Source organism: Globicephala melas, chromosome 8 (genome assembly GCF_963455315.2).
Source record: "Globicephala melas chromosome 8, mGloMel1.2, whole genome shotgun sequence".
Taxonomy (NCBI): domain Eukaryota; kingdom Metazoa; phylum Chordata; class Mammalia; order Artiodactyla; family Delphinidae; genus Globicephala; species Globicephala melas.
The window spans coordinates 28,760,973-29,049,330 of NC_083321.1; the positions used below are offsets into that span (position 1 = coordinate 28,760,973).

The following is a 288,358-nucleotide window of genomic DNA, read 5'->3' on the forward strand; positions in this document are numbered from 1 at the left end:
GGCAATCCCTGAGAAGAATTCTGTTTGGCCATGCTGTAGCCATATAGAAACCTTTGTCCGAATCACTGCTGTCAGAGAGATGGGGTAATATGGTTGGCCATGATTTTGTCATATGATCACTTGCTTGGCCAGTGGCTGCCTAGGGTGTGGGAAAAAGCAGAATCTGTTACTAGAAGAAAGAGGATGGAGAGCTGGCTGAGCACATCACACTTGGTTTATTAACTTTGGACATGTTCCAAGAGGAATAGGGAAAGGGAAGAGAATTGAAACTGCACTACGAAGACCAGATGAAGAACCAGAGATAGTTACTCTTGAAAAAAGGAAAGTTCAGAGAAGACAAAAGGATTGCTAAAAAAGAAAAAGTAAACGTCTACATAGTTCAAGGGACAGAATCTGAACATCCTCATTGGAAGAAGGATTTCATTTTTAAGATGTTTTCAACTTTATGATATTTTAACTTTCAAAGCCAAGAGCTGTCCAAGGTGTCTCTAGATGACATAGGAACTCTGTCATTTCCATTTTGAAGGCATAAGCTGTTTTACCACTTGACAGGGAAGTTGCAGATGTGTTATGAGTATCAGATGAATGGCTGGACTAAATTACTTTAAGTAAGAGAGAAGCAATGGCTAAACCTAGATTTTAAAGTCAAATATGAATATGAATCTAAGCTTTGGTACTTACTATTTATGTGAAGTTGGACAAACTGCCTACTCCCTTTAAGCTTCTTCTTTTTTTTTTTTTGTGGTATGAGGGCCTCTCACTGTTGTGGCCTCTCCCGTTGCGGAGCACAGGCTCTGGACGCGCAGGCTCAGCGGCCATGCCTCACGGGCCCAGCCGCTCCGCGGCATGTGGGATCTTCCCGGGCCGGGACACGAACCCGTGCCCCCTGCATCGGCAGGCGGACTCTCAACCACTGCGCCACCAGGGAAGCCCTTAGCTTCATTTTTAAAATGGAGATTGTTATTATTACCTTGCAGGACTACTGTGAGTAGTGGCGATACCCTACAGAGTATTCCTTCTTCATTGATAACTCTTCATAAATTATAGTTTATGTGTATAAATATGCACACACACGTATATCCTGAGATTCTCTGACATCCTTTAAACATGGAAGCATGCCAAACCCAAACCATAATAAACCCTTACATATGCACAGATCATGGCTATGCAAGTACCTGTGTGTTTGGAATGAGAGAAAGACCAGGAATGCAAGGGCAGCTGAGTGCATATAGTAAGAACGTATCAAGAAGATGTATCAAGACTGTCCACCATCTTGGAATTTACTGTCCTAAAATCCTAGCATCCCTTTGGTAGCTTTCAGAAAATCTGGATTAGCAAACAGGATCTAAACATGTATTTCATGAGGATTAAATGAGATGATAAGTGCAAATTTGCTTAGAAAAATTCCTAGTACCCAAGGAATTTTATTACCTCTCAATAAAATTTTATTATTATTTTCATTAAAGGTTTATCATACAGTCTCCTTCTACTATAATATGAGCTTCTCAAGACACAATTCATGTCATATTAATCTTTTTCCCAAGACTTTAGTATAATGCCTGGTGCTTTCTAGGCACTTACATAAAAGATGGGAAAAAAAGGAGTTATGGTATCCAGGACTAAAAACACACGATGAGGCCACAAAATAAAAATTATGACACAAATTGGCGTGTGCATTTCCATGTGCAAGCTTGGAACAGACGTGAGAGAAATGAACTCTAATTGGTAATAGAAAAGGTGAAATACATGGAAAAACAAATGAGGACCAAAAAGGGTAGAGGTTCAGAGGATAAAACTAACAGGCAGAAGTATGGCATTCTAATTCCGTATGTTTCAGAGGCTGATATCTGTGTAACTCAAATCAGAAATATATTAATAATTCCATGAAGATGTTCACTTTCTATATTATATATCTGTGTCTGATGCCTTCAGGATTTAAGTTCCCATGATCAATTTCAGTTTGATATAACATTTTCATGTTCATTATGTCTGCTTTCTAAACCAGGGCCAAACTAACACCTAGTAGATATTTATGCCAGGCTTGATTCACTCAAATTAACTGCCTGGTCCCTGTAGACATTTTGTGTTTATCACTCTTGCTCTAAAGAAGGGCTTTCCAATGTTTTCTATGCCATGACACACATACAAAATGGTAACACTTTATTTGTAGAGCCATTGAGCTACTGGAAGAAGCTGCTAAGAGAATGCCCTCAGAGTTCCAGCTGCCCCAGGCCCTGCCCTGCTGCCCCCAGGTTGAGGGGAACAGTATTTCAGCAGACCTGTCACCAACTGGAGCTATTAGTGGGACAGGTCACCCCAGTTGGGAAGCTCTGCTCTCAACTCTCCCTGTAAAGAGATGGACAGAGCAGGTTTAATAGATTTGTTTATTCAATGTATAGGGTAGTTACACTTCTAGGCAATAAGACACATCAGTGAACAGGACAGAGTCCCTGCTCCCTAGAAAATAGGCTGTAAGTGGCTAAGTGACCCAGTCAATTCTACAAGACTCAGGGGGCCAGGGCTAGACTCTGTATCCCCAGACACAACTCATAGTAATTGCCAAAGGAAGAAATGCTAGAGAGTTTATTCTATATAATTATATTTGTCATTCATGGTGAGGAAAGTGACTACCAAGTTCTCTAACTTAAAAGTTTGTCAATATGTGCTCTGCTAATTTGGAATGTGAGAGAAATTTTCTTGGTTAAAGTCTGAACTTGAAACTTTTCTCAGTTAATGAGTATGTTAAAAGAAAGAAAAAAAGATTGTTGGGGTCAGGACATCTCTGATACATGCAGGCTAATCTCTTTCTTGTGAGAACTTCAATATCGAATATCTACCATCATCTTTTGGTGTGGATGACATTCCTGCTCACGGTGGGATAGTAGAAGGGGGAGGTGATAGATTGTCACCAGCATTAACCAGGCGAGAAAGGATCCTGCTATCACTAAGATGAGATAAGCCTGGCAGAAAGCACATTTATACTGTTTAAGAAAGTAAAATTTTAATGCACATGATCGTTAATTACAGAAGCATCTTCAGTTTTCATTAAAGCTGGTCCCTGAGGATCTCTACTTGGGAACACTTTGTTAAATGATTTATTCAAATCACTGTATATATTTGAAAATAATAATCTAACTGCATTTATTTATTCAATGATTCAAACTTTTTCCTAATTTTTAAAGTGAACGGTGATGAATGATAAGATTATATAATTTTTATGTATTGAAGGCCTTCTCATATACCTGTGTGTGGGTCTGTGCAGATGCCTGTCCATCTAAGAAGCAATCATTTCTAAACATGATAACAGAGGGGCAAATGTAACTACTTTCACTGACCCTGGATTAGGTAGTTCATATTATTTCTATTACATTTTTATAAACCGTAGCAAGTCCCTTGCTAAAGAGGGTCAAAGACAGGCATGAAATGTGACTCAAAGCCCTCAAATATTCCAGACTTCATAAAAATTTAGAATTTACCAAAAAATCTCCTCATTCTTCAACTTACTTTTCAAATATTTAATTGTGATTTTAGTATAGCTATGTTAACTTAGGCTTCCCGCATGTAGATTGGAATTTAATGTGTCATAAATACCTCCAAAGGCTAAGCATTTGGATTAGGTAATGATGCATATAATTTTACTAATTAAGCACATTTTGGGTTTAATGCTAGATTAAAGTGTTAAGGGCTTCCCTGGTGGCGCAGTGGTTAAGAACCTGCCTGTCAATGCCCTGGTCTGGGAAATCCCACATGCCGTGGAGCAACTAAGCACATGCTCCACAACTACTGAGCCTGTGTACCACAACTACTGTGCCACGCACCCTAGAGCCCGTGCTCTGCAACAAGAGAAGTCACCACAATGAGAAGCCCGTGCACCACAATGAAGAGTAGCCCTTGCTTGCCACAACTAGAGAAAGCCTGCGCACAGCAACGAAGACCCAGCACAGCCCAAAATTTAAAAAAATAAAGTGTTAAATTGCACAGAAGAACAGAATATCAAATCTGTGAAAAATCCACAATGACAAAGGGAGTTGAAGGACGGCCATTTGGGTTTTTTGCGTAGCCTTAAAAATAGAGTCCATTTGTTTTGAAGCAAGAGTAAAGTTCTATCTGCTACATGGAAGGAGAACAGGATGCTTAGTTTTTGAGCGTCTGCCATGAGCCAAGACATGCTGTCAGGATCTCCACCAGTGCCTCTCAAATTATATTGTGCATCTCAAATCACCTGGGGACCTTGTTACAATACAGATTATGATCCAGAAGGCCTGGGGGATATGAGACAACATGACTTGGGCTGTGCACTCAAAGCTTCTCTCAATAAGCTCCCACTCAGTGCTGATGCTGATGGTCCTCAGACGCACACTTGGAGCAGCAAGCGTCTCCACGATTATGTGGTAGCATCTTCATTTTATACATGAGTAGAGGTTGGCAGAAAGGCATAGTGCTTAGACCAACATCTCTCAATTCTGCAGAATATTCAAACTCATAGTGGGGTTGATTTTAAAACAGCAGCTGTTTCTCTTATCCAGTATATTTGCACATTGCTAGAAGTCAATGAGCTGAAAACAGAAACGTGATGAGGAAACCCCTTCCAGGGATTTTTAAATACAGTGAACCCGATTTCTATTTTGGAGAAGAGTTTGAAAGGCTTCTCATATCATTTCAATTAGTCTGTGCTTTCTACTTTGCTCTTGTGAACATTTCTCCTGCTTCTAATGTAGTTGCTTCTTTTGAGTTGTGCCATTTAAGAAAATAAAAAGGAAAAAGAAATAATGACTTGAGAAAATGTGACTGAAGAAATTATGTTATTCTAAAAGCCACCTATAAAAGGCATAGAGCATGTGAGCTATACTTAACATGACTTAATTTTTCCCGACTCCATGGTGGAGTACAAGAGGGTGAAGCATCTGCTATGTTCCCTACCTAGATGTTCAGTAGCTGTGAGGGTTGCCAAGGCAACCATAACTCTGGTTAGCATCAAAGTAAATAAGGACCCCCAAAAGGCCTGAAATTTCACTTTCTGTGTTACCATGTCACTTGGAGCAATAGTAACACAGGCTTTCTCCTTCTACCCTCATCTTCCAACTAGCTTTTCCTACATCGCTATGTTTAATGATTAGTTTTTCAGGAAAGTGCATTACAAATAAGAAGCTTCCAAAATCCTTTAACCTGGGCAGGTAACAGGTCCCAGAAAGACAGCACTCTGCCCACAAAAGTGCTTCACTAAATAAACAGTATGCTTTGGCTGAGAAGTGGAGGTAGCAACACATGACAGGAAACAGAAGGGGCAAGTGCAGAACCTGGCTGCTGAGTACCAGGGTCTAGAGCGAACACATAATTAGGCAAATAAAACTCCAGATCAATAAACGCCGATTACTTCACCGTTTCTCATATTAACCAATAGGCAATAAGATGTTAAGAAACAAAATTCAGGGCAATGTGTATAACCCCTTAGACTGGGATTGTCTTTTTTGAGATTTGGCTTGGTTTGATTTAGTTTGGGTTTCACATTTACAGCTCTCAAACATCCCTCAGGATACGGCATTTAGGTCTCAAAAATATAGTCCTGCCACGTAGAAGGAATGCAGGGAATTTCCTAAAAAGTTATACCGGATTTATTAAATGAGTATGCTACTGTTCCCTCCATTAAAAATTAACAATCTTATAACAGAACATTTAGAGAATAGAAAAGTACCCAAAGCCATCTAGATTGCCAAAACACGCTATTTTGATTTCTGCCTTTCTATTTGTTTTCTTTCTAAGCATTTTAACACGATTAAGATCTATTATTTACATAACGTTGAAACATGCTTTTTACCTAAAAATAAAGTATTTTTTATGTTGGATCTCTTCTCAAACATGCTTCATGACAATTACTTAACCATTTCCTTACTACTGGATAGCTACATCATTTCAAAAATGTCCTCATTTTATTTTAAGGAAACACTGCATTGAATACCTTTGCATTTAAAGTTAAAGGGTTACCCTTAACTTTGTATTTTTTTTTTCCTTTGTATGTATTACTAGAAGTAGAATTACTGAGCCAAAGGAAGTACATATTAAGATTCTTCATAGGACTTATTTTTAACAACTCGCCGTTTTACATCCCATGAGTTTTGATTAAATGCATCATTGTATGTAGTAAAGTTTTTTTTTAATATATGAAAATTGAGGCAGCTTAGGATAGTTGTCAAGAGGACCAGACTTACATTCAAGTCTACCTAAATTCAAGAACATATGAATAGAAAGTTTTTAACCTTTCTTCCAGACGTTACCACAAAGATGGTATGACAAGAGTCTAGGACCCTAGGATATATAACTATTGCAATAAGGTCTATTAATTCCATTTTATAGAGGAAAAAATAAAAGTCAAAAAGAAAAAGGTTAAACAAGTGGTGAAATCTCCTGCCTCCCAGGTCAGGTGCTATTTCCAACACCCAGTGCTTCTGGCGTATGCATACAGACTTCAAATGTGGATTTTCTGATCTAAGCTTCCACAAACTATTTTGAAAACGCATGCTTTATGCGATTTAGTATTTAAGTTCACTAAGCTTTGATGAGATAAATAGTGCTTTCCTCTTGTCATGATGTCATTACCTACTCAGTGTACTTTTTCTCCTTTTTTTAGAATCATGTCATGTACATTCAATTCTCTAAATCCTATAATAAATGCTTTTTTTAACCTCATGTATGCTCTACTTCAACCTTTTATCATAAAAGCCTGTTTGTTCACCTTCTGACAGCTCTCCACAGCTCATCACCCTGCCGGCTGCAGCTAAACCATTCAATTGTGTGAATTTCAATATATAGAAAAAGATGAAAGATAGAAAAAAATAATAGATAATGGATCCATGATAAATCAAAGAATTAACAAAAAGGGTCAAATTACCTGAAGTTCAAACTAAAAGACATCAAAGAGGGAAAGCCAAGTACTAAAATAAGAGATAATAGAAGATGATTAGGGGAAAAATCATAATAAAAGAGAGATAATAGTTTGTAACTAGGAAGAGAAATTGTAAAGAACTAGAAATAAATGGGTAAGATAGAATTAAAGGTATAATAATGAGAACTGAAAAATAATAGTGGATGTAGTGAGGGATAAAGCTGTCATATTATCCGACGAAGATGAGAATTGAGGGAATTGTTCCTGTGGGAAGTTTCCAAAGCCTTGGTCTGAGTTGTTATATTCAGATGTGGAGCGGAGACTTGGGGATATGAAAGTCAAGTGGGATAACACTAAAACTAGGTAATTATAACGGTGGCAAGCCAGTCCTGTGTTTTAAAACAGTAGGATTGTAAGAAAAATCCTTAGGCTTCTTTTTCCATAAAGAAAAAGCATTCTACTCACACATTTATGATCTACCTCTCAATTCATCTTATGAAAACCAGACATTCTGGATCATAAATATCTTCATTGGAATATGGGTCAAGTGTGTGCACAGGTGTGTGCATCTTTCTCTCAAAATATCTTTACTAGAATTGTGTGCTCTAAGTTTTTTGTTCATGTCTGCCTCCTTCACTATTCTCCCAATGCTACTACTTATGTGCTTTCTTATGTAAAAATTTCATTGTGATTGGTCATTTGAGTACACAGGTTTTACAGTACAATTATATTTACAAAATTACGAAAATACATATATAAAGCAATAACATAGCCTGAATTTGATTTTTTGTAAATCCCAGAGGTATACAAGGTATTGCTTTTGCTTTATTATAACATGTGCTTTTTCAAAAATAAAAAAAAGACTTTCAAGTGTACTATGTTATTATGTGGCTGGGGGCTTACAGGATCCATGCTGTGAAACTGATCCAGTTGGAATGGACAACTGCATTTGAGCAAGAAACCAATGCAGTATCCTGGAGGTATTAAACTCTGCCCAGAATAGAATATATTCTTGGCTACAGTATAATGTGCAAGTTGGGAATAAAATACCATTACACTCTGTAAATGAACAGATGAATAAATGAGTTAATTAATTACTACAAATTTTCACGCCTACCAAAGCTGGACTCAGTATACAAGGGATATTGTCAATAACCCTAAATTACTGAACTTCAGGAAAATCTCTGAGTATTACACATAAGCCCCCACAATAGCTGGCATAGGAAATATACTCATCTATCTGTTCTTACCCAACAATATGATTGCAGTTCACAATGCAAGGCCATGTTCAATAATGCATTAATTTATGAGCATATGATATAGATGGTATTACATTTGGCTACTGAAGTAATATTACTCATGGAGCAACAATATCGACTTCATTACCTAAATGGTCTGTAAGATGGATTTAACTTAATCACCTATAAATAAAACAGAAAATGCCAAACACAGTTGAACTCAGCAAGACTTGAAAATATTTGTTCTTGTAAGAAGAAGACAGTTTGCTCTTTAACACAAATAATATTAAAAATTAATCTTTAAATGCTGGTCAATCAAAGATAACTAATGTAAGATGTAAATATTGGAAATGAGGAAGCAAGTTATTTATGAAAAATTTCAGTTGCTTCCCTACTAGAAATAAATTAAAATTTAGTAAAATAGCTACAAAATATACAAATTATGTGAAAATTGTTAATCTATGAATGTTTCTCATTTTAAAAGTATAAAGGAAAATCACAGTATAGTTAACTATATAGGGGAATTTAAAATATAACAAAGATGGCATTATAAATAAATGAGTAAAAAATAAACAATTGAGCTTCCCTGGTGGCTCAGTGGTTGAGAGTCTGCCTGCCGATGCAGGCGACACGGGTTCGTGCCCCGGTCTGCGAAGACCCCACATGCCACGGAGCAGCTAGGCCCGTGAGCCATGGCCACTAAGCCTGCGCGTCCGGAGCCTGTGCTCCGCAACGGGAGAGGCCACAACAGTGAGAGGCCCGTGTACCGCAAAAAAAAAAAAAAAGAACAATTGAAGATGAATATCTAGAAAATATAAAGCTGGATTATGCTACATTTTTACTTGGTCTCTCTCCATATTAAAAATTAAATACACAAGACTCCCTCTTGAAAGAGCACTGAAATCACAATTAACTGCTGAACAATCATTGACAAGAAGACACTGGAACTCACCAAAAAAGGTACCCCACATCCAAAGACAAAGGAGAAGCCACAATGAGACGGTAGGAGGGGCGCAATCACAATAAAACTGGAAAACAAATATACCACAGAAGTCCACCCACTGTAGTGAAGGATCTGAGCCCCATGCCAGCCTTCCCACCCTGGAGGTCCGGCAAGGGGAGCAGGAAGTCCCAGAGAATTAGACCTTGAAGGCTAGCGGGATTTGATTGCAGGACTTCGACAGGCCTGGGGGAGACAGAGATTCCACTCTTGGAGGGTACACACAAAGTAGTGTGCGCATCGGAACCCACGGGAAGGAGCAGTGACACCACAGGAGACTGAACCAGACCTATCTGCTAGTGTTGGGGGGTCTCCTACAGAGGTGGGGGGTGGCTGTACCTCACCATGGGAACAAGGACACTGGCAACAGAAGATCTGGGAAGTACTCCTTGGCATAAGTCTCCCTGGAGTCCGTCATTAGCCCCACCAAAGAGCCTGTAGCCTCCAGTGTTGGGTTGCCTCGGGCCAAACAATCAACAGGGAGGGAACTCAGCCTCACCCATCAGCATAAAAGCAGACTGAAGTTTTACTGAGCTCTGTCCACAAGAGCCACACACAGCTCTACCCACCACCAATCCCTCCCATCAGGAAGCCTGGACAAGCCTCTTAGATAGCCTCATCCACCAGAAGGCAGACAGCAGAAGCAAGAAGAACTACAATCTGGCAGCCTGCGGAATGAAAACCACATTCACAGAAAGATAAACAAAATGAAAAGGCAGAGGACTATGTACCAGATGAAGGAACAAGATAAAACCCCAGAAAAACAACTAAATGAAGTGGAAATAGGCAACCTTCCAGAAAAAGAGTTCAGAATACTGATAGTGAAGATGACCCAGGACCTTGGATAAAGAATGGAGGCAAAGATCGAGAAGACGCAAGAAATGTTTAACAAAGACCTAGAAGAATTAAAGAACAAACACCTGGAAGAATTAAAGAAAAAACAAAGAGAGATGAACAATACAATAACTGAAATGAAAAACACATTAGAAGGAACCAATTAGGGGAATAACTGAGGCAGAAGAATGGATAAATGACCTGGAAGACAGAATGGTTGAATTCGCTGCCATGGAACAGAATAAAGAAAAAAGAATGAAAAGAATTTAGGACGGTCTCAGAGACCTCTGAGACAACATTAAACATACCAACATTCAAATTATAGGGGTCCCAGAAGAAGAAGAGAAAAAGAAAGGGTCTGAGAAAATATTTGAAGAGATTATAGTTGAAAACTTCCCTAATATGGGAAAGGAAAGAGTCAATCAAGTCCAGGAAGTGCAGAGAGTCCCACATAGGATAAATCCAAGGAGAAACATGCCAAGAAACATATTAATCAAACTATCAAAAATTAAATACAAAGAAAAAGTATTAAAAGCAGCAAGGGAAAAGCAACAAATAACATACAAGGTAAGCTCCATAAGGTTAACAGCTGATCTTTCAGCAGAAACTCTGCAAGCCAGAAGGGAGTGGCAGGACATATTTAAAGTGATGAAAGTGAAAAACCTGCAACCAAGATTACTCTACCCAGCAAGGATCTCATTCAGAGTCAACAGAGAAATTAAAACCTTTACAGACAAGCAAAAGCTAAGAGAATTCAGCACCACCAAACCAGCTTTACAACAAATGCTAAAGGAACTTCTCTAGGCAGTAAACACAAGAGAAGGAAAAGACCTATAAAAAGAAACCAGAAGCATTAAGAAAATGGTAATAGCAACATACATATCGATAATTACCTTAAATGTGAATGCATTAAATGTCCAACAAAAAGACACAGGCTCGCTGAATGGATACAAAAACAAGACCCATATATATGCTGTCTACAAGAGACCCACTTCAGAACTAGGGACACATAAAGACTGAAAGTGAAGGCATGGAAAAAGATATTCCAGGCCAATGGCAATCAAAAAAAGCTGCAGTAGCAATACTCATATCAGATAAAATAGACTTTAAAATATAGGATGTTACAAGAGTCAAGGAAGGACACTACAAAATAATCGAGGGATGAATCCAAGAAGAAGATATAACAATTATAAATATATATGCACCGAAGATAGGAGCATCTCAATAAATAAGGCAAATGCTAATAGCTATAAAAGAGGAAACTGACAGTAACAAATGATAGTGGGGGACTTTAACAGCTCACTTACACCAAAGGGCAGATCATCCAGACAGAAAATTTATAAGGAAAACAAGCTTTAAATGACAAAATAGACCAGGTTGATTAAATTGATATTTACAGGACATTCCATCTGAAAACAGCAGAATACACTTTCTACTCAAGTGCACATGGAACGTTCTCCAGGATAAATAACACCTTGGGTCATAAATCAAACCTCAGAAAATTTAAGAAAACTGAAATCATATCAAGCATCTTTTCCGACCACAATGCTATGAAATCAGAAATCAATTACAGGGAAAAAAATGTAAAAAACACAAACACATGAAGGCTAAACAATTTGTTACTAAATAACCAAGAGATCACTGAAGAAATCAAAGAGGAAATCAAAAAATACCTACAGACGAAAACACGACATCCAAACATATGGGATGCAGAAAAAGCAGTACTAAGAAGGAAGTTTATAGCAATACAATCCTACATCAAGAAACAAGAAAAATCACAAATAAACAATTAACCTTACACCTAATGGAACTAGAGACAGAAGAAAAAACAAAACCCAAAGTTAGCTGAAGGAAAGAAATCATAAAGACCACGGCAGAAATAAATGAAATAGAAACAAAGAAAACAATAGCAAAGATCAAGCAAACTACAAGCTGGGTCTTCAAGATAAACAAAATTGATAAACCTGTAGCCAGACTCATCAAGAAAAAGAGGGAGAGGACACAAATCAATAAGATTAAAAATGAAAAAGGAGAAGTTACAACAGAAACCGCAGAAATACAAAGCATCATAAGACACTACTACAAGCAGCTCTATGCCAATAAAATGGACAACCTGGAAGAAATGGACAAATTCTTAGAAAGGTGAAAGGTATAATCTTCCAAGACTGAACCAGGAAGAAATAGAAAATATGAACAGACAAAATCACAAGTAATGAAATTGAAACTGTGATTAAAAATCTTCCAACAAACAAAAGCCCAGGACCAGACGGCTTCACAGGTGAATTCTATCAAACATTTAGAGAAGAGCTACATTCACCCGCCTCAAGCTCATCCAAAAAACTGCATAGGAAGGAATACTCCCAAACTCATTCTATGAGGCCACCATCACCCTGATACTAAAACCAGACAAAGATATTACAAAAATAGAATATTACAGACCAATATCACTGATGAATACAGATGCAAAAATCCTCAACAAAATACTAGCAAACAGATTCCAACAGCACATTAAAAGGATCATACACCATGATCAACTGGGATTTATCCCAGGGATGCAAGGATTCTTCAGTATATGCAAATCAATCAATGTGATACACCATATTAACGAACTGAAGAATAAAAACCATATGATCATCTCAATAGATGCAGAAAAAGCTTTCGACAAAATTCAACACACATTTATGATAAAAACTCTCTAGAAAGTGGGCATAGAGGGAACTTACCTGAACATAATACAGGCCATATGTGACAAACCCACAGCAAACATCATTCTGCATGATGAAAAACTGAAAGCATTTCCTCTAAGATCAGGAACAAGACAAGGATGTCCACTCTCGCCACTATTAATCAACACAGTTTTGGAGGTCCTTACCATGGCAATCAGTGAAGAAAAACAAATAAAAGGAAACCAAATTGGAAAAGAAGAAGTAAAACTGTCACTGTTTGCAGATGACATGATACTATACATAGATAATCCTAAAGATGCCACCAGGAAACTACTAGAGCTAATCAATGAATCTGGTAAAGTTTCAGGATACAAAATTAATGATGCACAGAAATCTCTTGCATTTCTATACACTAACAATAAAAGATCAGAAAGAGAAATTAAGGAAACAATCCCATTCACTACTGCAACAAAAAGAATAAAATATCTAGAAATAAACCTACCTAAGGTGGTAAAAGACCTGTACTCAGAAAACTTTAAGACACTGATGAAAGAAATCAAACATTACACAAACAGATGGAGAGATATACCATGTTCTTGAACTGGAAGAATCAATATTGTGAAAATGACTATACTACCCAAAGCAATCTACAGATTCAATGCAATCCCTATCAAATTACAAACGGCATTTTTTATGGAACTAGAACAAAAAATCTTAAAATTTGTATGGAGACACAAAAGACCCCAAATAGCCAAAGCAATCTTGAGGGGAAAAAAAAATGGAGCTGAAGGAATTAGACCCCCTGACTTCAGACTATACTACAAAGCTATAGTAATCAAGACAATATGCTACTGGCACAAAAACAGAAATATAGATCAATGGAACAGGACAGAAAGCCCAGAGATAAACCCACACACCTATGGTCAACTAATCTATGACAAATGGGGCAAGGATATACAATGGAGAAAAGGCAGTCTCTTCAATAAGTGGTGCTGGGAAAACTGGACAACTACATGTAAAAGAATGAAATTAGAACACTCCCAAAAACCAGACACAGAAATAACTCAAAATGGATTAAAGACCTAAATGTAAGAGCAGACACTATAAAACTCTTAGAGGAAAACATAGGAAGAACACTCTTTGACATAAATAACAGCAAGATCTTTTGTGACCCACCTCCTAAAGTAATGGAAACAAAAACAAAAATAAACAAATGAGTCCTAATGAAACTTAAAAGCTTTTGCACAGCAAAGGAAATCATAAACAAGATGAAAAGACAACCCTCAGAATGGGAGAAAATATTTGCAAATGAATAAACGGACAAAGGATTAATCTCCAAATTATATAAACAGCTCATGCAGCTCAATATTAAAGAAACAAAGAACCCAATCCAAAAATGGTCAGAAGACCTAAATAGACAGTTCTCCAAAGTGGACATGCAGAGGGCCAAGAGGTACATGAAAAGCTGCTGAACATCACTAATTATTAGAGAAATGCAAATCAAAACTACAATGAGGTATACCCTCACACTGGTTAGAATGGGCATCATCAGAAAATCTACAAACAACAAATGCTGGAGAGGGTTTGGAGAAAAGGGAACCTTTTTGCACTGTTGGTAGGAATGTAAATTGATACACCACTATGCAGAACAGTATGGAGGTTCCTTAAAAAACTAAAAATAGAATTACCATATGACCCAGCAATCCCACTACTGGGCATATACCCAGAGAAAACCATAATTCAAAGAGACACATGCACCCCAATGTTCATTGCAGCACTATTTATAATAGCCAGGTCATGGAAGCAACCTAAATGCCCATCGACAGACAAATGGATGAAGAAGATGTGGTACATATATACAATGGAATATTACTCAGCCATAAAAAGGAACGAAATTGGGTCATTTGTGGAGATGTGGATGGATCTAGAGTCTGTCATACAGAGGGAAGTAAGTCAGAAAGAGAAAAACAAATATCGCATATATGTGGAATCTAGAAAAATGGTACAGATGAACTGGTTTGCAAGGCAGAAACAGATACATAGATGTAGAGAACAAATGGACACCAAGGGGGGGACGTGGGGGCCGGTATTGGTGGTGGGATGAATTGGGAGATTGGAATTGAAATATATACACTATTATGTATAATACAGGTAACTAATAAGAACCTGCTGTATAAACAAAATAAAATTCAAAAAATAAAATAAATAAATAAAATGCAAAAAAAACCTGCCCAGTAAAAAATAAATAAATAATTTTAAAATTTTAAACATTAAATACACAAAAAGTAAAACAAAATTGGCATTTAATGAAAATTTCAAGTGGTGGAGACCTTTCTAAACATGACATAAATGCCCCAAATCACAAAGGAAAAGGTGATATATATGACAGGATGAATATGAAAAACCAAACCAAACAAGATTACTCTGTTCAGCTGAAGACATCAGAATCAGCACTAAAATTCACATTACAAATGGGGGATATAGATTTAATACAGGTATATAGTTATAATATAGTTATAACATAGTTATAGATAGATATATATGGGTGTAGATGTGCAGATATATAACAGACACATAGTTAATATTCATAATATAGAGGAGCCCTTATTATTCACATATCCAAAGAGAAACATATATAAGACTTTAAACAGAATCTTTGAAGAAGAAATATGAATAAATGTCCAGTACAAATTTTTAAATTTATTTACTTATTGATTTTTGGCTGCTTTAGGTCTTAATTGCTGCACGCAGGCTTTCTCTAGTTGCGGCAAGCAGGAGTTAACCCTTCGCTGCAGTGCGCAGGCTTCCCATTGCAGTGGCTTCTCTCGTTGCTGAGCATGGGCTCTAGGTACACAGGCTTCAGTAGTTGTGGCTCATGGGCTTAGCTGCTCCACAGCATGTGGGATCTTCCCACACCAGAAATCGAACCCGTGTCCCCTGCATTGACAGGCAGACTTCCAACCACTGCACCACCAGGGAAGTCCCCAATACAAATTTTTAAAAGAAGTATCAGAATCACTGATAATCAGAGTCACTCAAATAAAAATTAAATCTATTAGACAGGTAATAACTAAATCAATTATAGTAACTAGAGTTTTGGGAAGTACATGGGACAATGGACAATTTCATATCCTGTTGTCTATGTGTCAACTGGTAAAACCTATGCCTGGATAATAGTTTCTTAATATGTATCAAGATTTTGATCCAGAATTTATACTTCTAAATAATTATCACTAGTAGATAACTAATATACCATATAAAAATGCATGACAAGTGTGTTTAATATTTATAAAACCAAAACTTGGACACAACTAAATGTTGATCCACAAAAGAAGGGCTTAATACAGGAATATTATCAAACAACACCTTATGAAGACTTTTTTTTTCTTTTTAACACAGACTTTATTGAAACATAATACTAATACAGAAAAGTACACAAATTATAAATGTATAAGTCAATAAATGTTCACAAAGTGAGCATATTTATATAGTCAGCACTACTAGATCAAGAAACAGACCATTACCCCAGAAGTCCTCATGGCCCCCTTCTAATCAAGGGTAACCAATATCCTGACTTCTTACAACACCATAGGTGAGTTCTATGTATCTTTGAAATTTAATAAATGGAATCATTTATTAAATACTTTTGGTGTGTCTGGCTTCTTTTGCTCAGCATTACATTTGTGAGATGAATTCAGTGTAAGCATGTCATTTTTTCTTTCTTTTTTTTTTTGAATTTATTTTTTTTTATACAGCAGGTTCTTATTAGTCATCAATTTTATACACATCAGTGTATACATGTCAATCCCAATCTCCCAATTCATCACACCCCCACACCCACGCCCCACCGCTTCCCCCCCTTGGTGACCATACGTTTGTTCTCTACATCTGTGTCTTAATTTCTGTCCTGCAAACCAGTCCATCTGTACCATTTTTCTAGGTTCCACATATATGCATTAATATACAATATTAGTTTTTCTCTTTCTGACTTGCTTCACTCTGTATGACAGACTCGAGGTCCATCCACGTCTCCACAAATGACCCAATTTCATTCCTTTTTATGGCTGAGTAATATTCCATTGTATATATGTACCACATCTTCTTCATCCATTCGTCTGTTGATGGGCATTTAGGTTGTTTCCATGACCTGGCTATCGTAAGTAGTGCTGCAATGAACATTGGGGTGCATGTGTCTCTTTGAATTATGGTTTTCTCTGGGTATATGCCCAGTAGTGGGATTTTGGGGTCATATGATAATTCTATTTTTGGTTTTTTAAGGAACCTCCATACTGTTCTCCATAGTGGCTGTATCAATTTACATTCCCAACAACAGTGAAAGAGGGTTCCCTTTTCTCCACACCCTCTCCAGCATTTGCTGCTTGTAGATTTTCTGATGATGCCCATTCTAACTGGTGTGAGGTGATACCTCATTGTAGTTTTGATTTGCATTTCTCTAATAATTAGTGATGTTGAGCAGCTTTTCATGTGTTTCTTGGCCATCTGTATGTCCACTTTGGAGAACTGTCTATTTAGGTCTTCTGACCATTTTTGGATTGGGTTCTTTGTTTCTTTAATATTGAGCTGCATGAGTTGTTTATATATTTTGGAGATTAATCCTTTTTCCATTGACTTGTTTGCAAATATTTTCTCCCATTTTGAGCATTGTCTTTTCGTCTTGTTTATGATATCCTTTGCTGTGCAAAAGCTTTTAAGTTTCATTAGGACCCATTTGTTTATTTTTGTTTTTATTTCCATTACTTTAGGAGGAGGGTCACAAAAGATCTTGCTGTTATTTATGTCAAAGAGTGTTCTTCCTATGTTTTCCTCTAAGAGTTTTATAGTGTCTGCTCTTACTTTTAGGTCTTTAATCCATTTTGAGTTTATTTCTGTGTATGGTGTTCAGGAGTGTTCTAATTTCATTCTCTTACATGTAGCTGTCCAGTTTTCCCAGCACCACTTATTGAAGAGACTGTCTTTTCTCCATTGTATACCCTTGCCTCCTTTGTCAAAGATTAGTTGACCACAGGTGTGTGGGTTTATCTCTGGGCTTTCTGTCTTGTTCCATTGATCTATGTTTCTGTTTTTGTGCCAGTACCATATTGTCTTGATTACTGTAGCTTTGTAGTATAGTCTGAAGTCAGGGAGTCTGATTCCTCCAGCTCCTGTTTTTTCCATCAAGACTTCTTTGGCTATTTGGGGTCTTCTGTGTCTCCATACAAATTTTAAGACTTTTTGTTCTAGTTCTGTAAAAAATGCCATTGGTTATTTGATAGGGATTGCATTGAATCTGTAGATTACTTTAGGTAGTATAGTCATTTTCACAATATTGATTCTTCCAATCCAAGAACATGGTATATCTCTCCATCTGTTGGTATCATTTTTAATTTCTTTCATCAGTGTCTTATAGTTTTCTGCATAGAGGTCTTTTGTCTCCCTAGGTAGGTTTACTCCTAGGTATTTTATTCTTTTTGTTGCAGTGGTAAATAGGAGTTATGAAGACTTTTAAAAGAATGAATGATGCATATCCATGCTCATTTACATAGAAAAAATTCAGCAAAATGTTACTGAGTGAATAAAATATACTGTTTCATAGCAACATTTATAATATTGTCTTTGTAGTTAGATATCTAGAAAGACTATTTTTAAAATACATTTTGCATTTTACATTGAGTGGTAAGAGTTTGAGACATTTTGAAACTTCCTATACTTTGAATTTATACATGAATAAACAAAAATTTATTTTTTGTTTGAAAAATAATAAATTCAAACCCAATAATAGCATCCACACTCTGCACGGTAGTTAAGGAAGTGGAGGTGGGAAGGGCAGGTCTTAGAATACTGAGAGGACAATTTATTTTTATAATTTCAATATTTTTACTTGTCAAAGATTAATTTAACATATTAAAGAGAACGGTAAAGCTGTTTTCAAGGAGAAAGAGGGAAAATTGATGTGTTTAATCAATAAAGAAAGAATGCTGAAATAAGATTGCTAAATTAATACAAAACTGGTTGATACTCTATAGTCCATCAAACCAGAATCTTTGAAATTATCTTTTCTACTGGACAGAATTCACCTGCATCCCTCTCATACAAAAGCAATTTGTAATTTATTAATCTTCTATAAATTAACATGTAACTTTATAGAGCTTGGGTCCTGGTCATTAGTATACACTAAGTCAAAGCTACCTCTCCCTGGATATCAATTGTTTCTAAGACAGGCTTGTTAGACAATGGTATAATAGCAACTGTACTTTTGGATAATTTTACTCAACAGCATTTTTCAATTTGGAGAGAATAAGTGAATGGTCTAGGGTATATATGGTGAAATAATCTTGAGCTGAAGATAGGTTCCCCTCTTTTTCTTAATCTCCCTTTCTTCCTTTTGTTTTTTAATTTTTTGTCTTAAAATAGAAAAAATATATATTATACAGTTTAATTTTGTGGATCAAGAATCTGGGAAAAGCTTGGTTCACTGATTTTTTTCTACTCCATGTGATACCAACTGGGTACTCAGCTCGCAGCTGTGATGTCTGGAGGGTCCAAGGTGACTTTATCCATATGCCTGTCTGGATTAGCTGGACCTTCTTTTCTCTATTTATGTATCCTTTCCATGCTGTTTCTCTTGCAAGGGGTATGGGAGTCAAACTTCTTATATGGCAGCTCAGGTATTCCAGAGACCAATATGGAAGTTGACTGTCCTCTAAGCCTGGAACTGACATAGCACCATATGTGTCATACCTTAGTGGTCAAAGCAGTTTCAGGCCACCCTAATTCAAAGGGAGAGAAAAATAGACTTATCTCTCCATGGAAGGAGTATCAAAGAATATGCATCCATCTTTAATTCACCACAGTACAGTTAATATTAATCTTCATGATAACAAGATCAGCTATAGCCTAGAGACAAAATAAAATGATTTATTAACTACGAAATAATTCAGTCTCTGAGTGTTAGACATGGTCTTCTTGTCCCTAACCAAACCTGGTGACTAAAAAGTCATAGTTGAAATGTGCTAATATTTCTCAAATACTATCTTTCATGGAATGCCATTTTAGAAAGTTTAAATTTAAAATGTACTTAACTTCATTTCTCTTATACAAAAAGAGGGAATTGTTCAGGCCATATATTAATAATTAAGGTTTACAATAATCAATGAATATCTAATTATTTTATTAATTCTCATTTTGCCAGTGTTATGTCAAGAATTATGATTTGGGTATTACAATGGTGGAAAAAGCACACTATTCTGGTACACATTTGTCTTCAAAGCTACAGTGGTGTGTGTTTAACTTTTAGAGTTTATTTATACAATAGCTTACTCAGAGTCACCACTACTTCTGCATTCTTCAGAATGTATATCAAGGGCCTCAGCATGTGTAGAATATACCGTCAAACACAGAGTTGGCCTGGCCTTGATCTGGGGTTCAGAAGTCACTGGGAGTCATATAGATGAAATGTCCTGGCCTCAATAGAATACCTCCACACTCAGGTGAGAGGAGTATGTGGCTAAGGTCTTGCCTCTCTCTTTGTGTGACTTCATGTGTAACACGGTGAAGAAGATAAGCATGTGGGATGAGGTCAGGATCAGGACAAGCAGGATGAGCAGTAATATAATACTTGTGACCAACAAGACCATCTCATATATAGTAGGGTTTTCATAGGAGAGATTTAGAAGAACTTGGACCTCAGAGTTAAGTGGTTAATTTCCTTGGCTTTAGATGGAAAAATGCAAAATATAGATGGCATGGGCCAAGGAAGAAAGTTATCCTCTAATGCAAGACCCTACTGCCAGTTAGTTGTTGGAAGACCTGATAACTCATGAAGGCTGTGTGTCCTACAGCAGATAACCACATTAAGGTCATAAGCCATGAGAGTGAGGACACATTTGGACATTCCAAGAGCCAAAAAGAAAAAGATCTGAGTTCCACAATCAATATGTGATATGTTTCTCCTTCCAGAGAAAGAATCAATATCCATTTTGGAAACAGAAGTGCCTATTAGAGCTAAATCAATGAGGAATAAACAAGACATATGCAGATTTATGAAGTCAAGAATCTCTTCAAATCAAGACCATCAGGATAGATGTCCCTGTGAAGGCCACAATGTATATATAAGAAGACTTATATAGATGGGAAAGATATTTTCCATTCTGGGTAAGACTCCCAGGAGAATATAGTCTGACATCAAAGATTAACTTTTATTTCTCATGACTCTAGATTTATTCTTCCAACTCATGTAGTTACCATTTCTGGGACTCTTAATTGCTTTGTGCTGGTCTGTATTTCATACGGGGTAATTTTCCTTTGCCTGAATTACCATCTTTAATATTTCTTATAGCATTTGGCTTTTGGAGTTAATTATTTCAACTTCTATATGGCTGAAAAGTCTTCATTTTGCATTCATTTTTGAGATATATTTTCAATAAGTACAGAACTCTAGGTTTAAGCATTTAAAAGATGTTGCTCCATTGGCTTATTGCTTGTAATTTCTGCAAAAATATTTTGTCTGCTTTTTTTCTTTTTATCTTCTTCTAAATATAATATGTCTTGCATCTCTGGATACTTTTATGATTTTCTCTTTGTCATTGGTTTTAAATAATTTGATTATGGTATATATATTAATGAAGGTTCTCCAGAGAAACAGAGCCAATAGGATGTATATAAAAAGAGATCTATTATAAGGAATTGGTTCACATGATTACAGAGGCTTACAAATCCCAAGATCTGCAGGGTGACTCAGCAAGCTGGAGGCCCAGGAAGAGCCAATGTTTCAGTTTGTGTCCAAAAGCAGGAAAAAGCCAAAGTTCTAGTTAGAAGTCAGGCAGGCAGGAAGAATTCTCCCTTATGTGGGGGAAGGTCAGCCTTTTTGTTCTATTCAAGCCTTCAGCTGATTGGATGAGACCCACCTACATCAGGGAAGGCAATCTGCTTTACTCAGTCTACAATTTATATTTTAATATCATCCAAAAATACCCTCACAGAAACACCCAGAATAATGTTTGACCAGATATCTGAGCACCCCATGGCCCAGTCCAGTGACACATAAAAGTTAACCACCACAATATGCGTTGGTGTAGTTTTCTTCATGTTTCTTGTGCTTGGGGTTCATTAAGCATCTTGGATATCTGGGTTTATAGCTTTCATAACATTTGGAACATTTTTTGGCCATTATTCTTCAAACATTTTTTGTGCCCACTCCTTCAGAGACTCCAATCATAAGTATATTAGATCACTGATAACCTTTTCATTATTTAAAATTCTTTTTCCTCTGTGTTTAATTTTGGATACTTTCTATTGCTGTATCTTCAAATTACTAACCTTTTATTCTACAATGTCTTAATATGTTGTTAATGCCATCTAGCACATTGTTCATCTCATCCATTGGATTTTTCATTTCTAAAAGTTTGATTGAATTTTTTTTGTATTTTGAATGTCTCTGCTTAATTTTTTAAACATACGGAATATAGTTATAATAATTGTTTAATGTCCTTATGAGCTAATTCTAACATCTAACTCAGATATGTAATGGTTTCAATTGATATCTCTACACATTATGATTCATATTTTCTTGCATACCAATCATTGATTGGATGCTAGATATTGTGAATTTTACCTTGTTATATTACTACATATCAATTTTTATCTTTCTTTTGGAATGCAATTAAGTTTCTTGGAAACAGTTTGATCCCTTTCGGTCTTACTTAAAAAAATTTTTTAGACTGATCTGAGCAGCATTTAGTCTAAAATAAAATATTCTGCACTAATAAGGCAAGACCCCTCTGGGCATTTCTCCAATGCTCCATAAATCATGAGGTCTTGTAGTCTGGCTGGGGGTAACAGGGACTATTTCCAGCCCTATGTGAGTGCTGAGAACTCTTTTCCCTGATCTGTTCAGCCAGTTCTGTCCCTGGACTTGGGTAATTTCCTTACAGGCATGTACTAATAATTACTCTTCTCCATGCTTGAGCAAAGCCTTTTGTGTATATTTCTGGAGTTCTCTCTCCATATGCTTCTTTTCACAGTACTATGTCCTGAGAATTTTAACTTCCTTTGTCTCCACAGATACTCAGATCATTTCTTCAACTCAAGAATCTTAAAGATTCTCCTCTTGAGTTACCTTTTCTCATGCTGCGGCTTGGAAACAATGTCTGGGCAGTAAGCTGGGGCAATCACCTAATTTCCTTCCTACATCTTCTTACGTTCTTCTTTGTTGACTGACCTCCAGTGTCTTATGAATCATTGTTTTATATATTTTCTTTCCTTTTTTGGCGGGGAGAAAGGGGACAGGTAGACAAATCCAATCCTGTGACTCTATCTTCGCCTGGAAGCAGAACTTCCAGGCAGAATTTTTTTTTGTGAAAAAATTTAATGATGATGTTATACAAGGGGTGGTCATTGGGAATTTTGTAGTCTTTTTTTTTTTAAATAAAATACAGCACTACATGTTGGAAGTTCCCCCAAAAGATATTATGATTATTTTACTATGACAGTGGGATTAAAAATGGCAAGTTATTGAGAAGATAATATAATGCTGAGAAAAAAGGGCCTGGCATAGGTAAGCTTCAGGGAAATTTTATACTCTCTGAGTCAGCTTTAAGACACAGCAGAGGGCTTCCCTGGTGGCACAGTGGTTGAGAGTCTGCCTGCCGATGCAGGGCACACGGGTTCATGCCCCGGTCCGGGAAGATCCCACGTGCCGCAGAGCGGCTGGGCCCGTGAGCCATGGCTGCTGAGCCTGCGCGTCCAGAGCCTGTGCTCCGCAACGCGAGAGGCCACAACAGTGAGAAGCCCGCGTACCGCAAAAAAAAAAAAAAAAAAAAGACACAGCAGAATAATTTTTATTCTTTTTAGTAATGGGAACCATCAGGTAAATAGAATAACTTAAAATTCTGTGAGCCAGACTAGCCTTAGCTGTCTTCCTATCATATCCCAATCCCATAAGGTATTAGAAGCTTGCAAGTACAATAGGCAAGATGGTGGGCAGATACTATTACACCTGTACAGACACCACCCTACTTTTTCTGCAGAGTATTTACATCACCCAGATTTACATCTGCAGCAGGATTATGCAGAGCCTTTGAAGTCTGTTTTCTAGGAGTTTGAATATATACCCCCTCTTCTACTCACTAGAACTTTTGAGGTAACGTGTGAAGAGACAAACTTGGGTCATAGATTTTAGATGCAGGAGAGTGTCAAAAACAGTGGAAGAGACAAGAGAACAAAAAAAAATAGAAACATGCTTGTGTGACATCTCAGTCTCAGCACTTATGCAACAATATCAATAGAACTGAATTGAGTATAGAAATGCAAAGCAAACAATTTTTGTTTGTGTTCCTCTGTAACAGCACAAGGAACTCTCATTAAAAATACATGAAGCTTTGGAAGTCACTGAATTATCATGAGAACATAGAAGGAAGGCTCTTAATATGGGATTGTTTTTCACTGGGTGACTTAAGAATAAAAATCAGGGCTTCCCTGGTGGCGCAGTGGTTGAGAGTCCGCCTGCCGATGCAGGGCACACGGGTTCACGCCCCCGTCTGGGAAGATCCTACATGCCGTGGAGCGGCTGGGCCCGTGAGCCATGGCCGCTGAGCCTGCGCGTCCAGAGCCTGTGCCCTGCAACGGGACAGGCCCGTGTACCACAAAAAAAAAAAAAAAAAGAATAAAAATCAAAGGTATCTCAAGCCATTGCCTTGATACTGGCATTAAAGCCACGTGTAAAAGCCCAAATAGGTTCATTCATATTCTTGACTGAGTTTGGGCTCAGTTCACTTATCTATGAGTAAGTCGGACCAAATCAAGTCAACCAGATTGCCTACCTTCTTTCTTTCCTTCCTTTATTTTTACTTTCCTCCTTTTTTGGTGCAACAGAAGTACAGGTTAATGAGCCATTTATTTGTTTGAAATATTCATGTATCAACCCACAACCTAGATATAAAAGCAGCACAGATTGAGGGCTTTTTCCCAATATAACTTAATCAATGCTGAGCTTCATGCCATAACATAATAGCATACAGCATTCATAGTGTGTTTGTGTGCTATGGAATGAATGTTCGTATTTTCTGAAAATTCATGTTGAAGCCCTAGTTCCCAGTGTGGTGATAATTTTAAAGTAATTGGGAGGTAATTAGGTCATGAGGGTCCCATCCTCATGAATGAGATTAGTGCCCTTATAAAATAGAAACACTGAAGAGATGATCTCTCTCTCCAGCACATGAGGATACAGCAAGAAGGCAGCCATGTACACACTAGAAAGAAGGCTTTCACCTCCCATCTCCAGAACTGTGGGAAACAAATGTTTGTTGTTTAAGCTACCCAGACTATGGTAATTTGTTATAGCAGCCCAGGCTGACTAAGGCAGTGTGTGTATGTGTGCGTGTGTGTGTGTGTGTGTGTGTATGTGTGAGAGAGAGAGAGAGAAAGAGAGAGAGGAAGAAAGGGAGAAAGGGAGAAAGGACTGGCTACATAATTTTTGAGGCCTGGTGCAAAATGAAAATGCAGACTCCTTGTTCAAAAATTATTAAAAATTTCAGGACAGCAACAACAGACCGTTAAACCAAGCATGGGGCCCTGTGAAACTGCACAGGTAGCATGCCCAAAAATCTGGCCCTAATGTGAGACAATGATGATTGTGACTAGTGCAACAAGAGTTATCTATACTAAATAAGAGTACTATACTAAAATAAATATATTCTAAATTAAATCTATCTGTACTATACCATAGTGTCCCCCCAAAATAAATTTTTCAAAAAGATAATATTCTCCTAATTTTGTCATTACTAACCTTATAGACAAATTGATGGAAAAGAAAATCATTTAAAAAATTAATACTAATAAAATGAACAGAGAAAATTATTCGTAAAGTGAAAAACAGTATTGGGCCACCTTTTCTTGAGCAATGGCTTGAGATGAAATTGTAACAAACGCAGCAAAACAAGTGGAATTTAAAGGACATGCATGATCGTGTAATTACTTCTGTAGCTGCTGAAACGTAAATACTTAAAGCTTACAAAATAATTACAAGGCAATTATGGAAAGAAGGGCTGTTTTGTTCACTCTTATTTCAGGTACTATGGAAAAAAGTTAGTGTGTCAAACTATTAACTTTGAGTAATTCAATCGCCACCCTGAAAGCTAAAATAAGATATTCTGGTGTCTTGCCAAAGGGGAAAAAAAATCCTGCAGCAACTACAATTCTTTTCAATTTCTTTGTCAAGAACCAAACCACTCTCTTGTTACAATTACTTTCCACAGTGAGAGAGGAAAGATAGATAAATGTAATATTGGCAATGCAAGTAGGTAAATTTTTGTTTCTTCAGGCTGATTCTTCATCCCCTAGTTAAGTTCAGTGAAGAATAACACTTGAACCTGTTGAAGATGATGCTGACAGAAGATTGGCCAACCAATCATTTCAAACTGTTTGTCATCAAATTAACTATGTGATAATCCCAATCTTTGAAATTACTTTATGATGCATTATTTACTCCAAATATTATTAATATTAATATGGTTTGGGAATATGTTATTATGATTCTTCCACATATAACTAGTTACATTAGACATATCTAAACTACTAAGGTTTACACTTCTCTCCCTAAATTATATATGCTGTGTCTAAAGGAAGGAGTCGTTTTGGCTTAGTGCTGTGATGTCACCCAGTGTATTCTTTATTATGATTACAGCACAAGATTGGGAAGAATTTGTGTGTGTGTGTGAGCATACAATCTTTTATGTTTTCTAATTGGCTTTAACTCATGAAACGTGGAACTTTGGGGTCTTAAGAGACCTAAACTTTAAATTCTTTCTTGATTATTTAGGACATGTGTAACCTTACGAAAGATACACTACAGTTTCCTCATTCTTTTTAATATCAACCTCATAGGATTTTGATGAAAATAAGATTACTTACTTTAAAAAAATCCCTTACAAGATCTATCATATGGTCCAAGTTTTATAAATGTTACTGCTGTTTCCGTTTCTCAGAAGTGGAATAAATTGTCTTTACTTCTTAATATATAATTTATTAGTCATCTCTCTATATATATATTAATTATACTGTGGATTTACTCTTCTGAAGACCTACAATACTGGCTTCTGATATGTAGTATGCGCACGTTATACATTTACATGTAGATCCTATAATGATCGTGAAAGGTTTGAAAGAAACATAATTTCCTACATGTTTGAGAGAAAGTACTAGCCTTCTGTAAGGATAAAACTCTGGGTATCTTTACCAACAAATGTTATTTGAATTATACTACTTTTCTAAAAAGTATTTATATACCCTTTCAGACATATGACATATATGGTCTAATAGTGGCAAAATCCATAATCTGTAGATTAATCCACATTTATCTTAATTTCAGTTGGTGTCATGAAACCTCCAGAAAAAACATAGCAGAAAAAAAACATTAATAAATTCTGTTTTAAGATGAAGCAATTTAACTACAATTATGGTGTATGCTCCAATTCTTTGCACTTAAAATAGCCAAAGCAATTTACCTGGCTGAACTGAATTGAACAATTAGAACTTTTTGAAAGTTTGTGGCTTTTGAGTAAGCTGAATGACTTCAGGCACACTGTATGAAGCATTCTACATTTTCATTGGGACAGAGCTGAAATCCACAAGCAGAAACCTCTTCAGGAAGTAGTTTTGGGTTAGGAAAACCTCAACAGTAATTGACAAACTGCTAGAGGATCATCATAGACAAATCTGAGAGATTAGAAGTCCAGGGGGATCCACTCACAGAGGAGCCCCATACTTGTGTAAGTTTTACCAACAGGAGATTGACCAGTTTCCCACGGTGAATACCTGAGAAAATATTCCCTCCTGCTTCTGGCAGGAGAAGGGGAAAAGCAACCTTTTTGAAATACACCAGAGCACTCTGTTCTTAAGGAGGCCTGCCCTGAGGGAAAACTAGTTAACCAGAGCTAACCTGCTGGGATATTATCTGAGCCTAACTGACCTGGGGAAAGGGAAATAACCAACTACAGCCCACTCTACCCATCCTGTTCCACACAAGGGGGTGAAAAAAAATAAGAAGCATTCCTGAAGTTCAGAGTCCAGAGGCACAGGCTCACCAAAAGACTGAAAAACTAATCATAGGATATAGAACACATTCCCCTCCACACACACCTTACCACCACATTACTAAAGGCCTATTTACAGCCGTTTCTTTGGCCGAGCACATCAAGAATAATTTACAAGCTATACTAAAAGGCAAAAAACACAGTTTGAAGAGCAAGCATCAGAACCAGACTCAGATGTGGAGGACATGTTAGAATTATTAGACCAGAAATTTAAAATAACTATGATTAATATGCTAAGGGCACTTATGTTAATGGATAAAGTAGACAGCATGTAACAACAGATGGGTAATATAAACAGAGAGATGAAAATTCTAAGAAAGAACCAAAAGGAAATGTTAGAGATCAAATACTGTAGCAGAAATGAAGAATGCCTTGATGGGTTTCTTAATGGATTGGACATGGCTAAATACAGAATCTCTGAGTTTGAGGATAACTCAATAAAAATTGCCAAAACTGAAAAGCAAAGAAAAAAGAGTGGAAAAAAAATAAGAGAATATCCAAGAACTGTGGGACAACTATAAAAGGCATGTCATACATATAATGAGAATATCACATGGAGAAAAGAGAAAGGAACAAAGGAAACATTTGAACAAATAATGACTGAGAATGTCCCCAAGTTAATGTCAGATAACAAACTACGGATCCAGGAATCTCAGGGAAGCCCAAGCATGATAAATGCCCAAAAAATTATACCTAAGCATATAATATTCAAACTACAGAAAATCAAAGATAAAGAAAATATCCTGAGAGAAGCCAGATAGGAAATATACCTTACCTATAGGAGAACAAGAATAATAATTAAATCCAACTTCTCCTCAGAACCATGCAAGCAAAAAGAGAATGAAGTGAAATATTTAAATGTTGAGAAAAAACCCACCAATCAAAAATTCTGTATCCTGTAAAATTATCTTTAAAAAGTGAAGAAATAGACTTTCTCAGACAAACAAAAACTGAGGAAATTTGTTGCCAGCAGACCTGCCTTGCAAGAAATGTTAAAAGAAGTTCTTTAGAGAGAAATAAAATGATATACGTCAGAAACTCAGATCTACATAAAATAAAGAAGAGCATCAGAGAAGAAATAGTGAATGTAAAATAAAAACTTTTCTTTCTTATTCTTAATTAACAGGTAACAGTTTGTTCAAAATAATATTTTAAACAATGTATTCAAATACATATATATGTATATATATATGCTTATGTATAAGTGAAATGAATGATAGTAATGTCACAGGGTACAGGAGGGAGGAATTAGGATTTTTTGGTTATTATATGGTACTCACACTACCCATTAAGTGGCATAGTGTTATTTGAAAGTGGACTTGGATTAGTTGTAAATGTTTTTTTTTTTTTTTTGCGGTACGCAGGCCTCTCACTGCTGTGGCCTCCCCCATTGCGGAGCACAGGCTCCAGACGTACAGGCTCAGCGGCCATGGCTCACAGGCCCAGCCGCCCTGCGGCATGTGGGATCCTCCCAGACCGGGGCACGAACCCGTGTCCCCTGCATCAGCAGGCGGACTCTCAAAGACTGCGCCACCAGGGAAGCCCAGTTGTAAATGTATATTGCAAACTCTATGGCAACAACTAAAAAGAGGTAAGAAAAAAAATACAACTGATATGCTAATAATGGAGAAAAAATGAATCATATAAAATGCTCAATTAAAACCACAGAAGGTCTGGGAAGATTCCACATGCTGGGGAGCGGCTGAGCCCGTGAGCCATGGCCGCTGAGCCTGCATGTCTGGAGCCTGTGCTCCACAACGGGAGAGGCCACAACAGTGAGAGGCCCACGTACTGGGAAAAAAAAAAAACCACAGAAGGCAAAAAAAGAAGACAATAGATGAAATCAATAGACAGAATCAATGAAACCAAAAGCTGGTTTTTGAAAAGTTCAATAAAATTGATAAGGACTAGTCAGGCTAACTAAGAAGCAGAGAGAGGACTCAAATTATTAATACCAGAAATGAAAGACAGAGTATCACTACAGATCCCACGGACCTTAAACTTATAACAATGGAATAATATGAACAACTCTACAAATTTGTTAACTGAGATGAAATAGGCCAATTCCTTGAAAGACACAATCTACCAAACAAGAAGAAATAGATAATGTTAATAGGCCTATATTCATTAAAGAAATTATATAAATTATTAATCACCTTCCAAAACAGAAAGCACCCACCCCAGATGGGTTCACTGGGAAATTTTACCTTTTCAGGAAGAAATTTTACCAATTCTCTACTATCTCTTTCAGAAGATAAAAGTAGAAAGAATACTTTCTAACTCATTCTCTAAGGCCATCATTACACTAATACCAAAACCAGGCAAAGATTTTGCAAGAAAAGAAAACTACAGGTCAAACGATTATTGACTTCACATAAGTAATGTGAAAAATAATACCAGAAAGAAAATCATATGTGTAGGAAGTAATGAAGAGCATAGGACATTACAAACAAGTGGGCAAATACAGAAGATGAAGTTTTTGTTTGTGTAATTTCTTTAAAAGGCGATTGATTTTTTTAAAGTTAAAACAATAATATTGGTAAGATAGGCTTTGCAATGGATGGAGAAGCAAAAGAATGATAGCAAAAATGAAGCATAGTGGGTAAATAGAAGTATACTGTTTCAAGCAGGAAGTGTTCAATAGGAGGTAGGAAGTGTTCAATGGGAGGTAGGAAGTGTACAGTGTCAGGCATAAAGTGAGACGTGTGAAGTGGTAAATAATAGTGACCCTGAATGGCCTCTGATAAATTAAGAATGCAAATTTTGATCCCTAGAACATACAGTAAAATGAGGGAAAGGCAAGAAGCAAATAGAGAAAATAAAATGGATGTCAGAAAATTACTGATTAACCCAAAAGATCAGGAAAGTGGAAACAAAGGAACAAAAACCAAAAGAGACAAGTGAAAAACAAATAACTAACATCGCAGACTCAAACCCAGCCACATCGATAATTACATTAAATGTAAATAGACTAATTTAATTGAAGAAAATGTCAGACTAAATATAATAGCAAGACTGAACTATACACCTTCTATGAGAGGTACATTTGAAATATAAAGACATAAATATTTTGGAATATAGACCTGGTATGGTGGCTCTCTAAATTTACCAGCAGTAAATTGTAAGGTAAAGAGTAGCATAAGATTAAAAAGACAAAAGTCAGTAAAGGTATAAAATATTTAAACAACACTACCATCCAAACTAATTTAACTGTTATTTACAAAACAGTAAACAAAAAGACAGAAACACATATATTTCAATTTTACATGGAGTTTTCATCCAGATAAACCATAGCTAGACCATCAAATAAATCTCCACAAATGTCAAAATATTGACATCTTTCAGATATCTCTGATAAAAATGGAATTAAATTAAAAATTAACACCTATAAGTTGCCTAAAAACCACAAAATATTTAGAAATAAAATAATACATTTTAAGTAACCCATGATGTACTAAAGAAATTCTAAATGAAATAAGAATTATTTTGAACTAAATTATAATGGAAATAACAAACCAAAATTTATTAGAGAAAGCAAAACCAGGGTTTAGAGGGGAATTTATAACTTTAAATGTCTACAGCAGGAGAAAAAGGCCAAGCTAAAAATCAAGTATCTAAGTTTCTACTTTTAAAAGTCTAAGAAAAATAAAATAAAGCCTTAGTAAATAAATGTAAGGAACTAATAAGGATAAGAACAGAAATCAGTGAAATGGAAAACAGAGAAAACTTTTAAAGGCAAAAGTTAGTTCTTTAAAAATATTAGTAAGGCTTCCCTGGTGGCGCAGTGGTTGAGAGTCCGCCTGCCGATGCAGGGGACGCGGGTTTGTGCCCCGGTCCGGGAAGATCCCACATGCCACGGAGTGGCTGGGCCCGTGAGCCATGGCCGCTGAGCCTGCGCGTCCGGAGCCTGTGCTCCGCAGCAGGAGAGGCCACAACAGTGAGGGGCCCGCGTACCGCAAAAACAAAATAAATAAAAATAAAAATATTAGTAAAATTGAATTACTCTAGTCAGAATAATTTTAAATGAGATAAAGAAAACATAAATTATAATATTAGTAATGAAAAAGGGATATCAATCCAGGCCTTATAAACACTGAAAGGTTTACAAGGGAATATTTTGAACAACTTTGTGCTAATATATTTAATAACCTAGATAAACAGGACAAATTCATTAAAAAACAATTAATTTATCAAAACAATATAAGGAAGAAAAACAAATTCTGAGTAGCCCTAAAACTGTTTTAAAAGAAATTAATGCAAAATAAAACACTCTAAATTCCAGATCTAAATGGGTTTACTAATAACTTTTAATAAATATTTAAGTTAAAATAAATATCAATTTCAAACAATTCCTTTATAAATCAACATCTGAAGGAACATTCACAACTCATTTTATAAGGCCAGCATAACTTGAACATAAAACCTGACAAAGATATTACAAGAAGAGAAAAATCATAGGACATAAAAGTAAAAAGACTCAAAATAATGTTGGCAAATTGATTTCTCTGCAAAATTTTAGCAAATTGAACCCAGCAACATATTAAAATATTGAATTTGGCAATATGAAAAAGTATTACACACCATTACCTAGTGCAACTTATCTCAGTAATGCAAGGTTGGTTCAACATTTTAAATCAATCAATATAATACACTACCATAACAGGTCTAAAGAGAATATTCAAATAATCTTCTCAAATTCAACACCCTTTCATGAGAAAAAATTTGAGTAAACTCAAAATAGAAAGAAACTTATTCAATTTGATAAGCAGCATTTACAGAGAAAAAACTACAGCTAATATCATACTTAATGGTTAAGGACTGAATGCTTTTCCCCTAAAACAGGAACAAGGCAAAGATGCCCACTCTCACCACTTCTATTAAATATTGTACTGTAGATATAATAAAGTAAGAAAAAATAATAAAGAAACAGGAAGTTAGGACCGAAAGACATATGCTAATGTATTCATAGATGACATGACTGCGTAGAAATTTCTGTGGAATCTAAAAAACAAACTTCTGGATTGTATAAGCAAATTTAGCAAGGTCAATCATGGAATTCACAATAGCCAACACAACTGTGAAAAAAAAGAAAAAAAAGGAAGTCCTTAAGCTATCTGATTTCAAGGCTACAGTTATCAAAACAGTGTTCCATAGGTATAAAGCTAGATCAGTGGAAAACAATAGAGAATCTAGGCACAAATCATATATGTATGATCAAATAATTTTGACAAGGTGCCAACAAATGTCAATGCTTTAAGTACTGTCTTTTCAATAAATGGTGCTGTCAAAACTGAATATCTGTATGAAAAAACAAAAGAACTTTAACCCTTTTCTCACATTCTCACAGAAATTAATTTGAAATGTAATACAGACAAACATAAATGTTAAATTTATAAATCTTTTAGAAGAGAACATAGGAGAACATCTTTGCAACCTTGTGTTAGACAAAGGTTTCTTTAAAAAGATACAAAAAGAAGTATTAAAAAGAAAGCATAAATTAAATTCCACTAAACTTCATAATTTCTGCTCTTAAATGACATGATCGAGGGGGAAAAAGAGGCAAACTATAGACCGGAAGAAAGAATTTGCCACGAATATGCAAATACATAACATATAATGCATATATGCATATATTTACATACATGTGGGAATGCATTTGTATGCAAATATATAAAGAACTCTTACAACTTAATGATATGAAGACAGATGACTCAACAAAAAATTCACAAAATATTTGAAAGAAGATATAAAATGATCATTAATTACATTAAAAGAGCCTTAACATAGTTAATGACCAGGAAAACGCAAACTAAAACCAGTGAGATACTAAATCTTACTCACAATAATGACTAGAATTAAAAAGTCTACGAATACCAAATGTTAGTATTGATATCAAGCAAGCAGGACACTCACAGATGGCTGGAAAGGTGAAAAATAGTACAATCACTTTGGAATATAGTGTGGCTCTTGTGAAATTAATTATACTTTTCCCATATAACCCAGCAATCCTACTGCTACTTAACTTGAGAGAAATTAAAACTTATATCCACACTAAGATTCATAGAAAATTATTCACAGCAATTTTATTTGTGATAGTCAAGAACCAGAAGCACTTCAAATATCAATCAATAAGTAAATGGAAAAACAAATTGTGGGGGTATTCATACAACAGAGTGTACTCAGCAATAACAAAGGACAAACGACTGATACATGCAACAACATGGATAAGATTTTTAAAAAGCCCCAACTGTCATATACACACACACACACACACACATATATGTACATATATATGTATGATCATATATATAATATCTCAGGTATGCACAGAGTCCAACACAAGAAAATGATATCTTAATTTATTCACATATATCAGGTATTTTTCCATCATATAAAACTATGAAGGCTTTAACAACATGGATGGACTTGGAGGGCATAATGCTTGCTAAGTGAAATAAGTCAGACAGAGAGTGACAAATACTATATTTCACCACTTATATATGGAATCTAAAAAATAGAACAAACAAATGAATATAACAAAACAGAAACAGACTCATGGATACAGAGAACCAACTAGTGGTTCCAGTGGGAAGAGGGAGGAGGAGACGGGCAGGATAGGGATAAGGGATTAAGAGATACAAACTACTATGTGTAAAATAAATAAGCTACAAGGATATATTGTACAGCACAGGGAACATAGCCAATATTTTATAGTAGCTTGAAATGTAGTATAATCTATAAAAATATTAAATCAATATGTTGTACATCTGAAACTAATATAATATTGTACGTCAACTATACCTCAAATAAAAAAAAAAAAACTGTGAAGGCTTTGTTCACATGTTTACCGTGACACAATCCAAGTCCCTTGATATATATTCTTCTGTCTACCTCACAATTCACATCAATTATTAATGCCTCTTGGTATCATGTACCACATACCTCCTTTTTGATGCTTTTCTCACCCACTGTGTGTCTTAGGAAACTTCTCATAGTACAGATTTGGGAATCAAACACTTCCTGTTCTGTCTTGTTTAACCAGGTCCAAAGGGAAGCATCCAAATTAGCCAAGATGCTCAGTTCCCACCAACACCGACAAAGGTGTCTTCCACTGAGAAACAGCTCAGCTACCCAGGTGGGAAATACTCCTCCAGAGCAGACAGCTGCTCTTCATGCCAGAACAAACACGTGAAGATTTTATCGATGCAACAGAAGTGAAATAAACAAGACAAAATAGAGTTCCACTCACAAATACAGATTTTCTAGAATAAAAGCAAGGAAGTGGACTTTCAGAGCAAATAAGAAAGTGCCCTTTCCTGATCAAGTTCAAAGTCATATTCCATAATCTTAGAGCTCTACGGCATCTCTGCCCTACAGTAGTTTCATTGCCATGGGGTTTTCTTCTAATAACTGAAAATGCTTACAAAGAAAGAGGTACAAGTTCATAAAACCTATTCATTATTTTGGGATAGAGAGGTGGTAAGTTGAGAAAAAAATAATGGCCATGGCATTTTACTGCATCTATCAAGTAATAGAATCTATGTATATCTTTACCCCTTGAATCTGGACTTAGCTGTGTGGCTTGCTTTAGCTAATGGAATATTAGCAAGAATGATTCATTTAGAGACTTAAAAAGTGCTTGTTTGGGACTTAGTGTTTTTGGAACCCAGTTTCCATGTGAAAAAGCTTGGGTTAGCCTTCTGAAGACATGTAGCTTAACTACCCCAGCCAAAAGCCAGACATGGAAAAGGCCATCCAGGATCAATCAACTCTCATGTGATTCATAAGCTAATTGTAGTGGCTTGAGTGAACCCAGGCAAGATAAACAGAACAACTCAACCAAGCCCAGTCCAAATTGCTTACTCATTGAGTCAGGAGCTAATAAATTAGGTTTGCTGTGTTTGTTACACAGTAATACTTGACTGATACAGATGGCATAACCAGCTCAAAGCTGCAAAGGGATTAAAGTGAGAAGACCATTTTCTGCTGAGTTCTGAATCATAACACAGATCATATTTCTTGCCAGAGCAGTGACCTGATTCCTCATGGCATTGAGTCGTATTCTAATTCCAGTAGGTTGAAGACAAATGCTATCTGTAATACTGCCTAACATCATTTACCATACCAAAGAAAATTTATGTTGCATTTTTCTTCACTTTTCAATTTATGTTGGCATCGTGTAACCAGAGCCCCAGATCTGATCTCAAAAGAGTCATTTGAAAGAGTGAATCAGTGAACTGCAGAATGCTAAGCTCTATGTTCCATTCATGCAGCACCTCTAGAGCCCACCAAATTTAATTATAACTCAAAACAGTCACATATTCTTGCCAAAGAACTCATTTAAAAACCACGGGGAGAAATCTGCCAATGGTGGGGAAAAACCTATATAATATAGAAACTTCTCGGCAGGAAGAAAGGAAGTAGATGTCATAACTGAGTGGGGTGCTCTAGAACAGTACCCTTCAATCGTTAAAGTTCTCAACTAAACTGGGATCTCGTTAAAATGCCGATTTTGATTCAGTGTGCCTGGGGTCTGCTCTAAGAGTTTCCATTTCTAGCAAGCTCCCAGAAAATGTCATTGCTGCCATTCTACAGATCATACTTTGAGTAGGAAGGTACTAGACTCTCTCCTGGTTCTTGGGCAGCATAAATGACTTTGACGAGATTTATAATGTAACACTTAACCATTCATTATTGGATATTAAAATTAATGTTTTATTGGAAAAATACACTAAGTGTATAAACCCCCACCAAATGCAAGACTCAGTGAAAGCTCCTGATTTCTTTATTCCATAACTGACTTCAGAATGAGCATTTTCTTATCTCAGGGCTCATTCCTATTAAAATCTAACTTTCTATCTTGCTATGTCTCTGGAATGTTGATAATTTGATGAAATAATACTTGTGAAATATTGACATCAGAGGCTGAGCCAGCAGCAGTGAAAATGCTTGATCTTGCTGTTCTTGTTTGCTTTTATAATTGCTTTTCTTACTTTATTTTCCCCTTAAGATTTATCAGATAAAGGTTGATATTTGGGGAGAAAAAATCTTCTAGTATTTCAGTGTAAAGCTTACCTGAAAGTCTACTACCTCTGGAAGCACCTAATGCCAACGCTATATCAATTTTAAGTTCCTACTATATAGGGTTTTCTTCCTAGTTAGCTAACATCTGCTTAATAATTTGCTAAATTTAAACTCACAGCTTTCTATATTACGTTTTTGGTACTTAGTTAGAAGGCTATTAACAGAACATAGTTATCCTTTTATGCTTTATATTTTCATAATGGACTTTCAGGAAGATGAGAATATCTTCTAATAATGTTCAGTAGTTTCTTCTTTGCTATATGTTTATCCAATATAACATGACTCTCTTCTACTAAGAGGTACCTCAGATCTATATCTATGAAAATTTTCTTCTTGGTTGTCAGAATCACCCCAAAGCAGCTGCTTTCTCAATGCTTCTATTCTTTTTCAAGAGAAATTAAGCATTTATCAAATTCTCTGTTTTTAGTACAGTGAAACATTCAGCATATGCTTAAGTTCTCCATTCCTACTATCCCTTACTTCTGTGATGCTGCCTTTGCAATCCTTATTAGAAAAGCCTTGGACATAGCACCCTTTTGATCAAGCAGACTAAAAATCAATTCCTTAACAATGCCACCTTTGTGTCTTTCTTTGCATCCTGAATCTTGTGTGTGTGAGTGTGTTATTACTCTTCAGTGCTCTGATTTTCAAAAAGGGTTATGACATCAATATTTGAATTTGCTGGCCATGATCTATCCCTCATTTGATTGCTTTAGGAATATCCTATTCTTTACGGTTTTCTGATTTTCTGAACCACTCTAGAAAATCTCCATTTAAAGAAGAAAAAGAAGGAGAAAAAAACCCCTCCCATGCACTGATTTGTAATTATCTGTAATTATCTAAGTCATTCATGTGGACTTATAATGCCTTTTAATGAGCCTCTCTATCACCAGCCTCCTTAATCTGTCTTTTCTTTCTTAATTTCCCACTTCTCTCCAATCTGAACCTTTTATTCAATCTGCATGGTCTCACATTGATAATATAGCCTTGAATGTGTTCCATTCACCAGGAACACTTATACCAGTGATATGCACATAGCCCATACCATCTTGCATTTTAGTTGTTTCATCTTATGGACTCCTACTGAGTCTAAGTTATAAGGGGATTAGACATCTAACTTTAACTTGAGTACTCTTAAAGGCACCCAGTACATACTGCAAGTGCTTTATAAATATAAGCTAAATGAATAAATAAATCTGCAACGGTAGCCCTTACTTTTCCTGTCCAACTATCAAACCGATTGTATTAGAAGTGAAAAATCAGTAGTTCACTTCAGAGCAGTCATTAAATTATATGCACTGAATCCAGAATATAGCAATCAGAATAGCTGATTAAAACAACTGAATCAGACTCCATTACTGTGTTTTAAAGTAAAACATTAAACAGAAATTTAAATTGTTTCCTGTATTGAACGTCAACACAAATCCAGACAGACGTAATCATGTTAACGTCTTCAACATATCAACAGTCAGATGTGCAGAAGTGCTTGAGTCATTTACTTTAGTCAACACTTAAATAGGAAACTGAATCCTTAAAATGTACTCCTTCAATTTTCTATTCACATAATTAAAGCTACGGAAGAAGCTCATTTGCACAGTTTGTTTTCCCGTGATATGTAGTTACCATGACAATGGTTATTGTTTAAGGATGATCAGGATATTAGTATGAGTATTATTCATTACAGAATTATCAGAGAATGGTCCTACTCAATAAGTCAGTACATCTGAAAAAAAAAAGAAGAATATAACCATTCTGAGCTTTTCTTAAATGAGATTTTTAAAATTACATTTTAGTAATGATAGAACATTTTTCTTCCAAAAAGCAGAGTATTACTAATTTATTCAAATGTCACAAAACACCAGCTTAGATCAGGTGAGGCACAGGCTCTGTTCCCTATAGGACAATGTCTTCCGTTCATGATAATTACTGCTGTGACAGTGTCACAAAAAGAACATCTCAACAGAAACTGTGTCACCAAGAAAAATTCACTCCTAGAATGATGATTATAGGATTAGTAATGTGTTTCTTTTTTCCATAGTTAAATAATTTAATTCTGTAGAATGAAGTATATAACATGTAGCAGGTAACAGAATTACAAACAATATCAACGACAACTTTGGGGTTTCTGAGCCTTGTTCTGATACACCTCTTTGCAATTTTGAGCATGTTATATAGAGGCCTAACTTGAAACTTCTTCCCTCTATAATGAGGGGAAAATATCCCTAACCTATTCCATAGATGTATGCGCTCCTCACAACACACGATTAAAACTGTCAGTTATCACATCTCTCACATCTCTGTCACTAATTGAATCTTCTCTTGTCAATCAGCTAGCCTGCCATGTATGGTTACACAGAAGGTCCACTTACAATTACAAAAGGAAATATACACATAGTTACTGCTGTCCCATTGGGATTTGTTATTAATTATATTATATAACATATTTTACTCATTAGGATATAAAATTGGGTCAAAATAAAAGGAATATTGAATTATAATATTTGCTCTTTGGAGTACTTAAAGTTTCCAGAAGAAACATCTTTCTGCTGTTTCTTGAGGGGTTTCTATTATTTCTACATTTCAAAATAACTGGTGATCTAGTCTCATTCTCTTTGAGTTTCTCAAACTAAATTACTCACACTTTTTGAATATAAATAATTTGAAGCAAAAGTATAAGAAGAAACATTTGAATCATTACTTTCAGATTACAAATATATGTAGTTCTGATACAAAGTAAAAAGAAAATAACTTTTAAAAATAAAATTTGATTTCCAAGAAATGTCCTCTTTTTTTGGTGGGTTTCATTGCTCTCTGTCCTACTCAACACCATCCCAAACACACTTATTCTGCTTCTCCCTGCAGTTAGGGATACTTTGGTTGCAAAGTCAGAGACTCTGTCAACCTGCAACTGCTTCAGATGGAATGGTTTTGCTATGACTTTCACGTCACCCATCCTAAAGAAACCTAAAGGACTAGTTAAAAAATTAACTTTCCTTTTTGAAAATGGGGTACCAGCTTTGCCTTGAACTAGGAACAATGTTTTTTTAAATGATAGTATTCAAGTCTAACAAAATTTGCATGAGAAAAATCAGCCCATATAGTTTCAATAGAAATAAAGCTTGCTCATTTTTAGAAGGTAATTGGAAAATATGTATAAGGAGTCTTAAAAATATTCATTTTTCTTGGCCCACTAATTCCATATTCAAGAATCTCTCTCATATTTAAGAATTCCATTGTTAAGAGTCTCTGTTATATCGCTTTTAGGGAAATAATCCTGAAATACAAAGAAAGACTTCTACACAAAGCATTCTTTTTCACATTGTCAGTGTATTAGAGGGATCTAAAAGTCTTACATTGCTTTAACAATCGAGTAAATTATGTAGAGTTCATCTATCAGGACACTTTCCATGTGACAGACAACTCAACTCAAATTTACTTAAGCTAATTAAAAGCATACATCAAAAATAGAAGAAATATATTGGTTTTGTAAAAAATTGATAAACAGAAACCTCAATTAAATAGAGTTCGTGGGGCTTCCCTGGTGGCGCAGTGATTGAGACTCCGCCTGCCGATGCAGGGGACGTGGGTTCATGCCCCGGTCCGGGAAGATCCCACATGCCCCGGAGCAGCTGGGTCCGTGAGCCATAGCCGCTGAGCCTGCGCGTCCGGAGCCTGTGCTCCGCAACGGGAGAGGCCACAACAGTGAGAGGCCCGCGTACCGCAAAAAAAAAAAAAAAAAAAGAGTTCGTGGACCAGAAGGGGGCGCTCTCACACCCTGCGACAATCGCAGAGCCCAACAGGAAGAAGAAAGTGCTCTTCTTTACTGGCAAGGACTCAGCCAATGAAAAGCCTTGGACTCTCTGTTTACTGTAGCCCTCCCAACCTCCTTTCCCCTCTATAAAAGCCCTCTCCTTCCCTTGCTGTGTGGGGACTTGCACGTGCCTTGCGTGGCTGCAGACCCCAGATTGCAATTCTCTGCTGATCGCGAATAAACCCATCTTTGCTGGAGAAATATGTGGCAGTCTATTTGTTTCAGGTCAACAGTTTACATAATTGAAATCATCAGGGATATATCAGGAAAATATGTAAGTACTGGGGAGGAATAACAATCTATCCAGCTTCATTCAACTGGCTTGCTTCCTTGAAGTGTCTACATAGCTGCCCTCAGCACCAGAACTACCAATCTTTCAAGTTCAGCACAGGAAATAAAAAGACCTCTTGTGAATTTTGTATGAGTTCTGGAATTTATTCTGATTACACCATCTTGTTTCAGTGAAGCATTCCTGAAGTAATCACTATGGCTAGCAAAATTATTCTAACTGGCCAAACTCTGGTCAAGTGCCTACCCTTGAATGAATCACTACAAGAGATTCTGCGGGAGTTTTGTTTTTAACTTTTTTTTTTTTCCTCAAAGCTGCGTGGCCTTAGGAAAGCATAGTAACCTCTTAGGAACTAGTTTCCCATCCATTAAATGAGAGATTTGGACCAGAGAGATTTGCACCATTTTGAAAGGCTTCTATCCAAAGCTATCTATGATACAACAGCGTTGGCTATGAGCTAACTTGTGATGTAAAAACATTTCCTGGGCAGAAACAAGCATTTCAGGATGAAATTAATAAACCTGAAGCATGTGCTCTGTTACCTAGCAAGTCTTGCAAAAACATCACAGGTACTTTGAAAAAATTGTGCCAAAGAAGACAAAAACCAAGTTTTTTTTAATAAAGTATTTTAAAATATTGATTTGATCAGATTGGACCAGAACATTTTTGGTGGATGTATAATGAGGAAGCTTATTCAAACTTAATCAAAACCTAAGATGGACCTAATCTGTGGATTCCTCCAGAAGCTTACAAGGGTGCACCAAAAATGTAACAATCTCATTACCATACAATGTCATTCTTTAGATTTATAGGAATGGCACAACAATTTTCAACCCATATAGCGTTTTAACCTGGATTTTATGTTATATTCTAATATGAATTCATGTTTCCACACTTTGCCGTGTGACTGGGGCACTGAGTATTCAGAAGACATCCAGTCTAAGAGATTACTCTGTTCCTCCTAACCTGATTCTGTTTCCTAGAGGAAATGTTAAAGTTAAGATACATTGTTAGAGTGCTATCCTTTGAACACACAAGAATGAATGAGCTCTTGTACTAATGTGATAGCTTCATCCCAAGAAATTAAACAAAAAAAAGAAATGTTCTCATTATGTTAATAATTGTCTTCCCTATTGTCAGTGTATGCCAGATCTCATAAATTCCCAAGAAGTTGGGGTACAGGGGTAGGGTGGGAGACAGTGGATCAAAGCGTAAGGAAAACTAAAAATTTAATCCTCCATATCCTGGAATTCACTTGCTAGTTTAATTTTTTGGTGCATAGTGTACTGTGTGTGATGTGGTACAGTTGGCACCTTTACTCCCTTTTTTTAGATTATGTGATGTTTTATATAGTTATGTATCATGATTTACCAAAAGTGGAGTCAGAGATATAAAAGGAAATGTCTCAAGTGAAAAATTACAGCCGGTATCAAATCTATGGGAACCCTATTTTTAGGAATGAGGGTTTCTTCACAAGCTTTTGGATGACAAATGACTCATCACACGTATACTACATATTCAGCAAATCTTTCTAGACACTGTATTGGATAATTAGAGACTCTTATTAAAAAGTCACTGTAGTTTATAAAATATTTAAAATAATTACATATGATTATGAAATTACTTCACAAAGCACAGAGCAAAATCATGAAGTTCCTGCATGAGTCATTCAATCTTAGACCCATTTTTTTTTTTCTTTTAGGCAAATGATTCTTATTCACTGATTACAAGTTTTGATTAAGCTGGATGAATAAAGAATGTCTTGTTGGTCTATTGGCTTTGCCAAAGAAGATTTTGTTTTCTTTTTTTGGCATAGAAATAAGACTAGACATAAAAACATACAGATTTCACTCTACTGATGAGAAACATTATGACTAGTTGAGAAATATATCACTTAGAAGATTTTATAGGAAATCTTATAGGAATATTTATAGGAAAACTGGTACTTCTACAGGGATGTACACTTTTCCCCTGTATTTAATGAGATTTTTATCAAATCTATCTGTAATGGGATGCAGCTAATTTTACACCAACTTGTTTGTACTGACTTAGCCAAATGAATAAGTCATTTGGCCTCTTTGAAGTAAGCATCTTGGTAGGCTACATATTGATTCCAACAATATTGTTCTTATGATGCCACCGGGAGGAGGAGAGAAGAAGCAACAGAGGAAGGAAAAATAGAAAAAGAGGAGAGAGGAAAAATGACAAAAAGGGGGATAAACATTTTTTTAAGAACCTGCTATATGCCTGGCCTTGCCACATAACAACACTGAAATAAATATCATTAGCCTTGTTTTGTAGATAAAGCAACTGATCAAGGGGGTTAAATAAGCCCCCTTATGCCATGTATATGTTACCTAGTCACTGTGCAACAAATATTTACCCCAAAAGCTAGTGGCTTAGAACAACTGTTTTACTTGCTCACAGTTCTCTGGATTAGCAATCTGGATGACAAAGAAAAAGGAAATATACTGGGAAAATGAAAAGTCTGTGTTAACTGGATGTATTAAAAAACTGGCCAGAAAAAATAAATTAGCCTGTAGCTTTGTGAGACAACATGCAAGTATAAGGCAAAACAGCAATTGTTTTGTTTTTTTGTTTTTGTTTTGTTTTGGCATATTTCTTGCCTCCTACATCAGTTTCCTTGCTACATACTTCCTTGTTCTTTATTTTAGGGTTCTTTTCGGCATCATTCCACTTCTGGCATTTACTTTACTGGTTAATCTTTGTAGTAATTAATAACTCCTATATCTTATAGGCTTACAAAATATTATTATTATTATTAATGTCTTGCTCTGTAACATGAGAAACATGTTACAGAGCAAGAGAGAAGAAACATGGGTTTCCATGTTTCTTCTCATTCTGGAACCCAGAGGTATCTACTATCTGAAAATGCTCCTCTCTCACGGCAAAGGGTAGGAATGAAACAGACAAAGAGCCAAACCTTGAAGGCACGCTTAAAGCTTCTGCCTAGGTATGGCAAAAGTCATTTCTGCTTATATGCCATTAGCCAAGGCATGTCATAAAACCAAGCTCAAAACTAATGCCTACAGGGAAGGAAGAGACAGGTGGAAAGGAAATAAATCATTAGGAACTTATAATTCAATCTACCACATTACTTTTTCAGAATTATCTCCAAAACCAAGTTCCATACAACAAAAGAAAATCAATATTCTTATAGTCCACCAAACATTTATCCCTAAACTAGTATTCCCTAGCTTAGTCAATCTCTCCATTCAAAATAAAGTACAAAATAAAACGTGACTTCCAAGTTGGAGATTTGCTGCCCATGACAATGTTTCAGAGAATGTGTCACATACTGTGAGACCAATTCCCCCCCACAAGCTATATCTAACATGTTTTGAGCATTGGTGACATCATAGGAAAAAAAAGTAGGCCTCTCTTAAAGTTAAAAGTTTAGTGCTATTAAAATATCCACTGTTTCACTATTTACAATAGCGAAGACATGGAAGCAACCCAACAGCCCATCAACAGACAATTGGATTAAGAAGCATATATATATATATAAATGGCATATATATATGCCATTAATATATATATATATAATGAAATATTAGTCATAAAAAAGAATGAAATTCTGCCATTTGCAGCAACATGATAGACCTAGAGAATATTATGCTTAGTGAATATAAATCAGACAAAGACAAACACTGTATGATGTCACTTACATGTGGAATCTAAAAAATAATACAAAGGAATGTTACACAAAACAGAAACAAACTCACAAAGATATAAAACAAACTTATGGTTACCAAAGGGGAGAGGGAAAGGAGGAGGGGCAAATTAGGGGTATGAGATTACCAGATAAAAACTAATATGTATAAAATAGATAAGCAACAAGGATATACTGTATAACACAGGGAATTATAGCCATTATCTTGTAATAATCTATAATAGAGTATAATCTGCAAAATATCAAATCACTATGCTACACAGCTGAAACTAATATAATATTGTAAATCAACTACAATTCAATAAAAAAAATTAAATAACAGATAAAAAAAGAGCTCAATTATGAAAGAACACAATGAATAAAGCATTGAAAGTAAACATGCCAAAACAAAACAAAAACAAAACAATCACTGTTTTGCCTTATACTTGCATGTCATCTTACAAAACTACAGACTAATTTATTTTTTCTGGCCAGTTTTTTAAAACATCCAATTGACACAGACTTTTCATTTTCCCAGTATATTTCCTTTCTCTTTGACATCCACCTATTAATAAAAATGAAACTATACCAATTTGAACTCTAAAAATCTAAAAATTCAAGGTAATTTTAATTACCTCAAAATAAGATTGCTGCCCTCCTTTAGAAAGAATGATCAACATTCTTTTCTCTTGTTCACTGTATTCCTGGAAAAACATAACATTTTTCCTAGAAGTGCCTGTGCTACATGCAGTCTTTTTAAAACTTCTTAAAGTCTTAAAACTTGCATTTTTATTTTATGTCTTCCAACTTAAAATATTCAAATGCAAAAGTGTTCTTTTTTATATATTGCCATTTTGTAACTAAATAAAAATTATTCCTGTCCCAATTTCAAGATTGAGGATTTAGAAAACCAAAAATTAATCAACTTCACTAAAAAATATTTATTATGATACCTCACCAAAGAAGACACACAAATGGCAAATAAGCATATGAGAAGATCCTCCACATCATATGTCACCAGGGAGATGCAAATTAAAGCAACAATGAAAGTCCATTGCATACCTATTAGAATGGCCAAAATCCAGAACATTGACAATATCAAATGCTCATAAGGATGTGGAACAACAGGAATTCTCATACATTGCTGGTGGGAATGCAAAGAGGTACAGCCACTTTGGAAGACAGTTTGGTTGTTTCTTACAAAACTAAACAGAGTCTTATAATACAGTCCAGCAATTACACTCCCAAAGGAGCTTAAAATGTATGTCCACACAAAAACCTGCACGCAGATTTCTCTAGCATCTTTACTCGTAATTGCCAAAACTTGGAAGTAACCAAGATGTCCTTCAATAGGTGAACAGATAAATAAACTGTACATCCAGGCAATGGAATATTACTCAGCGCTTTAAAAAAAACTGAGCTATCAAGCCATGAAAAGACATGGAGAAAACTTAAGTGCATTTTACTAAGTAAAAGAAGCCAATCTGAAACCACTACAAACTGCACAATTCCAAATATATAACATTCTAGAAAAGATAAAACTATAGAGACAATAAAAAGATCAGTGATTCCCAGGGGTGTAGTGGTAGGGGATGAAAAGGCAAAGCCCAGAGGATTTTTAGGGCAGTGAAAATACTCTATGATATTATAATGATTGCTATATGTCATTATACATTTGTCCAAACTTAAAGAATGTACACCACCAAGAGTTATGCATGTTTGGAGTGGGGAGTATTCCCCTCTTAATTCTGCTGTAAATCTAAAACTTCTCTAAAAAATAAAGTCTTAATTAAAAATTTTTGTTATTTTCATTAATTTTAAACCTGTGGACATCAAAACGCTGGTGAAGTTTTAGCCATAATAACCCCTATATATTTTAATAAAAAATTAGTCTTAAGCAATCAAGTTATTTTATACCACCAAATATGAATATCTATCATTTATTGAGGTCTCACTATATGCTAAGCATTAAGGCATTTAGATTAATTCATTCATATAATTACTACAACCTTTATCTCTAAATACTCTGTTAGATTATAAAATTAATTCAAATCCAATGTAGAAAAATGGAAACTATAGGAAAACTGAAAGAATAAAATGAATAACAACTAATATTTCACTACGTAGAAATCTCCTCTATTAACTTATATTAGGTTGTATTAAGCTTTTCTTTATGCTTCTTTCTTAACATGATTTAGTCCTTTTTCTACTGTGAGATCAGGTAAATATTCATCCACATCTTTTTCTAGATATTTTATTACTTTGTTTTTGCTTCATTTACTAATTTACTACATGTTATAGACTTCAAGATATTTAAATAAAAATTCAGTTCCAGTTTAATATTCTAGCAGCAGCTTATGAGGATTAGAATAGCTTCTGGGACTGAAAACTTGCTTTTTGCATGGATTCTTTTCTGTGCTTATTGAATTTGCTATTCCAAAGGATTCCATTTTGTTTGTCCTCCAATATATATAGATAATGTGGCCACATACATCCTCTTTCTTGGTATTACCTCTACCAATTTTAGAAAATGTAGATAACAATCAAAAAGAATCTGAGAAAGGGAGGAAGTCTTATAGCTAGGACAATGATGTGATTTATCATTTAAGGTGAGACACTTGTGAGAGTGACAAAGAGCATTATTAAAATTTATACTAAAACAACCAATATAAGCAAGTCTATCCCAGGCAAACCAGAATGAACCTACCTATAGCCCACTGGTTCTCTACATGTGGATCACTCTTAACCTTGAACCCCTCAGACCAGGCACTTCTGAATGATGGTGACCTATAGAGAATTCAAAGTGGCATCTACCCACGTGGTTTGTGTACTTGCCTGTGCTGCTCCTGGTCCTATTTTCCCTTATATCTAGTTCTCACTCTTTCCCTGCTACTGAACTGCAGACTTCCACACCATCTGGCTTCTGACTGAGTTAGACTCATGGGAGGCACAGGCAGAGGATCTCAGAGGACAGGAACGGGGGGCTCCAGAGTATCTCTACTCCTTCCTCTCAGCCTCTGGGGGCACCTGGGAGGAACTGCATTCCACAAATGATTCCAGTTCCTTCCAGGCCATCCTGCTGTGGTGTATCTTTCCTAGTTGCCTGTCCTTAGCAAAATATTGGTATGATTGACTTAGGGTGCTGTTATCAGAAGATGAAGATGTTACCTTTACAGGAGCTTTATTACATTAAATTTATGGAAAACCAAGAATCTTACTCACTGAGAAGTTTCTATTTAACATGAATAATCCAGGTTCTTTATGGAAAGAATGCAAAACACAAATAAACAGTGTCATAGAGCATGTCATACATGCTTTTCTATATTTTTGTCTCATATTGTAACTGAGGCATCTTTTTCCCATCTGATTATATAGATGTAACGTCATTCTGAATATCTGGAAATCATTTCATTAGAAAATGATTCACTGTATATTCAATAACTTATTTAATGTCCCTTATTAGAACATTAACTATTTCTTTTTTTCCCTATGATAAACAATACTATAATAAATGTATGTTGTAATAAACATATGTGATTGTGCACTTGTAAAATTAATTTATCTATGATGAATTCTTGAGAGTAAACTTTTGGCTTAAAAGTCTTATTAGTTTTTAAGGCTTTTAACTCTCACTGCTAAATGATTCTCCAGCAAATTTATGCCCATGTGTATTAGCACCATCAGTCAATGAAAGTGTTCTTGTTTTCATCTATCACTGACACTCAGGATTATTCACTTCCTTTTTGTTGATTTAAAACATGAAAAAATGTATTCCACTGCCTTGTTTTAAAATCATTTTGTTACTAGTAAAATTATTATTTACTCTAAGTATTTTACTTGGCCATGTTTCTTCTTTTGTGATTTCCCCATCTTCTCTCATATGGTGTTCATTGCTCATGTTTTCCTTTTACAGTTAAAATAAGCTAATTACATGTCTTTGGTTGTCATATGTCTTACATATATTGTTCTCAGTCTTTCAACTGCAGTTTTAGTCTTTTATGATAGACAGAGATTTTTATTTTTATAAGAAGAATAGTTAACAACATTTTCCTCAACCTGGAGTCAACAGCGCTTGTACTCGCCATCTGTCCAGGCTTGAGCAAGTTAACCTCTTAAACTCTAATTTTCTCATCTGTAAATAGAGGAAGATAGTAATGTCCATCTGACAGATTTGTTATTAGAATTAACTGTATTATAATGCATGAAAATTAGATCTAATAGATAAATACTATATATCCTCAATCTATATCCTCTATTTAAATATAAATATATCCTCAATCTATTTAAATATAGCACTCTATCCCATAGTTTTCTTAACTTTATCTCTGTAGAGTCTAGCTCAAGGTTCTCCTATATTTAACCAATTCAATTTTCCCTAGTATTATGTGCTCTTACTGCAATGTGGCAGTTAATGAAGTTCTTTTATTGTTAATTTTCTAGCAGTTCTTTCTTATTCATTCATTTTTCTATTTATCTTAACTCTTTATTTCACCTTTTTTTTGTCCTCCATGTTTATTATACATCTGTTACTGAATTTCACTAAGCCTATAAAAATATTTTCTTCTGTTACAATAGATTATTTTCAAAGGTATCTATTTACTCTTGGTTTTAAGGTAAGATACTATTTTATTTCCCTTATATTGTAGGATTTTCCCTCAGTACTACAGTTTTAATTGTTTTGTTTTCTTTCTTTACACTTTTCCTTGAATCAAATAAGTTTTGCCTAGACTAAAAACTTGTGTTTGCTTATACAACTGCTCTTATTTCTACTTCCTGTGCCTTTGGGTATTGTTTGAATCTCTTTTCCAGTTCTACAGCTTGAGGGCTGGACAATACAAACAATCCTCTGTTACTGGAAGATAATCTTTTAACACAGCTCTGGTTTGTTAGCTGTCTTTCATGTCTACTACCTGGTTATATGATTTTATGAACTGATGGAGAAGCTTTAAAAACTTTTCTAGATAAACGATTACCAGGGTTTTTCCAGTCTCTGTCACACCGGCAATATTTTTAATTGTGGAGACTTCACCTGTCTGGATACATCACCTGTCACATCTACCCCCATGTTTGCAGCCATTTCCACCTACTTTACCCCTGGTTATGCCCTGGAAGTTGCTATACTTGGGTTTAGAAATTTGACCAGAGGAGGAGAAAAAGAAGAGAAGGCATGAATTGACAGGACAATAGTTGTCTTATAAAATTACTGCCTCTCACTTACTTGGCAAAGAACTTGCTACCAGTTTTCAGATTGCTACAGTCTATGGTACTCTAAGTCAGAACATGTATAATAAAGGACAGGTAAAGGATTTTGCTTCCTTTCCTCATACAGTATTTACTTCTGAAATTAAAAACTGAGTATGTACTGGGACAAAAAATGTCTTATAGTTGGGGAGGGCCCTTCGAGTATAGGGAAACAAAGGGCAAAGAGAGAGAAAGAAGTGTATTAGGAGTAAAGGAAGACGAGTCTGATAAAGTAGGTTGGGAACAGACTGTAAGAGATTTTGTATACCAGGCCATTTCATTTGTATTTATAATGTAGGTGCTGAGGAATCATGGAATATTTTAATGGAAGAATTATCATAATCATATTTGAGTTTTACAACAATTACCCTGTTGTAACCATGGTGTATGATATATTTGAGGAGAACGGAGTCTAGAGTCAGGGAGATAAATTTAGAAGCTATTACCATCTTTAAGTGAGAGATGATGAAGGCCAGAACAAACTTCAAAAGTTGGTACAAAGGAAAGAGAAAGAAAACGGATTTTTAAAATTATTTATAAGTTGTCAAGGTTAAAGGATCAACTGGAGAGAAGCCTCCAGTGCATTTTTTTCTGACTTTACACTAAAACAACAAACAGGACAAAGGGAAGAAAAAATAAAAACTCACACCTGCAACAAAAAGTGAGATGTAGTGATGACTCAGAATGATTTTCATTCTGACAAGGGAAAGCACAGATATCATAATGAGGGGATCTGTAGCAGAACGTATTAAAAAGGAATGAGATGCAGGGTGAGAGGGAAAGCTGTGGACGCAGAAAGAGAACCAAAGAGCATCATCAAGGCAAGTGTGGTCTCCATTACTCCTGATCTCAGGAATTTTTATAGAGAGATTATAATATCCATCAATATTTTAAGCAGTATCTGATTTAGCCTAAAATATTCTGAAACTATGATTTATTGGCAACACACACACACATACACACACACACATATGGGGGGTAGAGAGAGAGAGAAGATAGAGGGGAGAGACAGTAGCATAAATACTCTGGGAATATGGTCTGAGGACATTTATAGGTAAGTCATAAGAAAAGAACATGGCCAATTAGCATACTTTTAGTAAATCTTCTATTTGGATTAGTTACATAATGACTAGGGAAAAAGTAGTCCTATATGGGAAATCGATGAGGTTATTAGATAGTTCCAATAGTAGGTCAAATATGTATATGCCTTTTAACTTTAATCTTAAGAAAATATATACAAGAAACTCTGCCAGACCCTTTCGTCACAAACATTTTCAAGTATGTTTAGAAAGCAAAACAAAGCTGACATTTGGGTCAAATTTACACATACACACACACACTTCAATTTGAAACAAACTTCAATTTGTTTCTCTTTGAAATTATCTTCCATAATTGGACCCTATAAAGGCCCCAGTTCCTCAAGTTGTACCTGATCCACGTAAACTTTCCCCCTTAAAATTGGAAGTTCCAGGATCCTTTTTGAACAGTCATTTCTCCAAAGGGAAATGACGACTATTCTGGGTTGTCAGATACTTTGAAGTTTTTATTCTTAAATGTAGTATAGAGGGTGTAGGCGAATAAGGGGAGATTTAAAAATCTATCTTAAACATCCAATTCTTCAAGCTCTGTTCTGGCTCCTCATCTTCTAACTAGGACTATCCCCTGCAAGTGAAGCAGGCTTTCATCTAATTCTAGCTGAAACTTGACAGTCTCATTAGTTTTTTGATGACATTTCCTGTTCCTTCCATCACTGAGGCCTTTTGCATGACAGACACTGTCTGGCTGGGGCCCTGAAGTTTTCTTCAGAACTTCAACCCTCTGGTTTCCAGATGGGAATTCTTTTATATGCACATCAGCTCTCTGCCCAGTTGATCTGTTTGAGGTATTTCTTTTGTCCTGGTTAACTATTTTCATGCTCAGCATCATTCCCAGTACTCCCTGGAAATAATCCCTCCTGTTGTCCCGCATCTTGCACTGTTGGGCTCTATGAGGAGAGAAAGGGGCAAAGCCTCCCTCCATGACTCACGTGATATCAGAGATATCTCTGAGAAAGACCAGACTATGAATTAAGAAAGAATTTCAACAGCTCCTCCATCCTCTTTCTCCCGCTCCCTACCTGAGATTTTGTGGTTCTTCTGTGCAAGTGCTTTGCAGACTCATTAAAGTTCTGAAAGAAGGACTTGGGAATTCAGAAGCAGCTTAGCGAGGTAGCTCTGACTTAGTGTGTCCAAAGCAGTCAGGATGTCAGCTGGGGCTATCGTGATCTGAAACCTTGACTGAGTCTGGAAGATCTACTTCCAGGGTAGTATACAGTCACATGGCTGGCAAGTCAGTGCTGGCTGTTGGTGGGAGGCTGCTTTCCATGTGGATCTCTGCAATGGGCCGCTTGAGAATCCTCATGACATAATGGCTGGCTTCCCCTGAATGGGTGATCCAAGAGACCAAGACAGAAGCTGCAGTGCCTTTTACAATGCCAGGAGGAAGTTGTAATCCCATATATGACCTCACATCAAAAGTCTCACATCAGTCCCATTGTATTTTAGATCACACAGGCCAGATATGATTCAGTATGGGAGGGAACTACAAAAGAGCATAAATACCAGAAGGTAGGATGGTTGGTGGCCATCTTGGAAGCTGATAAGTACCATTATCCATTATTCAGCACTGGTCTCAGCATAGAGAAGTCTTTATTAAATCGTGGTTAATTTAGTTAACATAAAATTACGTTTAATGACATATGAGCTTACTCTACAATCTTAAAAAGTTTCCTTCATTTGTTCTTCTCGTAAATGTTCTATCCTTCATAACACCATAGAAGGAGTGTTCCTAAAACACTGCTTTCTTCCTATCTTTCTTTATCAGCACTAGTTATCAACACTAGTCTCAAACCATGGATGGCAAATCATTAGTTCTCAGCTGTCAGAGGTTGTAAAGTTTACGAAGATTTCTATGAGGCTCCTGTTAAACGTGGAATAATAAGCCCTATATTTTATTCAGTTACTTAAAATGCAACTTTGAAGACAGTTGGCTCTTTAGTCTAACAAAATTATTTTTAGAAAAGGCAAAAACAAAAGTGACTAAATAAACAATGTGAATGCCTCTATCTTAGCACGTTTGACTCATGTAAGTTTCTAGAAGTGATCCAAACAATTGCTGTGCAAATCAAGGAGAGAAGAGGTTTAATAATGTAACACAAAAGTCTTTTATACTTTTAACAGCTTTGAATTTTAATTTACTCTACCAAAAGCAAGAATTAGAAGATTATCTAGACAAGTATATTTATACGTACATTATACATATATATCCATATATGTATTATGTGTGTATATATACATTGTATGTACATATGTTTACATATATACATAACACGTGTGTATATGTGTGTGTGCATGTGTGTGTATAATTTAAAGTTTACTCAAGATCATGTATTTTTCTATATTATAGTTTGTGGTACCAGATGTTCTGGGAGCTTATTTCCAACAACATAATCATTTGGTTAGGATATCTCTCAGTAGAGAGTCCCTCCTTTAGTTTTTCCTTAGACCACTGCACTATCAACTGCAGAGTTACTTCTATCCCTTCATCCAATCAGTTACAAGGCCCTATTCCTCCAGGAAGTCTTCTATGATCACTCCTGCCTAAGGTAATGCCTCCTTGCTACAGGTTCCTGTTGTTGCTACTTGTACCACTCATGGTATATGACATTCTAGGTACTGTATTGCCAGCTATTTTTTCCATGTGTATTTGTAAGCTACTCCTAACATATTATGAGATTCTTATATTGTTTTCTACTTATGAAATGGGTTGAAGAGAGTAAAGGTCTTGGTACATCCTAGGTGTTCAATTAATGTGAGTCCTCCCCACTTTCCATGTGTTTCCTGCCTAGACCACAAAACACAGAGCCATACACATCAAAAACATGGATTAAATGTTTATGAACTGATTGGAAATCACAACATGAGAGCCTCTGTGTGGGTATATCATATTACACTCTGTACAAATGAAAATAATAGCTTCTATGTGGGTATATGATATTACGCATTGTACAAAATGAAATCATCATGTACAATAGTCACACTAACCTAAAGGTTCCAACATAAACAACCCTGCCTCAGAAAGTTAATGAGGGGCATAGGGAAGTGAGTGTGCTCTCACTCCCACCAGACAGATGTTTATATACCATATACAACTTGACTTGCACAGATTCCCACTGAGACTTACTGCTATTACATGGCCCCACTGAGATACAGGTGGTTAGAAGAGTGGGTAAATTTTGAGACCTATTCTTCAACCCATGGATGGGAAGGTAGCTTTATATATGTGTGTGGGTAGAATCAGACACAGATATTCACAGTGCCACCTTGAAAAGGAAGAAGCAGAACTTATTATTTGTTTCTTTTTTCCTTCCTTCTTTCTACAAACGATGTTCTGGAACAAAGTCACAAAGTAGAAGCCCAAAAAATCCCTGTTAGGGTGCAGATTTATTTTAGCCAGTACAGTGGTCATTTTTTTAAATTAAACCACCATTTACTAATGAAGAGAGTCACATAAAAGTCTCTCATTCAGCTTCTCTAAAAAACTCTGATGATCCATCAACAGGGGCTCTAATACCTGTATGTTGACCATGAGGTGGAGCTGAGTAGCAACTGCCCTTACCAGAAGGTTCATATAAATAAGGCAACATCTTAAAAGTAGGTGTCATAGGTGAGGAGGAACTTAGAAGCAGGAGGATCAATTAGAGTTTGTTAAAGAGATGGCACTGGGGAGGAGCCTTAAGATTTGGATTTGGGAGAACCAAACCAACCTGTGGGGGCCTTGATCGGGACTGGGAGCTGTGGGCTGGAGGGCAGGTGCGCAGCACGGCGGTTGGGTCCGAGAGGAAGCCTAGACCGACAGGTAGAAAACAAGGTTTACTTCCTCGTAGGTGCTCGGTGGCTCCAGGGGAGTCTCTCTGGGTTTCCCTCACTGGAGAGGTAGCTCCCGTCGCCCACTGTGCAGAGCAGAGCCCACCGACCTCAGGACGCACTCCTGCCCAGTCTGGGCAACATGAAGTGCAGGCAGTTGTTAAATCGTATGCTATTTACACACCATGAGGCTGACAGGATCTCAGTGCTCCATCCAGGTGTCAGGCCTGTGCCTGAGTGGGACACTCAGTGGGAGTGTCCGAGTTCAGGAGACTGGTCCACCAGAGACCTCCCGGCTGCACATAATATCAAATGGTGAAAGCTCTCCCAGAGATCTCCATCTCAACGCTAAGACCCAGCTTCACTCAACGACCAGCAAGCTACAGTGCTGGACACCCTATGCCAAACAACTAGCAAGACACGAACACAAACCCACCATTAGCAGAAAGGTTGCCTAAAATCATAAGGTCACAGACACTACAAAATACACCACCGGATGTAGTCCTACCCACCAAAAAGACAAGATCCAGCCTCATCCAGCAGAACACAGGCACCAGTCCCCTCCACATGAAGCCTACAAAACCCACTGAACCAACCGTAGCCACTGGGGGCAGACAACAAAAACAATGGGAACTATGAACCTGCAGCCTGCGAAAAAGAGACCCCAAACACAGTAAGTTAAGCAAAATGAGGAGACAGAGAAAAACACAGCAGATGAAGGAGCAAGGTAAAAACCCACCAGACCAAACAAATGAAGAGGAAATAGGCAATCTACCTGAAAAAGAACTCAGAGTAATGATAGTAAAGATGATCCAAAATCTTGGAAACAGAATGGAGAAAATACAAGAAACATTTAACAAGGACCTAGAAAAACTAAAGAGCAAAAAAAAATTATGAACAACAAAATAAATGAAAATAAAAATTCTCAAGAAGGAATCAATAGCAGAATACCTGGGGCAGAAGAATGGATAAGTGACCTGTAAGATAAAATAGTGGAAATAACTACCACAGAGCAGAATAAAGAAAACCAAATGAAAAGAATTGAGGACAGTTTCAGAGACCTCTGGGACAACATTAAATGCATCAACGTTCGAATTATAGGGGTCCCAGAAGAAGAAGAGAAAAAGAAAGGGACTGAGAAAATATTTGAAGAGATTATAGTAGAGAACTTCCCTAATATGGGAAAGGAAATAGTCAATCAAGTCCAGGAAGTGCAGAGCGTCCCATACAAGATAAATCCAAGGAGAAACATGCCAAGACACATATTAATCAAACTATAGAGAACAGCTGATCTTTCAGAAGAAGCTCTGCAAGCCAGAAAGGAGTGGCAGGACATATTTAAAGTGATGAAAGGGAAAAACCTACAACCAATATTACTCTACCCAGCAGGATCTCATTCAGATTCAACGGAGAAATTAAACCCCTTACTAACAAGCAAAAACTAAGAGAATTCAGCACCACCAAACCAGCTTTACAACAAATGCTACAGGAACTTCTCTAGGCAGGAAACACAAGAGAAGGAAAAGACCTAACAATAACGAACCCAAAACAATTAAGAAAATGGTAATAGGAAAATGCATACCGATGACTACCTTAAATGTAAATGGATTAAATGCTTCCACCAAAAGACAGAGACGTGCTGATTGGATACAAAAACAAAACCCGTATATATGCTGTCTACAAGAGACCCACTTCAGACCTAGGGACACATACAGACTGAAAGTGAGGGGATGGAGAAAGATATTCTATGCAAATGGAAATCAAAAGAAAGCTGGAGTAGCAATTCTCATATCACACAAAATAGACTTTAAAATAAAGACTATTACAAGAGACAAAGAAGGACACTACATAATGATAAAGGAATCAATCCAAGAAGAAGATTACCAATTGTAAATATTTATGCACCCAACATAGGAGCACCTCAATACATAAGGCAAATACTAACAGCCATAAATGGGGAAATTCACAGTAACATGATCATAGTAGGGGACTTTAACACCCCACTTTCACCAACGGACAGATAACCCAAAATGCAAATAAATAAGTAAACACAAGCTTTAAATGATACATCAAACAATATGGGCTTCATTGATATTTATAGGGCATTCCACGCAAAAAGAACAGAATACACTTTCTTCTCAAGTGTTCATGGAACATTTTCCAGGATACATATCAAGCCTTGGTAAATTAAAAAAAACTGAAATCGTATCAAGTATTTTTTCCGACCACAATGCTATGAGACTAGAATCAATTACAGGAAAAGACCTGTAAAAAATACAAACACATGGAGGCTAAACAATACACTACTAAATAACCAAGAGATCACTGAAGAAATCAAAGAGAAATCAAAAAATGCCTAACAACAAAAGACAATGAAAACACAACGACCCAAAACCTATGGGATGCAGCAAAAGCAGTTCTAAGAGGGAAGTTTATAGCAATACAATCCTACCTCAAGAAACAAGAAAAATCTCAAATAAAAAACTAAACCTTAGACCTAAAGCAATTAGAGAAAGAAGAACAAAAGAAACCCCAAAGTTAGCAGAAGGAAAGAAATCATAAAGATCAGATCAGAAAGAAATGAAAAAGAAATGAAGGAAATGATAGCAAAGATCAATAAAACTAAAAGCTGGTTCTTTGAGAAAATAAACAAAATTAATAAACCATTAGCCAGACTCATCAAGAAAAACAGGCAGAAGACTCAAATCAATAGAATTAGAAATGAAAAAGGAGAAGTAACAACTGACACTGCAGAAATACAAAGAATCATGAGAGATTACTACAAGCAACTCTATGCCAATAAAATGGACAAACTAGAAGAAATGGACAATTTATTAGAAAAGCACAACTTCTGAGACTGAACCAGGAAGAAGTAGAAAATATAAACAGACCAATCACAAGCACTGAAATTGAGACTGTAATTAAAAAATCTTCCAACAAACAAAAGCCCAGGACCAGATGGCTTCTCAGGTGAATTCTATCAAACATTTAGAGAAGAGCTAACACCTATCCTTTTCAAAAGCTTCCAAAATATAGCAGATGGAGGAATACTCCCAAACTCATTCTATGAGGTCACCATCACCATGATACCAAAACAAGAAAAAGATGTCACAAAGAAAGAAAACTACAGGACAATATCACTGATGATCATAGATGCAAAAATCCTCAACAAAATACTAGCAAACAGAATCCAACAGCACATTAAACGCATCATACACCATGATCAACTGGGGTTTATCCCAGGCATGCAAGGATACCTCAGTATACTCAAATCAATCACTGTGATATACCATATTAACAAACTGAAGGGGAAAAACCATATGATCATCTCAATAGTTGCAGAAAAAGCTTTTGACAAAATTCAACACCCATTTATGATAAAAACCCTCCAGAAAGTAGACATAGAGGGAACTTACCTCAACATAATAAAGGCCATTTATGACAAACCCACAGACAACGTCATTCTTAATGGTGAAAAACAGAAACCATTTCCTCTAAGATCAGGAACAGGACAAGGTTGTCCACTCTCACCACTATTATTCAACACAGTTTTGGAAGTTTTAGCCACAGCAATCAGAGAAGAAAAAGAAATAAAAGGAATCCAAATCGGAAGAGAAGAAGTAAAGTTGTCACTGTTTGCAGATGACATGATACTATACACAGAAAATCCTAAAGATGCTACCAGAAAACTACTAGAGCTAATCAATGAATTTGGTAAAGTAGCAGGATACAAAATTAACGTACAGAAATCTCTTGCATTCCTATACATTAATGATGAAAAATCTGAAAGAGAAATTAAGGAAACACTCCCATTTACCACTGCGACAAAAAGAATAAAATACCTAGGAATAAACCTAGCTAAGGAGACAAAAGACCTGTATGCAGAAAACTACAAGACACTGATGAAAGAAATTAAAGATGATTCAAACAGATGGAGAGATATACCATGTTTTTGGATTGGAAGAATCAACATTGTGAAAATGATTATACTACCCAAAGCAATCTACAGATTCAACGTAATCCCTATCAAACTACCAATGGCATTTTTCACAGAACTAGAACAAAAAAATTCACAATTTGTATGGAAACACAAAAGACCCCGAATAGCCAAAGCAATCTTGATAACGAAAAACAGAGCTGGAGGAATCATGCGCCCTGACTTCAGACTATACTACAAAGCTACAGTAATCAAGACAGTATGGTACTGGCACAAAAACAGAAATATACGTCAATGCAAAACAGGATAGAAAGCCCAGAGATAAATCCACGCACAAATGGTCACCTTATCTTTGATAAAGGAGGCATAAATATACAGTGGAGAAAAGACAGTGTCTTCAATAAGTGGTGCTGGGAAAACTGTACAGCTACATGTAAAAGAAGGAAATTAGAACACTCCCTAACATCATACACAAAAATAAACTCAAAATGGATTAAAGACCTAAATGTAAGGCCAGACACTATAAAACTCTTAGAGGAATACAAAGGTGGAACACTCTATGACCTAAATCATAGCAAGATTCTTTTTGACCCACCTCCTAGAGAAATGGAAATAAAAACAAAAATAAGCAAATGGGATCTAATGAAACTTCAAAGCTTTTGCACAGCAAAGGAAACCATAAACAAGACAAAAAGACAACCCTCAGAATGGGAGAAAATATTTGCAAATGAAGCAACTGACAAAGGATTAATCTCCAAAATTTACAAGCAGCTCATAGAGCTCAATATCAAAAACAGAAACAATCCAATCCAAAAATGGGCAGAAGACCTAATTAGATATTTCTCCAAAGATATACAGATTGCCAACAAGCACTTGAAAGTATACTCAATGTCACTAATCATTAGAGAAATGCAAGTCAAAACTACAATGAGGTATCACCACACACCAGTTAGAAAGGCCATCATCAAAAAAATCGACAAACAATAAATGCTAGAGAGGGTGTCGAGAAAAGGGAACCCTCTTGCACTTCTGGTGGGAATGTACATTGATACAGCCACTATGTTGAACAGTATGGAGGGTCCTTAAAAAACTAAAAATAGAATTACCATATGACCCAGCAATCCCACTACTGGGCATTTAACCTGAGAAAACCATAATTCAAAATAAGTCATGTACCACAATGTTCATTGCAGCACTATTTACAATAGCCAGGACATGGAAGCAACTTACGTGTCCATCGACAGATGAATGGATAAAGAAGATGTGGCACATATATAAAATGGAATATTACTCAGCCATAAAATGAAACAAAATTGAGTTATTTGTAATGAGGTGGATGGACCTAGAGTCTGTCATACAAAGTGAAGTTAGTCAGAAAGAGAAAAACAAATACCGTATGCTAACACATATATATGGAATCTGAAAAAAAAAAAAAAAAGGTTTTGAAGAACCTAGGGGCAGGGCAGGAATAAAGACACAGACGTAGAGAACAGACTTGAGGACACAGGGAGGGGGAAGGGTAAGCTGGGAAGAAGTGAGAGAGTGTCATTGACATATATACACTACCAAATGTAAAATAGTTAGTGAGAAGCAGCTGCAAGATGTTAATTAAAAAAAAAGAAACCTGGCAAAAACCCAATAATTTAAAAAATCATTGACAGGAGAATAGGTATGTCAGTTGTGGAATCAGTCCCTATTCATCTCCCACCTCTTATGATACCTTCGCACAAAATCCAAGAATCTCCCTTTTGGATAGACAATTACAAAAAGGCTTTCCTCCTCTGACTTAATGAGCTGTTGCTTGGACTTCAGGAGCAGTAGCTTGGGCTGGATTTCAGTGTCTACTCCTGTTGGCTGTCTGTGCCTGACAACTTCACATATTTATAATGGAATTCCTCAACTGAATGAAAACAAACTATAGTCACATGTAGCAAGATGAACAGATCTTAACAATATGTTATTATTGAAAAAGTGTACTTTAGCATATTTTGAAATACATTATTTTTTAAAAATCTAAAAACATGACAAGTACATTTAGGGGCATGTACTTAGTAAAACTACAGGGAAAAGAAAGAGGTTTATTAAACAGAAAATGTAGAAATCATCACCTCTACAAGGAGAATAGATATGAGCTGAGGACCACAGAAAACTTCCCCACTATTGGTAATTGCTTTAGTTTTAAGTCTCGTTGTAAGTTACAATTATGTTTCAAGCTTTACCTCTATACCACATGTAGTCTTGAATGTATCAAATATTCAACTGATTTTTTAAAAAACCCATAAGAAAAATCATAAGAATAGTCCTAAATATCATAAAATAGAGAAATCTGAAGAGACAGAATCAATAAAGGAGACCTAACATCCAACCCAAAGGGATTTCACAGATAAAGAAAAGAGAAATGGAAAAGAGAAACTAATACAAAAAAAAAAAAAAAAGGGAAGAAAAATTCCCACTGTCGAACAACAACAAAAAAGAGAACTACAAATTCAAAGCATCAGAACACATAGATTGCTGAGATAGGCAAACATAAAACAGCTTAACCCCATTACTGTGAAAATTTTAGTACACCGTAAATAAAGAGAAGCTACTAAAAATTTACAGAAGGAAAAGGGGGAAGAGGTGAAGATTACATGTAATGGAGAGAGAATCAGATTAGCATTGAAATTCTCATTAGCAAAACTGAATTCTATGTGATTAAAGAGTTCTGAGAGAAAAGGGTTTTGATTTGGAAACTTCTATATAGTCTGACTTTCAATCAAGTTGTGGGCAACATAAAATTATTTATCTACAATTCACTCATTTTATTTTTACTTGAAGATACATTTAAGCAAATTAAAATGAATGTCTATACCATGAAGTATAAGGGACCAAAAAGGAACAGTTCCAAATTAGGAAAGGAAGAGCAGGCACTGCACTAGGATGGACAACTCTCCACCTATTACTATTTGATCTTTCCCTCTCTTCTCCTTAGGTGACATGCTCTGGCTACACTCTCATAGCACACTGCAATTTTCCTTTATAGTAGTGAGCATAGTTTATAAATTCTTAAAATGAATAAAAGTTACAGAGTTACATATAAATTTATGACTGAAATTTTAATAACGTGTCTGTCTCTTGGACTAGCTACCAAGCTCCACGAAGTAAGGATCTTATTGCCTGTAGTTTTTGCCATAACATTTTTAATGCTTAGCCTAGAATTGAGCAATAATAAACATTCAAAAACATTCTAAATAAATGAATGAATGCCTACAAGCTTGTTCATAAAAACTCCTTTCAACCAAGCCTCATCCTCAAATTTCTGCTAGTTCATTTTTTTACCTCCACTGCTTATATTCTGGAAATAGATATAAGCTGTGGGTATGAATGAGGTCATATTGACATCTCTACTTCCTTCTTCCAGTGTTAATGAGTTATAAAATGTATTCTTTGCATATCCCCAGTCCTTTCTGTCCAGTCTCAATTTAGTCAACTATACCACCACCCACCCAACATCTTAACTTCCTTACTCTCAGCAATGAAGTTATTTTTACTCCCTGTCCCTAAACCTGTTTTCTGAGTTTACTCGTGAACTCCACAGTAGACACTTTTTGACCATCCATGCCACCTGCTCTTGGCCCATGTTTAACTTAAGTTTCAGTTGGATGTACAGCATTCCATCACTCTCATGACATTTTGCCTCAGGTGGACACCAAGTCTCCTGTCTCTCTGCTTCCTGACTCACGGCTTTTTCTGAAATTGTGTCTGCTGCTCAGTCCCCACCCAGAAATTCTGGAGAGCTAAAATCCCCCAGGGCAACCTTCAAAGCACTGGCAGTGGTAGCCCTCACCTGCCAGGCCTTTGTTGAGAAAATTTTGAGGTGCTTGCTGCTTGCTTCCTCAGAGGGCCCTGCAGCACCGTGTTCCAGTGGGCAGAGCAATAACCTACTTTATTGACTCCTCTTTTCCTGTTACAATACTGTCTGTACCTTCTCCCTGGCTTTCTGGGATCACCTCCCAATTATCTACCTGTAACTCAAGTCCTTATCTTAAGATTTGGCTCAGAGGAATCTAAAGATGAACTCCTAATCAACAATTCCAGTGAACAGATTTCTGTCATCTTGTTACTTTTACAAGATTTGACCTCAGTGACCCATTTCTTCTATACAATTTTCTTACCTTGACTTTTCTGACAATGTGCTTGTGATCTGTTCCTACTTTGCAGATCCCTCTTTTGTTGGTTTCTAGTCTTTGTTTAAGGTAAAGAACTCTTGCATCTGTTCTTAGCCTCCTTGCTTCACGTTGCATGAACTCTTCCTGCATAATATCCACTCTCATGGGCTCAACAGTTCTCTCTCCATATATTGATGATTATCATATCTACTTCCACAGTTCACATCTCCCTAGAGTTACAGACACATATTTTCATTGCCTATTATATATCCTCACTTAGATATGCCCAAAGACACCTTACTACTCATATGCCTATAACTCTATTATTTTTTCCTTACTCCGAATGCACCAGTTCTCTTTTTATATGTTTTTGAGTCAATGTCCTCCCATCATCCATATTCTTACCATCCCTGCCATTCTTGTTTTTTTCTTCTTCCTCATTTCCCATACAAATCAACTCTATAAATTCCATATGCTTCCTGGGTGTGTGTCTGTAATCTATAACATTCTTACTGTCTCCTGGCTAAGGCCTTCATCATCTCTTACCTGTACTATTCCAACAGCAATCCACTAGTCCTACTGTTCAACCCACTTTCATCAGAACTGTCTTTCTAAAACCAAAATATCATCATGAAAAATTTCTGCTTCAAATTACTGCATCCTGCATTAGCGTTTTTTTCATTTTTTAAACTAATTCCCTATCCAGGAATCAGGAATCTAAGGAAATGATGCCGACAGATAATATTTTATGACTGGTATAAATGAGGTTTGAGGAGGGACAAAATGTAATGCCTAAATGGTGATCCGAAGAAACAAGCAGTAGCAGGCACCTAGGACTTTAGGCAGAAAGATGATACCTAAAGGCAAACTTTTATTCCTGAGTGAGCTATTTTTAACACAGCTGTCTCTAAGAAATAGGATTTGTAAAGGTATCTAATAAATTCTACATATTTTAAAACATTAAAATTATACCAATATAGTTTCCATGTTCCTGGATGATTTAGCAAGTGATACTTGCAATTTACTCCTTACTATCATAGAATTTTTCAAGAGCAGATTATGCAACTGTATAATGATGAACCAGTAGAGTCAAGACTGTAACTTTTCTTGCTTCCTCTGTACTGTAAACAGATTTGTTTGAAATACTTTCAGTCCTTTTTTTTATGCAGCCCATTTCTGATCACTACTCAAGGAAGGTAGTTAAAATAGGCCATTGACAGAGTGATAATACTTATTTTTACAACAATGATCTTTGGTAGGTGATAAAATGCTACTTCCCTTGTCAAAAGAAAGGGCAGCTGCCTACAAAACAACAGTGATCTTCTAAGGTGTGAGCAAAAGAAAATGTATTGTGCAATAAATCTATGAAGCAAGGAATTATTTTAGGACTACTGGGTGACATCAGATGTGGTCTCTTGAAGGTCAACAACTTCGTGATCTATGTTATTAAAAATTTCAAGGAGTACTGCAATATCTTAATCTGAAATTTATGTAAATTATTTTGTTGGTCTTTACAATTAAATTAAAATAGATCCATATTTATTGCTCCTCATTTTTGGAAGTTCCAGAATTGACAATAGGATATAATTGAGAGAATCTGAAGACAATGGCCATCATTATCTAAGATTCCCCACTGACTACAAGATAAAATTCAGATTTCTCATAATGGCAAGCAAAGATGTTCACAAACTGGCAGCTAACTACCTTTCCAGGTTCACCTCCAGCACCCTCAACGCCCCACTGGGCAGAGTATCCTGCCAACACACACCAGAAGTCCAGCAAACCCAGAACATTATAAGGCCCCTTTGCATCAACGTGCTACTACACTGATGTCTTATCATTGTACATTTTGTGATGGAAAACTTCTATTCACTCTTCAAAGTACAAGAAACACATAATTTCTTTTGTGAGCTCTTCTCAATGATTTTCCAGGAAGCATACAACCTGGTACATATCTACCTTTGATACAGACATTACCATATAACTCAGACATGATCATGTATTCAGACTTTCCATTTCTCTTTGGATTAGCTTCACCACCCCAGAAATGATTTTCAAGCCCCTCCCTAGACTAAACCACCCTCATTCTGACCACCCACTGGAATTTCTTTCAGTTCTTTGAATGTGCTATGCTGGTTCTTGATGTTCACTTACCTTAACTTACTCACCCCCACAGGGCTCAGCATAAAATTAAACATGACCAGAAGTTTCCCTTGATCTCTGAACTAGGTTAGGTCAACTTGCTTCCAAATTTCCGAAGGTCCTTTCAGTCTCTATTACAACATTCTTCATTTATAATTGCATGTTGGCTTTCTCCAACAGGCTGTAAACTCCATGAGAACAGAAATGATATTTCTTTTATCTCTTATCTGCTATATGCCTAATAGCTGGTATGTTGCCTGGCACATTAGAGGTGGTTTATAAATATTATTTGAATAAACAAATGAATATTAAGTTCACTACTTCACTGCACTGTAAATACCTTTCAATCAGGCACTTGGCTTTCACGAGTCCATGAATCTACTTATTTAACCCTCCAGCCATTCAACATTTATTGAGAATCGACTATGTGCCCAGCACCATCATACTCACCAGGAATGCACAAGACCATGAGACAGAGCTCTGGTACTGAAGAAACTTACAGACTGGGTAGGTGAGGGTGTAAAGAAATGTGCTGCTTAGATAGAATGATTCATTTAAGGGCAGGTTCTTGGTCTAAGCCTGGCCACTGTGTATCTTCTCCCACAGTGACTGCATCAGGAATGGACACGTGACACAAATGGCTTTGATCAGAGTAAATCCATGAAGCTGTGTAAGAGCTACCAGAAAGAAACTCTCTCCCTCTGCATGCTGGTCCTGAACTTGGCAAGTCTAGTGATGCAGCCAGTCCTGTTACGCGCTCATGAGACTGAGGGGATAAAGCAAATGAGGAAGAGCAGAACTAAGAGAGAGAGAAAGACTATTTGAGCCCCCAAACACCGATGTATTTGATTTACTCCTGAGTATTTCAGTTATGTGAGTCAAGTTTCCTCTCATTTATGTAGTTGTTGTTTATTGCATTCAGTCAGTGTGAGTAAGGTGCTGTGTCACATGCAGTGGAATTTCTTGCTAATACATGGGATCACAGAACTGGCTCTTAAAAGTCGAAGAGCAGATGGGACCAGGAGAAGATGGCGGAAGAGTAAGATGCGGAGATCACTTTCCTCCCCACAGATATATCAGAAATACATCTACACGTGGAACTGCTCCTATAGAACACCCCCTGAACGCTGGCAGAAGACCTCAGACCTCCCAAAAGGCAAGAAACTCTCCACGTACCTGGGTAGGGCAAAAGAAAAAAACAGAGACAAAGAATAGGGACGGGACCTGCACCTCTGGGAGAGAGCTGTGAAGGAGGAAAGGTTTCCACACACTAAGAAGCCCCTGCGCGGGCGGAGACTGCGGGTGGCGGAGGTGGGGAGCTTCGGAGCCGCGGAGGAGAGCGCAGCCACAGGGCTGTGGAGGGCAAAGCAGGGAGATTCCCGCACAGAGGATCGGTGCCGACCAGCACTCACCAGCCCAAGAGGCTTATCTGCTCACCCGCTGGGGCGGGCAGAGCTGAGAGCTGAGGCTCGGGCTTCGGTCGGAGCACAGGGAGAGGACTGGGGCTGGCGGTGTGAACACAGCCTGCAGGGGGTCAGTGCGCCACGGCTAGCCGGGAGGGAGTCCGGGGAAAAGTCTGGAGCTGCCATGAGGAAAGAGACTTTTTCTTCCCTCTTTGTTTCCTGGTGCACGAGGAAAGCGGATTAAGAGCGCTGCTTAAAGGAGCTCCAGAGACGGGCGCGAGCCGCGGCTATCAGCGTGGACCCCAGAGACGGGCATGAGACGCTAAGGCTGCTGCTGCCGCCACCAAGAAGCCTGTGTGTGAGCACAGGTCACTATCCACACCCCCCTTCTGGGGAGCCTGTGCAGCCCAACACTGCCAGGGTCCCGTGATCCAGGGACAACTTCCCCAGGAGAACGCACAGCACGCCTCAGGCTGGCGCAATGTCACGCCGCCCTCTGCCGCCACAGGCTCGCCCGGCATCCGTACCCCTCCCTCCCCCCGGCCTGAGTGAGCCAGAGCCCCCGAATCAGCTGCTCCTTTAACCCTGTTCTGAGCGGAAACAGATGCCCTCAGGTGACCTACACACAGGGGCGGGTCCAAATCCAAAGCTGAACCCCGGGAGCTGTGCGAACAAAGAAGAGAAAGGGAAATTTCTCCCAGCAGCCTCAGGAGCAGTGGATTAAAGCTCCACAATCAACTTGATGTACCTGCATCTGTGGAATACCTGAATAGACAACGAATCATCCCAAATTGAGGAGATGGACTTTGGGAGCAAGATATATTATTTTTTCCCCTTTTCCTCTTTTTGTGAGTGTGTATGTGTATGCTTCTGTGAGAGATTTTTTCTGTATAACTTTGCTTTCTCCATTTGTCCTAGGATTCTGTCCATCCATTCTTCTTTTTTTACTTTTTAAAATTTTTTTCATAATAATTATTTTTATTTTAATAATAACTTTATTTTACTTTATTTTGTCCTCTTTCTTTCTATCTTTCCTCCCTTTTATTCTGAGCCCTGTGGATGAAAGGCTCTTGGTTCTCCAGCCAGGAGTCAGTGTTGTGCCTCTGAGGTGGGACAGCCAACTTCAGGACACTGGTCCACAAGAGACCTCCCAGCTCCCCATAATATCAGACAGCGAAAATCTCCCAGAGACCTCCACCTCAACACCAACACCCAGCTTCACTCAACGACCAGCAGGCTACAGTGCTGGACACCCTATGCCAAACAACTAGCAAGCCAGGAACACAGACCCATCCATTAGCAAGAGGCTGCCTAAAATCATTATAAGGCCACAGACACCCCAAAACACACCACCAGACATGGACCTGCCCACCAGAAAGGCAAGATCCAGCCTCATCCACCAGAACACAGGCATCAGTCCCCTCCACCAGGAAGCCTACACAACCCACTGAATCAACCTTAGCCACTGGGGACAGACACCAAAAACATCGGGAACTACGAACCTGCAGCCTGCGAAAAGTAGACCCCAAACACAGTAAGAGAAGCAGAATGAGAAGACAGAAAAACACACAGCAGATGAAGGAGCAAGGTAAAAGCCCACCAGACCTAAAAAATGAAGAGGAAATAGGGAGTCTACCTGAAAAAGAATTCAGAATAATGATAGTAAAGATGATCCAAAATCTTCGAAATAGAATAGAGAAAATGCAAGAAACATTTAACAAGGACCTAGAAGAACTAAAGAGCAAACAAGCAATGATGAACAACACACAATAAATGAAATTAAAAATACTCTAGAAGGGATCAATACCAGAATAACTGAGGCAGAAGAACGGATAAGTGACCTGGAAGATAAAATAATGGAAATAACTACTGCAGAGCAGAATAAAGATAAAACAATGAAAAGAACAGAGGACAGCCTCAGAGACCTCTGGGACAATATTAAATGCACCAACATTCAAATTATAGGGGTTCCAGAAGAAGAAGAGAAAAAGAAAGGGACTGAGAAAATATTTGAAGAGATTATAGTAGAAAACTTCCCTAATATGGGAAAGGAAATAGTTAATCAAGTCCAAGAAGCACAGAGAGTCCCATAGAGGATAAATCCAAGGAGAAACATGCCAAGACACATATTAATCAAACTATTAAAAATTAAATACAAAGAAAACATATTAAAAGCAGCAAGGGAAAAACAACAAATAACACACAAGGGAATCCCATAAGGTTAAGAGCTGATCTTTCAGCAGAAACTCTGCAAGCCAGAAGAGAGTGGCAGGACATATTTAAAGTGATGAAGGAGAAAAACCTACAACCAAGAGTACTCTACCCAGCAAGGATCTCATTCAGATTTGATGGAAAAATTAAAACCTTTACAGACAAGCAAAAGCTGAGAGAGTTCAGCACCACCAAACCAGCTTTACAACAAATGCTAAAGGAACTTCTCTAGGCAAGAAACACAAGAGAAGGAAAAGACTTACAATAATAAACCCAAAACAAAATGAAGAAAATGGTAATAGGAACATTCATATCGATTACATTACCTTAAATGTAAATGGATTAAATGCTCCCACCAAAAGACACAGACTGGCTGAATGGATACAAAAAAAAAGACCCATACATATGCTGTCTACAAGAGACTCACTTCAGACCAAGACACACATACAGACTGAAAGTGAGGGGATGGAAAAAGATATTCCTTGCAAGTGGAAATCAAAAGAAAGCTGGAGTAGCAAGTCTCATATCAGACAAAATAGACTTTAAAATAAAGACTATTACAAGAGACAAAGAAGGACACTACATAATGATCAAGGGATCGATCCAAGAAGATTACCAATTGTAAATATTTATGCACCCAACATAGGAGCACCTCAATACATAAGGCAAATACTAACAGCCATAAAAGGTGAAATCCACACTAACACATTCATAGTAGGGGACTTTAACACCCCACTTTCACCAATGGACAGATCATCCAAAATGAAAATAAATAAGGAAACACAAGCTTTAAATGATACATTAAACAAGATGGACTTAATTCATATTTATAGGACATTCCATCCAAAAACAATAGAATACACATTTTTCTCAAGTGCTCATGGAACATTCTCCAGGATATATCATATCTTGGGTCACAAATCAAGCCTTGGTAAATTTAAAAAAACTGAAATTGTATCAAGTATATTTTCCAACCACAATGCTATGAAACTAGATATCAATTACAGGAAAAGATCTGTAAAAAATACAAACACATGGAGGCTAAACAATACACTATTTAATAACCAAGAGATCACTGAAGAAATCAAAGAGGAAATCAAAAAATACCTAGAAACAAATGACAATGAAAACACGACGACCCAAAACCTATGGGATGCAGCAAAAGCAGTTCTAAGAGGGAAGTTTATAGCAATACAATCCTACCTTAAGAAACAGGAAACATCTTGAATAACCAACCTAACCTTTCACCTAAAGCAATTACAGAAAGAAGAACAAAAGAACCCCAAAGTTAGCAGAATGGAAGAAAACATAAAGGTCAGATCAGAAATAAATGAAAAAGAAATGAAGGAAATGATAGCAAAGATCAATAAAACTAGGAGCTGGTTCTTTGAGAAGATAAATAAAATTGATAAACCATTAGTCAGACTCATCAAGAAAAACAGGCAGAAGACTCAAATCAATAGAATTAGAAATGAAAAAGGAGAAGTAACAACTGACACTGCAGAAATACAAAGGATCATGAGAGATTACTACAAGCGACCCTATGCCAATAAAATGGACAAACTAGAAGAAATGGACAAATTCTTAGAAATGCACAACCTGCGGAGACTGAACCAGGAAGAAGTAGAAAATATGAACAGACCAATCACAAGCACTGAAATTGAAACTATGATTAAAAATCTTCCAACAAACAAAAGCCCAGGACCAGATGGCTTTACAGGCGAATTCTATCAAACATTTAGAGAAGAACTAACACCTATCCTTCTCAAACTCTTCCAAAATATAGCAGAGGCAGGAACACTCCCAAACTCATTCTATAAGGCCACCATCACTCTGATACCAAAACCAGACAAAGATGTCACAAAGAAAGAAAACTACAGGCCAATATCACTGATGAACATAGATGCAAAAATTCTCTACAAAATACTAGCAAACAGAATCCAACAGCACATTAAAAGGATCATACACAATGATCAAGTGTGGTTTATTCCAGGAATGGAAGGATTCTTCAATATATGCAAATCAATCAACATGATACACCATATTAACAAATTGAAGGGGAAAAACCATATGATCATCTCAATAGATGCAGAAAAAGCTTTCGACAAAATTCAACACCCATTTATGATAAAAACCCTGCAGAAAGTAGGCATAGAGGGAACGTTCCTCAACATAATAAAGGCCATATATAACAAACCCACAGCCAACATCATCCTCAATGGTGAAAAACTGAAACCATTTCCACTAAGATCAGGAACAAGACAAGGTTGCCCACTCTCACCACTATTATTCAACATAGCTTTGGAAGTTTTAGTCACAGCAATCAGAGAAGAAAAAGAAATAAAACTGGAAATCCAAATTGGAAAAGAAGAAGTAAGCTGTCACTGTTTGCAAATGACATGATACTATAGAGAATCCTAAAGATGCTACCAGAAAACTACTAGAGCTAATCAATGAATTTGGTAAAGTAGCAGTATACAAAGTTAATGCACAGAAATATCTTGCATTTCTACACACTAATGACGAAAAATCTAAAAGAGAAATTAAGGAAACACTCCCATTTACCACTGCGACAAAAAGAATAAAATACCTAGGAATAAACCTACCTAAGGACACAAAAGACCTGTATGCAGAAAATTATAAGACACTGATGAAAGAAATTAAAGATGATACAAATAGATGGAGAGATATACCATGTTCTTGGATTGGAAGAATCAACATTGTGAAAATGGCTCTAGTACCAAAAGCAATCTACAGATTCAATGCAATCCCTATCAAACTACCACTGGCATTTTTCACAGAACTAGAACAAAAAATTTCACAATTTGTATGGAAACACAAAAGACTCCGAATAGCCAAAGCAATCTTGAGAACGAAAATGGAGCTGGAGGAATCAGGTTCCCTGACTTCCGACTATACTACAAAGCAACAGTAATCAAGACAATGTGGTACTGGCACATAAAGAGAAATATAGATCAATGGAACAGGATAGAAAGCCCAGCGATAAACCCATGCACATATGGTCACCTTATCTTTGATAAAGGAGGCAAAAATATACAGTGGAGGAAAGACAGTGTCTTCAATAAGTGGTTCTGGGAAAACTGGACAGCTACATGTAAAAGAAGGAAATTTGAACACTCCCTAACACCATACACAAAAATAAACTCAAAATGGATTAAAGACCTAAATGTAAGGGCAGACACTATCAAACTCTTAGAGGAAAACATAGGCAGAACACTCTATGACATAAATCACAGCAATATCCTTTGTGACCCACCTCCTAGAGAAATGGAAATGAAAAGAAAAATAAACAAATGGGATCTAATGAAACCTAAAAGTTTTGCACAGCAAAGGAAACCATAAACAGGACGAAAAGACAACCCTCAGAATGGGAGAAAATATTTACAAATGAAGCAACTGACAAAGAATTAATCTCCAAAATTTACAAGCAGCTCATGCAGCTCAATATCAAAAAAACAAACAGCCCAATCCAAAAATGGGCAGAAGACCTAAATAGACATTTCTCAAAAGAAGATATACAGATTGCCAGCAAACACATGAAATAATGCTCAACATCAGTAATCATTAGAGAACTGCAAATCAAAACTACAATGAGGAGCTTCCCTGGTGGCGCACTGGTTGACAGTCCGCCTGCCGATGCAGGGGACATGGGTTCGTGCCCCAGTACGGGAAGATCCCTCGTGCTGCGGAGCAGCTGGGCCCGTAAGCCATGGCCACTGAGCCTGTGCGTCTGGAGCCTGTGCTCCGCAATGGAAGGGGCCGCAGCAGTGAGAGGCCCAAGTACCACAAACACACAAAAAAAATACAATGAGATATCATCTCACACCAGTCAGAATGGCCATCAACAAAAAATCTAGAAACAATAAATGCTGGAGAGGGTGTGGAGAAAAGGGAACACTCTTGCACTGCTGGCGGGAATGTAAATTGATATTGCCACTATGGAGAACAGGATGGAGGTTCCTTAAAAAACTACAAATAGAATTACCATATGACCCAGCAATCCCACTACTGGGCATATACCCTGAGAAAACCATAATTCTAAAAGAGTCATGTACCAAAATGTTCATTGCAGCTCTATTTACAATAGCCAGGACATGGAAGCAACCTAAGTGTCCATCGACAGATGAATGGATAAAGAAGATGTGGCACATATATACAATGGAATATTACTCAGCCATAAAAAGAAATGAAATTGAGTTATTTGTAGTGAGGTGGATGGACCTAGAGTCTGTCATACAGAGTGAAGTAAATCAGAAAGAGAAAAACAAATACCGTATGCTAACACATATATATGGAATCTAAAAAAGAAAATAAACGAGAAAAAAAATGGTCATGAAGAACCTAGGGGCAAGACGGGAATAAAGACACATACCTACTAGAGAATGGACTTGAGGACATGGGGACGGGGAAGAGTAAGCTGTGACAAAGTGAGAGAGTGGCATGGACATATATACACTACCAAACGTAAAATAGCTAGCTAGTGGGAAGCAGCCGCATAGCACAGGGAGATCAGCTCAGTGCTTTGTGACCACCTAGAAGGGTGGGATGCGGGGGGTGTGAGAGAGGGCGACGCAAGAGGGAAGAGATATGGGAACATATGTATATGTATAACTGATTCACTTTGTTATAAAGAAGAAACTAACACACCATTGTAAAGCAATTATACTCCAATAAAGATGTTAAAAGAAAAAAAAAAGTTGAAGAGCAGTTTGCCGGGAGGAAAATAATGCTATTAATAGTAATGATACTATGTTAGCTCTTATTCTGTCCTAGCACTGTTTTACTATTTTAAGTGATTTGAATATTTAACGAATAGTATGTGCAAAAACTCAGAGGTATAAAAGATAATGATGCATTTGAGATATGTAGTGACTAGCACAGTGTCTTTAATAGGATATTTACTGGGAAAAGGAGGGGCTCAAAAAGCAGAGATGAAAATGAAGTATACTGCATCAGTCAGATTGCAAATTCCATATGCTATGCTAACAGCAACTCTGAGTCCATTTCTATTGAATAAAAACATACTAATGTAGTCCATCAAGCCAATCAGAATTTCTCAAAAGTGGAGATCTTAAAAAATAAAACTGAATTGCATCATTTCACCTCATAAAAAAAATCTCCAAATGGTGTGTTATAGCAGGATTCCAGAGAGGTTAAGTGAGTTGTTCTAGGTAAAATTAGGCAACTAAATATGAACTAAATTAAAGTGGAATTCTCAGTTGCAAATCTGGAACTCTTTCCACAATACCCCATGTACCGACCAGTGTTATTAAAGTCTCCACAGACAAAACAGCATAATGTTAAAGATGTACAGACTTCAGTGCTCAGTAGAATTGGTTCTCTTCTCAGTTCTATGACCCCCAGCAAGTGGCTTAACTTTACGATTGTACATCTCTTTTTCTTACAGGGTTATTTTGAAAATTAAATGAGAAAATGTTTAGCCCAATACCAAAAATGTGCAAAGTTAGTTCTTACCTAGTAAGGAATACATAAATATTTTACAGTAATAATACAACTCTCCTTTTCCACTTATATAGAAGTGATGAGGATATAATACCTTTTCAGCAATACCTAAGTATAAGTCCATTTTGCCCTAGAATGTGATCATGTTTTCCTTGTTAGAATTTGTTTGAGGGTTGAGATAAGAGGGCTGAGATAAGTACTAGGGACTAGAAAGTACATTAGATAATGTGGTTTTCCCTATGTAGAAAGAAATGCAAAGTTGTATCTCATTAAATTCACTTGCGAGCTAGAGAAATATGATCATGATAAAATATGAATTAATACTTGCTATATGCAAGAAATTGGATGCAAGTGCTATAAAAATAGGGTTGTCTGTTGATTCTAACGAGACCATCTCCACAGGTTCTTTTGTTTCCCCCAGGTAATGTGGCCACCTGTGATTCTCAAACCTCTCAATCAGAGGCTTGTTTGAAGTAATGAATCAGATATGCATGGATCAATTTCAAGAACCAGATGAGGGAAAAGCAAATTGGTTAATACCATGTTGGTGTGAGCCTGCCAAGTGGCAGGCCAGCAGCTGTCCACAGAGAACAGAAAGGCTGCAGACGTAGAAAGTGGCAGAGTAACTAATAGCTGATGTGCATTTACACAGTTGATTGTTCCCTGGCCCCAAGGCCTATAGTTATTCTCCTTATAGAGAAGCTATCTTTGGACTGTAAACTTTGCTCCAGTGAAGTGATGGGATATAAGGAGCTTTCTCTGCTGGGATGGCCATTAGCTTACTTCACTTCAACTTCGGTCCATCCATTTCATCTGGCTTGTGTTTTGGGACCTGACGGAAAAGTGAAGAAATAGAGCTATTTAAAGATCTGGAAGTGCTAGTTGAAGAAGAATATTAAGCTGTTGTGCAAGGATCTGAGCAAATAATAATGAATCTGCAGGTAACCTGGAAGAGAGAAACATTGGGCTTCTTACAGGATGGCCAAAGATTAGGCCTTGGATACTCTAGAAGGCTGCTATAAGCCCAGGTAGATTTAAAAACTGAAGAGTGAGATAAGAAGAGAGAAAGAGGAAAAATGATATAGAAAACTGAAGGGAAAGGAAAAGTCAGACACATCATAAATTGATGCATTTACTCAACAGATATTTTTGAAGACTCATTATGTGTAAGTCTCTAAATTAGGCGTTTGTGGGAGAAAGCCAATTAAAATCCCTACTTTTAAGAAATTCAAACTCTAGATGGCAAGAGAGCTAGGAAAACTGTTAAGTTCAATACAAAATGATACGGGACCAAGGCAGAAACAGCAAGGAACAGATTATTATTGGGAGTACTAGGACGTGAAGGAAACAAAGAATAAAATTACCAGAAAATCTAAATTAAAGAAGTTCAAGAGAAAGAAAATTTGATAACTTGGGAATGACAGTATGCAAGGTGCATGTTTTTTCAATAGATACTGTAACAGGTTTTGTTTGTTTTTAGTTTTAGTGTGAAAAGATGCACACTCAGGCAATAGATCAAAGTCAGAACTTCTTTTAACTACAGTTTATTTTTAAATGTAAAGCTGAAATGCATCCAAATATCACTTAATTACCAGATTTTCAAACGGTGCCTTATCATAGCATTTCTGCTTACATTATATCAGAAAACATGTGTCACAAGGAAGAGCCAGCAATGATGCATTGTTTTAAAGGCTGCAATTCAGAGAGGAAAACTAACTTTTGCTACTAGCACAAACCTGTCGTAATTTATGAATCAAGAAATGAGGTATAATCCAATATCTATGACAAATGTAACCACATACCTGAGCCATAAGAAAAAGTCATTTCAAACTATTTAAACTTTTGAATGGCCATAGTAATTTGTCCCTGGGGTGACTTAGAGGGGGCAGTGGTGAGTAAAGAGAAAAGGATAATAGGAATAAGTCTATGGAGCTAATGATATTTTGTTATCTTCTGGCTCTGCGTTATTAGGACCTATGTTGTCTTATCTTGGCTTGAACTGAAATCATTAAGATCGAAAATATTTATTTTGGAAAGGAAAAAATATCTATAAAAGTTTAGTTTTTAACACCAGCTCAGAGAAACCTTTAGCCAATGTCATATTCATATTTTTGAATTGCTGTCAAGTGAGTCAGCAGCACCTGCCTTAAAGCAAGGGTCAGGACAGAGGTCAGCTTGAAAGGATAATTTTATGTAAGAAGAAAGATAGTAAGCCTGATAAAAATTAGAAATTTTTAAGGTTTAAATTTTAACACTGGTGCAAACCACCTGACATAAGATAAAAATAGGGCTTAAGAGGATACGATAAATCTATGTAGGAAGAGATATATTTTCCAAAAAGTTGCACTGGTAAGTTGGAGGTGAGCTGGGAGTGTTTGGATATCTTTCAGAGGTTCTACATTATGGACAATGGATAAAGCATCCTGATTTGCCCCAAGCACACTCTGTAGGGAGATCTGGGAATACAGAATCTCTCTGGGAAGAGCTGTAACTGAATAAACTGTTGCCAGGTTGATGCCCCAAGTGATACGAGAATTTTACAAGTGCTTTCACAGTTTACTTTTTGAAACCTGGGACTCTATTTCTGGAACACAACAGCATAGTAGTTAAGAACTCAGGTTCTGAACTCAGAAAAACCTGAGTTAGAGGCTAAGTCCTGGCAGTTTCTCACATGAAAAGTGGTGACAGCGCTGTTGGGAACTTTCTATGAACTAAAATGGACAAAACACAACACATATCCGGTCCAAATCCCTTGATTTAATATGAGTTTTTCTATTTATTCTTATAATAATAATAGAAATAATGATATTTGAATCCAGTGGATTCCAGGTCATGTTTTGCTTTGGGAGATATGGGTATTTCCATATTTCCATAGTACACTGTATTGGATATCATAACAGTATAAACCGGATAAGAATTTTATCATATTACATTGATATAGGTGCTTAGTAGGGAATTTGGTTTAAAGAAAAGAGAGTCATAATGCAAAACAATGACAAATAGTGTTTCAGAGCTTATTAAGTGATTTCATATCTATAATTACACTTCATCTGGAGAAATATTCCACTGATAAAGAAACTGAAGTTCAAATAGTTGAAGTTAATTACCCAAGGCCACACAGCCAGGGCAGAGTAGAGTTGAGATCAAACCCAAGCTTTCTAAGTACAGGTAAACTATCCCTTATTTGCTAATTCGTTTAACAGCTATCCTATCAGTTAACTTCTGCTCTATTAACAAATCACCTCAAAACTTAAGGCTTAAAGGCACAAACATTTATTTTTTCTCATGATTGTGGGTTGGCTTGATATTCTTATGGTCTGGGAAATTTTGACTAGGGCTGGATGATTTTGGATGGCCTCACTCACAAGTTGGTTGGTGCAGAAGGTCTAAGCTGAGATGACTCCTCTCTGCTCCATCATCCAGCAGGCTAGCCTGGGCTGCTTTTCCCCATGGCAGTCTCATGGAGCCAGAGCGAGAAGTTAGCAAGTCCCAAACACAGGTAATTTTCATACCTCTGTTTGTACCATATTTTCCACTGTTCCATTGGCTAAAACAGGTCATATGGCCAAGTCCAGAGCCCCTGGGTACTGGAAAGCATGGAGAAATTAAAGTACTTGTAGTAAACTTGACAACACTGAATATTCCTTAACTCTGTGTGGTTGAGTCTAGGTGATTTTTATTTATTTTTTTACTTTCCTCTATTTTCCAAATTTTTCAAAATGATCATTTATTACTTTTATAATAATAAAATAGACATTTCTTAAATTATTTAGAGAAATGATCCATTTGCTAACGAACCACAAGTCCTGGCTGTGAGCTCATTTCTTTTGAAATGGGAATTAGACTCCTACCTAACCCACAATAGATAATGTTACTGTTAGTTCTTCTAGGGGATTGCTTTCGTCATTCTCATCTTACTGCTCTACAGACTCTTCCAGTGTCATGAGAAATGATCAGTTCCTATTCATCCTCCACTTCTCAGCTTAAACAACACTTGCTCCTGGAAGCATTCCTTGACTGCCCAAACATGGATCATATGCCCTTCTTGTTTTGTGAGTACCTCAAATTTCCTCTACCATACAATTTATATTATTATATTATATTCTTCAGTTAAGTTTTCCATATTTCCCCCATTAGATTACGAAATTAAACTGAAGTTAAGGGCCATATTGGTCTTCTTCATCCTGTTCATTGTGCTATCCCCATTCCCTAGCACAATGCTTGGCACATACATATGAGACATTCAGTAACTATTCTTTAATTTGCTCACTAAAATATACTCTTGAACAGCTGGTACAATGGAAAGGAAATGACAATAAGCCATATAAAAATATTTTGTTTCTAAATGCATTGTATGCTTTGGAGAACATTTTACTTCTTAGCTACATTGATGTAGGCTATTGTTAAATTAGAATTCAACACGTGATATTAAGAACCCATGACCCAACACATTCAGAGTGATCAAGCCTAGAAATGAAGACTATGTGAAGACAGGTAGGTAACTCGTAGTATTGACTGCAGAAGGCATGATTTCCCAGAAAACTCTAGAAAACAAATACATCTTCTCAAGTATTGTGTTCTTCAATTTTTAAAGGGGCAAACCCAATTAGTTTACAGGCATCTATCTTCTATTCATTTATGTCAAAGACAAGAGTAGAATTTTCCAGATAGCTTTATCCAAGAGATAATTCCAAAATTAATAATTCTAAAATTAAATTAAATTATACATACCTATATAAACTTACATATTAAATATATCTATTTATATGAATCTCCATATCCTAACAATGAAAATACCTTAAAGAAACATAAATATAGTTTTTAAGTTACCAAGAAACCAGAGGCTTTAAAACCATTTACTAACACAGAGTTAATCTGAAACAGTTGTGAAGCATTATAGATGCTTTTATTTAAGGAAAAGTTTTTAGTAGGTCACTGTTTCATAAGAGATGGAGAATTATGTGCTAGTAACAGTATTTTTTTCCACAAAGGAATTAATAAATTAAATTGAAAATTCTGTCCAAAAAAGTTTGCCTCTGGTGAATGTTTCTATCAAATTATAATGTAATTAAATCCATGGGCTTTGGAGTAAGGGTAAACTTCGGAGTGCTCAATCTCAGTCTCATTTTTTCTAATTTGCATAATACCTTATAAAGATATAGGATATCATTCCTTTACTCAGCTAGTGTTTATTGAGTGTCCATTATTTAATAGACATTATCTAGTAATGAAAAAGATACACATGGGCTACTATACTAAGCTTACCATTGAATGGAGATTTTATTAGTGAAAATGTGTGACAAAGCAGTTAGCATAGTACTTTGCACATAATAAACATTCTGTAAATGTTAATCATTATTAGTGCTGCTATTCCTTCTCAAAGAAGTAATAGAGCACGTTATCATAGACTAAAGGAAGATAGAGGTGGGTGTCAATTTAGTTGCATTCATATGTATATAAACACATGTGTTCACACACACAAATATTTATACATAAGCATGCCAAGGATTCTGTAATCTCCACTACGATTCTTCACTTTAAAGGTATAAAATCCAATACAGTGTTTTTCTTAATACAGAGGCTTAGGATTCAAACTAATTTAATAATGATTTTAAATGAAGTTGGAATAGTCAATGACTCATAGGTCAGAAGTGGGTGGCAGGTGACAGAGGGGAAGGTCTCCAACAGAAAAGAGACTCAGTACAACTTTCCCATTCAAAATGCGATGAGGTATTATTTTTTTCTGTTATTTGAACCTATGGTTGATGTGTAAGTCACATTTTCCCACATTTCTATCCATGAAACTACTTATGTTTAGAGAATTTCTGAAAAGAAAACTTGTCAAGCACCCCCAAAACCAACAAAACCAAAGGTTAAGTCAATTTTTAAAAGAGTCTTAATCATAATCTTTATGTTTAAAGATTTTTAAAGAATCTGGTGCTGCCTCTTGCTTTATCAAGAATTGCGTAACTTTTATAACATAGCTTAACAGTCAAGATTCTGTGTTATAAAGAATGTAGTCATTTTGTCTTAATCTTAAATGTTTGTTGAATGTCCTTAGTAATTTGGAGTTATACAGAGCAAACCAAAAATTTATTTTAAAATCTGTACAATATTAAATCATAGATATTCATAGTTTTTCTCTGCTTTAATTGGGATTATGTTCATGTCTGAGCAAGAGTTCTCTCAGCTATGATTTCACTACAGAAGCGCTGGGTTGTCTTCCCATATTTAACTTAACTATTGTAAATTGTATGAAATGTATTTAAGGTACACAAATTATTATTTATCCCAATAATATAGCTAAGACTAATAACTTACTTTGAGAGTCTTCAGAGTCTGAATAATAATAATATTAATAAACAGTAGAATAAACCTTCTGGTTTAGTCTGAATATATTGAACGAAAGTCCTACTTGTTTCTAAGCAAATATCATACATTAACAACGTAAGTATGGCTGGTATGCTAGGTCAACCAACATGAAATTATATAAAATGTAGATGGGACCAACTGTGAAATATCTTTGTCACTCCTTTAATAAGGTCAAGGATGGAGAATTAAATGGGTGAGTAATATTATTGTCCCTCTTATATCAGCATAATACATCTATTTCATATAAAATCATTGAAGGTAAATGCTCAATAAATTCGGTATTACTAAAGCTATTTTTGGCAATTTGGTTATTCAGATATGATACTGTAGATATTTCAAAAAGAAATAAAAACCAAATATAAATGTGAGTGGGTTTAGTATAAATCTACCCTGTGAAGTGGTACCCATAATAGATAGCATTCACTATGACTAAGAAGAAAAGTCTGTATATTAATTAAACAGCCAAGATGAATGGTGGCCATAGTATGTGGCCCTCAGTTGACGAGATCCTATAGGTGACTCAGAGCTAGTATATTTATTTTTCAATATATACTGAGCACTTGCTAAATGACATGCATAGTGCTAAGCACTGAGTGAGTATACAGTAGGAAACATAGTAACGAAGTCCTTATGCACTATGAGTCTGATGAGTAAACAGGAAATTGAAATTTAATGAGATATGTACTATAGCACAGGAAATGCAGGTTTACATTGGGGAAGATGAGTAAGTAAAATCTAGAAATCAGGAAGAGCTTGGTGTACAGTTGAAAAGTTCAGATAGAAAATGTGAGAACACAAATTTATCTGGGGCAGAGGTTAGAATTTAGTGTTTAAAGAGAAAATATTAGCTAGGTAAAGTGAGGTAAGCTTATCATAATACTAACCTAACCAAGAAAGTATGAATTTGATATTGTAGGCAAGTTAAGCATGGAGTGATGGGTTTAAAGTTTCTCTTAATATTAGTGACACGGTGATGATCCAATGATAGAAAAACAGTGGAACAGACCAGAAAATCATGTGATAGTATCTAGGCTGGCGTGTTGAAAGCCTGGGCTTTTGTGAACAATGAGAAGGGAGAAAAAGAATCCCAGAGATTTTTCAAAAGAAGAATCAAAAGGCACAGTGACATATTGGATGCGGTGGATGACAGAGAGAGAAGAGTGAAGGGCAATGCTATGATTTAAGTTCAGGGACCTAGAAATATAAGAGAGCTACTGCACACAATTTTATCTAGAAAGTAAAAACAGTTAGGGGAGCGAAATTCTGAATTCATTTAGTATGCACTGAATTTACATGTCATCCACAATTCAATCCAATCTGTACTATCGCTAGTTGAGAATAAACACAGGAAGAATGCACATAGGAAAGGAAGGCTAAAGATTTCATTTGGGAATTATCTGCATAGAGATCAGAAACGAAGCTGTGAATATGCTGTAAGATCAGCAAAGGCTCAGGTAGAAGAAAGATTCAAGAAAAATGTGTTCTCAAATATCAAATATCTAAGTGCATTGAAGGAACATAAGAGCAAAGGTACAGTATTGGCTGTAGGGACATAAAGGTCACTTGTAATCTTTTGATAGTATTTTCAAGAGTTCACGGAGTTGGAAGAAAGGGGAATCCTATATCTCACAGTTAAAATGAGTAAGATAGGAAGTGGAAGCAGTGGAGAAGTCTCTTTCATCAAGATTTTGATGATAAATAGAAAGATTAAAAAGTACCTAGGAGAAGTAGTGAGGTTAAGGAAGGTGTTTTTTGTTGTTTTAATAGCGGATGTAGTTGAGTGTGTTTGGAAGCCGTCTTTACATTAAAGAAAATTAGTTGGGCATCAAAAATAGAAGTGTGAGTAAATCATGAGGACTGCCCTCAAGGAGCTCACAGCCCAGTAGACTCTTCTCCCAAGAGCCTGAATGGAAACATGAGAAGATACTAAGTTTAAGATGAAGAAATGTGACAGAGTTTTCAGCAAAATTAAGTTTGCACCTCAAGAAGCAATATTCTCACCAAGAATGAGGGGGAGAAAATGGAAGATGGTTGGATGTTTCAAGGAGAAAAGAATAATAAGTGAGAGAATTAGCTCTGTGACATTTGAGAGGTGAATAAAAGGTTTGATGTGATGACAGGTACGATCCTGATGAAACTCCATAGAATGAATCTATAATTGTCACACTCTTGTCCATTTTCTTTCATCAGCATTCTATGGCCTGACAGCCAAAAGAGAGTGAGTAAGCAGTGGGGATAATAGATGTTTGGGGAATAAGAAGCTTCTTTGAAGACAAAAAGAGCACGCAGTGATCTAAAGTTGGATTACACACATAAATAAAGCAAAGTGTAGCAATCTAGTCCTGTAAATGATGTGCCTGACAGACACATAATATAGTAGGGCTAATATCATTACTACTAATTGGCATTAATAAAAACCATGGAAGATATGATTAGCGTAGAAATCTCAATGATTCAGATATGAATCTGGTATGTTTCTTAGAACTTGAGAAGTAATAAGAATAGCTTTCAGTAATGTTTAAGAGTTCATACCTATTTTTGTTAAATGCTGTTCTTAGTTCTCACAAGGCAAATGACTCCATGGCTGAAAACAGACAAAAATGACTGATCAAGTATCAAAAACCTAAAATGGGCCTCAGTACCATAACTTGGCTTTTGCCCTACGTCCTTTTGGAGGAAGGCCAGAGCTAGAATCCTTAATGACAAGATCAGAGTAGGAAGAGTTCTCCTAGTAACAGGGTCTCCTGATATTGAAGGGCTGAATTGCTCTATCAGCCTTGTTCACTTCACTCCCGAATTATACACAAAGCTCCACTCTATGGGAAGAAGAAATAAAGAATCTGGAGGGCAAAATATAGAGTCCTGTTCTTGGTAATTCTCTTAGTTAGATATGTTTGCTGGCAAAGAGCAAAAGCACAAAAATAAGTTAAAGTTAAAAACAGATGTCCTTATAGGTATGCAATAGTGAAATACACATTCATTCATGACCAAGAAGTGAAAGGAGTTGGACATCATAGGGGATGAGTCAGACCTACAAATGTACTGGTGGAAATTTATTCCTTTCTCTTTCTCAGAATTATCTTCCCTTTCTACTTCTTGCTGCTGCTTTTCTATTTTTCCTCTAATCTTCTCTATCTCTCTGAAAGCTGGTTTTCCTGTATCCTTGAATACAGTCAATTATGAGTAGAACACCAGCTCCCTAGTTAAATAAGTCACATTCTCTCTGTAACTAGGAGAGATCATCTAATTGGAGTCTAGGGATTTGGACAGGGAGTTTTCTCAAGAAGGGGTTTGGAGGAGGAAAACATTTAGTATCTCTAGTAGGCTAGTCCAGAACTTCACCAAGAATATAGAGTCAACATTTAGTATCTCTAGTAGGCTAGTCCAGAACTTCACCAAGAATATAGAGTCAAGACAGTGTCTAAACAGAGCAACTGACTTTAGCATTTAACCAAAACCATTCTGGAGCAGACAGTCCACACAACATCAACTAAATACATACATACATATAATACATTATGGTTTAGGTTGGGTTAGAGGAACCAACTTAGGATACTGGAGTATGTTGTCCTGTGTTTTTTCTGAGTTTTGATATAAAAATCTTAAGAATAAGCTGGGGATGTATCAATATAAGCTTAAAGACTGAGTGCACATCTTTTCTTCAGATAGCTAATAATCTACTTTTTTGAGGATTCTAGGTTTATATTTTTCAATCAAGTATTATCATTACACATTTTAAGAAAACCAAAATCAAATCCCTTTGGCTTTCAAATGTGGCAAGTTGAAGTACTGGAAAATACTGGTTACAGTTCTATAGAAGAAACCAGCAGAATACAGCAACATATACTCAAATACTACAAGCTTCTTCCTTTATCCGGGCTTCATTACCTTAGCAATTGACAATTTATACCTATATTTTTAAGCTTCAACCCAAATAAGACTGCTATTCAGCTGTATTCAAAGAGGATACAACTTGTTCCATAAAAGTCATTTATACTTCAGAAAGCTTAAAAACTGCTACCACCTCCTCCGCCTTTTCAATCCTGATCCAGGCAAGGAGCTGGTTTTAAATTGGATCCTCACACTTGAGTCAGATCTTTATAGGAACACAGCAAGACAGGAAACTTGTCCTGTGTGAATCACATCTTCACCAATTGTGTTAACCTGTAAAGATGGCGAAAAATGACTGAGTGCCTCATATTGAAACTACAGGTTAAATCCCTCTAACAACTGATTTCAGAGAAATGTATTTTATGTTCTTTAAATGTCCTTGCTTTGTAGAGTATTGCTCCAAGCAAGGAGCCCATTGACTATGGCGGGGAATCTTTTTATCATGTGAACATTTGGGATGTAACAGACTGGTTACAAGTTTATAACTGTATCCTATGGACTGAATTGTGTACCCCTAGCATTCGTATGTTGAAGTCACATCCAATGTGACTGCATTTGGATATAGGGATTTTAATTAAGGTTAAATGAAGTCATAAGTGTGGGATCTAAATTTGATAGGACTGTTGGCTTTATAAGAAGAGGAAAAGAGAGGGAGAAGAGATTTCTCTCTCTCCATGTACTTGCACCAAAGAAAGGCCACTTGAGCACACAGCTAGCTAGAATGCAGCCATCTGCAAGTCAGGAAGAGAGTCCTCACCAAAACCCAATCATACTGGCACCCTGATCTTGAACTCAGTTGCTCCAAAATCACGAAATTTGATACTAATCACCAAAGAAAAGAACTTTAAGCATAAAGAAAATTGTGAACTTGCAAATTCTATGGTGGCCTTTAATTAATTATCAATTATAAACATGTGCTACAGTTGGCTACTTTGTGGATATAGTTACTTTCCTGTAGTTGCAAAGTAAATGATAGGGCTTCCCTGGTGGCGCAGTGGTTGAGAGTCTGCCTGCCAGTGCAGGGACGCAGGTTCGGGCCCTCGTCTGGGAGGATCCCACATGCCGCAGAGCAACTGGGCCCGGGAGCCACAATTACTGAGCCTGTGTATCTGGAGCCTGTGCTCCACAACAAGAGAGGCCGCGATAGTGAGAGGCCCGCGCACTGCGATGAAGAGTGGCCCCCCACTTGCCACAACTAGAGAAAGCCCTCACACAGAAACGAAGACCCAACACAGCCATAAATAAATAAATTTTTTTAAAAAATGATAAAATACAGCTCCAAAGACACTTATACCTTGAGCTGACACTTTATGGAAATAATTTTGATTTATAAGAAAACCTAGTAGCTCTAAACTTAAGATAACTGAATTAATCATGAAGTGATTTTATTATGGTATGATTAAACATGAAGATGAAGTCATCATTATATTATTAATTTATATACTACAAAGATGCAATTAGTGTTTGCGATTTTTTAATTTACAAGTTCCAAATACCAGTAAAGCCTGCTGCTAATTTGGTCTTTGGTTTAGAACTTTGGTTCCCTCTTTTTATATAATGCCACCTAACTTAATTCAGAGGAGGATTTCTAAATATTAATAGAGAAGGTAATTTTAGAAATTTAATTAGTGATCCCTCCCACACCACTCATTCAGTTTGGCTTTGGATCATTGATTTTCCAAAAAAAATAAATAAATAAGAAATTATTTCTAAAAATTCCATAACCTAAAATGAATAAATAAAATAAGTAAAATAATTTATTCATTATAGCATCCCTTTTTGCTATACACTTTTCTTAAAATAAGCCAGGTTTATCTCTGCTACTTGTTAACAAAAATGGAGTTATGGAGCTTTTAAATGGAGTATTTCTTTCCAAGGCTGTATAGTATTTCATTAAGGTCTTATAATGCTACCTGTGTGATGGTAGATAGGGAGAAAATATGAAAAATTTTATGTTTTGGGACATTGAGGAGATATGTGTTTTCATGCTTTCCTGAGCTAGAAGTACTTTAGGCAGGTGGCAACTCTATTTTTAATTATTTTTATTAAAAAGGAACACATTGAGCTTAGAATTTTGAAAAATAATTACCCTATGGACATGTTAAGGTATTGGAGATTATAGTGTTCACCTCAGGTTGCCTTTCAAAAGATAAAAAAGAAAGAATATACTATATTCATCCTTTTATACATTCAACAAAATATTTATTGAGTACCTACTAAGTGTTAGGCTATATGCTAGGAATGGTAGAGTCAATGATGATTAAAAAAAGACTTGATTTCTATGCTTATGGAACTTATGGCCTAGTGGGGAAGAATGGCACTAATAAAGTAATCATATAAATCAACATAAAATTGCAGATTTGGTACATGCTGTGAAAGAAACGTTATGTGTTACTCTGACAATACTTTGGGTTAAGAGAAAAACATTGAAATATCCTGAAGCAGAAAAGATCTGGGCAAGGAAGCTTCTCAGAGCCAAGAAAATGAGAGGGACCTTGATGAAATATGCCATTTACCTTTATCCCAAATTTACCTTCATCCTAAAAGTAATGCAAAACATTTGAAGGATTTTAAGTTAGCGGAGATAGACAACTGATGTGATTAAATTTGCATTTTAGAAATATATGTGGTCTGAAGAACAGATTAGTGGAAGAAAGTTTAGGTACAGTCAAACCAATCAGAAAGTTATTCTGGAAGTCCAAAGTAGAGATCTAATTACACAGAATAGCGTATTCATGATGAAGTTAGGGAGAAATGGAAAATCAACAAAATTGCATGGTGGATTGGATGTTTAGAAACCATAAAAGTAGATTTTGCTGCTATAAGTGATTATAATATCAATGTTAAGGTGGATAAAGAAAAAAATATCCACTCAGGTTATCATATGGAAACTTTTCCAGCTTTCATGTCAATGAGATAAGCACCCTGTAATGTGAATAAATGATTCTTTAGTATTGACATTTCCAAACCTATAAGGACTCCAAATTCCAATATCCTTTTCCTGGTTCATTACAATGCTGTTTTGTTGGTCTACAGAAGTCTTCCTAGTTTGTAGTCTCCATCTGTAATTTTTGTCCGAATTTTCACTTAAGTCAACTTCTGTAGAAGTTATTCCACTCCCTGAGTGAAAATTATCCCTAATTTGAAAGACATCACTTAAGACTTTTCACAAGGGGACTGACATTTCACTAGGGGAAGACAACCCTTGAATGCTGAAGATTTCAGGTTGCTAGGCAACCCAGCAAGTAGCCCAAAGACTCTTAGGAAATAGATTGTGTGTGCTAGCCTCAAAAATGGTCACATATCTAAGCATGACATGAAAGCCCTCTATGTTTTCAACAAAACTCGTCTTTTAATTCCTTCTATATACCTTCTTGGCCAATAATGAGGAATTATGATGTGAGTTCTGAATCTGCTCACAAAAACTAAGAAGGTAACACAATGAGTTAAGTAACTTTTCCAATATTGGAATCAATTTCAGTTTGTAGTTGAGATTTTCATCTCCTTTTAATAGAGTAATTGTTTCCAAAATAATTTAAGGCATGATCTCAATTATTCACATCACCTCAATGATCTATGTTTCCTATAGTCAAAATTAGGCCCTCAACAATTTTTGTATGAATAGTCTGACTGCTGAAAAACTGTCTATGAATTCACAGAGACAAATTCTCCCATTCATTTTGCAGTTTTTCAGTTTGACTTTTCCTCTCAAGACAAAGCCTCTTATAAAATCAAAGGAAATAATAAAACTGTCAGATGTCAAATTGGGTTTCTTGTCAACGCATTCCCCAGTGTCCTTTCTCATGGGGTTTGATTTCTTCTGAAGAATAATTTTTGAAATTTGAATTCAAAACACCAAAGCTACACTTTGCTGTGCAGCAGAAACTAACACAACATTGTAAAGCAACTACACTCCAATAAAAATAAAAAATAAAAAAACATAAAAGCTAAATTCTTATTGCAAGGGCTTCAACTGTCAGTATATAGACATGTGTAAAAATACAGATAAGTGTGCACTTTATGTACAAACATTTTCCATTCGATCCTCTTAAAAGAATAACGTGTAAGCAAATTTTATTTATCCCAGTTTTCTTATATTTGTGTCTTCATCTGAGAACACCCACCCACCCACTTCTGACAGTGCTGCTGACAATGTCACCTCCAATATGACAGTTTCATTATTTTTTCCATTGTCTGGGGGTGGACAAATGCAACATATTCTAAGTTTAAATAAACTTCAGCTTAGAAAACTTAAGAGAAAAATATCATTTTTAGTAAAAGTATTTCGATCAAAGATCTCAGGCAAGATATAAGTTAAAAGGAAGGCCAACAATACTGACATTGAAACCTTAATACCCTCTACTTTTATATCAACTCTACTCCCCTATTTTAAATTGTACACGCACTTCTTTTGCATCTATTTGCCTCTTGACTTTTCTTTTTCCTTTAGTTTTTTAGTAGCATTTCTTAAATTTTGTTTCCTGGTATTTAATTTTTGCTTGTTAAACAAAACTAGAATGTATATTAATAGCTCTCCATTATAAAGGTAATATATGTTCATTATACAGATGTGAAATACAGGAACAAGCAGTAGAAAGAAGCACCTGTTGTTCCAGCACTCAAAGTTAACCAACACTGACCCTTTTCTTACAATTTCAGAATAACTAGTCCAAGAAGATACTTGAGAAATCATTTCAAACATACTATCTCCTCTATAAAGACCAAGGTGGAAATTCTACAACCACACTCACACATTTTTAAGGACAAACAATAATCTCGAATAGGAAAATCCAAGTTTTAGAAATGATTGTCACTCATTTTACCAATGAAGAAACAACATCAGCATAACTAGGCAACTTACTAAGGCAAAACAGCTTGCACAGGCATGAGAAATGGATGACAGTTCCCCTGCACTTTTCCCCTGTCATTTACCTGTAACCACAAGGCATGGAGTGTTTTCTATGCTTGGCCAGAAGGTAAAATCATCTGAGTAAATTGTCTATAATATAGATTTCCTGGGTCCCACAATTATTCAATGAATCAGAATATCTAGGGGAGAAACACACAACTTTCTTTTAAAGGTTGTAAACTATTGCTGATAACAAGCAAGTTGTGCAAACCACTGGTGTAAACCAGTTCTTCCTTCTTTCATAACTCTCATGTTATGCTTTGCCTTCTCCTTTCTATCCTCCACTTAAATTCACTAAGGGAATATGTTCAGCATCATGATAACTGCAAAGACAGATATAAAGAAAATTAAGAAATGAATTTGCCCTTGAGGGTTGGGCAGTAGGAGATGGTGGGAAAAGGAGTAGACGTTACTTAAACTAGTAATTACATGCTAAGTGCTATAACTCAGGTGTGAAATGCTATGTGAGTGTTGTGGGATGAATTGTGTCTCCCGAAAGATATGTCTAAATCCTAATCCCTGGTACCCGTGAATGTGACTTTATCTGGGGATTGGGTCTTTATAGATATAATCAAGGTAAAATGAGGTCATACTGGATTAGGGTGGGTCCTAAATCCAAGGACTAGTATCCTTACAAAAAGAGAGGGTCACAGAGATACAGACACACAGAGGGATGAAGACCATGTGAAGACAGAGGCAAAAAGGGATTCTTTCCTAGTGTCTTCAGAGGAATCTTGGCCCTGCCAACATCTTGATTTCAGACTTCTAGTCTCCAGAACTACAGAGAATAAATTTCTGTTGTTTTAAGCCACTCAGTTTGCGGCGCTTTGTTAAAACAGAAAACTACTACTACAGTGAATATCATTTATGTAGCTTCTTTTGCAGGGAAAAAAAAAAAACACAACAGGTTGGAATGGTCAGTGAAATTTGTAAACGTTATATAAATTGAACTCTTCTATATTTTGTGATTGCTATGGCCAAGTCCTCTGGGAAAAAATAATCATGTAAGGTTGTGTTTATCTTTGGCTCTTTTTCACCAACATAGAAATGTAAAGAAAACACAGAGGTGTAAATTTTTGCAATAAAATCTATTTTAAAATTTAGTGAATGCATACAAAATACTTGAAAAATAAATATTTCTTACTGTATACAGTAAAAGATCCAAATGACTTCAGTTCTTAGTAAGATGGATACTATACTCAGCTATGTTACAGTAATTTCTCTGTCTCATATGTAGGGTGCCTGGTCTTTGGGGAATTTGAAGAGATATTTAAACAATCCCTAACAGTGAAAATAATAACAATAGAAGACTATGTGCTTTGAATTGTGCTGGCCGAAATCATACAGCTACTGTAGAGACCAGGAGAGAATACAGTGCAGCATAGGAAAAATGTAAAAAGAATGGTGTCAATTACCAAAATGGAGGAACTGAAAAGCAGACATGTTAACAAAAATATGAGTCTAACTTAGGGATGAAACACTTGGACCAAGGTAAGAAGATAATAAATAGGCTGTTGTTGCATACCTGTTTATCACCTGAAGTAAATAAAATATTACTTCTGAGCTCTTATCCATGCAACTATCATCTCAGAGGATAAAAGTGGACAAGGTGATAAGAAGTCTCAGTAAGAAGATGTCAACTGAAACTGGAAGGAAACTGAATTCAGAATCAGTTGTCCCAATTTGGAGCAATCAAGCTAACCCTTCACATGGGTGAGTAGAAATCTGTTTCGGGTGTCTATGTTTTGTTTTGTTTTGTTCCACTTTTGAACCAAATGCTGAAGGTATACATGCAGCATAACCAGATTATAAGTTATGGATAGTAAATATATATATGGAAATATGGACCAATGAACTATTGTGATTGCTCTTCTGTAGTGTCTACTGTTGTGATTTCTAACCCCGATTCTCTGCCTCCTCTATCTCCTAGGATGGACTCCACCTGATAAGGATGATTATATGACAATCCATATGGATAATCATTGTCACTGTAAGCTAGCATTTTGTGCTCTTACTATATTCTAAGCATTACTCTAATTACTTTGCATATACTGTCTATTTTATCTTCATATTAATAATAATTGAGTAACAGGTATTCTTATGGCAGTTTTACATATGGAGAAACTGAGGTGCAGGGAGCCTAAGTGAACTGCCCTAAGGTCACCCAGTGGTAGATGGCAAATTTAGAAATCAAATCTAGGTGTGCCTAACACAACATGTCATGTTATTAACCACTAACTTACATGATCTCCCTTGGTTATCATCTCCTGTATCTTCTTTTCAAATCGGCCCAGGGGCAGGGCCAGCGTTATTTCACTTCTAAACTGATGAAGTGTCCAAAATGGAGTTAAAAATCCCGTCTAAGGCTTTTCCTAACACCTCTCTAGATTCCCTTTATATCCTAGGTGGCAGGAGTCATCAGTTTTGGGCTTGGGAAGTCCTTTCTAACATTTCCAAACAGGTGAGTAAGTAGAGTGAAGAATAATTCTCTCATGATGTCCCAGACTGCAGTTGAAGAATTTGACTTGCTGGTATTCAAGGTTCAAACTTTGAATGCCCTTTCCCACATGGATAAAGATGTATAAGAGTGGAAGAACATCTTTCAAACTCAAAAGGAGGGGAGCATTCAACCAGCTGATGAAAGGAGGAAAATCAGAGAGAAATTCAGGGACCAATTTCTGGTGCCTCCTGGGTGGTTGAAATTAGGAGGCGTGATCTAGGTAGCTTACTGCTTAGATTGCTCTTTCTGCTCTTACAATTTCACAAAAGGATGGAGTCATCCCAGAGGGACCGTAGGGAAGGAAGTCAATGAATAACCCATATTTTATTAATTTTAATTTTCACTATGCAAGTATTCATATTTATTTTTGAAAAAGATAAATACAGGTAAGAGCAAAAGGAAAGTAATTTTTTAAATCATCTGTAAATACAGACATGACTATTTAATTCTATTCATTGCCTCTAATATATTTAACGTAGTTATAATTGTCTAACAGATCGCATATCTATATATCATATATGTTAAACACTATAAATAAATACACTTATTTTTACTAAAGTAGAGATACCACATACAGTTTTCTGTAACTTCTTTTTTCTCTTAACACATATTATGAGCATTTTCCATATCAAAAACATAAATTTAGATAATTTTAAATGTGACATAATACTTTATTATATACGTCAGTAATAACATCTTTAAAGTCCTCTTATAGTAAATTTCAATTATTTCATTTTTTCTGTTGTAAATAATATTGTGACAAACATCCTTAGCATTTGTCCGATTGGAACAGCCTTCTAGAATTAGACTCTAGTTCAAAGAGTAGGTCATTTTTTGATACTTGTTGCCCTCTGGAAATGTACTAGTTTACTCCCACAAGCAATATATGAAGTCCATTTTCCAACATCCTCGCCCACACAAGGCCTGGCTAATGGCATATTTAAAAACTATTTTATGGTATGATACTTATGTGTAGGAAGGAAACTTTAGTACTAAGTTTTAATGCTGAGATTATCCTGTTTGAGCAAAACAGTGAGGCAAGTTATCCATTGCTTGATGAAGATGATTTGCCAAGGAACACTAACAATTAATGGTAGATTAAATTAATGGTAGGAGTATTAGCAATTCTGGTATATTACCATAAATATTTGCTCCCTTAAAACACTATTGGATTACAGTTTCTAATAGTATCAGAAACTTCAGTTTTAATGACTTGAATGACATTTATTAACTTTCTTATTATTAGGGCAAAGTAAACCAGCATCATTTTATAGCCAAAAAATAATTAATCTGCACCACAGTTCCTCTTTTGTGAGTCATCAAATGCCACCTACCTGTGACAAGCTTCATGAGCCATTAGAAGGGATTTTCCATCCTCTGTAATAGCTTGCTGTCAAAAAAAAAATTTATAAAGTACACAAATTTGGTTTTACTTTCCCAGACAAGGGATTATATTTAATTCAAAGGTGGTTTACACTAAGTCATATGAAACATCTATATCTTTGCTTCCTTTTCACCCATGTGGATCTATTTCCATGACTGAAAGGCAAGCCAGATATTGTGCCTCAACCTTTAAAAAAAGAGAAGGAAGAAAAAGCCACAGCCCCACCCAATATGCTAAGTGTAGTCATTAAGTGTTTATCAGTTGCTCAAGGGTGGTGAAAGAGTAAAAATACTCTGTACAGCTTACAAGGCAAAACTATAATCCAGTCTCAGTGTTCCTACATGTTCCTGGATGATGCATATCCTGCCTCAGGTTCATCTATGCAAAGATCATCGACATCAATTTGCTCTTTGCCTAATTTGGCTTTGAGTCACTGTCATGAGGTTATCAACACTTTAGAACAAAATGATTCTAAAGTTCTGAATAGCACTTTATTCTGTTTAAGATTCCATTTTTAGCATCACTTGGAACACTTTTGCCTCAACTGTTAATTTAAGAGAAGTCAAAGTCCTCAAACAATGCAACAATGCCAAGGAAAAGAATTTAACGTGCAAAGCTAAATGGGGGTTCCACATTCCTGCACAGCATGGCTTCTCAGATGTTGTTCACACCGACCCTGATTAGGATCCAGTTTAGGACTGGCTAAGTCTGGAAAAGTGAGTGATGCACTTTATTTAATATGTCATCTCTGGAAATTTCCATCTTTCCTTTTATATCATTAGAATTAAATACTTAAGGATTTTTCTAATTTTTTCCAAAGTGATATTTCAAAATATCATTGCATGAGATAAATCCAGACCCCCACTCTTATGTGTTCAGAATGTTGAGCTAGAATCACACCAAAATTCTATAATCCAGTGAGCACTCCAGGGAGAAATCAAATAACTTCCCTCATAAGCATCTCTCCCTTTTAGAATTAGCTAACGATAAATACTTTAGAACCCACTAACAACAACTTAGGCTGATGTAAAGTGATGTGAAACTGCATCACCTGTACCACATGGCTGTATTGTTGGTATTAACTGGCTATTTAGTTGGACTGTTGGGTGGATGCAGTCAAGCATCAAGGTCATTACAGGGATTGAGATCATTCCAAGCAGCTCATAGAGTAGAAAGACAGTCAAGAAGGCCTTGGTTCCAATTCCAGAATTTATTAACTGTACAATTGGTTAATTCCTGAACCCATCTGGGACTCAGTTGTACAGTTTGCAATTGGGAAGGGCTTTTGTGAAGATAAATATTTAATTAGGTAGCACAGTACCTAGCATATAAGGGGTGCACAATAATTATCTGTTGAATAAATGAGTGATCGATTTTCAGGAATTCAAGAATTGACAAAATCTTCTTTTTATCCTACTGAAGGTGAACTGACAAACAAGATAGTTTTGTTGTTTCTAAAGTTCCTGACATGATATTTTTTCCTGTTTTCTTGCATTTTTGTTTAAGAAACTTTAAGTTTGGTTGCCTATCTATGGAATACTTCAGAAAATTGATACCTAAAATTATTTTTCCCATTATCTCATCTCTGTCAAACTATTAAAGAAGAAGAACAACAACAAAAAAAAAACAAACAAAAAAATCACCTCACTGTTACTGTATGAGCCCAGACACTTCTCTTTCTGTTTCTAAATTCACTGCCTAAACAGTGAATTCCTTTATGGTCCTTTATGTCCTGGAGAATTACCATAACTTTAAGTATTGTCAGTGTACCTTAAACCTACTACATATGAAAAGATGAGAAAGTTTCTGAGAACACGTGACATTCCTCAAGCTAGAGGAAGTAGATGGTGGCCAAAAATCTATATTTGGGTATGCTTTTTCTTTTGCATTGTAGTATCCTCCCAAAACATATCAGGCAGACATATCTTTCAGATGCGTGGCAAATCACATAGGCTGGCTCACCAAACACCCATTTCAAACCCCCTTCCCTTGTTTCTGTCTATTTTATCATTATAGACTTCCTCAAACCTAGGGGTGACACAGCTCTGGTCAGTTAGGCATGAGTATGTGATTGCTGGGCAACTTTTTCCTCTTTTTCATTCTCCACTCCTGTAACTCAGACTAAATCCCTGGAGAAGCAACAGCCTCTTGCAGCCAAAAGGACAAATCAAAGAGTAAGAACAGTGGGAGCTGTGTTAGCCTAAGTTCCGTGTGTTACTGAGACAAGTACTTTCATAAGTTGTTTTCTTTCTTTTATTTTCTTTAATGACCATAAAGCCCTTACTTTTTTAAGCTACTAAAGAAAGGGATTTCTGTACTTGCATTGGAATGCATCATGGTATAAAATCTGACTTCAAATCCTCCCTTTGAGATGATTTATTTGATGTCCCAAGTCAGATATTTTGTCTATGCTGTTCCCACATAACTTTGTGCATATCATTTTCCAACAACAACAAAAAAATGTTCTCATTGAGGTATAAATCAAAAAGTGCACAAATTAAAGGATATATCTTAATGGCCTATTACAAAGTGAGCACAAACTTGGAACCAAATCAAGAAATAGAACATCTGTAGAAACCCAGAGTGCTCTCTTGTGCCCCCTCCTGGTCACTATCCTTCCCCCTTCCCCAAAAGCCACTATAAATTAGTCTTTCCTATTTCTGAATTTATATAAATATTATACACACAGTATGTACTCCTTTGTGTCTGATGCCTTTAGGAAAATACTGTACTTGTTCAATTCATTCAGTTGTTTTATGTAGCAATAGTCCATTCATTCTCCTTGTTGTTTAGCATTCCATTGTATAAATATACCAGAATTTATTTATCCAATCTACTGTTGATGGATACTGGACTGTTTCCAGACCTTGGCAATTAAGAGTAATACTTCTATAAACATTCTTGTGCATGGCTTTTGGTGCACATATGTATAGATTTCTGTTAAATATATGCCTAGGAGAGGAATTGCTGGGTCATAGGGTATGCATATGTCAACTTTAACAGTATTACCAAACATTTTTCCAAAGAGTTTGTACAAATCAGCCTCCTATCAGCAGTGCATGAGAATTCTAGAAACTCTGCATCTGCACCAATATTTGGTATTTCAGTCAATTTTATTTTAGCCTTTTTGTGGGTATGAAGTGAAATTTCATAGTGACTTTTTTCACTTTGCATTTTCCTGACTACAAATAAGAGTCAAAATATTTCAAATGTATCTTGCCTATTTGGATATCTTTTTGTGTGTGAAGTAACCATTCAGGTCTTTTGCCCACTTAAAAATTTTTATAATTGTGCTGTCTGCCTTTTTTCTTGGTGACTTGGAAAAGTGGTTATATATTCCAGATATTAACACTTTTCAGCTATATGTATTAATAATATAAATAATCTCTCCCACTTTGTGGCCTGCTTTTTCATTTTCTTAATAGTGATCCTAATTTTACTATAGTCCAGTTTATTAGTGCTCTTTTATGGTTAATGTTTGTGTATTCTACCTTAGAAATATTTTACTACCTCAAGATTTGAAGGTTATCTTCTAGAAGCCCTACTGTTTTACTTTTCACATACAGATCTATAACACACCTTAACTGATGTTTGTGTGTAGTGTGAGGTGGAAGTGAAGATTTATTTTGAATATGATATCCATATAGCATGGTTTCTTTATGATACAATGATGTGGCATCTTAGATTCCAGCCAATATGGCAACATTTTAAATTAATCATATTATTTGCAATGACAGAATACAGCATAGCATACTAAAATTTGATGAAAATTTTGTGAGAGTATAGAAACTGATATATTTAAAACAGGGAAAAACTGATTAAGGTTTTAAAATATTAGAAGAGGATAAGAAATGGCTTTTGAAAGTTAGAATAATTTAAATAAATTAGATATAGCAATATGAATTCATGATTTTCAATAAACATTCCCAGTTCTATTACCTAACCTAATATACACTCCTGAGACAAAATTTTGATCCCTAATATTATTATTTACTGACAGTAGTGGAATCTATGTTTTGGACAGGGAAAACCAAAATGTGTCTAGAATATCTTGTTGTCAGACTGCAAGTGTGCTTTCAAAGTTATCTGGAATAGTGCTAAACAGGACAAGAATTCTAACCAAAAGGATAAAAACAAAAATAATAATTAAACTTCACTAGAGAAAGTTAAACCTTTAAAGTGTCATGGGTTCATAATATTACGCGAAAGGGCAAATGATATAAATTATACTAATTTAAAGTAATGAGTTAAAATGATATTTTTTAATGTTCTATACTGATAAACCCAAGTTATTTAAATACTATCTTCAAGTTTCTATCACTGCCTGAGTTGACCGTCAGAAATGTTAACATACGTTTTATATATATAGTATATACTATATATGATCATTATTTATTACTTTATATAAATATATTTATATACCAATAACTTATAAATGTTAATATATATTCAGAATTAACTCAAATGTGCTTATATTTTTATCAATTATAGGAAACATTTTATTAAAATAAATTGGGTATCCAAGCATTTGAAATAGCAGGAAGAAATAAAAGACCAGGAGAAATTTTCCTTAAAGACTGAATATTATCTAAAGTAGAGATTCTCAACATTTGGTCCCCCAACAAGTAGCATCAGTGTCACCTGGGGATTTGCTAAAATGCAAATTCTCCAGCCTTTTCCAGACCTACTGAAGCAGAAACTCTGGAGATGAGGTTCAGCAATCTGTATTTTTAAGGCCTCCTGGTGATTCCAATGTACATTACAGTTTGAGAACCACTGATCTCATGAGACTATTTAAATTATTGCACAGCCTGAGCTATAAAGCTAAACTGTGTTGGGCATTTAACACTGACCCCCATATCTTTCACAAAAACTTGACTGGTTATAGACCAAATAAAGAGTCTACATTTTTCTCTGTACCACTGAGTTAGGGCTAGTCATTTTGAGACCCTACTAGACACAAAATTACTAGAGTGGGAATTCAAATCCAGATATGTCTTAATACAGGACTGCATTCCATACATTCATTTTCTCTACCAACATTCATTACAACTCTCCACTAAACAAAGGACAGAAGAAAAGTCACTTGCCTAAACTGAGCTTCTACCAAATCGTAGGCTCTATACATCCGAGTAACTCTAATCTTCATATCCACATATATTAAGATGAGCTGTGAAGGAGCCCAAGTTCAGCAAGGTTAAATATGGTCACCAAAGCCACACAGCCAAGCCAGGGCAGAAGCAGGATTCCACTCTAACTCTTCCTGAATCCATATTCTAAACATGTGTTCCTCAATATCACACAATGTTAATACATATGCCACATGAGTTCAACAAAAGTTTATTGGGTGAATGGTGAGTGAAGGAATGACCTGAATTTCCCTGTTACGGCATTTTCAGGGGTTGCCTCAGTGGGCCTGTTCCATATAGCTTCCAAAAACTGCAAAGACACACTGACCAACATGATGGTTCCCTTAATGGTAGAGGTAAGAAAGATACTAGAGTCACTGAGGAAGTCATTGACATCATTAAAATGTTTAGATCCTTCAGGAGAAAGATTTCAGTCACTCCATAATCTCAAGCTGTGTGTTTCCTCAGTGCCCCCCGAAAACACTGAAAATACACAAAATGATATAAAAGACAGCTTTTATATAAAAAGATAACTTTTTCAATGAAAGTGTGGATTTCAATACCTTAAAAAGCATATTACACTAGTGTGAAGCATTCCTGGCTCATTTAATTTAACTTACCTTCCAGATAACTTCTCAGGGAAACTCAGAACTCAATTTAATTCTAAAATCATTGTGAAATGACATAAGGAGATGAATGCAATAGTTGCTAATGTTTCTTGGTGGAGTCATGGGGCAAGGGAGAGAAAGAAACAGATTAAGATGCTGCAGACATTTGTTACTTGAAGAGCAGCAGGAATGGAAAACGCATAGGGGTAACATTTGAAAGCTGTGTGTGGGAGGCACTTGCACAAAATATTTTGTCAACAGGATTTCTGCGTACACCTCTCACACACTGCTTATGAAATCTACCCCAGAAGAGAGATTCTCAACTTTTTTTTTTTTTTTCCCTTGCAAGCTGTCTAGCCTATGTAATTAAAGTCCGCCAGTAGAATAGCATTCAGGTGCTGACAAGATTGATAGTTCCCTAGCCTTTGCCATAGAAAGACAAAGTTAGGCACTTTCATTTCACTCAACTACAGCTGTGAAAAATGATCACTCTCATCTGCCTCCTAGCGCAATCTCCACTGCCGGTTTCCCACTAAGTTTCTCTGTCAGGTCCAGATGACATTTTCCCTCTGTTTTGCTGGTAGACATTCACTCTCTCCAAGCACAGTTATTAATATTTGATCAAATGCATGGCAACATCTTGAACCTTTATTCATGGTAATAATAAAAAATCATGGTGAAGTTCTCTAAAAGAGCACCCTGTGAAATAGAATCTGTTGTGAGAGGCTAAGAATCATTGATTTTCTCTTTACTTATTTACGACTATGGAACTCGAATTTCCCAAAGCATTACCATGTGTGTGGTTATTAGATTACGTTAACAGACCCAAGTTTGTGTGTTAATTAGCTCAAATCTCATCCTATAAGATTCAAAGCTTCTTCTGGGCCATACACATCAAACCCTCTCTGCAAAGTCTCAGTTATTTCTGGGCATAACACCCTCTCTTGAAATCCTATATACGTACAAAGAAAAATAAGCGCACACACACACACACATAACTGGTTTATCATAGAGCAGAAATGGGAAAAGTTTTTCTGTTAAGGACCAGGTAGTAAAAATTTATGCAATGGAAGCCATACAGTCTGTTGAATCTTAATTATACCATTATAGCATACATCAACAAATGGACATGCCTGTGTTCCACAAATAAATCAAACTTTATTTACAAAACCAGGCTGGGGAGTAGAGTGAGCCTGTGAGCTGTAGTCTGTCACCTCCCGTCTGAGACGATGCCTGCAACGAGTTAGCTCACTCTCTTCCCTGGCTGTAACCAAGTGAGAAATCTTTGCCACTATATGCTCTGCATTTAGGAATGCATTTTTTTTTTAACAGGCTTAATATTTTTTGTTGTTGCTGTTTCTTGAAACTGTGTTTTCCACTTCTGAAGAACATCCTTATATCCCAATGGGACAATGAATCTACAGGTAATATCTGATTAGGATATTCCAATCCTAAATGGCTCCTGAGCCGTTGGATCTGACCCATAGATACTCTGTAGTCCACGGGCCATAAACAACCGTGAACATTTGTTAAACTTCTAATTCATACTCATTACTATTGGGCCAGCTTTAGAAATATTACAATCTATATATTTAAAAATTGTTTTATCTGTATAAACAAATACATAGGCAATTTTTTTTTACTTTTTATTTTATATTGGAGTATAGTGGATTAACAATGTTGTGTTAGTTTCAGGCATACAGCAAAGTGGTTCAGTTATACATATACATGTATCTATTCTTTTTCAAATTCTTTTCCCATTTAGGTTGTTACATAATATTGAGCAGAGTTCCCTGTGCTATAGAGTAGGTCCATTTAGTTATCCATTTTAAATATAGTAGTGTGTACATGTCAATCCCAAACTCCCTAACTATCCTTCCCCCCACATCCTTCCCCCCAGTAACCATAAATTCATCCTCTAAGTCTGTGAGTCCGTTTCCGTTTTGTAAGTAAGTTCATTTGTATCTTATTTTTTTTTTTTTTTCTTTGCGGTACGCAGGCCTCCCACTGTTGTGGCCTCTCCCATTGCGGAGCACAGGCTCCGGACGTGCAGGCCCAGCGGCCACGGCTCACGGGCCCAGCCGCTCCGTGGCACGTGGGATCCTCCCGGACCGGGGCACGAACCCGTGTCCCCTGCATCAGCAGGCGGACTCTCAACCACTGCGCCACCAGGGAAGCCCATTTGTATCTTCTTTTTAAGATTCCACATATAAGTGTTGTCATATGATATGTGCCTTTCTCTGTCTGACTTACTTCACTCAGTTTGACAATCTCTAGGTCCATCCATGTTGCTGCAAATGGCATTATTTCATTCTTCTTAATGGCTGAGTAATATTCCATTGTATATAACACATAGGCAATTGACTGAAATAATGGTATTCTCATTTATAGAATGTTTTTATTAGGAACTATTCAAGAAAAAAAAGCCCCAAATAACAAATAAAGTATCACATTACATTCTCTTTAAGGTCATTTTTTATCTATTCAGTAAACAGTTAATGAAAAACTGTTAGGTCCCGGTACTAGACTAGATACTGTGATGCAATTATAAGCAACACGTATCTGCATCCTGAAGGAACTAGAGTTTAGTGTAGTTATTAGATTCTTTGTATAGACTTCTTAATCCTTAAATACAAACATCCTGTGTATCTGTGTATTTCACTAGCTCGAGTGCTCAAGTGGATTTTATGACCAAATTAAAATGACTGGGAACAACTGACTTTATTAACAGAAATTTAAGCATTTTTCCAGGGAAGTCCTCACCCCCAAATCCTAAGTGACATTTAAATATGTTCATGTATTAGTAACTATTATGGCTCATCTTCAATTTCTTGATAAAACAGCAGATTCTAAAGCCTTTCCGTTAGGGCCAGGGTCTGTAAATGCAGATGTCTGAACAACTCTGATAGTCTTTGTTGGATGTCTCCAGTGCTACTGACAGAAGAGCTAGGTGTTCACTGTTGCTAATAGCTGTGCCAGAAGCCCTAGAAGTTCTATAGTGATGTCACTCTGACTGACCTTATTGCCCTCATTACTGCTGGAGCCTCACTCATTGCCCCTCTATTCCTCCTGACTCTTTCTAGGCTTCTGTCAATCAATCCAAGTAATTTTCTTACAATAAGAACTCACACTTTCCCCTCTTCAACCAAAACTCAGTAAAGGATGCCTCATAGCAAAACTGGACCCTCAGGGCTGCAAATCTTTGGTGGTTCATCTCCTTCCATATACAGCAGTGTTTCTTCAGGCAGACCAGCAATACCGGTCAGAGTGATGAGGTCAAGATGAAGTCCCAAATTGTCTGCACTGTGTCACAGCCAACAATCCTCCCACAACTGCCTTCCTTCCTGATTCCAGCAATTGAGATCTTTGTAATAAATTCAGGTACTGATCCAGAGACAATCCTCTCTAAAGGAGCCTGCATCAGACATGCTTTATATTTTTGAGTCACAATTTAGGAATCTCCTATACCTGTGGACATTACTATTGAAAACAGATATAGGGGGCTTTGTTCCCTCTCAATCTTAAACATCCAATGAAACTATTTACTTGGAGGAAGTACAAGCCTTCACTTACTAAGAGCTTCTTAGCTCTCCAGGTTCTTGTCCAGGTAAAATCAATTTATAACTTATTTCTATGATAGTCAGCATCACTAAGTACAGTCAAAGTAACTATAGCAGAGCTTTATTTTAGGATAAAAATCTGCAAAGAACATCATTCATATCCTAACGATGATAAAAAGATGAACAATCTAAAAAAATCATAATGTTTTTCTTGAGCCGATCAGAGAGAGAAGTCTGTGAAGCAACTGAGTAACCTGAATATCAAAAAGGAACAAGTTCTTCCAAGGACAGACAAAACACAAAAAGAGTTGTACGTTTGGCAGAGCATGGGAGACAGGTGGCTACCACACCAGCAGGTAAGAAGGAATCAGTTTAAAAAGTAACGTAGTGTAGGGCTTCCCTGGCGGCACAGTGGTTGAGAGTCCGCCTGCTGATGCAGGGGACGCGGGTTCGTGCCCCGGTCCGGGAAGATCCCACATGCCGCAGAGCGCCTGGGCCCGTGAGCCACGGCCATTGAGCCTGCGCGTCTGGAGCCTGTGCTCCGCAACGGGAGAGGCCACAACAGTGAGAGGCCCACATACTGCAAAAAAAAAAAAAAAAAAAAAGTAACTTAGTGTAAAAGGCCAAATGTGGGCTATCATTATTTTAGAACAGATGGACGTATGAAACATAAGTGAAATCTGCATTCACTTACAAGATTTGTCCCATGGGCCTCCACTAAGTACTTAGAAGGAAGACTGAGGGCAGGGAAGAATAGAAAGAGCTCTGTTCAGTGGTCCAGGCAGGCAGGAGTTGATTGGTGGCTGTTAGTAGGCAGACATGAATCCCTGCCCACTCCACAGACCCTTCTCTCCTACAAAGCAAAGTTTAAAACAACTTGGGGAAGGGCAGCAAATCTGTCACTCTCAGGACCCAGACAAAGATCTATTATTACTAGGAAAATAGTAGCAGAAAAAAATCCTCTACCACTGGAGAAGAAGCAGTGATTTATCTTGGGACCATACCAAGCAGAAGTCTGTAACTGCCGAGGGAAGAATAAGAATCTCCTGCCCAAGACTAAGTACAGCTGCAAAGCAGTTTGGTTGCCACGGTGAGAAGGAGCAGGAATATTGAAATAGACTCATTCCCAAGACCCACATGCACAGAGGCTGCTCAGACTGAGTCAGGGGAAGAGAAAGAGCACAGAGATGCAGGGACTGCTGAAAGCTGAGCGGGAAGAGGAATACTGATACCAGCACTGTAGTCCACATGCTAAGTACAAAGCAAAAGTAGCCCACCACCAGAGGAATTTGAAGCCTTAGAGCACTGAGAATAACAATAAAAACAACAAATCAAAACTAACTCAGCTGCTGATGGATAGACTAAAGTCCCCATGCTGAGTTTAACAGGAGAGTTATGCCAATTCCAAGGGTTAATTACTGTTCTATCTACTGTTCCGTACATGAACACAGGCATTCAATAAAAAAATCATGACACATAAAGGAAAGAGGAAAAAAAATCCACTGGCAAGAGACAAAGCAATTAATATTACCAGGCTCAAAAGACAACCCAGATGCTGAAACTATCAAACAGAGACTTTACAATAGCTATAATTAATATATTAAAGGATATAGCAGAAAAGCTTAACAAAATCCTGAACACATGGGGAACATCAAAACAGGGATGAGAACTATAAGAAAAACTTAAATAAACATATTACAAATAAGAAATATGATACTAGGAATGAAGAATTCCTTTAATGACACCATTAGCAGACTTCAAGAGAGGAAAGAAGCAATGAATTTAAGTTAAGTCAATATAAATTACCCAAACAGAAGACAAAGAGAAAAAGAAAAGAAGAAAAAAAGTAAATCTCAAGAACCACTGAACAATGTTGAAATATCTAAGATACCTGTAATATTTAATCCGAGAGAAATAAGAGAAAGTGAAAAGGATAGAAAATAAGTTTGAAGAAACAATGTGGAAAATTATATAAAAATAAACTAACTGGGAGGCAGGATCAAGATGGCAGAGTAGGAAGACCCTGAGCTCAACTCCCACCATGAACACATCAAAAATACAACTACAGGAGTGGAGGAGCTTCAAGATAGCGGAGGAGTAAGATGTAGAAATCACCTTCCTCCCCACAAATACATCAGAAATACATCTACATGTGGAACAACTCCTACAGAACACCTACTGAACGCTGGCAGAAGACCTCAGACTTCCCAAAAGGCAAGAAATTCCCCATGTACCTGGGTAGGGCAAAAGAAAAAACAGAGACAAAAGAATAGGGATGGAACCTTCACCTCTGGGAGGGAGCTGTGAAGGAGGAAAAGTTTCCACACACTAGGAAGCCCCTTCACTGGTAGAAACAGGGGGTGGGTAGGGGGGAAGTTTCAGAGCCACAGAGGAGAGCACAGCAAAAGGGGTGCAGAGGGCAAAGCAGAGATAGTCCCGCACAGAGGATCAGTGCCAACAAGCACTCACCAGCCTGAGAGGCTTGTCTGCTCACCCACCAGGGCGGGTGGGGTCTGAGAGCTGAGGCTTGGGCTTCGGAGGTCAGATCCCAGTGAAAGGAATGCGGTTGGCTGCGTGAACAGAGCCTGATGGGGGCTACTGTGACATAGCTAACCGGGACGGAGTCTGCAAAAAAGCTTGGAACTACTTAAGAATCAAGAGACCATTGTTTCGGGGTGCGCAAGGAGAGGATACTCAGAGCACCACCTAAGTGAGCTTCAGAGATGGGCACGAGCCGCAGCTATCAGCGCAGACTCCGGAGACAGGCAACAAATGCTAAAGGAACTTCTGCAGGCACCAAGAATCCTGTGTGCGAGCACAGGTCACTATCCACACCTCCCCTCCCTGCAGCCTGTGCATCCCGCCACTGCCAGGGTCCTGTGATCCAGGGACAACTTCCCCGGGAGAACACACGGCACAACAAAGGCTGCTGTAAAGTCATGCTGGCCACTGCCGCTGTGGGCTCGCCCTGCATTCTATACACCTCCTTCACCCAGCCTGAGTGAGCCACAGCCCACTAATCAGCTGCTCCTTTAACACCCTCCTGACTGGGTGAGAACAGATGCCAGAGGACGACCTACATTCAGAGGTGGGGCCAAATCCAAAGCTGAACCCCAGGAGTTGTGCGAACAAAGAAGAGAAAGGGAAATTTCTCCCAGCAGGCTCAGGAGCAGTGGATTAAATCTTCACAATCAACTTGATGCACCCTGCATCAAGTGGAATATCTGAATAGACAACAAATCATCCCAAAATTGAGGTGGTGGACTTTGAGAGCAACTGTAGACTTGGGGTTTGCTGTATGTGACTGACTAGTATCTGATTTTTATGTTTATCTTAGTATAGTTTTTAGCGCTTGTTATCATTGGTGGATTTCTTTATAGGTTTGGTTGCTCTCTTCTTTTTTAATACTTTTTTAATTTTTTATTTTACTAATTTTTTTTATTTTTTATTTTAATAACTTTATTTTTGTTTCTTTCTTTTTCTTCTCCCTTTTCTTCTAAGCCATGTGGCTGACAGGGATTTTGTGCTCTGGCTGGGTGTCAGGCCTGAGCCTCTGAGGTGGGAGAGCCGAGTTCAGGACACTGGACCACCAGAGACCTCCAGCTCTATATAATACCAATCGGCAAGAGCTCTCCCAGGAATCTTCATCTCAACTGTAAGACCTAGCTCCACTAAACGACCAGCAAGCTCCAGTGCTCGACACCCCATGCCAAACAATTAACAAGACAGGAACACAACCCCAGCCATTAGCAGAGAGGCTGCCTAAAACCATAAAAACTTCACAGACACCCCAAAACAAACCACTGGACGCAGTCCTGCCCACCAGAAAGACAAGATACAGCCTCATGCACCAGAACACATGCACCAGCCCCCTTCACCAGGAAGCCTACACAACCCACTGAACCAACCTTATCCACTGAGGGCAGACATGAAAAACAAAAGGGACTATGAACCAGTAGTCTACGAAAACGAGACCACAAACACAGTAAGTTAAGCAAAATGAGAAGACAGAGAAATACGCAGCAGATGAAGAAGCAAAGTAAAAACCCACCAGACCAAAGAAATGAAGAGGAAATAGGCAGTCTACCTGAAAAAGAATTCAGAGTAATGACAGTAAAGATGATCCAAAATCTTGGAAATAGAATGGAGAAAATACAAGAAACGTTTAACAAGGACCTAGAAGAACTAAAGAACAAACAAACAGTGATGAACAGCACAATAAATGAAATTAAAAATTCTCTAGAAGGGATCAATAGCAGAATAACTGAGGCAGAAGAACGGATAAGTGACCTGGAAGATAAAATAGTGGAAATAACTACTGCAGAGCAGAATAAAAAAAAAAGAATGAAAACAATTAAGGACAGTCTCAGAGACCTCTGGGACAACATTAAACACACCAACATTCAAATTATGGGGGTCCCAGAAGAAGAGAAAAAGAAAGGGAATGAGAAAATATTTGAAGAGATTATAGTTGAAAACTTCCCTAACATGGGAAAGGAAATAGTCAATCAAGTCCAGGAAATGCAAAGACTCACATACAGGAAAAATAGAAGGAGAAACATGCCAAGACACATACTAATAAAACTACCAAAAATTAAATACAAAGAAAAAATCTTAAAAGCAGCAAAGGAAAAGCAAAAAATAACATACAAGGGAATCCCTGTATGGTAAACAGCTGATATTTCAGCAGAAACTCTGCAAGCCAGAAGGGAATGGCAGGATATACTGAAAGTGAGTGATGAAAGGGAAAAACCGACAATCAAGATTACTCTACCCAGCAAGGAGCTCATTCAGATTCAATGGAGAAATTAAAACCTTTACAGACAAGCAAAAGCTAAGAGAATTCAGCACCAAGAAACCAGCTTTACAACAAATGCTAAAGGAACTTCTCTAGGCAGGAAACTACAATAACAAACCCAAAACAATTAAGAAAATGGGAATAGGAACATACATATCGCTAATTACCTTAAATGTAAATGCAGTAAATCCTCCAACCAAAAGACATAGACTGGCCCGTATATATGCTGTCTACAAGAGACCCACTTCAGAACTAGGGACACATACAGCCTGAAAGTAAGGGGATGGAAAAATATATTCCATGTAAATGGAAATCAAAAGAAAGCTGGAGTAGCAATTCTCATATCAGACAAAACAGACTTTAAAATAAAGACTATTACAAGAGACAAAGAAGGACACTACATAATGATCAAGGGATCAATCCAAAAAGAAGACATAACAATTGTAAATATTTATGCACCCAACATAGGAGCACCTCAATACATAAGGCAAATGCTAACAGCCATAAAAAGGGAAATCAACAGTAACACAATAATAGTAGGGGACTTTAACACCCCACTATCACCAACGGAAACATCATTCAAAATGAAAATAAATAAGGAAACAGAAGCTTTAAACAACACATTAAACAAGATGGAGTTATTTGATATTTATTGGACATTCCATCCAAAAACAACAGAATACACTTTCTCTTCAGGGGCTCATGGAACATTTTCCATGATGGATCATATCTTCAGTCACAAATCAAGCCTTGGTAAATTTAAGAAAATTGAAAGCATATCAAGTGTCTTTTCCGACCACAACGCAATGAGACTAGATATCAATTACAGGAAAAAAACTGTAAAAAATTCAAACACATGGAAACTAAACAATACACTAATAAATAACCAAGAGATCACTGAAGAAATCGAAGAGGAAATCAAAAAATACCTGGAAACAAATGACAATGAAAACATGATGACCCAAAACCTGTGGGATGCAGCAAAAGCAGTTCTAAGAGGGAAGTTTATAGCAATACAACCCTACCTCAGAAAACAAGAACAATCTCAAATAAACAACCTAACCTTACACCTAAAGCAATTAGAGAACAAAGAACAAAAAACCCTCAAAGTTAGCAGAAGAAATCATAAATATCAGATCAGAAATAAATGAAAAAGAAAGGAAGGAAACAATAGCAAAGGTCAATAAAACTAAAAGCTGGTTCTTTGAGAAGATAAACTAAGTTGATAAACCATTAGCCAGACCCATCAAGAAAAAAAGGGAAAGGACTCAAATCAACAGAATTAGAAATGAAAAAGGAAGAGTAACAACTGACACTGCAGAAATACAAAGGATCATGAGAGATTACTACAACTATGCCAATAAAATGGACAAGCTAGAAGAAATGGACAAATTCTTAGAAAAGCACAACCTTCTGAGACTGAACCAGGAAGGAATAGAAAATATAAACAGACCAATCACAAGCACTGAAATTGAGACTGTGATTAAAAATCTTCAAACAAACAAAAGCCCAGGACCAGATGGCTTCATAGGCAAATTCTATCAAACATTTAGAGAAGAGCTAATGCCTATCCTTCTCAAACCCTTCCAAAATATAGCAGAGGGAGGAACACACCCAAACTCATTCTACGAGGTCACCATCACCCTGATACCAAACAAGACAAAGATGTCACAAAGAAAACCACTACAGACCAGTATCACTGATGACCATAAATGAAAAAATCCTCAACAAAATACAAGCAAACCAAATCCAAAAACACATTAAAAGGATCATACACCATGATCAAGTGGGGTTTATCCGAGGAATGCAAGGATTCTTCAATATATGCAAATCAATCAATGTGATATACTATATCAACAAACTGAAGAAGAAAAACCATATGATCATCTCAATACATGCAGAGAAAGCTTTCAACAAAATTCAACACCCATTTATGATAAAAACCCTCCAGAAAGTAGGCATAGAGGGAACTTACCTCAACACAGTAAAGGCCATATACGACAAACCCACAGTCCACATCATCCTCAATGGTGAAACACTGAAACCATTTCCACTACGAACAGGAAGAAGGCAAGGTTGTCCACTCTCACCACTATTATTCAACATACTTTTGGAAGTTTTAGCCACAGCAATAAGAGAATAAAAAGAAATGAAAGGAATCCAAATCGGAAAAGAAGAAGTAAAGCTGTTACCGTGTGCAGATGACATGATACTATATATAGAGAATCCTAAAGATGCTACCAGAAAACTACTAGAGCTAAACAATGAATGTGGTAAAGTAGCAGGATACAAAATTAATGCACAGAAATCTCTTGCATTCCTATACTAATGATGAAAAATCTGAAACTGAAAATAAGAAAACACTCCCATTTACCATTGCAACAAAAAGAATAAAATACCTAGGAATAAACCTACCTAAAGACCAGAGACCTGTATGCAAAAAATTATAAGATACTGATGAAAGAAATTAAAGATGATACAAATAGATGGAGAGATATGCCATGTTCTTGGATTGGAAGAATAAACATTTGAAAATGACTATACTACCCAAAGCAATCTACAGATTCAATGCAATCCCTATCAAACTACCACTGGTATTTTTCACCGAACTAGAACAAAAAATTTCACAATTTTTATGGAAACACAAAAGACCCTGAATAGCCAAAGCAATCTTGAGAAAGAAAAGAGAGCTGGAGGAATCAGGCTCCCTGACTTCAGACTATACTGCAAAGCTACAGTAATCAAGAGAGTATGATACTGGCAAAAAAACAGAAATATAGATCAATGGAACAGGATAGAGAGCCAGAGATAAACCCATGGACATACGGTCACCTTATCTTTGATAAAGGAGGCAAGAATATACAATGGAGAAAAGACAGCTTCTTCAATAAGTGGTGCTGGGAAAACTGGACAGCTACATGTAAAAGAAGGAAATTTGAACACTCCCTAACACCATACACAAAAATAAACTCAAAATGGATTAAAGACCTAAATGTAAGGGCAGACACTATCAAACTCTTAGAGGAAAACATAGGCAGGACACTCTATGACATACATCACAGCAAGATCCTTTTTGACCCACCTCCTAGAGAAATGGAAATAAAAACAAAAATAAACAAATGGGACCTAATGAAACTTAAAAGCTTTTGCACAGCAAAGGAAACCATAAACAAAACGAAAAGACAACCTTCAGAATGGGAGAAAATATTTGCAAATGAAGCAACTGACAAAGGATTAATCTCCAAAATTTACAAGCAGCTCACGCAGCTCAATATCAAAAAAACAAACAGACCAATCCAAAAACGGGAAGAAGAACCTAAAGAGAGATTTCTCCAAAGAAGATATACAGATTGCCAACAAACATATGAAAGAATGCTCAACATCATTAATCATTAGAGAAATGCAAATCAAAGCTACAATGAGATATCATCTCACACCAGTCAGAATGGCCATCATCAAAAAATCTACAAACAATAAATGCTGGAGAGGGTGTGGAGTAAAGGGAACCCTCTTGCACTGTTGGTGGCAATGTAACTTGATACAGCCACTATGGAGAACAGTATGGAGGTTCCTTAAAAAACTACAAATAGAACTACCATACGACCCAGCAATCCCACTCCTGGGCATATACCCTGAGAAAACCATAATTCAAAAAGAGTCATGTACCACAATGTTCATTGCAGCTCTATTTACAATATCCAGGACATGGAAGCAACCTAAGTGTCCATCAACAGATGAATGGATAAAGAAGATGTGGCACATATATACATGGAATATTACTCAGCCATCAAAAGAAACGAAATTGAGTTATTTGTAATGAGGTGGATGGAGCTAGAGTCTGTCATACAGATTGAAGTAAGTCAGAAAGAGAAAAACAAATATTGTATGCTAACACATATATATGGAATCTAAGAAAAAAAATGGTCATGAAGAACCCGGGGTCAAGATGGGAATAAAGATGCAGACCTACTAGAGAATGGACTTGAGGATACAGGGAGGGGGAAGGGTAAGCTGGGACAAAGTGAGAGAGTGGCATGGACGTATATACACTACCAAACGTAAAACAGATAGCTAGTGGGAAGCAGCCGCATAGCACAGGGAGATCAGCTCAGTGCTTTGTGACCACCTAGAGGGGTGGGATAGGGAGGGTGAAAGGGAGGGAGACGCAAGCGGGAAGAGATATGGGGATATATGTATATGTATAACTGATTCACTTTGTTATAAAGCAGAAACTAACACACCATTTATATTGGAGTATAAAGCAATTATACTCCAATAAAGATGTTTAAAAAAAGTCAATTTTTAAATAGACATTTATGCTTATACATCCAGGTATCTTCCTAACAACAGTAAAGGTTTGAAAAGCTAGCTAGAAGAATGCCAAAGGTTTTGGGAAATGTTTCTTCATCCCTCATGAAAGGCAACAAAACACAAGCAGAGGTGGCAGTATTGCCCATCCTCACCTTTGTCACGCTCATGAGAGAGACTGATGGCAATGTCAGAATTCTTCTCAAGACTCTTACCTGTTGGTCATAGTATAACTGATGCAATTAGAATGGATTCCAAGATCTGACATACTTTAGTTGGAATCCAGCTTCACAATTTATAAGCTGTAGTGTATTGGATAAATTAGTTGGGCTTCCTATGTTACTTCTTGTGAAGATTAAGAAAGATGTGGAAAAGATATTTAAAGTAGCATCAGGCATATATATTCAATTAATAATACATATTATAATTGTTATTATTCTCGATATCTCTATTATTGTTACTATTAATATTATTGTCGCTCTTATTGTTATTGTTACTATTGCTATTATTGTTCCTGTTATTGCCTTACCGATGCTGGTCTAACACCCAGTTTTTACTGCAAAATTCTAAAGTTAACTGCATTTTGTGGCAGTCTTAATGAAGTGATATGTGAGTACACTATTAAGTGAAAAAGTTAATGTCTTGCCTAGATGCACTAATAGCAGTTGGGTGAAAAAAAAATTGCAAACTGCTTGAGGAACAGGAGAGTTTATTTGATAACAATAGGCTAGTTTCCCTGTCTTTGTGTTATTTCCAATCAAAATTGAAAATTCAGTTGCCACTAGTTTTATAAGTGCCTTCAGCATTGGGGGAATTTGGTGATTAACAACATTCTGCATCATGCTAGAATCTTATGGGCAAAATAATATATTGAAAAAAATAATAATTTGGGCTAAGTATCTGTTTATAAACCACTGGAGAGATCTGCTACCACACCCTGACAGCATTTGACATTAAGTCCCTCAAGTGTGGGTACAGTGTGAATCTCTACAATGTTAGATCTCTTGACATCTAGCAAAAGCAAGCACTTCATAAATGTGGTCAAATAAATGGATGAACAGGTAGGCAAGCTAGAGGTGCTTTCTCCTCTTCTCTGAAGGAGGGGGTACAGATCAGTATGTCTGAAGTAGACTAACTATGGGATTCAGTCAGGATGCGGCCCAGATTCATTCAGCTACACGTTTCTGTCTTTAAATTATGATCAAATTTTAAACTATCCACTATGTGGTAAAATGAAATGTATGCTGGCATGAGAATCAATATTACAGCTCTTATCATTTTGTATTCACTCAACTTGTTGGGAATCCCAAACAGTAAAGTGCTATATCAAATCCTGCAGAAGCATCAGTGAATTATACATGCCTGTGCACATCTTATCGCACAAAAATCTCTGAAGCTTGAGTGGAGAGAAGGGGGAGGAATGAGAATCTGCATTTTAACAAAGTCCCTAGGTGATATGAACACATATTACACTTTGAGATGCACTGCTCTGGAACTCAGTCTTGCCCCAGCCTTGTCTCCAACTCATCAATGTGCTAAGCCACACTGGGATTCTAGAAAAGCCAGCTCCTTTGACGTGAGCCACTGGAGAGGCAAACTCAAGACCCCAGAAGTGAGTTTCGAGTTAGCTGCTCACCTCCTTGGAACAGGCCAGTTGCAGCGGAGACCTCTTGGTCCCCTCTGCAGATTACAAAGCCGTAGACAGAACCTAGATCCTGGGCCTACTTTAGCCAAGCCCTCCCCCAATCCACTGCTGACCGAGGTAGTTTCTGAAAGGACCACACCAGCAGAGTGACCATCTCAAAGCCGGATAAGCGTGAGTGTGCTCACTCAGTCTATAAGCATTGATGTTGTACAGGTAGCAAACTCTGGACAAGTGAGTTGTAGCCTGACCTGTGTTCCCAGCTTTGTCACCAACACGCCATGCAGATGTGGGCGAGTTGCGGAATGTCTCTGGGCCACAGTTTCTCCATATGTAAAAGAAGGAGGTTAGATAAATCTGGAATGGCCGCGGAAGGCATCCATGCACTGATTGTAAATTACTGCTGATGAGTACCACTGTGCTGTGATAGATTAGTCATGTCTGACACAGGTACAGAAATGCAGATCCTCATTCTGTACATCTGGAGTGGGGCCTGAGATCTTGCATTTCCAACAAACTCCAAGGTAATGCTCACACTGCTGGTCCATGAACCACCCTTTGTTGTCCAATAACAGCCACTCACCACATGTGATTTTGAACACTTGAAATGGGGTGAGTCTAGATTGAGATGTGATTTGAGTATAAAATCTACACTAAATTTCAAAGACTTAGGAGAAAGAAAAGAACGTAATGTAATTAGTTACAGAACATATGCAGAATTGGTTACATATTGAAATTATAATGTTTGGGATATGCTGGTTTAATAAAATATGCTGTTAAGATTAATTTCACCCGTTTTTTTTTACTTCTTAAAATATGACTAGAAACTTTACAATTACATACATAACCTGCATGGTATTCTTTTAAAAAAAAGAAAAACAACAACAACAGGGCTTCCCTGGTGGCACAGTGGTTGAGAGTCCGCCTGCCGATGCAGGGGACACAGGTTCGTGCCCCGGTCCGGGAAGATCCCACATGCCGCGGAGCCGCTGGGCCCGTGAGCCATGGCCGCTGAGCCTGCGCGTCCGGAGCCTGTGCTCCGCAACGGGAGAGGCCACAACAGTGAGAGGCCCGCGTACCACACACACACAAAAAAAACAGATATAGTTCACATATCTCCCAGTTAAAATGTTCAACTCAGTGGGTTTGGGTATGTTATGTATTTTTTGAATGTGGTTTTATATATAAATATATATAGCTAAAATGGCAAATTTATATATATATAAGACAAAATTTGCCATTTTAGCCATTTTAAATGTACGATTCATTGGTGCTAATTGCATTCACAATATTGTACATTCATCACCACTATTTCCTAAACTTTTTTGTCACTCCAAACAGAAACTCTGTAACCATTAAACAGTAACTCTCCAATCCCTCCTCTCTGTAGCCCCTAATCTCTCATGTTCTGTCTCTATGATGTTTGTTCTAGATGCTTCATATAAGTGGAAGCAAACAATATTTGTCCTTTTGTGTTTGGCTGCTTTTACTCAGCATAATGTTTTCAATGTTTTCACATTATAGCATATATCTTAAAAGTCCTCAGCACAAGAAAAAAAACTTTTGATAACTATGGATGCCGTCAGACATTAACTAGAATTATTGTGGTGATCATTTTCAGATACATACAAACATCAAACCATTATGTTGTACACCTGAAACTAATATAATTTTATATGTTAATGACACCCCAATTTAAAGAAATTGAGGTATATGTTTGTGGTATCCTGATCAAGAGTTAAGAATACAAGGTCTGTAGTTACTAGCAGCGTGTGCTCCCTGACAATCTACGGAACACAGACTGAGGAGCAGATACAACGTGGCCTCATTAGTTTCTGCTATTTCCAATTTTTTTAACTGATCCAACTGAATATATAATCCAAGTGGGAAGAAGCTTCTGAGACTTCAAACCAACTATCCAATAGATAATTCTTTTTAGTCTTTGTATTAGGTAACGTTTGCATTTGGTGTCTGTGTCTCAAAGCAGACCTCCATTGCTATCCAGTCCCTTCATTCAGTCTCATAGACTGAAATCCTTTGACTCACTTGAATCTTTCTTTAAAAGCTGAGTGATCTTTACCAGGGGTTTTCTCTGATCTCTTTTCTGGCAGATTTAATATACTGCATACTAATAACCTACTTCTATCAACCTACATTCAAGGAATTGAATACACCTGTTAAATAAAACTGAAATGTCAAATGAGAAAGTGGTAAGAGGACTTAAAAGTGATCTAATTCTACTCTCACTATTGAACAGGAGGAAACAAAGCCCAAGTCCCAGAATAACTTTGCTGCAGGGCTGTCAAAAACCCTAATTTCCTCACACCCCGGGAAGGACAACTTCCACCCAGTGACCTGCTTCTTATTCTTACAAAGCCTGCTCATAAACCATCTCAAAATTAACAATTTAAAGCAAACATCTGCCATTAACTTAGGCCAACAGACACCTTTCCAGAACCATAGCCATTAGCAAGCAAAGCCTAGTAAACTCGACGCTGAGAGACTGCTGGTTTGGGGAGGCTATTTCACATCTCACTTGCTGAATGCCCAAGCTGCCGACTGAATCCAAAGCAAATGACCTCCTGGAGCTATGCTCATTTTCTACAGTGTGTAGAAGTGGGTTAGCAACGGCAAACAACCATTAAATTTGTTTCCCTATGATTGCCGCAGTTGAATCAAAAATTACATATAAAACATCCACACACTTTACAGGTGATCTGATCATTCCAAAAGGAAGGTTTGAAAGCATAGCGCACCCTACCTGACTTAATCAACAAATACCTCTCTGTCTCAATGCTTATCTTTGCCATAAGGTCAAACTGGGAGGAGAGTGGACAGATGGTAATACAAGAAGATATTGTTTCACTGATTAATTGCCTGGCCTTGAAAAAGGCTGTTCCCTCTTGTAATCTGGGAGTATCCAGAAAGCAGCTATTGCTTTATAAATTTAATTCAATAGTATGTCAAAAGTGATTTCTCATTTTTTGAACAAATCTAAATGCTGCAAAATAGAGGGGAAATCAAGTAAATTATGATACATTCACATGATGCAAAGTTTTCATTAAACTATATAATTAAAATATAATAAATGTAATTTTAATGATATAATTAAAATATATAATATATAACTAAACTATAAAATATATATTATCTTATAATTAAGTTATAAGATAACAAAAATAGCAAGCACAATACGGTCCATACTGTTTGCCAGGCACTATGCTAAACAGTAAATGAGAATTATAACAGCCCTGTGAGAAAGATATTGTTATTATCACAAACACACACAAACAAAAACCCTACATATAAAGAAATGTGCCAAAATGTGAACAATAGTCATTTTGAGAATAGATGATTATTTTTACTGTATAATTTTCTCAATTTTCTATAATACAATTATTCACTTTTTAAATTAGTTTTAAAAAGTTCGTGTTTTCAAAATTGAATTAGTTAAATGAGATGTAACAATTTCCATAAAATTTTGAGTGGTGTGAGAGAAGTCCATAGTAAACAAGGTTATGATATTTGGGCGATCATTGTGTTAGCTTTTTCACTCTTTTTACATTATGTTAATATCCGCAACATTTGCCTGTGACGGCTTAGATGATACAAATAATACTTTCAAGAGCATCAAGAAGAGCCTCTTGCATCTATCCCACACCTAAAATTAGCTTCTGCTTGTCTGTGGAAATGCCTAAAATTTTCATCATTTTGAAATCAGTTCTATGGAAATGCCCCTGGGAAAAATAACTCTTCTATTCCTGAGACGCTAATACTTTCCAAGACATTAACTCAGTGGTTTTCAACCAGGATGACTTTGCCCCCGAAGGGACATTTGGCAATGCCTGGAGACATCTGTGATTGTCCTGACTGCAGAGAGGTACAAGTGGCATCCAGTGGGTAGAAGCCAAGGATGCTGCTAAACAACCTACAATACAAAGGAGAGCCCCCACCACCCCCATTCCCCTAAAAAGCATTGTTCAACCCAAACATCAAAGTGCAGATATTAAGTAACCCTGAATTAGTTAAATTTATGGCTATGAGAAAGAAATACTCTTCCCTGGGACACGAACCAGGGTTCTAGATGGAAACTGGTGAAAAAGACTAAAATGCAGAGTAGAAAGGGGAAACAAGACTCAGAAAGGTAAATCTTGGTAAAAACCCAGCTTTTCTCCTCTACGAACCAGAACCGTGACTTTGCATGAGTTCCCTGAGCTTCATTTCCACCCCTGTTCAGTGGGGAGAATAATTACAGCTTTCTCACAATAAGTCTTGTGAAAAAAAATAAGGAGCTGTATAAATTCTGGCAACTACGGTTGCAACTACAGCCAGTGAGCCTGCCATGAATAGTGATGATGATGATGCTAATGATGATGGCGGTGGTGATGATGCCATTGATGGTGTCATGACGATAATGGTGATGATGGCCATGTTGATGATTTTCACCACGCCTTACCATGCCGCCCTAATCTCTACACCAATATAGACTGCAGACCATCAGAAACAGAGATGACAAGCCTTCTAGTTTTTAATGTCTCAGAAGTTGAATTTATTCTATTAGCTAAGGTAGGAATATAAAGAGAATTAACTCATTACTCAAGAGAATGATCACCAAGGAGCAATAAGAAGAACTCTGTGGACAGAAAAAACAGCTGTGAGGATACATCAAAAAGTAGATGCAAACAGCCTAAGACTCAGCATCTGATACTTCCACCGGGAGATGGTTCTACCAGAGAACATTGCTGAGGTAAATTCACTGCTATAGTCAATTTCTTGCTAACATAGGAATTAAGTGGAAATAGAAAACAGAGCTTCAGTGGAGTCTTAAAGGCAAATAAGCTAAAATTAAAAATGAAAGTCAACTATTCATTCAGCTGCTCAGGACATAAGGTGATCACTGGACTAATAAACTAGTTTCATGACTTGGAACAACCATTTCAAAACCTTAAGTGTGTTAAAGAGCACTGCCATTTTCATTACCAGATTCCCTTGGCCATTTCCAACAGACTTTTTGATATGAGTTCATTTTTCTTATCCTGTGGATTCTCATGTGAAGTTCAATGAGCTTGTCACTTAATGATGACCCTTGGAAGGATTTCAAGGCAAGTAATAGATTGAGCCACCTCTACCTGTCAATCACCCATGTTTTCCTTCAATAGCTGCCCACTCATTCAAAGGCTCTTGGGATGCTTTGCTCAACAGTTCTGCCTTTTCACGTTGGTGCCACAGTGTCCAGATACTTTCATCAGCAAATGTACAGTCCTTTTTACTGTAATAGGTTGGAAATATTTATACTGCAAATTTCACCATTTGACCATATTAGTCCATCTTCCTGACCTGCTCATTGTGCTCTTTTCCATTGATCTAAATTTTCTCTTGTCTTCAAGATCTAGTACAATCTTGTCTCTTTTCCTCACTTAAACAATTATCATTCTTACAGCTACATCCTTTTTCTGTTCCACATAATACATACCATATGTAATGACATATCTGTGCTGTAGCAGTTGTGTGTCCTGATAGTTAGCATACAGTCTCTTAAGCCATTCCAGCTTTGGGATTTTGAAGGACACTTCTTAAATATACATATTCAGGCAAATTACTTAAGCTTTCTTTGCCTTGGTTTCCTTATCTGTAGATAGGGAAAATGGTAGCATTTACCTCATAATGTATATAGGATTTTTTTTTTTTTTTGCGGTACGCAGGCCTCTCACTGTTGTGGCCTCTCCCGTTGCAGAGCACAGGCTCCAGACGCGCAGGCTCAGCAGCCATGGCTCACGGGCCTAGCCGCTCCGTGGCATGTGGGATCTTCCCAGACCGGGGCACGAACCCCTGTACCCTGCATCAGCAGGAGGACTCTCAACCACTGCACCACCAAAGAAGCCCTATATAGGATTTTTTAAATGCCTGACATACAGAAAGAATTCAATTGTTAGCTACCACACCACTGAGTTTACTATTCCACTGAGTTTTTGTTTATTTGTTTTTCTCTCCAGTTGGGTTGTATAGACCCGCTGGGGACAAGAACAGTAGCAGATGTAGTGTGACAAGTCCTAGAACCTGAACCCACCACTTACTAGAGCCCCAGTTCCCTTTTTATTCTTGTCATCTCATTTTTCAGAGAAGGAAACCGAGGTCCAGCAATGTCTAGATTTAAGATCACACAGCTCTGGTGGCAAAACTAAGGGTTAAACCCATTAATGTCAAACTTCAAAGACTTGTTCTCTTAACTCCTCTATAATATCCCCCTTCCTTCTCTTTACATAACCACATTAAATACATCAAGTGTAGAATAAGTGTTTATTGATGATTATTATGCAAGCTGTTTCCTTATTATAATATTGAACAATACACAGCAAATATATACTATTTTGTTATTTTTTTAATATCTGAAAATTTACTGAAAATAAGATTGCTACTCAGAAGCTTAATATAGGTTTCCTCAAGTATGGAATGTTTTCCCACATAAATATTCCTAGACAGTATTCATGGATCAAAACCACTTAAAGTGAAGATTGGAGCAAACCTCAGTCTTACTGGAATGAGCCTTTTGAAAAAAACATAATGTATCAAGAACCATAAGGAAAGTGCTAAAAGCAATGTTTGCTTTGCTTAATGGAGCAAGTCCTAAGTATTTGACATTACTCTGAACAGTAGTCAGTAAAACAGTTTCCAGTAAAACTTAGGCAAGGAAATTAATCCCATAATAACAGCATGCATCCAGGTTAGGCTCAAATAATAGCAATGTGATAGCATGGAGAAGAGAGGCTTTAATTTGTGCTTTAGAATGTATTGGGTGGGTGAATTGCACACACTGAAAGTGAGTTATTTCTTAGCCAATTTTATTATTTAGCAATAACTTTGAAAATATAATACAATAGGTAAGTTCTATATAACCTAAAATTATCAAATAATAGTTTTTCAATCTAAATACTACTGTAATCAATCATTCAATCAATATTTATTAGGTACCTACTATTTCATACCCGGAACTTTGTTGCTAGGCTCTGAGGATACCAACTTATAAACTGATGTAGTTCTTATCCTCAAAGAGCTCATGGAAGAATGGGTGAGATCAGTAGATAAATAATTTTAATTAGAACATGATATAAAAAGTTCTATGTGTGGGCTTCCCTGGTGGCGCAGTGGTTGAGAGTCCGCCTGCCGATGCAGGGGACACGGGTTCGTGCCCCGGTCCGGGAAGATCCCACATGCCGCGGAGCGGCTGGGCCCATGAGCCATGGCCGCTGAGCCTGCGCGTCCGGAGCCTGTGCTCCGCAATGGGACAGGCCGCAACAGTGAGAGGCCCATGTACCGCACACACACACAAAAAAAGGTCTATGTGACATTGACTGCTGTATGTGCACAAAAGCCCACTTCATTTTCTTCTGGGGACATTGCTAGAGTACATTTCCCAGACTCCCTTGCAGATAAGTATGGTCATTGGGACTGAGTTCTCGCCAATGCAATATGGAAAGAAATGATGTTTGACACTTCTGGCCCATAGAAACCATCCACAGGTTTTATTCTCTCTCATTTCCTCACCTGCTGATAAACAGAACTCTGAGAACTTCAAGGCTGGCAGAGCCACAAGATGGAAGAAACATGCATCTCAGAAACTCTGCTCACCAGGCTGTCTGCCAAATACACTGAATGCTTACCTGAATACGAAATAAATATCTACTGTCTAAAACCATTGACATTTAGGGGTTGTTTGTTATAGCAATTAGCCTACTCTTACTAATACATACTCTCTACAGAAAAGATGTTTACATATGCCAAGGACACACAAAAGAGGGAGGAAGTACTTCTGCCTGAGCTACACTCTAGAGGTAAAACTCAAACCGGACCTTTAGGGCCATTTTCTCTTTACAATGGACAAGTTAAAAGTGCTCAGGGATAGCCCTCTCCATCCTTTAAGAGTCTTACCAAAAATGAGACATGGTACTGGTTTGCTCTTTCTAGATCTGAACACTCCAGAACTGAGTACTTACATATAAAAAATGGCCAATCAGAGACATATCTAGCGAGCTGCTTACCTTAAGAAGAGAATTGATGAAATTCAGGATGGCGGGCCCCTCCCAGCAAGTGAGTGCTTACGTGAGATGGTAAGAGCAGCTCGCTGACTATAGCTTGTGATTTCTGCCACCTGAGAAGAGAAACCATTTATACTCACACAGCTTACTGTCCATATTAATATGACTCAACTATTCTATGGTCTTCATCAGCATAATTTACTACTCCAGGCATCTCCTGACAAGAAGATTATAATTGCAAAGAACTTTATTGTTCATGCTAGGAACTTCCTGAACAATACTTCAACTCTTTATTAGAAAGCTCAAATGACAGTTCACACTCCAAGGTATCTGGGCTCCTCAACTCAACTTTCTCACCTTGCTATCTACCAATACGAAATAATCAGAGCACAATCATTACCCACTGCTAATCAAGCCTACTCATTGAGAAACCCATCTTCAAAAATGTCAATAAATGTCCTGACAACTTTTCCCGTCCCCATCTAAGAAGCTACTAAAACTCTAGCAGGGTAGACAAGTTCCTCCCTATAACGTAAGTAGTAAACTCAACTTTGTCTTATCAACAGGTTGTATGGATTATCTACTGGTGTCCTAGGGCTTCTGTAACAAATTACCACAAACTGGGTAGCTTAAAAGAACAGAAATGTATTCTCTCCCAACTCGGGGCACAAGAAGTCTCCTATCAAGCTGTTGGCAGGGTCATGCCCTTTCCGAAGGATATTCAAGAATATCCTTCCTTGACTCTTCCTAGCTCCTGGTAGTTGCCAGCAATCCTTCACACTCCCTGGCTTGTGGCAGCAACTCCAATCCCTGCTTCTGTCTTCACACAGCATCTTCCCTATGTATCTTTGTCCAAATTTCTCTCTTCTTATAAGAACACTAGTCATTGGATTACAGCCTAATCCAATATGACTTCATCTTAACTTGTTTATATGTACAAAGACTCTATTGATAAATAAGGTTACATTCACAGATTCTGGGTAGACATGAATTTGGGACAGAACACTACTCAACCAGTACAGATGATATTTTGGAAAGCCAGAATTTTACTTCCCTCTTCTCAATATTAGAATGACTTAAACATCTTTTACTGTGGATAGAATCTCTTGTTTTTAAATTAGACTTAAAATTCAGATGCCACTGGAGAGAAATACTGGTGTTTAAATTTGCATTAAGCTGTAAATGACTGGCATTAGAGTCTTTCCAGTAGGCAAGTTTTACAGAGGAGGATGGTACAGAGAGAACAAGAGGCTAAAGAGTGCCCAAGGGAATTCTGGAACTATCTCACACACACACACACACACACACACACACACACAAACACAAGCCTTACAAATTTGGCCAAAAATATTAATACTAATTCTAGGACCAATATTTTATCCCCTTTTGCCCTACTCTGATGGCAGAACTACTACCTTAAAATATTGGTCATTTGAGACCAAGGCGATGTATCCTTAGGCAGTCCAGCCTTTACATGTAATTAATTTGGAGACAGATAACACATTAAGTTATTATACATTAACACTTTAGTAGAATTCTTTAACAGATAACAAGTTATCAGAAGTATCAGTGTAAAAAGTCAGAAGAGGGCCCTAAAAATACATAAACCCATGATATAATGATATAGCTTCTTTTTTTTTTTTTGCAGTACGCAGGCCTCTCACTGTTGTGGCCTCTCTCCCGTTGCGGAGCACAGGCTCCGGACGCGCAGGCTCAGCGGTCACGGCTCACGGGCCCAGCCGCTCTGCGGCATGTGGGATCTTCCCGGACCAGGGCACGAACCCTCGTCCTCTGCATCGGCAGGCGGACTCTCAACCACTGTGCCACAAGGGAAGCCCTTAGCTTCTTTTTTTAATTATTATATTTATTTTATTTAACTGAAGTATAGTTGATTTACAATATCATGTTAGTTTCACATGTATAGCATAGTGATTCAGTTTTTTTGCAGATTATATTTCATTACAGGTTATTACAAGATATTGGGTATCCTTAGCTTCTTGGGGAGGAAGGTGCTATGGGAGACACCCCTGATCACCGAGTTACAGGCAGGGATTCTTTAGAGTTATAACATCAAAAGGCAAATCAACAATTTATCAACGCTTTTTGAATGTTATTTGTCTAATGCCTAGTGTTATCTTTATTCATTACAACTCTTTTAATACTTCCCGAACTTTGCCATGAGTAGTATTGCACATTGAAATTCTGAAGTTTGTTTATGCTTTGGGTGTCTACAAAAATCACCTGAGAGCTCAGCAAAAGTCAATCTTACTAACCCTAGAAGCCCTGTCATTATCGCTGCCAGCGGAGAAGAATGAACCCCCAACAGATCCTTAATCAACCCATTCGCTCATTCCACAACACAAAACTTCTGCTTCAAACTCTGAGGCGAAATTTTCTAATGATTAATATCAGCTGATATTTCTAGTTTGAAAACTGTCATTTTCCTCTTTTAAAATCTAAAACACATTACTTTCCCTGGGATTTTAAAATGCCTGCTATTTTCCATAAGCTATTCAGTGAGCTTTTTTCTGAAAGTATACATGCAGAGTTTTATTTATTTCAAATATTATTTTATTTGTGTGATTATGTCTTTGTATTATGTATTTCATATGTCTGGGCTTAAATGTGAGTTTATTTCACATGACGAAAAAAAGAAATTATAACTATCTTGGGTTCCGATTCTCTTTGGGGCATATTTATTTAACCCTCTCCAATTAAAAAGAAATTCTTCTCCTGTAGAATTTCTAAAAATAAAAGTATATAGAAAGCAAGAATGTATAGCATGGAAGGCAGCATGAAGGCAAGAAGGGACAACACATTCATTTTATGAGGAGACATTTTTTCGGAACAGACTTTCACTACTGACGACAGTCAAGGCTGAAATAAGAGGAGCTTAATACAGGAGACCCCTGAAAACCAGGCTAAAATGTCTGGTTCTTGAGGACTTATATTCATGTAAGAGATAGGCAACAATATTAGGCCTCAAGTGGAGGGGCTGCTAATTGACAGCTGATCCTTATGTAAATTCAACTGTCAATCAAGTATCAATGTCATTAAATTATATATTTTGTCATTTTGCATATCATCAACAAAATTATTTCTAGAGTTGAACCTAGCCTTAACACTAAAAGGTCATTTGATTCACAATGTATAAAAAGTTAATCACTCATTCATTGATTCACCCCTTTGTTATTTGTTTGCTCAATACCATTTGTGTCCTAGAAAAAGTGCTATGAATGATACAATATCTATACTTCAGATGATGATAGAATAATGATTAAAACTAGGCTCTTGCCCTCAAGGAGCCCAAAGTCCAGTGAAAGGATTAAACTAGCTTTCCTACTGTTCAATGTAGAGAATAAGCAGTGCCACCTGAGAGAGGTAAAATGCAATAGGAGTTCAGAAGCGGGAAGGGACACATCTTCCTGGGAAGATCTGGAAAGAGGATGGATAGAACACAGACCTCGCTTTGAAAGATACTTGAAAATGATGGATGAAATATTCCAGGGTGAGAGAACTGAATGAACATAGGAAACTTCTGGGCAGCAATTCAGTGCGGCTAAAGAAAGACTTTCCAGAATACGGAAAGCAACTCTTTCCTTAGGAAGTTAGAGGTATGTGAAAACACTGGGTTAAACAAAATGGAAGAGAGGTGGGATAGGGAAGGTGGGAGGGAGATGCAAGAGGGAGGAGATATGGGGATACATGTATATGTATAGCTGATTCACTTTGTTATAAAGCAGAAACTAACACACCATTGTAAAGCAATTATACTCCAATAAAGATGTTAAAAAAAATGGAACCAGTTTCTTTATTAAAAGACTTCTCAGAGAGTTTGATATGCTAATTTGCATTTTAAATCCTTAAGAGGGTAACGTAGTATACCGCCATTAACAAACTTATTTTACTATGGAATTCACTTCCTTCCCAGAATATTTTAGAGGACTAATACTTAGTGAAGATACATTGTAAAGTGCTTGGTTAGAGCAGAGAGAGGGAATGCTTAGGGGATCTGACGGCAGAAGACTTAGAGTCAAGCTAAGGAATTCCGACTTTCATTTGGTAGGTTTCAGAAAATCAAATCAGTAAGGGAAGCCAATGTTTGCCTGTGCGAATTGATTCATTATAGTATATATTCAAAACAAAGCATTGCTCAACTGGGAGTCATTCTTATTCTAAAGCATACTAACCAGAGACAAATTGAGAGGAATTTGCCAATATACTCATTGTGATATTCAAATGATCACAAGCCAACATTGTAAATGTGGGTGGGCAACAGCACGTTTTGGAGATTATCAACAGGAGGATAAGCCTGGAGATCTGATTAAACGGAATTTTTTTTCTTATGCCTCTGTGTCCCCAGCCATTTTATTTCCACATTTATGTCATGTTGACAAAACAAATAATATGATAATATAATACATGGGAAATAATTTTCAGTTCTATAACAAAAACATGCTCTGTAGAAATCCACCTTATTTGTATCATTTTCTTTATTGTTATTTTCTGAATATGTCACTGATCTGTCTATAGAAACAGAACGAATGGATTCTAGCCTTTGATATACCTACAAAACTACAGGGAACTAGGAAACCTGGAAACTGAAGCCAGTCATTTTAGGCTTTAAGGATGCTTTAAGAATAAGGGACCAAATATTTGCAGAGGTTTAAGCTCCTTAAAAGAAAGATGCAACACGCTTAGCTCACATTTCAAAAAACTTGGAAAATTAAATTGATTTAAAGAGGAATTTTCTCCCCAGGAGAATCTATTTACGCAGCATCTACTTTCATTGCTCTTATACTCCATGAGTCATCAGGAAGTAACACAAAGTCATACAAGAACACAGAGTCCTCCTGGGATTTTGAAACAAATGGATTTGAAACTGCTCAGTTGATCCTACCCAGAGGATGATATATACAGGAATTCAGCATAAGGAGAGTTTGGTCAGTGCAATTAAATGTAAGCATTGCACCTGTGGAACCTGGAACACAATGTTGCAGTGTGATTTAGGAGGCCAGAGTGGGTAGATTTCATTAATTCAAAGCCTTACTATCTTGCATCTTCGCCATGTGGTTAATGTTACTACCATTTTAATGGTGCTTGCAAATAATCTACCAGTGAAATAAGGAACATATTTTTGAACTTTCCACAAGTTTCTTGAGTGTGTACTATGTGCCAATGACAGTGTGAGCCACTGGGAATTCAAATGTGAGTGGGAATCAGTCCAGCTTCTTTAAAAGACAACAAAAACTCAGCATAAGTCCTATGCTAGAAGCAAGCCCAAGGGGCCTACATGAGCTCATGGGAGATACACTATGCCATCTCAGTGTTTGGAAGAGATGAATTTTAAGTGAGTTCTGAAGGACTAGACAGAGTTAGCGAGGCAGAGCTGGGAGCAGGCCTGGGAGGTAGCAGGAGCCAAGGTCCCTGAACCAGATGAGGACTCAGCACGTTAGAAGAAGTATAAGTAGTCTGTCTGACTGTTGTTCTGATTTTGATGTTCTGTAAGTTTGAGGACATAACCAGAGGTCAGGAAAAGCTGGCTGTCATGTTAGGGACTATGGGATTTACCTTGAGGGACATGAAGAGATACTAAAATGCTTTTAAGCAAAGTAAGGAATATGTACAAAGAGATAATAAACATTTAGCTATTTAGGGCCATCCAGCATTTCTCTCCCCTTCCTAACAACACTCTAATTTCCTCTTGGGAATGACCTCTATTTCATTGTATACAATCTTAGAGAGATTGTAATTCCAAGCTCCCCTGTCCTCAGAAACGGAGTCACTGGAGGCTCCAACTGTCACATCCTTTCTCTCACTACTCTATGATAATCATTCGGAACAAAAGAAACATTAATCCCAGTCAACTGAGGCAAAAAACATATATATGTTTTTCATTTCCAACAAGTGTGCCTAGGCAAACCTACAGAGCAATTCCCACTGACAGGAATTAGTTTATAGCCATTCAGAACATGATTCTTTAAAATACCTGTCTATCTTTAAATTTCCAAATATCTTTCTAATTCCTTCCAATATATCTTCTTTTTTTTTTTTTTTTTTTTTGCGGTACGCGGGCCTCCCACTGCGCAGGCCCAGCGACCACAGCTCACGGGCCCAGCCACTCTGCAGCATGCGGGATCCTCCTGGACCAGGGCACAAACCCATGTCCCCTGCATCGGCAGGCGGACTCTCAACCACTGCGCCACCAGGGAAGCCCCCAATATATGTTTTTAATTAAGTTACCAGAGATGGTTTCTCTTGCTTGCCACCAAAGAACCCTAATTAATATAAGTGATCAGCCTGATATCAGTGCAAAGAATGACTCTGAATGAATACAAAACTGGAGGAATGAAAAACAGTTAAAAGGAAGCTGTTGAAATCCAGGCAAGAAATAACAGGGACCTAGAAGAACACAGAGGCTAGACAGTTTAAATGAAGAGAATGCAAATAAAATATATAAAGGGATAGAATTGACAGGACTTTGCAAGTAATCAGATATGGGAAGTGAGGGGAAAGGAGGATTCAGGTCACCCAGGTTCCTTGCCTGAGAAACTGTATATGTGGTACTACTATCCACTGATCAAAGAAACACAGGAAGCGGTACCTACTTAAGGATAAAGACGAGGAGTTTGTGTTTACACAAATCAAGTGACGCATGCCTGCTGAAGTTAAATGGTTAAATATTCTAGAGCACAAAGAGATTCTGGTGAGACATAGAGATCTGGGCATTATAAGTTGGTAGGAGAGAATTTAGATAAGGAGACAGATGCATCACCAAGAATAGTACGTGGAGTAAAAGGAGGACAGATAGAACCTGGATTTGAAGAAGCAGCAGAGAAAAAAATCCCACAAAGGAAAGCTAAGAGCAACCTTAACAGTAGGCAGGTGAAAAACAAATGAGTCACGGAAATCAAGTTACAAGGAGGAGTGGTCACAGTGACAAATGTTGCAGGGAGTTTAGATAAAGATTAAGAAGTGCTTATTGAATTTAATAGACAAGAGGTCATCTGTGACTCTTACCAGTTTACAACTGACACACAAATGCAACATAACAAACAGCCCCCAAACCAGTGGCTTAAAACCACAATCATTGATTCTCCCTGATGTGGATGCGGCTAGAACAGCTGAGCTAGTCTGAACTCAGCTGGAGCCATTCATATCTGCTCATCCACTTCCTGGAACCATCAAGCTAGTCCAGAAACATTATTTTCATGGCAATCTCAGGGGTCAAGAGGATAAACCAATCACATAAGCAATTTCAAGCATTTGGTCTTACTGCACTCAGAAACATTTTACAGGCCAAAGCCATGGTTGAATCCTAAGTCAAAGGAAAAGGAAATATACTTCCCCTTTTTAGTTATAGAAACTGCAAAGTCACAGAGCAAAGACCTGGACACAGGGACGGAAGTAGCATGAGGGCCAATAAAGTAATCTGCTGCAGTCTGCCCTTCCCACTGCAATTACTCATATCCTTCTCACATGCAAAATACACTGAGCCTCACCTCAGAAACCACAAAATTTTCATCCAGTCATGTATTAAACTCTACCAGGATCTTGTGATCTATCACATTCAAATGTGACTTCCCTTGATCTGAAGACACTATCTAAAAAGATAAGCTATCTACCCTACACAAATCAATATACTATGGGGAAACAGGGGCGAGATAAGAGCAAAAGCACTCCCATTCAAACAGGAGAAATGAGAGGGCAGTTCTGTGAGCACTGTAATTCTAAAATCACACTGCAGAACTGTCTGTCTCCTATTCTTGGGGCCGGGAAGGTTTATTAGGCACTAATTCTCTTTCTGGGAGCGACTCCCCTGCGCATTTTTCTCCATGGCTCTGACCTCTGAAGCACCCTTCTTTTCTATCACACTTCCTTGGCTACTTATGAAGTGTACATGGAAAGACAGGACATGTCTATGGCTGAGCAACGTCCTGCCTGGAAAAAGTTGGGGATCCAATGGTCTCCTTACATTTTGAACAGTCTCAGTATCTTTTAGTTCAGAATGGTAGCAAATAGGGTACCTGAGTTCTCTAAAACATGTAGTGGAATTTTATTAGATAGCTCTGCCGGAGCTCTCCAATAGCACTTTCTACACTGATGGAAACATACTTTATCTGTACTGTCCAATAAGGACCCATTAGTCACATGTAGCTGTTGAGCAGTTAAAATGTAGATAGTATGACTGATGAACCAAATATTTAATTACAATGAATTTTAATAGCCACATGTGTCTAGTGGCTATCATGTAGGACAAAATAGCTGACTTCATTATGTATTTTGGGCATATTACGCTGCTGTGAGTTCATAGCCTTAACCTTCCTAAAAGCTCTTTGCTCCAACTAATGGAGTCTAAAAGGTACTACCCTAAATTTTTCAGAGGTTTATCAAAGACCTACAGTCCATGACTATAGACTTATAGGACCTATGGTCATAACCTTTAGTTATTTGAAGGCCTTGTACCTATCAGCTGTACTCTAGGTTTTATCTTCACCCTTAGGATTTATCAGAATTGAAGATTCTTTTGCTGTCCGGAGAGGCTGGAGATAAGAACCTCTTTCATTTCCCCATCCAACAATTAGGGACTCTATATTCCTTCTAAATTTTGCTCACTATCTTGCTCAGTACTTTCTTAAACTCATGACTTTCTTAAAAGTTTCATGAGTTTACTTGTATCCAAACACAAGTAAAAGAAACCAGAACATACCTTCAACATTTTGCCTAGAGTTCTACACAAGTACAAAAGTTCATTGAAGTATATTTTCTATCTTCCCAGTTATTATAATAGACAATGTTACTAATTTCATCACTACGTAGTGTGAGTTGCCATTTATCCACTCCTCTAATTGCTTCCTCATCACTGACTTGCTGGTCCCAAAACTCACATCACAAATTTCAAATATTTAATGTGGCAGCTGCCCATTTTTAGGTACTGATTTATTTATTTATTTTTGCTGTGTTGGGTCTTCGTTTCTGTGCGAGGGCTTTCTCTAGTTGTGGCAAGTGGGGGCTACTCTTCATCGCGGTGCACGGGCCTCTTACTATCCCGGCCTCTCTTGTTGGGGAGCACAGGCTCCAGACGTGCAGGCTCAGTACTTGTGGCTCATGGGTCTAGTTGCTCCGTGGCATGTGGGATCCTCCCAGACCAGGGCTCGAACCCGTGTCCCCTGCATTAGCAGTGGTTGATTCTCAACCACTGCGCCACCAGGGAAGCCCCCAGGTACTGATTTTTGTATCAGTTAGCTACTGGCTTAAAAAAAACTACAATAATGAACCATCCCGAAATTCAGCAGCTTAAAACAACAATACTCTATTTTCTGGAAAAGCAGCTTTGCCGTGGATCAACTGATCCAGGCTAGGATCAGCAGAAATGGTTCAGACCTGCTCCATATGTCCGTCTTTTCCCTCCTGGGACCAGCAGGCTATCCCAGGCATGTCATTCTCATGGAAATATCAGAGGCACAAGAAGGTAAGTCCAATCACACAGAAATTTTTAAAGATTTTTTTGCCACCTCACGCCTCCTAGTATCACATCAGGCAAAGCAAGACACAGAGTCAAACTCAAGTCAAAGGGCAGGGAAATATATTCCGCTTTAATGGTAGGAACTGCAAAAATCACACAGTAAAGAGTGTAGATACACGCTGGGTGAAGAATCAGGACTACGCATGCAATCTATCATAGTAACTTTAGCGAGAGAAATGAGTTGAGTAATAATGAGCACACCCGGATTGCAAGACAATGAGAAGTAAATGGGAGGGAATTAGAGATGATGAATGTAGACGGCATACTTCATAGAACCATGGATTACCAGGGTTAGAAGGAAACATGGGCCAGTTAGTAAAACCTCCATTTTGAGGCTTAATTTCTTTCTACGAGAGCTTCAGAAAGTAATCTTCATGTCAGCTCTTGGATGCCTGGATTGACAATAAACTTACCACCATTCCTGCTTACTACACCTTATATTCTGAGAAATCTACATTGCTCATATCTCTTTCGAAATTCTCCATGAAATAAGTCTGACATGTGTCAGTTACTACTTGGTATTAGTTCTGCTCTTCATGTCAGTGCAGAATAAGACCATTCCTTCATTTGTAAGACAGCACTCTCAATGCTTGAAATCAACCATAATACCCTGTACTTGCCAAAATGCCTCACTTTCAGCCTAACTTTACCTAGTTCTGTTTGCTGTTTCTCACACAACATAATATTGCGTGTACTTACCTTTTTATTTGAGCTTTGGGGCACTGCCAAATTTATAATGACACAGCTAATTATCTAGCTTGATAAAAGAATTTGTTTCGCCAATAGGAACATGCTACAATTTTGACAGGTGCACAACAGCAAGATGATCAGTTCATGAGGAACTTGATGAAGGTTGGTTAAATTTGGTTTTGATGGTGAAATCTGGGTGTTGCATAAATGGACAATTGTGTCTAAAGGATTATTCCATGAATCTTCTTTGGAAGAAAATACTCCTAGAACACAGGTAATTAGTTTATCCTAACCAGTGACCTCAATAAAATCATGAAAATTATGTTCATGCAATCAGTGGATGACATTACCTTGAGTACGGCTGCCTGTAACACAAGATAACAGAAAGATAATTCAAATGAACATTTGATTAATTAGAGAAATAGTCCATCAGAGAAAGGATGAAATACACTAGGGATCATTGTTAGATTTATGCTGAAGGGCTTGAAGCCATCAGAGGAATAAAAGTCAGAAAGTCTGGTTAGGCATAAGTACAGCATAAAGGATGAGGGTATCAAAGTAGTAACAAGCTGAGAGAGAACCCGTGCTATTTGGTTGCTTCTTCATTATTATTAATAATTAATTGATTATAATGGATAATTAATGATAATAAGCAATAATATTGATGAAATAAATACAGGAGAGGAACTGCAAATAATAAAGCTGACTTGTAGACCAGGAGAGATTAGAGATGAAGTCGGCAGACAATACCATTACATTGGCCTTTTTATTTAATGTTGAAACTTGCTTTCATTTATATTACGGCTCCCTGTGAAGCTGGACAAGGAAGGCTTTAGGAAAACTGAGCTCTACTGTCCATTTTTTCATAAATTATCTAAATATGCCAATTTATATTCGAAGAGTATAGGATAGATTCATAGAGGAGAAAGAGATACAAACCAGATCCATATTTTTTAATATTATGAAAAGAAAAAAAAAATCACTCGACTGCTTACCAAAAGCCGAGCTCTTTTCAGATTCCCATTAGTGTCTACATGGGATTCAGCCAGTGGAATATTTAATATTAATTTTATTACTTAAGAGGGCTATGAATTTTTTCATAAGGAAATAGTACAAGTGTGAATATGCTGGCTACATTTGATACTTTTTTCCTGCAAGAAGGTACCTAATGCCAGTAAATGGCTGATATGAGCTGCCTTCATTTCTGAGAAACAGGACAGATGCCCTAGCCCAGTGCCTTCATATTCTGGATGTTGCTTCATCTAATGTCAAAGTCAACTGGGACCTTATTATTAACACTCACCACGTTTTGGTTTCATTTATTTATGCTAATTTATTCCATGGACTGTTGTTCGTCATCTTTTCAAAATAGCTTATTTCTGGTGGACTGATGAGGGTGGAAAAGCAAAGGGAGAAAAAGCCAATTATCACACACGTCTCAGGGCACAGGAAGTGGTGGTGAAGGACGGCCACTACCTTGAGGTACAGCATGGTGAACCCTTGGCATGAGCATACTTAACTATTTCATGAGTTTACTCTTCTCAAGCAACCCCAAAGAGCCCTGACAGGTAATCTGTGATAATTTTTCCAGAGATGTGAATTTAAATCATGGACTCTGTGAAACTGGTAAGAAAAAAAGCAAGTCACTTACTAGTAGGTCCACCAAGCCACTACCCAGTATATGCTCTAGAGTATATGTTCAATGGGGCAAAAGAATGCATGTATATGTATTTATAAACATGGGCTACTTAAAAGTATCAGGAGTTATTAACAGATTTACCTAATATTTATTAAGGACCGATGATGGGCTAAATGGCTAGTGTTACTATCAAGTGCAAAACTGATATGATCTCAGGCATTCCACTGTTAATAACAGCTGATATCTACTGAATGCTTAGCATATGCCAGGCACCATTCTAAATATTTTATTCACAATAATTCATTTTATCTTCATAGCAACTCACTGAGACAGGAGCCCATTATTTTCTCTATTTTTTTTTTTTTTTTTTTTTTTTTTTGTGGTACGCGGGCCTCTCACTGTTGTGGCCTCTCCCGTTGCGGAGCACAGGCTCCAGACACGCAGGCTCAGCGGCCATGGCTCACGGGCCCAGCCGCTCCGCGGCATATGGGATCTTCCCGGACCGGGGCACGAACCCGTGTCCCCTGCATCAGCAGGCGGACTCTCAACCACTGCGCCACCAGGGAAGCCCTCTCTATTTTTAAGATGAGGAAATTGAGGCCCAGAATGCATAATTTACCCAAAATTAGTCATCTAGGAAATGGCAAACCTAAGATTTGAATCAAGTTAGATTGGCCCAGAGAATGCCCTTGGTCACTTAAGATCCAAGGTCACTCTACTCCCATGGACCCTAATTCAAAAACTGCAACCTTAGACACATATTTTTTTTTTAAACTCTGACTTAATCACCAGGAAGTAAAATTCCAATACTATTATTATTGTCATCATTTTACTAAGTGAACTTTATGTATCAGACAATGTGCCAGACCTTAAAAATAACTGCTAATCCTTAAATTTTTAAAAGTGAGTAGTTTTAATCTTATTTTTTAGAATAAAAATCTGAAGCTTGGAGAGGCTGAATGACAAACTGATGGCCAATAACTTGACGTGGAGACAGAACGGGAATCTAGGTCTGTTTGTCTTACGCCTGTTCTGCTCATACCCAGTGACTCTTAAAAATAAAATAAACTTGCCCTTCCTAGGCTCAATTGAGGCAATGTCAGGGTGGGGTAGTGAGATAAAACTAAGCTGTTAAATTCTTTATAGAAAACCTGATCTCTACTTGCCTGCAGTCATTGCTAATATAGCGGGACCAAGAAGAGAAAGGTCATAACTTTTGATGATAGAATACATCAGTCAGTAATTCAACAATAGGCAATGGAGATACAGCAGTGAAGAAAAGAAAAAACACAAAATCCCTGCGCCTTTGGAGCTTACATTCTAGTGGGAAGTCAAATAATAACATAAAATACATAATATGCTAGAAGATGGTAAATGCTACAGAGAAACATAATTCAAGGAAGTAATGTAGGGAATTCCATGGGTGCGGGGGAACGCTGTAATATAAGCAGGATGGACACAAAAGGCTTCACTGAGAAGGAGAGGAGCAAACCACTCAGCTAGAGAAAGAGTATTCCAGGCAGAGGAAACAGCAATTACAACTCTTCTGAGTGGAAGAATGCCTGGCCATGTTCAGGAGCAAAGCTAGCACATCTGGAATAGAGGAAGGAAGGAGGATCTAGGAAAAGATAAAATCAAAGAGGTAATGTAGGTCAGGTACTGAGATGTACAAAACAGTGTGAAGACTTTGGCTTCATCTCTCTCACATGACGTCACTTCATTTTTAACAGAACATTGTCCCAGCTGCCTTGCTGAGCACAGACTGAACAGAAACAAGAATGGAAAAGGACTGTTGGAGAAACTAAGCAAGAGATGATGCTAAAATGGACTAAGAGAAAAAGCAGTGAAGTTGGTGAGAAGTCATCAGATTTGGGGAATATTTTGAAGGTTTATGTGCAAAGAGTTTGTTGACATACTGGATGTAGGGTCTTAGAGGAGTGGTGGCAAGGATCACTCCAAGCAGATGGAGTTATTATTAACTGGACTGGAAGGACTGTGGAAACTAGGCTAAGAGTTTGGTTTTGGACCTGATAAAGTTGACATTTCTGTTGGACATCTGAGTGGATGAGCTGGGATTTGGATTTGTAAGTCTGGTGGTCAGGGAAGAGCTCTGGAGTATAGATTTAAATTTTGGAATTATCTTCATATAGATGGTATTTATCGATGCTACTAAAAAGTAGGTTCAGATATAAAAGAAAAGGAGCCTAAAGATTGATCCCAGAAAAGTCCACATTAAGAAGTAAGGTAGGGGGCTTCCCTGGTGGCGCAGTGGTTGAGAGTCCGCCTGCCATTGCAGGAGACGTGGGTTCATGCCCTGGTCTGGGAAGATCCCACATGCCGTGGAGCGGCTGGGCCTGTGAGCCATGGCCGCTAAGCCTGCGCGTCCGGAGCCTGTGCTCCGCAATGGGAGAGGCCACAACAGTGAGAGGACCACATACCGCCAAAAAAAAAAAGAAGTAAGGTAGATGCGTAGAAAACACAAGATGGACAGGATAAAAACCAAGCAGGTAAACTGCTTTTAATGTATGAGTTTTTGCTTGTTCTGAGAGAAGAATACGTAAGGACATTATTTAAGAATGCTTAAGGGGAAAAAGTGGAATCTACTGTTAGGGATATTATGTAATTCAAAAAAAAAAAAAAATTAGAGCAACTAGGTCTCAGAAAAGATGGTGAACTAGATACCCCTAGAGCATCCACCAGGAGATTTTCATGGCTTTCCTTCTAAAACTCTACCAGTTGTACAACTCAACTCCCAACTTTTATTCAGAGATCAAACTTCCAAGATTCTAATATATGATTGGCCCAGCTTCCCTCAAGTGTCTATCATTTTTCCAATCAACAAGAGCTAAGGCCATACTGTACAAGCATGGTTATCAGAAAAATGCTGTCAGTTCCCCAGAGAAGGGGAACTGTAACCGTGGTAAAAATTAATAGGAAAAGCACTGGAAAATATGAAAATATTGTGTATTGTTGACATCTAGGAATGTTGGTTTAGATAATTAAATTTATTAGAAAATTTTATATGGTTCTTATTATAATAAACTTTCCCACTACTGGTCCAAGGATAAACAATTCAGAGTTTTTTACTTAATGAGATTTCCCTTTAATGCCTGGTTCATGACAATTTTCATAATTCTGCAACGATAGTACAATGGAGTATTTTAGCACCTTGATACATTATTTTAATTAAGATGTATGGCTTCTTGGACCCCTATTTCACTTAGTTCTTTCATTAAATATATTAATTCCTTAGTTTGCTCAAAGACAAAGCATTCTTGATTAGTCAGACCTACTAAAAATAAATAGGCAGTGTGAAAAACTGGAAAATGCTAGTTTAGGAATCTAAAGCTTGAATTTTATCCCTGATTCTGCCACTAACCAGCCATTAGTGATCCTTCTTAAAATAGTTAACATTTTATATCTTAGTTTTCTCATCTCTATGGACAATCTTGAATTTCAGAAACGGCAAACTTTCAACTTCATACCAACTCCAGGTGATTCTGTGTTGAGAAGAGCTCTGAGATCATATATAAGATCTGCTGGCAAGGTAAGATTAACCTGATGAGTTACCAAGGTCTACTGGGAATTAGACCTGACCTGCCAAATTTGCCAGGTCCTTACCTTGCAAGAACTAGATGGTTTATTCACTCAAAATGCATTTATTGAGTATGCGCCAATACCTGGCACTGACCGCATCATGCATGGATAAAGACAGATTAAATAAGGTATGGTCTCTTACCCTGGTGAAACTCGTTTTCTAGAAGGTATGATAGGAATCATAAGAGATTGTTTCTAGGACTTCCCTGGTGGCTCAGTGGTTGAGAGTCCGCCTGCCGATGCAGGCGACACGGGTTTCTGCCCTGGTCCGGGAAGATCCCACATGCCGCGGAGCTGGGCCTGTGAGCCGTGGCCACTGAGCCTGCACGTCCGGAGCCTGTGCTCCGCAATGGGAGAGGCCACAGCAGTGAGAGGCCCGCGTACCGCAAAAAAAAAAAAAAGAGATTGTTTCTAAAAGTATATTCGTGCTCTGGAACGGCATGAATTCCTGATTTCTCTGGAGGTAGAAAATATGGATATTACAGAGAAACTCTTCAATCCTTTACTTACTCTCAGTTTCCTATTTCCCATATAAGTATTTACGAGGAATAACTACACACAGACAAACAGCCTCATGGCTGGGTGGTGGCTCTGTGGGCAGGAATGACAAGCAAAGTTACACTGCAAAATGAATCAAGTGAAGACAGCACTGATGCCACTGCCTCATGGGGCAGGGCCTCAGCTCTCAGGGCCCACAGCACTGATGCAGGGCCCTAGACAGTAACCTGAAAATTGCTGCCTTTCAACACCAGATGTGGCTCCCACCAAAACTGACATTCTAGAATGGACTTTGCACAATTCCCGTTAATGCACCACTAGTTTCTTATTCAAAGGTGGGCCTAAGTGTGGGTGTGTGGGGTCATAATAAAGTACCTGTGCATGAGCTGCGAGGTGGATGGTATCTTCAGTTTCCACAGTGGGCTTTCGTTACCTGGAGAATCCTAAAACTTCCCTAGCCCTTCCTCCTACCCAATCAATACTGACCTGTCTGGGTCTCTGCTCTCAGCTATATTTTTCTTGTCAGTTAAAGTGATATTGTTTATACATCAATTTCCTGTGAAATGAATTAGCATGATTCAAGACATCCAAATCTAATCATTTCTTTGATACCAAAAAAACCCCAAACAACAACAACAAAAACCCTGAGTTTAGAAGTATATAATACCCAAACTGTGACATACAGCAACTGTATCAGGGAAAAATATTACCTTATAAGATCTCTTGACAGCCATCCAGCTGGACTTCTAGTAATACCTCTGCATTAAAACATGCTGGAGAATGTTTTTCTCTTTTCAGACTTCGAAAATAGACAGGTATCAGTGCCCTTGAACGAAACCAGCTAGAGCCACTGACACCCTTCTTATGACACAAACTGGAAAGGGGGTAAAAGCTATAAAGGAAACACTTGATAGTTTTGCCTACTGGAAAAATTACCTGTAGGCCACGAGTAGAACTTTGTTCCCTCCTAAAAGGCATAATATATGTTCCCCTAGGCAGCCTTTCTTCCATTTGTCTACTCCAAGGAGCCCAATATCTCTGTTTTCTCTGCCTTCTGTTTAGTCAGCAGGTAATTGTCAGAATAATACTCCAAAAGGAGTGCTTCAAGTGTACAAGTCTTCTACACTGAAACCCTCCGGTGGCCCTTCTTTCCCCCTAGAAATTAGGTTAAATCTCTCAGAAGGGTATGTAAGGCCTTTTACAATCTGGCCCCTGCGGTCCCCTCAACAATCCCTCCCATCACTTCCTCTCCGCATACTCTTCCTCCTGCAAGCCCTCACCTGGAACGCCCTCTCCACCTCTTCTGCTTAACACTCGATCATTCTAGCTCCCACATGAATGCTTCAAACACTCTCCTCATCCCCTCAGCTAGACTTACTTTCTTCCCCTTTCAAGTCTTCATAGACACATATACTTTTTAAAATTGTTATATTTTCCATGTACAAAATAGAGATTTTAGGTGTTCAGCTTACTGAGTTTTGACTTAGGTAACCACCACCCCAACTGAGGCACAGATTGTTTTCACCACACCAGAAAATTCCTTTATGCCACTTTCCAGCAAGTCCCTCTGCCTCAGAAGCAGCCACTGTTATGACGCCTATCACAATAGTTTTGCCTATTGTAGAATTTCTTATAAATGGAGTTACACAGTATGTACTCTATTGTGCCTGGTTTCATTTGCTTATTAGCATAATGCTTTGAGACTTTTTTCTGTTACTGTTGAGTGTAACAATAGCTTGTTCCTTTTCATTGCTGAGTAGTATTCCACTATGTGAGTATACCACAATGCATTTGCTCTTTTTATAATTCTGATTTTTCATTTATTTATTTGTTCACTACCTCAATCCACCAAAAACTGAGGCATGCCATGCGTGATTTTTACCTTTCTAGTGAACAATTACAATGATTTTGGAATTGTCTTATGTCCTCTCTGCATTATATTCTCTGTAAAAAAGAAGGAAATGAGAAGGAAGCCATTTATTTCATTCCTGCTATACTCTAGATACCATGCTAAGGTCCCTCATTTGATCCTTACCACAGCCCTATGAGGTAAACATCACCCTACTGTACAAATGAAAAAACTGAGACTTGAGGCATTAAGGGTCCTGCCTGGGGTTATGCGTTAGGTGGAGGAAGCAGGATTTTAACTTAGATACTCCTGGCTCCAAAGCACATAAGTTTATTTCTGTGTCAGGCTTTGAGTCTTGTAAAAATCTCATTACTATGGCTAGCATATAATTATCCCTTGAATTGGAGATACAGTCTACTTTTTGTAAATGTCCTTAAGAAGATCCAGTAAGATGCATTATATTAGGCAGATAATAAATAAAATGAAAATACACAGCAAACACATGTGATAAAGAATCTTCACTAACCAGCACTACCCAGATGGATGGCAGGCTACAAAGCAATGGCCATCAGCTTTCTCAGAAAAGCCACAGACACCTGTTCTTCTTCCAATGGTATCCATGGAAGCTGTTATTGACATTACTGTTATTATAGCTATTTCCCAGATTCCATCTACTGGACTTTCCATAATTTCAAACTCTTCTTCAGTGCCATATTTTCAAAATACTCCTATTTAATATAGTAGAAATAATATGGATTTAGTATCTGGACAGATCTATATACAAATTTCGTTTGCATCCATTTACTACTTCTGTGAGCTTGGGTAAATCACTTAACCTCTCTAAGGCTAATTTCCTTATTTTTAAAATGAATACGTTTATTATCTTAATCTGCAAAACAGAGTTGATAGTAATGGAATCTCTTCATAGGGTTGTTTGAGAATGAAATTAAATCATATATGTAACAGACATAGCATATTGCCTGGCACACTGTGAATTATTAATAATTGCTTTATATTTTTTTATAATGATAATTATTATCATTGTCAGTACAGTTGGGTTATGAGTGAGGGTGTGCTTGAGCCAACAGTTAAAATGATAACTGGGAAAGCATCTGTTTGGTCTTCCCTAAAAGATGTGATTTCATGTTTCTTTCCCAGGAGTTAATCTTTCATGCCAGAAATGCACAGGGCAAATGAATTACCTATCCTAATAACAAGGAAAATGGTTGTTTTCCACAGGGAGATGAGTTGACCCTCCACTTAAAAAACCACAGTGGCTGGACAGCACCACAATTGGAGAAACAAAGAGTAATGTGCTGCCTGGTATTAAGTGTGGAAAACAAGGGCACTACCAGAAGTAAGCACTGAGTAAACATACACAAGGTCTAAGAGTGTTTATAATTACCAAGAACCTCCAGGAAACTCACAAAATGAGTCATGAACATTATAAACAGAAGCCATGAACATAGAGGGAACACACCTCAACATAATAAAAGCTATATATGACAAATTCACAGTTAACGTCACCCTCAACGGTGAAAAGCTGAAAGAATTTCCTCTAAAATCTGGAATAAGACAAGATGCCCATTTTTACCAATTTTATTCAACATAGTATTGGAAGTCCTAGCCACAACAAACAGACAAGAAAAAGAAATAAAAGGAATCCAAATTGAAAGGAAGAAGTAAAACTGCTACTCTTTGTAGATGGCATGCTACTATACATAAAAAATCCTAAACACACCACCAGAAAACTACAAGAGCTCATCAATAAATTTGGTAAAGTTGCAGGATACAAATTTATATAGAAATCTGTTGCATTTCTATACACTAACAACTAACCATCATTGTACAGCACATGGAATATAGCCAATATTTTACAATAACTATAAATGGAGTATCACCTTCAAAAATTGTGAATCACTATGTTGTACACCTGTAACTTACATAATATTGTACATCAACTATATCTCAATTAAAAAAAAAAAAGAAATAGAAGCCATGGAAAAGAGAAGACTGCTATCTGGGGCCTCCGATTCCCTGGAACATCTGGGGCCTTCGATTCCCTGGAACATCAAGGTTAGACTACTTGCCCTGAAGCCTTGAGCAGATAGGGTCTGAACTCCACCTATCTGATATCCATGTGATTAACTATAAACAAGGACATGATTTAACAGTTAATAAAACCTGCAAATAGATCACAAATGTGGTAAAAATTGTTCCTCAACTGATTTCTTTAAAATCTAAATTCAAATGATGAATGTCATTTAAATACTGTTGAGCAGCAAATATCATTGAGTTGGCCCAGGTAATTGTTAAACAAACCTACAGTAAAGTTATCACTTGGAAATAAACTGTTTCAGAATAGATAATGCCATTTTAGGATACACTGCAAACACTTCAGTCATAGGAACTTTGAAGAGAATGTACCTGGACGGTCACTTTCTACACAAATAAAACAAACAAACATAACAGTTCTTCTTTAACAATATGAATATGCAGACTCTCAAATGTAAAAACTATTTGAGTTTAAAACTAGGTGATAGAGGAGAGCATCCCCTCTCTCATTAACTAGCTCACTGACATTGAAGTACTCTGGGGAACCCCAAGGCAAAAGCTACTACCTCAAGCCATGAGAATTAGTACCCCTCTGTGACTCTCTGAGAAACAGCAAATTTGGTAGAGTGAGGCCTAAGAAAGAAAGGGTCCTTGTCAGAAAAGCCTCCAAATTGGAAACAGGAAAGGTGCTAATTATAAAGACAATCTACAGCTATGCTAAAAGGGAGACTCTGAACCATGAAGTGCTAAGACTGTACGGGGGAGGGGGGAAACAATTAAGTATCAAAATCTAATCTTAACAAAAGAAACAAACAATGATATCCAGATAGCCAGGGATGAGCTGAGCTGCAATGAGAATCAGGCCTAAGGCATGGAGGGACTAGCGTTTACATTTACTCATTTGCAAACTATTTTTGAGCTCTTATCATATGCAAGGGAGAAACTGGTGTACAAGACAAAGACCCTGTTTACATGAAACCTGCATTCTAATAGGTAAAAAGAGTCAATAAATGAGAAAATAAACAGGATTATCCCAGATGAAGATAAACATTAGAAGTAAAATTAAAAGGATGATATGATTTATATTGACAGTGGGTAGGGAAGCATCAGAATAGGTGGTCAGGGAAAGCCTCAGGAGGCGATGTTTAAGTTGAGAAATGATGAACAAGTGAAAATCTGGAGAGTGGGTGCTCCAGGCAGAGAGAAAAGCAAGTACCAGGGCCATAAAGTGAGAATGAGATTCCATATTCAAGAAAAAGAAAACTATAATAATATGCCTGAAAAAGAGTAGAGAAAGGAAGCTTGAAAGGAAGTTCAGATTTTATTCTTACTGCGATGAGAATTCGTTGGACTATTTTAAGAAGGAAGTGACTTAGTTTGCATGAAAATCTGTATGACTGCTTAGGTGGCAACAGATTTTAATGGGGCAAGTATGGAAACAGGAACACCCAGTAGGAGGGTCTTCCAGGATTCTAAGCAAGTAAAGTAATATCTTGGCCAGAAGTGGTAGAGATGCAAAGAAGTGGCCTGTTTGAGGCTACATTTTGGAAACACAGAACTTATTGACAAATTAGATGTAAGTGTGATAGAACAGAAAGAATCAATAAGATTCTTTTGATTGGGATTTGAGTAACTAGATGTTACCATTTGCTAAATGGAGAAGACTGGAGGAGAAACAGGTTTAAGTAGAGAGGAAAATGAAGAGTTTGTTTTGGGCACCCCAGTGGGGATAACAAGTAAGTCACTGGACACACATATTTATAACTAAGTAGACAGGCCAGGACAGGAAATTTTTTAATTGGAAGTCAACAGCCCACAGGATGACATTTAAAACCACAAGGACAGATGAGATCACCTAGGAAAAAAAAAAACAGTATAACTGAGGAAAAGTAGAAGAACCTAGTGCTAAGTCAAGAGGAAAACCAATAGTTAAAGGAGATTGCAAAGGAATCAGAGAAGGTGCCATGAGAAAGGTGCCTAGAAAACCAGGTAGTGGTGGGATTACAGTAATAAAATTTTTAAAAAACAAACCAAAAAAACCCTCAGTGTTAGTCTGTTTTTGAAGAAGATGGCATGATCATTGTCAAAACATGCTGAGAGATCCTGCAAAGTAGCAGAAAAATGCCACTGCATTTGGAGATGGATCGGTGGCTTTTCAAAGATGACTTGGCAAGGGGTAAAGAGGTAGGGAATGAAGCCCAACCAGAGTGCCCCGAGGAGAGAACGGGACATGAGGAAGTGCAGATATGAACAACTATGATTCTGATGTTGAAGGAGGACAGAGAAATGGAGTAGGATCTAGAAGAAGATCTGTCAAAAGAGGTTTTTGGATTGCTTGTATGTTATCTGACATGGAATTTATAAATACTATTAGTTCCTACCACTTCGTGATTACTGTATGCAAGGTGCTCTTCTAAATGCATTCCCTGATTTTAATTACAAAACTTCACAAAACCCCTATGAGGGAAGTACTAATCCAATCCCCAGTTTATAGACGAGGGGAGTAAGATAGAGACAGACAGAGTAATGTGCTTCACCTAGTGAATGCTAGAGCCAGTGTTTAAACCAAGGCAGTGTGACTCCAGAGTCTGTAATTTTAATCTCTACTCTGAACTGTCCCTCGCTCTGCTAGTCTGTTTTTAATACATATATTGTTATACTGATGAGAATCAACCAGTAAACAGAGAAAAATTGATGGTGCCAAAGAAAGAGAGTTACAGTGCAGAAACAAAGTCCTTAAGAAGGCAAGACTGAAGGAGATCAAGAGCAAAATGGTCCAGATGAGGAAGGGGCCTCTCACTGTTGTAGCCTCTCCCGTTGCAGAGCACAGGCTCCGGACGCGCAGTCTCAGCAGCCATGGCTCACGGGCCCAGCTGCTCCGCGGCATGTGGGATCCTCCCAGACCGGGGCACGAACCCGTGTCCCCTGCATCGGCAGGCGGACTCTCAACCACTGCGCCACCAGGGAAGCCCAGTCCTGGTGTTTTGATACTAGAGAAGAAGTAGAAAATGTGGAGAATCCCAGAGAGCACACCCCAGGAAGCACAGTAGGAGAAGGTGGCACCCTTTTGAGATTGGTGATCCCGAATTTAAAGTTGGTCCACACAGTTGTGTCTTTTTCTCCAGACCTATTTACCTGCTTGGGGACAGATGAAAAATTGTTGGGTTTATCTGGGTGAGGCTTAATCAGGCATGTAGGATGGAGGGATATAGGAATAAATTAGGCTTGTCACAAGGTAAGTTCTCTTCATTATCAGAAGAGGTGAGAGCTATTTAACTTTAAGGAAAATGTCACTCGCCTGGGATGACTTAAATGTGATCCAGGTACAAACTGGAATAATAAATTAGACAAACTCTTAAATTATCTTCCTTTCTGATGATGTTTATGTTTGCATTTTAATCGTTTTTTCATGTACACAAGTTTAAGGAAACAGGAGAAAACATTATGTTTGAAGATGATTTAATTGTGAATTTGGACTCACATTTAGAGAGCAGAGTTAAGTCAGAAAATAATATCAAGAAAGCCTCTTCCTTTCCTCCCACATTATGGTGGGTGATAGAATATGCACCATATCACACCCTCCTCACGAGGGTATCAATCACCTTGGAAATCAATGCTGAGGCTCCTGGTTACAGACCCCATCACCTAATGTGATTTCTGCCCACACTACCCCCCCATCCCTCTAACTGGAAAGGTTCATGCAACACATTGTGACTGTGTCGTCTATTAATAAGAGGAAAACCATGCTGTACTGCCCTCTTTATTTTCTGGAAATTACATGGCTAAAAGCAATAGTTTCAGAGTCTAACAAAAGACTGTTTCATCTGACTCTGCAATAGTTTTGCACTCAGGAAAAAAAGAATTACTGTAATGACAAATTTAACAGCCTGGGCTATTAGTGGCTAAGTTTAGACTAAGTCTTTACCCAAGTTACTATATTTAGACCCGAAAATGAAAATACTATTTTAAGATGGAATGGAAATGCTCACCACGCTTCTCACATGGGAAAGAAACCGTTGCTGAAAAGAGTTTGAATTGGTTATGAATACAATGCAATTATTCTATTGAAAACATTGGCTGGGACAGTATTTTTCTAAAGATAGAAACCAAACAGGCTGAAACGACTTCAGTGAGATTCCTCCTCGCTGCACACGGACTTCAACTACCCCTAACACGCACGCAACCAAATGGAAGAAATTTAATATCTTTTTTTTTTTTTTTCTTTTTTTTCTGTACGTGGGCCTCTCACTATTGTGGCCTCTCCCGTTGCGGAGCACAGGCTCCAGATACACAGGCTCAGCGGCCATGGCTCACGGGCCCAGCCGCTCCACGGCATGTGGGATCCTCCCGGACCGGGGCACGAACCCGCGTCCCCTGCATCGGCAGGCGGACTCCCAACCACTGCGCCACCAGGGAAGCCCAGAAATTTACTATTCTTAATCACTCAGTCACTGACAAGTATTTACCACTGAGCACCTTCTCACTGCTCAGAGAGGGGAAATGTACTGAGTTAGGAGTTGGGACTACTCCAGCTACTGTCACATTTGTGACCTTGAGGAAGCCACTTCCTTCTCTTTGAACCTGTTTTCTTCGCTGTAAACTCAAGCCCCTACATATCTAAAATTCTATCATACTCCCATTCAAATAAAATAGCCACCTCTGATATTCTCGTCTGTGACTTTAAAAGCAATACTCTCTTTGTGGAATGAGCAAAGGGTCTATTCAGCCAAAAAGGGGTAGAAGTCAGGCAGGCACAGGACCAATAATTTGGTGTGTTTGCTTTGGGCCGGACATAATCCAAGGCACTTTACAAACCTTAGGTCTCCTTTCATCCTCTCCAAAAACCCATGAGATTGTACTATCAGATGGACCAAAAGGTCAGATTGCCAGAGCAGTAAACATGGGATCTACTAGAGCATTCAAACCCTGGGCAGGGTCACATTGATTTTATGATTCAAAGCTTCCCCGAATGTTCTTTGCTACATATACCAAACGTACCCCTACTTATGGAGTAAATTAAGCCATGAGAACTTCACATGAGAAATTCATTCCTTTCTGTTTTAGTCTTTCCAGATATCTCCTTTGGAAACGAGACATTTCAAAATTTTAAATGTAGCATATATTTAAGAGTCAGCCCGAGTTGGAATTCCAACTTTGTGATAATTCACTTAAGTAATCTGAGCCTTAGAGTCCTATCTGTAAAATGAAGAGAGCAACGCTGCCTTCCATTTCCGTGAGAATTTAATGAGCTCGAGTGTGTGAAGTATTTTCTTTGCTTCTCTACCTCTTTCCTTATGGACCAACATACTAATTCTCTACCATGAATTCATTGCTAGTGCACAATATTTGAATATTGTGTGAGGACAAATTTCCAGTCCTTGAGAACATAAAAATGTGGGTTATAGAGAAAACAGTCACGTAAGCAAGAGCACTAATTTGTTACCGGTTATGTGTAAGAAAGTAATGTTCACCCAGGCTCCTTAGAGTTCAGCTGATGCCTTCTCCTAACTTGCAGACCTTGCAGTTAGGTCGACTGTGGCCAATAGGCCAAAAACAGAAGCGACTTGGTCACTTCGGTCCAGGGCATTTGGAAGCTGGTGTGAATTTTCCATACTTTCTCTTTTCCTATCAAGGTAATGCTCGATGCCAGCTGTAAATACGGCAGCATCGTGAGATGGTAGAGCTTCTTTCAGCTCAGGTCCCTGAGTGCTCCACTCTGTTGAGGAATGTCCCCCACTAACTGCACCAGAAATGTGAGTAAGAAATAAGCTTAGCTATGCCAAGTCACTGAGATTTAGGGCCCACCTGCCATAACTTACTCTATCCTGACTCTTACCCTGAAACTACTGTAGTAGTATTGCAATAGAAGTTTCTACAGGATACAGAGGGGGCAGAGAGGAGGCAGTTCTGCTTGGATTGTCTAATGCTGCCTGGAGTATCTGCCTGGGGGATGCTCTTGTTTCAGTTTTGAAAGATAAATCGTTATGTTCATCAGGGAGCCCTAGGAGGTTTGGGGGCTAGAGACTGTCATTCTAAGCAGAGGTAACAGCACAAGGAAAGGCATGAGCTGTGAATCTGCATGACACAGAGAATCACAAGTAGTTACTTCTGGCAGGTAGTTAAGTCTTCAGTGTGGTACTGTGGTAGCAGAGCCCCAGTGAGAAATTACATCTCACAGATGTATGCACGTCCATTCCCTCTGAGAGTAGAGGAAAAAGAGGGAAGAAAAAAACACTGGTAGAGATGGAATCCCAATGAAGATACTCTTCATCTACTACATAATTTTGCCTCAGGTTGGACCTGCTTAAAAACAGGAAAGAGTTCAATTTCAACACTGGTATTTATTTTTGCTGATACCAATGTAAACTTGCAACACCCATTCAACCTCACTTCAAGTGGTTTTCAAGTCGAAGTGCCAATTATCCAAAATGGCTTCCTAGTATGAATCCATATTTCCACTTGGGGCTCCCTTATTCCATAAAACTCATTTAATGTATGAGCTTAATTACATGGAGATAGATTAAGGGCCTCAGAGGTGAAAGGCTAACGAGGGCATTAAATCCGGAACCACTTAACAGCTGCCCCATCACTTGGCAGAAATGTATTTTAAAATAGTGTTTGAAATATATTTAAACTGAAATAAATAAAACATATTTTCCTGTAAATGTTGCCAAGTCCTGCCAATTAAACTCGGATCTATTTAAAAGAAAATCTTTAGCTCTCAACAAATGCTGGCTGCTTTTTCCCACTAAAAGCAATTCTGAGCATTCACGCTCGCACTTTTTCCCTGTATCATTATGCTGTGTTCCTCCTGTTAATATTTAAAGCCTCTGAGACTGTTTTTCCCATATGCTTTTGGAGTAGAATGCAAAACTTAAGTTTTCCATTTTTATGAAGCTTTGTAAAAAATAATCTCACGTGCTTATTAAGGGAAGATATTATTAATATCTACAGGCATGAAGTCTTCACTAAATAACAAGAAAAAAAAGACTTGGTAGAAAGTCATTTATCTTTATTATACGGCACTATTCACCATTAAACTTGATTAATAATAATGGTATAGCAATAATCATAATTTTCGAATGTGATACACTAGGTGCTTTTCTAAGCACTTTATATATAGTACTATTTTACTGTATACTCACAACTACTGTACAACCATTTTTCACATGGGGAGACTGAGTATCAGTGATTAAAGAAATTTGCCCAAAATTTCAGAGCTTTAAGTACCTGAGCTAGAATCTGTATCTACATCTGTCTAACATCAGTTGAAATCTCTATTCTATTCTGCCTTTAAATTTTATAGTTCATTTAGTTAACCACAAAACATATGTATTTGTTTGGAAACAAATATTTGAAACCGCAAAATATATATGTGTATTAGTTTAGCTGTTGCAGATTCAATAAAAAACGACTATTATTTGAATCATGGATCCCAGTTTACGGGGTGAAATTAAAAAGTAATAAAATCAGAATAACTATCTTCCCTGACTAGGGAGACTGAGAGATTAATACAGGCGATTTTAAGGACAGTGAACACAGAGCACTGAAGGAGATGCATTTTGTCCATCCTGATAAAGTCAGCTGGAATTTAATGTGTTGGTACTCAGAAATGGCTGGGCATCTTTGGTGTATTGCTAGGACAGTCTTAACCAACGTTAATTTTCATGAGATGCTTTCTACAAGGCCAGCCACAAAAAGGCGGACTCCACCAGAAATCTACAGTTGTCAGAGGAGAGAAACAAAGCTGACTACAACACAGTTGTTCCTTAGATTTAACTCTAACCATAGCCCCCTCTTTAGACTCACTGCTCTGTCCTGTTGAGAATGTGAGTGAGGGAAGGAGGGGAGGTGGGCTTTGTATAAAACATGAAAGTCTTATTTCACTTAAAACAGTCCTGCCTCTTTTTAATCAACTCTCCACAGTAGTCCACAACTGTGACAAAGACACACTGTAACACTTTACTCTTGGCATGGAGACTACAGACCTTAACAAGGCACACGCTGGTCCTTATAGACTTATCCAGCCTCAGGCTGCACATTCTCTTCCTTACTCTCTGTACTTCAGCCACCTTGGATTTCTTCAGATCCTGAGAATCACTATGCTTCAACCACCACAGCCTTTGGACAGTTCTTTCCGCTACGATAACCTACCCCTCATTCCCACTCTATCCATTCCACTTCACCTCGTTACTTTTCACTGATCCCTCTAATCGTATAGTAGCCCTCCTTTTAGAATCCTTTCCATGATTGTAGTCTTGTACTTGCATGTGTCGTTATTGGAATTTATTTGAGTAAGGTCTGGCTCCTCTAAGAAAGTGGCTGTTTTTGCCCGTTATTTCATACTCAACACCAAGTGACTTGCCTAGAATAAGTCAACATTCCACATGGATCTTGGGGCCCAAGGAGTGCTGCTTTAGCGCCTTCTAACAGGATATGTCAGAAGAGAATGAGAGACAGGACTTCCTCTTTCACAAGAGAAAATCATGCAGCCCAGTGATCACTTTTTGTACACCAACAGAGCATGAGTCTGGCAAGAGTTGGCCATGCCCTCCAGCCTCACACTGCAGAACTCTGCAGAAGCCATGGAGGTTCCTAGCAGTGTCCAGCAAGTGTAGAGATACACAGTGATGAGGGCCCAGTCAGGAGACAAGTGGAATATCAGTAGTACCACAAGGTAACTAACCAAACTGATGACTGATATCTTCCCGAACATATTTGAAACACCTTCTGAGAACTCCCAAAACATAACTCTCTAAAGTGTTGTATGATTTAGTTTCCTAACTAGGTAGATTGAGGCTCATCTATATAAAGTTTCAAGAAGAAGCACATGTTAGTTTCCCCACTAATCCAAACTAAGGACATAGTCCTGTTAAAGGAAGAAAGTCAGTCATTGCTGACTCACGGATTAGAGTATAGGTGTTGGCTCTTTGCTCATCAATCACATTATTCACGAAAACTACATGATAATGTTGCTTTGGGATTTCTACATTTAGCATCTCTTGTTTTAATACTTCTTAATTACTCTTCTATATTTGTAAATAGGTTTCATAACTTACTGAGCATCAATATTTAGAACAATGTATTGTTGCTGATCTGGTTTGTAGCCATAATCCTAAACCTTGCCATCTGTCTATTACTTGGACACCACATTAGTTAATGTAGCAATTTCGTAAGATTCCAGAGATTTAAGACATCAGGCGTATTATTCTAATTTGCCTCTTAGAGTAATATGGTATGCTTTCTCTCCATAATTTTTTTCGAACAACAAGTTCAAACGCCCTTGGATGCAGTTTGCTATCAAAGGGGCCAGAGTGTGGTGCTGGACCACCAGGATCATCTTTGCTGAGCTAATGTAATGGGAAATCAAGTCTTTTCACCACTGTCAGGCCCCAAGCCTTCCATTCCTTTCTCTTGTTCCTTAAATTATTACCAACTCCTGTTGTTCATCTTTCAAGAGTGCTTTTATGGGCCCTTCACCTTGTGCTCATCTCTTCCCCCATGTCCTTAATCCCAGCAACATCTGCTGCTCCTGAAAATCTTGCTGGCTAATATACCCAGAATGTTAATATAGTTCTAACATTCAAACACTTGGTGACTCAGGACCAATCAATTTACTTTCAGCTCTTGTTCCTTTAGTTTGAAAATGACAAATTAAAAATGCATCACATGTGAATTCCAGAGACAGGAACAACCTTCTGTTAGGTGCAAACAAATTTCCCTATAGTCTTATTTTCAGTGATGCTCCCAACCTTTTCTTCCTCCAGCCCACTCCCTTTATTCTCCAGTTTTTGCCAAGGACTTTTGCATTTTCTTCTTATCCTTCTGAGTTATCTAATCCATGCCCATGAAGCATCCCAGAAATCTATATTTTCCGTGTAACTCTCACTCGTGAATGCAATATTTGTAGTTTCCATACTAGGCATCCCCACCTGGATGTGCCACAGCAATTCAAGTCAGTACCTTTAAAGTTGAATCCATCGTTCCTTGCATCACAACCAGTTAGCTCCCTTCGCACATTAATTATTTTACTGAGCACCACAAACAGCAGCCTGGTTCTCCAAGACTCTTTTTTTCTACCCTCAATATCCAATCACTTGATTTTTACATTCTGCCATTTTGACATGTGTATCTTTTTCCTCCATTCTACCTCCACTTCTCTCCTCCCACTTACTATCTTCAGTGTTTCATCATCTTGCTCCAAAATGTTTACAGGATACTTAAAAGATTTCTTCCTATACCTGTACAAACCTTATTCAATCTATTCTTCTCAATGCATCTGGAAAAAAAAGTTTTCTAAAATGGAAAATATAATTATGCCATTTTCTTGCTTAAAATCCTTTAATACACCTATATCGTACTCAGGGAAAAAACTCAAACACATTAACATAGCAATCAATGTCCTTCCAAATCTGACCCTTTTCTACTTCTGGAGCTCATATCTTTCCAACCCCCTCCACCCAAGAAAGACTCCTACCATTCTAAACAACTTTCACTTTACTAAATGTACCATGTCTGAAAAACATTCACTCTTTCTTTGCCTTTGTAAATTCTGTTCAGTTCTTGAGATCTATCTCAGGTATTGCTCCTTCCAGAAAGATTTCTTTATTACCCCACACTTCCATCAGATTGCCTTATCCCTGTTTCTCTTCTACCACAGGACCAAGCATAAGTTATTATATTTTCTCACACACATTAGAATCATCTGTGCATGTGTCTGAATTTGAATTGCAGAACATCACCTATCATTGCAAATTCCATGGCTTAAATTGTCTTTAAGTACTTACCAATGATAACGATAAGCATGTTAGTTTCTTAAATGTAATTTATGAATTATCTGCTATCATTGCTTATTAACCGGGAATGCCTCCTCTCTGTGTTGGCAGTCCAATGACCTTCTGCTTTTTTCGACCTCTGTGTTTCACCATGCTTGGTGATAAGGTGGGCTTTAGTGGGTTAATGGCTTCCTGACTTTATACAAAAAAAGTATCTTCTTCCTCCAGAGAAAAACATGAATTTGAGATCTACTCTTTTGTGTCAACACGAAGTATCCTCCATGACTACTTCTGTTTGGCTACCTCCTATTCCTTATTCAGAGATGCTACTGTTATTGACACATGTAACTTCCACTAGAAAGAAGCCTTTTTGATATTTGTACGTCTTTTACTATGAGATGCCCAAATTTTTCAAAGTACTACTGAATTTAAAACAAATAATCAGTGATATAATCAATTAATATAGGCACACTTAATGAATAATAACCAAATAAATGACTTTACCTTGACTTGATTTAATGCAGTTTTAAAATAATTCTCCTCAATTATCCAATACAAATTAACAGTGTAAAAATGGACTTTTATGCATTTTAATAGGTGTAGAAACATATGAGACCTTTAGGCATCCTTCAAATGATGCTACCTGAGGCATCATTTTTACACCATAACGATAAAGCTCAATCTGTTTGGGGATCACTTTGGTTCAGATGAATTTCATCCGTGACAAAATCATCTTTTATTCTCCTTTTGGAATGCATTTATTAAAGATAAGTATATTAGAGTCAGGATACATAGTTTGTCTAACACATTTTTTGTTTAAAGGGAACTTTTTTTCCCTCAGTTAACACTGTGATCCAATATGATCCTATGGTAAATGTTTAAAGTTGTACAGACTTTTATTTGTGCTTGAGAACAACAAATTTTCTAACGTCAATTATGTCCATTTCCTGTGATCTTAGGAAAAATTCTTATATACAGTGAGAGAATCTAAAAATGGTATTCTTTCATTGTCCAGAGTATTTGACCACCAAAAATCATTAAGAAAACCCAAAACGAAATAATTGTGATTTTTTTTTTTTTTTTTTTTTTTTTGCTGTACGCGGGCCTCTCACTGTTGTGGCCTCTCCCGTTGAGGAGCACAGGCTCCGGACGCACAGGCTCAGCGGCCATGGCTCACACGCCCAGCCGCTCCGCGGCATGTGGGATCTTCCCGGACCGAGGCACGAACCCGTGTCCCCCGCATCTGCAGGCGGACTCTCAACCACTGCGCCACCAGGGAAGCCCAATAATTGTGATTTTTGAAACAGTATCTCAATAACTTCTCTGTCAAAATTTTTTCTCCTTAAGCTGTGAAGAAATCAATCTTCAGAAGGACACTAACATAATCAATTAATGAGCTAGTAATTTTCCAATCTCCTATTCTTTTTTCTGGTGACATTATACTGCCAATTGAGGACAAATTCCCTTCCAAAGAATGTAGGTCACCATAGATTTTTATATGAAAGGGAAGAGAAATCTTCTCTTTTATGCTCATAAAACAGAATACATACAGTTTTCTGTAATCTATTGTCAAGACAGTGAAAGTGGATGGAAATAAAAGAAAGCAGTAGCTTGAAGTATAAAGAGTGTGGGCTTTGGAGTCAAGAAAAATGGATTTGAATTAGGACTTTGTTACTAATTAATTTTAAAACCTTTGACAAGTTACTTAACTTTCCTGAATTTCATCTATGAAATGAAGATGATAGCACAGTAGCACATATACAATCCTTAAAATGTTTTCTGTCTTCAAGGATTTTTTGAAATGACGTACATAGAGCACAAAGTATAGTGCCTGCTAGGTACCAAATGCTCATTAACTGATAGATGTCAATCTTCAAGGAGAGGATTCTTTCAGGCATCAGTTGTGTTGGAATGTTACTGTTATCTTATCCTTTCGACTACTATAACATTCCTTTCTAAATTATTACAGTTGCATCAGTAGTACAGCCAAGGGCATAAGCCATCTCTAAAATGAATTTTTTTCCAAATAAGCCTGGAGCACACAAAACGACTAGAAATTTATAATTCCAAAGTCATTCTTTGTCCCCCTCCTCCAAGGAATTTAGGCAAGAGGAGGAAATTAACCCTGATTTATAGTATATTTGCTCAAAGAATGATATTCTCATATCTCAATTTTTGGGTTAGACATTAAATGGAGTAGGTTATATAAATCTGAATTAAAAAGCACAGTTTATAAAGCCTCCAGTGATTTCCTGAGAAACCAGACAGCATAACTTCATTAAGGATGGAAATGAAGCTCCTTGATCCCGCTGCTTCAGAAAATGTACTTTAAGTGCACAAAATGGAAAAGCAAGAGAGAAATAAACATGCAGAGAAGAAAAAGAAGGGACAGAAAGAGAAAGAGGAAGAGAGAGAGAGAGAAGTAAGGTCTGCCGATCTCAACAGTGGCCTTTGTTCTACCCAGAAGAATTGTGTCACTTCTGTAAAAAATCAAAGAAGCTCAGTCATCACACATAGAAAAACAGCTGAGTTTGGAACTGCCCTCTACTTTAAGCATTATCACACTTCTCAAATAGATGAGTGTTATCACCAGATGCCACTAATGGAAAGGCATTTTACAGACACATTAAATTCTACTTAAAATAATATAGCAATGCATCAATTCCAGATTCACTTACATTGAAGTATTTTAGGAGTTAGAAACCTACTTTAGATTTATAGGGGGAAAATGACCTAGCAAAAAACTAACCTTCAGTCTGTAATATGTTAACTACCTATAAGCAATCCATGGTAACTTGGCATATACTAGTTATGTCCCACCCTTTAGCTGGAAAAACCAGCCATGTAAAGTGAGTAAAGTTGACAGTCATCTCATTGATGTGATGTTCAGTCACCTAAAATGTACCTTACTCCCATGAACCCTGTGATATGCCCCATCACAGCGTCTAAAATTGGAGCATTTGAAGAGTTATTCTTTTTACCAAATATATATTATATGTCCTCAAAGTCTACCTATTACAACTCCAATATGTTACCTCCTAAGACTGTGACATTTGATATAACACCTTGCTGAAGTTAACTCATCTATTCATGTAAGTATTTATTCTTTGATATATACCAGGAACATTTTATATGACTGGGGATAGAATAATGAGAGAGTCATGGCCCCTGCCCTCAAGTAGAGGTGGTTCCATCCCAAGAAACTCAAATGATATTATTGAAAGAATGACTCTTGTCAGGACGGGCACCTGAGAATATGATGAAAGAGAGAAGAAAAATATAACAGTAATAAAGAAGCAAGAATGGTTTGAGGACTTTTTAAACACATCTCTGTACGATTCTAATATGTCTAAATATCTGCCTACTGAAGACATACCCTTGATCTAGAAAGTGTTCAAGTATATAATCCACAGATTAATTTCTTACCAACACTATGAATGCCTGTTATCCTTGGCACTTTACTTACAGTAAAGTTATGACTTTATGTATGTTTACATGACTTTACTGTAAGTTTAAAACACTATTCCCATATTTAGTTATAATTTTAAAAATTAGGCATATTGAAAGTACAAATATTTTAATAGACCCCTATGTGCACATACCACTGAGAATATATGTTAACATGTCATCATATCTGCTTTCTCTCCCCCCACCACTATTTCAAGTATAGTTACAGCTAAAGAGTCACCCTTTTATATCCATTTTTGCCTTCTTCTCTCCCTCCCTAAGAATAACCAATATTCTGATGTTATTTCAGTTATTTTACACATTCAACAAATATTTGATGAATGCCTACTATGTGCTAGACATTATTCTGGGTATTTGGAACACATCAGTAAACTAAAGAAATAGAGATTGTTGACCTTCCACAGCTCATTTAGATGGGTGAGACAGATTATAATCAACAAATATAATTAATTAATATGTACATTTTATATTCAGTGAGTGACTAATGCTCTAGAAAAATGAAATAATGGAGCAGAATAAGGAAGATTCAGAGCTGGTGCGGGCAATTAGAAATTGAAAGGTGACGCTAAAGTAAAAATCTGAAAGAGGTGAAAGAGTAGGAAGTGAGCTTAAGGGATATTTGGAGGAAGTACTTTCCAGGCAGAGGGAACAGGCAATAAAAAGACCCTGTGGAGGGTTCCAGGACAAGATGGCAACATAGGAGTCTCCTGAACTCACCTCCTCCCATGGACACATGGAATCTACAGCTACACACACAGCAGTTTCCTCTGAAAGAAATCTAGAAACTAGCTGAGTGACTCCTACACATCAGGCAAACAAGAACACCCACATCACCCACATCACCCACATCAAAATAGGAAGGAAATGCTGAGATACACTCTAACCATAAACTCCACCCCAAAAATAGCATCGTACAATTAGGGGGAACTCCCAACCCTGAGGAACAAAGAGTCTGGAGCCCATGTCAAGCACTCCATCTTTTAAGATTCCCACCTGAGGATGGACCCCAGAGCACCCAGCTCTGAAAGCCAATGAGGCCTGAGTCTAGGAGACCCACAAGATTATTGCAAACAAAGACACAGTTATTAAGGGGTTCATGAGGACTGGCTGTGGCTACCCCTCCCCAGGACTCAGTGCAGAGAAAACAGGCAAAAGAACCCCATATCTCCCAGGCTTTCCCTGAAAAAAGCCTATTTGCATACTTTAAAAGTTTCTGCTTGAGGGTCAGTCTTCTAATTTAATATGCATCTAGGAGCTAACTGCAAGCCCCAGAGAACAGGGAAGCCAGCAGACACAACCTCTGCCTTCTCACCTGAGCCTACTCTGAATCACAAACACCTCCCTGGGAAGGAGCTTATACATGTCTGGTGCTCCAGCTTTTCTGGCTGCTGCCCAAAGACAGGTCCCAAAGAACAGGTCAAAAGAGAAATCAAAAGAGAAATCCAAAAATACCTTGAAGCAAATGAAAATGGAAATACAACATACAAAACTTACAGGATGTAGCAAAAACAGTTCTAAGAGGGAAGTTTATAGTAATAAACACTTATGTTAAGAAGAAAGCTAACTCTCAAATAAACAATCTAACTTTACCCTACAAGGAACTAGAAGAACAAACTAAAACCAAAGTTAGCAGAAGGAAGGAAATAACAAAGATCAGAGCGGAAATAAATGAAATAGAGACAAAATAAATAGAGACTAAACGATTTCAGTAAATTTACAGGATACAAAGTCAATATACGAAAATCAGTTGTATTTCTACATACTAACAACAAACTATCAGAAAGAGAAATTAAGAAAACAATTCTGTTTATAATTGCATCAAAAAGAATAAGGTACTTACAAAGAAATTTAACCAAAAAGGTAAAAGATCTGTACACTAAAAACAATAAGACGATGACAAAAACTGAAGAAGACACAAATCAGTGGAAAGTATTCCATGCTTATGGGTTGGAAGAATTAATATTGTTAAAATGTCCATACCACCTCCAAACAATCTATAAATGTAATGAAATCTCTATCAAAAGTTCAATACTGTTTTTCACAGAAATAAACCATCCTAAAATTTACATGGAACCACAAAAGACCCTGAATAGCAAAAGCAGTCTTTAGATAGAAGAACAAAGCTGGAAACATTATACATCCTGATTTCAAACTACATTACAAAGCTATAATAATCAAAACAGTATGGTATTGGCATTAAAATAGACACATCAGAATAGAGATCCCAGAAATAAACCTAGATATATATGGTCAATTAATACATGACAAAGCAGCCAAGTTATACAATGGGAAAAGGATAGTCTCTTCGATAAATGGTGTTGGGAAAACTGGACCAGCCACATGCAAAACTGGACTCCTATATTACGCCATACACAAAAATCAACTCCCAAACGGATTAAAGTCTTAAATTTAAGACCTAAAACCATAAAACTCTTAGAAGAAAACATGGAGGTAAGCTCCTTGACATTGGTCTTGGCAATGATTCTTTTGTACTTCACACTAAAAGCAAAGGCAGCAGAAGCAAACATAAACAAGTAGGACTACATCAAACTAAAAAGCTTCTGAACAACAAAGAAAACCATCAAAAAATAAAATAAAAAGGCAATCTAAGGAATGGGAGAAAATATTTGCAAATCATATATCTGATAAGGAGTTAATATTCAAAATAAATAAAGAACTCTCAGAACTCAACAGCAAAAACAGAAACAATTCCAATTTTAAAATGGAAAGAGGAACCAAATAGACAATTTTCCAAAGAAGAAATATAAATGGCCAACAGGTACATGAAAAGCTGCTGACATCACTAATCATCAGAGAAACGCAAATTAAAACCACAATGAGATACAGCTTCACCTCCACTAGGATAGCTATAATCAAGGAGTTGGGTAATGACGTGTTGGCAAGGACACGGAGAAATCAAAAAACTGCAGGTGGGAACATAAAATGGGACAGCCACCTTGGAAAACAGTGTGGTACTTTCTCAAAAAATTAAACATAAAATTACCACTTTACCCAGCAATCAAATTATAGATATATAACCAAGAGAAATGAAAATGTATGTCCATGCAAAAACTTGTACACACATGTCCACAGCAACATTATTCAGAATAGCTAAAGGGTGAAAACAACCCAAATGTCCATCAATTGATGTATGAATAAACAAAAGTGGTATATCCATACAAGAGAATATAATTCAACCATAAAAAAGAACTGATATACTGATTATACTACAGCATGGATAAACTTTGAAAACATTATTCTAAGTGGAAGAAACCAGTTACAAAATATCACATATCATATGATTTCACTTAAATGAAATGGCCAGAATAGGAAAATATATAGAGATGGAAAGTAGATTAGTAACTGCTTTAGGCTGAAAGTGTGGGAAAAGGAATTCAGGATGATAGCTAAAGGTTGTGAAGTACCTTTCAGAGGTGATGAAACTGTTCTAAAATTGACTGTTATGATAGTTGCACAACTCTATTGCTATACTGAAACCCATTAAATTATGTGCTTTAAATGGGTGAATTGTGTAGTATGTGAGTTATATCTCAATAAAGCTATTATGAAAAAAATCAACACATACACGTTATTCCTTTATTTTCAAACATTTATATGTTTTCTGTTATCTTTTTATTAATGATATCTAGCTTAATTGGTCTAATTGTTATTTCTTGTCCTCAGTTACATTTAGATTTTCACCTTATCACCTTTATCTTTTTGTTCTACAGATTACACAAAATGTTTTTATTTATTTATTTGTTTTCTTGTTCTGATTATACCTTCTTTTTTTCTATATCTCAATAGATGCAGAAAAAGCTTTTCATAAAATTGAACATGCATTTATGATAAAAATTCTTCAGAAAGTGGGCATAGAAGGAACATACCTCAACATGATAAAGGCCATGTATGACAAACCCAGAGCTAACATCATACTCAATGGTGAAAAGCTGAAAGCATTTCCTCTAAGACCAGGAACAAGAGAAGGATGCCCACTCTAGCCACTTTAATTCAACACAGCATTGGAAGTTCTAGCCACAACAATCAGACAAGAAAAAGAAACAAAAGGAATCCAAATTGAAAAAGAAGAAATAAAACTCACTGTTTGCAGATCACAGGAACCTATACATAGAAAATCCTAAAGATACTACCAGAAAACTACCAGAGCTCATCGATGAATTCATTACAGTTGCTGTATACAAAATTAATATACAGAAATCTGTTGCATTCTGCACACTAACAATGAAATATCAGAAAGAGAAATTAAGGAAACAATCCTATTTACCATCATATCAAAATAAATAAAACACCTAGGAATAAACCTACCTAAGAGGGTAAAAGACCTGTACTCTGAAAACTATAAGATGCTGATGAGAGAAACTGAAGCTGACATAAAACAGATGGAAAGGTACACCGTGTTCTTGGATTGGAGGAATCAGTATTGTTAAAATGACCTTACCGCCCAAGGCAATCTACAGATTCAATGCAATCCCTATCAAATTACCAATGGCATTTTTCACGGAACTAGGACAAAAAATTTTTAAATTTGCATGGAAACACAAGAAACCCTGGATAGCCAAAACAAACTTGAGAAAGAAGAATGGAGCTGGAGGAATCATGCTCTCTGACTTCAGACTATACTACAAAGCTACAGTGATCAAACAGTATGACACTGGCACAAAAACAGACATACAGATCAATGGAACAGGATAGAAAGCCCAGAAATAAACACATGCACTTATGGTCAATCTATGTCAACGAATATACAATGGAGGCAGGAATATACAATGGAGAAGACAGTCTCTTCAAGAAGTGATGCTGGGAAAACTGGACTGCTACATGTAAAAGAATGAAATTAGAATGTTTTCTAACACCCTATATAAAAATAAACTCAAGGGCTTCCCTGGTGGTGCAGTGGTTCAGAGTCCGCCTGCTGATGCAGGGGACACGGGTTCGTGCCCCGGTCTGGGAAGATCCCACATGCCGTGGAGCAGCTGCGCCCATGAGCCATGGCTGCTGAGCCTGCACGTCTGGAGCCTGTGCTCCACAACGGGAGAGGCCACAACACTGAGAGGCCCGCGTACCGCAAAAAAATAAATAAATAAATAAACAAACAAACTCAAAATGTAAGGCTGGATACTATAAAACTCCTAGAGGAAAACATAGGCAGAACACTCTTTGATGTAAATCACAGCAATATTTTTTTTGACCCACCTCCTAGAGTAATTGACATAAAAAATATAAACAAATGGGACCTAATTAAACTTAAAAGCTTTTGCACAGCAAAGAAAATCATAAGTAAAATGAAAAGACAATCAATGAACTGGAAGAAAATATTTGCATATGATGTGACCGACAACAGATTAATTTCCAAAATGGGCAGAAGACCTAAGTAGATATTTCTCCAAAGAGGACATACAGAAGGCCAACAGGCACATGAAAAGATGCTCGATATCACTAATTATTAGAGAAATGCAAAACAAAATTACAGTGAGGTATCACCTCACACCAGTCAGAATGGCCATCATTAAAAAGTCTACAAATAATAAATGCTGGAGAGTGTGGAGAAAAAGGAACCCTCCTACACTGATGGGAATGTAAATTATTATAGTCACTACAGAAAACAGTATGGAGTTTCCTTAAAAAACTAAAAACAGAGTTACCATATGATCCTGCAATCCTACTCCTGGGCATATATCCAGAGAAAACTCTAATTTGAAAAGATACATGCACCCCAATGTTCATAGCAGCACTATTTACAATAGTCAAGACATGGAAGCAACCTAAATGTCTACCAACAGATGAATGGATAAATAAGATGTGGTATTCATGTATGTGTGAGTGTGTGTATGTGTAGAGATATATATATATATATTCCACACAAAATGGAATATCACTCAGTCATAAAAAAGAATGAAATAATGCTTTTTGCAGCAACATGGATGGATTTAGAGATTATCACACTAAGTGAAGTAAATCTGAGAAAGACAAATATGGTATATGGTATCACCTATATGTGGAATCTAAAAAATCAATACAAATGAACTTATTTACAAAACAAAAACAGACTCACAGACATAGAAAACAAACTTATGGTTACCAAAGGGGATAGCAAGGGGTGGAGGGAAGGGAGGAGATAAAGTAGGAGTTTGGGATTAACATATACACACTACTATACATAAAATAGATAACAACAAGGACCTACTGTACAGCACAGGGAACTATATTCAATAACCTATAATGGAAAAGAATCTGAAAAAAGAATAGCCTTGTAATAACCTATAATGGAAAAGAATCTGAAAAACAATATATGTATATATATATACATACATATATGTATATATGTATGTATAACTGAATCTCTTTGTTGTACAGCCAAAACTAACACATTATAAAATAACTCTACTTCAATTTAAAAAATGGCTTAAAATGAATTATAACTTCCTAATTGAAGGATTTATATCTTTCATAAAGGAAAATCTATAACCATTCTTATTCAAATATCTATGCCCCATCCCCTCATTCCCTTTTTTATAATCTTTATTATGCATATGTTAAACATCTCATTCTGTTCTCTTTGCCTATATACTATTTTTCTGCTTTTTTTAATTTTTGAATTTCTTTTCTCACTTTCAGGTAATTTGCTTGGTATCATTCGTATTCATTAATTTTCTTTCCAGATATGCCTAATCTACTTAATCTGTTTAGTTTTTAATATCAGTAGCTATTTTTTTTCATTTTTCAAAGTTCTATTTGCTACTTTTTCAAGTCCTTTTATGTTCTTTTATGTTTTTAATCATTTAAACATAATTATTTTATATTCTTTTTTAGAGTGTTATTCTAATTTTTATGGAGCTCCAATCTTCTATTTTGTTTTGGCTTCCTCCAAGTCTCACTCATGTTGAACTGCTGATCATACATTTTCAACTTTCCGACTGAGGGCTGATCTTCATTAGTGGTTGTTTTAATGTGTGAGATTCCCAATGGTCTACATTGTGAAAGTATCCTTCCAGAATGGTTTTTCATTGCCCAGGCCTATTTTTATGGTCATTCCTGAGCACAAAGGATTTCAAAACCTTTTAATAGTATAAATTCAAATTTTAAACTTCTGTGAATACAGACTTAAGTGTTCAATTTTTCAGGTGACTCTTCCCCCACTCCAGTCAGGAACCAAGGCCTAGATATAGAAGCCTTCTTGCCAGTTCTCTGTGCTGTGGCAAATTATGGTCAATTTACCTTTTGATGAGGTTTCAGCCTATTCAGGCATCTTAGTTTTAATTCTTTACCTCATTCAGACCCAAGACTCCATTTCCTATTAAAATATTGGAAGTGAGATGCCCACAGCCTTGATAACCAGATTACTCCTACCTCCTACCCAGAAGAGACATTGTCTCTGAAGGCTGCCAATGCATTTAGTTAAAAGGTAGGGGGGAAAATCATTTAAACCACTCTCCTCCCACAGAAACTGTTTTCACAACCCAAATAATTGATTTTTCTCATTTCATTGAGCAGATGTTGATTGCGTTAACAAAAATATGTGGCTACTTGCAAATCTGGTCAAGATAACCAGAAGGCATCAATCAATACAATCTGAATCACTTTCTCTCCATAGTTCAAAGTATGTCAGAGAAATTTCCAGTAGTCTCTCACTCCTCCTTCTGAGAAAATGAACCTTACTTTTTAAAGGTAGATATCTAACCAAAATATTATAATGATGCTAATCATCTTATTAACACTTGACAATAACTTCCTAATTATTTTCAAAACCAATCAAAATGATAATTCTGCTGAGAAACCAAGTTGTGCTAACCCTGACCATTTTATTGACATGCTTTTTCAACCTGAAATATAAGAAGATAACTTACTTTCTTTGCAGGCCATAAAAAAAAAAAATTACCATTCTTGGTTTCACTTTCAACTTTCTATCAGCACAACCTCCTAAACTCCTTTGTGTGAGGTACTAAGAACAACAACAACAAAAGTACAGCAACTTTAAGCTGTATTTCTGCAAGTTCTTCTTTCTCTTTTACTTAGCCTTGATTAATATTTTAAAGGAGAAGGGAAAGAGGAGAAGGAAGAGGTTGGAGGGGAAGAAGTGGCCATTTGTTGAGTGTGTTCATAACAGGTCCTTAGTTATTTCTGTTTTACATGTACTGTCTTATATAATAATCACAATTCAATGAGATTAAATTAATTATTATCATCTGCAATTTAGTGACAAAGAACTAGGGATATTATGATAGAACATGAGGGTAAAAAGCACAGATTGTACTGAGACTGACTGACTTTGAATTCTGGCTCTACCACTTAAAAACTTTGTGATTACTGGCAAATTACTTAACCTCTTTGTGTCTTAATCACCTTTTCTATTAAACAGGAATAATGGTAGTAGTTATTTCAAATGGTCATGATTAAGGATTAAATAATTTATTATACATAAAGAACTTAGAATAGCAAGTGGTTTATAGTTAGTTCTCATTATGAGGTAGCTCCAAAAGCATGCAAATATTTAAAAACAATAACAGCTGGTAAGTGGCTAAATTTGTACTTGAACACTGGAATACCTACTTCCAAAAGTAGAGCCCTTTAACACCCTTCAATTGAAACACAGGTATCACCAGTTCTATAGTTTTAATGAATATTCATTGGTTTTTAATGTCAGAAAGGAACTTTAAAAGATAACTGCTGCCCAAAGTATGTAAGAAGATAGAAGAAACCAAATGAGTCTGAGTGTCCTATTGTTTGAGCGTCCTGGTCCAAATGAATTATGTTCCATAGCAGTAAATTTGGAAATGAAATATTTCAAAGCCATGATTAGAGATTTATAAGAACAAAAAGATTAGAGTTAGGAAAATCTTTCCCTAGTTTTTAACAATAGTGAATATTAAAAACTACATTATCAGTTAAGTCAACACTGACCCCGGGAAAACCCCCGGATAGCATCATCAAAAAACATGTAGGTTTCAATATGGATTCTATATAAAACACAAACATGGGGCTTCCCTGGTGGCGCAGTGGTTGAGAGTCCGCCTGCCGATGCAGGGGACACGGGTTTGTGCCCCGGTCCGGGTAGATCCCACATGCCGCGGAGCAGCTAGGCCCGTGAGCCATGGCCGCTGAGCCTGCACGTCCGGAGCCTGTGCTCCGCAACGGGAGAGGCCACAAGTCCTTTAACAAACCTATACTTCATTTCTCAGAACTAAAAAAAAAAAAAAAAAAAAAAATCCAAATGAAGGAGTTATAGCAGAAGGGTCCAATGAATGCCAGCTCTTAGATTCCAAGATGTAATGCCTCAAGGCTTGCAAAGTTGCTAAGTGCTCTATTTGTCAAGAACAGAAAAAAGAAATACTGGTTCTATCGGTGTCAATAAATGCGTTAAACAACATTTAGTCTGATCCTTTGAATTTTAAAAATAAATACAGAGATAAGACTTCCAAATGAAATATAAATAGGCATGGAATTAACCGTAAATGTGATGGTCAAATTTTATCTAACACTTAAATTCAAATGCTGTCCGTTCAAAGGAGTCTAAAAGGGAAGTACCACTTTTAGTCCTTGCAACTGTTATTTGAGCATTCGTGGTTTAATTTGATACACCCTGATTTCACTGCATAGATCATTATAGTAAATGCAGCATATCACATGTGCTTATTAACTAGATGTTATCTGTTAGAAGATGACAACCTATACATTTTGAAACTATGAAATTAAGATTCACTGAAGACAAATTAGAGTAATTAATCACATTATCATGTGTCACTCAGATAGGCAAGAATAAGACAGCAATGAAAGGAAAGATGGAATCCAGTTACAAATTTGTAATTTAGGTGAAAATCTGATACCGGCTGAGCAACATTCAGATTTCAAACATGACTCAGCGTCACTTTATTCCCTTAATTGAACAGTATTATCATAAAGTTTTAGTTAGCAGGCGAAGGTAGTTTTGAGGAAAATACACTGCTGCTAGCAGTTTGGTTGTCTTTACATCTAAAATACGTTAGCTCAGGAAACATAGTCATTTCTGCCCTTCATAAACCTAGTAAAAATATCTAGTAAACTGCCAAATCTTAACTCATTTTTTCATCTTTTCTTCAGTGACTTTTGTTCAAGATTATTTTATTTTCACCCACCAAGCATGTGCCTAGGATGCCGCAACCAACTGATCACGGTGCTTTCTCAATAGAATAATCAGAACATAAATACTTCTGAACTCTTCACCTCCCTCATACATCATTAAGGCCACTACCAGATTGATACTAGAAAAAGCCATTTATCCCTCCTTTGATTTTATAACATCGTATAGAATGTGTAATTTGTTATCCATAGTGCAGTAATTTGAGTCTTTGTGGAGCTATCTACAAAGAATTTTCTTTATTGGAATTAAACTCTCTGAAACTGGCACTTTTTTATCTTAATTATCCTTACAAAGTCTACTGCAACGTACTGAGGATATTCAAAGAATACGTAATAAGTAAACATGCCATGATACATCTGCCCTGTTGCCAAAGAATTCCAATCATGGAATTAAGATTAGACCTATGGAACAATCAGAAGACAAAAATAGTAACTTAGACCATCAATCTGTGGTATGGAGAATACATTTTGAGAGTTCAATAAAGGAAATCCTCATAATGATATATTATTTGACCCTCAATGGATTAGTAGGATGTGGGTGAAAAAAATAGGAAGATACAAGCAACAGAGAAATTAGCACACTGTGTTTCTCCCTATTGGTGCATTAAGTTTTTACTGGGGAGAAGTGAAAAGCATCATTTGATAAGGGCAAGTGAGTTTACTTTATGGAGGACCTTGATATTCAAAATTATTACATCATGAGAGAGGTATAAAAGTAACTGGCTAGTTCTCCATGACAGAGCCACTCTCAATTTCCCACTAAACTATATCTAAAGACAGTAAAAATAAAAGCAAAATCTCATAGCAAGACTACTGCTTACTCAACTCCTGTCAAAATCTAGGAAAATTTCTATAAATTACAAAAATGAAAAATTTTACTGAAAGGGCAATCAATAGTACACTAATCCTGCAAAAAGTAGGCAAGCATATCTTTTGTCTTTCTCTACCTTCTTCTTCAGTGGCTCAAAAAAACAAAATGTGTATCCAGAAAAGTCACCATATCCCATCTGTCACAGTATATTACTTTTTACATTCAGATGGAGATTTCAAATACAAGAAAGGTACGGAAAGGTTTGTTTTTTGGAACATGACACCCTGGGAGGTGTGAAACCTACAAATAAAGGAGTATATAGGGAAATACAGAAAGAGAAGCACTAAGAAGTGTTACATACTTAGGATTCTAGTCTCTTTTTCATATGCACCACCTCTTTCAAAGTTCTAGAGAACCAAACTGTGAAGGAAGAAAAAAGCAGATGTGGGCTAGTACTGCACAAGAAGTTCCCATCCAACTTTATCTGTTGGAAAGAGAGTCACCCATCACCGGGATGGAAAGGTATACCAATAAAGATGTCTATACTTGGATGCCAGCCCAAACTTGATCTAGATAGATCTACCACTGTGAGACAAAAAGCCATGACCTTTTGAGACAACATCAGAAAGTCATGAAAATAGAAGATGTTGAGAATGAAATGCAACGGAATAAGATAAAAAGAGAGCTGGAATTGATAAGGAAAATAATGAGGAAATTAAAAGTCAAATAATTGAATTAATATATACAGAATTAGTAAAAGCAGGATATAAAAAATAAAATTGAATAAAATCCAACATCAAAATAATAAACAGAATGCCTAGATAAGAATAAAAGTCAGAATTTTTTTCAGATGCTTTTGAAATATTATATGAAAAAAAATGAAGCTACATAGCTCTATTTCAAAATGGAGTTTTGAAAGACATAAATGTGAAACTCAGTCAATTTGACTTAAATAAATGTAAAGACAAGAACAAGACTAAGGCACTATCAAGCGAACAAGGACTAAGAAGATATACCCATTTACCCTTCCTGAAGAGAGACTGGAGATGGCCCAGAGAGTAATCAAAATTAAGTATTTGAAAATAGAAATTTTTGAATTGAAGAGAATGGAAGTGAGCAGTAAAAATAAATATCTGAGTTGATGCTGTTTTTAATTTAAATGAAATACCAAATTCAAATATGATAAAATTAAGATTGGAAGGGAACATCTGTAATTTGAAACATCAATTACAATAATATGAGGATACAAACTAATGTTATATTTATAAAGATGAGATGTGGACAAAACAAAGTTTTATTAAACCCCTTGCTTTCTGTAGAGAAGAAAGAAAAGAGAACATTACACTAGTGACTTTAATGATTAGGAAACAATTTGAAAGCTAAGGAAACCACTTATATAATTAAAACCATAAAATACGTTTTACAAAACACTGAAAGTATTAAAAAATATCTTTAAATATATAATGTTAAAATATATATAGTTATTAATATTTTAGTACAAATGGTTTAAACTCCTCTCTTAAAAGAACAAGATTTTAATTAGGTCAAAAAATAAATAATCTTATGAGGCACAGCTAAACAATATCATACAGAAAGGTTAAAATAAAAGAATGAATAAATATGTTTTAGGCAAACATAAAGTAAAGCAGCAGTTGAAATATATACATTAAATAAGTAGAATCTAAGGCAAAGTCCTTAGAATCTAAGGCAAAAAGCAAACTGAAAAATTTTTACATGGATCAAATCTATTTTTAAACATAAGTTGATAAATTCATGGACTTTCATAAGGTTAAAGAAAAGTCCATAACATTGAAATATGTGCATCAAAAATAGCTTGAAATGAAAGGAGAAAATAATAACTCAATATCTAAGAGAATTTAACAAAATTCTTTCATACATTACCAAAGAAAATATTTGAAAAGATAAATAAGGGCACAGATAATTTAAATGATAAAATAACAATGTCAAATTAAAGCATATATATTGAATTTTGTACCAAGATGGCAGAATAGGAAGCCCCAGATCCTCCATTCCCTAAGGAGAAACCTACTCAACAGTAATACATGGACAAATACCTTTGTGAGATATTCATAAACCAGTTCATCTAAACCAGTGGAATCCAAAAAACCAAAACAAATGAACAAACATAACCAAACAGAAACAGAGTTATAAATACAGAGAACAGACAAGTGTTTGCTAGAGGGGTAGGGGGAGGAAAGCAATAGGTGAGTAAGATTAAGAGATACAAACTTCCAGCTGCAAAATAAATGAGTCACAGGTATGAAATGTACAGTGTGGGAATACAGTCAACAACTATATAATATCTTTGTATAGTGACATACAGTAACGAGACACTGTGGTTATCAGTTTGAAATGTATAGAAACATTGAATCACTATGTCATGTAACAGGAACTAACATAGCATTGTAGATTAATTATACCTCACAAACAAACAGAAAAAGAGATCAGATTTGTGGTTACCAGGGTCAGAGGGTTGGGGGTGAAGGGGAACTGGAAGAAGGCAGTCAAAAGGTACGAACTTCTAAATAATAAGATAAATAAGTATTAGGGATGTAACGTACCACACGATGAATTTATTAACACTACTCTACGTTATATATGAAAGTTGTTACAACAGTAAATCCTAAGCGTTCTCATCACAAGAAAAAAGCTTTTTTCTATTTCTTTAATTTTATATATAAATATGAGATGATCTTCACTAAATTTATCGTGACAATCACTTCATGATATATGTAAATCAAATCATTATGCTCTATACCTTAAACTCATATAGTGCCGTATGCCAATTATATCTCAAAAACAAAAAGAAAATACAAAATGCACACACACACACACACACACACACACACACACACACACGACAGGATGTCAACAAGATGGCAGAATAGGAAGCCCCAAACCCTCTTTTACCTAAGGAGACATCTATTCAACAGCAATACATGAACAAATTCCCTTGGTGAGATATCCATAAACCAGTTAAGAGGGTCCCACCACTTAGTTGTGTGGAAAACTAGCTGTATCTAAGCTGGTAGGAAAATTCATGGCACTCACTCACCTAGTCCTCCCCTTGGCGCTCTGCGGCATAATCAGGAGAAAACTCCGAGTTCCTGGCTTCTCCCTGGGGAGGAAAAGAAAAGACTGAAATATTCATGCAACATTCAGACTTTTGGGGAAAGTACCCAAGGGTCTGATTTCTGTCTTGCCTGAATCTAAGCACTAACTGGAAAAGGTGTCAAGTTACGAGCTGCTGAGAACAAAGGCAACAATTTAGACTAGCACCTATTCACTTGCCATAGTCCCTCCCCCACAGCTCAGCACAGAAGAAGCAGGAAAAAATCCTCAACTCCTGGCTTCTCCCTGAGGAGGGAGAGTTGGAACATGCAGCCAATGTTCTAGCTTTTTCCTGAGGGCTGCTCACGAGACTGGTTTCTGTTTTGCCTATCTCAAGGCCCTAATGGTACCCAGAATATTCTAGGTGCCTGGGTGCCACAGAGAAAAAAAAAGAGCTGGGAGCCTCCCTGCTGTTCCTGAGGACCAGTGGTATAGCAGGCAGAGCTGACACAACTTGGAGGCCTCTCCCTGGGGGGAAAGTGAAGAGTAGAGCTGGCACCCAATGTTCCTAACTTCAAAACATATTACAAAACTATTGGAAAAAAATAATATATATATATATATATATGGCCCCGACATAAAAACAGATCTATAGATCATGGCACAGAATAGAGAGCCCAGAAATATGAACAGAGGACATGAGCCCGAAGTCACCAAGAACACTCTGCAGACTCTGTGCCCTGTGCCTTCCTGGGAAATTCCACACTCCACTCACCTGGACCAGGCCCTCAGCTCCTGCCGCGGGCGTCCCTGACGGTGTTCAAAGAAGAAAATAGTTCCTGATGGAGGAGACTGAGTGGAGGAGGCAACTTCCCCAGGCTGCTGCCAGATGGGCTGGTTCAGAAACAGACAGTAATGCCCTGAAGCTGCCCTTAAAGGCAAATGTTTGAGGGACAGGCACAGTTGGTCTTCTGGCACGAATTTTAGATACCTCCAAGCTCCCAGCAAAAACTGCTTGACTCGGGTTTCCCTGGTGGCGCAGTGGTTGAGAGTCCGCCTGCAGGGGACACGGGTTTGTGCCCCGGTCCGGGAAGATCCCACATGCCGCGGAGCGGCTGGGCCCGTGAGCCATGGCCGCTGAGCCTGCGCGTCCGGGGCCTGTGCTCCGCAATGGGAGAAGCCACAACAGTGAGAGGCCCGCGTACAGCAAAAAAAAAAAAAAAAAAACTGCTTGCCTTGAGGATAGTGGAAAGGCTTGTCGAGTTTGCTGTAGCCTTGACCTTGACAGACTTAGCATGGGAGCCCTAGGTGGCCGCGCCAGAAGCGCCCGCGCTACGCCAGGCCCTTTGGTTCCGTTCCTGAGGAGCTAGAGATTTGCCGCCCGCGCATGCGCAATTCACTCCCTCATTCTGGCTTCCGCAGCCCTGCCCGTCCCGGGTGTTCGAGACATACATTTTGCACAGATGGTCTGGCCTCTGGGGCCCGGCTGGCTTCTGCAGCCCTGCCCGGGCTGGGTGTTCGAGACATACATTTTGCACAGATGGCCTGGCCTCTGGGGCCCGGAGCTACTGCCCTGTGGCTCTGATTGGGCGGCAGGGCGGGGCGGGAAGCAGCAGCATTCAGGACTGTGATTGGTGATGTGAGCTAAACTCCTTATACAGGAGTCTGGGAGGAGGTGGGGCCTTAGCACTCCTGCTCCCAGGTATTTCTCATCCCAGGACTCCCCAGCCTGCCCATAGATTTTTTTTAAAAAGCAGCGAAATTTGGACAAGAGTGCAAACACTTCCCAATGGGGAAAGGATAGTCTCTTTAAAAAATTAGTGTTGGGAAAACTAAATATTTGCATGCAGAAAATGGAATTGGACCCTTCTCTTACACCATACACAAAAATACACCCAAAATGAATTAAAGACTTAAATGTAAGGCCTGAAACCATAAAACTCTTAGAAGAAAACATAAGGAAAAAACTTTATAACATTGGTCTTAGAAATGAATTCTTGAATATGAGACAAAAAACATGGGCAAGAAAAGCAAAAGTAGACAAGTGGGACCACATCAAACTAAAAAGCTTCTACGTAGCAAAGGAAATAAGAGTAAAAAGTCAATTCACAGAATGAAAGAAAATAATTGCAAACCATATATTTTATAAGGGGTTAATTCCCAAAGTATATAAGGAACTCTTACACCTTATTAGCATAAATTAATTAATTAATTAATTAATGGATTAAAAAATGAGCAAATGATTTGAATTGACATTTCACCAAAGAAGACATAAGAATGGCAAACAAGTATATGAAAAGGTGCTCAACATCACTAATCATCAGGGAAATGTAAATCAAAGCAATGAAATATCACCTCACAAATGTTAGAAGGGCTATTATCAAAAAAAAAAAGAAGAAGAAGGAAATAGTAAGTGTTGGTGATGATGTGGTAAAATTGGAACTCCTGTGCACTGTTAGTAAGAATGAAAAATGATGCAGCCACTATGGAAAACAGTGTGGAGTTTCCTCAAATTAAAAATAGGACTACCATATGACCCAGCCATCCCAATTTTGGGTATTTATCCAAACATATTGAAAACAGAATCTTGAAATGCTATTTGCACTCCTATGTTCATTGTAGTATTATTCACAATAGTAAAGAGGTAGAAACAACATAAATGTCCATCAACGGGTGGATAGATAAAGAGAATGTAATTTTCATTTATTCAGCCCTAAAAAAGAAGGAACTCCTGACACATGCTACAACATGGATGAACCCTGAAGACATGGTAAGTAAAACAGGCCAGTCACAGAAGGACAAATTCTACATGATTTCACTTGTATGAGATATCTAAAAGTAGTCACACTCATAAAATAAAAAAGTAGAAAGGTGGTCACCAGGGAATGTGAGGAGGGGGAAATGGGAGTTTCTGGTCAATAGATATAGAGTTTCAGTCATGCAAGAGGAAAAAGTTCTAGAGATCTACTGTAAAACAATTTGCATATAGTTAACAATGCTGTACTGTATACTTACAAATTTGAGTTGACTTCATGTTATGTGTTTTTTACTACAATAAAATATACATATATGAATATATGTATCACATTTATTTGGGGGAAATTTACAAAATAAAATAGGTCTCAAATAAATTTTAACTGATCACCTAAATCACAAATTTTACAGAATAATTTATCTGGCCATGCCATTATAAAACCAAAAATTTTAAATAAAAGTCTAAAAAGGGAAAAGTATGCTATCCTGGATAAATACTGCTGTAAAAGCATAAAGAAAACACAACTAAAAACTAAGGTGTATTTAATAATGTAAAGGAAAATTATATATATATTTAAAACCTTATATATGGGAAAAACTTCACTATTCAGCAAATTCCTACCCTTCAACCTCTCACATTACAGAAAGTTATGAGGACAATAAAGTCTAGTTAAGAAAATAAGGAGAACAGAAATTTGTTGAAAAAAAAGTTGTAAAAACAATAATGTAAAGGTTTTATCTTAAATACTATAAAAATATGTAAATCAAACATATCTAATAACAGTACAAAATAAAAATTTAAGTAGCCAAGATATAACAACAGATGTGGGATTTTTCTTAATTTACAGAGAATTACTGTAAACCACACTTGTCCTCTCATCTTCAGAGCCTGTATAGTATATCATGGAGGAGTTATGAGCAGCCAGGCCGAGAGGCCAGTAGAAGAAACCCAGATGTATGAAGATCCTTTGGGAATTCCCAGAAATATTCAGGAAGGACTTGGAAGGATCACAGTTGTGAATAAATTGCAACATGGAGCCAAGGTGATTTGAGAAATGGTTCTTTGGTGGCTTTGTTCATAAACGTTGATTGATTTGGTTGATAACACTGAAATTAATTTGAGCATGGGGGCATATCTCATTCAAGATGAAATTCTGAAAATAAAATGCAATTTTTTCTAATATAAAGGATATTTCAATATAATTGTCTCTATATTTTTCCATCACCATATCTCTAAGACATCCATTTAAAAATTTATATATAGAAAGTACCTGAAACCAGGTTTGACTAACATTAATATTGGTATTTTCTGGATCATTGAATTCTGTGTGAATTTTGGCATATTTCTATACACTACTTTTTTCACTGTGTAAAATTTTTATCATTACAATGTATCATTTTTATGAAAACCATAGTTTTTATTGTACAAATGCTGATATTTGGAACACAGGCATTTGTCTTCTCTCCCTCTCAAGACTCCATTGTAATGAGAGTGTACAACTCTGAAAAGTAATACATTCATAACACAGAAGAAATCACGTCAAGAGACATCAACAGGGCAAAGTCTATAGCATAAGAGAATGCAATAAATTACTGGAAAATGGATTGTAGTTGAAGTGGGTTGACAAAACAGTTGAAGTACTTGCAGTCCAGAATAAATACATGGGGGAGGTTCAAAGTTGAGAATGGAACACCATGGAGTCAGTAGATAAGAGGAGATGTGAGAGGGAAATGTTAAACAAGAGAATTTGTTATAGTTCTGAAAACAAAACTGCCATATGCTAGTCAGCCCTCTGCCCATTCCCCATAACCCACACTTCAAAATGAAGGATTGTCAACCCATTATTTTCCGTCTGAATGAAAATCAAAAGGCTTTACTTAAAAGGAAAGAAAGATGAAGGGAAGGAGGGAGAGAAAGAGAGAGAATGAGAGAGAAGGAGGGAAGAAGGAGGGAAGGAAGGAACCACCATGGGATAGCTAAGACTTGAGGTTGAGACTCTCATTCCAGCATTGGAAGCCAACTTCTTATCCACACACCCTATCTGAAAGCCTTCCTATCCATACACCCTGTCCACTGACAATGAACTTTCAGTAAACTTTCCCATTTTGGAGAAGAGGCTATGGTTAAAATTGATCTCCATACCCAGCAATAGAAGAAACTCAGATTAGCTACTGAGAATATTTAAACAAGTCCTTTATTCTTAAATATGAATATCCATGAGCCAAAAGAAAATATGAGAAAAAGTAGTAGCACAAAGGAATAATATAAAATTAAAAATAAACATAACAATAAATCCCAGAGGAAATATAATTTATATAGTTTAAGGGAACAATTTTTAATGCGTCCTAAAAGAGATTTAAAGTTATAGCACCAATAAAATATAAATACAGTGCTAACAAAAATTATCAATCTGAAAAGAAAAAGACCTTTTGGAAGTCAATAGATTAATTGTAAAAAAACAAAGACCTGGGAGATAATTTTTTTTTTTAATCTCTGATCTCAGAGCAAAGAAAACAAAACAAAAAATAAATAAACTATGAAAAAACAAGGAAGAGACATAAAGGACCATTCAGGATGTTCAATATCCTACTGACAATCATTCCAACAAGAAAAAGTAGGTGAAAATGAAGGGGAGGAAAACAACAACAACAGTGACAATAGCAAATTCAAAAGTGTTAAAGGAAAGCATTATTATTTAGAATGAATGTGTCCAGGGAGTGAAGTACTAGACACCGCCGCAGATTTTCAAAATTAAACATGAGACAATAAAAGTTTACAGGGAAGAGAGAGAAAAGCAGGTCACCTATAAAGGTCTAAAAGTCAGTTACACCAAATACTAGAAGATAATGGAGCAATGGCTCCAAGGAATGAGGGAAATGCCTTTGAATTCTAGAATTTTATACTCAATTAATCATTCAAGAAGAAGAGTAAATTAAGGTATTTTTGACATGTAAGGTTCAGAAATTTGAGCACCCACGATTCTTATTTGTGTGTATTTGAGGATATACTCCAGGAAAATTAAGGATAAAACCAATATACAGGAAGACATAGCTGGGAAACTGTAGGCAGAAAGACTAGAGCTTAAAAAGCCCAAAGAAGGGGGAGGGGATTTCATGTAATGCAAAACATGGTTGAATTGGATAAATTTGACTAAATTGCTTAATATTAAGTAATTAATATTATTAATATATGACTGACCTATCTGAATCTAAGCTAGGTTCAGAATATAGCTGAACCTGTCCAGCCCACAAACTGGTGGCTCCCAGACATCCCTTTGACTTGAAATGCATTGTGATACTTTAGGATGTAAGCAATGTTGCTGCAGTGTCCCAGAGACAGTGTTCAGAAGAATCCCTATTTCTTCATGAAATTCAATATAGAACTGGTAGTGTAGAAAAGTTTCAAAAATTCACAGAGATACTTAGTGTTTTGAGGGCTTTCATCTGTAGGCATCTGTGGTATGAATCCATAATAAACTTTCTCTCTTTCAAGAGTATCATTCCTATAAAAGGAACTGCCAGTAGAAGAGAGAGGATGACCACACACCTTTTTCAACATCAGCAAGGAGACCAGAGAGGAAAGCCATGAGATTAATTCTTCCTAAACACCCACTAAATACCTTCTGAAAACAAGAAATCACTAAAGTTTGGGGTAGGGTAGTATCAGGTTAGAACTATCAGTGAAGCAGTGTTCCTGATCAATGAGCCATCAACCTTTAGATTATCAATATGAACATAGCTTAAATCATACTCACAAGCTCATGAAAATAAGGAACATTCATTTTACATTAGGGAATTTATTAAAGATTACATTGCAAGAGTAATTAAAAGGAAAAAACATATTTTTCCTTCTCAGATGATAGCAAAAAAAGCATTTGATAAAAATTAAACACCTGCTCCTGGCTAAAACTCTTAGAAAGCAAAGAAAAGGATACTTAGGAACAAAAATCATAAATCCATACCTAATATGATACTTAATGAAACACTGGAGTCATTCCCACTGACATCAAAAGCAAGACAATGATGTGGACTATTTCCATTATTAGTTAGCATTTTCCTGGAAGTTCTATCCAAATTTAATAAAACGTTGAACAGAAAGGGGTAGAAAAATTATCATTTTTTGAAGAATATAAGATTATGTGCCCAGAAACTCCAAGAAAAATAGACTTAAAATTCCTAGAATCAGGGCTTCCCTGGTGGTGCAGCGGTTGGGAATCTGCCTGCTAATGCAGGGGACACGGGTTCGAGCCCTGGTCTGGGAGGATCCCACATGCCGTGGAGCAACTAGGCCCGTGAGCCACAACTACTGAGCCTGCGCATCTGGAGCCTGTGCTCCGCAACAAGAGAGGCCGCGATAATGAGAGGCCCGTGCACTGCGATGAAGAGTGGCCCTGCTTGCCACAACTAGAGAAAGCCCTTGCACAGAAAGGAAGACCCAACACAGCAAAAATAAATAAATTAATTAATAAACTCCTATCCCCAACATCTTCTTTAAAAAAAAAAAAAATTCCTAGAATCAGTGAGAGTTGAGCATGTAAAAATTTTTTTAAATTAACAGATATCTACATTTTTATATAAAACAATGATAACCAGTTAGGAAATACAAAAGAAAAAGTTTTGAATTACAATAATGTCAGTACTTTTTACTTTTTCTATGAGTAGGCAAAACTCTTATAATGAAAGAAAGGTGATAACTGTACTGAAGGAAAAATAACTCAGTGAGATACAGTTGTGATTCATTGTGTGCTCTGCCCAACATGAATGATGAACAGAAACTGTGATGTAGGAAGATCATCTAAGGGTGTTATGTATGGTGAACCCGAGGGGGAAGAGACCAGAGTATGAAATGCCAGCAAGAGTACAGCTGTGGCAAGAACTAACAAAAAAAAGAAGGGGGAAAGTGAAAAGGAGAAACATCTTTGAGAAAGAATTGATAGAATTTTATGAGAATAGAATAGAGACTGAAAGGGAGAAAAGGTCTAAGGTGACCGCAAGTATTTCTTCTCCCTGATGGACTGGAGTATGGAGTGGGAGAAAACCAATGTGAGGAACCAGGAAGAAAAGCAGATCATGAGAACCAGTTCGGATATAGTGTGTTTCAGAAGTGGTAGGGTGTTCTTAACAAGTTCAGGGTATTAGATATGCTGTTTATGTCGATGTGTAAGTTAGGTACGATGATAGCCGCACTTAAAATACAAACCTCATGCAGCAAGTAAAAGAGCCTTCAAAGAAAGAGGGCAATAGACAAGATGGTGCCTGGATGCTAGTGATAATGAGAAATAGAGGACTGTATACTCAAATATTATACGTTTCAAAAGGAAGAAGCAATTGTGGTCTGTAAGACAAATATGGGGGCTATCGATTAATTTAACAAAACAATTGTTATTTCAAAAAATATTGTATTTTAATATAAAATACATTATGATTCTGGTTTAAAAATGTAGTCTCCATATGACCGAAACAATTGTAAGTCTCAAAGTCAGTCTGTTTTATAATTCTATTAGATTAGACACTCCTAGAGAGATAAGGGTAATTCTATTTGGACTTCATAAATTCTATATTCTATAGCGCAGGGCTACGTTTCCTTCTGAATCGTAATGAAGAAAATCTGGCAATGCAAAGTCCCACGTACTTATAATATCTTTGAGTCATCACAGCAAAATCTCACAAAGTTATTTAGCACAGGCGCTTCTGAAGTTGAGACACGTTTGGGGAGTTCAAAGTGCCTGTGGTCCTCAGACTCTTACCTTCTCCTGGAGTGATTCTGTTCTAACGTTAGTACACAGAGATATAACATTAATTGTGCCATATTTCTGGGTGACCCATTAGCTGCTAGGAATTTGTTGTAGAGAGCCAAAACTTTCCAAAATGTCTATATTTATTTGGTAGTTTCTATATTTCTTCATTTAAAGAAAATTTAAGAGAATATGGAATCACATGGAAATCATATGAATGGATTAAAGTCTTATACACCACATACTATTTTGATATACTCCTAACACTGAAAGTAGAAACTCCCTTGTCTATGTTCCTAAAACCTAAACCTATCTTTGCACTTAGATGATACTATATTTAACCACATCTAACTTTTTTACTATACTGAAAGACCCTTGGCGCAGAGACAATGTTTCATTCATTTCTATATTATTGTTTACAAAAACACTGTCTTGCTATCGTAAGCATTCATTAAATATTTCTCAACTCAGTGGATGAATTAATCAAATTGATAATTTTAAAGCTGCATTCTTATGAAGCAATTCAGTAAGAATCCCTAAGATAAACGATATTAATTATTCAATTTACTGAAATGTAGAGTTTGATTAAGGAGTTTTCTGGCTACCTCATCATTCTAATTTCCAAATATCATTTGGTTTGAATCCCAGTTTAGAAATTCTTTTTGTATCCTGCTTTCTTGCCTTGAACTCTTCAAGCAAGAGCAATGTATTAAGGTGTTTACTTATTTTATAACTACTAATTTTGTAGACTCTCAGGATTCACTATTCTTGGCCATAACTTTTAGTTGTAAATGATATGAGATAAAGATACAAATTGTGAAGGAGAAAGAGATTTGAGTGAGATTCTATGCTATGTGAGTCATGAGAGTCAATGACATCAGATTTTTGTAGAAAAAATATTTTATATATATATATATATATAATGAACTTATATAGTACTGAATGAGTTTTCTTGGTATCTGTATCACTCTGAATAAATCTGACTGTCCATATGCACAAAATGGAGGACTTAAGGTTGAAATTCAGTTCAATAATCGTTCATTCAGCACCCATATGGGAAGGTCTGTGCTGGGTGTCACGGTGTGCAAAGATGCAAGCCCTGTTAAGAGCTTAACGTTTACTGGGGAAATCAGGCATGTGAATTACAACTAAAACTAATAAGTAATACAAAATGTTCTATCTCTGTGACTATGAGTTGTTTAACATCTATGATCCTGAATTTACTCATTTACAAAATAATGAAAGTAGTAGAACCTATTTCAGATTATTTTTATGAGAACAAAGTAAGATAATTTATATAAAGCTCTTAGCATAGTACATGGCACATTAAAATCACTCAACAATGATATCTATTACTAGTAATTATTTTAAATGATGCAGAGAGAGGTGTCATAGACAAGAAAATGATTAGCTCTGTTTGTAAGATTAGGGTTTGGGGATTGAATCAAACAGGGAATAGTTTATGGAAGAAGGGATATAAATTTTAAAAAGATGAAGAGCTCACAGACACCCAGGTACTAACATTGGGTTTCCCACTTACTAGCTATGAGGTTCCATAAACTTTCTGAGACTGTTTCCTCACCTGTAAAATGAAAATTATAATATATTTTATAGGGCTGAATGAGGGTTAAATAAGACAATGTATGTGAAAGTATTGCGTGACTTATAGCAAGCATTGACAAAAAGGAAAGAAAGGAAGGGAAAATAGGGACTTCCCTGGCAGTCAGTGGTTAAGGCTCCACGTTTCCAATGCAGGGGGCATGGGTTTGATCCCTGCTAGGGGAACTAAGATCCCACATGCAGCATGGTGCGGCCAAAAAAAAAAAAGAAGGAAAATAATAAATAATAAAAGTGCTAGAGTGTTGTATCAGTTCTCTATGACTGTGTAACAAATCACTCCAAAACTTAGTGGCTTAAAATATCTATTATTTCACAGTTTTGGTGAGGAATCCAGGTGCCATGTATCTGGGTCCTTTAGCTCAGGTTCTCCCACAGGAGGGAACAATTGCAAGAGAACAATTACAGTGTTGGCTTAGTCTGCAGTCTTTACAAGGCCCAACTGTGGAAGGATCCACTTCCAAGCTCACTCACATGGTCATTGGCAAGATTGAGTTCTTCACTAGATATTGGACTGAAAACGTTAGTTTGTCGATGGCTGTTGGCTGTAAGCCACCCTTAGTTCTTTGCCAAATAGGCTACTCCATAGGACTGCTCACATGACAACTTGCTTCATCAGAAGGAAGAGCCAGAGAAAGAGCCAGAGAGAGAGAATAGGATGGAAGTCACAGACTCCTGTAATCTGATCTCAGAAGTGATTATCTCCTCACTTTTACCATATTCTATCTATTTGAAGCAAGTCATTAGGTCCAGTCTTTACACAAAGGGAAGAAATTACAGAAGGGTTGAATGTCAGAAGTCAGGGATCATTGGGGGTCATTTTAGATGTTGCTTACCACAGGTGTTCACACTGATGATGGATGTTTATAAACATAGTGATTAGGTGCACGGACTCTGGAGCCATACTGCCTGCGTTCAAATCCTGCCTCTATTACATGATAATTTGTTATTCAGAACAAGTTATTTAACCTCTTTATTCCTCTGTAAGGGTAGAAGAAAATAATTCCTACAACATTAGGAATAAATAAGTTAATACATGTAAAGTTTTTAAACAGTACTCAAGACAAAGTAAACCCTCATAAAATATTAGCTTTTGTTGTTGTTGTGCTCGTTATTGTTCTAACTGTAGAAAATAGAGGCAACATGTACCAAGTCACAGAATGATGGAAAATAAAGGAGAAAAATGACTCAAGTGAGCCTATCTACTCTCGTAACACATCTCCCCAAGTCATCATGGGAAGACTTGTTGTGTGGATCAGGCTGGCTGCTTGAAACAAGGCCTGCAAATTGGGAAGTGCATTATGTTTTGTTGTAACAGGAACTCATATGGGGGCAAAGAGGCAAAACTTCCCCACTACCGGGTGATGGGATGAGCCATATCACCATAGGCAAAGGAGAGCTTTCCTGGTAATACCTCTGAAGCAAGTCCACAATTTTAATTAAATAGATCAAATCAGAATATTGCACACTCCCAACCTCCTCCTTCAGAATAAAAAAATCTAGAAATATGGGAGAAGAAGTTGCAGTTTTTATAAATGGTAAAAGCTGTTAATTCTGCAGTGAATTTTATACATGTTTTATCACAGCAGAGAAATCGTGTTATTTCCAGCTCTTCTTTTTATTGCTAGTAAGCCTCACAGAATTACAACCAGTGAAATATTCCCCATTTCTCTTGGGTGGTAATGAATTTCCCAGTGGAAAAGGAGTAATTTCTTGTTCTCACTACATAATAACTCAAATATTTGGCCATGTTGTAGCATAATATTTTTAATTGTCTAGTCAAGATGGTGTCTTATATGCTAAAAAAAATCTAGATATAGTTCTTCTCTACACTAACAGAGAATTGTATAGGTAAAGCGGACTCTTCACATGAAATAGCCTAATGCTCTCATTTTTTTAAAATAAATTAATTAATTAATTTATCTTTGGCTGCATTGGGTCTTCGTTGCTGTGTGCGGACTTTCTCTAGTTGCAGTGAGCGGGGGCTTCTCTTCGATGTGGTGCACAGACTCCTCACTGCGGTGGCTTCTCTTGTTGTAAAGCATGGGCTCTAGGCATGCGGGCTTCAGCAGTTGTGGTTCATGGGCTCTAGAGTGCAGGCTCAGTACCTGTGGTGTACGGGCTTAGTTGCTCTGTGGCATGTGGGATCTTCCCAGACCAGGGATTGAACCCATGTCCCCTGCATTGGCAGGCAGATTCTTAACGACTGCGCCACCGGGGAAGCCCAGTTCATGTACTTCTAATGATAACATCAAGCCTGAGTCGGGCCCTCTGCCAGATCCTTCCCATTTCTATAATATCTCACCTAAATCTCACTCCAAGTGTTATTATTATCACCTTTACAGAGGAAGCAAGTGAGGCTGGGAAATGCAATTGTCCAGTGATTTAATTTATATATTTATATATATATATATATATATATATATATATATATATATATATATATATATGGGGTGGGGTCAATATGGCAGACCAGGAGGTTGTGGAATTCAGGTCTCCACACAACTAGAGCATTTACCAGGCACTGGTGGGGGACCACAGACACCTAAGGGGATGGGAGGAACCCCCAGCAACCAGGTAGGACGTGAGAGGGAGTGAGGGGCAGGAGAAATGGACATGAGGTGGAACAGGTCTGGCGCCCCCGAGAGGCAGCTGGGGGAGGGGAGGGGATCCCATGCCTGGAGGGGAAAAGGGCGGGGGGGACCACTGGGAGGGCAGAGGATCAGAAAGGAGCAACATGGCCAGCTTTTACCCTGCCCACTTGGGCCCTGGGAGGCCTGCTGAGATGCTCTCCTGATCCTCTGCCCACTGAGGTCCCCTGCAGCTGCGGGGGTCCTGAGAGAGTGGGAGGGGAGCAAAACTAAAGGCTGGACCAACAGGACCAGCAACCCTGAGGGGCGGGGGGGGGAGGGGGGAGTTCCCACACCCGGTGGGACCCACCCACAGTTCAGCGGTGAGGGGGGAGACACTCGGGAAAGTGGAGGAACAAAAGGGAGCACAGCCAGCACTTTCCCTGGCCAGTTGGGCACTGGGGAGCCTCGTGGGCTCCTGGGCCTAATCCTCTACCCTCAGAGGCTCCCTCCAAAATTGCAGAGCCTAAGCCCCACCCCTACACACCCCCCCAGTGCCCTATCTCTACAGGCTGCACTCTAAGACCCCCCTCTGAGACCTCTCCAACAGGGCTGGGCCTAAACCCTGCCCACACACCCTCACCCAGGGCCTTACCTCCAAACTCAAGAACTCCACAATCCTGAGACCCGCCCCCCCTCAGAACGTGCTGCCTTTCCCCTGCCATACAAGTCCTAAGCCTAGGCCCTGGCCCGTGCTTAAACGTCACCCCCACCTAGGCCTCATCCCCACCCTAGATCCCACCCCTGCCTAAGTCCCACTCCCAGCCTAAGCTCTGCCCCCCACAGCCAATGCCTTTTCTGGCCTTGCTTTTTTTTCTTTTTCTTCTTTTAGGTTGTGGTTCTGTTTTACCTTATTGCTGTTGATTCATTTATATTTTTATTTTTTCTAATAAATCGTTTATTTTTCTAATTTTATTTTATTCTTTATACTTTGTTATTGTTCTCCTCTTTTTGACACGTTCCCTTTTTTTCCTTTCTTTTTTCTGTTGTGGTTCTGTTATACCATGTTGTAGTTTCAGTTATAATTTTATTCTTCCTAATATATTTTTTATCTTTCAAATATTATTATTATTATTTTTATTTTATTTTTTTTTGGCGGTACACGGGCCCCTCACCGTTGTGGCCTCCCCCGTTGTGGAGCACAGGCTCTGGACGCGCAGGCCCAGCGGCCATGGCTCACGGGCCCAGCCACTCCGCGGCACGTGGGATCCTCCCGGACCGGGGCACGAACCCGTGTCCCCTGCATCGGCAGGCGTACTCCCAACCACTGCGCCACCAGGGAAGCCCCAAATATTATTTTATTTTTTATTCTTTGTTATTGTATTGCTCCTTTTTTTTCTTTTCTTTTGTCACGCCATGCGACTTGCAGGATCTTGGTTCCCAGACCAGGAGTTTGGCTTGAGCTCCTGTGGTGGGAGCACCAAGTCCAAACCACTGGACTAACAGAGAGCCTCAGAGCCCACGGAATATTAACCAGAGTGAGGCTTCCTGGAGGTCCTCATCTCAGCACCAAGACCTGGCTCTACCCAGCTGCCTGCAAACTCCAGTGCTGGACGCCTCAGGTCAAACAACCAGTAAGACAGGAATACAGACCCACCTATCAAAAAAATAAATAAACAACAAAAAAATATGTTACAGATGAAATTGCAAGGTAAAAATCTACAAGACCAGATAAATGAAGAGGAAATAGGTAAACTACCTGAAAAATAATTCAGAGTAATGATAGTAAAGATGATCCAAAATCTTGGAAATAGAATGGAGAAAATACACGAAATGTTTAACAAGAACCTAGACGAACTAAAGAGCAAACAAACAGTGATGAACAATACAATAACTGAAATTAAAAATACTCTAGAAGGGATCAATAGCAGAATAACTGAGGCAGAAGAACAGATAAGTGAGCTGGAAGATAAAATGGTGGAAATAACTACCTCAGAGCAGAATAAAGAAAAAAGAATGAAAAGAATTGAGGACAGTCTCAGAAACCTCTGGGACAACATGAAATGCAACAACATTCGAATTATAGGAGTCCCAGAAGAAGAAAAGAAACAGAAAGTGTGTGAGAAAATATTTGAAGAGATTATAGATGAAAACTTCCCTAACATGGAAAAGGAAATAGCCACCCAAGTCCAGGAAGCACAGAGAGTACCATACAGGATAAATCCTAGGAGAAACACACCAAGACACATATTAATCAAACTGACAAAAATTAAAGACAAAGAAAAATATTAAAAGCAGTAAGGGAAAAGCAGCAAATAGCATACAAGGGATTCCGCATAATGTTATCAGCTGACTTCTCAGCAGAAACTCTGCAGGCCAGAAAAGAGTGATAGGATATATTTAAAGTGATGAAAAGGAAAAACCTACAACCAAGATTACCTAGCAAGGATCTCATTCAGATTTGATGGAGAAATTAAAAGATTTACAGGCAAGTTATGAGAATTCAGCACCACTAAACCAGCTTTACAACAAATGTTAAAGGAACTTCTCTAAGCAGGAAACACTAGAGAAGAAAAAGCCCCACAAAAACAAACCGAAATCAATTAAGAAAATGGTAACAGGAACATACATATCAATAATCACCTTGAATGTAAATGGATTAAATGTTCCATCCAAAAGACACAGACTGGCTGAATGGATACAAAAACAAGGCTCTCATATATGCTGTCTACAAGAAACCCACTTCAGACCTAGGGACACATACAGACTGAAATGGAGGGGATGGAAAAAGATATTCCATGTAAATGGGGATCACAGAAATGCTGAAGTAGCAATACCCATATCAGATAAAATAGATTTTAAAATAAAAACTGTTACAAGAGATAAGGAAGGACAAAACATAATGATCAAAGGATCAATCCAAGAAGAAAACATAACAATTATAAATATTTATGCACTCAACATAGGAGCACATCAATACATAAAGCAAATGCTAACAGCCATAAAAGGGGAAATCAAGAGTAACATAATAATAGTGGGGGACTTTAACACCCCACTTACACCAATAGAGAGATCAGCAATACAGAAAATAAATAAGCAAACACAAGCTGTAAATGACACAGTAGACCAGATAGACTTAATTGATATTTATAGGACATTCCAACGAAAAGCAGAAGAATAGAGTTTCTTCTAAAGTGCACACGAAACATTTTCCAAAACAGATCACATCTTCGGTCACAAATCAAGCCTTGGAAAATTTAAGAAAATTGAAATCATATCAAGCATCTTTTCTGAACACAATGCTATGAGATCAGAAATCAGTTATACGAAAAAACTGTAAAAACACAAACACATGGAGGCTAAATAGTGTGCTACTAAATAACCAAGAGATCACTGAAGAAGTCAAAGAAGAAATTTAAAAATACCTAGGAAAAGAAAAAAGAAAAAAAATACCTAGAAAAAAATGACAATGAAAACATGACAATCCAAAATTTATGGGATGCAGCAAAAGCAGTTCTAAGAGGGAAGTTTATAGCAATTCAAGCCCACCTCAAGAAACAAGAAAACTCTCAAATAAGCAATCTAACCTTACACCTAAAGTAACTAGAAAAAGAAGAAGAAGACCTGAAGTTAGTAGAAGGAAAGGAATCGTAAAGATCAGAGCAGAAATAAATGAAATAGAAACAAAGAGAAGAATAGCAAAAATCAATAAAACTAAAATTTGGTTCTTTGAGAAGATAAACAAAATTGGTAAACCTTTAGCCAGACTCATCAAGAAAAAAATGGAGAGGACTCAAATCAATATAATTAGAAATGAAAAAGGGGAAATTACAACTGACACCACAGAAATATGAAGGATAATAAGAGACTACTACAAACAACTATATGCCAATAAAATGGACAACCTGGAAGAAATGGACAAATTCTTGGAAAGGTACAACTTTCCAAGACTGAACCAGGAAGAATTAGAAAGTATAAACAAACTAATCACAGGTAATGAAGTTGAAACTATAATTAAAAATCTTCCAACAAACAAAACCCAGGGCCAGATGGCTTCACAGGCAAATTCTATCAATCACTTAGGGAAGAGTTAACTAACTCCTATCCTTCTAACACTCTTCCAAAAAACTGCAGAGAGAGGAACACTCCCAAACACATTTTAAAAGACCACCATCACCCTGATACTAAAACCAGACAAAGATATCACAAAAAAAGAAAATTACAGACTAATATCACTGATGAACATAGATGCAAAAATCCTCAACAAAATACTAGCAAACAGAATCCAACAACAAATTAAAAATATCATACACTATGATCAAGTGGGATTTATCCCAGGGATGCAAGAATTCTTCAATATAGAGAAAACAGTCAATGTGATATACCATATTAACAAAATAAAGAATAAAGACCATATGATCATCTCAACAGATGTAGAAAAAGCTGTTGACAAAATTCAACACCGATTTATGATAAAAACTCTCCAGAAAGTGGGCAAAGAGGGAACATACCTCAACATAATAAAGGCTATATATGAAAAACCCACAGCAAACATCATTCTCAATGGTGAAAAACTGAAACCATTTCCTCTAAGATCAGGAAGAAGACAAGGATATTTGCTCTCGCCACTATTATTCAACATAGTATTGGAAGTCCTAGCTATGGTAATCAGAGTAGAAAAAGAAATAAAAGGAATACAAACTGGAAAAGAAGTAGTAAAACTGTCACTGTTTGCAGATGACATGATACTATACATAGAAAATCCTAAAGATGCTACCAGAAAACTACTAGACTAATCAATGAATTTGGTAAGGTTGCAGGATACAAAATTAATGCACAGAAATCTCTTGCATTCCTATACACTAACCACAAAAGATCAGAAAGAGAAATTAAGGGAACAATCCCATTTACCATTGCAACAAAATGAATAAAATACCTAGGAATAAACCTACCTAAGGAGGCAAAAACCTGTACTAAAAAAAACTATAAAACCCTGATGAAAGAAATCAAACATGACATAAACAGATAGATACCATGCTCCTGGATTGGAAGAATCAATACTGTGAAAATGACTATACTACCCAAAGCAATCTACAGGTTCAATGCAATCCCTACCAAATTACCAATGGCATTTTTCACAGAATTAGAACAAAAAAATTATATAATTTGTATGGAAACATGAAGGACCCTGAATAGCCAAAGCAATCTTGAGAAAGAAAATTGGAGCTGGAGGACTCAGGCTCCCTAACTTCAGACTATACTACAAAGCTACAGTAATCAAGACAGTATGGTACTGACACAAAAACAGAAATATCAGTGGTACAGGATAGAAAGCACAGAGATAAACCCACTCACCTATGGTCAACTAAGCTATGACAAAGCAGGCAAGAATATACAATGGAGACAAGGCAGCCTCTTTAATAAATGGTGCTAGGAAAACTGGACAACTACCTGTAAAAGAATGAAATTAGAACACTCCCTAACACCATACACAAAAATAAACTAAAATAGATTAAAGACCTAAATGTAAGATTGGATACTATAAAACCCTTAGAGGAAAACATAGGAAAAACACTCTTTGACGTAAATCATAGCAAGATCTTTTATGACCCACCTCCTAGAGCAATGAAAATAAAAACAAAAATAAACAAATGGGACCTAATTAAACTTAAAAGCTTTTGCACAGCAAAGGAAACCATACGCAAGATGAAAAGACAACCCACAGAATGGGAGAAAATATTTGCAACAAGACAACCAACAAAGGATTAATCTCCAAAATATACAAACAGCTCATGCAGCTCAATATCAGAAAAACAAACAACCCAATCCAAAAATGGGCAGAAGACCTACATAGACATTTCTCCAAAGAAGATATACAGATTGCCAACAAACACATGAAAGCATGCTCAACATCATTAATCATTAGAGAAATGAAAATGAAAACTACAATGAGATATCATCTCACACCGGTCAGAATGGTCATCATCAGAAAATCTACAAACAATAAATGCTGGAGAGGGTGTGGAGAAAAGGGAACCCTCCTGCACTGTTGGTGGGAATGTAAGTTGATACTGCCACTGTGGAGAACAGTATGGAGGTTCCTTAAAAAACTAAAAATAGAACTACCATATGACCTAGCAATCCAACTACTGGGCATATACCCTGAGAAAACCATAAATCAAAAAGACACGTGTACCCCAATGTTTATTATAGAACTATTTACAGTAGCCAGGACATGGAAACAACCTAAATGTCCATAGACAGATGAATGGATAAAGAAGATGTGGTCCACATGTATAATGGAATATTACTCAACCATAAAAAGAAATGAAATTGGGTCATTCGTACCAATGTGGATGGACCTAGAGTCTGTCATACAGAGTGAAGTAAGTCAGAAAGAGAAAAACAAATATCGTATATTAATGCATATATGTGGAATCTAGAAAAATGGTACAGATGAACCTATCTGCAGGGCCGGAATAGAAAGGCAAACATAGAGAACAGACATGTGGACTTGGGGGGGAAGGTGAGGGTGGGATGAACTGGGAGATTAGATTTGACAAATATACACTACCATGTGTAAAATAGATAGCTAGTGAGGACCTGCTGTATAGCACACCGAGCTCAGCTCAGTGCTGGGTGATCGCCTAGTTGGGTGGGATGGGTGGCGGGAGGGAGGTCAAAGAGGGAAGAGATGTGTGTTGCTGATTCACTTTGCTGTGTAGCAGAAATTAACACAACATTGTAAAGCAATTATACTCCAATAAAAATATATTTATATATTTATATATATATACAAATATATATATATATATATATATTTGGCTGCCCCATGTGGCTTGTGGGATCTTAATCTTAGTTCCCCAGCCAGAGATTGATCCTGTGCCCTCAGCAGTGAAAGCAGAGTCCTAACCACTGGACCGCCAGGGAATTCCCTTTAATATTTTCGAGCCCCTTCCGTATGTCACTATGAGAGACATTGGGTTTAGGGTTGTGAGATAGACCTAGTTTCTGTCCTCAAGGAGTTTGTCTTAGTGTAGAGTTTGGGAGGGTAAATAAACAAATAAACCAATAAATATGTTCATTCAAATCGTGATAGGTGAAGAAAGCAGCCAGAGAGCAGTGGTTAACTGAAGGAGGAAGGGAGGTCAACCCGAAACCTGTCTTTCTGAAAGAGTAATACTTAAGCTGAGCCTGAGAAATGGTCAGTCAGGAGAAGAGGGGTGGGGGGCGTTACAGAGAAGGAATGGAGCGGACAAAGGACCTAAGACAGGAAAGAATCTGGCTGTTCGAAGAACTGGAAGAAGTCTGCTCTGGGCTGAGTGACTTGCCTGAAGGCACTAAGATACATAGCATAATGGGAGACACCCAGGTTGCCGGGCTCTGATATCCATGCTCTTCCTTCACTGTGTCCCCAAGTGAACTAGATCCCGGGCAAGGGGGGTAGGGAGTAAAAGGACCATAATCTTAAACCTTTGAGTGCTCATAAGTTTACCTCCTAAAAATCTTAAGAGACAACAGTGATCCTAACAAAAATCTTCACTTTTACAACTGACCAAGAGGAACAAACAGCCATTAATGTGGTTTCCTCACGAACACAAATTCCTAACATGACTGTAACGGAGAACGGGCTTCCTTTTACACACCTCTATACACTGTATACACTATACAAGAGGTGACAACAACAGCAGAGTGACCTTCTCCTCTCTCCCTGAGGCACACCAGTTCAAGATAATGCTAGTTCCTCAAAATTCAAGGCTGGGGCGACTGCTATCAAAAAAATTTTGGTGGGCTTCCCTGGTGGCGCAGTGGTTGAGAGTCCGCCTGCCGATGCAGGGGACACGGGTTCGTGACCCGGTCCGGGAAGATCCCACATGCCGCAGAGCGGCTGGGCCCGTGAGCCATGGCCGCTGAGCCTGCGCATCCGGAGCCTGTGCTCCGCAACAGGAGAGGCCACAACAGTGAGAGGCCCGCGTACTGCAAAAAAAAAAAAAATTTTTTGGATGCCCAGTGGCAGTTTTGGTTGCAAGAGTAACAAGTGAGTTTTAAAACTGAGGAGAGAAGAGCATGAATATTTCTTGACTAACTATGCTCATATCATCTCATTTTCTCCTCACAGCAAACTTAAGATATAGGTCTTTTAAAAATGTAGCTCAGAAAAAGTAAGATTTATTTTACTCAAAGTGACACAAGTTAAAATTTAAACTCATGCCTAATTTACTCCAGGTTATAGTTTTTACATTTTCTCAATACAACTGCATTTTCTGAGGTAAAATATTGGGGTAACATGGCAGAGTTCACAGCATGGATGGGGGAGGATTACATTGCATATTACAGTAGACAAATAGCCTCCTGTTTAGTAATCCCTTTGTTGGGAACATTAACAAGAGAAGGTCAGTGATGGATCATATTCCACCTAATTGGCTAACAACTGGATACACTTGATATATCATGATTATTGGTGGGTGATTATATCTGGGCAGTCATAGATAAAATGGAGAGAAACCCTGTGCTATAACTTAGCATTGAAAAAAGGCTCCCTAAATTCCAATCTGCAAGCAAAGGCAGATACAACAAATCTCTTAGGACAGCCTCTGGTGTAGGCAAACAATCTGGCACTGAGGCAAACACCCCCATACATCCCACATTTGTGTTCTGAGTCAAAATGCTATGGGGATATAAATTCCTGCCCAGCAGACTCTGGGGCTCCGTGCTTGCTTTCAGAGATCATTTTATAAGGTGCTGCCCCAATTCTCCTTTCCTACACTAATGGGCAGATTGCCTTACAAGTACAAATCATTATCAAAATAGACCAGGGATTTGACAGTACCTTTCATCAGCAATTTCAAATGCACTAGCTGGACGCTAGTAAAATGAATCAACCTGTTCCTAAAAGCAGGTGAGCTGAGCTACAAGTTACCTTCTGGAAAAGGCAAGTGTAAATGAGGCCCACCGTCCTCTGAACTGAAGGAAAAAAAAAAAGCATTTTAATGTAGAAAGGTGTTATTTTTCTCCATTCCACCAAGCAGTTCTTAAAATTTAGATTTACTTTTTTTTACCCTCTTTTAGCTTTCTTACTCATTTAAAAAATGCCAGAATATGAGTGTTAGATTTAAATAACCCCTTAAAAAGTTATATAAGTAGTTGCATTACAGGAATACCCAATTGAGACTTTGCAAGTAAAAGTAAAAAAAAAAAAAAAAAACAACAATACAATGAACATTTCTGAGTCCCATAATATGCCAGGCACTGTGCTATGAAGTTCACATACGAGCCTGAGTGTAAAATGGAATGTTTACTGTTATCTGAGCATCTTGGCTAAAATTACATACTATTCATTAACAGACAGTGGGAGACAAGTCCCTCTGCATTCTGAAGGGAGCAGTAAAGGAGGCATATTAGTGGCCACACCAGCCCAACCTTCAACTTATCACTCCATTCAACTCATGTAAGGTCAGGTGGAGGAGAATTGTCAGGCTAGTTGGCAGTGTGTCCACTGCTTCTCCCTAGTGGGAGAGAGGAGGTAGGTGGTTCTCGAATGCCCACCAGTTAAGAGATGCAGAACAACAAAATGTAAACTCACAGACATCTAGAACACTGGAAAAAAAGAAAAGATGGACATCTCCCTCCAAGACTGGATGCTTGATGACCTAGATAAATCCTTAGGCCCAGCTCAGTGCTGTCATGAGAGTACAGTGTGGGGATAAATGCCTTAGGACCTTGACATGTATCCTCTAGAGTTCTGTCCTAAATCAAGATTAGTATCTTCTTTCCATCAGAAAATTCTGACTGTGGGAGGATGACTAGAGATGCTTTAGAGTCTAAGACAAGAAGAGAGGGTAGCAGTGATTGTGCATGTCCACATTTGTCATGGAAGAAATGAAGGAGTCTCTTTGGGTCAGTTGGATCCCACAGAAGATAACCAGCTTGAGCTGTGTTACTGAGACTCCCCAAGACAAAGGGGTACTATAAGTATCTTGGGGTGAACTGCTATACAAGAGGTAGACTGGTTAGTGGATATGACAGGCCAGGTGTCAAATGCATCTTCTACATCAGTAGCTGCCCAGTATGGAAGTCTAGGATGGGCATTTAACCACTCATGGTTAAAACCACTCACGGTTTTGTGCCTTACACAAACAGAAACATTTAAACATTTGCCAAGACAGAGGGAATGACAAGTAATACAAGCCAAGATAGAACTTCAAACAGGACAAGATAAATAAAAAAAAACTTTGACCATTTTCCTCCTCTTCTTCTTAACCCTGGAGGAGTTGGAAGGTGAAAAGTGGGGGAGTTTGGGAATGAAAGAAATATTGAGGAATGCTAAAAGGAGAAACCATGCTATCTCCCCAATATAGATGGAATGGAATGGAGACTGAAGTTTAGAATTTAGATTTAAGTCTAGATGAAACATTTTAAATGCCTGAAATTTAATCTTTATGATCAAAATGGAATTGATTCCTATTAAAATGAGCTAAAGTTGTAAAGTCTTGCCTAAATATTGTTGGAATAAGGGAAGTACAACAGAGCACATCTGAAGACTGCAGAAAAATAAAACACTGATAGTTTCTGATTGATCCAAACCATCTTCGCCCTACTCAATAAATGTCATGTGTTACCTTATATTGACGTTACAACATTCCTACTACATAGGGTTGAAAGCAATAAAGAAATTCATTCAAGGTCACATGCTTTGTCAATGATTGCTCTAGGGTTCACACTTAGGTCCTTCTTATTCCCGATTCTCTTCTTTTCCCATTACACAGTGGAATCCACAAAAAGAGATATGAAATAAAACCTGGTATATCTAGAATTTAGGTCTATGTGGGCAAGTGGTTAAGAGATGTATTTGGAGAAGTAAGCAAGGAAAATCATGAAGAGTTTATACATTATGTAAGAAGACTTTATTCTGTCCTCATCTTATTCTTTCAATAAAACAGACATGGAGATTTGACAGGTGGCCTAGGAATGGGGACAGGAAGAGAGAAGGGTCAGATATGGCAGAAGGTGGGGAGACACTCCAGGAAGAACAAACAGCAAGAGCCAACGAGACATGGGGGTCTCCCCTTTCTACCTTTTCTTCATTTTTAACTGAAATGCCATCCCCACCCTGCCCTTACCCATCACATCCAAAGTTCATATTTGCAGTGAAGTTTTTCTGACCTTCTCAACCAGAGTTAGGGCTTGTCTCTCTAATTTTATAGTTCATAGTACTTTACTTTAAACCATATTGTTATTCTTTTTTGAAATTTATTTATTTGTTTATTTATTTATTATTTTGGTTGTGCCAGGTCTTATTTGGTCTTTGTTGCGGCATGAGGGACCTTTTTTTATTTTTTTTTTTAGTTACAGCATGATGTGGGCTTCTTAGTTATGGCATGCCTGTGGGATCTATTTCCCTGACCAGGGATAGATCCCCGGCCTCCTGCGTCGGGAGCGCGGAGTCTTATCCACTGAACCACCAGGGAAGTCCCCATGTTGTTATTCTTTAATTTTATGTCCTCTTCTCTGTCTTCAGATCCTGTTTAAGCAGTAGTGACTATGTGTTCTATCCATCTTTGAATATCCTGTACCTAGCAGAGTATCTGACACATGGTGGACTTGTTGAACATGAGAATGAATGTATAGGGATAGGGTGGGAGGAAGGGTGAAGACATGAATTTAAAATTACTGAGGCAATTGAATTCATTTTTAAGAAGCAAAATCTCCCTTAAGAATTCAAAACTAATGAATTCAGATATTATTCCAGGAAAAGCAGGCATATTTTTGAGAAAGAGGCATTAATAGGTTTAGTTGGTTGATTGGTTGGTAGATTAAAGTTTGAGAATCACGGAGTAATGCAGCATCTGCACATGTCCTAAAGCTTGGATGATGTGGTCTCCTCTGTCAAGACACATTTGAATTAAAAATGCTCTGCATGTAAATATGTTAATTTAATATTCAGTTATATGTTGTGCTGGTCAAAATAATTCTCTTGAAAGATGTTCATGTCTTCATCTCTGAGCCCTGTGAATATGTTATGCTACACGACAAGAAAGAATTAACTTGACAGATGAAATTAAGTTTGTTAATCAACTGACCTTAGAATAAGGAGATTATTCTGAATTATTCAATGTGCCCAATATAATCACAAGTGTCCTTTGAAGTGAAAGAAGGTGATAGAAAAGGAAGTCAGAGTCAAAGAGATATTAGAAGATGCTATGCTGCTGGTTTGAAGGTTGGGAGGGGTGTCTGTAAGCCAGAGGATGCAGTTAGGTTCTGGAAGCTGAAAAAGGCAAAGAAACAAATTCTCTCCTAAAGCTTCCAGAAGGAACTTTGGTTTTAGCTCATTGAGTCCCATTCGGACTTCTGACCTCTAGAACTGAAAGATAATAAATGCGTGTTGTTTTAAGCCACTAAATGTGTGGTAATTTGTTACAGCAGCAATATGTAACTAATAGAGACAGTAAATCCCACATTAATGTAACTAAATGGTAATGCTTGATGGAAGCCTAAAGACAAGAAAATAGTCATTTCCCGTATTACTAATTGATTTACAAAGTTAATCACGTCAGAGAATCTCAAAAAGAATTTGCACCGCAGGTGGCAATGTGTGTGTGTGTGTGTGTGTGTGTGTGTGTGTGTGTGTTTCCTTTATCAATGGTTGGCCATTGCCTGTCCAGAATCCTCCTCTCTTTCTTATCTATAACACTGAATCTAAACTTGAGGACCTGGCTATGCTGATTCCAGATAATGGTATCCTTTTCTTTGCTGTACATGCAATCGCTAACTCACTTGCTGTTTTTGGATAATTCTTTCATTATCTCCAAATCAAAATCCATATTTTTAGCTGAACATCAAAGCCATTTTCCAGCTAGCTAGGCCTTTTCTTTGTTTGGCTCTAAAAAACAATTCCTGGAATAATTGGAATCCATTGTGTATATAGAATAATGTGAAGAGATGTCCCCAAACTAGGTCATGCTTTATTACCATGTGCATGAAGCTAAATTGACTGGCCTACTCCCATTCCATCCTGAGGACAAGTGTCCAGAGAAACTGGAGGAAAAATGGCAAACTAAAGCACATCTTGGTAGAGTGCACAGCTAGGCTCAGACTCTCTATCCCATTTCGTAAGGGGGCCCTAGGAGAGCTAAAGGAACTGCGTTACTTTTGCAACATCTAGGTACATAATAACTGTTTCTGTTTGTTCTGCTTACCTAAAATCCAACCTATCCCAGAACAAACTGGATATCCACATAAAGCGTGCTGACTCATTTCTTTTCCTTCTGTGCAGTATCTCACTGATGTCATTTTAAGTCCTCTATGGTCTTTCTTATTGTCATTATAGCTCCCTGAGAACGTTTGTTCTTACTCTAGACAGTAACCTGTAACATTTTGTCATGGTTTAGGTTGGTTTGTGGTCCTGTTGGGAAGCCTTATTAATCATTTAGGTTCCACAAAGTACCTTTTTTTTTTTTTCCTTTTGCGGTACGCGGGCCTCCCACTGCTGCGGCTCCTCCCGTTGCGGAGCACAGGCTCCGGACGCACAGGCTCAGCGGCCGTGGTTCACGGGCCCAGCCGCTCCGTGGCATGTGGGATCTTCCCGGACCGGGGCACGAACCCGCGTCTCCTGCATCGGCAGGCGGACTCCCAACCACTGCGCCACCAGGGAAGCCCCACAAAGTACCATCTCTTGAGTTGGGTTGAATAAAAAGGTTGGCAGGAAACGACCTGAGCAGAAACATTCGATCCCGTTCCTGCCTCTCACTTCACACACATGGCCACTCTTTTTTTCCCACAAGCATCCCGAATGTGCAACTTACAGCTCCCTCTCCATCTCTTTCCACCAATGAAAGACGCCATCAAATTTAAAATGTTAGTGTCTCCTATAACCAAGTGCCCACATTCATTCTACGTGCAATAAATGGTGAACCCTCAGATAGTACCCGTTCTAGAGTTTGCGGGAAGAGAACCATTTCACGACAGCAAAATATATGAGCATTTTCCCCAACACGCTTCTGACCTTTACACTGAGACAGGCATTTTGGTGGTAATGAAATCCTTAATCTCTATTGACAGGAAAAGCATCTACAAATGACAGTTTTTATGACACAGTAAATTGTCCCAAATGCAGCTAAGCTAGTAGTACGCTTGTCAAGTAGAAGTCTCAGAATTGAGCTTAACTGCCAATAAAATCTTTAAAAATAAAATAAAGTAAAAACAGTAAAGCCATCCTTGGCACTTATTTAGCTTTATGCCATCTGCTCTGAGGTTCAAATACCGAAAGATGCTTTATGCCTAAAGAAATTGCTCCTTGCCATGAATGGGATGGCTGAGTGCAACAAATGCCATTTCGTTCGTAAAGGCCTCTATGAGTTTCCACTGAAAACAAGACAGTATAACATCACTCTATGTGTGTCTCCCATACTGCACTTTATACTTTGGTTATTTATATGATGTCTTATCTCTCCTGTTAAACTTAACCTTCCTTTTTGGCACAGGGACTTAAAGAGTGATAGTTGTGATGGAAAAATAGTTTTGGCTGTATGCTTAAGAGACACTTTTGAGACTAGGCTGAACAATTAACTGAATACTTAGTCTTCAGGGGATCACTGTGACTTCTGAGACTCACTTTATCCTGTTTCTGTTATAGGTTATTTTAGTCAGAATTGGGGGAGCTACTCTGGTGTCCCTTACCACTCAGTGATGATTTGCATTGACTTTTCATTAGAACATCTTGACTTAACTTTTGTTTTTCTAGTTGACCTATATAATCTGTACTCTTCTGTTGCTACAGGACATGGTGGAAGACCCCATTATACCTTTTACATGATATAATTAAATATGAATTAAAACCTGGATTCCTTAGTATTTTGTGGTGTATGCTGGCGGTCGCAGGATGAATCCCCAAGGAGAGAGTATCAGAGAAGATGTCTGGGGAAGAATGTCTCTGGCAGATATCCTAGTGAAAGGTCTTTAGCCCTATTACTTCCAGTTGTAATGCTGATAGGACACAACTAAAACTCAGAGAAGACCAAGGAATGTTACAACGAGAGAAATTGCTGTTCCTATTGTTCTTGCAATTATTTTAATCACATATGCTTTGCTCATAATTGAGCCCTTGGACTGGGCAAGGTGAATTCTTAACTTAGTTCCTATGGTTCAGTCGACTGTTAATAAAATTGCTTTATCCTCCATAAGCCAGAGAGGTCTCTGCCTTTATTCTAGTTCCCCCAAAGCCCACGGTTTTCAAAAAGACAGTCCTTATCATCCATGTAAGATATGTTTAAGGATATCTATTTGCAGAGTCTTGTTTTTTGGTGTAGTTGCACTAGTATCTGATTTTTTAAATATGACTTATAAACTATTAAGTGCAAAATTAATTTATTGGAGGTATTATATTACTTGTTTCTGTTTCTCTCATAGTGCTTCAAACCTCGAACTTTAATATGTTGGATAAATAAACAAACAGATATATACAAATGTTGTTTACCTTTTCCTATAAACAGGCATTTTCACACACCACAGAGCACTTAGTATCATTTGAGCTACTTACCTTAATTATCACTTCCTTGACCTCCCTGACTAGGTTAAGTTTCCCATTTTAAATGTTGTCATAGCAAACTGCATTTTTCCTTTCTAGCACTTTACACAGATCTAATTAATTACTTTGCTAGGTTATCAGTTTAATAAATTATCTTTCCTACTAGATTGTTTGCACCCAAAGTACAATAATCATATTTAGCTTGTTATGACTAATAAGATTCCAATATACTGTTAAATATTTATTGAATGAATAAATACATGTACAATTTGACTCTGCAAAATAGTGAAAGAAACATATGGTATGTTGCTTCTATTTTTGTTTTGGGATTGTATTAGTCTTTGAAATACAATTAATACCTCTTGTACTTACCAAGATGTTCATCACACCTGCATGAAGTCCTAGTAGGAGAAAAACAACCTCCTAGCATGGCATGTAAATCTTCATGAACACATCCTGAACCGGCCTCTGCAAACTTTGACTTCCCATCCTGCTTCTAATTTTCTAGCCACACTAGGCTATTATTCTCTAAACACTTCACACTTTTTTGTCCTTCTGGGAACTACTTCAAATTCTTTATGGAATAAGGAATATAAATAAGTAAGTGAAGTTATTTAGATAAACTGGTGCCCTTGTTAAGCCATTTCCTCTGCTTTCCTTCCCTCCTTCTCTCCGCTAACCTTGAAGGTCTAGCTCAGATACCCTCTTCTCTGTGAAAGCTTTTCCTGGTATTTAGCCCACACTGCCCCTGGAAAACCAGGCAGAATGATTCATTCCCTTTTACTTTTCCATGTTTCCATGGCATTAAGATGCTTCTATGTTTTAACACATCATGTCATAGTCTGTTGTTAATTAATCAATTTCTCTCTCTCTCTCTCTTTTTCTCTCTCTCGGTTGAGAAAGCCAACGACAAGAAGGTGTTGTATCTACCACCACAGTACCAACCACAGTCATGGGCTGTGTATGCTCAATAATGTATGCTCAATAAATTACTGAAGCACCATCATCCATCCAGGACTAAAGGCAGAAATGTGTTCCTCATCTTTAACCCCTCCCTTTTCCTTATCCCAGCTGTTTCAGCACATCCAGTTATTCTTCCTCCACAATAGCCCTGTCATCTATCCATCACTCTATCTCCTCTGTCTCCACCCTGGTCCAGGCCATCATTGTTACTCCCTCGGCATACGGCAATTACCTCCTCATTGGTCTCTTCTTATCCACTTCTATCCATTTCAGACCATTCTCTGCACAGCAGCCAATGCATTTCCTTGTGTAAAACACCCTGTGTATTTCACTAAGAATAAAGTAAACCTCTTTGAATGATCCGACCCTCACATCCTGCTCCAATATCACCAGTGCTCATTGAAGTCTGGTGGCACTGGCCTTCTGTTGGCTCCTAGAATATGTCAACTTTTTCTCTATTAATGAATTTTTCCCTTTTGTTCATTCTTCCAGAACTGTACTTCCCCTGGCTATTTGCATCTTTGGGTTCTTCTCATCTATCACATAATAACTAAAGTTAATCTCAGAGAAGAATTCCTGATCACCCCACCCAAAGTAGGTCCCCCTGTTTAAGAACATAAACTCTGGGGCAAGATGGCCAAAGTTTAAGTCTCAGGTCTGCCACTGACTCACTGGGAAAGCTTGGACAAGTTGTTTAATCTATCAGCCCCTTAGTTTCTTCATCTATAAGACGAAAGTGCTAATAGAAATATTGTAAAAAAAAAATGTATTAATTTACTTAAAATGCTAGAAATTAATTTACATTCCTAAAATAGAGTACAGATTAATACATTTTTTGAAAAAAGTACTCGACATAAGTACTCAATGATTATTAACTATTATTATTGTTATTTACCACCATATCCTATTTATGTGTTTTATAATATTTATCGAAGCCTATGGTTATTGGCTTTGATTATTATTAGCATTTTCACAGCCTATAACTATTACTCCCTCTTACTGAATTGTTCAAACTGGACAGTTCACTTCCTTCTTTGTGTTTCTACTGGACATGCCCAAACTCCGTTCATAGTACCTATATGACATGATGGTATTTCCCTCATCTTCTAGACCAGGACACCTTGCAGCCTTATGCATCACAAGACCTTTATAAATATTTGTGCAATAAATGACTAAACAAATGAACCCTGATATAAGGAACAAACATTCTAATAGAGGCCACTGTTTTAGTGATCTATTACTAATGGCAATATTACTACAAGCTTGTCTAAGACAATACATATTTTGGGTTTTGTTTGTTTGTTTGTTTGCAGTACGCGGGCCTCTCATTGTTGTGGCCTCTCCCGTTGCAGAGCACAGGCTCCGGACGTGCAGGCTCAGCGGCCATGGCTCACGGGCCCAGCCGCTCCGCGGCATGTGGGATCTTCCCGGACCAGGGCACAAACCTGTGTCCCCTGCATCGGCGGGCGGACTCTCAACCACTGCGCCACCAGGGAAGCCCAACAATACATATTTATTTTCTCACAGTTTCTATGGGTCAAGAGTTCAAGCACAGCTTATTTGGGTCTTCTGCTTCAGGGTCTCACAAAGCTGCCATCAGGGTATCAGCTAGGGCCGTGGTCTCATCCGAGACTCAAATGGGGAAAAGATCCACTTCTATGCTCACATGATGTTAGCAGAATCCAGTTCCTTGCAGGCTGTTAATGGATGGTCTCAAGATTCTTGCTGGTTGTCAGCTAATGGTGGGCCTCAGTCCCTTGTCACAGGACCTTCTCCATTTAGCAGCTTGGAGCACTGCATGCCTCTTCAGAGCCAACAAGGAATAAAAAAATATCTCAGCAAGGTAGGTGTTAGAGTCTTATGTAATGTAATTATGTACACATCATCATATACCTTTGTCTTTGCTGTATTCTATCATTTAGATGCAAGTCATGTCCTGCATATACTCTGGAGGAGGGGATTATACAAGGGTGTGACCATCAGGAGATAGGAATCATGGGACAACCCTAGAGACTCTCTGTCACAGCCTCCCTGGGAAAGGAACAGCATGGGCCAGAGGAAATGATTCTGGAGTCTGAATAATTCAACATAATGAATCTAAACCAGGCCAAAAAAGAGATATCCCAAACCAAACAAGCTAAAAGTCTTTCAAGTTCATTATCTAGTGCTCATATCTGTGTAGGTAATCACGCTTAATTTAGATACAAACAGTACCCAGTTTTCATTCCTTAGTGTGACAGAGAAATCATTATTATTTATCAGTTTTAATCTATAATAAAATTCTGTATTAATCTATAATTGTTTTATTTTTATATGTATATTTTACATTTACTATTCATAATTTTGTTTTAATTTAATGAAAAATAACTTTATAGTCTCTGGTGTGGAGCTATAAACAGGTAATTTTCTCCCTTAAATTAGTTTTTTTTAAAAAGAGCACAAACCAGGTTCATCTCTGAGAGAAATAATTATTTGGCTGCTCCTTAATGGGTCCACGTAGGTATAGTTCAGAAGTACCCTGGCATTTTAGGGATGGACCATACAGACACAAGAAGCTCGCAGTCTCCCCAGCTTCCCACCCCGGCCTCCCCGTGTCCTCAAGTCCATTCTTCATGTCTATATCTCCATTCCTGCCCTGCCACTAGGTTCATCAGTACCATTTTTGTTTTTAGATTCCCTATATATATGTTAGCATACGGTATTTGTTTTTCTCTTTCTAACTTACTTCACTCTGTATGACAGACTCTAGGTCCTTCCAAGAGGGAGGGAATATGGGGATATAGGTATGCATATGGATGATTCACTTTGCCGTATAGCAGACACAAACACAGTACTGTGAAGCAATTATACTCCAATAAAGATGTATTAGAAAAAAGGAGGGCTTCCCTGGTGGCGCAGTGGTTGAGAGTCCGCCTGCCGATGCAGGGGACACGGGTTCGTGTCCCGGTCTGGGAGGATCCCACATGCCGTGGAGCGGCTGGGCCCGTGAGCCATGGCTGCTGAGCCTGCGCGTCCGGAGCCTGTGCTCCGCAACGGCAGAGGCCACAACAGTGAGAGGCCCGCATACCGCAAAAAAAAAAAAAAAAAAAAAGGAAAAATGAAAAGGAAAAAAAGGTCACAGTCTCTTGCAAACATGTAGGCACATAACGGTCTCAATCATACCTTTCAAACATAACCTTTGTGCCTAAATGCCAACTACCATGTGATGATCAAGTTGCAACTGCTAGTTTCTATATTAAAGTCCAGAATTTTAAAATAATTCAGGGGAGAATCCAATGACCAAATAAATGAGAACTTTTGTTAAAAAGAGGTATTTTCTTGGGAGAGAGGAATTTAGTTTCAGGACTTCTAAAAAGATATTTGTCCCCAGAAACCTCTTACTAGGGCAAGCACTAAGTTAAATATCCCTTCAGGTATTACTAAAAATAGAAATAACACCAAATAGTAACCAAATAGCTATTGCAGTTCAGAGGATATGCTGAGGATGAACAATACTGGATGAAGTGTGCATGTTTATATTTATGGGTGTATACTTACGGGTGTGTGTTTTAATGGTCATTTAAAAGTCTTAATTCCATCTAGATATACCATGTTAAAATGACTGAATTTTTCATAGTATGTCAAGTCAGTTTAAACATCCTAAGATTTCTTCCCTTGGTTCCCTGGATATTGAAATGATGTTTATACTATAAAGAATGGTGGAAACATAAAATGTAGCGTTGAAAATGCCCCGGGCTTAGAATAAGGAGCCTGGCATGTGACTTCTAACGCTTCCACTATTAGTCTTCTGATTTTATCAAACTCCTCCTCTGAATAGTAGATGAAGAATTGAACTTCAAAAATCACAAAGGCCATTTTCTGCTCTAAAAGGCGACTGATAACACTTTATACCAAAATTTATCTTGGAAATACTCAAACATCATATTTTGAAATATGTCAATATTTATGAAACTGCAGAAGTTGTCCCACACATGCATTTTAAAACCTCCTTATCTGATAAATTCCATGACTCACATTTACTGTAACAACACGGTAGTAAGAATTCTTTTTACTTATTTATTTACTTTTACTTTTTCCCAAGTAAATTTTCTTTCCCTACTGCTGGCTAATCCTTTCAAATAAAGTATCTTAAAAAGGAGTTTTCCTTATAACCAGCTCAGAAACACTTTGGCATCAAATTCCTTGGAGAATATCAGATATGGGATTATTATGTTTTACTTTCCTCCCCACAAGGCCATTGCAGGGTAATTTAGTAGAGAATAACCAGCAATGCCCATGTGAGTGGGTGTTTTCTTGGCATCTTCACTGTGGAGTAAAAAATTGTGGAGGCCCATAACAGCCATCTTAGGAATCAAGGTGCACAAAAGGCTTATCACTAATGTATTGAAAAACCATTCTATTTCATCCCCTAAGAAAACAGTCTTTTTTTTTTTTATGTACTTGTCATCTGCTTCAGAACCGAAAGCCAAATAGCAGAATTTGACATAAAGCCACAGAAAATTAGTCCTACTAATTGAATGGCCTTTGACACACAGAAGTAGAGCAACACTTGATGCTCAATTTATAAACGCGAAAATTATACGTACAACCTGTGAAGAGACACAACCCAATTTTTCTCCTATTCTAAGGTTGCTTAGACTGTATATTCCTAAACAAAAGAAACCACTAATTGATACACAGGAAAATTACTCTTGCTTCAAATAAACTATATGACTAGCAAGCGAGACTTAAAAATACTGAAATGCTTATGGTGTACTCTCAAGATAGACACCGAAGATCAAGTAACTTTGAGAAAATGAGTCCCATTTAACTTAGGAACATTAAATTCACAGGGTCTAAATAAAATGTAGATAGGTCAACACTGATAATATGCATTTATAGTTAGAGAGATCAAACATCTCACTTTACACCTCCTGCTGAGAGCACCCCCTTTTCTCCCCAGATGTGCCCATGTTTGATTGCTAAAATATATGGTCAGCCTGTTTACAGATACCAAAGTCTTACACGCCAGTAGCTAACAAAGGTTAGAAAACATTCTTAGGCATTGATTAGATGTTTTCATGAGCTACTTCTTCATTTTTCCAATTGTTAACCTTTATGTATAGTAGCACAGAATGTCAAAATTACTCATCCAGGAATCTATGGGGAGAATCTACTCATGAATATGGAAATGGAAGATTACAGTAGTGGGTCCAACCAGCGATCTTCCTGGTCCAGGACTGTTCTCATCATGGATGCTGAAGCAGATGTTGCAAATTGGCAGCCTGTGAGCTGAAAAAATCCATGGACACTTTTCGTGAAGCTTGGAACATTTTAAAATTGGCAGATTTCATATAAAATACATATTGATATCTGTCAACATTGACCCAAATTCCCACAGGGCAATAATAGGCGGGACCTAGATAGCAGCTTCGACTTGTGGACAGGGTGCTCTCTGCCATATGACAGTCCCCATGTTTATCCTACACCCAAGCTTCTCTGCTCATTAAATTACATGCCTGGTTCCTATGGGCCATTGAATTTGCTACTTCAGGGTTAGAAAACGAGAGTAGCAGTTGCTGCAATGTTTGCTTCATATCCTAAAGCTATTCCCTTATTTCTTCCTATTTTACCAGGCTTTAGACCTTTTAGTTGCGTGTCTTCCTTTTATTTTTAATTTTTTTCCTCTAAAGAGTAATATTCTTTAGACATTCATACTAAACTATTTCACTCTTCTTACTTCTCTTGGACATATCTAATCATACCTATGGCCTCAATTCTTAGTGAATATTTAATAAATATATATATCTCTATGCCAGGCTTCTCTTCTGACCCCCCAGGCCAATATATCCAACTATATAGATGACATTTCCATTGCAATATCCTATAGGTACTATCAGCTAAATAGGTCCAAAAACTTGTTCATTATCCTTTTCACAAAAACTGCCTGTTTTCTTGTATTCCCCATTTTAGTCACTACATTATCATCTACCTGAAATAAATCCTTGACTCTTCTCTTTTACTTCACTTCTCCTGTTTTGTTGAACCTACATCCCTATCTTTATTTTGCCACACATACTCATGCCTATTTCTATTCTCTTAGTCAGTATCCTTATTACTTAATTGGACTACTGCAATAGTATTTTAGTTAGTTGTTTTCCCTGTATGTAATCTCTCTACCATCTAATCCAGTCTTGATATGCCACCAGATTGATTTTTTTTCAAGTCACAGATATTATTTTATTCCTTATACTTGAATTCATTGAATTCAGAATGAAAGTCCAATTCTCTAACACAAAAAGTCATTCACAACTTAGTGCTAGTCGGCCTCAAAGCCTATCACTCTATCTTGCCATGTGAAATAGTTCCCTGGAAAAATTATGCCAGTCTATACTTTTGACAGTGATGTGAACTCTTAACAGAGGCAATTGCTACTTTTCCTTGAAGTCTCAGGCCAAGCAGTACACACAGGAAGCCCTACCTTCTTGTCCATTTTGAAGTTAGGTGTTCTCATACTATATATATTCCTCCACCATAGTACATATTATCATTGTATACTCTTTTTTTTTTGCTTGTTTATTTATATGATTTTCAACTGGACTCTCAAAAGTCTTAAGAGACAAGAGTGGTATCTTATTTATATTTGCATTTCAAAACATTTACCAGAGTGCTTGACACAGAGTAAGAACTCAATATAAATATTTTCATTTGATTGATGAGTAGGTATTTTAATATTAAATAGTTCAATGGTCTTCGAAAATTGGAAGAACTTACTTGATGATGCTACTTAAGTCTGCCAACCCATTCTCTGAAAATGCTAGCCTATTTAGAGTTCCCTTTTAGAAAAACAAAAATCCTAAAATTACTTCTTTAAAATTTTAGGAGTGAGGATGGTGCCTTTACTCATATGATAATATTTGTCAATAATATTTATAGGCCCCCTACACATAACAAAAGTGATTTTATAGAGATAAATCATATATCCATTCTCAGTTCTTATTTCTACTGACTGAATAGCTCTAACTAGTTTTTTTTTTTTTTTTTCGGTACGTGGGCCTCTCACAGTTGTGGCCTCTACCGTTGCAGGGCACAGGCTCCGGACACGCAGGCTCAACAGCCATGGTTCACGGGCCTAGCCACTCCGCGGCATGTGGGATCTTCGCGGACCGGGGCACGAAGCCGTGTCCCCTGCATCGGCAGGCGGACTCTTAACCACTGCGCCACTAGGGAAGCCCTTTTTGTTTGTTTTTAATTTTTGGCCATGTCCTGTGGCATGTGGGATTTTAGTTCCCAGAACAAGGATCTAACCTGTGCCCCCTGCAGTGGAATCACGAAGTCTTAACCATTGGACCACCAGGGAAATCCCAGCCCTAACTAGTTTATGTTCACCCGTGCAAGATGATCTCTTTACAGTCATGCTTTTTCTCAACTCTGGCTTTAGAGTGGTTATGGCACCTGCAACCTTGGATTATAAACTTAATCTGGTGCACTTTCTTTCTTTATCCAAAAAATGTCATTATATAAAACGAATCTAAGCTGAAGCAAAATTGCTTTTTACTCTCATTGTTTTGTAAAATAAAACTTAAAATATGGGGTTGAGGATAAGTGGTCATCTGAGTACATTTTTCAAAGCAACACTTTGAAAAATGTAGCTCAAATTTGATTCAGCCAAAAACGTTAAGGAATATTTATTCTTCTCCTTAAAGTTCTTATCATGGTTTTCCTTTAACCCAGTAATACTTACAGTCTAACATTTGTTGTCTTGAATCTCTTGACATGCTTAGATGAGTACTGTATCCTAAGTAGGCATCTTTCTGGCAATAAAATTGGTAATTAACAAATATCAGATCTTACAGCAGCCTTGGTAAGCAAGTATTTGGGTAGAGAGAGTGAAAGATGAAAGGGTATCAAGAGTTTTATAGAAATTTTCTCTATGTCCTTTAAATTTATGCTATTTAGAACGTTTTCAAAATAACATGACTTAGTATCTTTTAATCTAAACCTTGTATTGTAGGCTGACTAATGCCTCCTTGGTGAGGTCCATGTTCTAATTCCCAGAAACTGTGAATATGTTGCCTTACAAGGGAACTTTGCAGATGAGATTAACTTCAGGATCTTGTTACAGGAAGATTATCTTGGATTATCCAGGTAGACCCAGCATAATTACAAGGATCTTTATAAGAAGGAGGTACAGGGTCAGAAAGCGTGAAGGCAATGTGATAATGAAAGCAAATATCTGAGTGATATACTTTGAACACACAGAAAGGGGCCATAAGCCAAGGAATGCAAATGACCTCAAGAAGCTAGAAAAGGCAAGAAAACAGAGTCTCCCCTAGAGCTTCCAGTAGGATCCAGCCTGCAGACACCATGTCTTTATCCCAGTGAAACTGATTCCAGACTTCTGGCCTCCAGAATCGTAAGAGAAATAAATTTCTCTTACAAGCTGCTAAGTTTATGGCAATTTTTACAGTAACAATAAAAAATTAATATATCTTGTTTTTTCTTAAAAAGTGTGTTGAAATAAAACTTGTATAACTTGTAACTTAGTATAAAAATTATAAATAAATGACTTAGAATAATACCATGACCTGATTTTTTAAAATTAAAATTTGAACATTAATTCAAGTGGCATTGAATGTCTAATGACATAGGTGGCACACGCTAACAACGGGAGAAACTTCAAAACAGTATCATGTAGAATACATACTTCGGAGTGAAAGTTATAGTGCTATATGCCTGGCCGTACTGCTTACTAGCTGAATGACATTGTGCAAGTTATTTGCCTTTTGTAAGTGTCAATTTTCCCATCTGTAAAATTAAAACATTAGCTACCATTAATAATGTTATAGGAATTAAATTATAATAATGACAACTTAAACATAAATAGTAATTTTTATGTGCCAGGGAGTGTTCTAAGCTCTTTCTATCTATGAACTCACTTGATATTAACAAAAACTTTATCAAGTAGGGACTATTTTTATTCCCATTTTACAGAAGAGGAAACGGAGGTGTTTAGTAACTCTTCCAAGGTCACATAACTAGTAACTAACAAAGGGAGTATTCTAAACCAAAGTTTGGTAGCATACTCCATGCCATTAACCACTGCATTAAACTTGGGCCAGTACCCATCGAAAGAGCATAACTAGCTGCATTATTAAAGTTCCTTATGTCTGAACTTAAGAGTTCTTTACCTTTTTCACCTAAACCCACTTTAAGGAAAACATTTTCAGAATCACAGAGATCTTTAAATAATCCCTGCTAGGTTGATCTCCAAGGTCCTTACAGGCTCAATGAGCCTATAAAATGGTCACTGTCAGCTCTCAAAGGTGTTGGGTGGTCAAAGTTCCCTACCCAAGGAGATAAAACTCTTGTATGTCCAGATGTTTTGATTAACTGACCACTTCTATCTTTTCCAGGCCACTGAATCTATAATTAATCTACCCAGAGAAACATTTTTAAACATCTTAATTTAAAATATCATTGTTCCAAAGGATAAAAATGATTTGTCATTGGAAAAATACTTGGTCATGAATTAATTCCAGCTTGTCTTTTCTAGAAGTATGCTTATTTTAACATAAGTCAAAAGTTCCACTTCAGTACAAGATGTAGAAGGAAAAATACAACCACCCCTAAAAAGGTCTTAATGGGATTTTTAGCAGTTTATTTTTATCTTCAAAGGAACTGAGAGAATATTTCTAAAGGAAAGCATAAAATGTTTCCCATTCTACCCAAAGCATTTGTATTTTCAGAGTGGCACTTTAGCCCACTGTGTTCGTATTAATTTTCAGTGCTGTGAGCAAGAATGGCAGTGTATATTAACACCTCATCTATAAAGGGAATGCTGAGGCCTTTCTCAAGGTATTAGTCACCGCACCTTGGGAACACTGTTGTGCTTCTGCTGTTGGCTTCAACGCGGAAGGATGCACATGCTTTGATTCTTAATGAAACATGCATATGATCAAATTCGTCACCAAGAGCCCTGAAGCTTCAACAACTTTTCCCAAGCTCAGAAGGATTTTCCAGGCATCTTCTGTTGTTTAAACACCATTGTTCTATGATGTATAAAACATCACTTCCCAAATAGAATGTTGGAAACAGAATTATAATGTGAAGGAGGGAGGTCTTTCTTAAAGGGTTTTGTATGTTTAGCACCCTTATTAAGATCTTCAAACCTGATATTCCCTAAGGTTTAGTTTTCACAAATCAGAATTTAAAACTTCAGTTCAGCTTATTTGTCTCTCTCATTTTCTAGGTTGTAAATTATTAAGGGTAAAGACTATACCATATTCATTTTTGTAACCCAAGCACTAAGAATTAAAGATTCCACCATAAAAGTCATTCAACGACATTAAGTGTAAAGAAGAAAGAAACCAGAATCAAAGAAATCTCCCTTCCTTAGGTATTTGCTATCTGTTAGATATTGATTTATATATTCTCTGCCTAAATAAATATTCAGATCTTTCCAGTCTAAAAAATATTCATAAGCTTTCCTTAACACTGACAACTTTTTGGTTGACTCAGTTCCATTTCCTTTTCCTTTCACTATCGAATTCCTGAAAAGAGTAGTCTCTATTCTGGGTTTTTTTCTTCAAAATGTGTTCACTTCTTAGCTCCTGCCAACTGTTTCCTTCTCTCAATTTTCTACACAATTATTCTACTCAAGTTTACCAACTACTTCCTGGTTATTATTTTTATTTCTACTCCTTAATCATTATTTCATAACATTTCACACTGTTGCTCACACATTTCTCTTGGAACTATTTCCTCTTGGCTCTTCATCTTTGCTATCTCAGCCCCCCCTCACCCCGCAACTTTCATAAAAGAGCAATCTTTCTACTGATATCTTTAAAGCTCTTACTTCAGTCTTTTGTTCTTACTCTGTAATCTCTCCCTTGGCAATCTCATTTATCGTTTTCTATCTCCTGACTTTTTCTACCAAGTTTCAATGCCATATTGTGAACTGGCTACTTCTCCTTTGCCTCTCCCAATTATAGAAGCTGAAACATTAAAATATTCATCTTGCATAGTCCCAGTGCTGGTTTTATAAGTGACAATCTTTGCTGACACACCTTTTCAGCTTTTCTTTTTCATCCTTCTCCCTTTTTTTGCTCTAAATATGGATGTGATGGCTGAAGACACAGTGGTCATTTTGTGGCCATGGAGACAAAGGCTAGGAATGGTGGAACAGGAAGACATATAGTACTTGTGTCCCAATGTAAAAGGTGAGGATCACTCAGCTTTTAATCCAATTCATGTATTTCAAAGCCTTTCAGTCCGTAAGGCTAAAGCAAAGGCTTGAATAACAAAATCAGATTAACACTGAAGCACTTACACCAAGAGCAAAGAATTTTTCACACAAAGAATACAAAACTCAAAGATCTTTCTGTTTTGGATTGGCTACCCAAGCTGGGGATTGTGTACTGCAAATGAGTCCCATGTCATTAGTCCAGTACCCATACAGACCAAGTGAACATTTACATATGAAAAATTGTATGCTGTATCTTCAGATTAAAGCCATATCCAAGCTTGTCTCCTTCTTTTTTTTTTTTTTAATTTCTTCACTGATCAAACTTGTCTTCTTCAAAGGTTGTGCCACTGACTACAATGAATGCTACAGATTATTTGTTTTATTAGTTCATAAATTCCTTCAACAAACATTGAACACATGCCATTAGACTATATGCTAGGTAGTGAGGATACAGAAATGAGTAAAGCATGGTCTCCTCAACCACAGTGGGCAACGCACTTTAGCTTATGTAACGTATTGATAAAGTGGTGAAGGAGTATTATTGACTGAACGTTGATGTGCTTGTGTGAATTCTGGGCTTAGAGGATGACCATACATAACCCAGTACTGCTAAGGGAACTTCATATTTCCCCAACTACATTGACTCAGTCCAGATAAGTTTAAATTTACTATTTCTGTTTAGTTGTTTTATGAGAACATCAAGTTCACATACCAATAAAAAATAAAGAGGTGGGTTGGGAACAGATTTGGGTCAGAGGAGAAAAAGCAATTGTTATTTATGAAGATTGATCTATCCATTTATCTATCATCTACATATCCTGTAACTTCTTGGGGTCAGCGTATTTCTTTACTCAGTTCTGAATATGAAGAATTTCAAAACTTCCCACTACTATTCTTTTCATTTTCTTCATCTCTGTATGAAATAGATTTGCTGTCTCCACTGAGTTATTAGATCTTGCAGACAAGCTCACTAAAAAATGTTGTCAAGAGAGGGGAACTTGACTATACCATGAACTCTCTCTATATATCCTCAGCCTGTTAATATAGTGGCTCATACTCTAGGGGGAAAATGGCCGGATTGATATGCTATCTTCCTTGCATAGTTTTCCATGTATGAATTTATCTGTCTTCAAGTATTAGATGTTGAATCAGAACAAGAATGAGTATTGTATAGTAATTAACAATTGCAGGTGAAACTTTATTTTTGATGATGGAGATGACAATGATGGTCACCCCTAAAACAAAAGACTTATGATTTGTGATTATATAACCATCTCATTTGTTTACCTCTTCCATAAAACTTGCCCAATGATGTCAGTTCCAAGTATTATTTCTCTTTTCTGACTTCATGGCACTGATTTCTTATAACTTGTCATTGACAACCATAGTTACTAGAACTTCTCTTCAAACCAATGAATATATATTCATTGTCACTTTTAAGCAAGGGAGTTTGCTAAGCACTGTGGGGAATATGGGTTGACCAATTAAGGAGTAAATTGACATATTCATAAAATATTAACCTAAAATGGGTTATGAAATATGATATAAAATATACAAAAGGGGGCTTCCCTGGTGGCGCAGTGGTTGAGAATCTGCCTGCCAGTGCAGGGGACACGGGTTCAAGCCCTGGTCTGGGAGGATCCCACATGCCGCAGAGCAACTAGGCCCGTGAGCCACAACAACTAAGCCTGCGCGTCTGGAGCCTGTGCTCCGCAACAAGAGAGGCCACCATAGTGAGAGGCCCGCGCACCGCGATGAAGAGTGGCCCCCGCTTGCCACAACTAGAGAAAGCCCTCGCACAGAAACAAAGACCCAACAAAGCCAAAAATAAATAAATTAATTAACAAAATCCTACCCCCAACATCTTCTAAAAAAAAATAAATAAAATAAAATATACAGAAGGGGCACTTGACTTTATAGAGAAAGACAATGCAGAGTCAAAATGTACACTTAGAAAACACATTCATTGTAGATATGATTCCATTTCCTGAGAGCTTTACTCCAAGTATATTTAATCTTATGTTAAACACAGTCATAAGTAACTGGTTCACTTGAAATTTGGACTGGCGGAAACTCATGATATCTAATAATACTCAATTGCTGTCCCTTTCTAAGGGTTTCTATTTCAATGAATAGCCAAGTTGGCACCAAGCCACTTTCTCGTCTTTTATTGCACAATTGTTGGTAGATTCCCTTAGGCACGATCATCTGGGAGACGTTTCTGCCTTTGTTATTTTCACATGCACATAATGAAAAATCCTCTAGAATTTTAGATATAACAAGTGTTTCAGTTCCTTGAGCTAAAGGAATCCAACAGACATATACAAACACACACACACACACACACACACACACACACACACAGATATACTCACACATTTATATATAAACACCCACTCCCACACCACACCTTATTTCCTAGTCCAAAGAAGAACAAGTAGAAAATACTCAAGGAGCACATCAGGAGACAGAAAAACCGCAACAACAAAAAGAGACACAACCACTAAAATATTGTCATTAGGAGTTACTAAAGATAAAGGACATACCCGTCCCTGTTTTATAACATTGACATTTACAACCACAATTTTGAATCACCAAGGAAAATGTAACTTATGGTCATTGTTATGGTTACAAAGTAAGGGAGAGGTATGTGTATAACACTTCAGCTAGAATGCCATCAAACTATTATAAAATTAAGAATACTTCACTACTCAAAATAATAAAAATCATTTATAATATTTAGGAGATTATTTCCCAAATTTTCCACAAAAAGGAGGTTTTAATATACTGCCTTGAGCTTATCTTATCATTTTGAATTTTTACTGCTCTCCTGTGTATTTATAGCTTGGCTCTCTGAATTAGATTTTGAGCTCTCTGGGCAGGAACTAATATATATTTACATCATTCCTCTTTAGGAGAAAGTATAGAAATGTTTATTTTTTAATATTCTCTTACAGAGATATAAAAACATAAAACCCGTATTTTATATTATTTTAAAGCACAAAACTCTGAAATAAACTCCAGTTCAAACATAAGAGAGAATACTTTTTAATCATTAGATTAAGGCTGCTCATTCTCAGTGACATGAGGGTGAGATTGGAAATAGAATATCATTAAGTCAATGATTTAGATGAAGGATAATAATTTGCATTTGTAGTGCAGAGCACATTTCATTCACGAAGAGGATGAGTAACTAGATTTGTTTTCCTTCCCCATAAATTACTAGAATTCGAGTGGCATAGTAATTATGAGTGGACTGACTGCTTTTCATGTTTGCCACCTTGGTTTTCAGAGCTACTTGCAGCATTTAATATAGCATTTATGTGAGCTCCCAAATTTGGGTTTCAATGATACTTTCCACGTTTTGAAAAAATCCAACTTTAAGTCAGTTGTACAGTAAAATATTTGGTCCCGAGTATCAACTATGTGCTTTGTTTATATAGTTTAGGCTGGGCTTTTTAAAGGCCTGAGTGTTTAAATAATGTAATTTATGAGATAAGTTTCTCTCTACCTCCTTAGTACAGTAAGGAATGAGTGAAATTAGAATATTAACAGAGACAAAAATTGGGTCATCAATGCATAGATAACCCCTTTTGTAATCCAAAGACATTTTCCAAAAGCAATCAGAACATGTTAAGTTTTGAACTGAAATCAAATTGCTTGATTTTCCAAGGTGAATTGAATGTTTAAGAGATATTTGTAAAACTCTGCCATAGTTTTTCCCCTGTATATTTTACCAGAATTTTACTTTGTATCCCAAAATTGCAATAGCTTTTGGATTTGAGTTCCTGGGGTCAGTGAGGTGGCATTATAAAACATATGTGCAATAGTGGCATAAACTGAGGTGCACCTGCAAAAGGAGGTAACCATCTCTTGCTGCTCTTAGGTCTCAAATTATTTCTCAGCTTCTCTGAAAAATAAAGAGCAGCTCCACAAAGGTTTGTTTTAATTTCCACTTTAGTTTCCAATGGACATCCTTCATTATTATGTTACTTACACATACGCTATACCACATAGCATGATTTAAAAATACATTAATATAGAAGCTATTGTTTTACTAAAATAGGGCTTTGTGACATGGGCATTTCTCATTATTTACTTCTCCCTGTCTAAATATATTATACATAATTGACTCCTTTTATAGAAACACTATTTTCCTCTTTGAAGCCTGAGATAGTAATTTTCAAATCTCTCTGAGATCTGCACATCTTAGTCAATGGTTGATATCAGTTAAAGTCATTATTGGGATAAATCTAAAGATGAAGACCTAAACTTGAATAAAAGAAAATCATTACAAGAGAATCTGTTCTCTTAAATTCACTGAAAAAAAAAATATAAAATTTACATTTTCCTATTTTTTTTAACGTTTGGTGAGAAAAGAGAAATACATGAGTCCAAGAGGAAAATCTTTTGAAAATAAACTTTGTGCCAATAGGATAATAATTTGAATTAAGTAGGATTAACACTATCAAAAGGTGATGTTTAAATGTTAGTTTTTAAAGTGTTATGTAAAAAATCATGATGTATTGACCCTAAGAAACCATCCAAAACAAAAACAATAAGAAAAAATAGAATTGTAATTTCATCTTTAATGAAACTAAAACAAATTTATAACTCTCAATATATAAAAAAGGGTTTCAAATGCAGTGAAGATCAAACAGGTAAGAAAAGTGTACCTGCAGCTGCAGATTTCGGAAAAACAAAGGCATCAGAATATAATTCTCCAAAGTTGATGGCACACCATGAGGGGATGAAACTAATGACTCCTTGTTTTATACAACAGGAATGAAATTTACCAGTCAGCAGTGGAATCCCCAGAAGCTCAACTTGATACCAACCTAAAGCACAGGGAGATGGGCTGAAAGAGAACTCAAAACTACACCCACTATTTGCCCAAAACAGTGTCAATAGAGTGAAGGTTAGATACTCTTTAAGCCAGTATCTTTGGACTGAGAGGGAATAATGGCTTAAAGAACTCACTAACGGTCAATGCTCTGTCTTGGGGAAGTTAAGTTTAAATACTTCCCAGCATAGAATACAGTCCTGGCTTTGAAATAACACAAAAGCCAGCCCTTTGCTGTCTATAAGAGAGACACCTAAAACAGAGTAACAGAGAATGACTGAAAATAAAAGGCATATCTGGAAAAGAAAAACCACTCCTCCCCCCAAAAAAGCATGGGTTACCCTTAATAACAGTTCAAAGTAAACAGTAAAAAACAAGTCAAAGAAAGGTTCTATAAAATGATAAAGAGTAAAATCTCCAATAAGTACTTTGGAATATTTATTCGCCTAATAACATACGATCCAAATACATAAAATAAAAACTTAAGAAATGTAAGGATAATTGTCAAAAGTACCTTAGAAGTAGGAATATTTAATTTACTTCACTTTGTCTGAGATAAATCAATGAGTTAATATATGTTAAAAAGCAGATGATCAAAAGCAAACTTCACATGCAGATGTGAAAAGTGTATGAGCTCTTAAAATTAAGGCCTCATTTTTAAGTGCTCATGGAATATTCAAACACACACACCTAAATTTTGCCTATATATGAGTAATAAAAAAACCTATAAAGAATTTTTTTGAAATAGTACTAAGACAGTTATGGTAATTAAAGTAAGTCAGACAGAGAAAGACAAATACTGTGTGATTTCACTTATATATGGAATCTTAAAATATGTAGAATTTTTAAAAACAAAATAAACAAACAAACAACAAAACAGAAACAGACTCATAATACAGAGAGCAAATGGGTGTTTGCCAGAGGGGAAGTGGGTGGGGGGATGGGCAAAATAGGTGAAGGGGATTAAGAGGTACAAACTTTCAGTTATAAAATAAATATGGGGGCATAGTGTACAGCATAGGGAATGCAGTTAATAATATTGTAAAAGCTTTGTATGGTGACAGATGGTAACTAGACTTATTGTGGTGATCATTTTATAATGTATAAAAATATCAAATTAATATGTTGTACACCTGAAACTAATATAATGTAACTCATTTATACTTCAATAAAAATAAATTAAAAAAAACCTCGTCAACCATGAATTACAAACCCGATAATAATAATAACAAAATACTATCTTGACATTTTATTACTGTTTCTTAAACAACTCTTCTGTCAAAAAGAAGATAATATTAAAATTATGACATATTTCAAAATACTTATAATGAAATAATAAATATCAAATGATACGGGTTATACCTAAAGAAGTATTAGAAGAAAAATCATAGCCTTAAAACATATTTATAAACAGTATAGGATAAAAATAAATATAATAACCATCCAACTTAGAATGTTTCAAATAAAGAAACATAAATAAACTAAGAAAACAAAGTGAAGGCATTAACACCAATAATTAATAAATGAAGAACAGAAAATATAACATATCTAATAATTTGTCTTAAAAATACTTTGCTTAACCTGATCAAAAAGTGAGCAAACACAAATGCATAAAATCAGTAATGGGGAGAAAACCACAAATGAAGAGGAAATTAAGGGAGTCATAAAGGGACTAATTTATAAACTTCATATATATAAGCTCTAAAGTAGATAATTTTCTAGGAAAAAATAATTACCAAAACTGACTTTATACCTTATTTCATGGGAAAATATAGCTGTCAAAGAGCAATACCATCTCCAACACACCCCCTCATGCCAGGACTAAAAGTTGCAAGGAAGATTTCTACCAATTATTTAAAGAACAATTAATGGCAAAGTCATTTCCAGAACACAGAGAAAGAAGCAATACATTTTCAATTTTTTAATAAAACTAACATAACATTAATATCAAGACCACACACACACACACACACACACACAAAAACAACTACAAGGAAATTTCATCTGCGAATGTCAATGTAAAAGTCTTAAATAAAATACTGACAAACAGAATCCAACAGAACATTAAAAAATTAACATAGGGTCCCTTTGGCAGCACGTATACTAAAATGGGAAACATACAGAGATTAGCATGGTCACTGCACAAAGATGACATGGAAATTCATGAAGCATTCCATATTTTTCTTTTACAAGAGAACTCCCATAAGTGCATCAGCAAATCCCTCAACAGAAACCTTGCAGGCCAGGGGAAAGTGTGATGATGCCTTCAAAGTGCTGAAAGAAAATGACTGCCAACTAAGAATACTTTACCAGAAAAGCTGTTTTTCAGAAATGAAGGACAGATAAAGACTTTCTCAGACAAACAAAAGATGAGGGAATTCAACACTGGACCCGCCTTACAAGAAATGCTAAAAGGAGTTGTTCAAGCTGATATGAAAGACACTAATTAGTAACATGAAAACATATGAAAATATAAAACACACTGTTAAAAGTAAGTATATAGACAAATTAAGAATATTCTAATACTCTAATATGGTGGTGTGTTAATCACTTAACTGTAGCATAAAGGTTAAAGGATAGAGTATTAAAAATAAATATAGTTACAATAATTTGTTAATGGATATGTAATATAAAAAGATGTAAATTGTAACATTAAAAACATAAAAAAGGGAGAGGGAAGAGTAAAAGAGAAGAGTTTTTGTATGCAATCGATGTTATGCTATTATCAGCTTAAAATAAACATATCTGTAAGATTTTTAATGTAAGGTAAACCATAAAGCAAAACCCTATAGTAGTTACACACAAGATAAAGAGAGGAGAATCAAAGCATACCAGTAAGGAAAATCATCAGTTAACAAAGAAAGACATGAAGGGAGGAAAAATGAGAGAAAGGAATTACAAAACAGCCGGAGAACAACTACTAAAATGGCATTAGTAAGTCCTTATCTATCAGTAATTACTTTAAATGTAAATGGATTAAACTCTTCAATCAAAAGGCATAGAATGACTGAATGGATATATGACAAGCATCATATCAAGAGTGAAAGGTTGAAAGCCTTTTCTCTAAGATCAGGAACAAGAGAAGGGTGCCCACTATCCCTACTCCTATTCAAGGTACTACTCCTAGTACCAGAAGTCCTAGCCAAAACAATTATGTAAGAAAAAGAAATGAAAGACATCCAAATCAGAAAGGAAGAATGAAAGTGTCTGTTTGCAGTTGAAATGATCTTATACATAGAAAATGCTAAAGATTCCTCAAAAAATGTTTTCGATTCAGTAAAGTTGCAGAATACAAAATCAACATACAAAAATCAGCATCATTTCTACACACCAACAATGAACTATCTGAAAAAGAAATAAAGAAAACCATTCATTTACAATAGTATCAAAAATAAGAAAATACTTAGGAGTAAATTTAACCAAGAAGGTGAAAGATCTACATATCAAAAACTATAAAACACAGATGAAAGAAATTAAAGAAAACACAAATAAATGGAAAGATATTCCATGAGCATGGATCAGAAGAGTTAATATTGCTAAAATGTCCATATTACCTACAAAGCCATCTATAGATTCAATAATCCCTATGAAAATTCCAATGGCATTTTTCACAGATATAGAAAAAACAATACTACAATTTATATAAAACCACAAAAGACCCTGAATAGCTGAAACAATCTTGAGAAAGAACAAAGCTAAAGGCAAAACATTGACAGGGGAATGGATAAAGAAAATATGTATACATTATATATATGTATACATATAATACATAAATTAATTTAAAATATATTTGGACATGTATATGTGATATAAATATTATATATATAATATTTTATATACACACACAATGAAATATTATTCAACCATAAAACAAAAGGAAATCCTGCCCTTTGTGACCTGGATAAACTTGAGGGCATTATGTTACATGAAATAAGTCAGACAGAGAAAGATAAATACTGTATAATATCACTTTTATATAGAATCTTAAAAAGCCACACTCATAAGAACAGAAAATAGATTGGTCAATTCCCGGGGCTAGGGGCAGGGAAAATGAGATCTTGGTCAAAGGGTACAAACTTCCAGTTATAAGAGGAATAAGTTCTGGGGATTTAATGTACAACACAGTGACTGTAGTTAACAATGCCATACTATATACTTGAAAATTGCTGAGACAGTAAATCTTAAATGTTCTTACCATAAAAACAACAAAAACATGGTAATTATGTGAGGTGAAGGTTGTGTTAACTAACCTTATTGTGGTATTTATTTGGCAATATATATGTGTATCAAATCATCACATTGTATACCTTAAACTTAAGCATTGTTATGTGTCAATTATAGCTCAATAAAGCTGGGGGAAAAAAGATTAATACACCATAATCCACGACCTGGGATTGATACACTCAAAAGGAATATCACAAAACATCATGACAGATGCTAACAATATATTTGATAATGTTTAAAAAATATATGCTTTTTTTTTTTTTTCAGTACACGGGCCTCTCACTGTTGTGGCCTCTCCCACTGCAGAGCACAGGCTCCGGACACGCAGGCTCAGTGGCCATGGCTCACGGGCCCAGCCGCTCCACGGCATGTGGGATCTTCCCAGACCGGGGCACGAACCCGTGTCCCCTGCATCGGCAGGTGGACTCTCAACCGGTGCGCCACCAAGGAAGCCCTTAAAATATATTCTTTAAAAAAATTTAATAAAAAAGGAATAGAAGAATACCTTGTTAACATTATAAAAATGCATATCTGACAAAATAAAGATCATATTTACTGATGCAGCTCTACCAGTATTCTCCGTAAGGTTCAGGGAGAAGAAATTTTTGCCCACTATTATTTAACATTTTTCTAGGTAAAATATGGAAGAATACATAATGGGTTGTTAACATGGGTTATTTAGGGTGGAGAGATGCTGTGGAATAGGGGAGAAAAAAGGGGGAAAAAGGAAGGCAAATAGAAAAAAAATTTCTTTTAAATCTACAAGGAGCATGCATATGATTATGTTTATGTAAACATGTATCAGCATATCTATGTGTGTGTATATATATATATATATATATATATATGCACACATAATCAAGTTAAACTATCCTCAAAAAGTAATAATAATAACCACAGAAACTGCTATCATGTTTTGTAGCAATGCTTCTCAAACTGTACTGGTGAAAGTCCAATCTTTTATTTTCACTTTATCATGGTTAGATAATTTTAAACAATACAATAAAAATGAATTGCTAAAAGAGTGTCACAACAACAATGGATGTCACAAACAGTCAAATTGCTCTAAAAGTTTCTAAATGTTTGCTTTTAATTTTTATTCTTATCTTACTAGAGACCAGTATCAGTCTATGGGCTGTTTTACACAAAGGAAGACTCAAAAAATGCAAAAACATTCTCTTCTCTTGGACAGAAAGATTCAACTTCAAAATGAAGCTAATTCCCTTTAAATAAATCTCTATATATTATTAAATCACCTTAAAAGTTCCCAAGAGTTTTTGGAGCTATATAGATTCCAAATTCACATGAAAAAATAAACCAACTGATTTTGTCAAAAATAACTCTGGAAATGAAGACCAATGATGAGGGATTAGACCTACCAGCCATGAACATATTTTAGATCTACAATAATTGAAATAGAACAATAATGGTACATGAATAGACACACAAATCAGTGGAATTATAATAGAAAGTCCAAATATAGATGCAAACATTTTTAGAAATTTAATTTAGATAAAGTTGGCCCTTCAAATAAGGGATATATTAAAGACTGGATTATTAAAAATTAATGTTGGGACAATATGGAAGAAAATAGACTGGATTTGTATATCATTTATTATAGAAATTATATCTTTATACAAAATATTTTAATTTAAAATATTAATCCACAAATTCTCTAGAATAAAACATAGGGTTTTTAAAAATAATCTCAGTGAGAAAGGCCTTTTTATGTAAAATACATAAACTAAGAGGTGATTTAAGAAAAGGGTGGTAAGTTTACCAACACTTTAAAAAATTTGCATAGTAAAACAAATACCTTAAACAAAATTAGACAGTAAACTGCAAACTGGGAAAAAATTGCAACTCATATCACAAAAGTTTCAATTATTTACATGTAAGTAATATCAACAAATCAATATAAAACATAATAACAATGGAAAAAGTAATCAAATGCTATTAAGAGTTCACAGAAAATGATAAATGAATAAATCTTAAACATATGAAAAAATGCTCATCTTTACCCTTAAAAAGAGAAGTGTAAATTAAAATAATAATGAATTACCATTTTGATCTTTGGCAAAAATCAAAAAGTTCAGTAAGGCATTGTGTTGAAAAGAGCATGGGAAAAACAGTACTCTTATTAACTGTTAATGGAAATATATAGCATTATATAGCTAACTTGTCAATATTTATTAAAAATTTCAAGATTTACATACTCTTTAAATCAGTACTTCGATGTTTAGGAATATCCTTTAGATAGAATCCCACATGGTAAAAATGATATTGTATAAATTATATTTATTGAAATATTTTTATCATGAAAATGTTTGGAAAAAAATAAAATCCCTTAGACAGTGAATTAATTAATTTAATGAGGGCACATCCATGCAATGGAATATTATATGGCTAATAAAAAGAATGAGGCATTTCTCTCTATATATATCCATATGAAATAATCTCAAAAATATATTGTTCAATGATAAAGCAAGGCAAGGTAAAATATGTAGATAATGCTAACATTTATGTCTCACAACGTGTACACACATATGTAATATATATTTGCATATATGTAAGATGTATCTTGACAGATTACATAAAAATAGCATCAGGGGAGGGAAACAGTGTGGCCTAGCAAAAGAGGTGGAAGAGAGACTTAACTGTAGACCCTTTTACAACTTTTGGATTTTTACACCATATTTATGAATTAACAATTTAAAAAAACAATTTATTAAAACACATAAAACATAAAATATATAAAGTAAAAGTAATAATACTATAAGTAAGGCTTGTATATAATATAAATTAAGTGATATTCTCTCTGAAGGTGGCAGTTTCCTCATCTGTATAATAATTTTGATCCCTGTGGGCCTTTCCAACTATAAAAGTTCATGTCTATGTTATGGAATGTTCTTGAGAATGACACACGTATATTATATTTTTGGATAACAACATATATTATGCTGAGAGAGTTAGTTATGAAATAACTAACTTCTTGTTGTATTTTGTAAATGTCAATCAAAGCAGTTCAAATGCAATAAAAGCTCAAGTGAGTTAAAATTAAAATCAAAATTGCAGTCTTGAACTTGGTACTGTTTACCCAGAATTTTTAGCTGGCCTCTAATTATTTGAGTTCTAAGAGAAACAAATCTTATCAGATATTTGAATTAAAAGGATTTATTTGGACATGACCAGAATATGTTACCAATATTATATATCTGTTGGAGAGTAAATGAATGAGTGAGTGGGTGAGTCACAAATAAATGTACCTTATTATTAGGAAAGGCAAGGTAATTAGTTGAATCAAAGAACAGAGTTAAGGGGCCATTCAGGATCAAGATTCTGAATGAACAAAGCTCCATCCGGCCTCCCTTCAGGCCCCTGGGGATCAACCTCAAGTCTTTTCCAATGCTTTAAATTCTTTTAATGGTTTCTGTTTGTTGTTAGGATAAAGTCCATATTTCTTAACATGGCATTCAGTGCTCTTGTGACATTACTAGTGCTTACTCTGGAGACTCATTTCACATTACTCTCCTTCTTCCAATCCATACTTTAGCCATTTTAAACTTTCACTTCCTTGAATGTACCATGTTCTCACTTCCTTCTGAATCTTTGAACTTATTTTTTCCTGTGCTGACCCTCAACCCACTTCATTTCTCCTCTGGCTTACATTATATTTTGGTTTCAATGTTAACGTCAATTCACCCATGAAACCATTCCTGATCCCCCTAGACTATTCAAAGTCTCCTTTTCCTGTGTCCTCATCCATAGCATTACATATACCTCTTATCCTAATGTCACAATTTAATATAATTACCTGTATAATCATCTTTTGCCTCCACCAGTCTAAGATCTATGAGCACGTGTCTCATTTATTACTCTTTCTCCAAAGTCTAACACAACTGTCTGTCACTATTCTATTTCAAACTGCTGCTCCTAACACACACACACACACACACACACACACACACACACACACACAAATAACCCACTTTCTTGCCTTACTTTTCTCCATAGTTTTTTTTTTTCATTTAACTTAATGTATTTTAACTTCTTCATTTTATCATCTGTCTTCTCTCACTGTTATGAAAACTCCATAGGCCAGGGATTTTTCTCCATTTTGCTCATTGTTCTCTCCCCAGAGACTAGTACAATGTCTGGCACATAATAGACACCCAATAAACTTTCTTAAATGAACAAATAACTGAATGAATGATGACAGATGCTCAAGAAAACAACTGTGTTTTGAATGAATGCATCATGCCAACAGGCAAGACTGAGAAGTGGTCTATACTTAAGATGAGTTAGTTTGGATCCTCAAGGTTAGCAAATACCATATTCCCACTGAATCAATAACTAGACCCTCCTGGAGAGCTAAAAGATGGTTCTACTCCATATCTTCACCTGATTCCACTTTAAGGTTAAAGCTTTGGTCTTATTCCTTTTGAACCCTCAGCTGCACCAGCACAGTGCTTTGCATATACTACACAAGATACTCAGTAAATACATGTGGAAAAAAGTAAATGGAATCACCAATACACTTTTGGTATTGTTATAATTTTAGGAGTTACTGAAATAGAATGATTGCCTATAAGAAAGTTCGGTGGGGAGGAGGTAATTCTAAACTTTGGCCCTGGCTGGAAGGTTCCTTGAGGGCAGCTCATGTCCTCATAATTCCCACACAAACACTGGAGAGGCTTAATGATAACATAAGTCTGATTTTGACTGTATACAGTTAGGGATACCTATAAGCAAACATCCCACTGAAGGTTACAAATCATGCTGAAATCCAAGGCTGTTCCCATTGACTGGTGAAAGAATTAGGGAAGAGGAGAAATTGATTCTGTGCTACCACACCAGGCACAGTCAAGACTCTTGTTTGATTCTTTAACCAGTTTTTACTGGACACTGAAAAGAGAGCATTCATCACTAGAACTCAGGTTTGGAGTGTCTTCTTAGCAATGAGCAGAAAAGAGTTATTCTTCTCACACTTCCTATCAGCTCATTATAGTCAGCTGGAATCTCTCTCATTCCAAAGTTCCAGATGCCTTCCCTCTGAGAAGCAGAAGGGAAGTTGGAATTTTACAGGAATTTTAACCTGTAAGTTACTAATTACAGGTCAAAATTTGCTTTATCCACAGTTAAAACAGAATATCCTTCTCTTACTCCTTTCCCCTATTGATACAGGCAGTCCCAACTGAGAAAGAGTTAAGACAATATATTCCCTTGAGACATCTCTGTTTCCTGCCACCTCTATTTCAGAAGTCAATGGATTTCATAAGACGTTGCCCGGAGTTAGCCAGTAGCACTTCAGTAAATGCTAGATACACTTATTTTGGAAGGAAAAGTTTGGAGAGAATTTGAACTGAATTGCCCAGAATAAAGGGATTCACAGAGTTTATTGACTTCTAAAGAAAACACTGCATGTTATGTATCATATCCAAGGGGTGTTGAACTAAAAATGATGAGACATTTGCCTGAGTCTTATTCTTGATAGTTTAAATTTTTCAATCTATGGAGAATTCTTACCAGTAATTATTCAAAACCAGCTGCCATAGGAGCCATTGTGACCCTATTCCCACCCTTGCAGGGAACACTGTGGTTCTACGTTGAATCTGGATATTTGCTTCTAAAGAATGCAACACCAGTACTGCTTTATGCCTAGTCATGAAACTAGCACTTTCTGTCAACTTCTCCACAGTTCCTAAGGTGTGAAAATTGAAATAATTGACATCACAATACCAGACCAAAGAACTCCAGAACTGAATAAATAGCACATTTGTGTACCCCAAAGCACTATCACATTACTGAGATATGATGATAAAAACAAAAAAGAATTTTTTATAAGTACAGATATGATATATAATTAGGCACGATCTTTCTGACCATAGATTACCATGCTTTGCCATTCTTCCCAAACATGTCTCTGGCCAATTTTCCACCAGAAAACCCTTTCGAAGGCACAAAGGAGAAACAGCAGAGAAGTATGACATAAATACATGCATGTGTATGTACATATATAAACTAACTAACTTTGAAAGGGGACCAGGTAACACAGTCAAACAGATGAAAATTCTGGAGAGAACTCTGTATGTGAGGACAATTCCCAGGGAAAAAAGATGATGAGTTGTTAGAAATAGCCTGAAGGTAGAGGAGAGAAGACATCAATCTATTGGCCCTGGGATGTAGTATAAGATACAGCTGAGAATGGTAGGATTTAGAGCAAAATGTCTCAGACAAAGAACTTTATAAATTCTAAAAGTAAATTGACCTTTAGCTCCCATCAGGAAGATATTGTGTAGCTTAAATGTTATGAGGTTCCTTCCCTCTCTTAGACAATTTTGGTCTCTTTTGCATTTTTTTACTCTTCAATGTCATATCAAATCCATGTGGCAGATTAACCCTGAACAGTTGAGAAATTATTTCTTTTGCAAGTTTGAAATTCACTGATGTTATGAAGTTTTCACAATATATGTTAAGTGTTTAACACCTGTATCATTGCTAGATCTAAAAAAAGAATGTCAACATCTGATGTTTTCATTAAAAAAAAATAATTCCTGAATCTAAAATAATGAAAACCAAAAAGTCCAAAGTCAGTTTTATTTTAACAACCATGGAAAGGGTGCTAGTAGTCTTTCCCAGTGAATCTAAAGGTTCATTCAATTCATTGACAATGAGTGGGGTAAATCTGAGGAGTTTCTATAGATTACCCTCTGAGGGTAAGCAAACCAATACTGGGTGAACGATGATGCAACTACTGGGACAAAATTTGCCTTTAAAAATCCAGCCCAAGACTTAATGTCTTAAAACAACAAAGATTTGTTATCTGTCATGATTCTGAGAGTTAATTGGGCAGTTCATAGTGGGCCAGTTCAGATGGGGCTGAATGGTGTTGGATGGCCTCACTGACATGACTGATGATTGCATCCATGTTAACTACAGTGATGGAGATAACTTGGTCATGTATCTTTCATCATCCAAAAGGCTAACACAAGCTAATTCATGTGGTGGTGGGCTCAGTGCTCTCTAAAATAGCAAGAAGATAAACTCCAAAGTGAAAGCACTTTTCAAGACTCTGCTTGCATCACATTTGCTAAGAACCCTTTGGCCAAAGCAAGACATGTGGCCAACCCAGAAGCAAAGGGTAGAGAAACAGACTCCACCTCTCTTGATAACAATTGAATTGTTAAAGGCATGCATACAGGAAGGAGAAAAATTTGGGGTCCTTTGGCAATCTACCATAGGAACAACAGAGGAAGGATGGCTTGTGAAACTGACCTCGTTCTAGGTACCCTACAGAAAGCCAGTGCCCAAAAGTTGTTTTAGAAGACTTTTTATGGTTTCTTGGTACTGGAAATTACTCTAGAATTAGAAAGATATTTTCCTGCCGTGATTCAAGGACATTTAACAAGTCATTATCGTTCCAAAAACAAACTTTGATGTGTTGAGTACAAACATAGCCCAATGGAAGACAAAGGAAATCTCCTGGGTAGGGAAAAGATGCTGTTAGCTAGTTGGAACCTAGCAACTCCTGGACTGTAGTCTTTCCATCTGGTGTCACTTTTCCTACATTGTGAATCCATCTAGTTTAGGCTTGAGATGTTAAAGAAAGATCTAAATACAAAGTCTCACTAATAAAATAGAAAAACAAAACAGTACTAAAGAAATATGTTTATTTGGTCACAACAGCTGAAACTGCTATTAGGTTTAGTAACATACCCTAATGAATTTAGATTTTTGACCCATTTAGGATCCTGTATTCTATAAATTTTAAAAGACTACTTAAATAGTAGTTCCTTTACCGTTAACAAAATAATTCATGGTTAATGGTAATTTCTTTACCATTAATAATATAATGTTATATTCATTTACCCTCTATAATATAATTCACAGTTTTAAACCTCAGACTGATATCATGTTTTTCTGTTGTTCAAAGAATAGTCTTTATGAGCTCAGGACTTTCTTGGATTGATGACAGAGGGTGATCAGCACATTCTACAATGAAACAAAGAGATCCTTCTTCATCTCAACATTCATAATGAAAGCCAGTCAAATTTGAAAATATTTTCTTTCACTTCAATCAGATTTTACTGGATTTGCTGCTTTATGAGTCTATTCCCATCTGGTCTAGGTTCTTTCTAATTTTCTAAAATAATTCCACTAACAATACTTTTCAGTCCCGGAACTTCAAAGAACATTAACACTTTAAGAAAATGTAATTAACCTCTAGTTCAGAGATATTTGAAAGGTTTATCACATTTGTTGACTCAATTTAGTAGTTGCTGCCAAAACACTGTATTGAGAAGGATTCTGAGGTCATGTCTGGTCTCAGGAGAAAAGAATACAGTGATTGATTAATGACGTCTGCTACGGAAATTAGCATAAAGACAATGGAATTTATCTTGCTCTAAATTAAACTTGCCATTTTAAAGACTGAGGAACAGGCAGCAAAAGGGACTTATCCAAGGTCTCACAGCATTCAATGATAAAAAAGTCCAATCTAAGAACCCATCATGACTTCAAAGCCAATATTTATTTGGACATTTGTCATTCTTCAGCTGACCATAATCCACTTCCCACTATTTTTATCAGTTCCTCACTGCGTGCCAACATAGTTGGAAGACAATTCCCAGTGCTTGCTTCCTATGGCTGTTCCTCTCTCAAACCACAGTAGCTGGGACCTTCCTCTACCACTCCTGGCTGTACCACAGAAGAAGCCAATGAGTTAGGCTTTGTTGATCTGGCCTTTGTTCTTGACCTCTAAATCTTGGATGGATAGTGCAAAAAATGAAGAAATGTAGGAGAAAACAGATGATTCCAACCACCACAAGAACCCATGAATCATACAGTTGCTGTGGTATGACTTTGACTATGCTTCCTGCAGCCTGGCCTGCAACGCTCCATTTTCTAAGCCTAAGGCTACCAGCCAATTGCCAATTATGGGCATCCCTGCTATTTGTCCAATGCATCTCCTGTTGGCTAAGGCCAGAGATGGTTTTTGTTGCTTCAAACCAGGGACTCTGAATGATGTTTTACTCAGCTCCACAGTCATGAGGAAGTATTAGGTTTCCTAATACTTTCCTCAGTCAAGTCATACATTTACACATATGACCTCCAAAATTAAATAAAATGTGTTCCATTGAAAAAAATGGAAAATACGGTCATTTGACAATTAAAAACATCTACAACCATGTCATCTCAGATGGTGGAAACAGCACAATTATTCCATGGTGTTGATCTTCAAGTTTCATCAACATCATCTTATTCTTTCAAAAATAATCATGAAAAAAAGCAAAAATTAAATAACTGAAATGAAACAAAGACTTTCTACATTTAAAGAGAACTGCCTGGGAAAAATTCCCTTACTTTTCTCTACCCTATCTATGTTCATAATATATCACATTTGTTAACTATAGGCTGTAAAGAACATGTGTTTCTAAGATTAAAGGCTGGTTTATAGACCTTTGTTCATGTAAGATGTAGCAAACTCATAAAACTCTTGCTACATACAAAGTCTGCGCTAATGTATTTTTGGCAAATACTACACTCCTAAGCCCTGGTTTACTTATCTGCTGTCAGTAAGAAAAGGTAAGAGGACATGCTGTCCTGGAAACTCATAATGTATTTCCATCACGCTGGTATCACTTTGGGGCCAATTCATAGAGTATATATTACTCTTCTTGGCTATTTACATTAAGACTCCATTTAAAAAAATTTTTTCCTTTAGCCTTTCTGTCTTCATTAATGAAAAATGCTACATTAAGAAATTTCTGCTTGGTTTTCCTTCCTGGTTCATATAGAGATTCATGTGTAATCTGCAAAGCAGCCTGAAAAGAATGGCATAAGCAGTCAAAATATTTACATATTTTCCTGTAAAATATTTCATAGAAAGATTTAACAGGCATAAGTAAGCTATGACAAGCACGTTCACTTATCTGAATAGAAATACTTCGAGCTGATTTCTTGGCACTGAGAGGAAAGCTGGTTAAGTGACATCTCCTTTTATGGAATGCAATGATTAAACCCATGAGTTGTGCTTACCTTCTCTAAGAGGGTCAGTTTGATAAGGAGTTGTTTTCAGTAAAGCTCAGTGTACTATACCTGAAATCATAGAATATGTCACTAACATCAGCAAGTAAAGCAAAGCTAAACATTGAAATTAAAACAAAAGAAGAAATGAAAAAAGAAAGCAAAAGCAATAAACCATCACTACCAAAAACAAACATAAGATTGTATGAGAGTGTAGTAATATATAGATGAATAATTTCACAGAAAACTGAGAAAACAGTGAGTGCTCATATATTAAGAAATATCTTACATTTGAAGATGAGAAATAGGGTATCTCAAAAGAGGGTTTTAATGAAATGATTTTTCTATTGGCTAAATGTAGGGTGTTTTTTTTTATTGTTTTTTTGTTTTTTTGTTCTTCATGAATTGTGAGAGAAATATAACTGGAGAATATTGCCATGATCTCTTGCAAGATCTTTCTTCAATAAAGAGAGGAATGAATGGGGAAATTTATTGATCACAAAAAGTAAATGCCCAAGCTCAGAAACCCCTGTCTACTTCCCAGAGGAGCAAGCTGTAATTTCACAAGCTATGTAGAAGGCTCAGAGATTCTCCAATGCTGAAGTCATCAGCATTTCACATCAGAGACTATGCTGAAGGGTGTAAAATGATAAATACTGGGCATCCAGAAGCCCAGATTCCTAACTCACCATGATGACCTGAATTTCACCTCTATTTCCCACTCTTCTTTACCTGGCAGTTGAAGATAAGTCCTTTCTCTCAACATTGATTTCCGAAGTGAAATGAGTAAAAAGTTGATAGCATTTGCATGGTACCCTACTTTGGTGAGGAGTGGTAACTTGGAATAAAAATGCTGGATCCACTTCCTATTATGCCAGAAAGAACTGGCTGCCACAGCCTCCCCACCAAGTCTACCATAATATATAGCTTATTGCAGGCTTCCCTGGTGGGGCAGTGGTTGAGAGTCCGCCTGCCAATGCAGGGGACACGGGTTCGTGCCCCGGTCCGGGAAGATCCCACATGCTGCGGAGCGGCTGGGCCCGTGAGCCATGGCCGCTGAGCCTGTGCGTCCGGAGCCTGTGCTCCGCAACGGGAGAGGCCACAACAGTGAGAGGCCCGCGTACCAAAAAAAAAAAAAAAAAAAAAAAAAAAAAAATATATATATATATATTGCTTATTGGTAAGACGCCTCCTTGTTAGCAGCTCTGATCACAGAGGTTTCATTCTAATCTATCTCAAATTGCTCAGCTTGGAAATACATAGGCAATAATTCCTGTCTAGCAGGATTTCAATAGCCTCATAAATTCTACTTTTGGAAAATATTCAAACTAAGATATCCGTTCACATTGTTCACCACCTTATACTCATTTACACAGAATAAGATGTCAAACTGAGTATCTTAGAAGATACAGTTCTGGTTGTCCAGCATTTGGATTGATTCTCTGCCATTAAAAAAAAGAAGAAGAAAGAAAGAAAAAAAAAAAAAGGGTGGTCAAGTGAGACAGGGCTTCCATCTTAACCCAACTCCTAAGGATTTAGAGGATGACAATCTGCCCATTCCAACATGACTCTCAAAGGAGTTGATGGCAGTTGTCAATTTGTGTCTTCAATTTAATTTGTTTTTCAAGGCATTTTTAAACCAAATGGAGTTGTCCCAATTTTTAAAAGTTTAAATGTGCTTTTCTTCCTGAGTTTAGAGATATCTGTTAAATTTTTTTAATAAAAGAGGATATTAAAAAGCAATATGCAAATATTGAACTGTGGTCAAGATTTTTTAAAAACTGAGAGGAAAGAGAGAATCATATTTCTCTGAACTTTTCCCACCTAAACTCCTGCATTCTGCCCCAGAAATAATAAGATGGATGGACTATTCTGGGCTATAAAAGAGAGTCGACTATTGGGAGACATTTCAACTCTTTGTTTGAACAAGATAAAATATTTTTATAAAAAAATCTCTATCAATTTGAAAGGCAGTATGTATATAGGATCAATTTAGAACATGGAGCATAGAGTTTGAAGTTACAGAGACTGGGGCTCTAATCCTAGCTTTAGCAAGTCATAGCTGTGTTACTTAATTCTCTGAGACTCTTTCTTCATCAATAAAATAGGACTAATAATAGTATATATTACATGAACTTGTTGTGAATATTAAATGAGATGTCAAATGTAAAGTGCCTACTAGTTTATTTTGGATAAGGCACTTAAAAAGTTTTAGTTTTATCAGATAGCTAGATGACAGATAGCTGAATAGGCCAATAACTGTTCTCATGAACCTTTGCCATGGCTGCATACCTACTTTCCCTGGGTACCTAGGCTTTATTCACTTATCTCTCCTGGATTGCTGCCCTCCAAGTGGTAAGCTCATTTACTCTTTTGACATTTACTGCCAGCCCTCTGTGTACCAAGCACTGTGATATGTGCCCAGAAGGCAGAAAGAGCCAGATGTAGTTCCTGTCCTCAAAGAGCTTTCAGATGCATATATGAGAAGGGGCCAGTGGCGGAGGGATGTTGACAGTATTTACAATGTATACAACGATGAGTCATGATAGGGATGTATAGGAGTGACTAATCTGCCTTCTTTGGGGTGGGGTGGAGGACATAGCTAACTATATGGAGAAGACTTCTACTGAGCCGAATATGATTTAGGAATTAATTCCCAGCATAAGGAGCAGCAACACACAAAGACAGTGACCTCCTGCAAGAACAAGGGGGTGGATGTGCTTAGAATTCAGGGAAGGTTCAGGAAGGCGGTAGCAAGTGCATGGATGGGATATCATCTAGAATTACTGAATTCAAAGCTAGAATTAACTTCATGGTTAATAATAAAAGCAATAATAACAGCAATAATTATAAACCATTTGTTATGTGCCTGGACATTTTTACATATTAACTCCTTGAATACTTAGAAGCACTCTGTGATATAAATATTATTATGATCCTCATTTTAGAGAAGAGAAAACCTGAGGTATAGAAAGGTTAAGTTATTTCCCAAAGGATATCCCATCTAGTAAAAGTAGCAGAATTGAGATTCAAACCCAGTCAGTCTAGGTCCTGAGCCAGAGTCTCACACACAATGGTACTCTGGTTCTTTGTTTTTGTGTTTTCAGTTAAAGTAGCTTGTATACAACAAGATAAATGATTGGAGCCCTTGGTGAGTGAGTGACCTCCAGCTAGAGTGGCTTTATCAGCACTACCCTGACAGGCTGCCACAAGAGAAACAAAATTACCTAATTGCCTAGCTGTCTGTAGTTAACAGTAACATTAAACCCTTGTGGCTAAAGTTAGACCACAGAGTATGCTCATGATGGTTAACCAGCAAAGACAGGAAATAAAGCCCAAAACACAAACCAGTGAAGAAACAAGGTGTGAAGGCTTTGGCATAACTTCATGCTCAGTGTATCTGTGACCCCTTGGAATCAAACATTCCTTCTATGGGCACCACACAGGTATGCATCTATAAAATGGTGGAAATTCCTAACTCAGAATGCTGTGAGGATCCAATGTCAGGTGTTAACCCTTAGACTGAGACATAGTAAAGAATGGTTGTTAATATTTTTCCTTCCTTTATTCTTTTTTTTTACCTCTTTCCATTTTTTACTTTTTTCCTTCCTCCCTCCCTCCCTCCCTCCCTCCCTCCCTTCCTTCCTTCATCTTTGTCTTTCTCCCTCCCTCTCTTCCTTCTTACTTTCCTTACTCTTATTCTTTCTTCTTAATTACCATCAGGTAACTCTTCCGCTTCCCTGAATGGTCTTTTGTCATTGCATCTAGTAATAAAACTTTAGTGACAAAAATAGGGAGAAATACACTAATTCTGAGAATGGTTGATAATTATTCACTGGACAACTGGATGACTTAGAAAAAATTGTGATGTTCTAATGTCATTTTAAAAGCTCAGAATCATGGTCAGTATTGAGCTACAGACATTCCCACTATGAAATATGTTAGCCTCTCAAGATATCAGTTATTGTAATACCACACCCTTGCCCTACCACTCAAGGGCAACTGTTTGTTAACTCATATAATAAGATTACTCTTTAAAAAATAATTTCAACAGTGTTACAATCATAGATTTCAGGGTTGAAAGGTATCATGATAGGAATGCATCCCAGAACTTAGACAAGCTAAGTAGTAGGTCTGAGCTAGAAAAAAATATACATTCATTCTGAGAGGACCTCTCTTTACCTTGAATTTATATATACAATTTATTCAGGGAAAAATACTTTTTATGCTATGCTTCCTCCTAGTTTCATACATACTTATTTAATGACCCATGAATATACATTGCATCCATATTTTCATTTATATACACATGATATCAGAGGTAAGAATTTTCACAAAACTGATCTTTCCAAGTTTGAAAGAAACTGTTTTGATACCAAAAGAAGTCATAATTTACCTTTTTTTTTTTTTAACATTCTATCCATTAGCTGTTTGTCTTATGAATGAAAGTATGAAGCAAGTAGGTAACGTATTCATGTGCCATCTCCTTGGATATATAAAGGTTAAGAAAAATTGATTACAAACAAATGAGATCTATGACAAAGGCAGAGGAGTAAGGTGAGCAGCCCCCCAAATTAATCAGCATATAAATTAATCTTGCTCCCAGACAAAAAGTAGAACAGGAAGCACTGTCATCAATAATCTACTATGCCAGGACAGTCTCCAGGACGAATACTAATGAGTATAAGCAAATAGTAGCTAGATGAGTAATATAAATACTTAAAAAGTTAAAAGTCTGAACATTTTCTAGTCTGTAAACTATACATATTAAAAATATCTTATTATTATTACCAGTAAAAATGCTATCACAGTAATTGATTACCATTTACAGAGTACCTACAGAGTGCCCCATACTATACAAAGAACTTTACATATGTTTTTTTTCTAGTTTCCACGTTCCTTTTGCAAGGTAAGTATTATTACCTTCGTCTTAAAATTCCAGCAACTGAACCTCAAGGAGTTTAAGTGTTGTAACTGCAGATCTGTGACAATGAATCTAGGTCTCTCTGATTTCAAAAGCTATACACTTTCCACAGTGTAGAGAAAGACTGAAATATTTTTCAAAAGCATATGATTTTAGTGACATAGTCTGTTTTTACAATCCTGGTGCTCACTGACCAATTGTTATCTTCAGTTTATCTAAGAAGTTATACATATTTCTTCCAGAAAGTTCCATACTATTTAACTACCTAACTTAAGGTATTCTAGAAATGACCTTCTATAAAAAGATTTGGACAAGTGAAAGATAGAGATGATAACCTGAGGTACAAACAGCTTCTAAGAGGATGAACTCTCTTAAGGAGGAAAGATTCTTTGATGGTGACCTCACCCCATTTTACTTTACTTTACATAAAGGGTGTTTTCCACAGCCCCTCTTATTCTTCCTCTCTGACTGCCCCTCAATTCTCTTCTTCTGTTAAGAACAAGAATATATGGAAATTCTATCATTTCAAGCCGAACCAACATGTATAATTATAAAATTTTCTCAGGAAAAAAGTAGCCATGTGTGCCTACTAATTCTTAAATGGACTATCATGAATTAGGGATGTGTAGGAAATTTGCAAAGTTTTGAAATATTGACAATAAAATTGCATATGCTATGATTGAGAAAGAAAAGGAAGAAATTAAATATTTGTGTGACTGTGAATAATCTTTTCTCTCTAAATCAGTAAAATACTTTGTAAATTTCAGGTTGCAAAATTATTCAAAACATCCTTGAATAATGTCTTTAAAAAAGTGTTTAATAGTTAGAAACTCACATAACTTAAATTTCCAACATGACACATTATGGTATCTATACATGTAATACTATACTATGTAGTCACCTGTAATGTAGGACTGTATTTATAAACAAGAAATATACCTACATTAAACTGTTAAGTGGAAAAGTATTATAGGTTATAAAAATATTAAACACAGTATGAGCCCATTTGAAAAAGCATATTAAAAAACACATTTTTTTCATTAAGGTAACATAATTTTATAAATTTTGGATATATGAATTGTTTTGATAGTTAAGTCAAAATCTCTTGAATTTACATATTAAAGGAGAAAATTAACATGTGTATTTATTTATTTATCTAGGCTGCATTGGGTCTTCGTTGCTGTGCGCAGGCCCCCTCTAGTTGCAGCGAGTGGGGGCCACTCCTCACCACGGTGTGCGGGCCTCTCATTGCGGTGGCCTTCCCTGCTGCAGATCACGGGCTCCATGTGCCCAGGCTTCAGTAATTGCAGCATGCATACTCAGTAGTTGTGGCACGTGGGCTCAGTAGTTGAAGCATGCAGGCTCTAGGGCACATGGGCTTCAGTAGTTGTGGCACGTGGGCCCAGCAACTGTGGCTTGTGGGCTCCAGAGCTCAGGCTCAACAGCTGTGGCGCACAGGCCCAGCTGCTCCGTGGCATGTGGAATCCTCCCAGACCAGGGCTCGAACCCGTGTCCCCTGTGCATTGGCAGGCGGACTCTCAACCACTGCGCCACCAGGGGAGTCCCGGGAACAGTCTCTTGTGGGTTCCCCAAGGCCTCTCCAAGCATCTTCTCAATGTTTCTCATTATGGCCACTTTCTGATGGGCTTTGAGAGGATATTCAGTTCTCTTAGGGATGGGGGCCCCCTAATACCAGAAGTACACAGTGATGGTAGTGCCCCCATTTAGTAATGACTCTGTGATGCCACCAGTACATTCAGATGTAAAGAACATCACCAGGGCCAACCACTCTTTCGTAACCAACCACATTCTGGAAATTGGGGAACCTCTTGTAGTCAGGATTGTCAAAGTCCACCTGGCTCTGTCTGTCACATGGATGATGAACAGGATATGCGTAGAGGCACTCAAACTGACCCGGAGGGAACAAAATGCATCGCTTGTACCTTTTATCTGAGCAAAGAAGTTCTGTTGCTCATCAAAGTGAGCAGGTGTCACATTTCCTTCCATGCCAATAAGCAGCAGGTTACAGGTCAGCTGCCTCCAGCCACGCTTTCCCTGTTGCTTATTAATCCAGTTCCAGTTGAAACCCAAGAAGTCCATGACAATCTTCCTGCTCACAGTGTCATTGAGTGTTTGCTGCAGATACGAGCTCTCTTCACCTCCTCACTGCTGTATATTCTGCCGTTGCTCAACAAACTCATGAAATTTCATTTCTTCCCTATTGGACCTCAGCTTAAAGTTCTGGAAATTAGCCATCTTCTTTTCATCATAGTGCAAGAACTTGTGGGTGCTGGCACTGTACACAGAGAAGTCTCTGTTGTCAATATTTTCTCGCAGTTATTCAAGGCCCCATTTTAGGGCAGGATACACAAGATTTGTGTCTGCCAGCACCACAGGCTCCTCATTCTCAATAAGCTCCTCTGCCCCGGGGTTGCTCTGACTGAGATGCGGGATGGGCCAGGTCGCGAAGGTATAACTGAGTAGTTGGGATTCATCCCAGGCGGGGCCAGGGGCTTTGGCCTCTTCCTGGGGTTCTCCAGAGCCTGAGGCTGCAGCCTCCACCGCAGTCGCCACCCTCAGTAGCCATTCTTAATACATAATGCATATTAACATTAAATTTTGGCTTGCAAAACCCAAAAGTTGATATTCAAATCCCCCCTTCCCAACAGCTGACAGACTCTTAAACTACATTTATGTTATGTTATGTTATGTTATATATTATATTTAGGGTGAGGGTCCAAGTAACCCAAAATAAAACAGCAATTGGTAAGCTTAATTTACTGTGATTGCATGAAGAATTCAAAAATTTAAAAAGAAACTGGAGAGATTATTTTTAAATATATATGGAAAAAATAAATATGTAGTAATTTCTAAGAAACTTTCTGAAAAAGAGATGAGAGTAAATACCCTACCGCTTATAAAATTTACTATGCTGGTTATTGAAATGAAAACAGTATTTCATTAGCATAAGCAAAGACCGGAAACAAAGTAAAAGAACAGAAGATAACTGAAAAATAGAAGATGGAGTTCAGTGCTGCCCAAAGAATTAGCATTTGAAGAGGAAAAGCCTGGAGAGTGAGGAAGTTCAAAGAAGAAACCCAAAAATCTACATTCAAATCCCCCTTTCCCAACTGCTGACTGATTCCTAAACTACATAAATATATAAAAATAATATATGCTATAAATATATATACATAATATGTAAATTCTATTATATTATTTATAGAGTGAGAGTCCAAATAACCCAGAATAAAACAGCAAATGGGAGGCTTAAGAATGAAGCTCAGTAGCCACACCAAGAAAACAAAAATTAAAGTTTAATCCCTATGGATTAAAGAAGCATTTGCAAAAGTTTTAGTATTTCTCAGCTTTCACCTCAGAAGGGTTCCATCCTAGGATTAAGTGCCATATTCTAGAAGTGAGGACTATGTACTACATGTAAGGGCAAAATTTAAATAGACCTATCTTGACAAAGCCTAAAACTAAGTCTGACCAGGACTGTAGTCATCTGCCAGCCATCTGTGTACCAGATGAAAAACCTTAACATGCTTTAGAGAAATATCCATCAAGAGAGTCCCTAAAATGTTTCATCCATCAAGCCAAAAGTTATGAGATATGCAAAACCCACAGAATCAAATGATTGAAAGTAAAAAAAAAAAAAAAAAAAAGAAAATAGGCAATAGAAATAGACCTACAGATGATTCAGATATTAGAGTTATTCAACAGGGACTTTTAAGTAACTATGATCAATACACTTAAGAAAGTTACAAAAAAATTGGACAAAGTAGAAGAAAAGAGAAAGAATTTTAAAAGAGGATTATAATTTATAAAAACTGGCCAAATGAACATTCTAAAACTGAAAAATAGAAAATAAGAAATGAAAGATCATAAGAAGTAACAAGCTCAGAATTAATGTGTTAAATCTACGAATAACTATTAGCTACTGGCAGACACTCTTCTAAGAGAAAGGGGTAAAATAGTGAACAAAACAAAATCTCCTTCCCTCTTGAATCTTATGCTCTAATGAGGGAAACAGAATATGAACAATATAAGTAAATAAATCTTTCTTAGAAGATGACAACTGAAGGTGATATTACAAGTGAAGGAGACACTAAAAAGTTAACACTTGAATGAAGGAGGTAAAAGTAAAACACATATAAAATCTGAAGAAGGGCCTTCCTGGCAGAAGGAATAAAAAATGTAAAGGCCCCGAGAAGGTGGTGGTTTGTCTGCTAAAGGAAAAATAAGGAGCTTAATGTGGTTGTAATACTAGGAGATGAGATTATTAACCACTGCAAGGACTTTGGATTCTACCCTGAGTGAGATGAGAAGGTAATACAGAGCTTTTAGTGTAAGTGTGACGTGATTCAACATCTTGCATTAGACTGTAGGAGTTAAGAACAAAAGTAGGCAGAATAATTTGGAGTCTATTATAATAATTCAAATAAGAGATGATGGTGATTGAACCAAGATGGCAGTGGTGAAGAAAGTGAGAAATATTTATATTCTGGATATATTTTTAATCAATGGCCAACAGGGGATATAAAAGTTAGAGGGGACTTATACGTGACTCCGAATTTTTTGCCTGATCAACTGAAGGAAAGGAGTTGCCACTAGTAAATGGAAAAAACTGAGCATAGAAGGTTTAGGGATAGGGGAATATCAGGAGTTGAGTTTTGGAAATGTTGAGTAGGAGATAACTGTTAGACATCTAAGTAGAGATGTCAAGAGCCAAGTAAATATTTGGGTACATGAAACAGGAATTTGGGGAAAAGATCCAGACAGGATCCAAATCCAGGAATTTGGGAATTATTGACACATAAATTGTATTTAAAATAATGAGACTGGGTGATATTTCCAAGGTGCAATAAGTAGAGACACGTAAAAGATTTAAAATTATTGTTCTCTGAAAAAGAAGAATAAAACAAGGATAGAACATTTGTTTATGGAAAATACAATGGTTTGCTGTTAGGAGTCTCTTTTTAGATACCTTCTCTCATTTTATCTGATAGTACAGATCATCTAGATAGAATTTTAACACCCGAATCATCTTTTAAAATTGAGAGTCATCTTCAGAGGATGCTAGTGAATCAAATTATTTGACAACTGGCAAGTAAAGAGGGAAGTAAAAATCAGGCATCTATTCTGCTTTTCCTATCAAACTTTATCATGTAGTAACCAAATGATAAGTAAGAGGAAAGTTTTCCTTAATAAAAGTATTCCAACTAATAATACAGAAGGAAAACTGAATTAGAATATCATCATTTGACATCGTCTAATTATTAATGGATCTAGGCATTGAGAATCAATTACAGCTAAATTATAAAAAGAGAAAGAAAATGATAACATGGGCCTCCTGATCCAAATAGCCCCATCAAAAAATAAAATAAATCTAACCTAAATCTTCTCAAACCACAAGGTCCAACTACCAATTCACAGGAGATTCAAAAGTCTGAGGGATGAGCTAAGTTGATTGTTTACAGGGGAGGAAGGAAGAATTGGGTTCTTCTGAAATGACATGAGCAATTTTGATAAAGAAGGTAGCATTTGAATTAGACTCTGAATAGTAATTATGATTTCAAAAAGAGAAGGGATTTAAAGGGTTTTTTCATGTTGTGGGAACAATCTGATCAAAGACAGAGAAAGTGTAATATATCTGTGACAAGGCCAATCAATTGTCCGGGTGGCTGAGGAAGAATCTTAGCAGAATAGTGAAACCTTGCTTGAAAGTGAAGATGGGAGTGCATGAGTTTATGTGTTTCCCTTAACTGTACTTTCTAAATTTTCTAAAATGAACAAAGGATTGTTATGTAATTATATTTCTATACTTACATAAATTCAAGTTTTTAAAAATGTAATTTAATAGAGCTTTCAGTCAACTAATGGAAGACTTCAAATGCCATGATCAAGTTATTTTACTTTTCCCCTCACCAATCCTGGTTGTGCAGCTAAAGATACACTTGGCTGTAACTCTGTTCCATTAAATGTTGATGCTAAGGGTGTCACCAGTCATAAATTTTAGAAAAAATCAAGTAGCTTTTTCAGGAATGTAAAAATCATTACCATTACTGAAATGTTCAATTTGAAGCCCAGTTTGAGAAATACAAAATTTCTACTTTATCTTCAGGGAAGTCTTCCAAGCATACTTAATGTTGATGCCAATAAATTTTAAAATACACTGTGAATATAAACAGAGTAAATACAGTTTGTATAGGCTCCAATTAAGACAGATATTAAAGCTATAGCTTGATTTCCAAACTGTTCTTCGTTCTGCCGATTGGGGACAATTTAAAACCTGACGATTGATAGAACATGGCAAGCTAGTCAAATGGAATGAGCAGAGAGAGATGTGGGAGCGAGGATGAAAATGGAAGGAGTGATCATCTAAGAAGAGGGATAATTTAAAAGACTTAAGAACTGTAAGGACTTAAGAAAAACTCAGGGCTCTCAGTCTCTGGTTGCTGGCAGAGGGAGGCTAAGGTAGGGCTCAGGCAGCCAAAGCAGGTCTGCTTAGTCCGTTACCCAAATTGGCTAAGAGCAGACACACTTCAAGGGGTATGAACAATTTTTAACTGAAAAATGGAACTAAGATGTGTTCAAAGAAATGGTGTCTGACCCAAGAATAGTGTTTAAAATCAAGAAATCTGGGACTTCCCCAGCAGTCCAGTGGTTAAGACTCCACACTTCCACAGCAAGGGGTGAGGGTTTGATCCCTGTTCAGGGAACTAAGATCTTGCATGCAGCACACTGTGGCCAAAAAAAAAAAAAAAAAAAAAAATCTGGGTTCAAGGAGATGTCAACTAGATGGAGAAACAGGATAGGGATCTCAAAAGGAGACAAAAGAGATCACCCAACCTTTGAAGCCAGCAAGGATGCCAAGAACTTATTCTTACTGGGTTTTTCTGTAAGGAAAGCAGTTCTGCTGATATAAAGAGGCAATGCCAGAATAAACCCTTACATTTTACCTTAATATGTTCTATCTTGGGAAAATCCACCCCAATTTTGTGCTTTTTCAACCTTTCTTACCGTTATCAATCAACACAAACTTGATGCCAAGTAATTAATATGTATCTATATTTCTCCAAACATATGTTATTTGTATAATATGAAAGTATTCATGGACATTTGTAGTGTATTTCCTGTTGAGGGCACCATACATTCATTCATCCAACAAATATTAATTGGGTACATACTCTTTGTAAGCTCTTGTAACTGCTGGGTGTAGAGAGGTGAGTAAAGCTAACTTAACCTCTGCTCATTATGGAACACATTCCAACTGAGAGGTGTGAGCATTAAATAAATAAGATGGTAACAAATTCAAGGTAGAGATTTGGAACAATGGGGTGTGACAGTTAGTGACTGAGTGGCTACTTTAGGTTGGGGTGGTCAGGAAGATCTCTGAAGAGGTGGCATTCAAGCTGCATCCCGAATTGTAAGAAACAGCCCTAAATGAGTGGGTTTCAGTGTCTAGATGAAAGACAAGGAACAAAAAAAAAAAAAAATTAGGTTTTGTGATAGGATACCTTGGAAAATGTTTGGGAAAACCACAGGTGTTTGAGTCAAATCTCATATTTACTTTGAGCTCCTCTTTTCAGAAGCGTTTCTAAAAGAAAGATGCCCAGAGGGAGATTTTTTTAAAGTTTGGAATCTTCTCTAAGGGAGAAGTATCAAGAATGACTACTAACTTGAAATGAAAATGTAGATTCTGCAGAGCAAAAGAGAGGAAGCCATCATGTTTTTATTGTACAAGCTGAGTTTCACAGGTGAATTTGATACTTGCTAACATCCCCCGCATGCCCGAATGAAATAAATGAGAAATGCAGGAGATGAAGGTACAAATCCAATTTCCCTTTTGCAACAAGACAGAGTCAGTAAGTCTTTGCTGCTTTCTTCATTTGAAAACTCATCCATATTTTATCTTCCTTCATAAACAATGTTTAGATAAACCCAGTGAATAATGGAGTTGAAAGGAAATTTTAAAGGTCATCTTGTGTATACCCCTGGCTTCAGGCAAGATTGCATTCATGCCCACCCAAGAAGCTGTCGTCTTTTCTGTCAGGTTTTGTTTTGGATAATGTTTATTTTTTCCAGGGGGGAGTTGGGTAGGGAGGACAGTAATGAAGAGCATGTTTGCGTTAAAAGTACAAGCAGAGTTATTTTTAATGTAGGATCCCTCCTCTCCCTCTTATGCCAGGGGCAGAGTATTCTCCAAATGCCTTATACACTTACTTTCAGCTCTAAACGTATTTGTGCAAATCTCATGAATCATCAAGGCTTTTGAAAATATTTATAGGGAAAGAAACTCTACCCTTTTCATTAGAGTGAGTTAGACTCACATTTGTATCTCGCTATTGTTTAAGGAGAACAATGGATGGGTGGATGAAAGAGAATGTCAGCTGGATCAACAAACAGCTGTTCCAACAGAAGTCCTGCTACCCTATACAGCAGAGCAGTACTAATTGCTGCCTTCCCTGGAGTCTCTAAAGATGCTCGATCGGCATTTAGTACCCTGTTTACCTAAAATCAAAAGTTAAGGCTGAAATGAGACTTTCATCATTATGACTACTTCACCTCCAGAGAGAAAGCTGTAGCCCTTTAAAACTTTCTCTATCTGATCTCCCAAGAAGACTCCACCACTTTCCAAGGCAATATATTCTAGTGTCCTCTTCAAATGACCTAACTGAAACTTATAACCGGGTGGTCTCATGTCCAGGCTTTGATGGAAGCCGGGACTCTCATATTATGTGTAAATATATACTCCTTATAATATTCATAGGCCCTCGCAATATTATTTTCTCTAGGACACAGAAATCAAATTTCTTCTGAAGGCAGTGTTGTACTGGGTAAAGGTTATAGGAATTGGACTCAGTTCTGGATGAGAGTCTTGGCTCTTCCATTGACTAAGTGGATGAGCAACTTATTTGAGACCCAGTTTACTCAACCTTCTCAAAGGGTTGCTGTGAGGATCAAATGTGACAATGCATAAATCATTTATAACAACATGCCTAATCCATATTAGATGTCAATTTTTATCACTGCTTACCCACCTTTTTCCTTTATCAATGGGTGTTTTTCAAGTTTTTATACGTTGTTTAAGTCATAGACTATAGATAGAGGTTCAGTCATCTAAGAACCACAAATAATCCAGATAACTTTATACTTCATTACCAATTCACATGTGTTTTACTTAATTAACAATAGAGCATGGGGATTTCCCTGGAGATCCAGTGGTTAAGATACCCCGCTTGCATTGCAGGGAGCGCAGGTTCGATCCCTGGTTGGGGAACTAAGATCCTGCATGCGTGGCACAGCCAAAAAATAGAAGGAAAAAAAAATCAGTTAAAAAAATGAAAAAAAAACCCCAATAAAGTATGAAGATTACGAATTCATATTTTGCTTATGATCGAAAATGATCTACAAATTCTTTTCTGGGATCTTCTTAAAGCTTGTCCTGTGTAATATACATTCAGAGATTATTTTTCTTTTCTTCACATAGTAATTATAAACAGTATTGAATCACATCTTCACATTTCTCAAATTCCTAAGATGTTTTAAATATAAATCCTTTTCTTTTGAAGTCAGGCAAAATATTATTAGCTATAACAGTATTGCTGGTCACCATTCTGTCATCTAGATTATAAATAAAAATAGTAAATAGGGCCATTGTAAGTACCAATTTGGGTAGGACACAATATATTTTGTGGATGCAATGACGAAAAAGGTGCTTTCAGACCAAGTTTTCTTCTACGTATCAGTCATGCCACAATTTTTTTTTGTCTTGCCTATAATGTGCCAGGCACTGTGGCAATAAACTTGAATGACATATTCTTGTAGACTTCAACTTAAAGAGGGAGAAAAAATTGCAAGCTTGTAAGTTACAACACCACTTGACAGATGTTAAAGCACCTGCACAAGCAAAGTGTCAAGAAGCAGTTGAGATGGGATACTTGAGGTAGTCTAGATGCAGCATGGTATAACGGATTTACCAGTCACAAGATTCTAGGCACAACTGTGTGGTTCTCAGTCTCCTCATTTGTAAAGTGGAGATTTTTTTTTATCAGAGGAATTATAGCACTGCGTTGTCAGGGTCTGTTATGGAGTCCTTTTTCTTTCCAGAGATCCCAGATCCCTGAAAAGAGAAAGAAATTTCAGACAGCTATCACCCCAAGTGTTCTGATTCAAGATCGTCTGAGTCTCTAGTTTCTGACCTTAGGATAAAGTACAAATTCTCCACCAATATTTAACAGCTCTCCACTACACTCTTCCATGTTTCTCTCCCGCCTCATGATTCACTACCTTCCCCAGATGAAGAAGGAGGCAAAAGCACTCTAATCAGAGGAAAAACATATGCAAATAAAATCTCAGAGACATGAAAAATTGTGACATATTAAGGAACATTTGGAAATTTAAGGTAGCTGAAGAAGATGGGAGCCATGTAAAGAGCAGCAAGAAGTGGTACAGACAGGTAGGTTGAGGTGAGATATAATAACAGGATAAAGAAGAAGACAATTTTCTAGGCAACAGAAAACTAAAAGAGAGAATTAGCTCCTCAGTTCTTGTTTTCTTTTCTTTTGGATAGAAGCAAGTTCTCATAAGATTTTTTTTTTTTTGAAGATCATGCTGATAGTGGTGGGGAAAGCGAACTGGAAGGGTTAAGAGGTGGAGGCTGAGAGGTCAGACAGTCAACTAGGGAAGAGCTCCAGGTGAGGCATGATAAAGGTCTGATGAAAGTCTATGCTAAATTAATCTCCTTATCACAGGGCCAAATAATGAAGTATTTTGGCAAATGTCTGCAATCACCAAATTGACATTATAATCTGTCATAAGAACATGTCTTGGAAACACAGGTCTGGGAGGGGCCAGAAAATATGTTTCCTTCAACTTGCCATGTGATCTCTCAATCCTACTTTGGGAAGTTAGTTTTCAGAATTCAATTCTTGGATTAAATGTGACTGCCTAAATTTACTGTCCAAATTTCCAGAGATGATACATAATCTGATTAAATTTTTTAATAATTCCTTTAACTATTACATTTTCCTGGAGAGCCCTACTCCATCCATCTCTTGACAATGAGACTGAATCCAATGACACTATAATCTCAGCTCAGTTTCAAGTGCCCTGTGCTTTGCTAGCAAATTGCCTACTCAGAAACCAACACCAGTTTTAACCCTATTACAGTCTATTGTGGAGGCTCTGTTATCTTCACTTGCTATACAGCGGATGACTATTATACACCACGGGACTCCTGAACCTGGGACTCCTTTCAGATAAAGAAATATAACCTAAGGTGTCTGCCATATTCAAGGCTCTGTCAGTTGCTGATAAAGCTAAGAGGATATACAGATCTTCACAGCCATTTCACTCCTCCTGAAGTAGTAGTCAAATATTATCTAACAATAGGCTACTGGGATTAGACTGTAGATGGCTTGCTGTGATGGTCCATCTTTGCCCTGGCCCAGGAAGTACCTCTTCTGGCAGTTTCATACCAGTGGTGTCAAAACATTGCATGAGTCTGTTAAGATTTACCCAAATATTTACTGTTTGCTATTTATTAAAATGAAAGCCTTCTTTTTTAACCTTTCCCTCTATTTATCTGACATTCTCTCTCAATGAAACACCTACACACTCCTCAGGAACAAATGTCGATTTAACATTTTCCACTACTAACCTTCAGGACAGCTATAGATGTCTGACAGCATGTAACTTAAACATTTCAGTGGCACTTAGCATATTTTCTCAAGGAGCAATTGGTGGAAGTGAAAAGGAAACAATACACTTTTCAGTAAGCAGTCTATACCTAACTGCCTACATCTCTCCCTCTCTTGCTCCCTTCCTCTTCTGGGAGGTTGCCACGGTGCCAGACTACGTGTATTGTGAGTGCTGCCGTTTACAGTTTAAAATGAAGCATATACCTATTACAGAAAATCTGGGAGAGAATACAGAAACGTAGGAAGATTGAGAGAAAAATTGATCTGTAATAAATCAATAATCATTACTTTGGAACCGTTCCATACAGTATTTTTCCTGTGAATAAAATTTTGGAATTTTAATTTGTTATAAGTGTGTTTGTATTGGTAGGATCCATATTAACTTGTTATATACTCAGGAATCTTTTACTTGCTAGTGACAAAAATCCAAACTGAATAAGTTTAAGAGAAAAAAATGTTAGAAGAAAAAGGCTCTTTCATGTAACTTAGAAGAACAGGGGTTGATCGGGTATTTTTCTCAATTACTACAAATAGGAAATATTCACATAATGTGGTAAGAAGAGGGAGAGTACTTTGACATCCTCCCACTTAGAATCCCAGAGGAATGAGCTTTCTTGGCTCCCAGGGAAGGACTCTGGTGGACCTGGATCTGTCGCTATGTTGGGGTAGACCCCTCTCTCCCTTAAAACTATAAGAAGTTGGGGAAGAGCAATTTCCCAGAGAAAGGGAAGCTCCTGTTTCTAAGAGCACAGCCAGGAGGAATAGTGGATAGTCGCAATCAAGAGATGAGTATTTTCTAATGTCAGGAACCATGAATTTTCTACAAAGTAAGAATATTCCTTATCCCAGGAAGAAGGAGAGTAGCAGAACTTTATAAGGTGCATTTCAATGTATACCTTCTGTCCTTCATAAAAGATTTTTAGTTTTATTTCTTTTTTCTTGCCACTTCAGCTGTGAATCTCTGTATTGGTGAGCCAATGCTATAGATAAAGATGTTGCATTCCCTCAAGTGTGTTGGGGTAGAAAAAAGATTAAGGATCAATTGTTCATCCACAAGTAATGAATCAAAATTTAAATACCAATTGCTCTATTGCTGGAGATTTAGGTTGTCTCCATTCTTTTACCATTTTAAATAATGCTACTTAGAACATAAAGAGCTTTCTAGATTTAGAATTATATAAGACCAATTTTTAGCAGTAGAATTACCAGTTCAAAGGGTATATATAGTTCACTTTAAGGCCCTCAGTCCATTAAGTATTACTGAAACAGTATTTCAGTGATGCAGTTTCCTAATGCTGGCTGGACCAGCTGATTTATTTTAGTATTAATTGTCCAATGGTCTGCATGTATCAGCTCATGTATTTACAGTTGTTAGCACTAAGCGCAGTGCCTTGCATATGAAATGCATTCAACAAATGTTTCTCAATGATGAACAAGAAGATGCTGGTGTTGAGAGTCCAGGGATTTTCCTAATTAATCTCTATTTAGGATGAAAGCATGAAAAGGAAATTCCTTTTATACAAAAGCAGGACGCTGAGACAAATGACTGGGAGAGTAAAGTAACTCACCTCATTCATTAAGTATAAAGGGTAATTCAAGTTTTACCTGCCTGTCTGCTGCTTGCAGGAGCTTAGCCTACTCCATGTGTCCAAAGAAGATTAAACAAACCAGTATTTATGGAAAGAAGCCATTTGGTGCATATAGTGGAAAGAACTCCAGCTCTGGAGTCATGAGACTTACTCTCCAGTGGAGGCTCTTAACCACCCTGAGTGTTGGTTTCCTTATTTGATCAATAGAGGTAAGAATGTCTGCCACGGCTGCCTCTCAGGGCTGCTATACAGAATGAATAGGTAATGCATGAGGAAGTTCTTTGTAAATTGTAAAATCCTGCACAAATAAATTATTCTTACCATTATTATTGCAAATTCAGAAGAGTTGCTCTTAAATGATTTGAGGTTGTACGTCTCTTTGGAATGTAATTCAAGTTATGAGCTCTCTCTCCCAAAAAAGGGGCACATACTTTTTTTTTAATATCTTTTATTTTATTACTTATTTATTTATTTAGGCTGTGTTGGGTCATCGTTGCTGCACGTTGGCTTTCTCTAGCTGCGGCAAGTGGGGGCTGCTCTTCGTTGCGGTGCGCAGGCTTCTCATTGTGGTGGCTTCTCTAGTTGCAGAGCACAGGCTCTAGGCACATGGGCTTCAGTAGTTGTGGCACGCAGGCTCAGTAGTTGTGGTGCACAGGCTTAGTTGCTCCGCGGCATGTGGGATCTTCCTGGACCAAGGCTTGAACCCATGTCCCCTGCGTTGGCAGGCGGATTCTTAACCACTGCGCCACCAGGGAAGTCCAAGGGGCACATACTTTTAAAAATTATATACAGTTTCAGGCTGTTTATGAAATACCACAAACTCAGGGGTACATGAAAATAAAACACAGTATGCTCTCCCTGCTCAGAAGCTACTTGCACTCTAGTCAGACAGACATACATACATTAAAAAAAAAAAAAAGAAAGAAAAGGAAAGAAAGAAAAAAAAAAGAGAAGCAAACAGGATGTGGTAATTATGGATGACTGTAAAGAAGAGCTATCACTGGAAGTCTAAAGCCATGCAGAAAGTCATCATGGAGGGGGCTTCACGTGGGATGGTTCTTGACAAAGGGCAAACTATGTACGGTGAAGAGCTATCAGGTACACAATGGAAGATGAGAAATATACATACTCTATTATGTCCAGGCACTATGCTGGGTCTTGGACAATAATATAAATAAATTAGACATATTTATTAATCTTAAGAAGCTCCTGATATAGAAAAATATAAATGAAGAACAAATAAAGAGAATGTGATGTGATAAAGTGCAGTACTTTTTCTGGGAGGGTGAAAAAAGGTTTTCGAGAAAGTGTCATTTGAGGTCGGTTTAAATTGTGGATAGAATTTAAGTAGAGATAATAGCATTTGGAAAGAAATAGCAAAGAGAAACAGTATGTTACTATTACTGGATCATTATGGGGGTACATGGCAAATGAAGCCACGTACAAGAGAGTGGACCTAGAGTGCTTTTCTAAGGAAAAGGCACTTTATCCTGGAGATAAATCCAGACTTGCTTAAGGATAAGAATAACTAAATGTTTTATTAAAAAACAGACTCTCAACGCCCACTTCCCAAGATTCTCATTCAGAGGATGAGCAGGAATCTCTGTTGTTTATCGGTGTCCTGGGGGAATTATTATTTTCAGGCAAGTTTAGAAAATAATACTGGAAGTAAAAAATATTCAATGAGGGGTTTTCAGCTACGAAAAGGTATCTTCAGTCCTGGAATTTGGAATCATTCCTTTGATGGCAGTGTGGACAATTATTAGATGAAGTTTGAAGCAGGAAAATATTCTGATGCCCCACAGTAACCTATCGCAAGATGTAATAGCTTTTTTATATCTTGCTTAATCCTTACTCTATTTATTCTTGCTTTATCCTAGTGGAGATAACCAATAACTGGTCATGACCCTCTTTATCAAAGCCCATCATTTCACATCTAAATTTCCTTTTGGATTACATTTGGTCTTCATAGACTTAGCCTCTGTTTTCTAAAGTTTGATTTTAAGAACAACTCATTTTAATTCATTCTTTGGTCTCCTCAAGTTTTCTCCACATTTACCAAGTTCTGGAGCTTATTTACAACACTAAGCCAATTTCTTAGGAATTTCTGCACTCTTTTTATGGCTTGAAATTCTATTTACACTCATGTCTCAAACAGCTAAATAAAAATGATGACACACAGTCAACCAATTCTGTCATTTATTCATGCAACAAATATTGCTTGACTATTACATGGTAGGCACTATACTAGGTTTTTGAAACACAAAGATGAATACAAATAAAAGTTTTTGAAACACAAAGATGAATACAAATAAAAGTTTATGCCTTTCTGAAGTCCACAGTGTAGGAGTGGGGGGAACAAGAAGTAAACAAAGTTGCCCCCCAAAAGTATCTTCTTTTATAATAGATGGAAATAAAATATTTTGGAAGCACAGAGGACAGAACTATCTAATGCTAATTTGTGGGGTCAAGGAAAGTTTCACAAAGAAGATGACACTTGAAGGAATAACAGAAAGTTTCAAAGTTTATGGGACTGTAATGGCTGCACCCTCAGTGTTCTATAGCATCCTTGGGTTTACCAGCTTCTTTAGTTTATCTCCGATCCCTGTTAAACATTTCCCTAGACATTCATGACCATGTTTCCCTTTTGTTTCATAGTTTTATGTCATAGCTAGGTAGGATGACAAACATTTCCCTGGGTTTAAACCAGGAGAATTATACAAACTCACCCAGGTTCAGTTGAACATTCTGTAACTATTGCCTGAGTCTTGCTTTGGAAACCAAACCTGAAACCAGATAATTTTCACATGGTTTCAAGTTTCACCATCAACAATTCACATGATACCAGGCTCAATTCATGTATAATATAAACAGGTGTAAAATTTCAGCCACAAGTCACTATAGACATATGTTGGATGGGCCTTGAGCTTGGCTTCACAAAAATTATTTGAGCTTCCAGAGAGAAAGTATTTCCATTTGTCATCATCACAGGTATTCTCCCTTCCAACACACATACCAATAGCCACTGGTCTAGTTGTGGAAATAACACTTCCTGATTTGCAAAGTTCAGACAACAGATGACTGTCCCCAAAATGAGAGCCTGGTACGTCGAGGCATAACAATTGCCAGCCACAAGTTTGGTGCAAACTAACAAAACGTTTCAGAATAATGGGAGATGATGAAATGGATCTGCAATGAGGACTTAATATGCCATTTTTAAAAACCACTAACATATGAGGAAACTTTCCAACTTACAACAGTGTGGAAAGTAATGCAATAATATGTTTGATTAGAAAGTACTTCAGGATGTATTAACGTAAGCACTTAGCAAGTCTCACAAACATACCATTCTGCAGTGAGCATATAGATTTTTTCAAACATCCAGTTCCACTTAAGTTGTGCTCTAGCTGATTGCTCTAAATGCAAGGGCAGTTCTACAAGCTCTTTCATGTACAGTAAATTCAAACCCTTTGATCCCATTTTGTTTTGATTTTTTAAATGGAAATAAACACAAAACACTTAAATCTCTGTATTTCTTCATAAGCTGTGCACATTAGCCTGGTTCTGAAAGTATCTTTCCCTTTTGAATCCTTGTAAAATAGTCATTTAACACTATATTCTTTCCCTCTGATTCTCTGGGGATTTTTATTTGCTTTAAATTCAAAGTGCAAAAGACTTCATCAGATAATAAATCAAGAGTTAACCTGGAAAGACTTATGTTTAACTAGTCTCTTTGGCGATGTTTGAGTTCAGCCGTTCTGACATGGGGAGCAACATTTGAGAGCAAGGTAGAGTAAAAAAAAAAAAAAAAAAAAAAAAAAGCAAGACCCAGGGAAGAAAAGGAAAGGAAAGGAAAGAAAAAGTCTTGTTTCCTTAAATAAAAATAATAGGAAAGCGTGGTAAACCTCAGAACTTTTATCAGGACTAAGTACCACAGGTGAGTTTGGGAAAACAGGAAGATAGGTAAACAACAAAAATGAGAAAAGTTTGCAATTGTAAAAGTAAACATAAGTTTATCACCCTTGGACAGAGCCTCATCAGAAAATGCACAAGGAGGCCTGGATCACTCCCACTGCAATCTAACCATTAGCAGAATGCACACTGAGAAGAGAAGGCAGCCTGGAGGTAGCCGGCATCACCCACGCTGGGGCTTACCTGCAGCTTTTTATAAAAATACACATGCCTGGGGAGAGCTTAAAGATGGCGGAAGAGTAAGACGCGGAGATCACCTTCCTCCCCACAAATATATATATCTACATGTGGAATTGCTCCTACAGAACACCTACTGAACACTGGCAGAAGACCTCAGACCTCCCAAAAGGCAAGAAACTCCTCACGTACCTGGGTAGGGCAAAAGAAAAAAGAAAAAACAGAGACTAAAGAATAGGGACGGTACCTGCACCAGTGGGAAGGAGCTGTGAAGGAGGAACGGTTTCCACACACTAGGAAGCCCCTTCGCGGGCGGACACTGCGGGCGGCGGAGGCAGGAAGCTTCGGAGCGGCGGAGGGGAGCGCAGCAACAGGGCTGCGGAGGGCAAAGCGGAGAGATTCCCTCACAGAGGATCAGTGCCGACCAGCACTCACCAGCCCGAGAGGCTTGTCTGCTCCCCCGCCGCAGGGGGCGGGGCTGGGAGCTGAGGCTCGGGCTTATGTCGGAGCACAGGGAGAGGACTGGGGTTGGCAGCGTGAACACAGCGTGAAGGGGGCTAGTGCGCCACGGCTAGCCGGAAAGGAGTCCAGGAAAATGTCTGGACCTGCCGAAGAGGCAAGAGATTTTTTCATGCCTCTTTGTTTCCTGGTGCGCGAGGAGAGGGGATTAAGAGCACCGCTTAAAGGAGCTCCAGAGACGGGCACGAGCCACGGCGATCAGCGCGGACCCCAGAGACGGGTATGAGACGCTAAGGCCGCTGCTGCCACCACCAAGAAGCCTGTGTGCGAGCACAGGTCACCATCCACACCTCCCTTCCGGGGAGCCTACACAGCCCACCACTGACAGGGTCCTGTGATCCAGGGACAACTTCCCTGGGAGAACGCACGGCGCGCCTCAGGTTGGTGAAGCGTCACGTGGGCCTCTGCCACTGCAGGCTCGACCCGGATCCGTACCCCTCCTTCCCGCCGGCCTGAGTGAGCCAGAGCCCCTGAATCAGCTATCCTTTAACCCTGTCCTGTCTGAGCGAAGAACAGATGCCCACAGGTGACCTACACACAGAAGTGGGTCCACATCCAAACCTGAACCCTGGGAGCTGTGCAAACAAAGAAGAGAAAGGGAAATTTCTCCCAGCAGCCTCAGGAGCACCGGATTAAAGCTCCACAATCAACTTGATGTACCCTGCACCTGTGAAATACCTGAATAGACAACGAATCATACCAAATTGACGAGGTGGACTTTGGGAGCAAAGATATATATTTTTCCCCCTTTTTCTCTTTTTGTGAGGGTGTATGTGTATGTTTCTGTGTGTGATTTTGCCTGTATAGATTTGCTTTTACCACTTGTCCTAGGGTTCTGTCAATCCGTTTTTTTTTTAATTTTTATAAATTTTTTTCTTAATAATTACTTTTTATTTTAATAACTTTACCTTATTTTATTTTACTTTACTTATTTTATCTTCTTTCTTTCTTTTTCTCTTTCTTTATTTTCTTTTCTTTTCTCCCTTTTATTCTGAGCCGTGTGGATGAAAGGCTCTTGGTGCCCCAGCCAGGCATCAATGCTGTGCCTCTGAGATGAGAGAGCCAACTTCAGGACACTGGTCCACAAGAGACCTCCCAGCTCCACGTAATATCAAACAGCAAAAATCTCCCAGAGAACTCCATCTCAACGCCAAGACCCAGCTTCACTCAACTACCAGCAAGCTACAGTGCTGGACACCCTATGCCAAACAACTAGCAAGACAGGAACACAACCCCATCCATTAGCAGAGAGGCTGCCTAAAATCATAATAAGGCCACAGACACCCCAAAACACACCACCAGACGTGGACCTGCAAACCAGAAACACAAGATGCAGCCTCATCCACCAGAACACAGCACTAGTCCCCTCCACCAGGAAGCCTACACAACCCACTGAACCAACCTTAGCCACTGGGAACAGACAACCAAAACAACAGGAACTATGAACATGCAGCCTGCAAAAAGGAGACCCTAAACACAGTAAGTTAAGCAAAATGAGAAGATAGAAAAACACACAGCAGATGAAGGAGCACGGTAAAAATCCACCAGACCTAACAAATGAAGAGGAAATAGGCAGTCTACCTGAAAAAGAATTCAGAATAATGATAGTAAAGATGATCCAAAATCTTGGAAATAGAATAGATTTAATACAAGAAACATTTAACAAGGACCTAGAAGAACTAAAGAGCAAACAAACAATGATGAACAACACAATAGATGAAATTAAAAATTGTCTAGAAGGAATCAATAGCAGAATAACTGAGGCAGAAGAACGTATAAGTGACCTGGAAGATAAAATAATGGAAATAACTACTGCAGAGCAGAATAAAGAATAAAGAATGAAAAGAACTGAGGACAGTCTCAGAGACCTCTAGGACAACATTAAATGCACCAGGGGTCCCAGAAGAAGAAGAGGAAAAGAAAGGGAGTGAGAAAATATTTGAAGAGATTATAGTTGAAAACTTCCCTAATATGGGAAAGGAAATAGTTAATCAAGTCCAGGAAGCACAGAGAGTCCCATACATGATAAATCCAAGGAGAAACATGCCAAGACACATATTAATCAAACTTTCAAAGATTAAAAACAAAAAAAAAACATTAAAAGCAGCAAGGGAAAAACAACAAATAACACACAAGGGAATCCCCATAAGGTTAACAGCTAATGTTTCAGCAGAAACTCTGCAAGCCAGAAGGGACTGGCAGGACATATTTAAAGTGATGAAGGAGAAAAACCTGCAACCAAGATTACTCTACCCAGCAAGGATCTCATTCAGATTTGATGGAGAAATTAAAACCTTTACAGACAAGCAAAAGCTAAGAGAATTCAGCACCAAGAAACCAGCTTTACAACAAATGCTAAAGGAACTTCTCTAGGCAGGAAACTACAATAACAAACCCAAAACAATTAAGAAAATGGGAATAGGAACATACATATCGCTAATTACCTTAAATGTAAATGCAGTAAATCCTCCAACCAAAAGACATAGACTGGCTGAATGGATACATAAACAAGGCCCGTATATATGCTGTCTACAAGATCCCCACTTCAGACCTAGGGACACATACAGCCTGAAAGTGAGGGGATGGAGAAAGATATTCCATGCAAATGGAAATCAAAAGTAAGCTGGAGTAGCAATTCTCATATAAGACAAAACAGGCTTTGAAATAAAGACTATTACAAGAGACAAAGAGGACATTACAAAATGATCAAGGGAATGATCCAAGAAGAAGATATAACAATTGTAAATTTTTATGCACCCAACATAAGAGCACCTCAATACATAAGCAAATACTAACAGCCATAAAAGGGGAAATCGACATAACACAATCATAGTAGGGGACTTTAACACCCCACTTTCACCAGTGGACAGATCATCCAAAATGAAAATAAATAAGGAAACACAGCTTTAAATGATACATTAAATAAGATGGACTTAATTGATATTTATAGGACATTCCATCCAAAAACAACAGAATACCCTTCCTTCTCAAGTGCTTATGGAATATTCTCCAGGATAGATCATATCTTGGGTCACAAACCAAGCCTTGGTAAATTTAAGAAAATTGAAATTGTATCAAGTATCTTTTCTGACCACAACGCTATGAGACTAGATATCAATTACAGGAAAAAATCTGTAAAAAATACAGACACATGGAGCCTAAACAATACACTACTTAAGATCACTGCAGAAGTCAAAGGGGAAATCAAAAAATACCTAGAAACAAATCACAATGAAAACATGACAACCCAAAACCTATGGGATGCAGCAAAAGCAGTTCTAAGAGGGAAGTTTATAGCAATACAATCCTACCTTAAGAAATAAGAAACATCTAAAATGAACAACCTAACTTTACACCTAAAGCAATTAGAGAAAGAAGAACAAAGAAAACCCAAAATTAGCAGAAGGAAAGAAATCATAAGAGCAGAAATAAATGAAAAAGAAATGAAGTTAATGATAGCAAAGATCAATAAAACTAAAAGCTGATACTTTGGAAAATAAACAAAATTGATAAACCATTAGCCAGACTCATCAAGAATAAAAGGGAGAAGACTCAAATCAATAGAATTAGAAATGAAAAAGGAGAAATAAAAACTGACACTGCAGAAATACAAAGGATCATGAGAGATTACTACAAGCAACTCTATGCCAATAAAATGGACAAGCTGGAAGAAATGGACAAATTGTTGGAAATGCAAAACCTTTCGAGACTGAACCAGGAAGAAATAGAAAATATGAACAGACCAATCACAAGCACTGAAATTGAAACTGTGATTAGAAATCTCCCACCAAACAAAAGCCCAGGACCAGATGGCTTCACAGGCGAATTCTATCAAACATTCAGAGAAGAACTAACACCTATCCTTCTAAAATATAGCAGAGGGAGGAACACTCCCAAACTCCTTCTACGAGGCCACCATCACCCTGATACCAAACCAGACAAAGATGTCACAAAGAAAGAAAACTACAGGCCAATATCACTGATGAACATAGATGCAAAAATCATCAACAAAATACCAGCAAACAGAATCCAACAGCACATTAAAAGGATCATACACCATGATCAAGTGGGGTTTATCCCAGGAATGCAAGGATTCTTCAATATACGCAAATCAATCAATGTAATACCCCATATTAACAAATTGAAGGAGGAAAACCATATAATCATCTCAATCGATGCAGAAAAAGCTTTCGACAAAATTCAATACCCATTTCTGATAAAAACCCTACAGAAAGTAGGCATAGAGGGAACTTTCCTCAACAAAATAAAGGCCATATATGACAAACCCACAGCCAATATCTTCCTCAATGGTGAAAAGCTGAAGCCATTTCCACTAAGATCAGGAACAAGACAAGGTTACCCACTCTAACCCCTATTATTCAACATAGTTTTGGAAGTTTTAACCACGGCAATCAGAAAAGAATAAGAAATAAAAGGAATACAAACCGGAAAAGAAGAAGTAAAGCTGTCACTGTTTGCAGATGATATGATACTATACATAGAGAATCCTAAAGATGCTACCAGAAAACTACTAGAGCTAATCAATGAATCTGTTAAAGTAGTAGGATACAAAATTAATGCACAGAAATCTCTGGCATTCCTATACACTAATGATGAAAAATCTGAAAGTGAAATTAGAAAACACTCTCATTTACCATTGCAACAAAAAGAATAAAATATCTAGGAATAAACCTACCAAAGGAGACAGAAGACCTGTACGCAGAAAATTATAAGACACTGATGAAAGACATTAAAGATGATACAAATAGATGGAGAGATATACCATGTTCTTGGATTGGAAGAATCAACATTGTGAAAATGACTCTACTACCCAAAGCAATCTACAGATTCAATGCAATCCCTCTCAAATTACCACTGGCATTTTTCACAGAACTAGAACAAAAAATTTCACAATTTGTATGGAAACACAAAACACCCCGAATAGCCAAAGCAGTCTTGAGAATTAAAAACGGAGCTGGAGGAATCAGGCTCCCTGTCTTCACACTATACTACAAAGCTACAGTAATGAAGACAATATGGTACTGGCAGAAAAAGAGAAATATAGATCAATGGAATAAGATAGAAAGCCCAGAGATAAACCCACACACATATGGTCACCTTATTTTTGATAAAGGAGGCAAAAATATACAGTGGAGAAAAGACAGCCTCTTCAAAAAGTGGTGCTGGGAAAACTGGAGAGCTACATGTAAAAGTATGAAATTAGAACACTCCCTAACACCATACACAAAAATAAACTCAAAATGGATTAAATACCTAAACGTAAGGCAAGACACTATCAAACTCTTAGAGGAAAACATAGGCAGAACACTCTATAACATAAATCACAGCAAGAATCTTTTGACCCACCTCCTAGAGAAATGGAAATAAAAACAAAAATAAGCAAATGGGACCTAATGAAACTTAAAAGCTTTTGCACAGCAAGGAAACCATAAACAAGACCAAAAGACAACCCTCCGAATGGGAGAAAATATTTGCAAATGAAGCAACTGACAAACGATTGATCTCCAAAATATACAAGCAGCTCATGCAGCTCAATATCAAAAAAAACAAACAACCCAATCTAAAAATGGGAAGATCTAAGTAGACATTTCTCCAAAGAAGATATACAGATTGCTTACAAAGACATGAAAGGATGCTCAACATCACTAATCACTAGAGAAATGCAAATCAAAACTACAGTGAGTTATCACCTCACACCAGTCAGAATGGCCATCATCAAAAATCTACAAACAATAAATGCTGGAGAGGGTGTGGAGAAAAGGGAACTTCTTGCACTGTTGTTGGGAATGTAAATTGATACAGCCACTATGGAGAATAGTATGGAGGTTCCTTAAAAAACTGAAAATAGAACTACCATATGACCCAGCAATCCCACTACTGGGCATATAGCCTGAGAAAACCATAAGTCAAAAAGAGTCATGTACCACAATGTTCATTGCAGCACTATTTACAATAGCCAGTATATGGAAGCAACCTAAGCGTCCATTGACAGATGAATGGATAAAGAAGATGTGGCACATATATACAATGAAATATTACTCAACCATAAAAAGAAACGAAATTGAGTTATTTGTAGTGAGGTGGATGGACCTAGAGACTGTCATACAGAGTGAAGTAAGTCAGAAAGAGAATAACAAATACCGTATGCTAACACATATATATGGAATTTAAGGGGAAAAAAAGAAAGGTCATGAAGAACCTAGGGGCAAGACGGGAATAAAGACACAGACCTACTAGAGAATGTACTTGAGGATATGAGGAGGGGGAAGGGTAACCTGGAAGAAAGTGAGAGAGTGGCGTGGACATATATACACTACCAAACGTAAGATAGATAGCTAGTGGGAAGCAGCCGCATAGCACAAGGAGATCAGCTCCGTGCTTTGTAACCACCTAGAGGGGTGGGATAGGGAGGGTGGGTTGGAGGGAGACGCAAGAGGGAAGAGATATGGGAACATATGTATATGTATACTGAATCAGTTTGTTATAAAGCAGAAACTAACACAACATTTTAAAGCAATTATACTCCAATAAAGGTGTTAAAAAATAAATAAATAAAATAAAAAAAATACACATGCCTGGTCACTAATCTGAAAATCCAATTCTCAACTGTAAAGTGTAGACTGCTCCCAATACTTCTACCACAATAATCTGTATCTTTAAAAAAAAAAAAAAACTATATTTTTAAAAATAATACCTACAGTAATTCTCTCACTAGCCATTGTTGAAAACAGTGCTTGACCTTCTGCCTTCGTGATGTCTATAATCTTCATTAGTGCTACTACAGGCTACCTACAGAGCCATACCAGCCCCTGGATGCAATGAAATATCTAAATCTTTGTCCCTAGATGTATTAGTTTCCTAGGTTTACTGTAACAATGTACCACACACTGAGCACCTTGGAACAACAGAAATTCATTGCTTCACAGTTCTGGGAGTCTAGAAGCCTGAGATGAAATTATAGGTAAGGAAGTATCCTTCTGGAGCCTATGAAGGTGAATCTGTTCCATGACCCCCTCCTAACTTCTGTTGGTTAGCTGGCAGTTGTTGGCATTCCTTGGATTCTGGCAGCACAAATCCAATCTTCACCTGGCATTCTCCCTATGTCTCTCTCTCTGTGTCCAAAGTTCTACTTTGTATAAGGACACAGTCATATTGGAATTGGGCCTACCCTAATAACCTCACCTTAATTTGATCATCTGTAAAGACCCTATTTCCAAATAATGTCACATTCACAGGTGCTGGAGGATAGGACTTCATTATCTTTTGTGTGTGTGTGTGTGTGTGTGAGTGGGGGACACAATTCAACCCATAACACTAGTTCCTTTATTCATTCAGTCAACAAGTATTTATGAATCAAAGTCTATGTGCTAGGAACTGTCCTAGGCAATAAATGTGCCAAAATTATCAAGACAGCTTCAAGATAACTGAACTTTCTATAAGGTGTTGATATGAGGATATATTATAAAAATAATAAACACACTGCATTCCTGGGAAGAAGTAGCTTTTTCATTTCATTAATTCATTGATAATTTCTATCACGTACAATATTGTATTAGGAGTCATATATGGAGAGATAAAGTACACACACACACACACACACAGAGGATTGTCTATTACTGTTTGATACATGCTAGAAGACAGGAATATGTATTATGGGAAAACAAAGAAGGTACATGTAACTGAAGCAGAAGGAATCAGGAATTGCTTCCAAGAGGAGAGGATACTTGAAATGTGTCTGGAAAGACATGTTGGGTTAAGGGATGAAGAATTAAGCGTGTTCTATGAATAGAGGCATAGAAAAGAACTTATATTGAATATAAAAGCAAGAAGACAGGAAAAAGCATGAAATATTTGGAGAACTGTGAATAAATCCATTTGTGAATGTGCACATGGGGACTTGAGAGGAGAATAGGCCCTGAACATGGAGTCTGACCTTCATCCAGGAGGTAATGGAGTCAGAAGAAGGGAGTGATGGGATTGGATATGTGTTTCACGAAGCTCATTTTGAGAAAAGTGTGAATAATGGGATAAAGGAAGGTAAGGCTGGAGGTATGAAGGCTACTGTGATAATCCATAGAAGACAAAAGGAAGACCTGAACTAAATCAGTGGCCACAGGGAGAAAAGATAGGAAGGAAGAGCTTCAGGAGATGTTGAGATCAAATTTACAGTGACTAATTAAACATCTGAGGAAACTTTCAACTGGGGGAGGCATGAGGGAGAAGGATAAACCTATATCACATATGTTATCAGAGAATTTACATTTTGTTTCCTACTTATGGATGCTTTGTATATTTGCTCTCTGCCTGAAATGTATTTTCTTCCATTAACAAGAAAGAGCTCATCATTAAAGTTCAGTCCAACATCATGTCTAGAAAGTTCCCCAGTGCATTTCTCCCTACGCCATTCTCATATACCTTTTCTGCCCATATTCTTGTGAACTTTGTGTATATATTTCTTGAAACAGTACACTCTTACCCCACACTGTGATTCAATCACTTATAGATACTCAAAAAATGTTGATGGATGAATTTATATGTTTGATATACTTTCCGCCTGGGCCATATAAGTTTGGCAATTTAGACGGTATCCCATTACAATGAATAAATTAATAAAATCTAAACAGTGTATTACTGGAAGAGTTAAGCTACAGTTATCTGAAAAGCTGGATAATTCTAGCTAAATGTAGCATCGTTCACTCTTGTATTTGACAGAAATTAATTAGTGTTATTACTTAGTTAGTGTTAATCCTGGAAATAATTATAGCAAGACTTTCGCATCCCAGTCCCTTAGTCTTTATACTTCAAGCTGGAATGCAGGAGTAGGAATACTTTAGTACAAATGCAAGTGGACTGGACACACTCTTTCAAAATATAGCAGTAGCAGCCACAGCACCATTCTCCTATTTAAATATTTTTCCTAGCACACCATCCACAGGACAGTGGCTCCCTGTGTGCCCCCATGTTTCTACTTTAGTTGGACCTTCGCTGTGTTTATGAAGTTAGTTGTTGAAGAAACTACAACACTCTCCCGGTGGTTAATGCTGGAAGCACAGCCAACCCAGCTTCTTTAAACTTTGGCTCCGAAGGCATTACAGGAATCTATGAATGAAATGAAAATGTTTGGAAATCCTAGTCTCTTTAATAGCCCAAGCAATCATCAGTAAATTGCAGACTTTACAGGTATAATTTTCAGTAAGGGTCGGGGAAATTCATTCATTAGAATTACGGGAGATAAAAATTTAAACGTCTCTGTAATATTTATAGGAAAACTGTCATCAGTATAAAGCGGCCTTAAATCACATTCATTCATTATTAAGCACTCCTCTACATTTCTGAGTGAAGTTTCTAATGGGATGAAATCTCCTCAGCTGCAATAACATCATGACTGTCTATTTATAGCCAAGTTGTCTTTGGTTATGGAAGTGCATTTTTAGGTTGGGTATTAAAGCAGGTTTTCCCTTTGAAGGGAGATATCTAACTTTCAATGACAGTAACCCATTACTTGGTAAACAGGAGAGTTCACTAAAATTGGAAATACCTACTAATTATAATTATGTAACAACTGGCATGCAAGCACAGTACTAAGATTTGTCTGAAGTCCAGTCTTTGAGTTTTATTATGTTTTGTTTCTAAGGGCTATGGTTCCACTTTCTATTTTAAAATGGAAAACAAAACAAAACAAACAAACAAACAAAACCCACAGAAACCAAAAAGATTTCTACCTGTATGAGGAAATCAGTTTGAATGTGTTTCCTCTTTACCATTAAGCACTCTGAAGGTCAAGTAGACCATTCTCTCTTTATATCATTAAAGATCAATTATCACTCTTGATGTTAATTTCCTTCCCACACACACCTGAGGCTTTGACAATAGTAGCCTCTCATAACTCTCACTAATAAATTGAGTACATGCTGTTTAAATACCCAAATCTGAAGACACACAATGTATCTGTTCATTTCCTACTCATGAATAATATCACCTATGTAATTATTTGCTATTCAATTTGCAAATTGTACCTTTTGCTAAGAAAGCCTCAGGGTTCAACCAAATCATTAATTATGATATGTAAAATATTTAAAGCCAGTGACAGGCTAGTGAAACATAAGAAGAACAACACAGCAGGAGCAGAGCTTAAAAATAGCAATAGGCAGCATTCTTTGCCTGTAATTCTCTGTCCCAATTACACAGATAATTCAGGCATGAGTAAGGATAATTGAGTCGTTCCTCCACTTTGTTCTAAGTTGTAGATCTGGCCAAATATCAGCATCCATCAGGGCTGACTGGGATCTTCTTTTAAATATGCCCAGAAGCTAACAAACGATAAGTGAAAAGAATAATGAAATGCACCCTCAACAAATGGTAGGAAACATTCAATTTCATACAATAGGTGTTTATTCAAGATATAACTTTGTTTCTCAGACCAATTTAGCAGGATTCTGCTAAAACTTTTATCTCATGGAAGAATTTAAGAGCCAGCAGCCCAATTCAAGAAATTCCAAAATGTGTAACTATAAAAGAAGAGAAAGGTAGATTGACTGGCCAGACTATAATGAAAACAATGGGAACCAGAGGATCTAAACTATAAACTTTGGAGAAATGAGATCAGTAGAAGTTAGACAAAACCCTCATGAGGCTTTTGGAGGTTGTTGATCAATCTGGATCTCATGATTTTATTCCAAATGATCTGATGACTCAAAACAGGAACCCTATGGACCCTCTACCAAAGAAGGCATCTATACAACAGTCTGGTCAGGTTGCCTCAAAATAAGGCCCATGATGGGTGAACTGAGGGGGAAAGATTGCAAGTCAAGGAAGATGCAAATAAAATCCCTTTTTTGCATGTAACGTTTTCTGAAAAACAAAATACGTGGGTAATAAGACCACTCGCCTGTGGTAACTTTCCACCCTTTACACTCGAATGGTGCCTAAAACTAAGTTAACAGGAGTTCTTATAAAACCAACAAAAATGATGTTAAAGTGAGAATTTTTGAAAGGGGATAAACCTTTAATAGGCATTGAGCCTATACTGGGCCTAAGCATGAAAATCTTATATAATCATTGCAAAAACCCTGTGAGGTGGGTCTTATACACGAGGAGCTAGAGCACTGAGAAGATTTAAATCACAGGATTCCAGAGCCCTCTATGCTTAAAGTAATGGCTTTTACAAAAATTAGTTCTCTTTTTCTATCTAATATCTGACACCAGATTTTTATTGGCAGTTATTCCCCTGGCAAGGGATAACTCAAGCATACTATATCAGTAATTAAATCTCAGAACTCAGTATGTCAATGTTCACTGCATTTAACTTTGGTTTTCTACCACAGTCTGCCATCTCCCCATGAGTGTAACCAGGCACACAGGCACTCAGGCCTCCACGCCCACCTTGATTATCCCCTTCTGTGCATGCAGCTGTCAGCACCCCTCACTCATCTTAGCATCCTAGTACATCATCCTAATACTGAGATGCTTTTGTTGGTTTATCATAATTCAGGTCTATAATGTTGTCAGCCTTTTAAAAAGCTCTTTCTCTAGAATGAATCTTCTTCCCTTTTCTTAAGAGATTCTTTATACTCATTGTTCAAGGATCAGCTATCAACTTTTCATAGAGGTTAGTCTCTCACACACTCTGAGGGTTTTGCTGGAGGGTTAGTGGATGAAAGTTGGGGTGTGCATGGGATAGGCCCTGAGGTCCCGTGTTATATAAGAGAGAACCAAGAATCCATGCAGACTGGGGTCTCTGTACCATAACTTTATTCATGCTTTGCCCACAGCAAAGGTTTATAAATTTAAGTAAAATATAAAGTTCCAGAATTATATCTCTATACCAATGTGAAACTACAGACCATTTAATATGCTATCTTCCTCCCATGTCTTACTCTCCATTTGGAATTAGTCCCTCACCTGAAAATTTCCCTATATAAATGTTTCTATGTTAGTGCATTCTGCAGCTTTTTTTTTGGCATTTGAAAATCAAATCATAGCACACTGTAAGTCTGGGAGCCATGTGTTTTAGAGAACGAACACTTCTAACTCAGAGTACATCAAGTCACAGCTACAGCTGACCCACAGTACATAATTGTCAAATGTGTTTGACAAAACCCATTATTATTCACTATGTAATGTGTGAGCAGTAAATCCTAAAAATGTTTTGAGCCACTTGTTTTATAACTTAATGCTGGGAAAGTTTAGATGGAAATGAACTATTCACTACAGAGATCTTGTGTACTCCAGCCACGTGTAACTGGGGCCTTTCATTCTTTTCTCATGGTCGTGCTGTTGGTCAAGCTGATTCAGAGTTGGATATCTCTCAGCTCTCTTGGTAGCACTGAAAGAGGTATTTAGTCTCCAGTTACAGAGCTTGGCTCCACCACTGGCAACAGAGATCATTCTACAGAAGGTGGTACCTCTTCCACCTACCAGCTCTTTTAAGTCCCCATCAGGGCTGGCACATTTCACTCTGGCTCTGAAAGTATGTTTAAAGTCTTTAAGTGAGAATCTTTGCAGGTTTCATAGGATGGATCTTAGCTTCCTTGGTATACAATGGCTTCCTAGGTGAAGATACAGTCAGAGAACACAGGCAGCAGTGCCTCACAAGAGATACAAAAGGGTTTGGTGATAACTGGAGCCAATCACGTGATAGGCAAACCAGAAAGAGAACTGAGCCTGACACTCAGGCTAGAAGCAAAAGCTTCTGAATAGGCCTGGGAAGGGTGGCAGAGGGTTTATTGCGAACTGTACAGTGACTGGAAATAAGTACAACAGGTGCACTTGACGGTATATGCATCAAAAGGCCAATGATCTGGTGTGCCTGAAGAAGTATCAAGAAAGAGCATCTATTTGGAAATATTGCTTGGAAACTGTTTTCATCTACCATGAGTATGAGAAAGTGCCTGAAAAGCTGGCACTGATTGAAAACTTTTCAAAGAGTTTTACCAGTTTGGCCAAAATCAATTAGAATTAACAATTTCTAATCAAATAGAATTAACAATTTCTCTCAAGGTAAAGCCAAATTGACAAGGGAAATGTAGGAGAATCTAGGTAGAACAAGAATTAATGTATTGAAAACTTTCTCTGCACATGTACACACACACATGTACACACACATAAATATTTATGAGACTTGAGAACTAAAAAGCCAAGTGATATTTTTTAAATAAATATTTTAGGCAAAGAAATAGTCTGTATTCTGATTCAGCTTTTACATCTTTTGAAAACCATCCTATACTTCTCACCACATGATATCAAAATTTCTGCCACTCTTCTAAAAGACACCTGTAGCACTGTCCTGTTGATTATAATATTTTTATTCTCCATTTAGACCATTTGTATTTTTCAAAAGAAGTGTTTATGAAGTCTATTATATAAAGATATCCTCCCTAAATACTATATCTATGTTTATTCCTCAAAAATAAAAGATATATTTGAGGAATTTTTTACACTTACAAATTCACATCTCCAAATAAAACTGTAGCATATTGGGTCTTCCTTATTACTCTCACTTCAGGTTTATTAGAAAAGCAAAACTACATCAGACAAATGTCTGCAACTATAACACTTACCATTGTGAAAAGTCGTGTTGACCCTTAATTATTTTCTTCTAGCCTGCTCTTTTCTAGTGTATATCCAAAGAAAATCCTCAAAGCCCTCAAGTAAACTCCTGAATGGACGTCACAAAGAACCAGCATTCCCTTTCACAACCCATTCTTTCACACCCAATGAGATAATTTCAATTTTATAATATTGTAATTTCATACTATAGACCTCGTGTGATTTCAACAGTGTTCTGGTTTCTACCTAGACAAAGTACAGAAATATATTGAAATCAGAGAAAAAGTAAATAAATAATAAATGTGAAGATATCTACCCCAAGAGTCATGAGGATTAAATAGGATTACCTATGAAAACACCTTCCACGATGTTAAGTATATTGAAGGTATTCTGTAATTTCCCTCCCCATTATTTGCTTTTAACAATGCTCTCTATATGTTTATTATCAGAGGCAGCATACTCTAGTGACTAAGAATATTCACTTTGAAATCAGAGAAATCATATCAAACCTTGATTCTGCCAGGTGACATTGGACAAGCACTTAATCTCTTTGAGGCTAACCTTTATTTTTCTTGTCTATGAAATGGGATAATGCTTACTGCCCAGAGTTTTGGTGATTATTGAATGGAATAACACACTTAAAGTCCCTAACCCAGGCACTGGCCCATGGTAGATGCTCAATAAATTGTACCTATTATTTTTATCTTCATTTTTACCCCTAGTGCCCCTGAGATCATTATCTGCATTTTATACCTAAGGAAACTAAGGGGAAAGAAGTTAAGGGACTCCCCAGTTGCTAGAAAGAGGATGAGGAAGACAAGAACAAGTATCTTTTGACCTCTAGCTAAGCCACCTCTTTCCCAAAGGAGGGATGCAATCATGGTGGTCGAGATACGTAGACATCATCTGGACCACATTCTCTATTCCTGGAAAAACCAAGGGACTCCAGGACAGTAAAAAAAAGAGCCTGAACTGCATTTAACACATTAAGTTCAATAAGTGAAAGCCCACTACTCATTTAATGAATGGATTTCAGCAAGGTACATATTGAAGGGGAAAATTCACTATAACTTTTAGTCCACTGTGTATTTAGACTTGAGGAAGAGCCATGTTGACTCCTTTAAACAAACTTTACAGTCAGCTGATGGAATATCCTTGCTTGACAATCAACCTGAATATTTGAATATTTAGATCTGAATATTTAGATTTTCTAAATATTTCTGAATATTTAGATTTTCTAAATATCTGAATATTTAGATTTTCTATAATTTTTCTCTTGGTGTGCTTTTTTCAGAGTTTCTTATTTAGTTCTCACCCCAACTAATGTGGATATGAGAAGCTGTATCTGAATTATTTCCAGTACAGCCTAAAAGTGGACAAGCAAATGCCATTCCTTAGGCTTCTACTATGAGCTGATCCCGTGCTTGGCTTAATAATAATCACATCCATTTTAATGAAGTAGCATATGTAAAACACTGATTTTCACATCATTTCAAATTTGGTATTAGCTGTGAGTTCACTGAGTAGGCAGATAGTAAATTTCCCCAGTGAAGATGTCAAATAACAAATTATATAATGGCAAGATCCAAGTATCTATTGATTCAACAAAACTACCCAAGCATATCTACACATCATTCTTTAACACAACCTTATCCCTTTTTATCACAAGCTCGTAAATTACCTTAGCATGCACCAGGGTCAAATAAATCACTTTTCTAATGGTTGGTTTCAAAAAACTATCAAGAACACAGACTGAAGTTAAGATATATGTATCCATTCCTACTAAGTTACACCACAAGTATTTAACTCCCAAGAGTAGATCTAATCAAGCATGCTTGGCTATTTTTAATCCCAGCCTGATAATTATTTTAAATTGTGTTCATTTCATGCTACCAATAGATTTTTTTTCTGTCTTTCCAAAGCAGTGAACACCCTGGACTAGCTCTGCCACAACTTACCTGGACGACATTGGGAAAGTCCTATCATTGCTCAAACTTCAGTTTCGTCATCTCTAAAAGGAAAACATTGAACAAGATGACCTTTAAAGACATTTTCCAGCTCTAATGCTCTTGGATTTTACCTCTATTGAGGAAGCCAAGAATAAACTATGGAGGTTACTGGGAACTCTAAATCTACTTTTGGCTCTCTATATCCTCTTAAGGTCTAAGTATAGTTTCTCTAAGGCTTTATAGACATGCTTCATAAGCTCGTTGAAATCAAAAAATTTCTCTTATGTGTAATATGATATAGAACACATAAACAAAGCAGTGCTTTGAGTAGCATTGATGAGAAGGATAGGTTTGGGGGTCAGATAATCTGACATCAGAGTCCAGGCTCTGTCATTCAGTTGGTCTATGATCTTGGGTGAGTCAATATCTCTAAACATCAATTTCCTTATATGGGGCTAATAATACTATTTACTTTATGGTTTAAGTCTTAAATGAGAAATTGGGCATAGAGTTCTTAATATGGTTCCTGGAACAAGAACCTAATTCAGAATTTTCTTCATTTAAAAAAAAATTTTTAATACCTTTTCTTGTTAAAAAGAGAACTTTTTTCCAAGTCTTTTTCAGTCAAACTAGTGAACACATTCCTTTCCAATTGGAAGCCCCCACAATGTATCCCCAAAAGTAAAGTGTTCTTGTTTCTCCCACGTAACACTTTTACACGGAGGCTTGTAATACAGAAAATGTTGGGGGAGGACTCAGCTTCAGAAATGGTTCTAAACATGGTAGAGAACTGTCCCATAGACCCTTGAATTTAGGGTAGAACAAGAAGTTATTTGAGCTAATTATGGCTTGGAAAACCCTCCCCCATTTTACAAAGACTTAACATACATCCAGCAGATATTTAATGAGCTCTTACTCTGTGACAGCAATTCTGGGTCCTGCCCTCATAAAATATATATTCTAGTAAGTAATTAAGAGAATTCAGAGGAGTACGATGCATGTACCAAGGTGAAGTTCACTGTAATAGGAAAGTTCATGGAAGGGACACCCATTCCCAACTTCATGGGTCAGGTAAAGGCTCATGGAGACCTAAAGAATGCATAGGAGTAGTCAAGGAAGTAGAGAAGGATTGTTCCTGGGAGGAGAATTAATGTATCCCCTATTTTTACTGTCCCATATTCCCCTTTTTGAAAGAACTAAACTCAAAAAATTTCATTTTATTATCTAAACAAATGATTGTCCATTCATGTATTTAACATATATTTTATCAAGAATGTCCTACATTCCAGACTCTGTACTCAGTGAACAGAGCAAAACAGTAGTGAATAAAGTAACAAATGTCTTGTTCTCTTCAAGCCTAATTTCTAAAGCAGGAGTCAGACAAAGCCTAGGGACTAGACCAGATAGAGTTTAGAAGACAGAGACATATGCTAATTGAATAATAAACAAATAATAATATAAGTTTAAAAAAAACTACATGGGAGATAGGCACTTAGGACAATGACTGCACATGGTAGGGTAGAAATGACAAAGTGAGAAGATTCACAGAAGACATTGCTAAGGAAGGTAAAAATTAACTTTGCCTATTTTGTCAGAATTATGGGATCACAAAGACACAGAATACAGGGACCAAATCTCTGAATCAAATGGCTCTCTCTCTCTTTCTCTGAAGATATAACTATATATATGTTATAGACTGAAATGTGTCCCCTCGAAATTCATATGTTGAATTGTATTGTGATTGTATTTGGAGATAGAGCTTTTCAGAAGATAGTAAATAAGTTAAATGAGGTTGTAAGGGTGTAATCTTAATTCAATAGAACTGGTGTCCTTATAAAAAGAGGAAAAGACACCAGAGCTCGTTCTCTCTCTCTCTTTCTTTCTCTCTCTCTGTGCACATACAGAGGAAAGGCCCTGTAAGGATGCAATGAGAAGGTGATTGTCTGCAAGACAGGAAGAGAGGCCTAACCAGAAACCAACCCTGATGGTACCTTGATCTTGGACTCCAGCCTCCAGAACTGTGAGAAGATCAATTTCTGTTATTTTAACCACCCAGTATGTGTAGTTTGTTATGGTAGCCCCAGCTGACTAAAACACTGTGTATGTATCTATCTGGATATATAATTTCTCCTATTCCCCATACCTTTGCTTGACTTCTCCTGTTGGCTACTTTAATGGGCTGGTCTGCTTTGGGTCGACTGATGACCTGCTCTTCCATTAATGTGAGTAACAACCCGTTCCCAGCCCAGACTGTGGCCAAAGCACCACCAGCAGCTGCAGGAGGTTGTCTTCAAATTGAAGTCATCTGAGCCTCTGTTTACTTACTGCCTGAGGGTGCATAAAGGGAAAAGGGGAAAAATGAAAAATAGACGAGGAAGAACACCATGTCCTGTGTCCAGGTCAAAGTGTGGACACCAAGGGATTGTTAGCAGAATTATTTTCTGAAGTCAGCACGTTCTCTCTACTAAGGCAAGAGAAAGGTAGGAGAAAACCTTCATCTTTATATACCTCCAGAGGGATGAAGTAAAATAGCTTTCTTCAAACCAAAAATACTCTTGAAAAGTTTAAAAATAAAACCTTCACTTCCTGCCGAAGACAATAATAATAAAATGGTTGTGTTTATTAGATCCTTTCTATGTTCTAGGCACTGTGCTGTGTACATTAACAGAGGTTATCTCATTTAAAACAACAACAAAAAAAAACCCAGCTAATATTTATAACACTTAAAATGTTTCCAGAACTGTTCTAAACACTTCTCACGTATGATCGCATTTCATTACATACCTACAAGGTAGGAGGACAAGTCCTATTTCATAAGGGTACTGAGGTTTATGGAGAGCACAAGTAATTTGTCCAAAGTGCAACAGCTGGCAACCTGCAGAGCCAGCATCCCATCCCAGTGAGCCTCTCCAATCCATGGCCTCCATGACTCAGCAGAAAGTGGGAAAGGTAAAGAGAAACTCAGAACATGGTCGCACCACTCCTTGTTAGGAGGCTAGATCCAGAAAGAACTACCAAGAACACCTCATTGAAACCTCTCATTCTACAAGAGAACAAACGAAGGGCCAAAGTTGGGAAAGTGACAAAGCTAGGAATGGCCCCCAAGTTTCCTGATGGGCTTACCTGTCCATGTGAAGCACACAGCTCCTTGCAAGACAGAACCTGACTGGACTCACAGTACACAGCAGGAAAGGCGGCATTGCTCAGTGAGATCAGAGGCCTGAGGAAGAGCCATCAGTTTCTCTTCTCTTTCTGTCTCACATAAAATAGCATCCCCAGCCATGTTATCTAGGACCTGAACACTGCCACATGATCCAATCAGTGGGGAGCATTGAAAGGGCTTTAGTTTTTGAAGGAATCTGTGTTGTCTATTAACATGAAAAGATGGGTTATTGGACACCACAAAATACTTGTGAGCTTGGAGGGACAGGAAATTAAAGACAAGCCTGTTTTTACTATTTGAAAGCAGATGCCCTTGTATCATTCCCTCCTTTTCAACTCTTTGAGTTTCTTGGGTACAGAGGTGTTAGCAAGTTTTGCTATCTGTTCTGATGTTATGGGGCCCAGAGTTAGTGTGGCTCAAGTGAAATTCTAGGGAGAATAGCCAGGAGAACACTTCACTTTATTTGTTTGTTTGTTTGTTTAGATGTTTCTTTACAAGCTGGTGGCCTGGGGATATAAACAAGAGGAACACCCATTCATTGTTGCTCCCAGCCCTGGCTTTCTAACTTGCCAGTGACTCAGCACCACCCCCTTTAATAGACTAAGCCAGAATACACTGGGGCTTACAGATGGTCCTAAGACTCGCCTCCCTGAAGCAGCTTTCCTGCCCTGGTTCAGGGAGGTTCTGGGTACTGCATAAATGCACCAGCATCACTAGGAATTTGCCACTTTCGATCATAAAAGCCATAAAATATTTCTTCTCTGCATTGATTCCGAAGACAGATTCAAAAGTACATTTAGAAACAGACATGTAGCTTTTTTCTGCCTTTAATAGCTCCCCCAAACTGGGGGCCAAATATAAGATTTCCTTTCACACTTGGCCAGATATAAAATGACATAAACAGCTGAAAATACTTTGGAGAATTACATGAGTCCCTTGAGGATGGATGTCAGAGTTTGCCACTAATTGTGTCAAATTTTCTATTGCTTTGCAAGAAGAGCATTTTCAAAATAATGAACATTTGTATTGAGGGTTAGCTGGAAGAACGTTTACTGTTGTTGATGATGATTGGTTTTTTTGTACTTTTAATAAGCAGAAGGTTGTGTACATCCAGTCTGTTAAAGAGACCCTTTCTGACCTCAGTATATCTTTCAAAGCAGACACATCAACCCCTTTCAAAAATATCCTTGTTTACTTTTCTCGGTAATCCACTCAACACTAGCCATGCTCTGGAAACATGTTTTTGAAAAAATAAACTAACAAGAATGAGTCAAATTGATAAAAGCCTACAAAATATAATTTCAGAAGGCAGAACAGAAGTTTGAAACTATATCCTCAAAGGCTATAAAACAGTAAAGAGAAAACCCTCTTTGCACAACAAAACAAATTAATTTACATACTTAAAGGGTATGTTAGGGTCAGAATATAGATAATCTCTGCTCTCCATTGCCTGGGGACAAACTATATGAAATGTAGAAGCTCTCTGGTGAGTTTAATACTTTTAACATCTTATTTGCACTAAAGAAGTTTTGAACACTCCCCAAATCCCGAACATTTGGTGGAATTTGGTGTGCTCACAGCTGTGGTTGAGTTCTTGTTTTGCCTGGTAATGCTGTGCAATTCCATATGTTGTATATGTCAAAATTGAAGATAATTTTTCTTTTGATTGAATAAACAAACAAACCCTTCTTCTCAAGGAGAGAGTTTTACAGAATTGGGCAGACTGAAGCTTTGTGTGTGTTGAGAAGTATTAATAATCTGATAAAAACACACCTGTGGATTCTGAGTTGCAGCACACAGCACGCAGATGTATGAAGCACCACCACCCAGGGTATGTTTTATCGGCTTAGAAAGAGCAAAGTAGATGCTGACGAACCCTGTGTATGGAGGCTGAGAATGGATTTCATCTCAAGAAATCAAGATCCTTCAGATCGTGGAAGTAAATGAAATTTCAAATGTGCAGGTAGACATTATAATGAATATCAGACTATCCCATGACCTCTTCGTGTGAGCCCATGGAAAATAGTGTGGAGAAAAAGAAATCTAAGTTTGGTTTTCTAAGGGCTCATCCTAGCTCTGCCCCACCAGCTGTGTCTTTGTGCAAGTTTCTTACCTTCCTCAACTAACTACAGATAATCATAGTACCTATACTCTGAGATGAAAGGAAGATTAAAGGATACTTTTATTTAAAAATGTTCATCATGGGGATTGGTTTAAGATGGCAGAATAGAAGGACATGCTCTCACTCCCTCTAACGAGAACACCAGACTCACAACTAACTGCTGAACAATCATTGACAGGAAGACACTGGAACTCACCAAAAAAGATACCCCATATCCAAAGACAAAGGAGAAGCCACAGTGAGGTGGTAGGAGGGGTGAAGTCACAATAAAATCAAATCCCATAACTGTTGGGTGGGTGACTCACAAACTGGAGAACACTTATACCACAGAAGTCCACCAACTGGAGTGAAGGTTCTGAGCCCCACATCAGGCTTCCAAACTTGGGGGTCTGGCAACAGGAGGAGGAATTCCTAGAGAATCAGACATTGTAGGCTAGTGGGATTTGATTGCAGGACTTTGACAGGACTGGGGAAAACAGAGACTCCACTCTTGGAGGGAACACACAAAGTACTGTGCATATTGGGACCCAGGGGAAGGAGCAGTGGCCCCATAGAGACTGAACCATACCTACCTGCTAGTGTTGGAGGGTCTTCTGCAGAGTTGGGGGGTGGCTCTGTCTCACCGTGAGGACAAGGACACTGGCAGCAGAAGTTCTGGGAAGTACTCCTTGGCATGAGCCCTCCCAGAGTCTGCCATTAGCCCCACCAAAGAGCCCAGGTAGGCTCCAGTGTTGGGTCACCTTAGGCCAAACAAATAACAGGGAGGGGACCCAGCCACACCCATCAGTAGACAAGCAGATTAAAGTTTTACTGAGCTCTACCCACCAGAGCAACAACCAGCTCTACCCACCACCAGTCCCTCCCATCAGGAAACATCCACAAGCCTCTTAGATAGACTCATCCACCAGAGGGCAGACAGCAGAAGCAAGAAGAACTACAGTCCTGCAGCCTGTGGAACAAAAACCACATTCACAGAAAGATAGACAAGATGAAAAGGCAAAGGGCTATGTACCAGATGAAGGAACAAGATAAAACCCCAGGAAAACAACTAAATGAAGTGGAGATAGGCAACCTTCCAGAAAAAGAATTCAGAATAATGATAGTGAAGAGGATTCAAGACCTCGGGGGAAAAAAATGGAGGCAAAGACTGAGAAGATGCAAGAAATGTTGAACAAAGATCTAGAAGAATTAAAGAATAAACAAACAGAGATGAACAATCCAATAACTGAAATGAAAACTACACTAGAAGGAATCAATAGCAGAATAACTGAGGCAGAAGAACGGATAAGTGACCTGGAAGACAGAATGGTGGAATTCACTGATGTGGAATAGAATAAAGAGAAAAGAATCAAAAGAAATGAAGACAGCCTAAGAAAACTCTGGGACAACATTAAACACAACAACATTCGCATTATAGGGGTCCCAGAAGGAGAAGAGAGACAGAAAGGACCCGAGAAAATATTTGAAGAGATTATACTCAAAAACTTCCCTAACATGGGAAAGGAAATATCCACCCAAGCCCAGGAAGCCTAGAGAGTCCCATACAGGATAAACCCAAGGAGAAACATGCCAAGATGCGTATTAATCAAATTGGCAAAAATTAAGAACACAGAAAAATTATTGAAAGCAGCAAGAGAAGAATGACAAATAACATACAAGGGAACTCCCATAAAGTTAACAGCTGATTTCTCATCAGAAACTCTACAAGTCAGAAGGGAGCGGCATGATATAGTTAAAGTGATGAAAGGGAAGAACCTATAACCAAGATTACTCTACCCAGAAAGGATCTCATTCAGATTCGATGGAGAAATCAAAAGTTTTACAGACAAGCAAAAGCTAAGAGAATTCAGCACCACCAAACCAGCTCTACAAGAAATGCTAAAGGAACTTCTGTAAGTGGGAAACACAGGAGAAGAAAAGGACCTACAAAAACAAACCAAAAACAATTAAGAAAAAGGTAAAAGGAACGTACATATTGATAATTACCTTAAATGTAAATGGATTAAATGCTCCAACCAAAAGACACAGCCTGGCTGAATGGATACAAAAACAAGACCCGTGTATATATGCTGTCTACAAGAGACCCACTTCAGAACTAAGGACACATACAGACTGAAAGCGAGGGGATGGAAAAAGATATTCCACATAAATGGAAATCAAAAGAAACCTGGAGTAGTAATACTCATATCAGATAAAATAAACTTTAAAATAAAGAATATTACAAGAGACAAGGAAGGACACTACATAATGATCAAGGGATCAATCCAAGAAGAAGATATAACAATTATAAATATATATGCACCCAACATAGGAGCACCTCAATACATAAGGTAACTGCTAACAGCTCTAAAAGAGGAAATCGACAGTAACACAATAATAGTGGGGGACTTTAACACCTCAGTTACATCAAAGGACAGATCATCAAAACAGAAAATTAATGAGGAAACAAAAGCTTTATATGACACAGTAGACCAGATAGATTTAATTGATATCTATAGGACATTCCATCCAAAAAGAGCAGATTACCCTTTCTTCTCAACTGCAAACAGAACATTCTCCAGGATAGATCACATCTTGGGTCAAAAATCAAGCCTCAGTAAATTTAAGAAAATTGAAAGCATACCAAGCATCTTTTCTGATGACAACGCTGTGAGATTAGAAATCAATTACAGGGAAAAAACGTAAAAAACACAGACATATGGAGGCTAAACAACATGTTACTAAATAACCAAGAGATCACTGAAGAAATCAAAGAGGAAATCAAAAAATACCTACATGCAAATGACAATGAAAACACGATGATCCAAAACCTATGGGATACAGCAAAAGCAGTTCTAAGAGGGAAGTTTATAGCTATACAAGCCTACCTCAAGAAACAAGAAAAATCTCAAGGAAACAATCTAACCTTACACCTAACAGAACTAGAGAAAGAAGAAAAAACAAAACCCAAAGTTAGCAGAAGGAGAGAAATCATAAAGATCAGAGCAGAAATAAATGAAATAGAAACAAAGAAAACAATGGCAAAGATCAATAAAACTAAAAGCTGGTTCTTTGAGAAAATAAACAAAATTGATAAACCATTAGCCAGAGTCATCAAGAAAAAGAGGGAGAGGACTCAAATCAATAAAATTAGAAATGAAAAAGGAGAAGTTACAGCAGACACCACAGAAATACAAAGCATCCTAAGAGACTACTACAAGAAACTCTATGCCAATAAAATGGACAACCTGGAAGAAATTGACAAATTCTTAGAAAAACACAACCTTCCAAGACAGAACCATGAAGAAATAGAAAATATGAACAGACAAATCACAAGTAATGAAATTGAAACTGTGATTAAAAATCTTCCAACAAACAAAAGCACAGGACCAGATGGCTTCCTGGGTGAATTCTATCAAACATTTAGAGAAAAGCTAACAATCACCCTTCTCAAACTCTTCCAAAAAACTTCAGAGGAAGGAATACTCCCAAACTCATTCTATGAGACCACCATCTCCCTTATACCAAAAACAGACAAAGATACTACAAAAAAAGAAAATTAAAGACCAATATCACTGATGAATATAGATGCAAAAATCCTCAACAAAATATTAGCAAACAGAATCCAACAACACATTAAAAGGATCATACACCATAACAAAGTAGGATTTATCCCAGGGATGCAAAGATTCTTCAATATACGCAAATCAATCAATGTGATACAACACAGTAACAAATTGAAGAATGAAAACCAAATAATCATCTCAATAGATGCAGAAAAAGCTTTTGACAAAATTCAACACCTATTTATGATAAAAACTCTCCAGAAAGTGGTCATAGAGGGAACCTACCTCAACATAATAAAGGCCATATACGACAAACCCACAGCAAACATCATTCTCAATGGTGAAAAATTGAAAGCATTTCCTCTAAAATCAGGACCAAGACAAGGATGTCCACTCTCACCACTATTATCCAACATAGTTTTGGAAGTCCTAACCATGGCAATCAGGGAAGAAAAAGAAATAAAAGGAATACAAATTGGAAAAGAAGAAGTAAAACTGTCACTATTTGCAGATGACATGATACTATACATAGAGAATACTAAAGACGCCACCAGAAAACTACTAGAGCTAATCAATGAATTTGGTAAAGTTGCAGGATACAAAGTTAATGCACAGAAATCTTTTGCGTTCCTATATACTAATAATGAAAAATCTTAAAGAGGAATTAAGGAAACACTCCCATTTACCATTGCAACAAAAAGAATAAAATAACTAGGAATAAACCTACCGAGGGAGACTAAAGACCTGTATGAAGAAAACTATAGGACACTGATGAAAGAAGTTAAAGATGATACCAACAGATGGAGAGATATACCATGTTCTTGGATTGGAAGAATCAATATTGTGAAAATGACTATACTACCCAAAGCAATCTACAGATTCAATGCAATCCCCATCAAATTACCAATGGCATTTTTTTATGGAACTAGAAGAAAAAATCTTAAAATTTGTTTGGAGACACAAAAGACCCCGAATAGCCAAAGCAGTCTTAAGGGAAAGGAAGGGAGCTGGAGGAAGCAGACTCCCTGACTTCAGACTATACTACAAAGCTACAGTAATCAAGACAATATGGTACTGGCACAAAAACAGAAATATAGATCAATGGAACAGGATAGAAAGCCCAGAGATAAACCCACACACATATGTCACCTTATCATTATTTTTTATTTTTTATTTTTTTGCGGTACACGGGCCTCTCACTGTTGTGGCCTCTACCATTGCAGAGCACAGGTTCCGGACGCACAGGCTCAGTGTCCATTGCTTATGGGCCTACCCGCTCCGCGGCATGTGGGATCTTCCCAGACCAGGGCACAAACCCATGTCCCCTGCATTGGCAGGAAGACTCTCAACAACTGTGCCACCAGGGAAGCCCTCACCTTATCTTTGATAAAGGAGGCAAGAATATACAGTGGAGAAAAGACAGATTCTTCAAAAAGTGGTGCTGGGAAAACTGGACAGATACATGTAAAAGTATGAAATTAGAACACTCCCTAATACCATGCACAAAAATAAACTCAAAATGGATTAAAGACCTAAATGTAAGGCCAGACACCATCAAACTCTTAGAGGAAAACATAGGCAGAACACTCTATGACATAAATCACAGCAACATCCTTTTTGACCCACCTCTTAGAGAAATGGAAATAAAAACAAAAATAAACAAACGGGACTTAATGAGACTTAAAATCTTTTGCACAGCAAAGGAAACCATAAGCAAGACCAAAAGACAACCCTCAGAATGGGAGAAAACATTTGCAAATGAAGCAACTGACAAAGGATTAATCTTCAAAACATACAAGCAACATACGCAGCTCAATATCAAAAAAACAAACAACCCAATCCAAAAATGGGCAGAAGACATAAATAGACATTTCTCCTAAGAAGATATACAGATTGCCAACAAACACATGAAAGGATGCTCAACATCATTAATCATTAGAGAAATGCAAATCAAAACTACAATGAGATATCATCTCACACCGGTCAGAATGGTCATCATCAAAAAAATCTACAAACAATAAATGCTGGAGAGGGTGTGGAGAAAAGGGAACCCTCTTGCACTGTTGGTGGGAATGTGAATTGGTTCAGCCACTATGGAGAACAGTATGGATGTTCCTTAAAAAACTAAAAATAGAAGTACCATATGATCCAGCAATCACACTTCTGGGCATATAACCTGAGAAAAACATAATTCAAAAAGAGTCATGTACCACAATGTTCATTGCAGCTCTATTTACAATAGCCAGGACATGGAAGCAACCTAAATGTCCATCAATAGATGAATGGATAGAGAAGATGTGGCACATATGTACAATGGAATATTACTCAGCCATAAAAATGAATGAAACTGAGTTATTTGTAGTGAGGTGGATGGACCTAGAGACTGTCATACAGAGTGAAGTAAGTCAGAAAGAGAAAAACAAATACCATATGCTAACACATATATATGGAATCTAATAAAAGAAAAAAAAAGGATCTGAAGAACCTAGAGGCAAGATGGGAATAAAGAAACAGACCTACTAGAGAATGGACTTGAGGTAACAGGGAGGGGGAAAGGTAAGCTGGAAGAAAGTGAGAGAGTGGCATGGACATATATACACTACCAAACGTAAAATAGATAGCTAGTGGGAAGCAGCCGCATAGCACAGGGAGATCAGCTTGGTGCTTTGGGACCACCTAGAGGGATAGGGTAGGGAGGGTGGGAGGGAGGGAGATGCAAGAGGGAAGAGATATGGGGACATATGTATATGTATAACTGATTCACTTTGTTGTAAAGCAGAAACTAACACACCATTGTAAAGCAATTATACTCCAATAAGGATGTTAAAAATAAATAAAAATAAAAAAGCAAACAACCTAATCCAAAAATGGGCAGAAGACCTAAATAGACCTTTCTCCAAAGAAGACATACAGATGGCCAAGAGGCACATGAAAATCTGCTCAACATCACTACTTATTAGAGAAATCCAAATCAAAACTACAATGAGGTATCACCTCACACCAGTTAGAATGGGCATCATTAGAAAATCTACGAGCAACAAATGCTGGAGAGGGTGTGGAGAAAACGGAATCCTCTTGCACTGTTGGTGGGAATGTAAAATGATACAACCACTATGGAGAACAGTATGGAGGTTCCTTATAAAACTAAAAATAGAATTACCATATGACCTAGCAATCCCACTACTGGACATATACCCAGAGAAAACGATAATTCAAAAGACACATGCGGGGCTTCCCTAGTGGCACAGTGGTTGAGAGTCTGCCTGCCGATGCAGGGGACACGGGTTCGTGCCCCGGTCCGGGAAGATCCCACATGACACGGAGTGGCTGGGCCCGTGAGCCATGGCTGCTGAGCCTGCACATCTGGAGCCTGTGCTCCGCAACGGGAGAGGCCACAGCAGTGAAAGGCCCACGTACCGCAAAAAAAAAAAAAAAAAAAAAAAGACACATGCATCCCAATGTTCATTGCAGCACTATTTACAATAGCCAGGTCATGGAAGCAACCTAAGTGTCCATCGACAGATGAATGGATAAAGAAGATGTAGTACATATATACAATGGAATATTACTCAGCCATAAAAAGAAACGAAATTGGGTCATTTGAAGAGACATGGATGGATCTAGAGACTGTCATACAGAGTGAAGTACGTCAGAAAGAGAAAAACAAATACCGTATATTAACTCATATATGTGGAACCTAGAAAAATGGCACAGATGAACTGGTTTGCAGGGCAGAAATAGAGAAACAGATGTAGAGAACAAACGTATGGACACCGAGGGCGGAAAGTGGAGGGGGGTGGGAGTGGTGGTGTGATGAATTGGGCAATTGGGATTGACATGTACACACTGATGTGTATAAAACTGATAACTAATGAGGACCTGCTGTATAAAAAAATAAATAAAATAAAATTCAAAAAAAACATAAAACCTCTTGAGTGAAAAAACAATATATAAAAATGTTCATCACAATATTTATGTTATTAAATTGAAAACTCTAAGAAGTCCAGTGACACGGGATCTATCTAATACACTACCCATGCAGCATTATATTATAATTCAATCAGTGTTTTCACCTTATAGATCACAGTATAATTTGCAACCATATATTCATAAACTTATACATTTAATAAAAATTACAAGGAAACACACCAAAATGTTGGGTTTGTGTCTGGGTAATGAAATTTTGAGGAAGTTTGATTTTTCTTTTTATTTCTCACATCCTCTATAATGATCTTATAATATTTTTTAAAATCAGAAAAAATTACCTTATAAAATGAATAAATTAATTTTGCTTGCCAGAGACAAAATGTGAAATTTGCAGAAATAGCCCCTGAGCATTGTAGGGACTACCATACTATGCAGGTTAAAAGACAGACCTTATATCTGAATCTTTGCTCTACTGCTTACTGTGTTACCTTATGCAACTATGCAACTCTGTAAACTCCTGTCCCTGTTTCCTCTTCCATGTAAAAGAAAAAATAATAACTACCGCATGAGGTGGTTGTGAAGGTAAAATAAAACTATACATGAAATCTCTTTGCATACTGCTTGTCACAAAGGAAATGCTCAATAAATATTTAAGAGATATTCCACATTCAACTATACTGTAGCATTTTAAGAGCTTGGGAAGATCTTCCCTTAAGCATCCTTCTCCCTAGTTTTATTTCCAATTTAAGAAAAATGGTTCAAACTTGAAAATAAGGCAAAAACGTTACTGCACACCCTTTCAAAGACACACAGAACTATTGTTGAACAAACCCACATAAGTGTCCATTTTTTGATCTAAGGAAAGACAACTGTGTTTGATTTGTAATTGTCTATTTTTTTAACATTTTTATTGGAGTATAATTGCTTAACAATGGTGTGTTAGTTTCTGCTGTATAACAAAGTGAATCAGCTATACACATTCTTATATCCCCATATCTCCTCCCTCTTGTGTCTCCCTCCCACCCTCCCTACCCCACCCCTCTGGGTAGACACAAAGCACCGAGCTGATCTCCTTGTGCTATGCGGCTGTTTCCCACTAGCTGTCTATTTGATTTGTAATTGTCTCGATCAGGTCCTGGGCTTGGTAAAGTTAGATCTTAACTTGTACAAGATGGATAAGCTGCAAATTATCTTCATCCAGTAGAGATGTGAATAATTTCTGTTCAGTAGGAAATATAACTCCAAAGGTTAAGATATTATTATACTGCAGAACATTAATCAGTTTGGAATCCAATTTTGCAGCCTTATTTTAGCATTCTTTTTTCCACTGACTCTATATATATATATATATATTTTTTCTCATTTTCTCCTTTGAACTAGGTTTACCATCCTGCTGGTTCCCTTATTAATGAGGTAAATAAATCTTCGATACGTGATTACTGTATATTTGTATGAGGACCATGTTTTTAACTTACTGAAAATTATACTTTAACACTGATCTTGGACATTTTTTTCATTAGTGATTTAAAATATATAAACAGACATTCACCCTTGTAAGCATAACATATATAGTTTTATTAGTGATAAATATAGCACTGGAAAAGGAAGATGCTACATGGGATCTTATATCAGTACGCCCGGGTACTTTCTGTGGAATTTTATCCCTCATGATGAGATACACAGGAAACATGTTTTGGAATGGAGAACTGGTGGGAGGGAGCTGATAAATGATGATTTCAAAGATGGAATTCAACCCAGGAAATCCATTTGAGACACAGTGCCTCTTGGTCTGTTAAGAGTACTGTGGTGCACAGGTGGGCAGGGAGGAGAATGGTGTGGGCGAAGGGTGTTGGAAAAGGAGTAGGTACAGTGAGAGAGGGTGTATATCAAAGGCAATCGTTACCGATTTCAAAATTTAGCCTGGATGTTATCATGCCTCAGGTACGAACGTTCTGTGGACCCACAGCGGTGTCCAAGAAATTTTTAGGCACAGAGTCAGAAGGGTTTTCATAACAACGCTGAGATGATATTTGCTTTTTCACTGACTGTGCAAAAGTAATGGTGAGTAACGCTGCTTGCAGCTTGACATGACACTAAACACTAAACCAGCGATCATTACAGGCTTTACCAAATGAACTCACAAAACGATGGCCAGTTTCACTTAATAATATCCTTGATGAAGCAGTAAAAGTTGATAATCTTATTAAACCTCAACCCTTGAACATGTGTTTTTTTTAATATTCTTTGTGACAAAAGGGGAAGTATGAATAAAGCACTTCTGCTAAATACTGAAGATGTCTCAAGAAAAGGTACCGTGTGATTGAGCTGCCAGCTGAATTTGCTGCTTCTTTTTCCATGGAATGTCATTTTTAACTGAAATAATGACTGACAAACTATGGTTATTCAGACTTGGGTATCTGGCAGACATTTTCTCAAAAATAAATGAAACAAGCCTGTCACTTCAAGGAAAACAACTGTCAGTGTCTAATGTCAATGAGAACAATTCCACTTGCAAACAATTATTAGAATTTTAGAAAAGTTGTATCCACCACTGTGAGCTTGATAGGTTCCTCAAACTTAAAGACTTTTCTAGTGAGATAAGTGGTGCAATGTTTCATGCTGTGCAGTGGAATGAGTCAACATTTAGAAGAGCTACGTAATTCAGTGAACTGATATTTTCCACAGGACCATTGAATGATGTTACAAAATTATGCCTGGTAAAGAAAAGCATGCACTCAAAGATAGACCAGCGGATTTTAATACACAGGATACCACCTGTCAAGTTTTGGTGTAGCATCAAAGAAGAATGTCCTCAATGATAAATGTAAAGTCTTTAAAGCCAGTTATAGCTCTAGTGGAACAGAAGAACAATATAGCAAGAGCAGAGCTTGTAAATAGCATTTGGCATTAGGCAAGAATATCCACAATGACCTGAAAAGGCTATTGAAGTATGCTTCCCTTTTCTAACTACACTATCTGTGTGATGCTGAATCTTCTTCCTATATTGCAATTAAAACCATGTATTGCAGTAAGTTGACTGTAGAATATTTTTTTGTTTTTGAAAATATATCTATATTTTATTTTTAATTGTTATTTATGTTAACAGGTACTGTGTTTAGTATTGTTTTAAAATTATTTAAAAATAATATGTATATTTTAAATTTCTACTTCAGAAAGTATCAGTACATATGACCTACATTTAAGAAAAAGCTCTTTGGGTTCCTCAATAATTTTTAAGGGTGTAAAGATGGTCTTGGAAACAAAAAGTTGGAGTAGTTCTCCTCTAATGTACTGAAGCAAGAAAGATCTATCCATGCTCAATTAGGTTTTTCATCTAAAGAACAAAATAATCTTTAAACTGACAGCATGAAAGAATAAGAAGTTTAGGAACTTGGGGCATTATATTGTTTGGGAATGATTTCAAGTATAAAAGCTCTGTGAAGTTTTCACAACAGGTTGGAAGGCAAACAATAAAACTATGGTTTGATGAATAATTTTCATTTGTTAAATGTCTGGGAATAGCTCATACTAAGGCTTCCATTTAAATAGACACAGTGCTTATTTTTAAAAGTATTTACTTTATGAGTATCTACATAAAAGGCTATCCTTTACAATACTGTTGATATTAACTCTATTTCTGTGTATTAATCTATGACCAAACACACAAATGTACCCAAAGTTTACACAGATGTCGGAAATAGGAGGCTGAGGGGCTACGTTTGATATTTGGTTGGTTCCAAAATGGAGGCAACATCTTTATCAACTTGGTAATGGAGATTTTAGAAAATCATTAAAACTCCTTTATTGACTTTATTTATTTTGATGAAATTCTCATCACAGTAAAGAAACAATATTTTGTTTAAATGCCAGTTAAAGTTCTGGAAAGCTATAGGCAAAGTCTCATGCACAGATTAGCTCTCCTGATATGTTGGCTATCACCTTTTAAAACTGATTTTTATGTGTTCTTCAAAAGCTAAGAAATAATCCCTGAGAATCTGAATCCAATATGTTGACCCATGTTGACTGAAAGAAAAAAAGTGAGGAAAAACCACAAGGGTACCCAACCTCACATTGATTGAAAATGTCTTTTCACATTTTCCATTGCACAGTTCAGTTTTCAGTCAAGTGAAACTAAAAATGATGATGATGATGATGATGATGAAGAAAGGAAGAAGACTATGAGATGGTGGAGGAGGAAAATGTAGGATTTCTTATTCTTCATTTTGCAAGTAAGGACATTACCAAATAAACAACCCTTCTGTCTTCTATTTCCACTATTTAGTAAAAGAAAAGGCATTTTAACATCACAAAAAGTGTGAAGGATACAATTTCAGAATAAAGGGCAGTCTTTCTTAAGATAAGCTAGCTAACAAACTTATACTGATTGGGTGGATGGATAGATAGATAAAATGTGCATGTATAGTTATGTACTCTATGTATACATACACACACACACACATACACACAGCACAGTGCCTGGCGCTAGAAAGTGTTTGATAAAATGATTATTATAATTAGATTTTTCACAGTTAGCTTTTTGTAGAGGAAGGAATAGCAGGTATAATGCTATCAGGAAAAGGTGGTTGTAATTTAGAAATATGTATGAACTTCCTGGATTTTTGCTTCATTTTATATTCTTTCACTTCAGAAAAAGTTTGAAATCATGGAAGAGAAATCTTCACGTTTCCCATGAAATCTTCTAAACAGGCCTCCAAGAGTACAGAGTGAGGAATCTAAAATAACATTAAATGATATTTCCAGATGTACCTGTCACTCTTTGAGACCTTGGACTTATGTCAAAGCAAGAGCTGTTTGTATTTCCTTTAGAAATACTCTCTTCAAGAGATTACAGTCAAGCAGAAAAACTTGCTCAGCAATGAAATTAGCAATAGGTCCTCAACTGAATCACAGTAGCAACCTGTGTAAAAATAAGTTGATAGTAGACGTTTAATCAGAAAATAAACGTTCCATACAATTCCTTGAAGTTACATGAATTTAGCACAATATTCTAGCCCAGGGAAGTCAAATAACTTAAAACAAATGCCTTGACTTCCCTCTCCCAAATCCACCTCAGACATCATAATAACCATGCCTCCCTTTTCCAACCAAGTGCAGATAAAAGGACCTCAGAACACCTTTTTTTCTTTGACACTTGAGGGTGACACCACTAACCGACCAGATTAGGCAGAAGGGATGAAACTCATTTGCTATTCCTATTTTTAAATTTCTACTTCAACATCTATAGATAAAGTTAGTGAGGACTTTTACTCAAAAATTTTCATCTACTCATTTTGTACATATTTATTGAGTTCCTTTTGTGTAGTGAAAACTTGACTTAGGTGCCTGGAATATTGAGGCATTTAGGATGAATTGACCTCAAAAAGCTTACAGACCGGTGGGAAAGATAGAAAATAAATTACTAATTACAGTATAGGATGCTAAGTGCTGAGTGAAGTATACTAAAGATGCTGTGACGACACAGAGGAGAGATACCAGGCCCTTTCTGGAGAGAGAGTTTTGGAAGACTTTTAAAAAGAGATGGCCCTTGTCTGAGTCTTGAAGGATGAGCAGGACTTCATGAAAGTTAATGGAGGTTGTAGGAAAATGCATTTTAGAGAAAGAGAAGAGCATTTGTAAGTTTATGAAGTTATAAACCATAACGGAAAATTCTGGGATGCAAAGAATTGGTAAGACTTGGAGGAGAGGCATTGAGACAAGTCTATAGAAGGAGTGGTTTAAGTCACAAAAGTTTTAAATGTTGAACCAAGGACAATATTAAGAAACTACAAGTTCCTCCATAATTTAACAAAATTCAGCTGTGTCCAGGATTTATACATAAGAATCAAACTTTTCCAATAGGTTTAAAACAATAGGTTATACATAAAACATATATATAATTATATAGACTATATATAATATAGATGTAGATATACACATAGACATAGATATAGATACAGATATATAGCTACCTTAATACTGATTTACAATATTAAAATGAAACCCCAATCTATTCCACTGATCTGCCTGCATGCCCTGATCATGCATGCAGATATACATTTATCCAGATTTACCTGTAATTTTTTCATTTTGTGGAGGATAGTGGTGCTGGTGTAACTCTATACTAATAATACAATTGATAGGAGCTTCAAGTCCCTCTTTAGTAGTTTTACACCGACCCCTTTACAGATTCTACATTGGGATTTTTACTCATTCTAAAGTAATTTAGGCTTCATGATGTAAACCAGAATAGAAGAAATATACCCTGTAATTATCAGTGTTATCATATCTCTCTTGGAGTTAGGAACCAAATGATCTGGAGCTATTTCCCTGGCTAAGCCACTTAACAGTACTGAGCATCACTCTGTATTTTTTTAAATGAGTCTAGGAAAATGTCCTAGTAGAGCTGCTGTAAAGATTAAATAATCATGATTCTTAAGACAACACTTTATGAGCTCTCCTCTCAAAGTTGCACCTTTTTGTAAATTATAATTTCATCCTTACAGTTTCTCACATTAAAAACTTTGCATTTGCCCTTAACTTCTTTCCCTCTTTCTCTCACATTCCATGTCTGGTCAGTGAGCAAATCCTCTTGACTCTACTTTCAAAATATATCTATAATCTCACCCCTTCTCACCTTCTCCATTACTATCACTCTGATCCAAGCCAGTACCATCTCTCACCTGATAATTCAACAGCCTCCTTCCTCACACAGCAGCTAGAGTGGCCCCATTAACGTGTACACTAGATGCATCTCTTATCTTTTCAAAATGCCCATCCTGCTCTGCACTAAAGCCCAAGTCTTCACCATGACTCACAAGGCTCTACCTGATCTGGCCTCCTGCTCTCGTTGACCTTATCTCCCTAACTCTCTCTCTTGCTCCATCAGTTTCAATCATCTGGACCTTCTTGCTGTTTTGCAAACATGTCAAGGATGCTCCTTCTTCAGGGCCTTTACCCTGGCTATCTTCTTGGACTAGAAAACTCTTCCCCCAAACAACTACAGGACCAACCCCCCTTACTTCATTTCTCCACTTAAATGTCACCCAATCAATGAGGCTCTCCCTGGCTGATCTGTATAAAACAGCATTCCCCCCCACAAGTGGCCCTTTGTCCCCACTGTCCTGCTTTACTCCTCTCCCAGGTCTCCTCTCACTATATGCGATCACCTTCAGGGCAGTTCTACACTCCTTCCAAGCATGCGCCAGCATCATACTCCCTACACCCTTTGACGTTAGGCACAGACATAAGACTCGCCTTTGCCAGTGAGATGTGGCCTATGTCTCTTCTTGGTAGGAGCTTTAAGAGTCATTGCAGAATTCATCATGTTTCTCTTGAAGATCATGGCATATGGATCAAGGTGGAGCCTCTGTCCTAAATGCCTATGTAACTGTGAATTGCAGAGCCCTTCTGCTAACTTGCTTTAAATCTGTAGCATAAGTGAAAAATAAACTTTATTGGGTAAACCACAGAGATTTGAGCTTATTTTTTTTTTACTGCAGCACAACCTATACAATCTTAATATATTACCTGAAACATGTTTACTTTCTCATTGTCTGATTCTGTCATCAAAACATAAGTTTCATGAGGGCAGGACCTTCATATATTTTGTTCACGAAATTGTGACACATACTGCATATCCAATTGATTGAATAAATCAATTGGTTGAATAAATGAACATATGGATGTATGACGTCTTAATATGAGGCAAGCATTTTTCTAAGTGCTTTGAAGCTATTATTTGATTTCCACACTACTACCCTATAGATCCATTTTGCAGATAAGGGAACGAAGACAGAGAAGGACATAGTGCCTGGCACAGAGTAGAAAATCAGTAAATGTTTCCTAAGAAGAGGGAATAGGAGTGATTAGTATTCAATTCTTTCACCAAATAACTGCTCAACTAACGATGGCTAAAGAATTTGGATAAATGTAGTATCAAAGAATCTAGTGATGCAACTTAAAAGATGACTAACTTCTACCCTCATTGTTCTCTAAAAATGTTGTATTATTAAAAAGATTTTTGAATTATTCTAATAGACTATCTATTCACATTCAAATTAATATTCACCCATAATATTCAGAGCCTTTCTACATGGGTATGTATTTCATTTTTAGGCTAAGCTTATGACAGAGGCAGAATGAACAAGTTAAAAAAAAATCAGTTGAGGTGTCAGGAAGGTAGATACCCCTGGATTTGAATTCCAGCTTGGAACATTACTAGACCTGTGACCATAGATAAGTGACCTTAATAGCTCTAAGTGTACATTTCTTCACTATAAAATAAAGATATTAATATCTATTAATAACATCACTGTGAGAAATAAATGAAATTATGTATATAAAGTGCTTAACAGAAAGTTGATCAATAAAGGGCAGTAAAAAGATAAATAAATAAATGTCAGTTCCTTCTCCCTGCCCTGCGCTGCTCTATGG

At 37.2% G+C, this 288,358-nt stretch overlaps 2 pseudogenes; one reads left to right on the forward strand and one right to left on the reverse strand.

Annotated features, from left to right (window-relative positions):
• Positions 1-54,537: 54,537 nt before the first annotated feature.
• LOC132597733 (hypoxia-inducible factor 1-alpha inhibitor-like) lies at positions 54,538-242,392 on the reverse strand (annotated as a pseudogene).
• On the forward strand, positions 216,594-216,694 carry LOC115857695 (U6 spliceosomal RNA; annotated as a pseudogene).
• Positions 242,393-288,358: the final 45,966 nt, after the last annotated feature.